A 288,358-nucleotide genomic window follows, 5' to 3' on the forward strand; every position below is an offset into this window, starting at 1 on the left:
TACCACTAGGGAAGATCTCCTTTCTTTCTGGTTAAGTTCTTTCTAATTTTATCACAGAATCACAGAATCACAGAATTGTAGGGGTTAGAAGGGACCTCTAGACATCATCGAGACCAACCCCCCTGCCAAAGCAGGTTCCCTACACCAGGTCGCACAGGTAGGCGTCCAGGCGACACTTGAATATCTCCAGAGAAGGAGACTCCACAACCTCCCTGGGCAGCCTGTTCCAGTGCTCCGTCACCCTCACCGTGAAGAAGTTCTTACGCACATTCGTGCGAAACTTCCTATGCTGCAGCTTATGTCCGTTTCCCCTCATCCTGTCTCCACGTACCACTGAAAAGAGACTGGCCTCACCACTATGGCCGCCACACCTCAGATATTTATAAACCTGGATCAGGTCCCCTCTCAGTCTTCTTTTCTCAAGGCTAAACAGACCCAGTTCACTTAGCCTTTCTTCATAGGGGAGATGTTCCAGGCCCTTCACCATCTTTGTGGCCCTCCGCTGGACTCTTTCCAAGAGATCCCTGTTTTTTTGACTGGGGAGCCCAGAACTGGACACAGTACTCCAGATGAGGCCTTACCAGGGCAGAGTAGAGGGGGAGGATCACCTCCCTCGATCTGCTGGACACGCTCTTCTTAATGCACCCCAGAATGCCATTGGCCTTTTTGGCCACGAGGGCACACTGCTGGCTCATGGCCAACCTGTCGTCCACCAGGACGCCCAGGTCCCTCTCTGCAGAGCTCCTCTCCAGCAGCTCATCCCCCAGCCTGTATTGGTGCATGCAATTATTCCTCCCTAGGTGTAAGACCCTACACTTGCTTTTGTTGAACCTCATCCGGTTTCTTACTGCTCAGCTCTCCAGCCTGTCCAGGTCTCGCTAAATGGCAGCACAGCCTTCAGGCGTGTCAGCCAATCCTCCCAACTTCGTATCATCATCATTTATCTGCTTTTAGAGTTTTCATAATCAATTTAAGTGATAATATCTTACTTTTGCAAAATACAAAAATACATTGAGAATCAAACAGATATTTTTCAAAAAATTGTATTTAAAATAAAATCAATTCCTTATTTTGAACTTCTTACCAGCTATTGTGGAAGATTGCTAGATTTCTTGTATAATGACGAAAAAAACCCACAGTACAGAAAGAAAAGCAATACTCAAAATAATAGAATCAAAGAGTGATAGAACATCCCAAATCAGAAGGGACCCATAAGGATCACTGAGTCCAACTGTAAGCTACAATGAGGCCTTCTCTCAGCCTCCTTTCAGCTGAACAAACCAATCCAGGGGATCTCAGCTACTCCTCATATGTTTTGCCCTCCAGACTGCTCACCACGTTTGTTGCCCTGTGTCACAATTCTTACAATGACATAATTTAAAGAGTTCCAATAAGGAAAATAAATTCAGAAACTTTCCATTTACTTCTCAATTCCTTTACAGCATTTTCAAGGAGGTTGAAACGAGAAACAATGAAACCATTGCCCAAATTTTCCATCATGAAGTCATAATTACAGTTTCATTTATACTTCTGCTTCACAATGCTTTTATTTATACATAAAGACCAGATACTGGGACTTGAATTTGAGTTCTGTAGGACTCTGAGGAAGACAGGGAACAGGACTGGTTCCCTCCTGAAAGCATTAGTTACAATTAAGGAATTTATGTTCTACAGAAGTTACAATATGGTGAAATCATACTGTCAGCACATTACTGTCCTGATTCTTAAGTGTAAGAATCTTATTATTTCTCCTCTGCCCTCTAAATAAAATTAAAAAAAAAAAAAAAAATCCATGAAAATATAACCATTTTAAGAGGAGTCAGTAAGATGGTGCTCAGTGATTGGGAAGTGCTCTGAGAAAGAAATAAAAAAAAAAGACCACGGCTACGTAATTAAACACTCTTATCAGGATGGATATCCACACAGGAACTGAGTTAAAATTGCACAGGCAACCTTAATTATGATTTTTCCTGACTTTGCAATCTTAATCATGTTCTTTTAATCTACTTCTGTATTAGTAATTTTAATGTCATTTGGCAGTGGCACTATGAAAAACACTCACAAAGTTACCATAATGAACTTGATGTCAGCAGAAAAAAGAAACATAAGACAACTTATTTAGGACACTGGAGATTTTTTTGTTTGTTTGTTTTAACTTTTCATAGCTGTGTATATAAATGAAGCAACTCTGATCACAAAGTTTAAAATAAATCCTTAATTTATAGTAATAAATAAATAAATAAAAACCAGCAGCACCTGCATGACTTTCTCAGTTGTTTCTTTTCAAAATACTTTTTCATCACTTACCTATTCCACTTTATTTTCTTGTCTTCCACTTTCTCAGTTCTGTTATGGATACAGGTTTTTGATGAGAAGCACCATCAACATAAAACTTAAAAAAAAAAAAAAAAATCAGTGAAACAAAAATGGATTAATTCCTCAAAGGTTTTATTTTCCAAACCTGAAGTAAATTATTTCCAATCATAGCTGTTCTTTTGGTACAGTATAGTCTTAATCCTGATGGAAAGTCCTACCTACATGTTAGAATCATAGAATCACAAGGTTGGAAAAGAGCTGCAGCATCATCTAGTCCAACCATCAATCGATCTCCCTGTTATTCCTGCCCTAGATGTTAACAGGCATTTCCAAACCTCATGATCCTGAGTTCAGTCAAGAATACCAGCGAGGAGCAGTTTCCTGGATAGAACAAATCTCCCACTTTATTTCTGAATGTGATGGGTCCATGAAAACAGCCTGCAAATGGAGATCCTGTTGTGGTAGCTTGAGTATGGAAGTAGAGAACATGTAGATTTACAAGGGAGTGTCTGAAAAGGAAGAAAAGAAAGCACATGAGCACATGAACAGCACAGAAAGCAAAGATGAATCAGATTTCCTGAAAGAGGAAACTGCTCATTTTGTTTCCTGCTCTGCTCAGGAATCTGTATTCTTTGCAATCTGGTCTGAACAGACATAGATAACTTTGTACTATCAATGCAGCCTTTAGTGGGAACTGGCCAAGGCAATGGTACTGCAGTGCGATCTCACATCTTTGTAAAACATCTGAATTTCTGTCTGGCAGTTATTTCCTTGTTTTGGTATTAAATACATATGTGCTGGAGTTTGATGGATTGGGAAATCTATGATTGGCTTCCGGATGGAAAACAGTTTCTCCAGGAAGGTTGTTAATTGTGAAGGGCACATTTCTTTCCTGGTAACAGTTATCTGCTACTGGTGGGCCTATAAACAGCTCTAGAGATCAATTGCCTTTAGGCCAAAGGCAGATACTTTTTAACAAAATATATCACCTTGTAGCAGGGAATTCATTCTGAGGCATTATCTGAACCATACTGAAAAGTTTCCAAAAGCTTCATTGAACATCTGTTGAGTGTGTTCCTTAGTTTTTGCTACTAGCAGAAGCAGAGAAAAAGTGCGGGACGTTCTCAGCGTGGTCCTCAGCTGCAAATCCAGTCAACCTTAAATTTCTCCCAAGTCCATTTCCTAGCACCATTCTGATCACGTGCAAAATGCACACATCCCCTCTGGCTACCCTTAATTTGGGCATAAAGCTACTGAGGAGAGGGATGGAAATCTATTTCACAATAAATGAATGACTTTATAGAAGAATAAATTATTCAAATTAATTAAGCTTTGTATTTTGTTATTTTCCCCCCTTTGTGAGTTAACCAGGAGCAGCTTGCAATCTTCATGATTTCATATAAATCACGAACGTATTCATTATTCACTAAGCAATTTCTATAAATCAGCCCTGAGCCTATGCAGTTTTATCCTGAGATTGTTTACTTTTTTTTAAAAAAAGAAAAAACACAGTTCTCATTGGTTGCAAATATCGAGTTGCATTTTTTGTCTGTTGCCTGAATGGTTAAACTTAATGGAACAACTTTACATTTGTAAGAGATGAAAATATGATTTCCACAAATACTTACATGTATTTAATATTTGGTCTTTCCATGAAAAATTCTGCCAGCAGAGCCATTCACAAAAGCATTTTCCAGAAAGGTGTCCAAAGTAGATGGTTGTGGTGGGGAGAACATAAAATATTTACCTGCATTCAAAATTTAGAATTATTTTTATGCTATTCACCCACGTACTCTTATTTGTAAGGGGAAGGTGTATCACTGTGTCAGTTTTGGTAAGTTTTGGGACAACATAAAATCAACAACAATTAAATGATTAAAGTAATGATTTTAACAAGGGCATATATTCGTGCTGTAAAATGAATATTCTGTTTTAATCAATGTGAAAGAAAGAATGTGCATGAATCAGCAACAGGGCCTACATCCAGTTTATAGGCTGCTTTAATTGAAAAGATGTAGAAAAGATGATTGGGAAAGTGACTAAACAACTTACACACCAAAGACTGCATACTCACCTGCTGTACCAGAATTAAAGGCATAAATCTGCACCTCCCCACAGCCCAGCTAAGAGCTATCAGCACAGCTCTAAGGAACCCCAAAAGCTAGCAAATCTGGGCAAGTTGGGTCACATGGAGAACACACACGCAAACACACACAGGATGCTGCCTTGCCAGAGTTCGACAAGAAAGTCCCTCCGCCGTGCTTTTATAACTACACATTAGTGAGGTGGAACATGTTTTCTGGGTCAAATTCTTTCAGACTATATATTTAGATTCTTTTTGCACAAATTCCATAGTTAAACAACTGCTGGATATTATTTATGATACTGTTTTTACAAAGAATCTGTTATTCTGATATTTCTTTAAATGCGGTCATTCTCAGCATCTCCTGTAACACATTACCATATTTTTGCTGGTGATACCAAGCCTTCTTGCCTCTCTTGTGCTTTCCCAGACTTTGTTTTTAGACAGCTTGTTACACGGCATTATGAATCAGATTGTTCTTTCCATTCCTTAACTTGATTCTGTATCAGCAAGATTAAACAGCTGTATGAACATCTCATCTTTTAGAGCCATTTATTGTCTTTATTTATTCCTATTTGATTTATGTACTGTAATTACTCCACCTGAGTACTTTGCAGCAGGCTGCCTACCTACTTTCAGTGAAACTTCAAACAGATCTTCACCACCAGTCTGTTCCTGTGGCACACGACACTGAGGTCTACTTTAAAGACTTGCAATTTTCAGTGGCTTTCCGTCTCACAAATTAAACATTCACACAAACCCTTATATCACAGAGCCATACTTGCTCATTACCTAATGATCTGCCTTAAACAGCATTTCTTATATGAAATAACAACATGTTATTCCAGCACTGTGGTTACTGTCTCCTAGCAACAGAACTTCTTAATAAGGCACTTTTTATTTGCTGGGGTCTGTGTCATGAATACTTTAGAAAGCCTTAATTTTCTGTATAGGTTCCCTAAATTAATCAATCCTTTTCATTATGAGCTTGATGACCTATGAAAATGGTTTATTATTAACATAATACCACAATAACTCAATCTCCAAAATACGGTATCTTTAAATCCCTTTGTACTAATGTTTCATTTCAACATCGCATTTAAATTAAGTGGAAGAAACTTCTTTTCTCACATAACCAGAATTTTCTGTCTAGACAGTTTTATGCTCATGACTGCAGGTTCTCATAAGCATATTTGTAAATTACTATAGTAGATCACAAATAAATATATCACAATAAAAGAGTTTTATGTTGTATAAATTCCTTTCTAATAAAAACAATGAACTTTTTGGCTATGTTCAAAACATAAAAAGTGGATTTTTAAAGAAAGCACAAATCTGAGTAAATAATGGGGAAGCCCCTATTGAAAATACTAATGGATTTGTTTTAAATTCATTAGTTTCCTTAGACTTGCCATTATCTAAGTAACAAAATACAACATTGCTGATATCTGATAGATGATTAATTTCTTGTAAACTTTTTAATTTCTTGTCTATCTTACAAAATTATATGCTTACAAGGTAATCCTGGAAATCATGCAGAAATAAGTGCAATATTGCTTCTAAAGACAAATCATTTATTTGTAAGAAATTTGTTTGGAAAAATAACACGTGTATTTCCTACTTCCACAATTTTGAAACAAATCTGATGTTCTAATGTTTGTATTGTTGGTAACAACGTACTGCAAGTGTAGTTTGCAGAAAAGTTAAGATGTATGCCAAAGTAATTTTGTTTACGTACCCAATTGCAATGCCAATTTGCAAGCCCTCATTAATACACCAAGAATGAGGACTTAAAGTATGTTATCACAGATGGACCTATGGAATAATGTGCTGAAAGAGGCATCTGAAGTGAAAGAATTGAACTAGTGGCCAGTTCAAAATGCAGGCATACAACTAAGTTATGAAAGCATTCATGTGAAGATCATGTTCACTGAGTATCTGTGGTGATGAACAGAGCAGTTTTTCTATCTTCCAAAAGTACAACAGAAAAGGTGAGAAAGAGCCATTTCTCTGTCAGTTGTTGGTACCTTTGATGACTTACCAACCTGCAATTGACTAATCTGGGAAGAACTGGGGGTTATTGAAGATGAATATTTGGGAAGTCATATCATACATGCTTCTTTTCCCTCAAAAAGAAGGAATGAGCTAAATCTGTAAGGTGGGCTATATTAGCGAGCTAAAATGTTTGTGGGGAACCAAGAGGTACATTTTGATTTGTGAAGTAATAGGAAGTCTCTTATGACACCTCTATCATGCTTCAGTTGGCCCAGTCCTTGTAAAAAATTCCTTCTCTGAGAGAATAAGCAGGGTCAGGTAATCAGGAAGGCTTTTCATTCAGCAGAGTAATAATGGTTCAAAAGTTGTTATGTAAGCTACTCTCAACATAAATACAGTTGTAGCAAACCTTCAAAAAGAAATGGCCAGAAGAACTAAAGTTATTAATGTACAGAGAATAAAAATGAAGTATGAGGAATATTACTGAAACCCAAAGGAATGGATAACAATACTAGGACACTGAAACAAGTTTATCTCAGGATCTGTACTATCTTTTCAGCTGATAGATCAGAATGTGAGAAGCCTGACTCACAAATTCAAAGATGTGATAACTGGAGGACATCTACTTGCAAAAATAGCAAGTAGGTGAAATTTTCAATGAATGGCTGTCAGCAGTAACAGGTTCAAAAAATTTACTACTTGTTTAACAACAATCTAGAAAATATTCAACATTTATAGCTTTTAAAAATGTGTGCAATAATTGATTAGTGAGCATGCTCAGCAACGAACAGAGAAGTAATAATGTCCTTAAAAACTAAAGAAGAATTAATCACTTAAATGAAGAATTAATAACTTTAAAATGAAGTGGATGCATTGAAAAAGAGATATTGCATTTCATTTACTTTGTTTGAGCAATATATGGTGCAATGAACAACATAAAATATAACAAGAACTTTCAAAGAGCCAGTTCCTGAAAAATTTAAGCAACTATCACCATAACTGTATTTTGCAATTAAAGAAATTAGAGAAGTTTTAGTGAAAACTGGTAACAATTACTAGCTGTCCCAAAATGGATAATTAAATAAGATCCTGAAAACAAAATATAGATAGATAATTTCTATCTGATAAAGAAATGTAAATTTGGATCCATAGTTGGGAGTTTCTAAAAGTATGTCTATGTAAAAAATAAGAATCTAGTGTTTCAAGTAACCTGATATGGCTCCTAAAGTACCTATATAGGACAGACAATAACAGACACGTCAACAAAGAGACAGATGCTAAGAAATAAAACAATTTTTGTCAACAAGCTTCATGTAAATGGGTCTTGACAAATGAACCACAAATGTTTTTGAGAGTATATGATGTTTGGATGTTAAAAAAAAAAAAGTTTTGTTGATGGAGAACTTGGATTTTAAAATAAATAAATACATCCGACTTAGTACTATGACATCTTGATTTTGTAAACTTACAGTTTAAAAATGGCAGTATATAGAAGCAGCAACACACACTTTACCACTACTTTATCAGCATACCTGAAGATGAAATGATTGGGAAAACATTAATGAATTGGGTAGCTAGCTAATCAGTGAGGTACTTTAAAGATAATTTTTGGTCTAAATCTCATCAATATTTTTAACTGATTATCTGGGGATAACCCCAACGAATGAGAATAGAAAATCTTTGGTGGCTAAGCGTTTCAATTGACAGATTCACAGAACAGTATGTAATGAGGGAGCTGGTTACTGCCACAAATAGTCTGAATCACTTGGATAAATGGTCACAACATGCAAAGGTGACAAAGGTTTTTAATATATCCTAAAATGCAAAAAATACCTCTGCAAAGAAGCAACAAAAGTTACAAGACAGTATTTTCTCAATACTCGTACTGAGCAGAAGACAGAGAGAGGATCTGGATTTACAGGTGTTTTTGTTGTTGTTTTAAAAATGAGCAGTCTGTAAAGAATTTAGTTTTAGACAGATAAAGACAAAACAACATTCAGTGACTTAAATCTGAAGGGAGAGGAATGTAATTTAACAATTTCTGCTTAACAGTGCAGTTGCATGAGCGTGGTGGTTTCACCCTGACAGGTAACTAAACTCTGCCACACTGCTCTCTCACTCCCCCTCCTCAAAGGAACAGGAGGAGAATATAAAACAGAAAAGGGCTCGAGGATTATGTTAAGGACAGGAAGATTGCTCACCAATTACTGTCATGGGCAAAACAGACAAAGCACAGGGAGATTAATGTACTTTTTTTTTTTTTTTTTTGCCTATTACTAATAGACTAGAACCTGTGGAGGCTCTCCATGGGCTGTACCTCCTTCAGCCCTCATCCACTGCTGCACCGCAGGTTTCTCCATGGCTGCACACGGAGATCTACTCTGCGTGGTGTCTGTGGGCTACAGGAGAACAGCCTGCTCCTCCGTGGGCCTCTGCTGGGCTGCAGGGAGCTTCTGCTCCACATCTGGAGAACCTCCTGCCCTCACCTTCAGCTGCAGAGCTGTTTCTCTCCCATATCTCCACCTTCCCAGTTGCTGTTGTGCAGCAGTTTTTCCCTTCTTTAAAACTGCTTTCGTAGAGCATACCCAGCATTGCTCACGGCTCAGCTCCGGCAGCAGCAGGTCTCTTCTGGAGCACCTGGAGCTCCAGAATGGGGCAGTACTGGGCTCTGCCCTTAAGACTCCTGGTACCACAACCTTACTACAAAAACCCAATACAATAATCTTCCCATTTTCTTGAAACTGGCAACACTGTATGCTTATTAGTATGCTTTTTTTTTTTTTTTCTCTCCCCTGGGGAAAAGGCTGGCAGGAGAGAGGGAAGGGACAGATTCCCTCACTTGAATGCCAGGAGCTTTTCAGCCGTAATGTCAGCTCTGCTCATTCTCCTCATCTAATGCCACATGCTTTACTCGGCCAGATTACAGTGTGAACAAAAGTTCAGAGCAGTTCAGACATGACTGCAAAGGAGCAAAGCACCATGAGGAGGATGGCGCAACAAGGACATGATGGAAAACATATGGTGGCCAAGCACAAATGCTCACCACAAGGGTAAAAGCCCTCAGTAGTTGTATTCAACCCAGACGTATATGGTAACAAGTGTTTTGGAAACTGCATGCTTAAATATCACATGTGCTACATTTTCTACAGAACTGCAAGGATGCAAAATAATCATCTTATGTATATCAGCATCAGCACTGTTACAGAATCACAGAATGGCCAGGGTTGGAAGGGACTTCAAGGATCATGAATCTCCAACCCCCCTGCCACAGGCAGGGCCACCAACCTCCACATTTAATACTAGACCAGGTTGCCCAGGGCCCCATCCAGTCTGGTCTTGAACATTTCCAGGGATGGGGCATCCACAGCCTCTCTGGGCAGCCTGTTCCAGTACCTCACCACTCTTTCTGTAAAGAATTTCCCCCTGACATCCAACCTCAATCTCCCTTCCCTCAACTTAAAGCCATTTCCCCTTGTCCTGCAGTTATCTACCCCTTCAAAGAGTTGATTCCCCTCCTGTTTGTAGGCTCCCTTTAGGTACTGAAAAGCTGCAATGAGGACACTCTGCAGCCTTCTTTTCTTCAGGCTGAACAAGCCCAGCTCCCTCAGCCTGTCCTCATAGAGGAGGTGCTCCAGTCCCCTGATTATCTTTGTGGCCCTCCTCTGGACCCTCTCCAACAGTTCCCTGTCTTTTTTGTACTGGGGGCTCAACACTTAGATGCAGTACTCCAGTTGGGGTCTCACAAGAGCAGAGTAGAGGGGGACAACCACCTCCCTGTCCCTGCTGGCAATCCCTCTTTTGATGGAGCCCAAAAGTGGCAGTGCTGGGCCTAGTGCACCCCAAGGAACAGTTGGCCCTTCAGCCTGTCAGGGTAAACTGCTGGCTCATGTTTAACTTGCTGTCAGTCAGAATCCCCAGATCCCTTTCCGTGGAGCTGATCTCCAGCCTTTCATCCACCATCTTGTCATATATACAAGGTTGCCCTTTCTCAGTTCCCGAATCAGGTAATCACTCTTGATAAATTTCATAAGATTAGTGACAGAACAAACCTCTCATTTGTCAAAATCTCTCTGCCAAAACAAAATAAAAAATCATCACAGATGTAAGAACTTAGCAGAAACCTGGATATTCTAATAATTAGTTCATTAAAAATAAGCAAAATTGTCAAACAGGCACATTATACTACATATTTTTCTACACTGGATGAGAATCAGCGGAGAAATATTCATGCCATTGAAGCCAGTGGAAATTTTTTCATTGACAATAGCAAGACCAAGGTTTAACTCCAAATGTCTGTTTCTCACATGGACACAGTAAGGTCTATCACATCTTTAATTTCTTGCTTTTTAAGACTTTGAGATTACTTGCTGAGGAAGAGACTCAAGTTAGGGAAGACTATTACTCAGCAACCTTAATTGTTTTAAAACAAAGCTTTAGTTTGATTTATTTATTTTTTCCACTCCTAGTGAGGAAATAACAGATCTCTGTCCCTAAGTGTTTCTAACCAAATTAACAGTGAACATTTAGACTGAACATCAATGGAAGGCCTTAAGCAAGCTGCCCGTCGAAGCAGCATCTTTTCATAGCTCAACCCTTTCCTGGTTTTTGCATTCGTGTCAAAGAAAACCTCAGCTCTTAAAGAAAAAACAAATTCCTCCAGACACACTAGCTGCTGGCTGATGTAAAGAAGCCAATTCCACAGACATGAAAAAATGATGCTTTTGTAAACAAACAGAAATAAACACCTGCTGGGTTTCATTCTCTGCAATAAAAGTGCTCAAGAAAAATACAGAAATGTGATGGAGTTCATCCTCAAAATCAAATAACAGAATTAGTTTCTTACTATGCCACCAAAAACTCCTGATTGAACAGACCCCACAAGCTTCCAATCACACTGAAGCTAAGCTGTCCCCAATCACATACTCTGAAAGATTTTGGTGCTCCTAATCATTGTATGTAACATGCTGAGCTATCCAAAGGTTTCAAGAAAAAGACAAGGCAACAACATATGGCCTAAGCAGACTGTTCGTGTCTTTCCCTAAACAAGACACAGTTTCACCTTAGACTGACCTTGCAATTACAGGCTACTGGGAGCAGTTATGCACTTGAAAACAGTCAGCACAACAAATGACAGGGACAGGAAAAGCCTCAGAAAATATTGAACGCAGAAGGCTCTCAATAAGCAAGCTATGTACTCTGGCTGTGGCCAATTCTTGTGCCAATTCTCCTCTGATCAGGCAGGCTGCTACCTGAATCTTAAAACTGAAACATGCATGTAAAGGAATCCTTTGTAACATCACTCCCTATACATCTGAAACAATGATAAAAGCTTCTCCAGAGGTGCACTTATAGCAATTTGTGGCCAAGGTCCTGAAAAAAAAAAAAATCATCTCCAAAATAATAAATTTTAGTAACTGCAAAGTAAGCAAAGTGGATTAATGTGCCTGCTTCATCCAGCAGCAAGAACAGAATCTGAATAGTTTTTCCTGAGCAGGTATTAAGCAGCTAGGGAAAATTTGCATTGCCACTTGAAATAATTCATGCCCATAGGACTCAATTCAGTAATGTTAATAAAATTTAAGTCCAGAGTCTGCACTCGTTACAGTTTAGGAAACAACGAAATTTCAGCAGTAACCCACCCACCAAATTCTCCATAACTAATCTGCACCTACTCTTATATATGTGGGGCAAGAATAATTTTCCAGACAAATGCACAGACCTTAGAAACCTGCTAATGTTAGATTAGAAGATATATATATATATATATTTTAATTGCACAGAAATACAAAAGCTTAAGGATGTCTTTGTATTACTCTTATGCCACAAGCTGCAGCTGATGTATCATTTCTTTTAAACAGCTGTACATTTAAATACATGCACTTGGTTTGCACAAAAGATGAACATAATAAATATTTTCAAATGGTCCAAAATCCAGAATTGCTTTGTAATTTACTAGAGGGTTTTTATATACACTATAGGACTACAACTAATGACAAGCATTATAGATAATTGCTATTTCTTGTCAGGGAAACCTTTTTCTAATACTTTTTTTTTTTTTTTTCCCCTTCAAATTAATACTGGCTTTACATCAAACATGGATCTCAACTTGATGATATCCTTTTAGGAGGGATGCGGTAGATCAACAGATGACAACGTTAAGAGAAACAGACGTCAGGTTTACTCATTAAAAGAAAAAAACACTCCAGAGATTAGAAAAGCTAAAATATGTTTTCCTCTGTATTATTCTTGTGTTTGATTATTAAAGGGCTTTTCTCCTAGTAACACAGTAACAGTCACTACCTCTTCTTCCTCCACAACTTCATGTGACACTTTTCTCACTGGAGCTCTTAGCAAGCTACTCTTAATGCTTTGCTGCTCTGAGAAAGTATTTTTTTTAGACAAATTGAGTGCTGTATACCTAAAAATTAGACTTGGAGAGGGGAAAAAAATCCCTTTAATTCAACAGGTTTCATGAAACACCTCTATGCCAGAAGACACCAAAGCCATGGCTGGATTTCCAGGGAAAGGAGGGTGTTTATATATTGCATTTTTAAAGGCATAATATGTGCTAGATGATGTACTCGTGGGGAGACAACTGATTTAAAGAATGCCACTCAGTTGCCACCTCCATCAGATCAGGTCAAGAATCCAGGAGATTTTATCTCAATAAGCTAGGAAAGAGTCACTCCATGGGGGGAAGCAAGCCCTGGAGAAAGACTGTTACACAACTGCTGCTGCTGCTGCTGCTGCTAGCAGTCAGGGCCATTAGCCAGGGTGTGCTTGCATCTGTAAGGCTGAAAAACAAGGAGATAAAATTCCATCACTGACACAGCACCCTGATTTTACTTTCATGAGTTGCTCAATTTAAAAACAGCAAGTGTTTGGATTCTTACATCCTAAAATTAAAATTACATCAATTCAACTTTGAGGACTCAGAGCTGTCGCAACCGAAGAAGAGAAAGGAGCCCCCAGGAGGACTCCCAATGGTTACTTGTTCATTCCAAATGCGAATGCTAAATCATATTGATCTTCTGATCACTACAAATTATTGGTAAGCTCTGCATTAAAACAGACTGCTGTAAATTGGAGTTGACAGTATTATCACTGAAAGAAATGCATGAGCTCTGTGTTTGCCAAAGTGTGACCTGCTGGTCTAATGGTGCAGCACTGTGGCACTGCAAGGATTGCTATTTCTCATCCAACTGCTCTTCTCAAGCAAATTATTTCGTTCACATAGAATTAACTTTTCTTAAAAGCATTTCTTCAAACTAGGCATACGTTACCACTTAATAAGAAAAAAGAACAAAACACAAATGATATTAGAACACCACTCCCATTTTGCTTGCTTCCCATCTCCAGGTGCAATCACACAAGACTACTGCACCAGGACCATTAATGCCTTTTCAGACAGCCTCATTTAGTTAAACCAGTCTCAACATACACGTTGACACTAGTACATCCGCAGGCAGGTCCCAGGAATCAAACTTAGGTGGTAGGACACCGGAAGAACCTTACCATGCTAACTTTGTTGACTGGAACAAAGACCTTTTATTGTTTTTCTCACATTTATTTCCATGGAAACTGTAACACACAAAAAACACAATAACACTTCGATTCAGCAAATTCTCAGCTACTAAACATTATTTTTCAACATAGTAACCACCATAAACCATGCATTTTTGACAGCCAGCCTGCATACCATACCTGTAAAAATATGCTCCAGTGGAGGTGACTTACTGTTGACACTACTAAAATGCACCACTCACTGCTCACATTCACTGTTTGGTCTCCACCAACATTCAGCAAATACTGATGAATGTCAATGGGTGCAACTTTTTCCACATGGAGGAATTCAATTCCACACCTTCGCTTAAGATGCATTTCCATGTCAGATACCATTGTCAGACAGCCCCTTTTCTGCCATCTGTCACACAGCAATGAAACAGAATACTGATGGGAAGGATCAGTCCCTACTGCGATACCACCAACATCCACCTCTGACACTGTGGGCCAACACCATAAAATAGGAGGCATTGCTTTTGGAGAAGCCAAGAAGTATATTAAAACAGTATTAAAACAGTTTGCTTAAGAGAATTTCCTCTTACTTTTCAAATTTAACAAATAGCCTGAAGAGTGAGGTAGGGCTGAACTGGAAAACATTGCCATTGGATTGCAATTAAGGGATAGATCTTCGGAATCTAACAATCGGCTGTGCAACTCCTAGTTACTTTAGGTACCTATGCCACATGATGAAGAGATGAAGATCTTGATCTGGGCACACTTCCCTTCTTCCTGAAGGACAACATAAGCAGAGCCTGTGGACAGATGTTCCAAAAGGCACTCAGTGGCAGCTCTACCACCATGTAGAAAAACTGCTTAACTCTACAGGCTACCAACAGAGCAGAGAGCAAATAGAGCACAATTCTCAGATACAAAGCAAGAGCCTGCTGCTTTGGTTTAGATTAAAAGTACATCTGGTTTAATAATCTATTTCCTGGTAGGTCCTAAAGGCTACAATTAAAGTAAAAGATGAGAAACGGGACAAGAATAAAAATTACCTCTCCTGGACCCACACTGTTGGTTGCCCAAGTTAGGAGGGAAAGGGCTTTCTGATGGTTGTGAGCCCATTATTTTGGCTCTCAGATCATTTTATGGCATCAAGTTCCACAATTTCATTAGCACATGGCAATATACATATATTTTCATTTGGTTGCCCCTCAGCTCTTCCATGGTGAGTAGTGGTGAATAACCATTTTCTTCCATGTTTTCATAGGACCCACTTGAGTATAGCAGCAGCTCCTTAAATTCTGATCACCTTTATTACTCTGCTCTCCTTTGAGTAACATCTTGTTTTGAAGCAGGGAGACAGAAACTGCACATAGCATCCCAGATACAATGTGCCACAGGTTTATACACTGGATTAATAAGGTTTTCATTTCTTAATACTTCATTTATCTTTTTAACCCATCCTGAGCAGTTATCTGAAGTTTTCAGAGGAAAAAAAAAAAAAATAGATATAAAGCCTGAATTTTCCTTTTGTTTTACTGTTTTCTTTTCCACAAATACCTTTATTTCCAGAAAGCAGTGCTTAGAAAAACAAAACAACAACAAAAATAACTCAGCCGATTATTCTTTTTATCCTAAAGTTCAGAAATTCACTATTCAAATAATTAGCTCCATAGGTTGGAATAATTATCAACAAATACCAAATAATTCTGATAATCTCATCAAAGTAAGGAACAATTTATGGTGAAAATACAACACATATTGATACAGCATTATTCTATAGTAAAAGAAGAATTCAACACTCAATTTCCTGAGGAAAAAACAAAGGGCAAGTAGCCCAGCCTACCATTCATGATGGAGAAGACTCAGAGGCCAGGCACAGGTTATGCCTGGTTTCCAACAACACCAGACCAAAAAAACTTCAGGAGATATCACTTCAGATTCTTCCAAAAAAAAAAAAAAAAATCCTCCTTTTCAATTAAATCCAACACATCAACCTTGGGTTTTATTTGCAGAAAATTTGGCAGCTTTTCCAGTTTCTTTACAGCACTGCTGTGAAAAGGCAAGTCCTGGCGAGATTAGGCTGGCACCTGGAGCCACTTGGAGCATAACAACTTTATTGAGTCCGCACATTTATGGACAATGCTACATATATATTCTCTCTTCATATGTCAGTAGATGGCACTCTATATTTACTATGTATATATTTGCCACATTTACCAGAAAAAAATGCTTCTTTTTAGGGAACTACAGTAGTAGATCTCAGGTCCTTAAATAGCACCCCTTAGAGGGGAGCCATGTGTTTTGCCTACTGCTTAGTGCAGATTTGTTTTCCCTGGGCAAACAAGCTGACCAAATATGCTGTTCAGAGCAAATAAGACTGTGGAAGCATGAACCATACATACAGTCTGTATTTAATGCAATTAGTAGATAATCCATTCTCCTATCCACAGTATAATAAGCCTAACAATATCCTTTTCTATAACGGCCTGTAAAGTTTTCAGCACTGACAAAATGTATGCATACGATATCAAAGAAAGTTCTAATCACTTACCTGGTCAGTTCATTATTCACTTACAATCATACTAGCTTCATTTAGTTGCCCGTCCTTTACCTTTCTGTAGTCAACAGTCATCAATGGCGCAGTCCAGTCAATTCACAGAATCACAAAATGGCCAAGGTTGGAAGGGACCTCCAGGGAATTCCTTTTCTACAAATAAAATTCTCATTATATTTATTCATCCCTATCAAGAATGTGAAAAGTGCTTGAAATACTTGTGGAAATATTGCAGTGAGATAGGTGTTCATTTTCTTATGGCTTAAGTTTGCCAACACTTAAATGTTTTCAACATATAGAGACTTCTAACCTTATGCTTTGTGCATATCTCATATACAAAGTTCCTTTATTATTAAAGTTTATTTGCAAGAAGAACAATAACTAGTTTGAGGTAAAAGCAAACAGCTCCACATGACACACTGCTGTAAAATAGCTTAGAATATAAAACACATCTAGGAGTGTTTGCTGGGGAAGGCAGATGAACTGAAACTCTTATGAGTTCTTCCTAGACCACCATCCTGCTGCAAGGTGTGTTACTCTGATTACAAGTTTCACAGCTTTCAAACATTCTCACACAGGGGGACTTGGTAGCTGTCAGACCTTGTTTTATAAAGCAAGCTAAGAGTTACGAATACCGAACAAGTCTAAATCCTTGTTTATCCTCGCAGATCAAATGAGATTGGAAATGGAAATAAGAAGGAAATAAATGTTTCTTCTTTATCCTATACTAACTGCCACCCTAGTCAGCCCAATAGCATGAACACCTACCACTAGTATAGTCCGTTAGAACTTCTTTTCTGAATACCTTTCTAAACTATAAAAATATATTTAATTTGATAAATACAATTACTACAAACATTTAATTGATTCTTGATTACAACCAATTACGTTTCTGAAACAATCAAGCATACCATAATTAAAAACAATTGATTCATCAGTATAACCCTACTTGACAATTATAAAAATGCATTATTTATGTAATTACACACATTTACAGTTCATTATTTCAATTTTTATTCTATTGTTGTAAAGCTGCAAAAGTACAGTCTTACTTTCTAATCTTCCTTTGCCTTCTATTGACATAAAGATCATATTTATTTTATTTTTCAAAATTAAAATTAGAAACCAAAACCTGAAAAGAGATTCAATTCCTACAAAAACAGTAATTAAAGCTCATTTATTTGTCATATGGCTGAAAAGTAAGGGTGAGAGAAAATATTTTCCACAGGAAATCTGCTTATTGCCTTAAAAGAAAGCATCTGAAAGCAACAGATTTTTGGATGTTTCAAAAGTATAAATTAAAATATCCACATGTCAGGCTCTAGCTTAAACTGGAAATTAAAGAAGAGCATAAAAGAGAAGCCAGCTAAAAGTTACTGTGATCAGAACTACTTCCAAGGCCAAAAGTAACTAAAGCCATGTATTCATCATCCCATTGTGGCATCAAAAACAGTTCAGAAATCTTGACACAATTCTGACTCTGTAATAATGATCTGATATTTAAATTTCTTCCACATGTATTACCTACTTCGCTTACGGCCCTGACTGTTCAAATTTGCTACAAAAAACTAAAAAAATTCTGTTATCTAACTACTGAGTTGCAGTGCCCTATGTTAACCTAACTCTATTCTTAATACAACTGAGAAAGAATATTTTAAATTCCTGTTTAAGGATGTTCCCCAGCATTAGATCAGTAAGCTTCCTGTTGATGAATTTGCCATTAATACTTTCATCAGATGACATTGCAATGGCTTATAAAGGACAGGGGCTAACAAGGATGTCTTGCACTGCTCTGAATGGTGCATCCCACCAGAGAACTGAGAATATCTGGTGGTGAGCCTCTTGCCTTGCTGCTGCTACACTATATACACTACTTACTTGCAGTCCAAACACCCACTTTTTTCTTTGCTCTGTTTCTCATCCACTCCCTTCCATACTATTCAAAAATGCTTTTTTATTATTTAAGAATAGCCAAATCAAGGACAGATATGTAAGAATTGGAAGAGGCACCTCTGAGATAGAAAATAGTAGACGGGGCATCCTAAAAGATCACAGAACAAGGTATGGAAACTGCCTGCTAATTGATGAGTGCTGCAATTTAGGAGAGAAACAGATAAAAAGAAATGCAAAGACATTTTTCCATTATCAAGCTCCCTTGTGATTTCTCAGATGTTATCATAAATGCTTCTTTCCAACTCTCAAAATGCTCTGCTGATGATGAATCTTCTCACTAAATCACTCCTGTAAACCTTGCCTATACTTCAGGCATCCTCCGCATTTCTCATTTTCTGACATGAGCCAGTCAGCCACAGTCTGAAGCAGACACTCAATGAAGAAAGCAGCCAGAACACCAGGTGGGAAAGACTAAACTGTGATAATAATTGCTCTCATGGCTTCTCCAGCAGCCTTGATGCTGAAAGGATGTGCCCCTGTTCAATTTGACAACTGGGAATGAAAAGCACCATGCCAAAGAGAATCCCACCAGCTGCATTTTGCGCAATAACAGAAGATGTTCCCTCAGATCCTGAAAAATAAACAAGTATCACAGCTACTTGAAAAGTATAAGGTACATATAGCTGAATCAATCCGCATGTCAAATTCAGGCACTGTGATTCAAAAATGGTAGAGTCTGGATAGGTAATCAAGAAAATAATCAGGCAAAGCAGAGGATTTCTTGGAGGAGTTCAACTAACTACACTGTAAATCAATCACAGACAAACAAAACAAAAAACAAACTAGAAATATCTAAAATGAAAATGCATTCAGCCCTCAGTTTTCTGGATTGAACTCAACAGAAATGGATAGAAGTTCTCTTGGGTTTATTTCTAGCTTTTTGGATTGATTTCTTTCCTCAGTTTTCCCAAGTTGAAAGCTTCTCTTTATTTTTTTAGGCCTATACTTATTAAAGACTATAAAACAAAGAATATCTACCTGACCGTTCTTTAAATCTGCTGTATTTCTCCTATTTGAACTGAGCGGAAATTGTTAAGGTCGACTGAGGTTCAGAGTTGAAGAAAGTAAAATGCACTGGTCTATCATACAGCTCAGTGTTATTCGCCCCATTGCGTCTGTGAATCATTTAGAAAACGCTTTTAACAATCTGCAAAAAGGCAAGGGTGCCTTCAAAGTAACTGCCTCTTAAAAATCAGAGAAAAGTTTTTCTAAGTGTGGATTCTTAATCCAAAACATTAACATGCTGACAGCTGTTGAGTTGCTTCATTTAGCTGTCACAACAGACCATAAAGCAACACAGTCAAATGGACACTTCTGTGTATGACATCTGTCACTCTTCTATTAACTGCTGCTCCACAGCAAACATTTTACTAAATAATTAATTTGGCTAGGTATACGCAACAGAGTGTATATTTAATGCTTTAAAACATCTGGCTTTTTGCACTGCAAGGTCCTGCCTAGCATAATGAAGTCCAAATAGAAGATTTAAAACTACCATTTTTTTGGCTATGACATGAGAAGGATTCCCACAGAGAGATAACACGTCTCATCTACTCAGAAAAGCATACTTTCTGTAACGTAAGATGAAAAGTCTCACTAAAGATATTAACACTTAGTTTTAATAGAAATAAAAATTCTTACGAAAGCTTCATCTCTACAGTGACTCCTGAATCCAAACTATCTGCACCTCACTGGGAACACTAGTTACATGAAATAAATTTATAATGTACAACAGTGCAGACAGAAGAGGTTACTTTGAAATCAAGGGAAAAAAAAAAAAATCAGAGTAGACAACTTTGTAAATTTGATCCCATGAAACACAGAGCAAGGCCCTCAGACAAGTGTATAAGAATGCCTATGAAGAAGCAGTGCTCAAAAACAGGTTGAATCCTCCTACAGAAAAAACAAACAAAATGTAGGGTTTGCCATTTGAGCTTTATTTGGTTCCAAAGCATCCACAAAATGAATCAAATTGCTGAAATTACAAGCTAAATCACAGAACAACACCAACGCTGATGGTACTACCTGTGAACCTTAATACTGCATTTGGCCCACAAAGTCAGAGATGGATTTTGGTGGTATGGGAGTAGAGGCTGAACCTACCCACAATATTCCATTACATTCTGTTGTTGCGTGATGGATGACAGCAGAGAGGCAAGCTGACAAAATTGTGTTTGACATGGAACTGCCAGTGAAACAAATATGCGCCACTGAATTCCTGCAATGCATTAAAAAAAAAAAAAAATCACATCCATTGACATTCATTGACACTTGCTGAAAGTTTATGGAAACCAGAGAGTGGCTGTGAGCACACGGAGGTGGTGAGTGGTGCATTTCAGCAGTGGCAAAAGTGAGTTACCCGTGCACTTGGATTGCTGACTTCAGTATAGCACACAGCAACTTTTCTGGGTCATTATGGCGATATTTGGAACTCACCTGGATCTGAGCAATTTCATATAACTTTGAAATCTCTTCTACTGTGGGCAGGAGATCAGGCTGGATGATCTCTGACTCCCTTCTGGAGAGCATATCAAAACATGTACCAAGTGTGGAGGTCTCCAAACAGGAGTTATTGTACTTACAATACAATAAAATCTAAAAACTTATTGAAGTGTTGATTTTACATCTGGAACTGCACATCCTTTTGAAATAAGATAGAAGAAATACGTACAGAAATATCTGAATCAATGCACTCCTGGACATTAACAGGCACGAGTAATTTCTGGATTCCTAACAGCTTCTCATTATAAGACTTTTTCGTACATTTTTAATAAAAATTTCTAATTTCCAATAGATAGTTGCACAAGTTTCCTGTAGAATCACTGGAGAGAGAGACAAGTACTTTCACCAGACAATTAACATCCTGAGATAGATGTGATGACATTTTCCAGCTGTTCCAGCAATCTGATGTACAATTGGAAATTTACTAGAAATCTGGTTTTAAACAGACTAAATCTGATAGTAAAAATTCCACTTACTGACCAGGAAGGAACCAGCAGCTTCTCACTGGAATTTGATTCTTTATCCAACCCATCTATACAGTTCTGAAGCAGTGAAACATAAAACTCACGCCAGGGCCACACCTAGCTTCTTTGTTGCTCACCATTAGAAAGAAGAATCACAACTGTGGTGGGTGTAGTTCCTGAAGCATTTAAGATGTGTACATTATAAGGTCAAATTTTTCAAAATTATAATATGTATATCTTCCTTGAATGCCCTAAAAATATTTTCCAGGGTTAAATTCAACAATGATATAAGTAGAAGCAACCCCAAGTGCATACTTAAAACCTCCTAAGACTATTAGTCTTCACTCTTACTTCATTAAGTTTTCCTCATTGGAACTGGAGCAGGGATATGTTTGGTGTGTTATGCTCATGAACCATATTACTACTAAAATTTATTTTAATGATTTAATGGAAAACTGAATTACAGTGACTTAGAATGGACTTTGAAAATGCTCCTAAAGCAATTTACAGGCTGAAGTTCCAATAAAAAAAAAAAACCAACAACCTTTTTACTTCAATCTGTTTCTTAATTTACTTTGGTGCTTTTGAAAAATGACAAAAGCAGCTTGGGCGTTGCACAAACATCTGCATCTTCCATTAGAAGTGAAAGAGCTGCTTATTCTGGCGTAGCAGAGGTTACTCTGCTTAACTTCTGTTTTGCTACACTAGTTACTGTCACTCAGGAACAGATACAGTCCCAATCTACAGGGAGCATGCCAGGCAGTCTGACACTAATTGGACAGTTTAGCCTTCTTACTCATCCCTTCCCCCATAAATCCACATCTGTTTTGATGAACAAAAACACTGTTTCACTTGCATTGACGAAAACTGCTCAACAATCACCACTGAAGTAATTCTAGATCTATATTGGCACACATTAGAGCAAAATCTGTTCTCATATTTTTCAAAGAAGATCGACAGAGTGGAAGCTCTGCATTCATGCATTTTCAAGGCTCTTGCCTGAGTGGGAGTTTTCAGCAGCGGCACAGAACTGTAACTTGGTATAAACTCCTGCTACGCTGCCACAGGCTAAATTCAAAATCCTAGTTTAACACTGATGGCAAGCTACAATTAGTATAATTCCTACACTAAAGAAAATAATCCATGAAATCCATCATTTTCATAGCCATGTGAAAATTTAATATGAAAATGTTTAGCTCTTTGGACTCATGCTCACTCCTGCTAATTTCTTTCTTCAGATTTTATATGAACAGCTATCTTTTATAAACGGCAAAAAAAAAAAGGAGTCAGAAAACCAAAGTCTGTGCAGAATTTTAGCCTGAGACAAAACACGTAATTTTCAATTCCCCAATGCACTTGTGGAAATACCAAACATATATCAAATTATAGAGACGGCAACCCAATGTCAACCAAGGTTCATCTAAGTATTCTGTCTTGAAGATCAGTTGGTATCAGATATTTTGAAAAGAAGAGAAGAAACCTATAGATGTACAGACATGTTGTCTTAAATTCAGTCAACTGTTGTGTCCTGATACAAGGAACGTACCCAACGTGAACATTCCCATTATTCCCAGTGTAATGACCTTCGGATCTCTGCTTCAATGTCTTCCTGCAAGGAGCTTCACTGCTATAATACACCATAAATATATTCCTTCAGAACACCACAGCAGTAGATATTCTATCTTATTTTTCAAAAGTTGCCCATTCAAATCCTTGATAATGTACAGTCATGCACTTCATCATACAGTGAACCAAATTGCTTTCAACACAAAAAGTTTGCATAGTAAAAAACTTTTGTGTTATTTGAGTCTCTTGAAATAGATAATTGAGCTAACGTTCCAAATTAGATTATCAAATTCTGGATCTGAATATGTTCTTCTGTGCTTGGCAGCTCTCTTTCAAGATTATAGGTAGAGATTCAGAACTTAATTATAGATTTTTACACAGGAGTCTTCTCTTCTACATCCTTCTTCACCAAAAAAAATTGGTCTTGTCTACTAATCCAGATTCTTCTTAAGAATACAAAAAGGTAGGACCCGGTCTTGTCATGGTTTTGTGATTTTTTGTTTTCGGTATTCCACATCATAACATCATGTAGTGCACTGGGAGTTTAACTGTTACTGCTCAAGTTCTGGATACCTGTTGGAAGAGAAGAAGAGCTACATTCCCCGGGGGCTTTGTGGTCAGAGAGGAGATATAACTCCTGGCAAGGTCACCTGATGCGCTCTTCTTCGTCCACTCTTTCTTCGTTGGCTCTCCTCCCGTCTCCCTGCTACTCAACTGGACTGCGTGTCTCACCTCAGCATTGCGGTGAGGCCTATCCACATTTCGGACATTCTCTCTCTCATTATATTTGATTTATTAGCTTCAATTCTAATTATACTGTATTATAATGTGTTATCTTGCATTCTAATACTTTATTTAGTATACTAGTTTGTTTCTCCTCAGATCGTTGCCGCTGTTTTTAATTATTTTGGGATCCCCTGTTCCCTTTTTCCAGAGGCGCAGATTTTGCAAAATCCCTCCGCCCCACTAGTCACGGAACTGGGCCGAACCAGCCCATAAACCACTGGCAGGTATAAAATAAAAACACAGTCAGAATACTCAGACGGAGAACACAGAAAATTCAAGAGCTTGTAACGCTGACATTACTACTTTACATAGCCAGGTTAATTCGAGCAACAAACAGAAGAACAGTCGACAAAGGTTATAATACACAGAAAACCAATGAAGACATTCAGTACAACCACAACCATCTGTTCTATGTGTACCCGCAGCTGTGAGTCATGTCCAGTTTGGGATCTTAATACCTTGGCCATAGCACTGAACTGTACTTGAAGAAGAGACAGCTACATTTGTCTCCCAAGAGATGTCTGATTCAATAATACCTGCTGGAATAGTCTTTTAGAAAGCCAGAAGGAGAGCTAAAGGATAAGATTAGAGATACATCTATGATCAAGAGGTTTACAAAGGATACAAAGACCACTATAACAAACAAACTGGTGAGCTACACAGACCAGCAGTCAGTAGTAAAGAATCACTTGGCAATTGCACAGGGAGGAAGCTGGTTTCTAGTATCATCTGAAGGGCAGATAAAATTACAACCAGAAGTCATGAGATCAAGAACAAGGGGCCACTGGAAGAAATCGGGATTGAACCCTGTGGAAGGATCTAGCACTGCTGCTGTTCCCAATGTACAAACAACAACAAGATAACATAGCAGAGAAGCAAGACTGAGGACAAACTCTACCAGTCTCACTGTAGAAGGACAGAAATGTTTTAACAGACTATCCTTGCTAAATAATGGATTACTCATTTACCTCAAACACAGGAAAGAAGCTTACCAACTAGGTCAGATCACTAAAGAACAGCATAAAAGAACGGCACAAGCAGAAAGCAAAAAGAAACACAAAACATGACCACAAGAAACAAAGGAATTCTACAACCACTGCTGAGCAAGAGATGAGGCCAGGTACATTTCTGAAGTAAAACTGCCCACAGCTTGCCTTTAAAATAAACACTTCAGAACACCAAGGTGCCTGTAATCTCTTAACATGAAATAAAGCAATGTGACTTTTAAGCAGCAAAGTCTCAGGTTGGTCAAAAAAGAAAGAAGTAAGAAGCTTTAGAAATAAAGCTCCTTTCTTCCTACCACATCAGCACAGAGTAGGTATTCCCTCTTCAGTCTTGTTCTAATCCAGCAGCCATTACAGCCTTTCTAGTACATTAATAATGCAGCCACCTCCTGGCACTGGTACAGTGTGAGGCCTTGCTATCTTCTGTTCCCTTCCTGTCTTGTAACTCTCTCAGTCTCCTCGTTAGCTCTATTCTAAACCTTGCTGCCAACATCTACCTTCTCTACCTTCCAAAAATGTCTTGCTTATTATGCTCTTAGGAAAGGAGACATGGTGAGTGCCCACCCTATCCCCAGAGACATTTCGCGTCAGGCTGGATCAGATCTGGCTGTAGATGTTTCTGTTCATCACAAGGGAGTTGGACTAGTTGACTTTTAAAGGTCCCTTGCAATTCAAACAATCCTGATTCTAAGAAGTGGCTACATTTCCATGCATGTGGATGCAAGATTTGATTGCACTGAAAACGTGGTTGACTTACCTGAAACCTGCAGTTTCACTCTCCTTGCTGAACAGATGTGGCTCATATTTCTGAATAATGAAAAATTCACCTGTCTTATATTACAAAAACATCATGACACTTTTCTCAAAAGAAACTGGAGAGTGTTTTCAGTTTGCTAATCAGGCCCAGAATGATTAGCTTGCTATTTTTATGTGCTCATGACATGGACATCTAAGTGCATTTTCCAGATGTTAGTCATTTACACATTCATCACCCTCCTGAAACAGTCACTCCTTATCTGCACATTAACATATATTGGTGAACAAGCCAAGTAGTTTAAATCAACACAGTATCAGAATTCTGGTTCTGTCTTCATACTACTGCCTAAAATCTCACATTTAGAAACGTGATTAGATCTGATACTATGTTTATATTTATTTATTATTTTATATTATTATATTTATATTTATTATATATTTATTATTTTTATAGAACTTTTCTCCCTTTGTGAGTTTAACATATTTGAATGAACTTACAACTGTGCTGTGCTGCTCTGTAGTCCTCATTTTTTAGCTTAGAAAAAGATTAATCTCACTAATGCCTCAAAGTGAATATAAGAGATAATTATAAAAAGTCCACCTTTACTTTTTTTTTTTCATTTTCTGTTGGACAAAATTGGTCATATTCCAGTAAAGATCTGCTTGAGACTTTGAGAAATCTCTTCTTTGATGCATTGATTTGTTTTACCTAAGCTTGTCATTATAAACACCACAATTTAATTTCCTAGGCAAAGAAGCCTATTCAGATTGGACAAAAGAAAATAATACCTTTATTTTTTCTACCACTTACGTCTTGCAACATGTTATCTATTTGAAAGAACTGTTGTATTCCAACAGGCATTTTCTCAGAGGCAAATTTTTATGTGTTTGCATAAACAGGAAGCCAGCAGTAACAGATAATTCCTTTAGGAAGGGATAAAACTACTTTATACACTATCTTATGAATCTCTAAGAGGAGAAGCATCACTTACATGAAGATAAGTAGTAACTTAAATACAAGTTAATTCTGAACATAAGAACCCAAACTTTCCCATTTTATAAAGAGGAATCTAATAAATTCTTTTCTGATTGCCAAAGCAGAAAACAAAATTTGAGATATTTAACACTGCTATCCACCTTCAAAGTACACTCTTTTCATGTTGTTTCTTGAGAATCTTACAGATTTCTGTAAGGCATCAGCATTCATAGGATTGTCTTATAGCTAGAGTCAGGCAACTGAATTTGACCTGTGACTAATGCTATTGACCATTAACACAAAACGCTGAGCACAAAACACTATTTTAATCCATCTCTCCTGATTTGGAATTTAAGAAATAAAAACTTCTCTATTTAATGTTTTCTGATGAACAGAGCAGGTATACTCTTTCCTATTAAAAACTGTAGTATGTAACAGATATTAATCTAGATACATTAACAAAGAATTGCTTATACTAATCAGTACTCTCCTTTCTTATCTAAAACTGGTGGTTTTAACTCATTTCAGAATAAAGATAGATCTTACAGTGATTTAAGAAATACTCTGATAACTATAGAGACAATTGGCTGAGACACAACAAGCAGCTTTCACATACAACAGCTGCTCCATAAGTAATGCCTCTTATTTTATTATATTCATCCATAATGTCAGAGGCAGATATTGGTGGTAAGGGTTGAACCTTCCTGCCAATATTCCATTACATTTTGTTGCCTATGACAGATGGCAGCAGAAGGGCATTGATATGGAAGTGCATATGAAGCTAAGGTGTGAGACTGAACTCCTTCATGTAGGAAGAATTGCGTCAATTAATGCTTATTGAACATTTATGGAGACCAAATAGTGGACGTGAGCACAGTGAGGTGGTGGATGGTGCATTTCAGTAGTGGTGATAGCAATGTGAAGCTATAGAGAATCTGCTCTATCAAACCAAGTTATTGTGCTCTTTGTATCTGCTGTAGCTACCATGCAAATAAACAGGAGGCATTACTTTTGGAGCAATCTAATACTGCAGCAAGGTTGAAAAACATTACAATGGTGGTGCTATACAAATACACTATAAAGCAATATCAAACATATCAAACATACAATTGCTTTCACTGTAACTTCTGGTGGCCAAGGGAGTAGAGGTTGGAAAAAGTAAAAGGAGAAAAGTCTCAACTAAACAAAGGAATGTTTCCTCTGACTCACTTTGCCGGGTGCTGTACATCAATATACTATTATGCTATACATTCATTAAAAAAATAAACAAAGCCAGAGTGATTGCTTAGATCTGAATTTCTACACTTATAAATTTGGTGTCCATCTACTTACTGCAACGACACACAGTAAACATGTAAAGAACCAGAACTAAAGAGTGAGTGTTGCCTAACAGGCAGGGAGCTCTGTATCTCAGCACAGTATGCTCCAACTCTCAGTCTCAGGAAGTAGCTGCACTTCCAACACTGCACGAACCATAGAGAGAAGATCACTCTGCACATTTCTGAGAAAGTAGCAGCTCCCATTTCACACCTCCATACCATACAGATGCATGGTACAAAACAGTGTGGGAGTGGTGCAGGGCATCTAGGAGTTACCAAATATCTTGCTTTTGTGTGAGAGAGAGCATCACCTGTGACACACTTATTCCTTTTCACATTTCAGGTACTGGATAAATCTATCACGTACTGGCTTTTACATTATAATGGCTTTTGCAGAAGCAAAACCAAGATACTGAATAGTTCTTATTTCAGTGAATTTTTGTTTATAAACTAGCTCACAAACTCCCATACCTCTGGAGCCGTGGCTATTTTCCAGATTTTTCTCAGAACTCCTTCTCTACTCTCCTTGCCATCTCCTTTCAAACTGGATTGTTCCCCATCCAGTCAAGATCTTTGAAAGGTTCACACTGTGTGAAAGCAGGTCAGAAACACGGCTCCAGATTCACAAAGGAAGCTGTAATAAAGACATCTGTATAACACCTAGGATTATTTGACAACTATGAGAGAAGCTGAATGAAATATGATGCAAATATTGAGAACTGACTGTTACCATCTTTACAGATGATTCCATACCTCAGTATATTATTATCTTGCACTTAAGATGTAATAACAGTAGGGAAAACATTCATCTTGATGGAATCCAAAATATTTCTAAGATACCTTACTTGTCCTCAATTGTATGTTAAATATTTTTTAGAACACAGTGGTCTCATTTACTGGTGATAACAATTTAACTGAAGGGTTTAATTTCTAATATATGGCCAACTAAATCTAAATTCTAAAAGACAGTTCAGCTTGTTTGCTAGGTGTTAGAACCAAAGTTTACTGACATCACAAATTTCAGGCATGCTTTTTTTTTTTTTTTTTTTCTCCAAAATGTATCATCTAACTTGCGCAAGGTGAGACATGTCTGCTTGTTTTATGTTTCCATGCCTAACTCGATGACCTTTACAGGTCAGGTAGGGAAATGGTGTTCCCAGCTGTAGGTTGGCTCTGCATCTCACAGCAACATCCTCAGGGCTACAGGAGGTTGGGCTAGGGTGTTATAGTTGTCCAAGAAGTATAAGCATTCTGACTGGGTAACAGTGAGACCAAGCTGATACTACATACTCAGGGCAATAAGTACATGGTCAGAGTAAATCTGTCAAGCTCAGCAGCATATAAAGAATTGCATTTTATCCCCCAAGTCTAAGGTGCTGGTTACCGACTATTGCTGCTGTGAAGAGAGAAGGGAAAAATAAAGAGCTAATTAAAAAGAGGATGGAAAGCCCTAAAGAGTTGAGCTTGTTACTCTGGATGTGGGAAGGAAGAGAGGGGTGCAGGCAATGACCCCAGCTCTGGTACTACCTGCCTCTATCCTCTCAGTGAAAATGGCCATGTCTCAACTCAACTTTTCCTACCAAGGGGAGAAGTAGGAAGCCTGGCTGTCATGGCCCTGGGCAACACAACACTGCCAGCAGCCCCAGATTTCAGTAGTCATGGGTTCTAATAGCAAATGAAATGTTTGAATCTGAGTACAGCCTACTACAGCCTCCACTAACTTTTAAGACTAGAAGAGGGCATCCAATACAAACCTGTGCAAATCCTTCATCTCAGATAGGGTATAATTATATCATTCATTTTGGTAATGTGACACAAAGGGGGCAATAAAATATCCATTTCTCAGTGAGACTAGTATGACATGGCTACTATGGATGGTTAGACTACTTAATTTATGTTTCAGAACTCATTTGAATTCATTAAGCATTTCCTACTACATTCAGCCTTACTATAGGTAGCTACTTATAAAGGTTATAAGAAATAAAACACTTTAGGCATGGACAATTTACTTTTTCCTTCAACATGCCTACCTTTTGTGAAACTGTGTGCTTTACAGCAATGAATACAATAACTAATTTCTAGAAAGCATGAAAGCTGAAGGCTTCAAACTGCTGTGGAATGGTAAAGTGTTGCAAATACTCTAGTAGAAAAATGAAAACAAACAAACAGCAAATGTTTAAGACACTGAAGGTGTTCTTAACAGTGAAGATTAATGTTGTATGTTGTTTATGGATTTTTGAAGAATGCTTTCAAGAAAGCCACTTACCACACACAGCGATTTCTGCATTTGAAAAATAATTAGTTCTGGGGTGGGATTTTTGAAAAAAGACAACAAGACAAACATTACCTTCTTTCTTGGTAAGAATTCAGGAAAACACAAAGACTTGTGGAATTAAATTGAATCCCTCACCTCTCAGTGCACTGTTTGCTGTCCTTTAAAAACAGGCTAACCCAGTGTGCAGTTCATTAGTATTCTAATTGTCAAGTAGTGCTCAGTGGTTGTCTCAGGCTGTCTGATTAAAAATTGAACAAAATTAAATTTTTTTCCATTGCCAGATGCACTGAAGTCTTTTTTTTTTTTTTTTTTTTTTAATTAAACTCCCTTCCGAACACTTAAGATCACATGTCATCACAGCAGAGCAGTAACTGACCATACATTGCAGGAATAGATCATGAAAAACTATTAAATTCCAAACCACAGTGCAGAGGTTTTATTCTCATAATTCACAGCTCTTCCATTCGTTTCACCTATTCTTTTAGTCCCTAAAGGTGAAAGAAAACCTGATGGGACTGTGACTAAAGCATGGAAGTCATCACCATGACCTACAACAAGGTATGGAACACACGAGCCAGTTTCAGTGCTTGCTTCCACTTCTGCTTTTTCCTCTACTGATCTCCAACTATTAACTAGAACTGTGTGCACTGGGTGGGATCTTCTTGTGAATGTGACTTTGGTTGCCAAACTGCCTGAAGCACTTAAAAGCAACGTCTGGGCATCAACCATTTAACTATCTTCTTCCAGTTACAAATGTATCTAACATAGAACTACATCAACAGGTGCCTCCTTGAATCATGATGGTATTGTTAAGTATCAATAGGATGTAACGCCTCTGTAAAACTAAGAAGGATGACCTAGCAACTGAGTTTCTGGACAGAATCCTCAGACACCAAGGGTAAATTTTCAGGCACATCACATCTAACATCTGACTTACCTGAGTAAATGACTTAAGCTACTTTGTTATTACAAAAGGGATCTTTATTTTTCTTTGTTACAGTTGGATACTACACAAATAAAATTAATCATATTATGTGTACAGACACTGCAGCTTTGGAGGACAAAACAAATTCTATATGCAGAACACAAAGATTAACAGGCCCCAGGGCATTCCCAAGTCAGAAGGAAAACAAAAACTAAAAACAACCAGGTGTCGTTTTAAGCTTCAGCCAACCACAATAACACGTCAATCACTTTGATCAAGGACAAGAGAAGAACCATGTTAGAACTCAGGGTATGCTGAAGATCAGACCGTGCTCCCTGTTTTGTTCATGTTCAGTATGCACTCAGAGACACTAACTATGGCATTCGTGAAAATCTGTCTAAAAGAAAGCAGCAAAAGTGGTGAATATGTTACAAACCGGTAGGGAACATGCTAGGATTATAATTTAAATGGTTAAGAAAAAACTTTAGAAGAAGTACTGAACGAATGTATGCCAGTCTCTAACAGTAATAGTTTTACATAAAAAACTAAGTTCAGATTCTTTCTCCACCACCACCAGCTCCTCAAGTCAAAGAAACTGAATACTTAGATCATCCTTCAGTGCATAGGATGTTTAAAAATCATTTTATAAAGTTTGATAAGACAACGCTAGAATTTTTGTTATGAAACACAGAGAAATCTCTTCTCCTTATTATATTTGGTTAGGCATTCTTTTCCATTTAAACTGCTAATCAAAACGATCCCTCTCTAAAGATTGAACACAAGCCTATAGTTAATGTTTCATCATCATCAGTGAGCTCTGTATCAAGCTTACCTTGATCGAGTTTTACTTGCATAGTGATGGTAGCTTTCATACATGCTCCAGGTACAGCTATATTGTTTGATGAACCACACAGCACATTTATTAAGTTGCTCAGAAGCTACTCAAAATGTTGAGAACGGCATAGCTCTAAGTAACGAGATGGCTATTCATGAAGGTCAGACTGCAATCCTAGGGATGACAGAATCGCCCTAATAAATCATATTAACAGTGTATCTAATCTGCACTTTAACTCCAAGATAGATCAGTAGAAACGATTTAAGAGTATGCAAGACCACAAGCACTTCAGTGATGTGTGGTTGATCACTCGCTGAATTCTCAGCAATCCAAACTAAAAACTTCCTAAGGCAAAAACACTCTCAGACATATGGTCTGATTTTTGGGTGGTCCTTTGTGGGGCCGGGAGTTGGACTCGATGAACCCCATGGGTCTTCTCTAACTCAGGATATTCTTTGATTCTATGATTTAATTTCCTTATTCCTTTGGTTTTCATTCCACCAAGTGATGAGTTCTACCACAAAAATTATGTGCTATAAGAAAAAGTATTTTTTGTTTGTTTTAAACTTGCTAACCTGTAGATTTTGTACTGTGAGAAACAGGGAAAGACTTCTTGCTGTTCATTTTATTCCTTAGTATTTATTTCTCTTAAAGTAATTCAGTTTTATGAGCTGAATCTTATAGTTGCAGAGGTAGCTAATATGCATCTGGGGATATTGCTAAGGTTGAAAACCAGTTTTCTATATGTGTGTAGAGAGAATTAAAGTTTGTTTTAGCTGTTCTTCAATTTATTCGACATTCTCCTAAACTTTTCAAATCAAATTTTTTGAAAACATTAAAGTACTTTGGAAGCAGGAATTTAAAAAGAAAACCAAATTGCAACAATTTTCAGCAATTAAAAAAAAAAAAAATGAGTGCTTTGCCTTGTGATGAAATGTGGATATAATTGTCCATAGTTGAAGACAATCCACACAGCAATAAAAGAGCAGCTTGTAGACTGTGGAGATGATTCGGTGACCATGGGCATTTGTGGATCAGATACTTACAAAGCCTCTTTCTATCATGGTTGATGACTGGCACTCAAGATCTTTTAGTAGTTACACAGGTGATATATCAGGCTCATATCAGTTCAGTATTGAAAGGTAACAAAGATTTTATAATAGAACTATTAACAACAATTAACATGTGGCATTTTGTTATACTTTTTTTCTTTTTTTTTTTTACTTGTACAAAAACTCCTTAGTTACAAATAGCTGTGCGTATGTCCTAGTGGTTTGAGTTAAACATCGGTTCTCTGAGCTTTCCAGTCTAAATCTAAGCATCTCCAGTAACCAAAATATTGCAGATTTTAAAGGAAAAACATTCCTTTTCTGCAATTAAATATTCTCTGCTTTAAAAATCTTTCCCAATGTAACCTACTATATTTAAATACAGTGTAACCAACAACTGAGTAAAGCAAAATACAGAATCCAAGCATGCTGAAACTTAAGCTTCATCCAACTCCGACTTCATCTACCAGGCTGTGACTTTGCAAATCCTTTTTCTTAAGTCAAATGAAAGCAAGCAGCAGTGCTGGATTTGTAGTAAAGGGCACCTCTCCAGCATTACCATTTTTCACCAGAAACACCTACAGCTTCCCATTCCACTTCTAAAGGAAACTGCCTACAGTGCGGAGGAAGAACCAAGAAATATTGGCCTGCCCTGATGTTAAATCATTATGGCTATGACAGGCATTCCTACACATGATGCATGTGTAGTTTTGAATAAGGTCACTGCATTGTTCTCCTTGGCAGTTAACACTATGTGCTGAACTCCTTAGCTTCCATTTTAAATTTACACTGGCTTCACTCCCACAAAAATCAGATGAAAAATCTGTTAAGTAATTATATTTCTATGTCTAATTAGCAAATATTTAATTCATTACTGGTATATTTCACCTTCCTGAGAGCTACTTCAGACATGAATTTCATGTATCCACAGCTTCCCATACCACTGAGCTCCAAGCTAATTTACTATTTTGCATATTATTACGTGTTGCGGCAGTAAACAACATAATTATAATAGCCAAATTGAGAGGTATGTTAGATACAGGCTTCCCTTATATCACTTTTGGATAAAAATGAGTGCTGCTGGCCTAAAATCACAGTTATGATATATGCACAAACCAGGTCAGCACTCTGTATGCAGTCCATCCCACATTCCTAACAGCACACCGCTTGCATCAGCAGCCTGGCACAGGTAACACCCTAGTGCTTCCTAGCCATTACTGTGAAAGCACAGAACACCTGGCAGTATATACACACATTTCTGTCATCAGTTACAGTAAATTAGTACAGCAATAATAAAAGTAAACTGCAATGATTTTATTTAGAAGAGACAGCAACCTGGTCTCAGAGAACCTACATTTGCTAATAACAAAAATTCATCTGAGCAATGCAGCACTGCACTTCAAAAAATGCTGCTAGTACTAGCTTAGTATTAGCTTGCCTAAATTTGGAAAATTAGGACTCACTCACTGCAGTATTAGGAGAAAAAAGACAGGATTCACCGAAGAACTACTGTTGAAGACAGTTTAGTGACAATGTGCTTGGAAACAAACAAAAAAAAAGATTTCTTAAAAAAAATCTCATTACAAGATAGCATCTCTCATCATGGATGCTGGCCAAGTGCTTCCAGTATTTTGTGAGTTAGCACAGCCAGAGGCAAAAACAAACCTAGTAGTCACCAAGAGAGCTTGTGGGGTTTCCCCTGGTAGCTTCCCATCCAAGTACTATGCATACTTTGTGAGATCTGATACTACATGTGGCAGAGCTGCTGCTAAGAGGATCACCACGGGATTATTTTAATGTTCACCGAAATTGAAGCAATTTATTACGTATCGCGGCAGCATCGCTTTCATTCAAATTATAAGAGTTTGCAAGTAGCCTTTTAAATCTGCTTTGCCTTTCCCTCTGGTATCGGTTTACCTTCAAGCTCTTGGAAAGATGATGCTGTGTGAAACAGGCGTCAGAGGTTATACTAAGAACAGAGCATTCAGTAAGCACCCTGTTGACCTCCCAGAGCATGCATGGTTAGTAACATCCATCTGCATGCTTAAATTGGGTTTTCCCAATGGCCTAAGAATGGGATGCATCTGTGAAACAAGTTTTGCACTTACTTGAATATTATCATAAAACATTTACATGATTTAATTAGATTATGTAAATGCTTTACTCCAATTTGAAGCTTTGAAAATCATAATGTCATGCTCTAAATTATGCAAGTATTGAAAATGCTTTTCACAGCAGTAGAGCAAAAACACCAGTGAGACAATCCTGCCACAATCCCTTCTGCTGTTCTCTGCACACCAGAAAAGACCACACAGAATGCATTAATCTTGACTTTTTCTATTAAAATTTTCTGCATATAACGCAGTTATTTTGTGCTGTAATTTCATGCTAAGTCCCAAACCCAAACTTGATTTTGTTTATATCCATATCCCATCTAAGTAGCAGATTTTTCACTATGTCTTCCCCACCATTCCGAGGCAGTGTGTATTTCATGGTGAGTAGATCTCAGTAAGGAGATTCAAAAAAAATTTATGGAAAAATCTTCCTACTTGCAAGCAATTAAAAAGGGACATGAAGTCTTAAAATACCTATTTTGAAGTTAGTACTTATATTTGAACTTACTTATGTGGTACTACATAGTGGTGCTGCCACAATACTGAACACATCACTAAGAGATCTTATACTCCACAGGACATTTTTTAAACTGTACAAAAAAGGATTTTGTACAATATACAGTAATATCTACAGCAAATAGGGACCATAACAAATCATTGTCCTAATTGTCCGTGGTCATACTGGGCTCTGAAACATGGTACCAGTTTACACCTGGTTCTCAAATCTCTACATGTAGTCAGACTACTTCATCCCCAAATCCTACTGGTTCCTTCAATTCTGAAGCCTCCATCCTCCTTCTATAAAACTGAATGAATAGATGAAATTAATATAAACTTAAGTATGTGAAAAATGATCTAAAATATTGAATTTCAAGGCAAGCACACTGAAAGAATAAGAGCTTGGAGAAATACTTAATTATTCCTTTCAAGCCCATGGCAGTTCTTCAGCACAAGGTGAAAGGAGCTACCCCAAGGCTCTCGAGCCATGGGTGACCAGATAATAAGGTCATATGCAGGCCAGGCCAGGTTATGTTTCATGAGCATGAGTATATTCATGCTTACATAAATCACCTAGGGTAAGGCATATCTCTTGCATCAGCCTACATCCCCGACTCATTACAGAATAAATTCATCCTTTTTTTTTTTTTTCCCCACATAGTCTGGAACTCCTGAGAAATCTGCTCTTACTCTGCCAACCTGACATTTATGTCATGCTACACAGCTTTTGTTCTGAATTCCGAAAAAGGTGATGAGTTGAGGCAAAAGGATGTATGAAAGTCTGGAGAAAAGCCACAAAGATTAACAGAAGATTACAGATGGAAGGCTGTTGTGGTGGGAAACAGTTGTTCAAGCATTCAGTAGGGAAAATAAAAAAAAAAATGCAAAGATATATGAGGTATAAAATCCAAAAGGGAAAAACAGAGCTAGAATGTGGCAACTCTGACAGAGAATCAGGTAGCAAAGTATAAGCCTTCCCCAATCTGCTGACACATTCCTAGCCAGCAAAATTCACTCCAAGAATCTTAGTGAAAATGGGGAATAAACTTGTGTTAGGCCTGGTAGCTTATTAAACATGGGTCGACATCCTGCTTGCGAAATTTTTCTCCACATTTCAAGATACCCAAACAGAAGCCATTGCCTTCCCCCATATAACCTCTCCTGATAGCAGCTCTCTTCGATGACAATAAAAATACTGTTTATGATAAGAAGATGTTTATCTGCAACTCTTGCTTGGCTTTCCATTCCCTATTGACTTCCACTCAATCATCACACAAAGCTTTATCCTGTTCTTTTACATTTGGTAGTAAATGTAAATGCATTTTACGTTCAGTACTTTTTCTAGAACAATCCACCCAGAATTTTATTTTTTGGGGCTATGTGGGAAGACAAATGATAAACTCAGAGACATATTTATCAAAACTCTAATATCATCAGGGATACAACAGAGCTCCCTTCACTACAGAGAGAATTGTTACTGATCACTACTCCAGAAAAATTCACAAGATCCAAAAGTGAAATATTAATAAAACTTATCATTAGGAAGTAATTTACAACAGACAGATATAAACAATCTCCCTCACCCCCAATGAATAGTAAAATGGTTAGCAAACTCTAGGTAGTAAAACACATTAGCTTTTCCAGCAGACATTATACCACAATGCAGAAACCAGAACTGCCTCAGACTCAGTCATGGACAATACTGGAAGAGCCCAGAATACTTACTCGCCAGTTCTGATGGGTCTTAAATCAGCTCATAAGGCTGTCAAACAGGCCTGACGGCAAAATTAAGTTGCTCTTTTCTAGGTTCCACAATGTCTTTCCTGTGATAGGAATCCTTGAGATGAAGCTCTCAATGCAGAACTGCACCCTCCTGCGGTTACCGAAGAAAATAAATTGAGCACAGATGACTGAAATTATTCTGATTCAATTATTTCACAAACACTTCAACTAACCATATTTATCAGCCTCCTAAACTCATAAATCACAGCAATCTCTGTTGGGAAATTCAAAATTGATGTGGCCCCACCTGAATCAGAGAAGGAAGTAGGCATCTGACAGCCTTGAGGAGCAGCCTTGTGTGAGCTGATTGGAATTTCTAGCAGTATTAATCTTAATAACCTCAGGTAGCTTCCTCCCTGCAGCCTATGTATTTTGCACAAGCAGTGAAGGAGGGAACAATCTAACAATTACTCCACTCATTCTTTCCCGATGACTGTTTTCTGATGAATATGAACATGTCAGTCACACTCAAGCTTCATCCATAGCTCTTCTTAGTTTTCAGCAATGACCAGTCCAAAACCAGTAGAATTTAAATTGTGGTTTAAGTCCTGAGGTGCAGACAAGAGAAAGAAAACCTGAATACCTCCTGATAGAGCAGCATGAATGCTTAAAAATAAAAGCAGCTTTTCCCTCTGTTTAAAAAAAAAAAATCTCTCTGTGAACTGCAGCAGAAAATTGTACAGGATTTCTGCAAGTTACTCCAACAATAGACTGAAAATATTCAAGCAGTATTAACAGTGAAAACAGATGATTAAAACATAGATCAGAGATATGCACCCATCTAGGAAGCTGAATCCAAGCAACTGTCACTCACAACTGACAGGGTGGCCAGAACAGTTGTTGAAGCTCTCTGATATTTGCTTTGCAGAGGATTAAACTGATCCCATTGTGATGAAGCTCTCGTTTGTGCTTTTGCTAACAGATTTTCCTATAATAATATATCTACCAGATTTTTCCTATTTTACCCAGATAAAACGAGATATACGAATCAAACAAGAAAAGCAATGGCATCAAAGTATCTATGGCTCCATCTACCTACCAGTTCCTATCAGCAGCCACGTATGCACCCAACACTCTTCAGTAGTTTCAAACTGATGTGTTTTACAGCCAACCTCCTAATGATAAAGAGGCATTTTTAATTTTAAGAAGATACTGTCCTTTTTGTGCTGTTATGTCCTTATTCTGAGGAGCATAATCCTCTTTTGGAAGCAGTTTCAGAGAGGAAACTTCTGCTCAATATAATGCAGGTGTATACCTGGACACAGCTGAATTTACTCAAGTGAGTATTTTATCCCATAAACTTCATACTGAAAAACAGGTTCACAATCTCCACAAAGCCAAATTCCAGGCATTTTTACTCACACTCCTTCCTCTGCACAAAATCAGAGGATTTTTTTTTTTTTTAAGCAAAAGCTCTTTTCCATGGTTAGTAATTAGGAAAATTAGGCTTTGTGTTTTTTTTTTTTCTTCCTCTTCACATGTGTTCTAAGACAAATTAATGTACCATCATATACTAAATTTAACCCATTCTGTTTAGAAAAGAAAGCGATCAGGGAAACTATACAAATACTCAGCTGACTGTCTGTATTCTGATACATCAAACAGCTAATCTACAACTTTCCTATATAGACACAGTAACTTCATTTCTGATTATTTGTTGCTATTTTCAATTAATGCTTATTAGAAAAACTGAAATGAAAACAAATCAAACTCTCATATTTTTGCTAAGAATTTCTTCATTTAAAATTATTTTCCTCTCTCAACTCTCTGTACTACTGATTCAAATACCAATACCATTTCTGTAGTTTTTCAAGACTCTCCCTTGCCTCAGTTGTCTGCAAATTTTTAGAAACTGGAAGAGGTTCAGAGAAAATGACTGCCAAGTCTATTATCATCCCAGGGTTCAGCTCATGTAGACTTGCTTATGTGAATATTAGTATGCAGTATCTCTGAATTTCCCAATGTTTCCCATGTTCTCCTAAATCCATTCTCTGCTTAAAAGCTTTTCCATAGCTCCTCTTGCCAAAATCCTGAAATCTATGCAGAATCAAAATAAACGGACAATTTGCTGAAAAGGTACATCAGAGGTCTTCCCTGCTCAGCCCAGCTGCTTGGCAGCTGTTGCTGTAGCTCCAGGGCAACAGCAACTCACATATTTGCCATGCATCTCCACATGGGGAGCTTGGCTCCTGGATTCAGGAAGACTCATTTGTCTCTTTCTCCCCAAAGTTATCTTCTGTGCTGGAGCACTAAAACCCTTTATGAAGTTGTGGCTGCTGGAGCACTAAAACAGAAGGGCTCAGTACTTTCTCTAAAGCAGCTCAAAGCTCTTCTGCAGCAAGGTCAGTAAGGAAAGGAGGATATGCCTCAGGTATTTTATTAATCACATCTAATTATCTTGAGTTGTTCTCACTAGGACTCTCCCTGTAAGTCGTAAACAAGATACATTTTGCAGATATAGCTAGTGTGGCTCAAGAGACAGCCAGCTTGAAATCTTCTTGGTGACTGATGGCAGGGTGTGTGGAAATGGCACAAAATTGCATTGAGGTGGTTCAGATTAAAGAATACATACACATATATACTTTTTTTTTTTTTTTTTTTTTTAACACTATGAGAGTGGTCAAACACTTCCCCAGGTTTCCTATGGTTGACAACCTAAGCCTGCCAGTGCTCAAGAGTCATTTGGATAATGTCCTCAATAATATCCTTTAACTTTTCAATAGCCATGACGTGGTCAGACAGTTGCACCAGATATCTTTGTGCATCCCCTATTCCGACTAACCTAATCTATTCCAGCCTCTTAAGAGTGCTATTTTCCCAGGTTGATTACCCCCATCTGATAACTGAATTGTAATGAAATACAACTGTTCACGCACACACACGCACACACACGCACACACACGCACACACTTGCATCCTGAAAAGAAACAGATGAAAATCCTACCCCTTTAAAACCAAACAATAAGGATTAATCAGTTATGGGTCACTTTGTTTCTTGATATTCAAACTTGTCAGCAACTACCCTCTATGAACCATCTCCAATGACAGAACTAAAATAGCTTAAATATAAGCCAGCAGTTCTCTAGCACTTAAATCATTTAAGGCAGAAAGACTAATACAGAAGATTTTAAGGAGCTTTCATAACATAGCTAAAACAAACAAACAAAAGTTCTTCACCCTTACTCCCATAACTTTCCCTTCGTTTATTGCCAATTTCATCTGTCCTTTCTATTTCTGTTTGCCAAACTGATCTTTCATTGAACTTGTCCTTTTCAATTCACTTTTCATCCTGTATTTGTCAGTCTTCCTTTTACCTTTTCTTCTCCTTTGTTTTTTTCCTCCAAATCACTTCATGTCATTTTCTTTTCACTTCACTAGTTCCTCACTGACCAAAGTGGCAAGTGGAACGTGCAGGAGCAACGCACAAATTATTCTGGAGAGTATCCACAGCTTCACACTCAACAGTTTTCTGTCTGTATAGGAAGGCTAGGCCTCCCTAAAGCAGATTTGCACTCTTCCGTGCTATTCTAGAAAGCAAGGACTTTTGCAGCTTCAGAACAGCTCTCATATCACAGGTTCCACTGTAGTATTAAGTACCTTTTTTGTATCTCCTCCACAAAAAAACAAAAACAAAACAAAACAAAAAACAGAAAAAACCTTCAACATATTCTGTGAAAGCAAATAGCAACACTGTAGCATTATAAACTTGTATCCAATACTGACATTTACAATTATCATTACTCTCTTTTCACTGCATCATTAACATCCCAGACACAACTACCACAGTGACACACCAAGTCAGACTACGACCTTTAATAGCACAGCCTTGACTACCTTAAACTGCAAGAATTTCAGTCTCAAATACTGCAAGAGGTTCCAGACTGTAAGATTTGGAAATTCCAAACAGAGACAGATACAGAGTCAATACTTCCTGTTGTCAGATGGAAAACGCAAGGGTCCGCCAGCTTAATTCTTTCCAACTGTTCTCAGCTAATTTTAGTGTTGAGCATAATGCAGGGGATACTTCCATTCACCTTTGAGGAATGAAAAGGTAAGAGGTAAGAAGAATTAGGCTAGAATGAATGTCAAGTCTATCCATGCCATTCAATACATATTTTTCATTAATTTTAAAATTGACAAGCAGCTCATTAGTTTCCTGGGCTTCAGTACAGGTCAGGGTAATATTAGCACTAACACCACAAGTAAAGTCCAGGTCAATACTGAAGGGTATTGCTTTGCATTTCTTTTTTTTTTTTTTTTTCCTCAACTTGAAGTTAATATCTTTTTTAGCTAAAGAGAACCAGATTGCTATTTCAAGATTTTTATTAAATGGTCAAGATTTCTATTGATTCCGTTTAGATCATACTCTAAATCCCCATAAGAATACTACTAATTCTTTCTCCTTTAATAATTCACATTAAAAACAAATTCAAAAACATTTCTGTAATTCTACACCAGATTTTCAGTACCAAATCTGAAATAAAACAAATTTTTAGGTGGCAACATTGATAGTCTGACATTTTTAAGGAATATCACAACACAGTTTTTCAAAAATAAAACATATTCTGCAAAACAAAACAAAAAAGTCATTTAAGAGATGATTGAAAACATAACTGTGTGCTTACCATTCTCTCTTGAACACTGAAACAAGCCAGTGCTGGGAGGTCAGTCAGACCACAATTCGCATCTCAGAAGAAACGATGGACACCGCTGTACAGAAATCAGTTTGCCTCCACAGTCTCCTTGCCAGGGAGCGTTTCACAACGTAGACATTTTTCAGAATACTGAGATTCTATAAGAACTTCACTTGAGATGTGAAGGTTTCCTAATACTTCCCGAAACAGAACTTACATCCAAAGTAAAGAATTGTGAGAGAGAAACATGGAGTTCTATCAAAACCAGAGATAGAAGCTTATAGAATACATTACTATTTTCTTTAAACTTTTTTTTTTTTTCCCCTTTACTGGCAAATAGCACACCTAGGAAAGCAAGTAAGGACCAGGCAAGCACAAAGGGATTCTTTGCGAGTATTCTTGGTGGCAATTCATGGTTCAAAAGGATTTTCTGAGCCTTTACTTTTAACAAACTTTAATGGATTCACCTTTTAAAGTACCGGTCCACTTACTTTCAAGCCATGTAAACTTTAAGGAGATTTAGTTGTCTGTTTTCAGGTTGTTTTATTTTTTGCAGAGGAGTGGGGATGGGGTGCAGTGATATGGAATGCTGGAGCTCAACTGCATGCCCTGTGAAGACCAACCTCATCTTGCATACTTGGAGTCATCATCTGGAGACTCAGTTTCATAATCTCTAGTTCTGCCATCAGGAAAAAAAAAAAAAAAAAAAAAAATCACAGTACAATCACTCAACACTCATCCTCTCCTTCCACCACATCCCCATTCATCCTCTTCTTCCACCACTTCTGACTTCAAGGAATTTTATCACTCCCTCTCAACCACCTGCCTCTCAGACTTTTTAGTTATCCTCATAAATGCCATTCATCATTCTTGTCACTCTTCTCTAAAAACTTTTCCAGTTCCACTGTATCAATTCTAAGACAGAAGATACCACAATTAGATGTATTAAGATGCATATACTCTAAGGATTTATAAATATTACATAATGTACACATTACTTTATTTTCTTCTTTGCTTGCTTTCTAACAATTCCCCTTTAGTTACTATTTTAATCTACTTTAAGCTGATGGTTTTAAAGATCTTTTATAACCCTAAAATCTTACTTCCATAACAACAGTAACTTGAGACCACCAACGCATATCAATAAAATCAAAGTTTCCTTCACATTTTCTGCATAGAATTCCATCTATCATTTCATTATCCAGTCACTCCATGATATTAAGATCCTCCATAGTTCTCCAGTCAGTCATCTTTACTACTCTGAATGTCATTTAATGCAACTCCACTGCAATGTACATGGACATTGACATGTAGATCTAGTTGCTCAGAGCCTGGTCCAGATGAAAAGAAAGTGAAAATGATTAGAACTTGATCCTTACTGCTCTCCTGATTCTTCTGTAACTTATTTCATTCAAATTTGACCTGCTACTCCTTCCCTTCAGTGTTCCCTGCCCTTCTTATTCCCTGTTATGTGATATTACACACATTTGACAGAACTAAGACAAAAGAAGGTATTTTTGTTATTATTTGTTTGCAGATAGAGCTGTCACATACAAGCTCTCAATATTAAAGAAAATGCAACTACGTCAAAATTAGTCAGAAATCTGTCCCAGATTTTATTACACATTATAATCAAACCAAATCCCACATATGTCTACACGATTTCCTGTCACCTTCCCACTACAAGCCATATACACTAGCAAACAATAAAATTTCATTAGACCTTTATTCCTAATGTTAATCAGGTTTTGAAGAGCTCTGCTGTACACTAAAGAAAAACTACAGGGCTTCTTGTGTGGAAGAAAAAAGCAACAGGGTTTTGTGTCTGAAGACTGAAAGCTCCACAAAAGCTGCAGCTCCTCCGAGGATTTTGATATTCAAACAACTGAAGCACTACTTTGTTGGAAAAGTAATTTTTCTTACAACATACAAATGCATAGCTCATGCCTTATTACAGATTGAAACAATTTCAAACAGCACAAGTTTAAAAGCTTAGCACAGAAACGTAGACCATCAGAATTTCCAATGAAGCATTCACTCTGGAGCAGACAAACATTGCAGTAACACATAAACAGTAATACAGATATAACGAAATTAACTCCCTCATGAATTCTTCCAAACAAGTTTTTCAAAAAGCCTGGAAAAGAATTCAACTTTGGACACTTTGGTTTGTAGCAGCCAGCAATAGTCTCAGAGTGTAGTTCCCACAGCAGCAGCTGAGTGCACACAATTGGGCATGTTTCAATCCGGGCAGTGAGTAAGGACAAGCAGAGATTAGGAGCAGGCCCCCCCCAACTATCTCCAGCAGTTACTACAGCAACTCTGTTAGGAAGCACTGGCAGAGGCTGGAATTGATCTGTCCATTGGTCTGTGCCAGTGGCCTTGGCATTTCTTCTTCAGAGTAGCCTTAGAGAATGCCACCACAACGAACACCACCACACATACCCAAGTTCTGAAGATGATAGGAAAGAAAGTGATGTAAAGACAACAAGGGATAACTGCTGTTATGTTCAGTCTAAGTATACAATGAATAGGCAGCAGAATTTTCATCGAGTTAAGGGGGGGGAGGGGAGTGTATCAGTATGTGCAGGAACGTGTTATCACTCCTTCCATCTACATTTCAAGTTCTCTGTGCATTCTCATGCAGGGCAACATCTGTTCTCAGCATTTGCAGCAAGGTAGTCACTGATGCCTAGGTCACACATTGCAAAAAGTATGATATAGCAAAGGACGTTTTGCACTTAGTTGAAAGTCTGCTACTTCATACTGCAGAATGGCACAGAGTCAAAAGGATAAGAATAAGATTACTTACAAACATCAAAAGGTTTTTCATGTTAACGATATAGCTCCAGAGTCCCTCAACATATACTACAAAACAACTAAGTTCTGCAAACATAGTATATTACATTACATGAGAACATAAGAGTTTTTGGTAAAGATAGATGTTTCTAACAATACACAGCACAAAAGTGCATTTAATCTGCAAATTACAGGGTGAGATTTTGATACTATTGTAAAGCTTAAATGAAAACTCAGCTTTGATGGTTTCATCCTCACGATTAACACTCCTTCTTAAGATACACAAAATGAGAAAAACTGTTTACAGTACTAGACTGAGTTATGACAACCTTTCAGAACATTCCCAACTGCATTTACAGTAGTTGAAGAGTGAACCAGAACAGTCAGCATAACATGACCCTATCTAAGAACAGAAGGCTGCTTATATAAGAAGATAGATAAAATATTATTCTTGTAAATGACTACATGACTTCCTCTACATGCACCTTGTTCCAGTTTTATATCAGTGTTAACTCCTCTCCACTGTATCTGCATAACACTGAAGCAATAAATCAGTAGTATGGAAAGCACCCAGCACCTCCAGAAATTTTGTAATTCCTACACTCAGTGGCTACAAACAAACAAACAAACAAAAAAAAAAAAAAAAAGAAAGAAAGAAAAACAAGAACTAGTATGGCCTTTTCTAAAATAGGCATCATACTTTCCAAGGTAAATACAAAAGACAAATAGAAAGCGTCCATATAAGTACAAATTTTCTTAATAAAAATGAAAGTAGATCCTGAAAAAAAAAGTTAAACAATACCTACCAATTGTGTACATCAAGACAACAATCCCATCATAATCCAAACAAATTATAATAGTATGTGATATTTAAGAGCTCTTGGAACCCTGTTAATAACAAGTCTTCCATCATAACTTAAAGAGGCAAATAGCCATGGGTCTGCTGAGGACCATTCAACTGCATATACACTATCTTCATGTTCTTCATAGGTAGCTATTACACTGTCCTGAAGGGGCTCTTTAATCCTAAAGTTAAAAAAGAAGAAGAAAAGAAAAAAGAAGAAAGTAAGCATCCATCAACACTCTTGATTTTAAAAATGCAGTGTTAAGTGTCATTAACATCTAGAGCACAAGTTCCTATTTAACAGTGCAATAGTGTGAGTTCAGGGAAGGGATGCACCTTCTACACCTAATATCTGCACATACACCTAATATCTGCACATACATTTCAGATAACACAGTCATGTGAAGTATAAAGAACTCATTTGTAGGGATAAAACACATGCCATTCTCAACTTCGAGTGGGTACTGAGACCTGCTCTGAAGCATTTCAATCTCTTCCACCCTTCCTGTCATACTTCAAGCATTAAAAGACAAGTGTTATTTTTTCCCTTAATCAACAGCTTTTCTCTCATCATGGTCCACCTTCTTTGTTGCCAATTGAATTATTCAAAGCATATCATCTATTACATGAGAGCAGGTAGATAAGAAGTTTTGGTCCTTGACACTGCGCTCTCTCCTATGCTGCAATCCTGGACCCACTCAGAGTAACAGAAAGGGTATAAAGGCACCCCTACAAACGTGATTTTTTTTTTTCTTCCTGTTCCTAGAGTTATAACATCAGAAGCACTAAAAATGCAAATTCTCCCTTATTACCATATACTTCACCTCTCACTATCCAAGTTCCTAGTCATCTACACCATCACGAGAGAAAGACTTACTCTCTTTTGCAGTGAAAAATATTTGAAAACTGATTCAGGCTAGTCTTTAAATTTCAAACCATTCAAGAGTGAATGGCTGTGCCCTGCTAGTTGAAGGCAGTCCTTCTCTTCCCCAGAGAGCCACTCTCTTCTTTAAGGGCACTCTCTTCTATAAGGGCACCACAGTACATTGTTTTGTAGCTGCAGGGCAGGTGAGTTTGCAGGAAGACCTTACAGCTCCCTTCCCCTGTAGAGAATCACTCCTGCCTGGCAGCCATCAGCATCCACCTGCCTCCCTGAAACAGACCTGTATTACAACCACAGTCTTCTCAACAGAAAGCAAAGGCAGAGGGCCTTGCAAACAGCAATCATTTAAACAGATACTGCTGCTGCAGAAATAAGTGCTGATCACTCTCTGCCCTTTATCACTTCCCTCTGAAAATACGCATCCTTGCAATCACAAAGCACACATCGCATTATGTTTGAATTGCTTGCAGGATATCACTGGTCCACCTAGCCAGCTGTGAATCTAACATCGCAATTAAAATTCAATTGAATTTAATGAACAAACAAAATGCAGTCTGATACTACAGAATAGCTTCAGATATTTAGTTCCAAGGTCTATTATCATTTACTTATGCTATGTTTAAGGTCAACTATCAAAAAGGGTGCTGGTACAAACAACATACAGCCTCTGGCTAATTAAAACGAGTAGATCTGTTCTGCAATTCTCCTGAATGCATACTTTACTACAAACCATCTAACAGCAGAGAGCTAATAAACACACATACGCAGACACTTCATCTCCCACAATGCGTTTTTCTAACTTCCTGTTAAGTGACATGCCTGGTTAACTGAAAGTTGGTCATGTCCCTAGACAGCAATGTGCCTCATGCAGTGCTCACCCATTTATCCAGAACTCCATTATTCTGAAGGTTTCAAATGTCTCTCTGGAAAAGCAGGGGAGTAATGCATGGTGAATACTGCCATCAGGGGACACGACCAACTTTCAGTTAACCAGCAGTCTCAGTTAACCAAAGGTTGGATAAACAAAGGACAAATATGCCTCTAACTTGCACTAATTTCTGTATGTTCCCAAGTTGTTAATAGCGTTTCATTTAAACAATACAGTTCACCTAACTTAATTCATGGAATTCACAGTGGAATGAGTGTTTAAGAAAGAAACATACAGTTTGGTATTGCCACAAAGATTAACTGATCTTTAATACTGTCCATACATTTACTTTCATACTCAAGAAGAGCGTTTCTTGTCTTCCCTTAAAAGAAAGTACACTATCACATGTGGTTCTTCAGGTCACATGTGATCATTTTTCTTTTATTGATGTTTAAGCAGGTAAGACTATTTATTTATTTTTTTTTAGTCTACTTATGCATATGATTGGCAACTTTTCAAGTTGTCAAGAGTCTGAGAAAATCCTTATGAAAGTGACCAGTTGATGTGAAGGAGCTAGATACTATTGAAGATAATCAAATGGAAGAAATTATCTTAATAACACATCTCAGGAACAATGCAGAAGATCTGAAAGAATCTGTCTGGAGGCATTCTTTACAAACACTATGAGAGAAAACAGACACATCATTCAATTTTGTAATGGGTAGTACACCCGAAAGGTTTCTGCAAAAGGAAATAAAGAACAGAATTTATTCTGTGCCTCTGAAAGAATGCCCAAAATAATTAAAAAAAAACAAACAGAAAGGAAGAGGTAGTTTGTGTTTGGTGGTTTTTTTTCCTCATCTCCTCAAGATGGATCACATTATCCCATGCTGAGTCTTTCAAGAAAACACCTCAGATTCATTTGCATTTTAGCAATGTGAGCACTTCTCTGGTAATCCAAGACTAGGCTGAGGATACAGATTTTGATTCTACATGAATCTAGGATACTTAAAAGTTGTTCTGTTTCCAAGTCCCAGGGCTAAAACTATTTACTCTTGATGAGTTTTTGTACAGCTTTTGCATATTTTTTAAATCTGTTAAAGAATGAACTCAGATTCCTAATCCCTCAGATACTAAACAATTTGGTTAATGCAAGAAGGTATGCACTTAACAGCTATGACACTGACATTTATTTAACCAAGGCAACAAATACTTAAAAAGAAGAACAAAAGCATATGTATAAAAAGATTATATAGAAAAAGATGCTGGTGATAGCAAATACTAGGGGAACACAAAAAATAGCTTAGATTTTATTGTTGCACACCATTTTCCTACACAGATAATTCAATTATTTATGTGGGCTTTGTTTGGCTTTTTTTTTTTCTTTTTTACCAGCTGCTAAAATTTTATTCATAGAATCAGAATTGTTTGAATTGGAAGATACCCATAAGAGTTACCTAGTCCAACTCCTCCACAACAAATAGGGAGAGCTATAGCTAGATCAGGTTGCTCAGAGCCCTGTCAAGCCTGACCTTGAATGTCTCCAAGGATGGGGCATCCAACACCTCCCTGGGCAACCTGTTCCAATGTTTATCATAAAAAACTTCCTTATATCTACCTAATCTCGATCTCCCCTCTTTCAGTTTGCCCTTGTCCTGTCAAAACACACCTTGCTGAAGAGTCTGTCTCCTCATTTCTCATAGCTCCCTTTAGATACTGAAAAGGCTGCTCAGGTCTCTCCAGAGCCTTCTCTTCCTCAAGGTTGAACATTTCCAGCTCTTAGCCTGTCCTCCTTGCATCACTCCCATGGCCCTCCTCTGGACATGCTCCAACAGGTCTGTGTCTCTCCTGCACTGAGGACTTCACATCTGGATGCAGCACTCCAGGTGAAGCCTCACCAGCCCATAGCAGAGAGACAAGATCACCTCCCTCGCTCCTGCCCTGCTGGCCACGCTTCTTGTGACACAGCCCAGGATACGGTTGGATTTCTGGGTTGCAAAGACACACTGCAGACTCATGTCTACCAGAATCTCAGGTCCTTTTTGGCACAGCTGCGCTCAATGCTTTCATCCCCCAGCTTGTATTGATAATGGAGCCTCCAAGAGCCAGGTGCAAGACCTTGCACTTGGATTTGTTAAACCTCCTGAGGTTCTCCTGGGCCCACAGCTGGGGCCTCTTTAACATTCAGCACTTACAGAGACTAACATCATAGATCTAACAAATGTATTTTTTAATACTCTATACATAACAATAATTAAAAATACTATTACACATAGTTTTATCTGAGAAACCATCCATTCCATAAATAACAGCTCTCAATGAGGTAAAGGTACAGATTGCTCTGACTACTGATTCCTAGATAGAGAAGTCTATCTTTATTTGATGAACACCCTTACTAATCACTTGTTAAACCTGGAAAGCTTGGTGAACTATTCTCTTCCTTACTCTAAAATCTTCCCGGCCCTTGAAAAGCTCTGCAACTTTCTTGTACTATTTCAAAGATTTAAGTACCTTTTTCTCTTCTTATATTTGTTCTTGCCTGCATCATCTGACAAGGCATCAAGCTTTTATGTCATCAAGCACTTATATTAAGCAGTGTGTAATCTATACCTACATCCTGCATAAATTTATGACCTGTGCCAGGCAGAACTGAAACCAGACTGATTTCTCTTTATAGCCTTATTCACATAACACCACCCCTACCATCCTCATCTACAAAAGGAGAAGAGTTTTCATTTTACTATAACACAGAGGTTAATTGCACTACTGACTTGAGAGAGAAGCCTGTTAAGCCTTGGATAATTGTTTTCATGTAGAGAGCTGTTATTTCCAATTACTGCTCATGCTAACAACCACTTACATTTGCAGAGCCAGAGATTCTGTTTTGTCATCATAATGTTTAATAAAGTGTTTTTCAGAGTCACCAAAAACCGTTAATTCCTTATCACAGTCAAAGTTAAATCCTCCTTACTTAAGTTACTTGAAATGGATGTGATTCAACAGAGCAGTAGAGTGTCCAAAATGCAGAAGAGTAAATGCATTGAAGTCTCGAAACAAGCCCAGTGGATGCCCTTTCCCTTTAACTGCAGGGCAGAACTTTACAACTGTAAGGGTTTGCTTCAGATAAGCTCAGACGACACACTATTTCCTTCTTTACTCTGTTCAGTAATACAGAATTCAGAGATTTTTCTACTAGAAATGACTTTCTATGTATATTAGCTAGTCATTCATTTTACTATAAATATTTTCTTACACGAAAAACAGCCTTCTGAACTGCTTCCACACAAAAATTTCATCTTTAAAAGAAGGAAATGCTTCTTTTTTTTTTTAATATCAAATTTCATATTTGTCCTACAACACAAAATGAATTTATCAGCAGATATACTCTAGTTAAAGAAATAGCAGGGGAAAACTGTACCTGGAAATTGCACTGCACCAGATTTGGCCCAGCTTCTTTACACATCCTACCAAGTGAAGTGTCTAACACCTGGTATTCCCCAGTACCTATTAGAGTACCTATTTTTGACAGAATGCTGAAGGTTTTTCTTATTCAGCACAAAGACACAACACAGTTGGCATACTCATCCTAGATGCATTTCACAAAGGCACTGTATGCACTGCATGTTTTGGAACAATCAAAAGCACAGCCAGTGAGAAGAGAAACTGATGAATATGGCTAACGGTAAAAGAAAATTCTAGTGGGAAAAATCAGAAGACTCCAAAGATGATTCAGAAAGCAGGAACGGTCCCTTAAGCTGCTAACATTCTAGGACTGAAAGCATGCCCAGGGGAAATATCATGTTTCCTGTTTTTATAACATTTCCTCTTGGCTGCTATGATGCAGGCTAGGGAGACCTTTGATATGATGCAGGAAGGCTGTTCTTCCATTTGTATGATTGATGAGAGTAACAACAGTAGCAGTGAAAAAAGCAATAAAGGGACAGCAAACTAGTCTCTCTGATCTGTATCAGCAGTTGAGATTAAATGAAGGTCACTTAGTCATGACAAGAGAAAAAATCCTCATGTAAGGTCCTAGTTACACTGCTTGTGAAAGTGTGTTCTGGTCTCCAAGATGAGACACAAGATGGACATATAAACTCTCAAGGTGTTGGCACATATGTAGACAAGTACACAAGAGAAATTTCAAAGAGAAATTTCTTATTAGGAATAGAAGATAGCAACTTTGGTGTGCTGTCTATTTATTACTGAACAAACATTTTCTTAAAAAGCAGGTATTTACTGCAGAAAAGCTATCAAGAATAAATGAGTAGACTCGTAATTCTAGGCCACTGCACAATGCAAGGTTAAACTAACATGTTACTTGCTTTTGTCTTCAGAAGAGAAATACATTAAAACAAAGTTTACCCCAAACATTTTAATATATTAAAAAATAACTTGAGTCTTAAGAATCTCAGACATCTCAGTTGTTTAGAATATTATGAGTCAGTTTTAAATATATAGACTTTTGCTAGGTAAAGAAAAAACCCTTTTAAGTGTGAACTGGTATATACTCTTCATTTTTATATTTAACCGAAGGAGTTAAATATTTTCTTACACAAATTATTACAAGTTATTTCAGTCATAAATTTAAAAAAAAAATGTAGATAGCTTATGAGGAAACAGCTTTCTTCTTCTTTCTTGAAAGAAGGTTGAAATACAAAGTATAGATTAGGTCGCTCAGTTTGAAGGTGACTGTTTGGAGTACCGATTTACAGATACTTCCTCTTCCTGGTATATTTCAAGATACACTTAAAAAGTGAATTTGTTTTTCAAGATTTCTGTGCTACTTAATTAACCACACATCCTCCTAACAAGGTAAAATGAATCCTGTGAGGATACAGCAACTTCCTGAAAATCTAGAAAGTATCCAACCCCAAAAAAGATTGATTCTAAAGACATTTTGTATGTTTAAAATTAGCCATTCCTATTCATGAGATAGCTTCCTTATTTAATCAAAAGAGGAAGAAAATAAAAACAAAGAAAATAAAAACTCAGAAGAGAGTTCCAAAACCTTCACATGAACCAAAGTGTGAAAAATAGTTGGAGCAAAACTACATCTTATTAAGAAATGGGCCAGAGCAATCTTGAAAGTTCAACTACAGAAGTAATCTAAGGATTTTTTAAAAGTTTAAGTGAAAAACCTAAAGAACATGAGTAAAAGAGGGATGTTCTTATCATTTCCTTATTCTTCAACTCATCTCACCATTCTTCATGAAAAAATAAAAACACTTCATGAGGTAACGTGCCTATATCATTGCAGACAGTTTCACATATTAAAATAAATTAATCAACTTAAAATGACTGCTCAGTGTATTAATGAAATACATAGATTTTCTCAGTTGCAAAGAATAGAAAAATACAGACTAGTCTGTTGGCTTCAAAATGTTTTACATGAGTTTCTATATTATTATCCTAATTTTGCAAAGAAAGAATCTGCTGAAGATCACCATGTAATCTAGTTGCAAAATTTGAAAGCCTTAAGCCATGCTAGCTCTACAGAGCTATGTGTACTCATACAGAAGAGGAAAACAAATATCATATCTCACAAACTAAATAAACTCTCCCTCCAAAACACACGTGCACAATACACAACACACACACAACTGCATGCCTTATTCTCTACCAATATAACTGAAACCAAACTTCTGTTTTGCTCGGAACAGTTCTCTCTCACACTCTCATACTCTCTCTTCCAAAACAAACAAGCAAACAAACAACAACAAACATCCCCTTTTAACCCAGATTGTGTGTGCATGACTCGATCCAGAGCTCCGTTAAAGTGATCCTTTCACTCATCCAGCTGACTTTAGGACTGGTCCTCAGCATCACCATCCCCTACCAGTGCAAATACAGTGATAGTGCTGATTTGATAAAAAGAATACATTCCACCCATGACTGTGAGTAAAGAAGTATTAATTAGAACTACTTACCTGAAAGGTCTGTATATAAAAATCCTAAGACAGCAAAGAATAGCACGTTAACCATTTTAACAAAAAGACTAACTATAAGCATATACATAAAACCTAGGAAACTTCATACTTCTCTTCTTGATGCTGTTCCTCTTGGTCACTCAGTTCATCATCATCTACCATATGTCCAAATGGTTCAGAAGAAATTGATACCATATTAGAAAGAATAACTCTGCTATCACTGCTTCCCGTAAGGATCAGCTGATCATGAGAATGATTGTATCTGACATTCCAGACCCTAAAAAGATAAATCAGAAAGAACAAGAGGCCATATTTGGCAGGTTGTGAGTGCATCAATGTTGTTTAAAAAAAATTCCATTTTAAAAATAGGATTAAAAATTCATCTTTGATTTGAATGGCTAAGTACACACAAATGAAATGTCTTATTCCAAAGACTAGTTTTTTCTGTTTTCATTTGGCTTTTAAGCTTCTATATAATTTGTTTTCTTTGGAGTATCTTCAAAATTCAACAACTAAATTTTAAGGAAAAAAATCCCAAAAAACAAAAACATACCATTCAGTGATAACCATTCCCTGAGGATATATGCAAGGCTATTGTTTAATACATCAGAAAAATATTTAGGTTCTAAAAATATAAAATCATAGCAAAGTACAGATTAGAAACTACCCATTAGACAAAAAACTTAAACATTTTCACAATAAATTTTAAAATAGACTTTAAAAGAAGGATTATATTCATCTTCAATTTTGATACTTCATATAGTAAATTAATACTAGATGTTTTATAGTTCTTGTTTCATTATTTTCCTTTCAATCTTCTAGAGAAAAAAACAGCACATACAAGTACTCCTCCTGTTAATTCTCATCTTCATTCCCCTCAAAGTAGCTTCAGGGTTCAGATCTATTTGGCAAGAGTTACTCTAACTCATATTTCATAGATTCGAACTGTTCATCTACTCTGCAAACTTCAAACAAGATTCTCTCTCGACTCCAATCACATGCCAAAGGGTATACAGATTATATATAATATACATAATATATAATTTGAGAAAAAAATGACTGACTTGCTCTGGCTTACAGGATGCCAAGAGTGTGAAAAAAGTGAGGCTGACATATTTACTAATCCACACTGGAAGGACAGATGGCAGCTGCTGCAACCAAAACAGCTCAGGTGCTTTTGCGCATGTCAGTGCAGCAGATCATGCTGAAGTTGGGCAGGCACAGTTGCATCTCTTCTGGACCCCACAAGCCAACCTCTGTGCTGTGCTTCTCAAAAAGTGTACCCAATCTCCCCAGCATTAACAACAGCTTCTTCCCAAACAGACAATAAGATTGCCTAAACTTCTTATTTACAGTAATACAAGTAACATTTATGTGTTAAAACCTTTCCTCTGTGCAGAAAAATGTTATCCACAGTAGCAAAAACATAGCCTGCATTGTTCCTAAACAGTAAAATAATTAGCTAAATAAATTATGTAAGCTATCCACCCACAACACAGCATGTAGATAATTTGTTCTACCAGTGGGAATGCTCCTCTAGCGTCTTCACTGGTTCAGTGACATTTCTTGTGTCCCAGAATTTCACCTTGCAGTCATCTCCACAGCTAGCCAGGTAGTATTGTTTATTGGGATTAAAGTCAAGGTCTCGTACCAGCTGTCCATGTGCATTTTCTATGGAATATATCTGCCTGTAAAACACATTAAAAAAAATTAAATGGTCTATAAAAAGCTAGCTGCATTCCACTGACAAGAATCTGTTTCCCTGGAAACTTGCATAATGCCCTTAACACCCACAGACCTCAAGTTCTCACTGCTAGTGCACAGTCTGGGGAAACCCCAGCTGTTAACTGCAGAGACTTGTGTAGATTTCTCAGCATGCTTTGAAGTTTCCCTTTTTACTTATTTGTACTGAGATCTTCTGGACCTAAAAATATATATTAGATCCGGATGATTCTAGCACAGTACTGTAGCAACCATAAGAAATATCTGTTACTAACCCACAATATGTTCATATTACACCTTCTCCATCCCTAAGTTGTTATACAATTTCTATATTTATTATGTCTAGCTCTTAGAATCACACAATCATCTAAGCTAGAAAAGACCTTCAAGATCAAGTCCAACCATTTACCTGATCCTATCAAGTCCTATCACTAAGCCAACTTCCTCTAGTGCCACATCCATGTGCCTTTTAAATACCTCCAGGGGTGGGAACTCGGCCACTTCCCTAGGCAGCTCACTCCAATGCTTCACCACTCTTTCTGCAAAGAAATTCCTCCTAATATCCAACACAAACCTCAGCTGCTGTAAGAGATGGTTTTCTCAAATCTCGTCGCTTATCCTCTGAGAAAAGAGGTAATATACCCTTTCCACTGCAGCCTCCTCTATAGTTGTTGCAGAGAGTGATGAGATCTCCCCTCAGCCTCCACTTCTCCAAGACAAAACCATTTCAACTCCCTAAGTCACTCCTCATAGGTCTTGTTTTCTAGTCCCTTCACCAGCTTTGGTGCTCTTTTCTGCACATGCTTGAGCAACTCAATATCTTTCTTGTGGTGACAAGCCCCAAACTGAACATAGTACTTGAAGTGCAGTTTCATCAGTGTTGCATATAAGGGGCAGTCCATTCCTGATTTCTGATGCAGGCCAGGATACCATTGGCCTTTTTGGCCACCTGGGTTCATGTTCAGCCAGCTGTCAACCAGTATCACCAGGTCATTTTCTGCTAGGGAGCTTTCTCTCTCTCTTCCACAAGTCTGTACCACTGCATGGAATTGCTATGAATCAAATGAACTTGGCATCAGCTCTGTTGAATGTGACACAACTGGACTTGGTCCATCAAGCCAGCCTATCCAGATCCCTCTGCAAAGCTTTCCCACCCTCAAGATGATCCATAAGAAGCAACTCAAAGTATATCACACATAGTAATCCTTCTCCCGACAGCTACTGCAGTCACCTGGGATAAATGATATCATCCAGATAACCAACTTCAAAACTCTGCTCAAATTTTGATAGATCAAAGATATTGCTCAGGTATGCCTTTCTACCAGCTACTCTGGCATCAGAATTTTACACTTCCTCTTCATTTCCTAAAACATCTTTGAGATTTTTTTTTTTTTTTTTCCAAATACAAAATACTTTTCCCTTCATTATTAACATATATTTTTTTAAATTTTGTTCTTGACTGCACTGCTCATGGAGATGTGTGAAGTTTTGAAAAGAAATTCCATTCTCTGCCTACCCTGCATTCAGTTGTGCTTACCATGAAAGCCTTTATGCTAACTGAACTGTTAGTTTGACCACTTGATCAATCCCTTTCTTTTCCAAATCCTAATATTCTTTTTCACTCTATTATCTTACCTACAGCAATATAGCACATATTCAATTTCCCACTTACACCATAAATTAGTAGGATTACACCAGGGCACACAAACATTTTCTCCAACTAGTTATACTCCCTTCTCATATTCTTACACTTTTTTTTAGAATTTATTTATGGTCTCCTAATTTCCCTGATATAATTCTCTCTACAAATTTGTTCAGCCTAGTTATTATTCCCCTCTGCTTCATGATGTTTTGCCTGGTTAAGTTTCCTAATGATCAACTGCTTCGCAGTCTAGTCTAACAGTCTTCTTGCCAACCTTTTGCTTTTTCCTTTCCTTCTTTGCTACATTCAATACTATTTACTCTCTCTTACAGTTACCTTAATTGTACTCTCATAGAAGTAGCTATTCAAGATGCTTTAGAAGCTCCTTTCCTGTCTTTGCTGGTATAGCAGTTTTCTGACCTTGACTTTTTTTGTGTGTGTTTTATACTGCCATGGTTTATATATCTCTGGCTTTAAACTCCAACTTCTAGCCAAGCTAGTCCTCATCAAATATTCACATAATTCTAGTCATATTACAGTGTGATTGGAGATGAGACAATCCTGCACGGTTTTTTCAAGTACATTGCAAATAGCTCTTTGACATAGCCTAGTTCTCTTGAATTTGTTCAAGGGCAGTGAAATGTGACCTTCAGTTAAAGCAACCAAAATTCCAGGGTTTGCTTTTGTTAACCAAATACCCTTTATTGCAGACCTTGGTAATGTCTGGACTATCTTTGTTACAAGTCACTCAGAGAAGTCATTTAAAACAAGATAGAGATGTTATTCTCTAACAAGACAGAACATGAAGCAGACTTCACAACATTTAACACTATCTAATTAGAAATACAGGGTTTAATCTTAGGGTCCTGCATGCTCTATGTTACAAACAAATGAACAACCTCACCTTTCTCCTTGGACCTTACCTCTTCATAAATGAGAGCACACACATATGTATCAAGTTATACCTTTATAGATCATTTTACAGGACGAAGAACAGAACTTTCAAATACAAGAACGGGCATTCAAAAATTTAATCATTATATTTGTATTTTTAACTTTTGTTTATTAACTTAAACAAATCTGTAAGGCAGAAACATACAAAGCTGGCAAATATAGGGATTTATTGCAACACCCCTGAGCTGGCAGGAACCACAGAACTAAATTTAAAGTCATCCCCCTTTAAGAAAACAAAAGTTATTAGAAGACATCAGTCTTCTCAGTTTAGTGATAAATTACTATGTGCTAAGGTACAAAGTGTATCTTAAAAAAACCTTGCAGAGGCTTTAGTTGTCATGACAACAGATGTGCACAACATCACTCCTTTACTTATCAAAATCACAACCAAATAGGAAAGAAAACACCTTATCAGGTAGATTCAAAGCATTACTTGATACTGACATGATTTTGAAAGATTCTGTAGTTTCACGTGACTGGTGTGCTACAGTCTTCAATACAGTACAGTATATTATTAAAATCAGAAAAATGAAGAGTGAAATCACTCTGAACTACCTTCAGAGATTAAAGTTAGCTTTACATAGTATGCTATGAAGACAACTCATAGCATACTCAGGACTGATGTTGCATCCTGGTTTTCAGGTTGATATACAGAATATCTTCATTCAGCTAATGCCTATGCACTGAACAATCTCCAGACTAGTACACAGTTGAGTAAAATGCAATATCCAAGTCAGAATTGGAGCTGAGGGAAACAACTGAAAACCCTTTACTGAACTGTGAATACACTAGCTATGCAATCCCAAACATTCCATCTACAAGTGATAGCTTTTTTAAAGAAAAGGTAGGAGCAACAAAAAATCCACCTCCTGATGAAAATTTTTTGTCCTATTGCTCTTTACCTCATGCTTCGTGTATCCCATCCCCGAACAGTGGTATCATTGGCTGTTGCAATCTGTGTACAATTGTGGTGTGGACTCCATCGTCCTGAAGTAAATCTTAATTGTCCTTTCCCTTCTAAGGCCGCAGAACTAGAGAGCTAACACAAAAACAGAAATTAGAAACGTTTCTAAATGTAAAGTTAAGTGAAATTAGTTCCACTAAGGATAGAACACTGCACAACAGCCTAACATTTCAAGCGTAATTAGAATTTCAAAATCCTAATATAAAGGTGGAGAAAACTAGGAAAATAGAATTGATTTTGTATCTTAAAGTAATTTCTACAAAGGCTTACACAGTGCAATGTTTTAAGAAGTACTATGCTTCTTGATAACCTAAACTAAGCAGTCTTATATCTGTATGTGTTGAAACTTTGTACAGACAATATGGACATACTGCAGCCATTTGTAGCTGTCTTAAACTCGCAAATAAGTATATGCTTTCAGTTTCATAATCAGCTATAAAAGACTCATGAAATGTGTTTTTCCATATCAAGAAGCCGCATTTTATCTGCAGGAAAAGAATTAGCATCAAAAGCTCTTGAATAAATGTACAGCAGCATTAAAACAAAAATCAACGCACACGTGCTCATATCATCACATAAATGCCTATTAAGATAATAGAAGCCATTAGATCACAAATCTACAGTCTGTAAGAGTTAAAAGGTTTCAGCTGCAAAACAAGGCTCGCATACCATGAACAGACATCTGTACATCTCCATACAGTTAATAAAAGAAGGTATAAAATAATCAACTTCACCTTGAAGTTGTAAAGAAAACTGTCATCCTTCTAACTTCGTGTGAACATGGAGAAAACCCCAATATACAGTCACTGCAAATTAGCTGCATTTCTAGTAATGTACAGAAGCTGAGGGGGGAGAGGGGGTAGAAAAGCAAAATAACTACATTTTAATTGATTAAAACTTACACAAATTTAAAGTGCCTGAGCACACAGACATATTTGGTCACGTTGCATGTGATATTCATAAGTGTTTCACTGAGAGGCATTCTATACAAGCAGATTAAAACACTGGATTCTTTTTGGATCTCCACCCGGATACTAACACAAAATATACATTTTTTTTTTGTATGTGAGGGCAACAAAAAACATGTAAAGCTAAGGACAGTGAAGAAATGAGAGGGAACTTTCATACATAAATGATCCTTGTGTAACAGAAGGAAGACAGCAAGAATCCTTCTGTAAAATCCCAAACGAGCAAGAAAATAACCCATTCCATCTCTTTAAAGGCAGAAAAGTTGACTATGTGACTATCCAAATAAAAGAAAACATGACAAAGGCATATTTTAGGTACCACCAATCTCACATGATTTATTCTGCCTAGTAGAAGACAGCATACCGATTCATTGCAGTATTTCAAATAAAAAAAAAAAACACAGAAAAGTGATTTATGGTAGGTAATGAGAAAGTGAATAAGACTGCTGTCCATTTTCAGACAACAGAATTAGCTCTTTCAAGAAAAATACGTAAGACTTTGAAAAAAAATTCTGGGCAAAAAAAAATCTAGAAGAATGTAAAATGGTTATCAGTAAATAGTTGAACTTAAAAACGTTCTTAAGTGCTCAAGTGGATCAGTGGAGTAAAGGCACTAATGGCTGTAAAAAGGAAGTATGGTAAAATATTAGAATTACAGAAGAACAATGACTGGAAATAAAAAAGAATAGGTTCTAAAAAAAAAAAAAGAACAGTTAAACAATGCCATATGATCGGAACAGAACTGTATATTTTTATCCTCAACGAATGAAATATTTTTACAAAAGAAATAAATCTGAAAAAAGCCTGTCCTAGCCTTGAAGAAATGATTTCAGTGAACTCTAATGAAACCACCTGTACTTTACTGAAATATTAGTGAGGACTAAGACACCATCTTCTACTTTGAATTTTGATCTCACAAGGACAGATCTGGACATAGAAAAGGATAGTTCATTTAAAAATAAAAATCATTAATCTTTAGGCTAGTATAGATATTGTCCAGAAAAAAATCATTAAGAGCACATGTGCAACAAACTGCTCATTCAGTCTGCCAGAACAAGAGGCATCAAATGAGACAAATCCATACCAGCCTTACTACTTACATACCTGAATATCAGACAAAACAGTTCTAAAAAAAAAAATAAATGAGTGAATCAATTTGAATAGACGTTGTTTAGAACTGAGAACTCAAAGCAGTGCATAGTAAGCGTGGGAATTTAAGTGACATCTACATCCAAAGGTTTTAAGTTAAATATAAAATACAGGGCTGTGAGATATTAACTAACATTGGTTAATCTATTATCATATCAATTAGAAAATCCTTGAATTTATTATCATCAGTATTCCCTGATAAATGTTTATCAGTAAAGCAATGCTGATCTTCAGAAGCATTATGAAAAGGCAACTCTAGTAAAAAGGAAATAATTAACCATTAGCAACAAATAAATATACTCAGTTACCTCTTCTCTTAAAAACTACCAAGTCAATTGACACTGCATTCATTTCCCCCAACACCCACTGAAGACAAGATACTTTTGAAGTCATCAGGGAACAAGTAGTTAAAAGATGAGCAAATTTGGGGTTGGTGAGTACTGTTCATGCTACATTCAAGTATATTATCGTTTCTTAAAAAAATAAAATGCTTACCACAGCTTTGGCTGAACTTTCCTGCAAATCCCACAGTAATATGTTGTTATCAGCCAGAGAAATTATCTTTTTACCATCTCCCATTGGTTCCCACATAACACTGTAAAACAAAATAATAATAAAGTAATACAATTAAAAACAAAAAAAATCAAGCATTAGAGCCAATTAGAATCTGAACTGGAAAGACATTTTAATTTTGTGGATCCAATCAGTTTCAACACCTAAATGATTTTAACAATTGTTCCCTTCAGCTGAAACTGGCTCATATTTTAAACAGCAAAACCTGCAACTTTTACACATCATAGATTGCAGTGTCCTTTACTTAGACTGCATGATACAAAATAAGGTTTTATTATGGAATTTTTGTCTGCTCTAGAATATGCATCCTTCCCTTTTTCTCTTGAGAGATCTTTGATCAAAATTTGTCTGGAAAAGGAATGTCATCCAGCTTCCTTAGATGCTAGCCTACCTGTAAGAGTTTTTGGAAATCCATACTTCATTTGCTATCTGTCCCACATACTGATTCATGAAAAATGATTTTGTCATTGTAACACAAATCACTTTGCATACACACAGAGAACAAAACAAAGGGTTTGACATGCACTTAATACAAGTAATTTAGCTCGAAACCATGAAGTGCACCAAAGATCCTAAACAGTAGAGCGCTGATGCAAACCTCTTGCATTTTGAGGCTGTCATCACAGTTCTAACACACATCTTTGTGCTATACATGAAGGAACGGAAGTAATCATTAGTCCTCTATTTCAAGCTATGAGAAGCAGCATGCTCTGCCAGTGGGTACAGGAAGTACAGCTAAGTACATACACAAAAACTAACATTTTGCTGGAGATAACAGAAAGGCTAAAAGGATACTACTTGTCATTTGATGAGAACAGGCTTTTGTACTCAATAATTCTAGAAGCTGAGCAAAAGACAGAGATCACAACTGATATCAGTAAAGAATATCATGGAGAAACTTTCTCCAATCTCTGAATAACTTAAGGTTTTGGTCTAACAGCGTTTGACATGCTGTTCTCTAGAGCACACATGAAGAAAAACTACTGATAAGTTTCAAGAGATCACTAGAATATCATTAGACATAAATTTTCTTGCCTAACTTCTTGCATGAATCAGGTCAGTCTTTGGATTGAAAAGATGGTACAGGGTTGCACGAGTAGATGCACTCATAGATAAGCAAGCCCGAGATGAGACAGCCACTGGCTACATTCCTAGCTTGGCACTTAATACGGGAGCATTCATAGTGTAATCTCCAAATCTGTATCACTTCTACCTTTCTAAGACCTGGGTGGCTCCAGATCCAAACCATGGGATTCCATCCAAGCTTAAAATACAAAATAATAGCAAAGAAAATAGCAAAGAACAAGAAACGGAAAGAAGTGATACACAACCTCAGTCACAACCTCAGCTATGATTTTCCACTCAAAATTCTCTGTTTCTTCTGCAAACAGTTTCATTACTTCTAATGCAATATTTTTAGTGATACAAGTATTTGGATTTACAGACAGATGAATGGAACAATGAAGAAGAGCCAGACTGAGGAGACAGAACCATGCAAAAAAAAAAAAAAAAAAGAGTTTTGGAATTATCAATTTTAAAAGACATCAAAATCATCATTTTGAATGAATAGCTAAGAAATCTTCAAGATTCTAATAATTATTATTTTTAGTTATACCTTCCCTCCTTTCCCCCCATTTCTCTTGTATATTGCTGGAAGTATTACACTAGTATTTGGTGTCATTATATGTAGATATTCTTTCAATTAAACACAATAAAATTAGATTTCACCAATTAACTCTTCAAGAGTTCTTCTAGCCAGAGATCAATATTCTTGATGCCTGTTGACATATTTGCTTCTTTCCTACACTGACCACTCAGTCTTCAGTTATAAAAACTATAGTGAAAGCAGTTTCTTTGATGTTTTCAAAGGTGGGAAGAAATTTCACATCTCTGTGTGTCATTGAGCTTCAAGGTAAAGAATTTTTATAGTTGAATAGTGTGCTAATTAGAGCCAATTATAATCCAGCTGACATTCCTTAGAATGAAAAGGTCTCCGCACAAACACTGTCCTTGTAAGATCCCCATTCCACTCTTATTTAATTTATCAGTTATGAAAGTTCATTGTTTTAGGAGTGTGGTTGCAGTGATCATTCACATTTTATAATTTAAGTGATTATTCTAATGACTCTTCATAACATGTTCAGATGTACTAAGCATTAATGACTGCTTGTTAAACACATGAAATAACAAGGAAAAGGGGAAAAAACACTCTGAAAAAAAATAATTTACTTTCAAAACAACATATATATTCTAAATTTTTTTGTTAACTATTTTTTGACACAGCAGAAGTGGTAATAATCTTTAAAAAAGAAAAGAGATAAACCAGGCAATACCATTTTCCTGAATGTGATAACAGCTGCTGATGCTTACAGTTTTCGGAAATGGACAGATACTTGTAAAAATCATAGCTGCCACTCAGAAATTGAGTGCCAACTTCACCACCACTCTTTAGAGACTCTATAAGCAGCAGACAAGGAATTATGTGTGTTTTCTTTTACCTTGTTTCGTTATCATCTAATACCTGATGCTTCAGATTAGCTTTTAGCTAGTAGTTTTTGGTTTAAATAAATTTAAAGATTAAAATTAAATCCTGCAGATTTATGTACCTTTTCTGGTTAAGACACTGCTAAGGAGGATGAAAAAGTTAAAGGTTCATTTGAACTAGACCCCAAGACACCTATCTTGTACTTCACTCTGGTTCCAAAAATTACATTTGGAAAAACATAATTGTTGCACAAACGAATGCAAGAGTGTTTTAATGACATAGGAAATACATACTCTAAACTGTCAACTTTCCCCTTGAGTCATCAAAACATTGATGACCCCAGAAGACTTTTTAAAAAGGAAAGGCAGAGTGACACCAAGCTGAGTGGTGCTGTTGACACGTTAGAAGGAAGGGATGCCATTGAGAGTGACCTCGACAGGCCGTAAAGGTGGACCCAGATGACCCAAATGAGGTTCAAAACAGCAAAGTGCAAAGTGCACTTGGGCTGGAGGAATCCCAGGAATCCATACAGACTGGAAGGAGCAGTCCTTGAGAGCAGCCTTGCAGAGAAGGACCTGGGGGTCCTGATGAATGAAAAGCTTAACATCAGCCAGCAGTGTGCTCTTGCAGCTCGGAAGGCAAATGGTATCCTGGGTTCGATCAGAAGAGGGGTGGTCAGCAGGGACAGGGAGCTGATTGTCCCCCTCTACTCTGCTCTTGTGAGGCACCATCTGGAGTACTGCATCCAAGTGTGTAGCCCCAGTACAAGAAAGACAGATGTTGGAGAGGGTCCAGAGGAGGGCCACAAAGATGATCAGGGACTGCAGCACCTCCCCTATGAAGACAGGCTGAGGGAGCTGGGCTTGTTCAGCCTGGGGAAAAGAAGGCCATGGGGTGACCTCACTGCAGCATTTCAATACCTAAAGGGAGCCTACAAACAGGAGGGGAATCAACTCTCTGAAAAGGTCAGTAACAGCAGGACAAGGGGAAATAGTTTTAAGTTGAGAGAGGGAAGATTTAGGTTGGATGTCAGAGGGAAATTCTTTACAGAGAGAGTGGTGAGGTGCTGGAACAGGCTGCCCAGAGAGGTTGTGGATGCTCCATCCCTGGAAGTGTTCAAGGCCAGACTGGATGGGGCCCTGGGCAGCCTGGTCTGGTATCTTATGGGGAGGCTGGTGGCCCTGCCTGTGGCAGGGGACTTGGAGATTCATGATCCTTGAGGTCCCTTCTAATCCTGGCCATTCTGTGATTCTGTGAGTGCAAAATAATGAAGGGTTGGCCTCAGTGTCCGCATTTGTCTCACTGCATGTCCATTTAAGCAGGTGCACAATTAGACAAGTTTATAGCAAGAAAAAGAACTGACTGGCCTCTCCTCAATAAGACTCACACTTTCAACACTGAGTAGATATTTATGAAAAAAATAAAGACAGTCTGAATTCCAGAAGTTCACAATCTAACAGGAAGCATGGTAGTGAATTTGTTGCATGAAATCAATATACAGGAATCATTTTAATCTACTTTGTAAAAAAAAAAAAAAAAATTAACATTAAAATAATATTAAATTTCTACTGAACTGTTTGCAATTGGAAGTGATGATCAAAAATGAGCACCACTATAGCTGATTAACAATCTCAAGTTTCCATGTAGACAATGTGTGCATTACATGACAAATTAGTACATTTTAATGTTAATAAAGCTTAAAAAAAGCAATGAAAAATTGAGTAAACTGATTATAGAGATTGTATATATGAGCTAAACTGATCAAAGCTGTCATGAACAATTACAGATATGAATCAACATCTCCAGTCAGTAGCTTGACCGGTTTACCTATGTCTTGCATTTACTGGTAGAAATAAAACAGAACCAGCCTATGCAACAATTTATGAAACATTCAACAGCAAGATCTCCTCTCAGTGGAAAGGAAGCAGGGACTAACAGTTTTCAGACTGAAGACATTAGGTAGCCATACTCTACTGCATTCATTTTTCAGCAATAAAATACACAAGCTCTACACAAGGACAGTTCTTGTGGAGTACGGTAAGAACTCTTACTGAAGAGCTTACAGTTCTTCAGGTTGCAGTAACTTGAGAGATATAACCTAAGAGATTTTAGTGCTGAGAATAGCTAAATAAAAAAACTTTATAAAAAGTATCATCTTTCTTTCAGTTGAGTAAAGTCTCAACTTATTCAGCAGTTAAGCTAGGGAAAATGACAGCAAAAACTGAAATGGAAGAACTATTTTCAAAGCTAAGAAGGAAAAGTGAAATAGTACTATACACACTCAGTGTTTTAGCGTAACAATATTTCTATACTACTTTCCCTACCTTCCATGACTTACAAACCTACGGTAAACAAACTGCAAAGACTTCAACAAAACTTTATTTCATTTAGATCACGTGAAATCTACTGAATTAATCACAAGTGGTAAAAACTTAACTGAATACATCTCACAAGCTCTACATGCCATACTTCATGAGCTTATTGTATTTCCCCCAGCGTTCACTATCAGATCTCGTTTTCATTATGATTTCCTGTGCTCTACCAGACTAGAGCCAAATCCTGATTAAAAACCAATGTTATAAACTGGACACACAACGTTATTTCAGTAGCCAGTTAATGAATTACAATTATTCCCTAGTATACATTACTACAAAAATAGCTTAGTGTTTTAAACTTGTATAGTCATAATGACTGAAAATTAACTAAAAAAAAAAAAATCAAAGGGATGAAAGAGACTTCTGGGTTATCAATTCTTCTACTAGTTCTGGCCACATTTTAGAAGATGTGAGAGGTGGAGAATGAGATGATGAATACAAGAAAAAAAAAAAAACTTTCCACCATTTCAATTGATGTATATTTTATGGATTTATTTACAATAAAAGATAATTAAAGACTCAAGAGAGCAAATCCTGTAAACAATTAAGGAAGAAAGGAAAAAGTAATAGAATGAAGTTAAAGCTTTTGCTGTTTTAGAAAGGGACAGAATAAAATGGAGAGAACAATAAAGAAAAGCAGCTCAGCTTTAAGTTACATCCTCGGGGAAATCTCTTATCATACAGAATGTTTTAAAAAAAATCCATATACTTCAATGCTGTTAACACCAGTGGTGGGTGATACAGTATATAAGCATGTGTAATCAAACAGTTGTGGAACAGCTATTCTAACAGGCTGACAATTATTTGAAACTGCCTGTAATTATCAGCTGCACTGACATGCAGCTCCTGATAGCTCTCATTTGTTTTTGTATTATGTTAGGAAATGAAAGACCTATGACACAAACAATTACTATCTACTAGGCAACTACTTAAAAAAAAGAGTCTGAAAAACAGTATTATATATCCTATACCATTTGACTGGCACTCCTGGTACTCATCAAACCTCTCCCATATATTGGAAGGAGCTCTTTTCTCACAATTATATTTCTGGTACAGTGACATATGAAGTATTAAAATGAAGTTTTTACTTCAAAAGAAACAATACTTAAAAAAACAAAAACGCGATCCTCCTAAAAGAAGCATTACTTCCAAGTTTCAATTTATCAGATACAGATCACTGAATTGTTTTGGACACTTTTTTGTAATGAAATAAATAGTAAGGTAGAATTTTAATATATAGATCCTGATTGCTAACAAAGTTGCACACTACAGAAGAATTAATGTTACCAATATGACAGCAATGCAAGTGTTACCTGAGTACAGCCTGACAGTGTTAAAGTAATTAAACCCCCAATTTCCCTTTTCTTTGTACATATTTCTGATTCTCTTACTTGGCTTCTTTTTTTCTTCCAAAAGAAAATAAGTAAAACACTTCTGAATCTCATTTCTTGATCATACCCATTTGTCTTCAGGGCATCATATACAAATATGCATAACTTGCATCAGGTGATGGTGCTCATTAATGGAACAACAAAATTGGAGCTGTAATGTGGTGTCTTAAGTAAACTCGCACTCAAGCTGAAAAGAATGCTATTGCAAATTTGGACCTTTACAATAAACCAGTTTTAATGAGGCTGCTCTGTACTGTGCAATCACACACATAAAGAAAAGATGGTACTTGTCAATACTTTACTTGCAGACTTAAAAAAAATTATGAGAATGCTCACTTATAGCTTTCTCTTCTGTGAATTCAAAAATTTAGTTCAATGTTTCAATGACAGACATCTCCAAGTTCTTGAAACAGAGACTTCACAGAAGAAAATAATTTCCTATCTTTCAGATTTGATCAAATTTGCAAGTCTATATTTAGGATTTATTGAGTGGGACACAAAAATCCAACTTCAGTACGTAGAAAAAGCTTAATGATGTTACTGGCTTTACCTACATTACATATGTATAATATGTTATATATATTTGCAAATTATGCATTTTCCTAATGTATTCATCCCTTTTCAAATTTCTATAGCAACTGACAGTTGTTTGCTACTTAACTGAATTTTTCATTCCTCCTCTTTCAGGCCTCCCATGGTTAAGCTTTCATTTTACTTATTTCTGTAATTTCTGTTCATTTTCCCTTTATGACTGCATCTATGTTGTCCATATGATGATCTGACCTCAACAGTACCAACTAAGATGCATGCAGGTATGTAACCTAATAAGAAAAGCACTCTGTCACTGTGTTAAAGAGTAGAGATGAGATACAAACATTAAGTGAAATTTTAACAAACTATATACACAGAAATTTTGCAATATTAAAGTGATAGAGGTAAGACAGATCTATAGAGATTAACAATGAAGTCTGAATATAAAATGAGAATCCAGAGAATACTGAACAAATGTAATGGAGTTGTGCCTTGAAGAAAACCTACACAGATAATGGGTAGCAAATATTTGTAAGCATTAATACTGAAAAAAAAAAAAAAAAAACCCAAACAGTCACAAGACAGGAGACAAAACTGCTCATGAACTTATTACCAACTATAGCAGATTTCTTGTCTTTAAAGAAATCCACATCCTGATATAAAGCATTATGTGCCTTTCCATCCTTCTCTTCTGATGAAACAGAAAGAGAGAAATAGATTTTAGAAAATTCAAAAGACAAAACAAATTTTAAGGGGCAAAATGTGAAGATAAAAGAAAAAAACAAACTTCTCAGTGTTCCCAACTATATTGGAAACTAATTATCAGAATCTTTCAACAATAAAGAATGGAATTGCTTATCAAAGTGTTAGAAAGAAAATTATTCATATTAAAATGAGCAAGGCACCGAAGTTGCTATCATGAAAGAAATTTAAGATCAACTAAATTGAGATTTTGGCATAAAGTAGCCTTAACAATGTATACTTGAATGCATTGTGACCAACCTTTTCTAAAGAACCTAAAAAATATTACCTTCTATCTACCTCTTTTTTGATGATGAAATTTCAGTTCCAATCTATAAACAGAGTTGTAGAACTGCGAGCAAAAATGTACATCATCATTAAAAATCAACTGATCTAGCTATCATTTCTAAATTCTACATTTTTTTTCCTACTGTTTAATGAAATTTTCACATAACCAGATTTTGAAAAGGAACTGAGTCTGATTTTAACTATTCTTCCCTTTTGATACAATTTAAAATTACTCTTACATGTATGTATCTAAGTATAATAAGATTACGATGGATATATCTCACACATCAGGTGTCCGAATTCAAACACAAGAAGCCCCTTCCACTCCTTTAGGACACTTACAACTGATCCAACATTGATGCTGCCTTATCCTTGCCTAATTTCAGATCAAAAATGTAAATTAAATGCAACAAGAATCTACTATCTTATTCCAGTCTGCTTAAAATTCTCTTAAAATTGTGAAAGGGACTGTGCAACTCACACAATCAACTTCACTCTATCAAGAGACGAACAGGAATTCCTGAGATCACTACAGACCACGTTCTCATAATTTCAACTTTTCTTGCCAGTGGAAGATGGCCATGTTGTCCCACAAACAAAAAAATACCGCAGTTGGTAAAATATGAACCAAACGCGTTAATGTGTTTGTTCAGGAAGCAGCTGGAACATGTCACATACCTACAAAGCAAAGGACTTGCTAATATGCAATGGATATTTCAAAGAACAGAAAGGGAAACAAACCTCTGTAATTCCCTCTCCAATACTGCAGCTCTCCTTGTCTTTTCTTAGGCCACAGAAAAGAGTAGTTAAACAAGAATCAAATAATACAATGAATTCTTATCCCTGCTAAAAGTTACATACAATTATGCCAAATCAGTCTTCATTTTACAGTACTTACTCAACTGACACAATGTCAAATTTATATGCCATAAAGACAATGAAGTGCTAAGTACTATACCTTTGCACTTTGTTTTAGATGAGTGCAAGTAGGGAGAAGCACATTAGAACTGTACAGGATGATACTCCATATGTGATTGCAGGACTACAATGAATGCTTTTTTATCTATAGGACAAAAATCCAATTTGTACTTATTCTTTAAAGACTATGATTTTAAAACATACAGCATAGCTTCTACAAAATACGTCTGCACAAAACTAACAGCACAGGTCTTTCCTGTAGGCTTTTACTAGGACTATAAAATATGCAGAATCCTACCAGGCCATATTGCCATGGGCTGTGTTGTCAAGGTGACAGAGTAGCTCCAGGGTTTGAGTGTTGCTTGATGAATCATCAGGGGATTCATGACTGCCTGATTCCAATTCCTTCGGCATCCTCCAAACAGCAGCACATGTCACGACTTTACTGTCTGAAGCTAAGCAATAGAGAATAATGTCAACAGATCATCGTATGGGAGACATATTTTGTATACAGTGCACTGACATTTACACAAATCTATAAGCAATGCAGTTTTTTAAACCTGCTGTTTAAAAAATTTTTAAAGATTTTAAGTGGAATGGAAAGTACGCAAAATATGGTACAGTCAGACCTCAAGCTAGTAGCCAAGTTACTGCAAAACTCATAATTAGCATGCATGCAATCCAGCTTTCCCTGTTTGAAAAGTAAAGTCAGCGCTCATGAAAACATAAATGTTTTTAAAGGCCATTTTTCCAAGTTTCAATCCCCATAATGATGTTAATGAAAAAGACCCACAATTTACATTACTTGAGCCCTTAACAATAACAATTGAGACAGTTTTACTATTTTCCTTTCAAGAGCAATCTTCAGTTTAACCTATTGCATTATTCCATATCCTTTGCTACTAATAAGTTTATTACAAAACTTCAGTATCCCACCCAACTACGCTCCTCTAACTCTAGTGAACAAAAGCATCTTCCAGAAGTTAAACAGAACTCAGATGTGTATAGCAAAATAGCTTCTTTCTCATATGTTGTGATAACTGTAATCAAGGGGAACAAATACCATATGGTCTGTGCACATACAGTATTGCCCACCACCCAAAAATAATCAGAATTTGCATCAGTGCAGAACGTGAGGAGACCAGAACAGCACTGAACATGTCCACATTGTAACAGCTTCTGGTCCAGGGTTCAAAGCAGAAGAATGTCTGCTGCAGCAGGAACAAAGAAACCAGTTATAGTGATACTGGGGAGTGAAAGCTTTGGGTGTCACCACCTACTGGAAGATGTGTTCAATACAAAGTCCCGAGGATGAGAAGTAATCAGGCAATATCATAAGCCTCTCTCATCTTGAAATGCTGATTTTAGTCTAAAGTACCTGATTAAAGACCCATGAACAGATGTGACCAACTTAGAGGTATGTTTATTTTGGAACAACTCTAACGAGAGCGTTTTCAAGACAGAGGATGGTAAATCAGATAAAGGCTTTCTCAGGCTCAGTGTCATTCCAACAGAAATGTCTCCACTACCACAGTGACCAGTTTGGATATTATATACACAAAATAGCCACCCTCACAACAAACAACAAGATGAAAAACAATGCCCATTTCTGATAGAGAAAAACAAGGGTAAGAGAAGAACTTAAAGGCACAGAATTCAGAATGCACGAGCACAGAGTATTTGACAAAAAGCACTAAATATGAAATGCAATTGTCTAACTGTTTTACTGTAATTGGAAGTTGCATACAAGTTGAATACAGTGTCAAGAGGCCACACCATTATCTAAAGATAAATAAGGGATAATCCCTTATTTATTAGCACAGAATTGAGCTTTTAATAATTATAGTGCATGCTAAACAGCTATTTCCAAACCATTTGAGGGAAATCCTTCACTTTAAATCAATGTGCCACTGAAAGATGAGGAAGCAACAGCAGATGGCTACATTTCCTAGCAAAGGGCAAGTCAATGCACAGCATGCCTTACACTCTATACAAATAATAAATAACCTGAACAGAATGCACAAAGTAGTTTGAGAAATTAAGATTTATTGAATGCTCTGCCTAGATAGTCAATATATGACAGAATGTTAAAGAACACAGCAAAGAAGTTTCTGGTGGATTAGAATTACCAAAAGGTCTGTATCAAGGATATAAAGCCTTAGCTTTTCTGCTATCACCATAACCTATGCAAAGAACCACAACACCAATCGTGAAAAGTTAACAGAACATTTCAGAAGCCATCTTTGCTCTCAGATGGCACAATGAGTTTAAGGAAGCCTTGAAATGTCATTTTAACTTTCCAAAACATAAACATTTTGGCATTGTGGTGGTACATTCTTATGAGAAAGGATAACAATAGTATTAATAATAGTAATAATAAAGGTGTAGAGTGTCATGCATAATCAGATTTCCATGTTAGAAATCTAAAAACAAGTAAACAAGCAGCATTTTGAAGACTGGTTGAAGCTGAAGAAAATATAGTGAAGTCTCCCCGAATTCTGATGTAACTTGGACTCTTTTAACACTGATGCTTTGAAAATTTGTTAAAATCCACCAAGCAGAAATGGATCTGCTTGAAGTTTTCATGTATGTAGTGATTATATAAAATTTCATATATACATATTTTTTTCAAATTGCACACACCTACAGATGCTTTTAAGAAGCAAGTAAAAGTGTACTTCGATATTTTAGGCAGAAAACATTTCCTTGAGCAGTAGAAAAAAGTTATCAAGTTTCTATATCTTGCAGGACATACCATTCCTTGGTCTCGGGGAAATACCGTGCTTTCTGGAAAGCTGCTCTGATGCTATCATGTACATCAGATGCCATTTGCCTTTCCAAAATGGAAGAGAATACTCTACTTTTGAAATACGATTTAACTGTACTAGATTTAATAACGGTCACAACTTTCTAGGAGTTATGGAAGTTGTCTTTCATAATTCAATTTCTATCATAAAAAATTCCTTAAGAACTACATTAGCATACATCTCTTAAATACAGTTTTACCTATTAGACTTCCTACAGATCTCAACAGCATAGCAGTCATTTATTCTTCCTCACAATTGTTATCTTTTTCTGCCCATATTTAGAGAAGTAGAAATAAAAAACCCACATATTTTTTAATTACTATCAAGAAAGATTAGTGGTCTAATCATCAATTATTTTCTCTAAGGACAGAAAGAAAATTAACATCAGAAACCCCAAATTTTCTCCTACATTATGTCACCCTACTAAAAACTTGGTTCTTACCTATAACCTCTCATATTATTTCCCTAAAACTAGTAAGAAAGCCATATGAATGAATGGAATATTTAAATGACAGTGCCGGTTACCTGTCAAAAAATAAAAACAAAAAGATATTTTGTCTTTTGATTAAGTCATGCGTATGTACCTTAAAGCTATTCATACAGTTGGAAACTACTTTTCCTATGTTACCTCACATTTAAACTAGAATTTTTATTACACAGCACCAATGCAGAAAATAATTGACAAGCTAGTGCATTAAGCAAGTTGTTAGTGGGTTTAACTAAGCATTAAGTAACCATTAAGTTATACGTTCATAAAGCATAAGTTAAAGTTTTGCAGAAGAGAATCCTGTGGTACTCCTAAAAAGCTGTCCAAAAGAGTGATCAAAGATTAAGACAACGAATTCTTAGACTGCTGTCACTTTTGTTCCTTATCATTCAAGAAAAGTCCCTTGCCTAATTCACTGTGCACCTTCGGTATACCTCTCAGTAGTTATGGCTGGAGTTAGACACACTTTTCCAACAGCAACAACTCCCTGTTAAGCATTGCTTCCTCACACTCATTAACACGACCTCCTGCACTGAGGCCGCCATACTCACAGATCTGCCAGAGTGACTATACACAGTTCCTTCTACCTAGTTCTGTTAAAATGATCCAAGCTTAAAAAGAAAGCAGGCAAGAAGTCAGGAATAAGCAAATAGTCCCATATTTTGACAGAACTGAGATAGAAAAAAAAACTGCACACATAGTTGATCTGGTAGCTCTGAGGGTGCAGGAACAACCTGCAGGAAATAAACTTCAGCAAGTTTGTCCAAAGCCTGAGAGTCACAGAGCTCACAGCCTTCTTCAGATCCCTACTTTGCAAGTTAAGCAAGTGAGAAAACCCTCTGCATACAGAGTGTGCAATTTGAAAAGGTCACAACTTGGTCAAATCAATACCAATTTTCACTACAGCACTTGAAAGAGCTTCACAAGGAGGGCTACTTCCATGACAATTTTCAGATTTCCACTACTAGCAGTTTCAACACTGAAAGAGACATTGTAGATAGGTTAAACATCCTGCTTATCTACCTATCTCCAAACAGTGCTCCCCTTAGAAATTTGTTCCTGCTTAATCACCTCTGAGAGAGAAAATAAGCCCCTCAAAAAAAAAAAAAAACTGATAGGTAAAATTATCAGGAAGCTACTAATGGCAGTACAAAAAGAAGCACACATTTAATCTCAACTACAAGTACTTGTTACTCCCTTATAGAATTATGTCACATACAGCAGATCAATTCACTGAATCACGGCTAGCTGGACTGCAGTAATCGTCTGACATTCCTCAACAACTATGCAATCATTTCAAGACTAGAAGATAAAAGAAGAAAGCAAATGTAGGAACACAGACTGCTGATTCCAGATGTGATGCATTTGCTTATGACACTAAAGTCAGTCCCACTCTTGCAAAAATTTCAACTTCTGCATATATTCAGATTTTTAAGCCAGAAGGAATTGTCTAAGCTCTTTAAACAACCCTTGACTTTGATTCAGCAATTTCTAGAGACTGCCATAATCAAAGAAGTGAGCCATATCAGGTCTCCAGATTCAAAAGTCATTCCAAAAATTTTTTTTACAAACATTTATTCAGGAAATTCCATAGCCTGGGAAACCACAAAAATTCAACTGAACATCAGGTGCAATCACAAAAGTCCATTTACAGAGACTTCTTCAAAAATATAATTTATTCTATAAATTTAATAAATAGCCACTTTAGAAAAGATAATTTGCAAAACCCCAGTAAAAGCGCTAAGAAATCAATTGATATCCAGATTACTGACACAGTAAATAAGAATAAATGCAGAAGGAAGAGATGCAGTCTCTGTAATCACCACAGACAGTAAGCAGTCTCAATTAGACCTCTATTTGTTTTTGTATTACTGAGTACAAAAAGCCATACTTTTACACAGAATCACTGGGAGTTGGAAGGGACTTTTAAAGGCCATCTAGTCAAACTCCCCTGCAATGAAGAGAGACACCTACAGCTAGATCAGGTTGCTCAGAGTCTTTCCAGCTGGACTCTGAACGTCTCCACAGACAGAGCATCCACCACATCTCTAGAGAGCTTGCTTCAGTGCTTATTATAAAAAGAAATTCTTTGTATCTAATCTAAATCTCCCATCTCCTCATCTTATCAAAACAGACTGATAGTCTCCTTTCTAAGAGTCTCCTTTCTTACAGCCGCTCTTTAGATACCAAAAGGCTGCACTCAGGTCTCTCCGGAGCCTTCTCTTCTCCAGGTTGAACAGCCCCAGCCTTTTCAGCCGGTCCTCACAGAGGAAGTGTTCCACTCCTTGGGTCATTTTTGTGGTCAATCTCTGGATGTACTCCAACAGGTCTGTGTATCTCCTGTATTGAGGACATCACATCTGATACATTACCCCCAGGTGAGGCCTCACCAGAGCAGAGTAGAATGAAATGTAGATGAGAGATACCAGAGGTGTAAATGATTTTGCAGTCAGAAGCAATCCAACAACATTACTGTTTTCTCAAACTTTATTCCTTCACTCAAACTCTCCCTCCCCATGTTGATTTTAGATAGGGACAAAAAAAATTCCACTTAGGAGTTTTTAACAGTCTAAAGGTCTAAGGTTTAACAGGAGAAAAAAAAAAAAAAAAAAACTAAAAATCCACCTGAAACTACTATGTCTATGGAAACACTTTCATTAGTCAAATATTACTAAAACAAAGACAAAGCAGAAGAACAAAAAGAACACATGCAATGTATAAAAAAAAAGACAAATCATCTTTATAAGAATGGATGCTAATCAATACTCAGCAGTTTCAGCAGAAAAGAGGTTTGAGCACATGTAGAGATCCACTAATCCTGCTTTTGCCTTACTCAATCAGGTGTGAATTGAAGACAGCCTAAGCTCAATAAAAGTCAACCTATACTATCATTTGTCCATGTTCTGCCTGCCTTCAGTTCACCCACCGCAATTACCTTTCCAGAATTGAAGTTATTATCTTTCAGAGGCAATAGAGATATTGAAAAATATAAAGAAACATATTTCAAGGAGAGTGATAAAACACAATTTCAATCTTCACTATTTTATAACAGTGTTTAATACAGGATTTTAAGATGTGAAACATCCTAGAACTCTTAAGCAAAGTAATGCTTGCAGGCAATGGTATAACATAAAGGACAAAGTGTAAGACAGTTAAATGGACATTCAGGAAGCATCGTCACCCACAACCCATCCTGTAAGTGGATTCTGATCCCAATTATACAGGAACACACCACCCAATATTACAACACAGCTGTTCAGTCATCCACATTTCATTCTTCTGGCACCACCTGCAGAATAACCACCCCCATGTCACTTAAGTATGCTCTACCATATGTAACAACCACAGTCTGCACTTGTCATGGGCTTGCAGCAGTCACCTAAAGCAGAAGAAGTCCAACACTGCACAGCCCTCCCTAATTATATCATTTTACTAAGCACTCCAATCTTTACTGTTTACACTCTTTACATTCATTACTGTTTTCCTTATGTATGTGACAAATCACTCTGATTAATGTATTTCGGAAGAAGGAAAACAAAGACAGTTATTGCTAGCCTCCTGCTTTCTTTTAAAATCATTCTGAAACACATTTTGTATGTACATTAGTAATGAAGTATTTTTACATTGATTTTTTAGAATCGATAACTACATACATGAGATGGAAGCACCTACGGGAACAATGTTTACATTTTATTTCTGCTGTCATTCTGCTTCATTCCCCTGTGTTTAACCTTGAAATCCAAATGACAATGCTCCCTACATCATTGCCTGCAGACATTCCCGCTGAAGCTAGAGGAGCTGAAGTATCAGTGCCTGACAGGGTTTGCTCTTTGATCAGCTCAGGTGGTGCAGAGCCAGCTGGCTGCAGTTATTCTGTTGCCCAGGGAACAACAACTCAAGTGTATACTTCCTAAATCCGCACAGGCGGCCCTTCTGCAGCTCTGCCACAGCAGCTCTTGCTGTGCAAGGCTGAAGTGGTGAAGCTGCTATAGCTGCAGCCCAGCTGGTGCCCATTAGTGCTCTCAGTATGACAGGAACAAGCAGCGAGTGTGAAGAAGCATCCTTCTCACCGCTGACAAACAGAGTTATCACTCTTCCTTATTAATGAATGTAAACATCCGTCTCCTAATAAAAAGAAAAAAAAAAATCAAAACCAACATGATTTAAGTAAACCTCTGTCTAAAGAGTAACCTTTCTAAAGAATAACCCTTTCAGTTGATTCATAAAAAGATAAACCATATTCTCTTTAATCAACTTGTCTTTTACAGGCAAAAGACGAGGAAGAAAAAAAAAAAAAAACACTATTCTGTCTCTGGATTAAGAATTCCAATCGTAGTGCTCCAAGCCCACACAGCCTTTTATTTTACATTTTTCAGAAGTACATGGGCTGAGGTAAAGATAAGAATAAAAAAAACTGTAGGCTGCTTAATTTTTCTTTTAATCATTGAAATGCATTTTTAAGATACCAACATACAGCTTCTCATTTTGTAAGTGTGTACACAGAAATAAAGCAGAAACATAGCAGCTCACTATTTATCTTAATAGAAGTGTATTCCCATGAGGAGCTGAAGAAAAATAATTAACAGAAACACACTCCAGTCAAGTCCACCCCAGACATATATTCACACAGAGGACATCTTCCATGCCTACCTGGTGTCTCACGACTCTAACATGTGGAAAGCACTGCACAAAGCTCTACTGTTGAGCATGCAGACCACAGGTGACCGTAAATTCACACCTACTGCACAATGACACGACACCGATATGACTCAGGCGCTAGACACCAGGCTCTCATATTTACACTGTGTTTACAAATGTATAAGGAAACTTTAAAACCCTTGCATCCTGAAGAGAGCACAGATAATCTAAAAGTGTGCAAAGCAGTGGGTATGCTTTGAAGAAACGGGTAAACCAATAATATAATATGGGTCTGTGAGACAGAACCTGCAGAAAGCACGCAGTCAGCAGGTTGAAAAACTGGAGGAGGCATAAACCAAACTCTCTTACGGTTGCTGTTTCTCATGTTATCCAGAAATGATTTGAAACAATATTTCAGCACATACTTTTTTCTCCGAGATGTGTAGATGTTTATATATTTATCTGAGAGAGCTCAAAATTTACTGATTGCATCTCTGGAATTCTGCCATTGGTGGACAGCCTAAGAGACTAACTGTAACCCTCACTATAATCATGAGTCAAACTTTACTCTTCAGGCAAAATTAGGCTATAGCATTGTAAAAGCTGTTTAGCAGCACTAACAGGTATGCTTGCTTTCATAAACTTCAGAGAACCAGATCTCGTAAGTCAGAACCATGACTTATGGTATCTTTGATCCATCAAGTTTTCTCTGTAGGAAGCAGAAAATGAAGAAACTAGCTCTAACAACTTGCTTTTGTTTGTTTGCGATGATCTTCCTGGTATTGTTACCACCAGCACACCATAACCGCAACATCAGGAGACATACATGAACCAAGGTATCAGCTGGCCATACAAAAAGCATTGTTTGAGTTTACCCTGGGCTGAGGAGATCTGCACAACACACCAATAAAAGCCAATGAAGCATACATATTGGCTTCCATCATCACTAAGGCTAGTGAAGCAGAACACTATTATCAACATTGCTCTTTCTCGCATGCAGAAGTACCAAAGAGAAAGCTGCAATCTCAGAGGCACTCACTTGCATCACCACCAAAGCCACAGCAGCTGTCAGTTAAGTAGGGCTAGATGATAGCAATGCATTAACGTTTCCACTCGATGTTTTGTGAGATATTAAAACTCTACACTCCTTAACAATTTAATGGCAACTGAGAACCACTTATCCCCTCCACTGAATCAGGCCATCACCAGACATGTTGCACATTCAGTGCTCTATTTAAGTAGTCTTTAGCCTACATTTTACTGCATGCAAGTTCCAAAGACAAATAAAGATGACTTGACAGTTCGGAAATCTAATTCAAATGGGACAGATGTCACTACATCCAAAATCAGTTGTTTATGAAGCTATCTCAAATTCACAGGATAAAGTTCTAGCTAATACTTTGATTTGAAAAGATAGGCTTACTATGCCTTACATAAGATTTCGCAGTTTCCACTTTGTGTTTAATCTCAATAGAAATCTAGAAGTGTAGTCACTCTATCAACATACACAAACTTTCTTCCAGCAATGGCTTGTGATTGAAATTATAGACCTCAGAGTCATAATTTGCTAAGTCTTCACATTACCTGGCTGATTCGGGCAGATAACTTCCAGATGTGCTCCCACACCAAGCAAAACTAGTCAATGGAAGAAAAGAATTATAATAAACTGAGTACAATTCAAAATATAACCACATAATTGTTATTGAGAAGCTATTAAGACATTGTGCTTCAACTCTGGTAGGAGCTAGGCATCACACAGGCACTCACTTGCTGCCCCCACAGAGAGAAGGGAGAGAATCATAAAGATAAACTCATGGGTCAAGATAAACACAGTTTACTAGGCAAAGCAAAAGCTGAGCACGCAAGTAAAGCAGCCTAAGGAATTAATTCACTACTTCCCATCAGCAGGCGGACATTCAGTCACTCCTAGGAATGCAAGGCTCATCGCACAATGGTTTCTTGGGAACATAAATGCCACTACTTGTCCCATTCCTTCCCTCTCTCCCCCAGCTTTTATGGTTCAGCGTGACACCACCCTCGTACGGAACATTCATTTGGCCACTTTGAATCAGCTGTGCTGGTTCTGTCCTCTCCTGCTCCTTACGCACCCCCAGCTCCTCACTAGAGGACAGCACAAGAAGCTGAAATGTCCTTGGCTCTGTGTAACACTGCTCAGAAACAACTAAAACATCTGTGTGCTATCATCTCTGTTTTCATCAAAAATCTGAAATGCAGCACCATACCAGCTACTACAAAGAACATTAACCCTATCCAAGCCAAAACTAGGACACAGCAAGATGCAATATCACATCATTTTCTGACATGAAGTACGAATACGAGGTTAATAAAAAATTGATTTCGCTAATACAAGAAACATAAATTACTAAGCCTTTTATTATTTGAATTCCATTTTCCTGATGCCTCAAGATATTAACGGCTAGTGCATCCAGGAAGTCCAGAAAGGTCAAAGAATAAATCTTGTCCTACACTAGTCAGCCACTTTTAATGGAGCAGGCTATTCAGTTCTCACTTGTTTATGACTCAGAAGTGCTCATAGGAGAGAAATCCCAACATAACTTTTTAATAACAACGGAATGGAGAGTTACACAGCTCTTCCCTAAGTAGCTTAGAATCTAAAAAGAAAAGTCATCAAAATATAACAAATTAAAAACAAACCTGTAAAAGCCATCCCATGGTCAAATTTTCAGTGTAGAGACAAGGTAATGTCTTTGCTGTTACTGACCAAATACACTTTATGTTAATAGCATATCTACAATCTCACTGGGATTGCAAACTCACAGACAAACACAGGCTCCTCAAGAAGTACAGATCAGAAAGGCTTAAATGGAAAACTGTCCTTTATAAAGAACAACAAGAATGAGAACTATCAACGGATGGATCAGAGCCAGCTGAGTGTTTACAGTTTAGGAATAGAGCAAACCAAAGTAGCAACACTGTGGCAGGTGTCATCTTTCCTGAAGAAAAGACAGTCTTCAGATACAAGAAGGAGCTTCCTATTTATGTGGAACTTCAACCACCTCAGTGCCTGCTGGTGGGAAAACAGAGCAGGATACAAGCAATTCAGAAGATAGTATCTAATGTTGATGATCAATGAGATAACGTGGGGGAGGTGTTCTGTTGGACCTCACAACGACATAGCCACAAAAACATTATGTTCAGAACATGACGGTTTCACAGAATCATCACAGACCCGTAGAGATTGGAAGGGACCTCTGAAGACCATCAGATCCAACACCACTGCTACGACAAGTTACTTAGAGCAGGTTGCACAGGAAAGTGCCCAAAGAGTCTTTGAGTGTATCCAAAGAAAGTAGTCTCCACAACCTGTGCGGGCAGCATGTTTCAGTGCTCTGTAAACCTCAAAGTAAAGAAGCTTTTTCTCATGTTCATATGCAATATTCAAATATTCTCTAAATAGCTTTAAAATGAATCCTCTGAAATGTTTCAACGGAATGTAAGATTTCTCTAGCTGATAACGCCAGCCCTTGAGGACTCTTACGCTATGCTTTGCACAAACCATCTCATGTACAAGGCAGACAACAGCTAATGTATAGTGGTATAACAAAGGAAAAAATGACAACTGTTTTTCATCATAATAACAGATGGCAATTTCAGTGCAACATTATGCTTATGTTCATATTTTGGCAGGTATAGCAGCAAAGGAGGGAGTCAGACAGAAGGAATTTGAAGAATAAAATACCTTTGAGGTGAATCCTATCATATGCAGTACAAACATGGGGGGGAGGAGTAGTTCTTTTTTCCCCTAAGAATGTGAAGCAACGTTGATTAGATATTATGCATAAATGGTAGGAGGGGGCTAAGCAGTTATAAAAGCTTAATCAAGTACATGGATGAGAAGCAGGCTGACTTAGTCAAAGTCAGAGACTAGGAAAACCATCTCCACGATATTTCTCTGAACAAACTTGGTTACAACAAGACTGAATCGCTTAAGATTAAAGAAAAAAGATGTATAGGATTGCAACAGGCAGACGTATACTTTATGATCTGTAAGGAATTAAGCTGCAAAACATTAGCATAGACCCAGGTACCCAAAAGAACCATAAATCTCACTTTGTGACACTGACAGACAGAAAGATGAAGACAGACTCAGTGATCAGGACAAGAAACAAGGTCAAGTCTGAGGAAACAAGCCTAGTAAAATTGAAGTAAAACACACACGACCTCAAGAGACAGACAGATCCACTAAATCAAGACGAATATTCAAGTTCACTGACAATGGACATTAGCATTTAAAAAAAAAAGTCTTTTAGACATCTGTTTGACTAAGAACTCAGCAAGGAAAAAAGAAGGACTAGTCTAGAATGAGGGGGACCAGGCCAACGAGGAGCAAGCTGAAACAAGAGAGGTCTTGACTGGATACAAGCCAACAATTTTTCCCCCATCATTAAGACAGCCAAGCAATGCAGTTGCAGTCACTCAGTGAGCATGTGCAAATTCCATTCCCGAGGATTTTCCAGAACAAACTATGTAAGAACCTGAAAAACCTGGTCTGATTTCACTGCGAAATCTGCTTCATGAGGGATGTTGAACTAGAGGCCATCCGGCATCCTTGATAAATCACTGTGCAATTCTTAAACTATGGAAAAGTTCTTTTTGTCTACTAGACGGGCATGCACATACACAGTAGACATCATAAACTATGCTGAGCTGCAAGAATCTTCACAATGCCAGAAAAGGCAGACATATTAACCTCAAGTTCTGTTATTCCCTGTAGCTGTCTGCTATTTCAGTAGCAGAAATATCTGTGATGGTTCTTCACTTTCATGTCAATTAGTCAGAAACGCTTAAAGTTGTAAGATACAACCTAAAAGCTAGAAAAAAAACAAACAAACAGAATTTCAGTCACTTTCTAAGTATTTTAACTAGTTTTCATGAAAGTGCCATAGGGAATAGGACATTCTATAGAAACAATTTTCATTTTAAAATATAAACTGAAACTAGATTTGTTACGAGATGCTCAGGACATGAAGTGTGACATTTATTAGGTCAGCAGGAGAAGGAAAAGAAAAAAAAGTATCTTCTGTGTTAAGAGTCCACCAAGCAAGTGAATCTCTTCAGCAAAAGCAGGCTATATTTTCATTGTAGAAAAGGACCACAGAATGAAATGCAAAAAAAAAAAAAAAAAAGTTATAAAATCTCTTAACGTTTAACTGATGGAACTTGCACAGAATACTTGGTTTCACTTGCATAATTCAGGAATAACTCCGAAGTCTAATTCACACTGATGGAAAATCCAGCTTCTAGATTTCACTTACTGACAAGATAGTGGGACAAGAGTGCTTAAATGTACTACAACACAATACGTGTTATACACGAAATGTTACTCACTGCAGCAATGTGCTGACTAGATATGCAGAAAGAACATGCCTTTTTTTTTCATGCCTTTACACTGAATCAGTTCAATATTTGAAAACTGAGCTAAAAAATACTTGGAGATTGGATCCAGAAAACAGGTTTTCTTGGTATGCTTTCAAAATAAAAAAGAAAATGAATACAATAACAACTTCTAATGCCAAAGGATAACTCAGATTATCTCTCAGTGCAAGTTCTAGTTCAGCAGCAGTTTATTCACTTTCTGTATTTTAGAAACATTTTTTTTTCCAATATTGTGACCATCCTGTAATACTCTAATATTTCCATACTGGTTTTCCATCATGTGCATCATATAGTCACCTATTTCACTTAACACATCAAAGGAATTACTTAGATGCGAATGCTACATGTGTCATATAACTAGAATTTCTAGAAGAATAGTAGGTACAACCTAAAAAGAGCATAGAGAGCAACAATAACAGAAAACAAAAACCACAAGCAGATCCGTTACTTCCCTCAAACTACAAGAAGCTTTTTTCTGTACCATTTTCCAGTAGTGCTATGGAGAGCACCAGGCAATATTTTGAGAGATTCATTCAATTTCACTAGATCCCAGCACACCTCTGCATTGCAACTCTATCACAGTGCCGTTCAAAAATTTCCCTACACAGAGTATTTTCACTACAGAAGAGGGCAGTGAAACCAGAGAGGTCCATGCCAGCTGCTTTCTTCGCTATTAAGCAATTGAGAACATCACTAGGAGCATTTTCCAACCACCCCTACGGTGAGATTTCTCTGCTGGAAATCTAACACAGTTTTACGGTGTGAGAAGTGTGATACGTTACTCAAAATCCATTACTTTCAAATATCGAATCTGTTTTGAGTGTTTTATTTTCCTTTTTAAAATCAAAATTAAACAGCAGTTTTGTATGTGTGTAGGCTCTGAATCTACAAAAACACACTATTCATACAGAATCTCCGTAATTGCTGCACAGTGGCACCTATCTTGTTTGCAGAACAAAAACAATAAAGAGAATGTTTGCTCATGTGCATGCTCACATGTGCAAAAACTCAGATAACAGCCTTCTCCATTTGCACTTTCTTTTGCCCTCTGGTGGCTTTGTGTGTTCCTACATGTAATCGAAGTTAAATCCTAATTATACAAGTCAAAAAATACATTTGCACTGGGAAAACAAACTGTTTTCCAAATATGTGTCAATACATTTGATTAAGAAACTGAATTCTTAAGGCTAAAAGAAGCAAGCACAAACATGATGATACAAAATTATTTTTCAAGTATTTAATTTCAAAATGATCTGAAAGTTTTAACCAACTTTATGAATGTTGCTTTTCATAGCAACATATGAATGCTGCTATTCATGTTACACAAAGAATACTTTTCTGGCAGTGGTAACAAACTAATTTTTTTTAAAAAAATCTCTGAATTGTTATACTTGAGAAAGATTTTGTTGTTTCTTGTTTCAATTCATGAAAATTTATCCCAATGGATTTATAATGAGGTTCTGAAAAGCTAAAGCCAGAAACCAACAGGCATTTCATTATGAGTTTTCTTAAGAGAATTACTATCATGGAAATGTAAACACGTAGTCTACCATCAATATCATTTCAGGCTGTTCCATGTCATGCAAAAGAAAGGAACTTCTGAAGAACTCTTGATAACCTGGTGTTCAAAAAAGTGACAGATGAACTTCACTGTTAACAGTTTTCTTCACAAGTGACATCAGAGTAATTATAATAGAAGAATAGAAGAAAAATATCTTAAGTCATCCTGACATGATGTTAGACTGGTAGATACAATTCTGAAAAATGTTTTTAGTGTCTCTACTGACAATTCTCTGAAGGTAACGTGCAATAGAAACCACATAAGCCAGTAAAACACTGGCCAACTTAACAAAAGGCAGAAAGAATAAAAGAATTATTTTACAGCTCCACGAAGTTTTGGTATGCCCCTACGTCGAGTAGAGAATGCAATTCTGATGTTTTTACCTAAAGTAGGGTACAGCAGAACTGGTAGGGGCAAGATAAATAAAGAAGATGGAAGTGTTCAACAGGTTGAAACTACTTCATTAGGAAGGAAAATGTCCTGGAAAGAACTAAGTTTACAGAAAACAGTAGCAAAGTTTATTTAATAATCCATTGCAGTTCAAGTACTGCAACATTTTGCCTAAGTGCCACTCACCAAAACAGCACAAAACAGGATAAGCCACAAAGGGCAAGGATCTTGGGCCATGAGAAGTAGACTCAAGTTAGTTGATGAAGATGGTCTAATCCCTTCACAAAGGGATTAGACAGCTGTTCACGTTCTTCCTACACAGGATCTGCTCTTGCTGCTGTGGAAGTCACACTATTTGTGCAGATGAACCAATCTTTGGTTTGATCAACAGGCTGAGACTACTCAATTTGGAAGGAAAAGGAAAAAGAACATCTAACATCCTTAAAGTTAACTTTCACAGAACAGAGATCAAAGGTAAAATAGTAGTGTACCTCATCAATCCACTCCACACCACAAACAGCTTTCATTAACAGATGAAAGATGATAGTGTTACTGCTTTTTTTCCACCCCTGTAGGTTTCCTGCTAGAACTAATAGTTATGCCCAAGCAAATGTTTAATTCTACACATACAAAGATAATCTTGATAACCAATTCTAACCTCTACCTTCTTAAAACCACATTAGGTTCCCATTTCTCCTACTCTATTTTGGAGGTAAGTAGGAATCATCTCTAAGAAGCTCTTCATCTCTTCTCCCTAGCTCACAAAGCAGAAATGGATAGGAAGTACGTACTATGGTGCTTTATGATAAAGTCTTTAAACTATCTACATTTCAAAACATAAGGAGAACACAGAACTGAACATGTGTACTGATTAATTTACACTCATACTTTTCCTGAAGTTCATAATCTTACTACAACATTCAGGTGAACTGCAAATAATCAGTTATGGAGGAGTGTAAATTGAGAGTATAGCTTGTGCATAGTGAACTGCAATTTTTTCATCCTATGGAAAAGGGTGCTGCATTTAAAAAAAAAAATCAGAACACAACTCCAAATTTTTTTAGTCATTATGGCTAAGTAGATGTTCAGTAAAAATGAAAAGTATGAAAGCAGAATGACAATAACACTCATCCTGACTTGATGACTTGGTTGTCCAGTCATCAAGACAAGACGACTCAATTTGTTTAAAAACATTAAAAAAAAAAAATCAAGCAAAAGTAAACTAAGATCTGGTTTGTTTGCCATTAGAGAGATAATGGAAGGAGAAGGGAAAAAAAAAAGTTTTCCTTTCACCGAAAATAGTTTTCACAAAACAGATTTCAAGTTTCCTGCATTTAAAAGGCACAAAAGAGATCTTCAGTGATAGCTGTTTTAAGCAGCTCCTCAACTGATATGCAGCAGTCACGTTTTCCCTCCTTTGAAAGAGATCTCTAGTTTCATCCTGAGCAGCAGTCAGAACACACAATGGAATATACCAACATCAACAGCATAATAGATGTTTATTCACATTAACATCTGCCTGAGAATCTACAAGAGTATGTAATAAATTTTCATTTCTGTAAGCATGCATATACACCTCTCCAAGTACAAATTAATTGAAAGAACAATCATATGGCTTGCCTATCTGATAAGTGTTAATTTGGAAGAACACTTCTCTGCAGTCTTTAATTTTTCAAAAAAACCCAGGCCCCTGGGCTTCAGGATTTATACCTTCTTGGAGAACCATTCTCTTGGTTTTAAGTAATTTTATTCACATTTTATTACTGTAGTGTGTATTCTATTAACTTGGCAGTTGCAACACTACAGCCCTGTACAAGTAACTGGAATATACACATAACCTTAAAGTCTTAGCCTGATGTCCTGAAAGTATTCCTTTTACATCATCAGTTATAAATTCCAGCAGAAATGACCACTATCAGAAATACTGATGTAACCAGAAAAAACAAGAACAGACAACTGCCTGTCTGTCAAATCTTAACTTCCATGTTAAGATTGTTATGGTCAGCACTTTTTTGCTCCTCACAAACTAGCAGCTAACCACTGTTTTATTCTTAAATAATTTTCAGTGTTAACACACACTGTAGTGACAGTGTCAGAACCTGACAGAATGGCACGGAGCTGCACCAGGGGAGAGTCAAGGTTGGGTGTTAGGAAAAGGTTCTTCATCAGAGGGCAGCGGGTATGGAACAGACTCCCCAAAGCAGTGGTCACAGTCCCAAGCAGAAGGAGTTCAAGGAGCGTTTGGACAACACTTTGATATCAAGTTTGAATTTGGAGTGATCCTGTGCAGAGCCAGGAGCTGGACACAATGGTCCTTGTGGGACTCTGGCAACCTGGGATATTCTATGATAGCTCCCTCTGTACCACCGAACTGCTAAATGTTTCACACATCCTACAACAGTGTATTACGAACTGTACTGATAAAGAGAGCATCACTCAGCCTCATCTTGACGCAGAGTTCCCACTTTCCTGAGCCAGCTCTAGTCGAGGCTATCACTATCGACTTACATACAAAAAACAGATTAGATGCACAGTAGGTTTCCCTGCCTCAGAACTCTGCTGCAAGTCACCTAGATGTATTCCTGTATCACCTAATCTAGGTGGCCCTGCTTTGGCAGGGAGATTGGACTGGATGATCTTTTGAGGTCCCTTCCAATCCCTGGCACTCTGCATGATTCTATAAGCCCATTTAAATGCTTTCCTGCCCCCCTTTGTGTTTTCTTTATGGACTGTAAATTGAACTTAACTGGGTGTAGGCTTTGTCTGCTTTTCACTGTTCAGATTTCCAAGCTAGTCTCCTCTACCTACAACCTTTCTGGCATTTTAGCTCATCTCAGTGAAAAAATTACCCTATATAATGCTCTTTCAAATACTGAAAATCTTATTTCTAACTTCACGAAATATTTTACATACAAAACTTTTTTCCCTTAAAAGATGAATAGAGCTCTCAGATAGCTATCAATCTCTTGCAAATCTGAAGATTTATTTGTCTTCATTTTATATTGTGTATCCCTATACTTATTGGTTTATACCATTATTTGGAGAGCATAATCCTGACCCTCATCCCACCCCGCTATTATTCTTTTCTAATATTTAAAAGTCTATTTCTATCTCCTTAATTACTTTGTTACCTTTCTCATCCATGCTTTTAAAAGTGTCATTACTGCAGTACTTTAGAGAAAGTTAGAAATTTACATGCAACTGATTGGAACTTGTCATAACAACAAAAAGAACAAAAACATAAGAATTCTAGAATTATTCTTACAGATTTTTTGTTAAATTCTACATTCTCCTTTTTATTACTGGGCCACAGCAAACAAAACAATGCAACTTCTACATTACGAGTAAGATAACTTTAAGAAACAAACTTTAAATACAAATAAGCACAAGTAAATTTTCTGAGAAGCAGCGTTAGCCAGTCAAAATGTAAATGTAATGCAAGATGCCAGTTTTTTGCCACTTTTATTGCTGTAGCTCAAAACCTTACGCATGCTGCATCTTGCTTAGACAACAAGTCATCTTAAGAAAACTTAATTTGTATCACATTGAAATTTAACCAACTTTTAAAGTTCAAAGACTACTAAAATCATTTCTCCCCTTAATGTTCACCTACTTTAAAGCTGTGAGTAGAAATCTAAATCTCATTCAAGAAGAGCCCACTACTTGTTTTTTATTTTTAATTCAGTTGACTTGCCACAATAGAGTGAAAAGATGCTGTGTTAACATGTCACAAAACTGACATATATGCAGTGCATATTATATAGATAGATAAAATATCTAGGTACAAGTATTAATATGTAAGTATTAATTTTACAATGTCTTCTCCCCCCATCCTCAAAATATTCAGTCATGTCCTACCATAGCTTTTCCTCCTATACCCAGCTTCTTTCACATACTCGCACACCTTTCTTCATCCAGTTTGGCAATCCAGGATAAAATACAGCTTCCATAATTCTTAGTGCTCACAGAACCAAACAGCTGCCAAACTAATTTTCAATCAAAAGAAACACCAAAACGCAACATCACATGTGCCTATCACATAAATTTTCTGAGTTTCAACAGAGTCAAGATTTGCCTGATTTACAGCACTCAGACAACAAGAGGTGGTCACAATACCTCTGACTGGATGTCATTTGCTTGGTACTTCAGTAAGGAAAAACAGCATTTCTTTAAAACAGCAGAACAAACAAATAGTTTTAAATGTTTTGAATGCTTAATTTGGTTGCATTACTACTTGAATTAAGTTGTCTGCTAAACCTAGTATTCCTTATTATTAGAACCCCTATGCTGTGTGCTTTCTGTTATGTGTTTTGCTATTTAGATTCATCAGTAATCATTTGAGAATCAGATCTTGTTTTCTACAGAATGCTAACAACTGATGGTTCTAAATGAAGATGCACAAAGTACAAATGATAAAGTTTAACATTTCTAAACGCGATAAAGCAAACCAAATCTAGAACACAAAGAATCTAGAATAGAAAGCATACATATGAATTAATAGGTCCAACAATGGAGATTAGAAATATCACAGAAATGTGAAGTTATATGCGAGGAAAAAAGAGGTGCATAAACTCTGTGAGGTGTTTCACAATATTCTATAGAGCACAGTATTCTTAGAAAACAAAAGAAAACAAACAGTACTCTTTCCTCATCTCCCCTATCCCATCACATTACCAACAAAACAGCTCAGGAAGGCTAGAGAAATATAATGTATAAACTTCATTTGGTTTTCTGCAAAGGAAACTTCACCAGAAGTTTCTGGTGGAAACTTTGGGATATTCTTTGCCTTGGCAGTGATTGATGGAGAAGTTATGTTCAGAAAGTCAACAAGACAGTAAAAAGTAAAAATAAAATTAAAATAAAAAACACACCACATTAATACCATTTCAGTGAACCCTCCATTACTTTTATAATTGTTTTTAAAGATTCACAACTGACTCACAAAAGAAATTCATGCCATAGGATTTCCATTTCATCTGGACTGAAATAAAAGCACCAAGTAGCCCCAGAACAACTTTTTTTTTTTTTAAACAAGAGGTTGAACAGTAGGAATTTACAGCTCCACAGCTGACAGATGCATTATGTCTGAAACTCACTGTCATATTCTTGTATACTTAGGCTGTATTTTCATGAAAGAATACACTAGAACACATGAGACTAAACAATATTTATTCAAATTGACAGCACAGATTTCTTACTTGTCAGAGAGAAAAACGACCACCCCTTCTCAAATAATGCAAGATTTTCCAAGCTTTAGAACAGAAAATCTTCACATCTGCCTTACCAAGGAAAGGCACAAAGATTCTTGATCTAAACAGCTGTGCACTTAGTGTTAAGGGTACACAAGGAGCACTCCTACTGGTTTTGATGAGATATTTAGACAATTTATAGTCCTCTGTGGGCATATCTGCATTAAACATATGACAAATAACACTATATGCAGACTTAATCTGCAATTTTAAAGGGAGCTTGGTGCTGGCAAGAAATTTTGAAAGACATTTGTTTTCACTTTAAAAATCAAATATATGAAACAATAAAAAGAATGAAGCCTAAAATAACAGGAATAATTTATTTGACCTGCTTGGCATTAATCAGGTAAGCAATACTTTGGTTTTGCTGGTTTCTTTGATATGAATGCAAACCAATTTCTAATCAAGATGATCTGAGGACAGAAGAAGGATGAGGCATAATTAATGGTACAGCAGACCTTTGAAAAAATACTTGTGTTGATAACTTCTATTTTTAAGGTTTTACACATAGCCAGATGTTCAATCCTTGTGCTTTCAAAATATCAAAGCACTTAAACTTTAAAATTGTTGGAAAGGACTTACTTTTATTGTAGCAAGTTGCCAGTACACCTTTATCTGCAGGACTGGCACTAATGTGCCAAATCTCACCCACTTGATGAAGAAGCACATTTTTGTTTATGATGTTATTTTCATCATCAAAATCTATGATGTGAATCTGCAAATACAATAAAAGAGAACATTAGGTTTTCAAATGTTTTCCTGTGGGTCTTAATTATACACAATGACTGCACAGAACAATTTAATGAGAATTTTATAACTGATATCTACTTTAATTAATTGTTATACTAACAATTTACTATATCATTGATTTCATCAAGATAGACTTTTCTAGAAAAATAAGCCATCTCTCTGTCTTGATGAAATACAGTATTTATTCTTCTCAGTCCTGCAGCTTAAAGCTTGAAGGTGATTTTTCATATTATAGTTATCAGTAATAAGCCACTAACACTGCATTTGAACACTTCTTCCAGCAATAAACAGAAATAATAACATCACAATTTTCAGTCAAGATGTCTGCATTAACTCTGTATACAAGCCATCAAATTTAAGTATCTTTTGAAGAAAGAATTGGAGAGAGAGAAAGGACTTTGTTTTGAAACAAAAATAACTGAAACTTCTAGAGTGCTCCTCAAGCAAGCAATCATATATATGTATCCATACATAAAACTATCCATTACTAAAACACTTGGAAATATAATACATTTTAGACTACAAACAAAGATAAAATATCGAACTGAAAGATTCTTTTAAGAAATACTAACTATGTCTTAATAAATCTATATCTCACTCCTGTTTTTCTTTTAGGTAATCTCAATTAAGATTCATTAGTAAGGCTGTATCAACAATGAAGAGAGAAACAAAGTCATCTACTAAACCACTGCAGAAGTCTTACATACAAGACATTACAAAATTTTTTCATAAAATAGAGAAACAACTAAATAGGTATCAACTCAGGCTATATTGGCAATACTGTACATAAGTTCACGAAATGGCTGATGTGTTACCTTTTCTCTTTTTACCTCTCCTTCAAACACTCAACTGCTGAGTGCAGTCATCAGCAACTTCTTCAAATATAATGCAGGACCTCATCACCTGCAGTGTTCTTAACTCAGTCATCCAGGGCACATAAGCAGTCCTGCAGTTGATGAGCACGCTGTCCTTTCAAACTTGACTTCATTTGTTGCCCTGAACTTACAAATCTACCCAGGCATCAGGACAACATCCATCTCCCGCAGCAATTGCATAGCCATCTTCCTGTCCAACTTAAGGAAGTCACCTTCCTGTCTTTCATAACTCTCCAGAGTCACACCCCTTGGACTTATCTACAGCTGCCCTTTACTTTGGTGCTCTGTATATCCCCTCCTGACCTACTCCCTGTGTCCTAAATCAAATGCTATTGTCTCTGAAGAGAACTCTTCCCCATTCAGTGCTTTAAATCCTTGACTAACTTTAACAGACACCATATACTCAGCCCCCTGCACTGCTCTCTTATATAAGCTGTATTCTGATGTTCTGAATCAACTCGCAACTCAAATTGTTCATGAAAACAACAGCTTGGAGATAAACTGCAACATATTTATAACTCTAAAGTAAAACTTTCAACAGGCTCAAGAACAATAATTCCTATTACTATTTTTACACATCAAAATAATGATAATTGGCTTTTGGATCTCCAACAAAAAACAGATCCCTCAAAGTTACTGAATTAGATGTTTAACATAAATAATGTGAAATACATGAAAATATTTAAAAATAAGAGCTTATTTTCTCTGTGAAAAGCACAAACAGATCTGCTTTATTTGCTTGTTCTCAGTTATCTCAAAAAAAAAAAAAAAAAGGAGAGGGAAGGAAACCTTCTGTTGGAGTCACTGAAGTCTCATTTGGCAGCTTCACTGAAGTCTCTAGAGGTGAACCACAAAGCAAAACTATTTACCCCAATTGCACATATGTTTGCCTGCACTGGCCTGGTTAAGAGGGTCATTCAACACAAACTGTCAGAAAGCTCTTTATCCCATCTGAAGCATTCGGAAATCACAGATGACCAATTCCTCTTCTGCTGTCATGTCTTTGCTTCAGCTGACATCACAGATACCTGGAAACCTCTGCTGTAGCTATACTAAATACCAAAGACAAAACAATTCTCGTGCAAAATACAAAAGTACCAAATACATTACCAGCGTGATGTCATGAAGAGAAATACTAGCAGAAAAACATTCAGCTACAACTGTCCTAATGCAAGCCCCAGCTGCACAAGTTGCTATTTTCATCTGCTCAATTACTATCTTTCTAACTTTTTCCAGTGGAGTAGAGAAATGAGTTTCAACTTGGATAAATAAGTTCAGTATATGGATGCTACAGAAGAGGATAACAGCAATAGTAAGCATAGGTACACTCAGAGAACCTTTTCAACATGAATGCACTGTCCTGAGTAATGATATGCGCTACCATAGCTCTTGTGGAACATGGTCTTTGTGGAAAATAACTCTTATCATCAGTAGCAACACTAAGGAGTCACCTAGCTGCTGTAATTATGCTGAAGACTCCCTGAAGACTGAACACATACAAGTCCAAACAGAGAGAGAAAATAATGTAGAGATCCGAAGGCAAATAATTATTTGACTTTACTAAAAAAAAAAAAAAAAATCTGGAGAAATCACTAATTGCTATGGAAGTGACTAAGGCAGGGAGACAACTGAACACATTCAGAACAAAATTACTCTTTTTCTTCCATTACACAAACTCTATAATTTGTTTCCTTACATCAGAGACTAACAGAGTACAGAGCGGGAGATGTGGGAAGTGTTTCAGTTTGAGTGGCCACTGCCATCTCTATGCCTATGTAACACCATGCATGAAAACGATTATGTTGGATTCTAACACAAGACTGAAGATAACTCAGTTCTCAGAGAGATCAAAAAAGATTAGGTGAAGTACGCTTATTGTGTATGCTTTCAAAAAAACACACAGTAACTGCATTAAACTACGAGCAGCAGAAATACAAAAGCTTCCAAAAGCACAAGTTTTTAAGAACCATGTAAAATACTGTCAGAGAACAAGTATACAACCGCATGAACAATTTCTCAGAAGTCACAGTGAACATAGTTTAAAAAACCAAGAACTACATTCAAAGATATGAAATGTTTGTTTTGGTTTAGAGAATTCCTTTAAAAAAGAAAGCACCCAAACCCCCAGCTCAGCAGCAGCAGATGCTTACATCAGGTGACAGATATTTGGACAGAAGGTGTAGATTTTCAGAGATTTTTTTTTTGAAGTACTAAACAATAAGATTACAATACAGACCAGCAGCCTAAACTGCTCTCTTCAATTATCACCTTCCCTCAAGTGGTATTTCACTGGAGAGTTTTCTTTGTCTCTCTTCCATTTGGCAACACACTTCATGTTGCCAGTTTTACTCTCCACTTCCACAACACTACATCAAGAACACGCTGTTCTCCTTCCTTCGTTCTCCTTCCTTCTTTCTCCTATATATTTTTTTACAAGATCTCCAAACCTCATAAAAGAGAGTAAATCACATTTGTATTCTTCATTAGCTGCATGTATTCAGGTTTCCTAATTCCATTCACATCCCGAAAGTACGTAGCAAAGTTGTTCCACAGGAGCAGATGACAGACCTCAAGTCAAAAAGGAACTACTTTCATGAAGTTATGCAGATCAAAAAACAAGTACTTGACACTGATAATATCTCAAGTACTGTCGGAATACAACATTTAAAAATACCTTCCTTGGCCTCATAAAGAAAGCATTAACAGCAAAACATTTTCACCAGAGCTCCTATGAATTACTTGTACAGAAATAAATCTCACTAAGGAAGAAACTACCTCGCCAGCTTCATGACTGCTGTTCTCTTACCTGCAACACACCTGGTTTGGGACTGGAAGGGAAGAAACATTCTGCACATAATGGAACTGCATATTCAATATCTCACCACACAGCACTTGGTCAAGCATTAAAGGCTGCAAGCCAGTTCATAAGTTAGGTCAAGTAACCAAAGAAATTTTTAAGCAAATCTAGAGAACATAGTGCTGAATTAAACAATAATGACTTGAGGCCTAAGGCATTTCTTAGGGATTAGCAACTAGCTGATGGAGCTAATGGCCTGAGGCACAGCTAAAGGCCAATAACCCCCAAAGATTCGTTAATACCCTAGGAAGTGGCTTGCACATCTATTATTAATGCTATTCACTGGAAAAAAAAATTACGTTCAATGAGGCTGAAACACGTATATGGAGATATGTCCAAAATAGGTAGTCTATGCCAAAAAAATTTACCTACATCAGAACGTTTAAATTATTGAAGATCTGCTGGACGCCAATCAGTGAGCAAGAATCACCCTCTAATTTGGAGCCCAATTTTGGACTAGAATTTAATTAGTCCAACCAAGAAGTAAAAGATAGATTCAACTTTTAACCTGATAAAGCTATTTATTCAGTAGAAAAACACCAAATGTCTGTAGAGCATCCAGGACAAATGCATAATGATTTTTTTGATCATCTTATTTTTAACTAAGTTTGTTATGCCACGTCTTTTGTCACTGGTCTCACAAGTATTACCTGAAAAAGTAAAGAAACTGAATACTCCATACTCCTTGTACCTTCGAACGCTTTTTTCCCCTCTTGAGTCTTAACCAGCATTAAGATTTGGTACCAAACTCAGTGCTTTATTGTGTACAATTACAATGTTCACTGGGGGGAAATTATATTTCTATTGGCAGTAAATAAATTTAGTGACTAATTTGGATTGTGAGAAATCAGAAAGACAAACCTTAAAATCCTTCTCTCTCCACATTCTCTGAATTAACTCCTTCAATCTGGAGCTTTACACGGCACATGAGGGCATGGGGTTACACTCAGTATATAGGGTCTTCTCTGCCACTCTCCATCTCTCACTTTTTTTCTGCTCCAGCATGTGGTCTCCTTGACCACAGTTCCTTCACAAATATCCACATTCAGGAACAGGTTCTCCACAGGAAGCAAGGATATCTGCTCCACCACAGAACACTGCCTGTTCCTCCTTTGACCTTGCCATTCCCCCTATGGTTTATTCTGTTTCTTTCTCTTTTTTGTTCCCTTCTCTCTCCCATGCAGTATTTTCTCCCATTTCAGAAGTTTTCAGAGGTTCCACTATTCTGTTGGTCTCAACTGTGCCCTCCTTGCATAGGCAGCTGCAAACTGCACAGGGCAGCATCTGGCATCTACCAACAGAGAACATCTGCAGCACTTCTGCTACACCCACCTGAAGCCTACACCCAGTGTAGCTTTCTAATTGTTCTGCCCTCAAGATCTTCTTTCACTGTGAACACACATACAGAAGTTTAATCATAAAAATAAAATTACTGTAAAATTGTAAGTGCTGTACTCTGAACCACACAGGAAACAGTCCAACAGAAATTAAGCTGTGATACTCCCTGAAATTTTTAACTTGCTGTATTTGTGATCAGTAAAGACACAATTGATTACCAACAATTATAGGTGAAAAAAATCCATTTCCCGTGGCTTCAGATAGACAGCTATGCATATGCCAGGAGTCATATTAAAGATGATCAAGGACTAAAGAATTTTGTTTTACTTCACAAATCTTCCAAGGTTTAAAGACAGCTCCAGAAAAATCTAGAGATTTAAATTAATGAAAAAAATGGCAACTGCTTCACTAAGCCAAACTGGTTTAGTAACACAATTTAGAACAGTTTAATTTTCCAGAAATACACACTCTCACTTATATTTCTTATCAATATATCTGCAAACAATTAATGTAAATCTACAACTTAACTATCACTTAAACTTCAGAGGCAGGAAGAAGATAGATATTTGAACAGTGTTAAAACAAACAAAAAACCCCCAAAACTGACATTTGACCGAAATAAGTTACCTGATTATCATATCTAAGAGACTGTGTTCCAACCAAAAATCTTATAGCATCTGTTTCTGCTGTCTGAGGTGTTAACGCTCGTGCCTAGGGAAAGAGAAAGCCATTAGAAAAGTCCAATTATTACAATCCATTAATTTCGGCAAAAATCTTTAAGCTCATGTATCGATCATTTTTAAGCATCACATTTTACAACTGTAGTATTTTTTTGTTAGTTATGTCTATTTTGCTTAATACATTTTTCTACAATTTCTCACATTTGTAAAATACATGGAAGACATAGGTCCTGAATACTTAACTGGCCTTCATTGTAAGAGCAGTTCCCCCACATTAATTCTCCTTTATGAATTGAAAAAAGACAAAAACAGAAGAAACAAACAGTGGAACAATGAACTTGATTCTTAAGTGTACTGGATGTAATATTAAAAAAACCCGAGCTGTTCATACTGGAAGTTCTTTCCCCCCTCCCCCCCCATCACCACTCTCTCTCTAACAATTCAGACTGAAGATACTTGCATAAAAATGAAAGAATTCTTTTCCTCACCATCAAACACTAAGCTTAAAAAAATTAAAAACCAAAAATCTTTTCTTTTTCAACTCTAGATCACAATGTATAAATTTAAAATAACAATACAATGCTAGAATAGCAACTCAATGATTTTCCTTACATAATAAGGCAAAACAGTCTAAGTCATTGTCTAGCAGAAACAATAAGAGCAAAATCATTTTTCATAAAAGTACTCTACACTCCATAAACAGCATAAACAGTTCATATGTGATATGCAAGACCAAAAAAAATGATTTAGACAACATTTTGCTCCAGATCAAGCAGAAGAGGTTAAAAAACATAAGCTTAAGAAGTGTAAGCTAGTAGATCAACATTTACATGAGTGGAAAAAAAACACTATGGAACACAATTCAGTTTGTGTTCAAAACATACTCAAATGTAGATCAGAGATCAGTACTGTACTGATTTGTTTGTGCTCTCCTACATATGTAGCACTCATCTCCAAGAAGCCTAGACAATGTTTCCAATTGACAGAAACAAGAAGAGGTCACCAAAAAGATTTCAGAAAAGCTTTTGCCTTAAACAGAATTTACATTTGCAGATCTCTAGCAAAGAGCTGCTTTTTATTTCAGACCTCCTTTCAATTATTTTGAATATAACATTAGAAGTAAGTCAATAGCTACGTATCTCTTTCAAGCAAACAAGTTTATTTTTGTTTCTGCAAGTTGAGAAGAAGAGGCCTCCAAATAACTTGAATAAAAATTAAAAAACAAAACAAAAAAAAAAAAAACAAAAAAACAAAGAAGCTTCTCACCCCTTTTAAAGCTGTTCAAGTAGATCTAATCTTTTTGCCTTCAGGAATGAATCAGGTTAGATACAAAGTACCCAAAATAAGTTTTCAGATTACCATTTATTGTCTGTCATAAAGAACTACAGCTTCCACAGAATATAGAGTTCAAACTCATCAGTTGTTGACAAGTAAGGAAAATCTGAATCTTGAAATAGCATTACGATGGACTGTCACGTACTTCCTGGACAAATAGATGTTTAATTTTGTCTACTCTGAGTTACGTTTAGAAAAACGTTTTTTTCAACAATAGAAGTCTTGTGATGAATAAAGCCTCTGCATTTGGACTGCTGAGCAGAGTCTAGAAGAGCCCCCAATATCTTACACAAAAGCATCCTTCCTCACAATTGCAGCAAATAGAAAATAAAAAGCAGAGTAGAATGAGTATCCACTAATCTAAACCAATAAAAAAAGCTTTTATACAAAGCTAGTTATCCACAGAACACTAAGTCGCAAGTAGATCTGAAAATAGTCTACTACTGAAAATACTAAAATTTTATTTACCAAGGAAATTGACATGCTGCATGGCATTACATGAAGTAATTAGCTTCATTTTTAAAGAACATCTAAGACTAGGGAAAAAAAAAAAAAAAAATCAAGGAAAGAGTAAAATATTGCGAACTATGGAGAGCCTTCTGGTTACACATTCAAACTTCACATTCACTGTAAACTTTAGTCAGAATCTCTGTGAAGAAACCTGCATGGCTTAAACCACGTAGAGTTTTAGAAATTTGGAGCAATACTGCAACAACCTGACTGTCATGAACTTCCCCAATATTTTAACATACAGCCAAATATTTAAACATACAGCCAAAAATCCCTCCCACCTAACACAAAAGCAGATACTGCCTTTGAAAAAGTAAACACCAAAGATTTCTCAATACTATCTGCCAAGGAAGCTGAAGAAACCAGTGGCCATATACACCTATGCATAGGTTCTCCAAGTGATTTGTTTTCTACAAAATTGGAGGCTACATGTACACAATTACAAAATAGAAAACCTAAGCAATCAAACAATTATCAATTCTATCTTGTGTTCTCTGAAAATAGAAGTATCTAGGGATGAAAAGAGATGTGAGCAACAGTTGTAGTGATCCAGGACACAGCACCACTGAGCTCTAGAGGGGTTCCCAGTGTCTTTTGCATCCTATGTTTAGGACAGGCTATTCTGCCTACACAGAGTCTCTCAAAGTAACAAAAATATTCTGAAGAAAAAATAAGGTTAAGGTAGAGAGCGTGAGAGGGTGAGGGGTTTGGAGGAGGAACAAAGGAAAACAACCTTAAGACTCCAGTGTAAAGAATAATTTACAAGAATACCATAATGTGTTATTTTGTGCATAAATTAGAAACATCATTTCCATGCCATATTAAAAAAAAAAAGAGCACGTGCTATAGTACAGTCAAAATTCAATTTTTTTTTTTTTTTTTTTTCCAAAGTAAGGAATGAACTCAGATATACAACTGAATAAACTATAGCAATGGTCACAATGAAGTTTAGTATGGGTCAGAGACAAAAAAATCTAGTCAAACATAACGAACTGGCATTTTCATCTATTGCATCTTGAAGTGTTTTATAGAGCCAAAAATTACACGTATGGACAGAGAATACTACATAAATCTATATAAAAGTAAAAATTATAAAATGCATTCATAATGTATCATTTGTCCCCAAGACAGTAAAGCTTGCACTTGCACAAGTGCAAGCTGTGAATGAACTTTGAACAAAAATTATACCTTTACAGAAGCAGAAAGGAAAACTGAACAAAAACAAACATCAAGAAAGACCAGCACCTTGGACAGAGACAAAAAGAGAGGATGGGGTAGAAACGAGCTACTTAAAGTTAGGCATAAGTTAAGTTTTTCTAGAAAACAGAAGCTTAGATTACTAATTTCACACATTACCTGAAATCTGGTTCTAGCATTAGCCAATGGATATGCTAGATTATTCAACACAGTCATTGTTATTAGCTATGCATTTTCACCAACAATAAACAAGAGCCTGCATGCCGTGCTCATCAAAACCTGCACCAGTGGAGGTGACCCACTGTTGCTGTCACCACTGCTGAAACATCATCCACCACCTCACTGTGCTCACATCCTTCGTTTGGTCTCCATAAACATTCAGCAAGCACAGATGAATGTTAGCAGATGCCCTTTTTCTTCATGGAGGTATTCAATTGCACACTCCACGCTTCCATGTCAGATGCCAATTTGTCAGACTGCCCCTCTGTCACAGTAACAAAATGTAATGGAATACAGGTGAGATGGTTCAACCAACTGCCATACCACCATCATCTGCCTCTGATGTCGTGAGCCAACACAAAAAAAATAGGCAGCATTACTTTCAGAGTAGCCCTCATTAACTATATTACATAGTTAATGTATATAAGTAACAAAACTGATTCCAATTTTTAATATTTTCATTAAAGCAGTAAAAAAAAAAAAAGAGCAATAAAAACATAAAGGCAGTGGGATATTTGATCCTGTTTTTATGGAACTAATACATGTATCAGGCTGCTCTGATGGAAGTATTCACAATTCTCAAGGTGCTCAGAGACTTATGAAACTTTACTTCTCCTGTGCTTCATCCTCGAGAACAGTTGCTCACAAATTGCTTTATCGGCAGAAACCAATGACATAAATAAGGTATGACTGTGGATCGAGGGATATTTTTCTCTTATAAAAGTCCGGTACTGAGACATGGTCAGATTTTGGAGTTGAATATCTGACTGCAACTCTATAAATACATTTTAAAATAGAGTGCATGTCAAATGAAAATGTAGTTGCAAATATACCAAAAATTGATGTTGTTTGTTTGTTTGTTTCTTTTGCAATCTTGAAACCCATTCTTAAAAATTCCTCTACAAAAAGGGAAGGCTGCATATTTTTCACTGTTCACAGGACTGTGCTTAGCCAATGTACCAACATACATAATATTATTTACCACAACTAGAGCTGGCACTGCACCACGCACTCCCTGTGCCCTGGTTGGACCTCAGACAGCATCAATAGTGCACTGATGGTTTTGCTGTTGCTGAGCAATGGGTGCATGCCCAAAGCTGAGCCATCACCATGATGGTATGGAATGGTCACAGCATGGACTGTGCCAGGCTGCAGGTTGGATATGCCTGGTCTCAGACATAAAGAAGGCTGTTTTGGAACCATAATGCATCCAATCTGCACTTCGTACGTAACTTCTCTCAAAACTTTCTCAGTTCCTCTTTCTCCATTAACCAAATCCACAAAGTCACTTTCTGAATTAGACTGTTACTATTTAGGGTGTTAATGTGCCAAGAATAAAGTGGCTTGAGTAACCTCAGTACTACTGCTGAACATACTTCTAGTTGATGTGCTGCTCTGGTCTGATAGCAGCAAACAAAAATACAGCCCTGAATATTCGAATATCTGCATTAAATGAGCTACAATTGAGCTTCTTTTGGTTATATTACAGGTGCCATTTGAAAACAATATAGTCAGTCTGTGCTATTAAACAGTGAAATTACAATAAAAGATGTACATCACATTTGGCTTGCAGTCCCCAAATCTGAAGGCAGCCATTTGACCACCTGCTTATGCTCAAAACCCAGAAATATATAGCTCCTTGCACAGGCAGAAGAGAAAAAGGTTGGCTTTGCTGACGTCCCAATCTGAGGAAAAGAAAAATCAAGAGGTTTTTTTCCTCCCTCCTCAAGAAAGCCCCAGGATGATAACAGCATAAATATTATGCCTGCCTTCTGGCCTATTTTCCATTTTCAAGTAGGTACACTTTGATCTTTACCTAGATAGGACAGCCTTGTTCCTCCCTTCCCAGCAGGAGACTCTCCAACCATCAGCTGCAAAAAGCTGCAGCAAATCCATCAGTGAAGAGGTTGGCAGCACACATGCCCAGGTGACCCTCAGTGCTCTGACAGCTGCTTTCTCAAACTCGTTCATAGCATAACAATTCCCATCACAAACACATTTAGTGCACTGACCTTATTGCGCAGGCTGACAGGTTCTGTAAACCTTCCCAGCTACAAAAGCAACCCTTGCACAAAACCTTGCATAGCACAATCATCCTTAGAAATCCCACTTTCACACTGTCACTGTACACTTGTAACAAAGCTTAAAGGTAAATATCTTTAAGAGTTCTTCAAGCTCACATAACTATAGCTTCATATTTTCATTAGGCTGTACCTTACCTAATATTACTTAGATCCTGCTAATTACTTAAGGATCTTAAAAGTAGTAATATCCATTTAGTCCAATTCAAGCATTATGATCTTTGGAAGATTACTTAAGAGAGCTTTGTCACATACCTTTTTTTTTTTTTTTTTTTTTTCTTCTTTTCTTTTTCCTTCCTCTCCATTGAGTCTTTGAATCTAATAATGTGTTTGGCTGGAGTTGTATATGATGTCCTCTCAGGTGAAATGCTGCCCTCAAAAAGGGACACGAACGGGGAGGCAGATAGAAAAACCCATGAGAGAACATCCTTCCAGCCTGGACTACAATATACAGGACTGGCACTCATGAGGCAAATAACATTGGGAAAGAAAAAAGATCGAAGAAAACAGTAGGAATTTTAGTAAGCCATAATCATTCAGTTTCTTGAATCAATACAATTTTCCAACTAAATTCTCCAAAGACATCACTAATGCTATAATCAGATTATTATCTTACTTCTGTTTAGACAACTTTCTTCTATCCCACAAGGGATTGAAAAGGCTCTCCCAAGAAGAAAACCTCACTGCAAACACAAGCCATAACCTCTGCACCTCCCATAATGGCAGCATCACTGAGCCTGAGAGGATTCAGAGGTTCCCTGGGTGCTGCACAAGTGGCATGCAGCTCCCTGGAACGTCCCTTCCCTTCCTTCTTCTTCTGTGAATCTATACCTACTTTCTACTAAATCATTACAGCTATTCTCAGTACATACTAATTTTAAACACGCACACATACTGTGCAAGACCTGTGGCCAACCCTATGCCAGTTAGTATCTTGTACTGCTTTACGATCTGTTGTAAAGTCTCATTTTACTTTATTGAAATTAAAAGCCACCTTACTCTATCAAACAGGCAAAAGCTCTAAACCAATGGTCTTAGCAGGTTGTACAAATATGACCAACAACTAACTGAAAATTAAAATATGAACCAAGGATTGCTTATCATCACAGAACAAAGCAAGATACAGGTTCTTCCTCCAGAATCACAGTTGGCATTGAAGCTGTGCCACACTTAAGTCCTGAAAAGCAACTACCACATACCTCATGCCCAAGGCTATAAGCACATCGAGCCAACTTTAAAGTAAGGCATGTAAAGTACTTCCAGGCATTCAGTAGTGCTTATACACCTATTTAAAATGTCACTGTTGAAATATTCAAACAGTAGAAAGCTGAAAGAAACTATGGATCACCTGAAAATGAAGCTTATTCAACAAACAGTAAGCATACTGTGTACTCTAGGTTAGAAAGCAAACATAAGTCAACTCCAGCCAGGAAATATATGACACAGATTATTTCAGTAACAAAAAAAAAATAGCAAGGTCACAGAACAGCTGAGGTGGGAAGGGAGCCTTGAAGCTCACCTGGTCCGGTCCCTGCTCCAGCAGGGGCATTCAGAGCACAGTGCCCACATGACGTTCAGGTGGCTTTTGAAGATCTCCAAGGAAAAACTGCACTGCCTCTGGGCAACTTGTGCCAGTGCTCTGTCACTGGAACAGCACAGAAGCATTTCCTGGTGGGAACCCATTTATCACACTCTCATAATTTAGGTTATTAGTGAGAGTAAGATTCAGTACAGAAGGGTTGTGCTTCTGAAAGGAAATGTTCTGCAGCTACTGTTGTTGCTTCATATTCATCATAAGGATTCACAGCCACACCACTTAGTCCTCAATTCATGTGGCTTCTCACCCATTATCTATTCCTTTGCATTTATTTTCATTTTGACTACAATTGGAGCATAGAACAACTATGGTGAGTCACTGTCAGAGAAAAGTCATGAAAGAATCGCACATCCTAAAACTGATACATACTTTTCATGTTTATGCACTGTTCACATAGCTCAGCAAAGAAAACACAGCAAAGAAAAAACAGACCACATTTTGAGGGCAATATGAACAGTATAAATAGTACAAGAAAAATCTGCAGTCATCTGATAAAACAAGGGAAATGAAATAGGTTGAAAACTAACCCTAATCCTGCACAAAATGGAATTCAACAATTTAACTTGATCAAAGTTCTTCAAAGTAGTTTCAAACAGCGAGTGCTTATATGCTAGTACAAAGGCTCAGGATTTGTATATTTTATTTACATTTTCATGTGTCTGAAATGTGAGTGATATAGCTCTGCCAACTAAGATGTTCTTATTCCATTAGTCCATATTTTCATGAAAACCAAATAAAAATAATATTTGCATGTTATTCTAATCTACCTTACTTATACTGATATCTAAAAAAAAAAACCACATACAAAAAAAAAAAATCCCACCACATTCAAAACTGACCAGAAATTATGCAGAAATATTTTTATTGCAAGTGAGTTAGCACATCTGCTAACTCTGACGGATAGAAGGAATTAGCTTCACATTCTTAAACTTAAAAACCATGCTACACTGAAGCAGATCAAATGCATACTTACAACAACCACATTTCCTCAGGCAGTAACCCAAACCAGATTTCGACTCCTGGAGCCAAACACAGGTTGGACTAATCTCCAACCTCTAGTGCAGCTTCTAGATGCCCTCGGTTTGTGACATATAATTATTTACAATAGAAATAGAAGATTCCTTCCTCTCTATAAACGTTTTATCATTTCAAATCTCAGCTTTGAGTAAGATTGTCATAGAGTCAAAGGAAAGATTATCAGTAAGTGAAAGTAAAAAAATAAAAAGCCAGACTTAAGCAACAAAAGAAAAATTCTTTAAACAGGCTTTAATAGAAAAGTTATTCTGAAGTCACAGTGTTTCTGACACATACACTGGAAAGAAGCAGTCATAAACCATCTTTCTTATTCCCCACCCCCTCTCTAAATGCTCTGAATTAAGTGTAATTCTTTTTTATTACCACCACCTTAGTGCTTTTGCTTCCCAATCCCATCAGAGCTGTTACAGATTGCAGAAGGGAAGAGGTCCACAAGAGATGTGTGATGTGAAAGGCTGAATAGTGCAGGCCCATGAGCAGGCAGAAGACAGGCTAGATTTCCTATACTTCTGAGAAATTTGTCATTATAAGACCTCCTAGAAAGAAGCTATGAATTTTACTAAACAGAGGATATATTCTATTCTACAAGAAAGGTTTAAGTTTTGTTAATCTTTAAGTACAATCTACACACAAAACAGTGGCATCAGACTTCAACAGATTTAACTTGTGGTGCAGGTAAGTGCTACACATCAGCTCTTATATGAGAGGAAAACCAAACAGATTTTCTTCTCAGACAGACCTATTTGTGTAGTCAGCATTACAGAGCACGCATTTCGGTAGACAGAGCACCAAACTTCATAAACAGAACCTTCATACACTTCCAGAACACTTTCCATAAGCATTTTAGTAATGAAAAAAATGCATGTAGGCATACATTTATGGTTAGTTTATATTACTGAATCGACTGTAAAATGAAGGCTTTGCTCTGTGAGCTGCAGAAGAAATGCAGCCTCTCCTGTAGTGCTGTAACAGCAATAGTAGGGCAGTTGTTGCTAAAGAGAGCAGCTGAGTAAAACGTTATTGTGGGAAGGAATAATGGGATAGCATCACTCTCATTGGCCCGGCTATCTTACTGAGTGTTCCTCTACAACTTGTAGGAACCACACCATGAGATTGTATTCCTCCATTATGATCAATAGGTTCATAAGGAAGAGTAGGGCAGTCCAGAAAGAGGCTCCATCCTTACAGCCAAAATTACATAACTGCAGTAGTTAGAAAGGTCCTCTAGAGACCACCTAGCCCAACCCCCTGCTGAAGCTGGTTCCCTACAGCAGGTCACAAAAAGAGACATTCGGGTCCTGAATGAAAGAAACTGAAAGAAACTCCACCACCTTTCTGTGTCGCCTGTTCCAGCACTCTGCTCTCCATCATGTTCTTCCTCATGATGGTATGGAACTTCCCGTGTTGCAGTTTTTGCCTTGTCGTGTAGCTTCCCACCCCTGGAAACAGCTCTAAGGCTATGGGTTAACCTGTCATGGGGGACAGGCCCAGAGAGAGGAAAACAGCAAGAGACACCTACATACACCACCTTGCTTTGCAGTTAGATATAACTCAGTACAATTCACAACTTCTTATGAAGTTCCACACTCTACCCTCAGAAGGTCGTTTGGGGAAAAAAAGAAAAAAAGAAGAAAAATAAATTCTGAAAGGGAAGAAACAGCTAGAAGAACCTACCGGAGACTACGGGCACCTTATCGGCCCAGCACACAAAAAAGAAGAGGCTGCTAGAGAAGCAGATAAGAAGCTGACAAGGAAGGAGAAGATCCGGCAACCCGGTGGAGCACGTTTGCCCAGGGCACGCCGGGGACACCGCCAAACAGCGCGGCGGAGGGAAGCAGCAGAGGAGCGGCCCCAGCGGGGCCTCCAGCCCGCCAGCGGCCTAGGGAGCGGCACAGCAGCTCCTACAGCTGCCGATAGTGAACCGACCCACCGCCGCCCGCACCCACCTGGAACTCCAGCCCGTAGATCACCGGCGCGTCGTCCTCCATGCCGGAACGCAACGCCCGCCTCTCCCCGCCGCTCCTTTCTGGCCCTCGGCGCTGCCCGTCGGCCGCTTCCCGGAGCGGACCCGGCGCAGCCGCACTGCCGCCCGGCGCAGGCGCAGTGGGGAAAGGCAGCGGGGGCGGCGGGCGGGCTTAGGGGACCCGGGCTGGACGGTGAGACGGCCGCGGGGCGCGGGCCTGCAGGAGGACGCAGACGCCGAGGAGCAGGGTATGTGCGGGTACGTGCCCGCGGCGCTGAGCCTATGGAGGCAGCGGGGTGGCCGCGCCCACCTTGCAGCGCAGGGGGACCCCGCGGAGGCACCGAACCGGGAGGGGCGGAAGCAGCGCTCCGCGGAAGCGGCGGTGACGGCCAGGCTGAGCCGCTCGCTCCCTGCCTGCCTGTCTGCGCCGGATTAGTCCTTGCGGCTGTCCTGCTGCGTGTGCTTAGGTGGAGGCATCTGCCAGCGAATCCCAGCGGTTGGGGCTTGCTCAGAACGCCGCGGGCTGAAGAGAGCCTTTTTGTGATTTTATTCCGTGGGCAGATCTTGAAGGAAGAATGTCAGATGGTGAAATGATTGTGCTTTTGAAGCAAGAATTACAGTGTTCGTTTGATACGTAGTTATTTGGAGTGACGAAACTAATTCCTGCATGTGGTTTCTCCCTTCAGCTACCATGGAGAATAGTGCAAGCGATGCTAAGGATGCTCGGAGCACCTTGGATGAAGAGGACAGAGGAAATACAACTCAGCAGAAAACTCAGGAAGAAATCCTCTTTCACGAGGAAACCATTGATCTTGGTGGTGATGAGTCTGAAGGGAATGAAACGGTATCAGAAGATTCAAATAACTTTATAGATAAGCTTAACGAACAAATGATGGAGAGTGTCATTATTTCAGACTCTCCAAACAACAGTGAAGATGACACCGGTGAACTTGGTTGTCTGCAGGAGATTGTAGAGCAAATGGAAGCTAAGGATAACCGAAATACTCAAACAGAAGTGGGTAAAGAAGAGCTTTTAAGTAATGAGAGTGAAACTGAACATGAAGAGACGCCCAAAGACATCTCGGAGATTGGAACTGATGATCAGGCATCTTTAAAGGAAGAATCAATTCAGGAAACAGAGAAAGATGAACCAAAGTTGGGAAACAACATTCCCGTTGAAGCAAAGCCAAATGGTATTGATGAAAGCAAAACAGATGACCAGATATCGTCACCCAGTACTAGCAGACCTTCTGCTGAGGCTGAGCCTATCCCTGTGTGTACTATTTTCAGCCAAGCAAGCAATACTAATGCTCAGCCACAGTTGTTCCTGCCTGATGGCTTCGAGCCTCAGATGGTGAAATCTCCCAGTTTCAGTAGTATCATTGAGACTCCAGTGAAGTCTAATCCACAGGTGGTTCAGCCCAGTCCTAGTCTAAGCAAGTTCTTTGGTGATGCTGTTAACACTAATACTTTAGCTTCAGATTTTTTTGACTCGTTTACTACCTCCAATTTTATTTCTGTCAGTAATCCCAATGCGAGCTCTTCAGTTCCAGAACAGATGTCCTCTTTGTCAAATGGTGGAGAAAGTTCCTGTGCTCAGTCCAACCCTACTTTCTCTGTGGGAAATGGGAGACCTGAAGGAAGTGGTCCTCAAGCATCCCTAGAAACAACGCAGTCCCCCAAACCATTCTCACAAATCCAGGCTGTATTTGCTGGGAGTGATGACCCATTTGCCACAGCCTTAAATATGAGTGAACTAGACAGAAGAAATGATGCATGGCTTCCCAGTGAGGAAACCAGAAATGTTCTCATCTCAGTTGCCACACAACAATACAGCACCGTATTCATAGACAAAGAGAATCTCACCATGCCTGGATTAAAATTTGATAATATCCAGGTAAGAATCTGTGGTTGTACTTAGGTTGTTCATTGTATTTTAGAAATACTGAATAAGAGCTCTCCAAGAATGTGTTTAGTGTAGTGCTTTGTTGCCAACTGACCTCTTGTATTACATCCTTACCAGAAAATTTAATGTCACTGCCTACTAGTACCTGAAACGACTAAAATGTAAGCTGAGTTAAATTTGCTTGGTATATTGGAAACCAGTATTGACAGCATACATAAAATCCAAAGCTGGATCCAAGTATAAATCCACGTGTACAAAAGCATGTAAGTGGAAAGAAGGCATTACAGTATGTCAGTGTAACACGTTTCTATGGTAAGACCTGATGCAAAATCAGCAAGGGGATCAAAGGAGCTCCCTCCTGCTTTCTTTGTTATTATTTATAAGCAAACATGTCAGTATAGTCCAGCTTTGAGGTTCTCTATGACTACATGAATTGCATCACATCCAGTTACTGGTTTTCAGTGGCCTAACTATTCTCTTTCACTGGCCAGACATCGTTTGGTTTGCTGTCGTTCTATATTATTGTAGGGCTTTAAATTGCATATTTAACTGAAACTATAATTATGAAGTACTCAAAATGCCAGCTAAAGCATTTTGTGAGGCATGTTTTTAATGTTAAATCAGTTTCCAATAGCATGCATTAAAGTTTTGGTATGAATATGCATTTGTAAACAGGAGGGATTCCAAATTTTAAAAGGGGCAGAAAGGGATAGGACAAAGGGGAATGGTTTTAAACTAATAGAGAGATTTAAATTAGATGTTAGGAGGAAATGTTTCATTTCCTCCAGTGATCAGGCACTGGTACAGCTTCCCAGAGAAGTTGTGGGTGCCCCATCCCTGGAGGCCTTCAGGGCCAGGTTGGATAGTTCCCTGGGCATCCTGAGCTGGTGGGTGGCAACGCTGCCCATGGCAGGGGGTTTTTAACTGGGTGGTCTTTAAGGTCCCTTCTAACCCAAGCCATTCTATGAATTAAATGTATTTGAGTTTCCTGATTAGCTTCTGAAATCTCCAAAAGTAGTACATAGAACAATGGTCTTGGGCTGCAGTTAGGAAGATGTTGAGAAATAGATAGCTGAGCAGAGCTAGAACATGAAATTGAGGCACAAGAGTACCACGTACAGAATTACTCAGTTTATTGCTAGCAAAGCTGGAAGTAGACCATGTATTTGGACAGTCTTCCTCCTAGCTGTTCCATCATGCAAAATGCAGAATTAATCTGTCTGACTTCAGAAATCTGTATGTTAAATGTCTGTCTGTCTCAGCTAGTCTCATTTCTTCCAATTACTGAGCTGCTTCAGTAGCCTGGTTTCTCTAATTCCAACAGTTATATATTGTTATTGTCTAGTTCTTCTGGAATTAAAAATACTTGCTTAATTTGTTCTGTGATTATTTTTTTTTTTAACTTTTTTTTTCCCTGTAGATATTTAAAGTCAGTTGTTCATGTGCCACTTTATCTGTTATAAATATCAGGTAAAACTTTGATTTGTAATATTTCTGAAAGGCATTTTGTAAGTTATGTGAAAGGTATACTGTGCATGTGTATATATAGAGAGAGTTATGCACTAGCCATTTGTTGCCAGCACTGAAGGGCATGTGTATATGCATACTTAATATAGTGATTTGAAGGTTAATAATCTGAAGGAAACAAATAAGTGTGGACATTTTCATGCTAATTGAAACCTAGACATTAGAAAAAAGAATCTAACCAAAAACGTGTAGTAAATATAGAAATTTTCATTAAAGCACTGCAAATATCTATACATTTATGTTCATTTCACGCAGAAAGTACTAGAAGATGAGTATTTCTCAAGTGAGAAAGATATGTTGCTTACCTTCATTCTGATATTTTGTTTTACCAAAATAATGTTTAAAAGGATCTCATTGTGTTTCTTCTTTTTTTTCCTGCCATGAACACAAAGGGAGATGCAGTAAAAGACTTAATGCTCCGCTTCCTGGGGGAACAAGCTGCAGTGAAGAGACAAGTTCTAAATGCCAACTCTGTAGAACAGTCATTTGTAGGCTTGAAACAGCTAATTGTAAGTACAAATGTTCATAATTTAATATATATTAAATGTCATGCTTCCCTCACTTCCCTCAACGTTACTAATAGCTAATGACTGCTAGAAGGAAATTAAAAAGTGTATATTAATCTGTTTGTGGTCCTGCAGAAGTACTAGCCAAAGTACAGTAATTTTCTTAATGGGAATGAAACTGGTATTTAAATACTGGTATTAACGGATGTAGTAATTTTTTTTTGTATGCGAAAGTTAGAAACAAGGCAATTTTAAGATACTGTGAGTTTTATCAGCTGTTAATGTTTACATAGTGTAAATGGTTTCAAAATAGATTTTAATAGCTTTTTTGTTCATTTCCATATGCATTCTTGATGTTTTCGCAGTAGTGTTTTGCAGAAGATTAGGATGTACCATTAAAATGGTAAGCAAAGCTGAAGTGGTAGCTTCAACTGCTTTTATTTTTTTATTTCAAAGCAGGAAAACTACACTAAAATGCTTCCAAATGAAGGTTTATTTTTCTGTAGTGAAAGGTTCTTTCAGACCTTTAAATAGCTGCGTCCAGCAGCCTCATGAGCTTTGCCTTGTTCCTTCAACCACTGTGTTCCATGTGAAACTCATCACTGTTAAATGGCTGAGCTGAACTTAATCTGTTGAGATGTCAAAACGTTTCAGGCTTATTTTATTTCTGAAAAAAATGAATGAAAAATTACTGAGGAAAAGCACTTAAGAATTGTAAGTGTTATAACAATTTGTATTTAGCATTTAACATTTCATAGTTTAGTTGCGTTACATTACATGTAAAAGCTTCAGAGGAGACTTTTTGTCACGTTTAGAAGATTCTAGATAGTCTCTTCAGACGAATTCAGAGTTAATTTTTGAAACTAAACCTGGAAAAGCATACTGTGGTCTCTATCATAGAGATGATTTTTCTGTCTCTATGTTCTGCTTAACTGGAGAGTTCAGAGAAAGAAAAAATTGTCATTAAGAAATCTTGTCTCCATCTGTGCTAGAGAAGGAAAAGGGCTTTTTTCCCCACATTCGCTCTTTCGTAAGAATCAGTTTGATATACAGGAAGAAACAAATCTTTCTCTATTTGGCCCAGTAGTTTTGTCCATACAAATTGTTTTGTGCTGCAAACTATCTTATTCCTTAAGTACAGTGCTGCCGTGGGTATCATTTTAGCTTTGAGTGTGCACTTAAGCTTCATAAGAGCATTATTATGACTTTGGAATTAAAGCAGAGAATGCAGGAAGCATTGTGCTGCTGTCACTTCTTTTACTACCTGCAGCTGATTTCTTTTAAAATTTATCTCATTTGATGGTGTTTTGTTTTTGTTTTGTAAAATTGAAACCAGCCGTTCAGCCAGAAGTCAGTGTTCTTCAGTGTTCTGGGCTTCCAACTGTTAGCTGATGGCTGAGTATGGAATACAATGAGTTCTCAGTTTTGTTTGTAGAACTTTGGTTTTTATTACAAGAACTAATTTGGTTTATTTGTTCCTTGCCAATAGGACTGTGTTTTGGGTTTTTTTTTCTTTTTTTTTTTGTTTTGTTTTTGTTTTCTGAAATTGTTAATGTAGAAAACTCATTTTTGTCTGGCAGCAGTCTTATCTGCAATAGATTATATTGCCTAGAAAGCTGAATGCCAGGCCAGAATAAGTACAAGAAGTACTTCTTTAGCAACCACAATTTTACTGTTTTTGAGTGAATTCCTGACAAAATATGTTCAGAGAATGTTATCTTTTCATGTGAAGGGCCATTTACAGGGAATATTCTAATTAACATCTGGATAAAATCTGGAGCTTGAATTCAGACTGTTGCAATTTGTATTACTGCTGTGTAGTTTCCACAAAAACAGGATTTTTCCTTACCTCTTTAGTAGCCATATGAATTACACATCAACGTAGAAATTAATGAGATCACTTCTGTCATATAATTCAATTCCTTTCTACAATGGACAACCATGCAATAGGGCCTGTTTCAAAGGGGTCCACAGCACAGGAAGGAGAAACATAGACTTATGTGTGAGTTGGAGCTAATATCCTATTTAAATGTGTACATGTGAGCTAGTGTCTGAACTCTGAAGTCAAAAGAGATCTAATCAATACAGTTACTGGAAACATCTAAACTTAGATGTGTAAATATGGAGTCCCATCTAACACACCCAAGAACTGTAGGAAGATGCTATAAAATGGCACCAGTAGCCACTGGAACTAAAAGTAAATGCTGAGTCCTGTTAGGTTTGCTAGGTTAAAATGCCCCAGTGACGGCATTCACTCAGTGTTGTAACGATTGTGACTTCTGTTTCGTGTTGCTTTTTGATTTTTTTTTTTGATGTTTCCTTCTTCTCTACTGTTATTTTTTATGGAGAGACACAGTGACATTTTGATTTCTCAGATTTTTTTTATATCTTATTTTTAAAGGCAAAATTTTCTGATTTCTTCCAGTTATTCCGTAATAGGTACACTGGCTTAACCATCCTACAGCTCTTCTTGGTATCTCTTCTTTTCCTATTGAAACTAGCATTGTCTCACTGATTGTCTAGAGCTCAGAGCAGTATACTGTGCATGTTCACATACATGTTTTTTTACATGTTAATAACTATGTTTTACCTCTTCAGTTATTCTGATACCATAAACTGTGTGATCCTTGAGTAGTGATATCCTTTATATTGACAATACTTTCTGTATCTGCAAATAGAGATACCAGCTCCATTCACCAGGATCAAAGATAATACTTTAGGTTGATTCCAGTATACATCATGTAATGTATACATAATTTCTTAACCTTCCGTATAAAAGTTCTAATAAAAAACTTCTACAAGTTAAAAGATAAATTTGTGGAGACAATGAAATTAGTGTTTGCAGCAAAGAGTGTCGATGACTGAGATTGTTTTGGGTGGATCATAACATAAACTGTGAAAGTTACTTTAAGACAGCTAGTTGTCAGATGATGAATGCAACCTAGAAGATAGTTGGCTGAGTTTCCAAAGGTGCACGAACAACAGCAGTGTTGTTTCTGAGGCAAAGAGCTGTTCACCACCAACTGAGCTCCATTTGTAAAATTGGGCTAGCAAAAGTGTTTTTTGGTATGAATTTGGTTTCTGGTTGTTTGGGTGAGATTTGTACCCACTGCTGTATGGCTGCTTTGTTGAACTATTGCACTTTGACAATTTAACAGATAACTGAAAACGTGCTCCCAGTAGAGTTATGGTAGAGATGATCTGCACTTGAAGCAGTTCTGCAACTCTGAGGCTTTAAAGGGCTGCAGATGATAAAGAAATATGAGTTTTTAATTCCTGAAATGTTTTATTAATTTGGTATAGGAAAAGGCATTTATCTCTAACAGAAGCACATGTAGTAGCTTGTCTTCACAGCTTTGCTTTGTTTTGCACCAGCAAATAAAAATTATGCATACAAAAGCAAGTTGTGATTGTGTCAGTTCTTATTCCATATTTTACATTAAGTTTTTTACCCTCGTTTGAACAAATAGCAAATTTGCAAACACAAATGGTGTTTCTTACTAGAAACCTTTCTGGTATTTTGAGCAGTAAGGTGTTTGCACTAAACAGACCTAAAATAAAACTTGTGCATTTTGCTGCAATAAATATGCAATGATTGCTCTAAGTATGCAATAATTTCTTCAAGTTGCTAGACCAGGAAAGGGTTACTAACTACATTTTCTTAACTGATGTGAAAGTGTTCTACCAATGTAATTTACAGGGGAGAAGAATGTCATAGCTAGTGGAGGAGGACATTTTAATCACTTTAATGGTGTTACATGTAGAGTTAATGACTCCCTTTGAGTCTATTTTCAAAAGAAAAAAAACATATAGAGTTACTTTTGCATGTGATTAATGTTGTGTTCTTGCATATATTTTCAATTATAACAAACTTGGATGCAGTAGTATGGCATACATATTTAATAAGTTAGAAACTCTCCTTAAAAATGAAGGGGTTTTGTATTCCTCTACTTCTAAATCAGTCAGTAATTTACAACATTTTTGTAGCTGATTGAAGAAAAGATCAGAGTCTCCACAAACAGTGCAAACAGTAGTTGAGGGCTTGAGAGGATTAAGGAGGGAAGTTGAATTTTTACCACTAAAAATATCTATTTGTTGGATAAAATTTCAGTAGCTTACCTCTGACTCACAGCAGTTTTCCTTATAGCCTGAATAATGTTATAAATTCTCTTTCTCTGTCAGGTGAGTTCACTTGTCATTGAACACATATTCTGCAAATAACCTGCTTATATCTTCTTTCATAGTTTTTACCATTTGTCCTCTCTCTTTTACATTACTTTCTTTGCTTGACAGTAGAATTCCACGTGGGTATTAGTCCTTGTTGTTGCATCACCTCAGCTTCACTGCTTTCATTCAGGAAAACAACATATAGTATTGTATACAAAGAATAAATTAGAGTACTTCTGCAGTCATATGCTCTCTTTGTTCAACTGGAGTTCAAAACATCAAACAAAATTGGCCTGGAGGAGAAGGTTTCTAGGGAGCAGTTACCTTTGAGAGGGTGGTAGCTATTTGGCAGGTTTGGGATTGTTTTGTTTTTTTTTTTCAATTTTTTTTTTAAATATGAATGTATGAATATACTCACAAGAGAATGAAAACATGGTCTTTCACATACAGTGAAAATTCTGATAATTAAAGTTCTTTGGACACTTAACTGAAGAGAAAAATGATAAAAAATATTTTCCTTTTTTGGCTTGGATTGGGTCATTTTACTTAATTGGAAGATTTTTTTTTTTTTTTTCCATTTCTCATTCTAGAAAATATAATGCCTAAGTATTACTCTCATGTTTGAACTATTGTAGCAGTCTAGTTAAGCTTCCATGGGAGAGCTACACTCTGTGACCTGCAGACAACTCTAATTTTGGAATCATAAGGAATGCTATGTTTCATTTTCTACCAAAGACTTCTTTTACAGTGGTCATCTGACTTTTCCTGGTTGTCTTCTGCAGAAAAACTGGTTTTTGTTTGTGTCCAGAATAGGATTTTTAAAATTGTAGTGTCTTAATTTCTCAGCAGTGTTCCACTATTACTTCTAGATACTAACTCTCATTTGGGAAGAAAAGTTAAGTAGTTTGAGAATCTAAGTCTGCTTCTGCTCTGAGGACAGTAAGAAAATGATTTGTCTCTGCAGAAGAGGAGTAGGTGATGAACATTTCTGTTTAAGACTGTTAGAAATGTGCATTGATTTTTGTTTTTGTGTAGACATCTCAGAAGCTGCTGTGCTGCTTCATGATCATGTTGTCAATCAACTTCTACATTTCCAGTGGAACTCCATTTTTTGTCCAGGATATGACAGTGCAGGGAAAAGATGATATTCAGTGCACTGTGATAGCTCAGCTGCTCTTTGAATGAATGTGGCTGTGAAACAGGTCAGAGTATGAAACCTCATCATACCTTTTACTTGGTGTTTTTCCATCCAGCTGATTGCTCTGTTGGCACATTCTCCAATACCATGAAGCCTTAGTCTTTTTTAAACATATTTTCATTGTATTAGATACTCACACAGCTGTATTTGCATACAGGGCAGAAGCCATAGTAGGATGACAGTGTGACAGTGCAGTGAGACTTGTATAGCTGGGCAGGATTTTGTTTAATGGAAGAAAAAATATACTTAAGAATGTGTTCTATAGTGATCTGATAATACTACTTTCTCTCATGCTTTGCTTCACTTTTTCCTTAATTACACCTGGAGCTTTGACAAATGTCATTGTGCTTCTTAACACCAGCTCTCCTGACCGTGTCTTTCTCCTGATGGGTAAATGTAGTTCCTTAGACAAAACAAGCAGTAGTGCATGTCAGGGGGTTTTGCTTATGCGTTCTTGCTACTTACTCTTTTCTTCTTCCCAGAGCAGTAAAAATTGGAGGGCAGCAGTTGATTTGTGCGGACGTCTGTTAACTGCTCATGGTCAAGGCTATAAAAAAAGTGGACTACCTACAAACCATACAACAGATTCTTTGCAGGTAAGCTCAAAGATACTCAGCATAAGGAGATTAATGTAATTTATTGTCTGTTGATAACAGACGAAAGCAGTGAATACTAAAAGCCAACTAAGAACACCTTCCTTCCATCCACCTTCTTCTACTTCCCTGAGTGGCACAGGGGAATGAGAAATCAGGGCTGCAGTCAGTCGCTGCCTCTTCTCTGTGGTCACTCTCTGCCCCAGCTCCATGTGAAGTCCATCCTACAGAATGCTGTCCTTCCCCAGCTGATCGCATATGGGTTTCCCACAGGCTGCATGTCTCCCAGCATTGCCCTAATGCAGCTCCATACCATACAGCCCATCCTACAGGAACAATTCCAGCACTGTCCCAACAAGCTGTCTTCTCAGCCCTTCTGCCCCACTGTGGGCCACTCTTCTCGGGCTGCAGCTCTGCTCACGCTGCTCCTGCGGGGATGTCCATGGGCTGTGGATTCCTTCAAGCCACTTTCACTGCTGCACTTGGGCACCTCTATGGTTGCACATGAAGATCTGCTCCACATACTGCCCAGGGGCTGCAGGAGGACAGCCTGCTCCTCCGTGGGGCCTCTCCTGGGCCGCAGGAAAATTTTGCTTCATGCCTGGAGCATCTGCAGGATGTGACCAGTTGACAGGTCAGACCCTGACCCTAGGAACTACCAAATTAATGGAGTTTTACCAAAATCATATTAGATCTTAAAATTTACACAAATTTGGAAAAATAGAAGTTGGAATGGTGTATGTTATATGCTAAATCAGTTAAAGGGAGATGTTTTAATTTTGAAACAGCCTATTTATTCAAATCATCTTCAATATTTCAGTACCTTTATAAGTAAATAAAGCACCAGTCTCTGAGTTTTGTTTTAATGTTCTGAGGAAACTATTCTATGAAAAATCATGTAAATCCCAATTCTTACCCGCAAGTAACACAGAAACTCTTCACTTTATCAGAAAAACTTAGAAAGTTGAAGTTTTATTTGGATGTGGCTTGTGATTGAAGCTAATAACAAACTTTTACTTTTTATGTGTACTCATTTGTAGCTGTGGTTTGTGAGACTAGCACTGCTCGTAAAACTGAATCTCTTCCAAAATGCAGAAATGGAATTTGAACCATTTGGAAATTTAGACCAGCCTGATCTTTATTATGAATATTACCCTCATGTATACCCTGGACGAAAAGGTAAGATACTCAATTTATGAAATATCTATTTTAACCATGAGTTCTTGCCCTATTTTTATTATTATCATTATGATTCTATTTTTTTGCTTTCAAAATCTAAAACACTGTTTAACTGTAGATTGTTTCTTTTTCTTTTTTTTTTTTCTCCCCAAGGAGAGTGTGATTAACTACAAAGTTAAATGATGATTTGTGTTACAGAGTTGCTGGTAAGAAGTAAAAAGAAGTAAAGTTACTCCATCACAATATGGGTGGTCATTGTGTTTTATGCTGCTGTTACAACATTGATTTGAGAGAGGAATATTTTTAACAAGTAAATGTAATAGTGTTGTAGTTTAAACTTATTAATCTCTTTGAATTTTAATAGTTAATTCTAGCCAGAAACAGCTGTTGAAGATAAGAGTTTATACATGTAGAATCTATAGGATTTCCTCCTCTATCCATTTTCTGTATGATATTTCATAAAGATCTGAACTGTTTATATCTTTCCAGATAGTGCAAAAGGGAAAGAAAACAGAATCTTTCTGTTCTGTCCAGTATCTGTTTGATGCTTTTTTTTTTTTTTTTTTTTTACCAGCCACAAAACTGTAGATTACTAATATTTCTTGAGCCTTAGGTATCATTGGCCCATAGATCCCAAAGTTACGAACAGATAGTGGACACTCACATGGCGGTGTACATTGATAATCCAGGTCTTATTTTCTTAGATTCCCGATTTCAAGGCTAAAAAGAACTTGGAGGATTTGAGTATGATAATTTTTTTGGATAAAAATGGAACTTAAATGTAGAAATTGCAAAATAATTTAAACTAAATAGAAGAATAAGAATTTATTATGTAGCCAGTTGATGAACAGAAAAAAAATGCACCACTAGCCTCAGTAGTTTTTTATCTTGAATTACAAATGATCAAATAGTCAGCATTGTTTAAACAATTGTAGGCAGAAATTTCCTGGTTTCCTTGGCTGTTTGAATAGCAACAGCAGTTGTTGCTTTCTTCCAGAAGTAGACTGAGGGGCTCCTGAGATCTCTGACACACTGTTCCTTCTTCTATTCCACGTGTTGCCTTGGAGTGAATTCTTTATCCTTTCCTCTATACTTTAATTTTCTTCCCAACTATTCAATATCTTCACGCTTTAAAAGTCTTCTTTCATCCTAAGAAAGCAGAAGAGATTGTATCTTTTTCAGTATTAAAAATAAGAATAAATTAAGATCTATACCTGAGTAAATAAGGACACTTAAAAACTCACAGAATCAACTATTTGTGGTATTGATTTCTTCATTTCTTTCCACTGAAACATCAAGCTACAGTGGACCACAATAAGGTCAGAAAGGTAGTGGAGATTTGTAAAACATGCTAAACCAATATTTGAGTGATGTCTAATCACACTATATTCCAAGGGAATAAATAAGTATAAAAAGAAATCTTTTGCTATTCTATTTGTCATGGAATCATAGAATTGTTTGAGTTGGAAGGGGCCTTTAAAGGTCATCTAACCCAACTGTCCTGCAGTGAACAGGGACATATACATCTAGATTAGGTTGGTTGGAGCTCCATCCAGCCTGACCTTGAATGTCATCAGGAACGGGGCTTCCCCCACCTCTCTGGGCCTCACCAACCTTATAGTAAAAAAACACCACTGAGCCATTGATCACTGCTCTCTGTTTCTTGCACCCAGTTTCTTGTCCATCAAGCAATCCACCCATAAAAGCTATATCTTCCGAATTTGGAGAGAAGGATGTTAGGGGGGACTATGTCAAAGGCCTTACTGAAGTCCAGGTAGATGACATCAGTGGCTTTTCCCTTGCCCATTCATGCAGTTATGCCATTATAAAAAGTGACACAGTTGGTTAAGCAAGACCTGCCTTTGGTGAAACCATGCTTGTTATCCTGTATCACCTCTTTCTATTTGGTGTTCTTGTTGTGGCTTCCAGGAGGATCTGCTCCATGATCTTCTCTTGCACTGAAGTGAGGCTAAAAGTTCGGTAGATCATTGGGTCATCCTTTCTACTCTTCTTAAAAATGGATGTGATATTGCCTTCTTTCCAGTCACCAGAGAATTCACTTGACTGCTATGACTTAAAAGGATCATTGAGAATGCCTTGGGGACTGTGTCAGCGAATTCCCTCAAGACTCTGGGATGCATCTCTGGGCTGAGAATTCTGGGATGTCAGCCTGTTGCAGCACACACTGGTGTATCCCTATGGTCATGTATTAAAAAAAAATTGTACTAGGATCACTAACACAGGAAGATAGAGAGTATGAAGGCAGTTTCTAGAGCCCATATACCTAAATGTTGAATAATGCATTAGTAGTTAAGGCATTTTCCACCAGAAAACAGAAGACTGGTTGCTTGATAGTAGAGTAAATATGATACTGTATCATCACAATCAGAAAGAAAATGGGAAAGGAGGAAAAAGGAAAAAAAAACAACAATAAACCTTATGCATATAGAGTTCTGGCAAGGGGGATAAAAGCCATGTCTTTACTTGTACACATTTTTATTTTTTTTTAGTTCTTAGGTTATTCTCAACTACTGTAGCTTTTAGAGCACTCATCTTGGTAGTGTTAACTTTTCTGTAACTTACTGGTCTATTAACCAGAAACAAGTCCAAATTATCTCATAAAAAATGAAATGCCATTTTAATGTTTCCTTTTAATCCTTGGCTCTTTCAGAGACACACAGCATTATCAGTGGAATGGGCATGTTAGATTAGCTGGTAGGGCATAAGAGAGAGTTTATAAAGTATCATAAGGAGTGCAGAAGCAAAAGATGAATAAAAGGTCATATTTTAAAAGAAGTGAAATCAGAATATTTTTTTTTTCTTTTCTCTGCAAAAAACTTACGGAAATAAGGATGCATGTACATTACAAACTGAATTTAAGCTTGCTGCACAAAAAAAACACTACAGCAGTAACTCCTCTCCCCCATCCCTCCCAGATGCTTGCTGTTGAGAAAATGGCTACTGTGTTGACTCCAGACAGGTATTTTTAATATTTTAATCTGATACAAAATACTGTCATCAGTTATTCTTGCTGTCAGGCACAGAATTGGGTAATCATATGGGCCAAACAGCAGTGTCCTTTTTTCCTCTTCGGAATTCCTACCTAGAAAAACTTGAAAATGCAAGACTTGCTAGCAAGAATTCTCCCTGTTAAAACTAGGGCTGATCTTTCCTTACAGATGTTGATGAGTGATGGCTGCCTTTACTATAAAATGTACACTCTCATTCCAGCAGAAAAAGTTCAATATAGGGAACAGAGAAAATTGAATTTGGAAGATTTAAATCCATAACAAAGCAATTGAAGATTTCAGTAGGAAATAAGACTGGTTTAATCTCTGGATCAAGCAGGAAAGATTGAGGAGTGAATTAACTAATTTTGCTGGCTAATACCAGGATCACAGTAGATTCTTCCCCTGCCCTCCCAGAATGTTGTGCACCTACAGGTGACAGAGATGACAAAAGGAAGAGACTGTAGAAATTGGGAAAGGAAGATTTTTTTAAAAAATATTTGATATTAGAATCATGATAAAGAAAACGGTAGTGGAATCTCTGCACAGAATGACTGCAAATGCCATATAAAATGTCAGGACAATAAGAGAGGCTGGCAGCATTGCCAAAAGGAAAAGAAAGGAGTCCTGGGAGAGGAAAGTTAAACCAACCCTGCTCACCACGTTAAGTTGAATTGATACAAGAACATCTTCCACACCTCCTACTCTCACTTGGAATTTAAATTCTTTGAGGTATGCTCCTCTGTGATGAATGAATAAGGGACTATCTTCACTGCTATAAGAAGCACAGTTATAAGCTTTCCTTACTTCACACAGAAAACACGGAAAAAAAATTATGATTTATTACATCCCATACTATGGATATTTTGAATATAAAGAAATGATGCAAAAATAGTACATGTGTTACAATTAATGTGTACATTGTTTCTATCTATAGTCTCATTTCTTAAATTGTTTCTTAAGTGCTTACTCCATTTATATACCGTGATTCAAAATTAAGATACTGAATCTCTTGCTTTTATGCTTGTTACACCACATAATGATATGTAGTCTTACCAAACATCAGTGGATTCTGGATTCAAACTAATATATTTTAACCAAAATATATGAATGATTTATGTCTATTTTATTATTTAAATTAGCTAGTTAATGATGCATTTATAGTAATTTCCTTTTTCTGTTTCCAACCTTGGTGATTCTGTGATCTGTAATCCAGTACTGCATAGTTTACTGCTAGCCAGAACAGAATTGCTTTTTCTCTCTTACATCCTTGGGAGCAACATTTCCCTCTCCCTCTCCCCCCTCGAAGCTGTATTAGGAAGATTTGATAGCTGTTCCACATCTTAATGACGCTGTATTTATGTAAGATACGTACAGCCAGCAGGCTGATTCCAAGCAACTTTGACCTTATTTTCCTCACAGGTGATCAGGTGATTTTCCAGGTTGGTATGTTCCTCTTAAATATGAACTGAGACAGGGGTTGTATTTTTTTCCAGCTTAATGGTTTTAATATTTATGGTATGTAATGATGATGTGGAGTAGTTTCCTTGTACATCTCCTCAGTTTCTTTAAAAATAATCTGTTCTGTTGTTCCAGAGTTACCTTCCAGCTATGAAATCGGCTAATACAGATTAAATAAACACCACTCAAGTGTTGTGGTTCCAGATGGGTATTCAGAGTAGTCAAACTTGCAAATGCAATTTTTTTCTAAGACAATATAGATAATTTAGAACTAAGAAATATATGTTAATCTTAAGAGCATAGAGTATTGCTAAAATTTTTAATTGTGCTTCCCTTCCTAAGGCTACATAGTCTCATTATAAGCAGTACCAGCTTCACAGAGTTATTCCTTAAAAGGGACGAAGTACCTCATTTCACAGTTCTACCTGAATACAGTTTTGAATGGATAAGGGAGTAGGGCAACCCTTTGTCATAAGGCAACTATTTCAGTTTTTGATTTGCTTTGGTTTTTAGCTTTTTTTTTTAAAAAATATTGTTTCTTTTAAGTATTCCTTGCTTCAAAGTAAATAACAACTCCAGATTGCTGAAGAAGTATTTTTGAAGACTTTCAGAACCAAATTTTAATTCAGAATGCCTTTTTATTTTTAGATCATATGCACTTAAACTTTGAATTATATGGAAATATGCAATTTCAGATAAAATTTAAAAAATGCTTTCTTCCAGTATCTAAAAGCATTCAAGTTCCTATCTCTTCTTCAGTCTTTCTAGACTTAAAGTAACAAACAAAAAAATAGAAACCACATATTCTGTTGAATCTGGACTTCTAAGCTTACTTTTCATTAAAGGTCAGTACATCGTACACCTCCTGTGAGGTGTATGACAGTGCTGTTGTAGAAGTATCTAAAACCACGTGCATATATATGCACATACATACACCTCTGTAAGTATATATCTGCATAAAGCAGAATGTCTTTTAAGATCTTCTGTGTTTCTCTTTTATCCAATGAAGGGAAGGGTTTGGGGTTTGTTGGTTTGTTTGTTTTTTAAGATCACAGAATGGCCTGGGTTGAAAAGGACCACAATGATCAACCCCCCCTGCTATGTGCAGGGTCACCAACCACCAGACCGGGCTGCCCAGAGTAGCCTGGGCTTGAATGCCTTCAGGGACGGGGCATCCACAACCTCCTTGGGCAACCTGTTTAAATAATAAATAAACATTTACCTTGTTGCTACTTCCTTGATATTTAACATTTGAATAAGTTCTTGAAGACAGATCAGAATTTCTGGTAAAACTGCTGGCTGTTGGAATCCGCATTTTACTCATATAAAACAGATGCAGTTGAGGGTTTTAGTTTGATTTGCATGAGATGGTCTTTATAGTAGGACAGTTATGAAAATGTGCAGATATTTAAAAAAAATAGAAATTGAAATCTGTGGTCTTAGAAAATTCTATCTGATTCTATCTGTTATTTTCTCCATTGGTTCCTATGCTGTTGGGGTAACCGTTTTCTTTTTTGGATACTTTTTTTTTTTTTTTAACTTTCATTTTTACATTTTGAACGCTCATAATAATAGAATTATAGAATCGCAAGGTTGGAAACCTGCAAGATCATCTAGTCCAACCATCTTCCCACTACCACTGCTACCACAAGCCTCTAAACCATATCTCATAGTCCATCATCCAGACGCCTCTTGAACACTGCCAGGGACGGCGACTCCACCACTTCCCTGAGCAGGCCATTCCAGTGTCTGACCACTCTCTGAGAGAGAAAGTTCTTCCTCATGTCTAACCTAAACCTCCCCTGGTACAACTTGTGACCATTTCCTCGGGTCCTGTTTGTTGCTTGGGAGAAGTCAAACCTCACCTCATCACAGCCTCCCTTCAGGAAGTTGTAGAGTGCAGTAAGATCTCCTCTGAGCCTCCTCCAGACTAAGCAATCCGAGCTCCCTCAGCCGCTCCTATAAGACTTGAGTTCCAGGATAATATGTACTCTCATATGTATGAATGAGAGTAATTCGTACCCAAGTGACAATCAGATGTCATATTCTTTGGGGAAAAAAAAATGAGTCACTGTAGTTGGAACGGATAGCTAAAAAAAAAAAGAATTGTCTTAAAATGACACTATTTTTCCATTATTAATTATAATGGATAAAATTACCGTGAATTCCTAAGCATGGTCAACAGAGGTGAAATGTAAAACATCAAGGTAGAAATGCATTAAACTTCAAAGATGAAATTTCAATACATAACAGTAATTAGAGAGTAGTGCCTTTGTTGAAATCATCTAAACTCAGTCAGTATGGTTTTGCTATATAAGAAGGCGTTACTTCTTTGAGAAATCTGAGACATGAAAAAGAGCAAAAATCCATTCTCCAGTAGTTGCAAGTAAACATTTTAATTGTAAGATATTCTGCTTGTGTATAATATTTCCTTGAGATAGTATACATAAAAGCTGTATTGCCTTGTTAATTTAGTATTGAGTAAACTAGAGTAGAAGTTTCAATTTAAAATAACTTTGCAAATGTCATCCCATGCTAAAATCCTCTTAACCCCAGTGGGCTATTACATGTATTACATATGCACTTACACGGGAACCTTTTGGAAAGAAATTTGTGTTATACTCTGTGCCATAATTATGTAGCCTACCAGAAACGAAGCAGGTGAAAAACTTTCAGACTATATAATATTATTTTTTTCCCCTCAAATTACTTACTCTGGTAAGCACATTTATTTCTGTAATAGCTTGGTGTTAATGTACTCAATCTTTCTTTCTTGTTTTGTTTGTTCCCAGTGTGACTGTGTCTACTGAAGCAAGTATAGTTTTTTTTTTCCCTGCTGTTAATCTGCTTTTTAATTAAATTTTGTACTGAATTATACAACATTCCCTTTTGACCTTCATAACACTATTGTTATTGATCAACTAGGGTCATCAACAAATGGCGTACCTCTTCCCGACTCTGTTCTCTTGTTAACTAGATGATGTAAAGTGAAAATTACAGTGTTCTATAGACTCTCAGACATGGTTTACGGTCTGCTCTTTCCATCTGGAATGCATCTATTCCCATCAGAAACAGTTTATTTGATATGCATATTATTGTTTCATCTGTTAACTTTTTCTTCCTTTTCTGTCTTAGTTGCAGTAAAATATTTATGTTCTGCTTGAGCAATTAGAACTTTAGAGAGGAGCTGGTATTTGGATCCTTGAATTTCTTCTCATCACAAAGTAAGCTGAGCAAATTCTCTTTCTCAGGATCAGAAAAGGAGGTGGGAGAAAAAAGAAATACTGCTATCTTCTTGCAGTCTGAAAAGTATGTCCTTAGTTCTTCATTATTTTGTAGAGGGCTTTGTCTCTTACTGTATGTTTTTATAGTTTATGGTACAATCTTAAAACAGTCTTGATAGTAACATGTGACTATAGTAGATGGCATTGTCTGATAGGTTCTGGCAGAGATCATGGGCTGATGTAGTCAGTATGAAATTCCTTCTAATTTCAGTATACAAGATGAGACCTAAAAGCCCTTATCTTGACAAATTTGCCACTAGGTTGGTCAAATAGGAATTAGTGAAGCCATGCTCATTATCCTGTATCACCTCACTGTCTGACATGTGCCTTAGCATAGCTTCCAGGAGGATTTGCTCTATGGTCTTTCGCAGCACAGAGGAGAGACTGACAGGTCAGTAGTTCACAGGGTCATCATTTTTACCCTTCTTAAAAATGAGTGTGATGTTGCCTTTTATTCCAGTCACCAGGGACTTCACCTGATTGCCACAACTTTTCAAATATCACTTAGAGTGGCTTGGTGACTACACCAGCCAGTTCCCTCAGGACTCTGGAATGCATCTCATCGGGATCCATAGACTTGTGGATGATCAGGCTCCTCAAGTAGTCATGAACCTGATCTACACTCACAGCAAGAGGGACATTGCTTTCTTAAGCACCTCCTTCTGAACTCTTTGTGGGCTGTGTGATGAGCAGTTACTAGGGAAGACCAAGGCAAAAAAGTTGTTGAATACCTCAGCCTTCTCTTTGTTGTTACCAGCTTGCCCCTGTCACTCACTATGGGATGCATCCTCTTGGACTTTTGTTTTCTGGTTGAGGTAACTGTAGAAGCCTTTCTGGTTCTTCTTGGCACCCCTTGCCAAGTTTAGTTCAAGCTGGGCCTTAGCTTTCTTGACCCCATCCCTACACAGCCTAGCAGCTTCCTTATATTCTTCTCACAATACCTGTCTCTGTTTCCACTGCCTGCACATTTTCTTCTTGCTTTCCAAGAGCAAGATGTCTGTCCAAAATATCAAACGCTTTTCAACATAGTTCAGTTTTTACCATTCTGGAGTGTCATTCAGCAAAATTTGCTGTGTGTCTAGGTTTTTTAGCAGCATCTCCATGTAGTACTTAACATTTTGTCATTGTTATGTGAAAAACATGCAGGAAGAATAATCTGTTAGAAAACTAAGTACCTATGTACTGAACAAATGAAATTATTGTTTGGTCACCTTTAAAAACATATGCATGTTTCACTTAATTGGTGAGTATTTTTCTTTTGTAATTCAGTTTCTTACATTCTGTCTTGAATATGTATAGTTGTGTTTTTTTTTAAGCAGAACTTGTGACAGTTACCTTTATAAGTTTCAACTCTGTTTCATCTGTCACCTGACACAGTTGAGAAATACTGGAAATACTGTGGGGTTTTTTAAATCAGAAGGACTGACTTCTGTGCCTTGCAAGACAGAGTGCAAGCTGTGTTTTGGTAGATTTGGGTGCAGTTTCTTTTTTCCCTCTCCTTAATATATATTTTTAACCAGAGGAGCAGGCTTCTTCAGTTGTCTCTTAAGCAGAAAAGAGGCCAGAAGATGTGCCTTTGACATGACAGCTTGCCACATGATATAATAGCATTATAGACAACAGATTGAAGTATTGTTAATTCTTATGAGATCTGTTAAATTCTTAAATGAAAGTGTTGAAGTCAGCACTCTTATTTGATTGCTCTGTCCATTTTATCACTGAACTGAAGAGGCACTGGTGAAGATCACAAGAGGCCTATTACAGTTTACCTTTGCCTTTTTCATTTCCCATTCACCCCATGAAACTGCTGAGCTTTTTTTTTTTAAACCCGTTGTGCTCTGTCTTCTCTTCCACCATGGTGCACACACAGGTCACCTTGCTGAGTCTTTTGATAGCAGAGGATCATAATCATCCACCTTCTGAAAAGGTTTTTGGTAGCTGGCTGATCCTTCTGACTACTGTAATAGAGTACAATAATAGATATAAGCAATGCAGTGATAGAATACATGAGTACACACTATTTTCTGTAGGTTTTTTTTCCTAGTTTTTACAAAACTGTAACCAGAAGTAACAGAGCTATTTTGATGAATGGATCTCTTCACATGTATTTTGTATTAATGCTGTATAGTTTTTCCCAAGAGGTCTATGAAGTGTTATTGACACTTTAAATAAGTACTACTTATTGAAAGCTTTATCAAATCTAAAGTAAATTTAGGATCATTCTTTTTAACTAGTCATTCGCCCTACTAATGTAGGAACTAAATGAGGTGTATAATCCATACCTCAGATAATTTTGCTAAAACAGTGCTTACTTGGAGATGGGAACAGTGGTAAATGGTAGTTTCGTTTCTTTTTTTTTTTTTTTTTTTCCCCATTACCACACTTTTGTGAGAACATGCAGAATAGTTTTGTGTGTGTTCTCTGATAAAATATTCTGCTATTCAGAAGGATTATAAGGAAACTGGGGAATAGGACAGAAATGCTGTTAAATATAATTTCAGTAGCCTCTCTAATCAGGCAGTAAGCAGCAGAAAGGGAGTGGTTGGATATGGTGGATGCTTACACACTAAATTACTTGCAGGGTACTAGTTATGTCACGAGTTTCAAAACAGAAGAAATGGATTCTACAGCTTTAATGCCTCCTGCATGAAGCAGTCATAAATTCTAGTTTGAGAAATCATTACACAGCCTACCCTTTACAGCGTGGGTCAGCTTCTTTGTGCTTTTGTTTGGTGAGATCTCTCATCACACTCGACGTACATACTAAGGGGCACGCTGGAATGCTTTTTAGTCACATACTTTAAAGGAAAATATTCAGTGGTTCAGAAATAAAAGATGATCAGTTCTGAATTCTTATCGCGGCTGAGGTCTTAGTTGCAATAGGGAATAAATCAGATTCCTGTGATGTCTGGTTGGTCTGGAGTTCCATTTATTATTCTCACATCCTCTGGCACCAATTTGGGTGATGTAGGTTGATAATGGGTTATTCCTTCCCATTGCCTGGGTCATAATCGCATGGTTTCATTCAACAATATATAAGATCAGTACTTCACAAAATATGCAATTCCAAAAAGTGCTTTACAAAAAAAATGCATAAGTTTTATTAAAATGGATAATGTGAGATATTTCATCTGCACTCCATTAAATATTCATCTATCTGTATGTTGAGCTGTTCTGTTACCAATTCACATTTTCTGTATGAATGTTTATTGAGTTGACCTTTTGCCACATTTTACAAGAGAACGGAATGTTACAGCCTTTTTCGGAGTTGAGAGTGCTGGAACACAGTCATTAATAAAAAATGTTGCTAAAACTTAAGATTCTTTACATTCTGTACATCACATTATCCAAAGCTTTACAACTTGAGCAAAACTTTTTTTTTTTTTTTTACCTTTTACTTAGAAATCCTGCAAAGCATAGCAATATATGCATATTCACATATTAGTGGCAAATCTACTTTCTCCAGAAGAGCAGTACCAAAATAGTTGGATTTGGGCACTGCTTATTAGCGGAATTATTGTTTCATGGCAGAATTAGAACTTGGTCAACAATAACCGTGGCAATGAAGGTAACAAGCCTGGGGTCAAGTTTGCTTCTGTAGATTTACCATGCAGATTCACAGCTTATGTCTGCCAAGCAATTTTACCATGGTTCTCTGGCTCATAATTTAATCTTACTTTTGCCATACTTTCCTTTGTTTCCCCACAACAAACACACACACACACTGACTGTCCCTTCACTTGTGTCACACTGAGTATAAGTTGAGATAAATATGTAAAACAGTTCACATTCTTTGTTACTTCTTCAATAACCTTTTTAATGTCTCTAGAAAGAAAGGCAGTTTTGTTTTCTTAATCTCTGTTCCACATATGATGATGCATGCAACTTGTGTGTACTTCCTTAAGGGAACACAGCAGGCATGGAAGCCACTGGGAATAGTTAGCTGTGGAAAAAGAGAATTTATGTAGATGTAATTGGTGTACTCTGAAGGTCATAATTAGTGAAAGAGGTTTGTGATGAAAATTTTGTCAACCTTTCAAAAAATGTCTAGAGGCAGTTACTCACTGTACATAGCATTTACCTCTTTGACATATAAGCCTGTTAAGAACAGGTGCAAAAATCTTTTTAAAAAGCTCCTGAGTCCTATTTGTGAGAAAAGATGAGGCAAGAGGTGAGTTGAGAAGGAAATCCCCTTAGAATATGTCTAAAGTAAGCAAATGTATTACATTAAAATATTACAATGGTAGCATGCAATTTTGCAAGGCTTTTTTCCCCAATTATACTTGCTCCTATTTTGTTGTTGTTGTTGATTTTTTTGTTGTTGTTAGTAGCAGTTTATGATCATGTTCAGCGTTATTCTCTGCATAAAGGAGATATGCAGTTATCTGAAAAACAAGGTACTGGGATTCCCTTAAGTTCCTAAAAACTGAAGTCAGCCAGGATGCTTGTAATCTCCAAGATGATTGTCTTTGGTAAATAGAATAATAAATATTAAAGCAAACTAATATTAAAATAAAGACATTTCTATTATGACAAGTGTATAAGGCTTTTACATGCCTGCATATTATGACTTTTTAGCCTAATTCTTTTAAGACCTACAACTCCACCTTCATTCTTTTGCATTAATTGTAAGATGTGCTCGCAGCAATAGTAGTAGTTTCAGTTGTAGCTGAAACATAAGTTCCATTTTTTCAGTCCTTTATTTTACTTGGTTTATTAAATTCTTTAATAAACATTTTACTTCCATGTATATCTTGTTCTTGAAAATTTGAATGAGGGACACTCTTTTCTTGCCTTCTTACTAGTGGTTATATATTTTTACACTCTTAAAACATGTATCATTTTAAATGTATTTAAATAAACATGAATATGTAAATATATACATTAATATTTAAAACATAACATTGCATGTTAAAGCTAGGAAAAAGGTTGTTATTTTCTTTCATCAGGAACAGAAAATAATATGACGGTAAAATAGACTTTCTGTCATGTATACTTGTAAGAAATACCTTTGTGATGTAGGCAAATTGTGCACTGCTCATTATACCAAACACATTTAATGAAGTTAATTATGATTCTAGGTTCCATGGTTCCTTTCTCGATGCGAATTTTACATGCTGAACTTCCACAGTACCTCGGTAATCCTCAGGAATCACTTGATAGACTGCACAGTATGAAGATAATCTGCACCAAGGTAACAGATTCTCTGTGCACTGGCCTTTCTTGATATTAAGGAAGTATATTTTCTTGTCCTTGCAAAGAACATTGTTTCAACTCTGACATTTTTGGTCCCATCTTGATACAAATAAGGAACTCATTAATAGAACTAATTAAGTCTCTTCTATTTTATGATACAGCATCCTCCTTTCCTTTGCTTGATAGAGCAATGGAAGGTGGAGTTCTCTTGCTTTCTTTCTTTTGCCAGACAAGACACAGAGGACAGTATGCAGACATGTTCAAGGACAAGGGAGAGTTTATTTCCTCACTTAGCAGCATCTAGCTAGCTCAAAACAGTTGTTAATCATAAAATCATGAGATTTTTGGGTTGAAAAGGACCTTAAAGATTCATCTAGTTCCAAACCCCTGCTGTGGGAATGGTTGGCAACCACCAGATCAGGCTGCCCAGGGTCCCATCCATGAAAGCCAGGTTGTATGGGGCCCCATCAGCCTTCATGGATAGGGCATCCACAACTTCTCTGGGCAACCAGTTCCAGTGCCTCACCACTCTTTGCAGTAAAGAATTTCTTCCTTATGTCTAAGGCTACCTTTTTTTAGTTTAAAACTGTTACTCCTTGTCCTGTTACTACACTCTTGTGTGTCACTACACATAAAGAGTCTTCTTAGTTTTCATGTAGACATCTTTATGGCCACTATAAGGTCTCCCTGAAGCCTTCTCCTCTCCAGACTGAACAAGCCCATCTCCCTCAGTCTTTCTTCATAGGAGAAGTGCATGAGCACTCTGATCATATTTACAGCCCTCCTCTGGACCTGCTTCAGCAGCTCCATGTCTTTTTTGTTCTAAGCATCCTAGATAGTACTCCAAGTAGGGGCTCACAAGAATGAAGTGCAGGAATGATCAGAATCTCAGCTCCATCCTTCAGAAATAAACTGGATAGCTGGTTTTGGAGATGGCAGTCATTTGGGAGTATAAGTCAAACTGCTGAGCTTGGTTTTGGGATTGTATTTTTTTTGTTTGTTTGTTTTAAAAGACTACTATAGAATTAAGAGTGTGAAAAAGGACAGTTTGTAAATAAAAATATATTTCTATAAGATAATTGATGATAATTTAACCATTCCAAATCATGTAGGGTTATCTGGAAAACCCATTGTTTAGATATATGCTTTGTGGGTTTTTTTTAATATAAAATGCTATTTGTCTAATAAACGAGATCTCACCAGGAATGTTCAAGAATAAAGCACAAGAATAAAGCTTACAAAAACCCATGGCATAACCAAGAAAATAATATAAAGAATGTACACATTAATCTTAATATTTAAATATGATGCTTGAGAACCATTTGGGTTGTAACAGAATTAATTGGGGAGCTTTCAACCAAAAACCTCTAGTGTTTTACTTCCCTACTTTAAAAAGTGGAAAAATAATCTTCGGTCATCCTTATTTACAGAAGGGCATAGGAATAGTCATTATGTAAATGAGATGATCTTGGAGTCATAAAAATTGAGAGAGAGAAAAGACCTATTAGCTCACCTAGTCTGTCTCTGTGCAATGCAAGGTTGTTTTCCAGTTTTTAATGAGCCAGCCTGTGGAGCTGAGGCCACTTCCCGTGGGAGGCTATTCCAGGCTAATGCTAATGCATTCTTATCGTAAGAAAATTTGTCTTCCTATTTTGTTTCTCTTCCTTAACGTGATTGTGTTATTCCTACATGATACCTCTTTTTAACCTCCTAAATTCCCTCCTGCTTTTTGTTTTACACGTGCTGCAGATGCTTGATTAGCTATTCAACTTTAAGATCTAACCATATTTCCTTTGTCACTATTTTGGTAACTCAGTCTCTTCAGCCCCCATCCTACTTATATATTTCTGAACCAAATTGGAGGCTGAAATGAAAAACATATTTTTTGTTTTCCCTGTAAAGGCAATAGCGTTTTTATTTTTTCCAGTATCCCTGCAAATTTATGATCATGATCTGATCCGATATTTTACATCTCTTGCTTATAGGTTCAACATTTAAGAGTGAAAAAATCTGTAATGCAGAAGGCCTAATACATTTTAGGGGAGGAATTAAGTGAAATAGTTTTCGTCCTGTGTTATTGCTGGTCTCCCTAATGTGGATTGCCACAGTGAGTTGTTGACCTTACAAGTAAATGGACTCCAAGCAGTCCAAACAGTAAGAGTAACAATAGTAATTCAGGTCATAGAATATTTTGTTCTTTTCCAGTGTTCATTTTAAAACATAGATACAATTATTTTAATGCTAATTCTGCTGAGGACTTGCTAATAAATGCTTACCCAGAGACCAAAATATGAAAAGGACAACAATCAGGCTTGAACTAAACTCTTCCCTTGTTTGTGCTTGTCTTCTAGCTGAATGAGGGAGAGCTCCATAAATTACATGTATCCCACAGGGTGATGTATTTTGATTTTAACCCTAATCCTTCAAGTATTTGAAGTACTGTGCTCTCTACCAGCTGGGTGGAGTAGTGGCAGGTGGGTTAACAGTCTTGCTTCCTGAAAAAGCCTTTGCAACTGTTACCCTTGCAAAACTTTCCAAAATCCAAAATGCTACTCAACCATCTGCCACTCCCTCTGCAGTTCCATACTCTTCTTTATGAGGAGTTGTGTCCCTTCCTGCACGCACTCCACATATCTCGCACCCTTTGTTTTAATTTAGGTTGATGAATTTTCAGTCTTTTAAGTACAGATTGCTTTTCCTCTCTATTTTCATTCAGCTTCCAGTTCTGGTTCAGTTACTTTGAACACATAAGTATTCTGTGTCTCATATATAATTTCAGTCTGGGGATCTGATATCTGATCCCTTATTTGATGAGTTTGTTGAAATAATGAGGCTGAATACCCAAAACACAATTCCAGAAGCACCCTAAAAAAGATTATTTTGAGTAAGAAGCAAATGCTGATGAAAAGTTGTGGAAGAAGGAAGAAATTATTGAAAGGAGATACATAGGACAGGAAGGTAGGAATGCAGATGATAGTGTGTGTAGATTAGTGGTTGCAGCATACAGTCTATTGATAGGGGATGGAACAGAAGTCTTGGTGAAACAGTCCTGGCCAGTGAAACTAATGAGTGTGTGTTTATAAATATTTTGAACATAAAACCATAGGTCATGTATACGTCTTGTTTAAAATTGATAGTAGAACTGTTCAGTGCTATGTCTTTACGTTTGAAACAAGGATATTTGGAGATAGACCATATGATACAGCTAGAGTAAATAGTTCTCCATCTGTGGAAAAGCAGGACGAGGGTATCTGTTAAAATTAAGGATTTCATGTCATCTAATCCGGACAACTTACAATAAGAAGCTACCTGAATCATTAATGTTGTTATTAAACAACTTATGGAAAATTGAGGAAATGCCCTAATACTGAAAGACTGCAGATGATTTCCTACACGTAAGGAAAGGCAAAAGGAGAAAAACCTAGGGAATAAACCAATTAGCCTCAAATCAGCCCCGAGTTCTGTTTTAATTACGTTGAGCTTGAGGTGACAGCCAGATATCCCCAGGTAATATCACTGAATGTTTAATGTAGTATTCTAATTGTATGTTAATATCTAATTATTTCTTTTCTGATGATATTAGTCAGGGCATTTTCAGATAAAGGCTTTCTCAAACAAACCTATTGTCTTTTTAAACAAGAAAATATATGTTTCATTGTTGGAGGCACCTTGTTATATTAAGACTATCTCAAGAGTAAGAACACTGAGTCTTGCTGAGAAGGAGACCTGATCACTAGCTGTTTTCCAAGGGAAGAGGCAGAGGATGTTTTTTGGGGGAAAATAGATGGTAGGATGTTTGTGGCCTGTAGAAGACAAGGTCGTCTTCTTTACGCACTTGGTGTTTCAATTTTAAGTGTTGTCCAAATTTCTACACTGTTAGACAGATTGGGTCTGGGATTCAGTCTTAGAGATATGCCACTATGATCTCATGATTTGCCACCTATCAACTGAACAGTGATGTCTGTGCAATTGTTTGCTTGTAGGCTCTCAAAATTTGTATCCAATTTTATAGCACCTAACTAAGCTTTCACTCTGGTCTCTGAAAAGAGGTTGGTATCTCTCAGAGCAATTCCTTTCCACCTTAAGATGGCATCAACTCACTTCCTGGAGGTCCGGATTGCTCTCCATTCACTACAGAAAGTACCAACACACTGTCTGAGGCCAGATTAATTCTGCCTCTTTTTGCTTTTGAGTATTTCCTATGGTTTTTTAAGTGTTTGTTTACAAACCACTGAGCATAACTGGAGTGTTTTGCTGGTGAGGAAAACAACAATTTTTCTTATCCTGATGGAAGCTCTGTTTTTGAAAGTGCGCTCGGCCCCAGACAAGGATATGTCTTATATTTCACTAATTGCCTATCCACAGTGGCTGATTAAATAGCAATGGCTTTAATGGGTTTTTGAAGGAAATCTCAAGCAGAGTTCTATAACCAAAGTTATAAATCTCTAGAAGGACAAATGGAGTGGTTTGTGGGAAAAGAGAGAACAGATTTGGAGAAACTGCAATGGAATTACAGAATGGAAAGTTGACCTGCATTTCAAATGGAACTTTATATTCACATTTTTTAAGTGTGTAAGACACGAGCTTCATTAAGTGCATATTCTCTTTCTCCCAATAATGTAACAAATTTCATTCACTCAACAATTCGGATGATTTAAAATCCACAGTAAATAAAAGGAAGCAATAGAACCCAAATTTTGAGAAGGGAATTGGAATAAGACCCAATACTTCATTAAGGACAAAAGGAACAAGCTGTTTCTGAAACCAGAGCCCACAGTTAGGGTGGGAGAGTTAGGAGAAGATGGCTTTCTGAGAAAAATCAACTTGATGTTCTTTCTGGTCTTTAACATTCATACTCTGGTGAAACATATTTCGTGTTTTGCTTAACAAAATGTGTATGGTCCTTGAGCGTGCTGACATTTAATGTTCTGCAAGTATCATAAACCTGAACTCTAACATCCTTCTACCATACAATGGCTTTCTTTGTGCAATTTATCTAGCTACGGTAATAATCAGTAATTTTGAACTGCATCTAGGTGAAACATTTCTGCTTGAATTGGTTTTCACGTCGACTGTCATTTGTAGATAATTTGCATTTAATACATAGCACTGCTAAAACTCATGTTAGTTACTCTAAAAAATTTACTACAGATACTAGAAAATTTGGAACAAGGCTTAGCTGAAGATGGAAGTATGACTAACATTACACAGGAGAACAGACAAGGTATGTATTCTTTAAACATTTTTTCACAGGCAGTATGGTTTTATCACTTGCCTAAGCATGCTGAAAGTTTTCACAAGGCTGCCCCAGAGTTGTTAAAGCAGTTTTTTTGTTACCTCATGGCATACTCGGCATCTAAAATGATACACTTCTACTTTTATTTGCTAGAATTAATTTCACACTTTTACCCATGATCAAACTGATGCACTAAATCAGTTTCTTTTTTCCCACTTAGGAGAAACAAAGAAGATGGCTGCCATTCTTTAGTAATGCATGTAGAAGCGTATTACTGCCACAGTTAGATCAGTGTTTCATATTCATTGTTGCCTCATTGGATCCTCTCATTCCTCTATCTAAAAGTTAGGGAATTTCTCTACATTTCCTGCTGTCGTGCATTGGCTATGCTTGCCTGGGATGTTTCTGTACAGGTGTCTAATCTCAGTGCAACTGTGTGGTACTTGGTGAGTCAAGCCTGTCACTTATTAAAATGAATTTCAGATCTACATTATTTTCAGATCTACATCTACATTATTTTCATCATTTTTTATGAAATTATGTGGATTTTTTTTTTTCCTATTCCTTCTATCTTAGCTGTTTAACTTCAATAGTGGAGGATACATTACTGCATAAAGGTCATCCGGATAAATTGGTTGTCCAAGCATCTTTTTTTCTTTTTTTAATGGAATTTATACTAATGAGGTAATTTGTGTGCGCTTAAGAATTGAAGACAAGATGATATTTTAGGCGTAGTTAATGGATTAGGTGAACCACTCACGGTGCCTAGCAATATGGACATTAAAAATATCATACCGTTCAGCTTCTGCTAACAGTCTGAAGAAATCTTACCAACTTCTTTCTGTGATAACATGATACATGGAAATAGCATGAAGAATGTGAGAAGTTAAGATTTGCTTCTGAGGTGGGAAGTGGCCAGATATAGCTGTTAGCAGAGTAATCATTTATTATGAACAAATCCCTAAAACTGTCTGCATGGAGTGGAGCAGACCTGTCTTCAAGTTCTGGCCTTCAAGTTTGGCTGGACATAAAGCACTTTCAGTGTGTCACTGTACTCCACTAAAACACCATCTAGTTATGCCCTAAGAAAGTTACTGCATGTGTGAGCAGTGTATGTCGCAAAGGCTTTTGCTCTTCTCAAAAAGAGTTAGGAAAAAGTAGAGAGAGAATCTGATATTTAATGTTAATGCACAGTATCAGTCTGTTTTTCTCTCCCTTTATCTGCTAATCTTCTTGCCTCTGTGTGGTTACCTCATTTTCCTATTACCTTTCTACTCCACTTTTGTCCCTTATATCCTCGTATTTTTTTCTTTTCCTCTGTGCCTTTAAAATCAAGAGTCAGATCCCCTTTTAGGGCACAGGGGCTTTTTTCTTAGCTGTGTCATAATCTTGTGTCCTGCAGGCATGTGAGTTTCTGGCTCCTCAGTGCTGCTCCTTCAGAGCTGAGAAGAGCTCAGAAGGAGGGATGGGGTAAAAGGCAGCAGCTGCTGGTTGCCAGGGGACAAGGCTGCTGAAGCTGTCCTGTTTGTGGGAACTGCTGACTGCTGTTGTCAATGAAAGCCATGTCTGCTCCCTGTCTGCTCCTTTACTGCATTTGAAGCTACAGGAGGCTGATAACGGTTTTTTTGTTACTTTTTTTCCCATGCAAGGCCAAGCTGAAGCAAAACTTAGGAAATTTGTTTGAAGGCAGCCATCCTTCCTTATGGGGATTATGCTTAGTGACTAGTTTCCTTACTGATGGTGTAAGAAGGTGCCACACCAGTCAGTTCATCATATACATCTCCTCTGGTCTGAAACAAAGCACCTCATCTGGCAGTTTTACAACAGGAGGAGAGATAGAGCATCGCATCGCCTGCCTGATAATGCATTATATAAGATGCCAGTTTTACAAGTTAGCACACAGGAATCCTGTTGAAATGGATGGCAGTATGAAGTACAGAGCCCTCCATAAATAACAAAAATAAACGTTTGGATTGTAAGTGTGCCTGAAAGGACCTGCAAGTGGTTTTTTCAGGCATTGCACAATGAACTGGTGTTGGGTTTTCAATTTTCTTTACTGCTTCACAGGTTTTCCTTTGCCCCCTTCTGCCAATCATAAAGGAGTTTTTTAGGATGAGAAGCAAAGAGGAGTGGACATGCCACCAGATTCTCTTATTTATAATGGCACTTATGTGTGTTAAAAAAATTTATCTGTGCAAGCTGCCTAGGCTACAGTATGGATGCAGACGAGTGGTCTCCGTTATCCCAATCTCATAGAAAATGCCCTTTCGCCCTTTCCCTCCTCAAATCATTACAGTGACCTTGACAGCTGATTGAATGAGACCCATTTATTTTCCAAATGCACTGAATGAATGCTCCTCATGTTTATTTTGAGGATTAGAGGAATATTTCTAGCATTGATCTAGTGAAATAGATCAAGAAAAATAGGGATCTTTATGGACTGTTCTCTTAAAACATCAGGAGTCTGTCTGCAGGGCAAGAGAGAAGAACCTACTGCTGCAGCTTTTAATGCCTGCAAGCTCCAGGAGCGTGGGGAAAGCAGACAGGCTTGGCAGATTTCTTCCTGCATAGCTCTAAGCCAGAGGCAAGCACAAATAGTCCCAGATCCAGACAGTTCTCACCCTGCAAGCTTTGGCTCTGAAATGCCATTAGCTTTGTTTGATTTTTGAGTTTATCACATGTAGTCCTGTAGATGATGTGTTTTTAAATTGATGCTCATTATCAATTTAATCTTCTTATGCACCTTTTGTTCTTGAATTGGAAAATACGTGGCTTCTTGCAGCGCTTGATGCTTGGCTTGAGCTCAAGGCTGAGCGGCTGTCTGTTGCTCTGCATTGTGCCATCGTGTACGGTCCCCAGAACCGTGTGAGTAATTCCCTCAGAGAGATGCAGCATTTCTGTCTGATGATGCAGCAGAGCTGAGAATTATAAATTCTAGGCTAAAACCCAGTGATGTTAACAAGGGGGATCTTTCAGAATCGTAATTCATAGGACCGATAATTGATTGCAGAAAAGAACCTCTAATTTATTTGTGCAAATTCACAAGCTGCTCTTATTTTGCAGCCTCTGTTCAGCTGTGGAGGTCACGTCTGGGCCGGGTGATGTACTCCATGGCAAACTGTCTGCTAATGATGAAGGTACGTGGGTGGCAGCAGCTGCAGAGGTACCGTATATTCCAGAATAGAACGTTGGAGAAAGTGCCGGGGAATTACTGGTGTGTAGATAAGGGAAGACTACCTGACTGTACTTGGAGGCTTTGCATAGTGAAGAATTAATTAGACTTAATAATGCCTTATTTAATAGATAGCTATTTGCAGTAATGCTCTTTGGGAACATATCTACTTATTTCTCCCAAAATCATCCTGGAGAGTGTGCAATAACAGTAGAAAATTTGCATTTTTAAATTGAATTTTTCAAACACTTAACTAAATGCTGTAATTAAAAGCAATTATGTGCTCTTTTTCAAAGTGTGCACTAATAACATTGCTCTGTTTGTGTGCATTATTAATACTATAGACATTGTATATGATGAGATCCAGAACATCTAAATACATCTTTCCTATCTCAGCTGTAAGATATCTTCTTTCAAGTTTAAATCCTTACTAATAGGTGGAAGAAAAAAGAAGGGAATAAAAGGAAAAGTATCTGGCTAGCACTGTTTTGTTTTGTTTCTCTCTTGACTCCCCGTAACTCTTTAAGACCCTTCTGGTGCATTTGGTGGAGCACAAGCTTCTCCTTGTGTTCAGCAAGCAGAAGAAATAAAACCATTTCTGCCATTCACCTCATGCTCGGGGAAATAGGTTTATCACCATCCTAGGCTTGCAACAAACTGCTGTTATGCAGAGCTTAACTGTGCTTCACAAATTAATTAACAGCACAGACTCAGAGCAGTACTGTCAGCACTATAATCTTCACAGACCACAATTTGCACTCCCTGCCCCCTGTTGTTTGATTGCCCAAGGTCATGCCAAATCTGACGTTCACAAAGCTGCTTTCCAAACTAGGCTTCCTTGATGCTCCATTCATAATATGAATGTAGAAACTGAGAAAGCATGCTTTTCAGGTAAGATACAGTTACCAAACACTCCCTTACATGAATTGTAATATGCTTTTTATGTGAATTAGAGAAAAAAGGAAATTTCTATTTGTAGTTACATTGTAATCAAATGATTTCTGTCTTGAATAGATGCAATTGTCCATTAAACCTTCAGTATTTTAACAAATCGATAAGCATTTGTTTTGAAGTAGGCACTTGACATAGGTTCAGTTCTTAAGGAATGTCCTTTTTCACTAGGCAAGTAGAGAAAAGCACAAGTTGCCATCTCAAACAAAGCAGAGTGCAGAAATAAGAAAATGTAATAAGTTGTTTCAATTTCACTTTACTTTTGGCTGTGATTTCTTCTAATGTTTTCAGTGCTTTCCTTCTCGTGTACACACCAATCCAAGTGCATGCACTGTTCTCATCTTCCTTCTGATTTGATCCTTTTAGTGCTGTTTTCTGCTAGCAGTATAAATACATTTGTGAATACCAGTTAGCACCTTTTTGGGAATGGTACTTCAGAAATACTGCAGCTCAGATACTTCCTGAGGTCAGTTTTATTTAGGGCCTCACGGATGTCAATTTAGAAAATGACATTTCAGCTGTAACCTCCAGATTACCTACAACTGCATGTTTAGGTGTAATTACTCCCCTCTGAAATTTGCATCTCAGTGTTGGCTGTGGAGCAGTGAGTATCACAGTTTTTAGACATATCCCTGTACAGGCAGGTAGAGAGTCTTAAAGATTTTTGTACACAGCCGTCTTGCATTTAAAATCACAGCAGGGCATCAACTTAATTTATTCTGCCTGCGTGACAGATCTTCAGTGAAATAATTGTATTGCCTAATTATGAACTTACTAATTTTAAGACCATTCTAACAACCAGCAATACTGCAATCATCTTCTCCACCTTCCAGTGTATTCAGAGCATTCAGTTTAAAACAATTCCTTCAAATAATCTTTTAACACAATTCTTTTAATTCTCCCATGAACAATTATATTAATTGAACGGCATTCCACCTCTACCATTTATTTTTGCTGTTGTGTAAGACACTTTAAAAACTGAGCATTTTATTCAAGTATATGTAATAATTTGAAAAAAATGGTGTTCATTCTCCAAGTCAGTGCCATCTATTGCCATCTAGTGAACGTTTATGAAACTGCAGTGTGGTCATATTCCAGTACTGTTGGGTAGCTTGTGCTACTAGATTAATAAGAATTATTATTTAAAGGAAAAACAATTAGAACGGTGGTATATAAAGAATCTGATTATTTTTATTGACCTTTTTTCTTTGTTCAGCAAACTTCAGTAGTATTAAGTAGGGAACAGTCTTGTCAGAACTGACTCTTCAAAATTAAACAGAGCAAACAAATATAAGATCAGATGTTGCACCTATGGCTCTTTAAATCTGTTCCACTTCTCCTCAAAGCCAATTAGATTTATTTGATGTCTTCTGTCTTTTGTGTTACTTATCTGAGTCAAGGAATTCTCTTTATATAGCACAGTAATTTTTATCTATTAAAATATGTAATTTGGCCTCTTTAGTTTCATAGCTAAACATCTCATTTAATTGTTGAGGTGGTATTATTTAATTGTTTTGAAAGTTGTGTATGAGGTGCAAATCCAATTTTACCAGGCTTGCCCACAAACCAACGAAGCGCAAGTCTCCTTCCTAATCACAAGCCTCCTTTGCCCTGGGGCCATATCTTCTAGGCACTGAATTCTACCTGCTTAGCCCTCTACCTGTGTGAAAGACACTGCTGTTCAGTAGCATTTTAAGGCAGTCTCACTGCATGTAAGACTATATGTAGATTTTCTGTTCGCCCTCTTTCCTTTGAACAACATTTCTCAGACATATTCTAGCATCCTTCTATACACAACTTAGTGTGGTGACTTAACTAAGTGACAAGTTAAAGAAATGGTGGATGTCAGTCATGGCAACTAAATCAGCTTTTACATGCTCATGTACAGGGGGAAAATTAAGAGGTGGAAATACAGCAGGCAGGCAAGGAGAGACAAGTTAACGTGCATCACTGTAGACTTTCATTTACAAGAACTGTGGGCTTAAGTCGCTATGGAACTGCTCCCTGAATATAGCAACGTGAGAGAACATTCATTTAAAATGCAGCTGATGATGTGCATTGCTTCATTTCAACAATGTAATTGCAAAATGTCTGTCATTTTAGTAAATCATCATGGAAGTGTTTTAAGAACTTTTTAAAGTTCTTTTCATCTGAGCTAAAATTGCTTTTGACATTATCTTATCAGACTTCTACCTCTCAGAGGAATAAATACTTAAGTACTTTCCATATATATTATAAATGCACTCTAATTAAAGGCATGTTTTGCATTTTGTAGGATTTTTTGTCAGTGTTGTCTTAGCTTTTGTAAAAAGCCTTGGAATCATTTTTAATTTGGGTCTAAATACAATTAAAACTGTACAAAGGAGGCGATAGCACCTTGTACCGACGATGCAAAGGACTGATGCATGAGGACTTTGTTTTCTTTATGATATAAAGTAAGAAGACTGAATCGTGTATTTGCCTGACTGCTGCAGTATGAGTCTCTGGGTTCATAACGCTATGAATCTCTGCTTTCATAACTCTTCCCCAAGTGCAGCAGGTAGAGAGGAAGGATAAGTTATCCCTGCCCTCTTTTCCCAAAATACACTTTATGTACTGCAGAGTTTGTATAACTAAAGCTGATTTTGGTCTATGGTTTCTGAACCTAATACCAGCATTCTGCACATCATGATCATTTATGCTTATTTTTAAATATCTTATAATAAATAATTTAAGTGCTTAAAGTGAGGTTGGAAAAGCACAAAAATGTAAAATGTGGTGACCATTAAAGGAAATAGAGTTAGACTACAGTGCATCAGAATAAAACCAGCCCCATGTGCCATTTTTGTGTCAGTGGATCCAGTGCCTTGATTGAACTTTCTTTGGATGAGTTTACTGAATTATAAAGCAACAGGCCCACTCTCATTCATATCCAGAACTGTGTAACTTTTCTTCTTTTGAGATTTCCTATGAAAGGTGTGGAAAATCTGAAAGGTCGCTGTTTGTAGAGGAGAAAGGACAAGACAGTGATAATCTATCAACTCCACCTTTATGTTTTAAGATCACAAACTGCATTGCTGGGTTTTTTAGTGCTGGTACTGAATACTAGTACTGAATACTGAAACATGTATTAAGCAGGGCTCCACTTTCCTGGGAGGGCCTCTCATTTATCACTCTCACAGATAGCTGTTCTTTTACCATGTCTTATTAGCAAAGCTGGGAATTAAAACCTGGCCTCTACTATATAGCACAACATCTCATCTGCTTTACAAATGCTCCTTCAGAAGGATTGTCAGATAGGGTGTTTTTACAGCATACCACAAATAGGATAGTTCTGGCAGTATATGGGGTACTCTCTAAATCCTACTGCTGCCTCCACAGTAGTGGGAATATGGGGAAGTACAAGCATGTCAAACTTACTGTTGGTGGTAAGTTTTGCGTGCATGTACTGAAGCAGCTACAAAATGAGATTGTAGTTGGGAGTGAGTCTGGATCCTGTGACTGTGCATTGTTGCTGTTTTGTGCTGTGCTCAGGAGTGGCTTTAAATACTCATGGCTTAATCTCTTGTCATCTTCTGGAAGAAATAGGTCCTGTTCTTTGACAGGTGCTGCAGGGCAGGGGGGTAAATAAGCACAGGTGCTATGTGCTGTGCCATCATATAGAAACAGGATGTGATTTGTTTCCTGATCCATAAATACAGGGCGTAGACTCTTAATGCCTCACCTCTACTCTCAGTTTTTAGGAGGTGTGACTCTTATCTAGTTAAAATACATACAGAATGCAAATAAGACAATGTTTGATAGGGAATGAAAAAGGGGAAGGCGGTTTGTTTGCCTGACGAGGCCAAAGCCATACAGCCCCTGAGGCAGGGGCCTCTAGGATGTTGTTTGTCTGCTTGTTCCTGCCTGGGCTGGTGCCCACCTGCACTGTGGGCCCTGGCTTTGAGCTGGACAGACAGGGCCCCCTCAGGCAGCTGCTGCAACCGAGGCTTCCTTCAGGCTGGTCAGACTGAGTTGACTGCAGCACCTCTCTGTTAGCTTAACTGTGCAGTCACCAGGGAGTTGTTTCTACATCAGTTTGGGGGAAGTAACGACAACACCCCTACGCCTCACAGCTGTGCTTCACATCACTGTTGTGGGGACTGATGTAGAGCATGCACAGGAGTAAGCACTGGGCAAGGGATGGGTTTAGACTGCGGGATGGAACACATTGAGCCAAAGTCTAGAATTTGCTATAATAAAATTATTTATTCATTAAGCGTCTTTTTTTCTCAAAGAGGTAAAATTCAGAGTCACAGATAATCTTTCAGTTTGTATAAATCTCACTCTTATGGGGGATTAATAGCTAAGGCAAGTATAGCTGGGGTTGCTCTAAGGAATCAGTTTCAAGAATGTTATGCAGAACCAGCACAGCTCTACAATCAAGAAAGTCCTGTAGTGAGAGCTGATGTGGAGAAAAAATGAGCTTTTCTTAAGTTATAAACTTATGAGAAATATGATAGTATAAATTCCATCATGCTTGAGTGCTTGAGTTGTGAACACTAAATGAGTCAGAATTTAAACAGATATATTTTTACATACATGGCCTGTTTTCTTTGCTTTGAACTTTTACCATTGCCAATGAGGAGGTTGTGAATGCCCCCTCCCGAGAAGCATCCAAGGCCAGGCTGGATGGGGCTGTGAGCAGCCTGGTCTGGTGGGAGGTATCCCTGCCTATAGCAGAGAAGGGTTGGAAACAGGTAATCTTAAAGGTCCCTTCCAACCCAAACCATTCTGTGATTCAATGAATAAGCATGGTTTTGCACACTAGAATTGGAATAAACTTTAATTGTTAATTGTTGTATGTTCAAGTTTAATAGTTTAATACATGCAGTGTACAAGTTGTCTGCAAAATGAAGGTAGTGCCTCTAGTGTTGTTTAAGTCCGTCTCTGCTGTCATGGGCTGAGCAATTTGTCTCATATGCAGATGAGACTCTAAAGACTTCTCTTGTTTTTTGTGTGTGTGAAAGAAGTCAGTATGTTCCAAATGGTGACCCAGTGTATGGGTCAAATGGGGCTCGGTCATTTAAAGTATGATCTGAGGAAAAGAAATACATTGTACCTGGGGCATATGGCCTCCTCAGACTGAGGAGGAGTGAAAAATAAGTACCTCAAGCAGTAGCTGTGATCACATTAGGGAGAAGTTTAATGAGCACCATAATTTGACCAAAAAACCGTATGGTACAGAGTATGCCAAGATGTCTGTGCAGTTTTGAAAGGTTATTCTTTCATATCTTTGCTTCTGAATGCCAACTAGAAAATTCTTGTATGAAGTTGAAGGGCAGAATTGTTAGTAAGCACCAGGTTAGTACAGCACTGTCTTCTGTCTTTGTTCTTGCCTGGTTTTTATAAGCAAATACAGGTGTTGTGCCTCTGGTCTGAATTGATTAAAAAAACTAGAGCTGAGGCTGGTGCAACCCTTACCCTGGGAGTGTGGCTGCTGCGTGTCTTCCCTTAGAGCACATGCCGAATTTCTCGTGTATATCTGCCAGAGGCTCTAATTTACTGCCCAGGTAGATAGTTCATGGAATTTTACCGTGAATAAGCTGGAGCTCAGTAACTGATCACATGTGAATTTCTTTCATGTGAGCAATGGAAACACAACTGTATCTAACCCCCACCACTGGTGACGATGCAGAGGGTGCAGGAGCAGTGACCTGCAGCAGGTCTCAGAGCCACTGCGTGCCAACCTGCCCACATTCTCCATGCGTGTCTGTGTGAGATAAAAACCAACCCACCTCTCATTCTATCTTAACCCAAAACAATTTCTGTTTGGCTTAAGTGCTCGTTTTGTTTTTACATGGTAGGGGAGAAGGAAACAAGGGCTTGGGTGGAAGGATGGGAAATGTCTTGCTTGCCTGAGGTCACCTGAAAACATGGAGGAAATTGCAGCTTCTGTCACACTATGTTGTGTTTTTCACAAGGCAAAAGTGTGTGCACAGTTCCCAAAGCTCCTCAGTAGAGTTTATTAAACTATGTTAATTATACTTATATCTGAACCCTGAGATGCTTACATATACTCCACAAGTATACTTTCCACACAAAGCTTTTGACTTTCATCTTAAATAATCTAAGCTAGAGAGTAAATGTTCATCCTGGCTACAAAATATGATCCAGTTCCAGTTAAAAAAAAAAAAAAAGAGAGAGAATCCAGTCAGCCTGCAGTGATAGGCAGGAATTTTGTCCCATTCACAAGTTGCTATTATTTTGCTCTTGTTTACCAGTATCTTTGAAAAGAAGGCTACATAAAGGTTAAAGAATGCTGAGCTTAAATATTTGGTTGTGTGCTTTTCACCCCTTAGGACTACGTGCTTGCTGTCGATGCTTATCACACTGTCATCAAATATTACCCACAGCAAGAGCCTCAGATGTTGAGTGGAATTGGAAGGATTTTCCTTCAGGTATGCACTTTGTTGTAAATCTGCTAGGTAATATTGCTGTTGACAGTTATGTAGTGAATAACTGTTGCATTTTAAACTATTGCTAAAACTATCATATTGTAGAGGCAGTGGACAAAAACAGAAAAGATCACTATGTGGCATTAGGTAATGCTAGGAAATACAAAGAACCTGTAGTTTTAAAATTACACGTGCGTACATTGGTGAACAAAAAAGATGGTGTACAAAATTATGCTAATGATTTAATCAAAAAGCAACATTCCACACTTGAAACTGATGTTAAGAGGCCTTGATTTGATATACTGCCAGCCATGAGCAGATGCCTTCATATAAGTGGTAAAGGGAGTTAAGAGAAGTGGTGAATTCAGGAGAAGACAGAGGCTACCATACAGAAATTGTAAGAAGCGCCATAATTCTGTCAAGAGTTACCTGACCTGTTAAGCAGAAATTGACATGTAATGAAGAAACAGTGAGTGCATTTTAGTCTCTAGTATTTATTGTATGTTTTTAATAGACTGCTTGCTGGCTCACCTATCCAAAATTGCCATTTAAGTAACGGCATTAAAGAATTTCAAAAGTGGAAAGCTGTCTGACCTTACCCTCTACAATGTTGCCACAAATACAGAGTTAAAAGCAGCAAATAAATCCTAGGAGTACTTTAGAAAAATAATCCTGGTTTCCAGACAAACTGTAGACTTAAGCACACAGTGGTTGCAGGCTCCTGTTAAAAGAGTTGTGCTGTTCTCCCTGACCACTGTGAACAGAACAAAAGGTGGCATAAGAGTGCAGCAGGGCAGAGTGTGATTTCTAATGCTAAGAGTATTTAAGAGTTCTGGAATGCCAACTTGCAGATCCTTCTTTCCTTCGGCCTGCATTAACGATTAGCCAGTGTTTTTCAGTCTGCAGACGGACTGCCTCCCCTCAGTGACCCATTGCACTGGCTCTGTTTTCTGACATGTTTTGGTCTGATGCACTAAAGTGGTCACGACCCAAAAGTGGCGTGTTGACTGAGCACAGGCCCTGTACCAGGTACCAAGCTACTGCATTCCAATTTTCATGCTTATTGACCACTTCTGGTTGTGAGCAGTGAGCTGTCATTTCCTGTGGCCTAACATCAAGTCTTACTGAAAATAATTCTGACCTCTGCTCAATTTCAGCTAATTTTACAAAAATGAGGTAGGGCACCACTGCTCTTATAGTACAGGAATGCTCCTCAAACACTGCTGAAAATCATTGCCTTGGTAAAACTATATTTGATTTGGATGTTCTTTCTCATAATCTTTGTGTGGTTCTTCAAACATGTTGTTTGATAACAAACGTTAACCAGTCAGCGTGGTATCAAACAATTAGATAATGTCTTTTGACAGGATTTCATGTTCTTATCCTTTGTAAGGGAAGTCATCAGTATGGATCTCTTCTAATCTCTTCTCTTCGTTCCTTAGATTGGAGACATAAAAACTGCAGAAAAGTATTTTCAGGATGTTGAGAAAGTGACTCACAAATTGGACGGACTACAAAGCCAAATTATGGTTTTAATGAACAGGTAGATAACTTAATGGCTAACTGAAGCTTGAAAATACAGTTTTGCGAAGTATACATTATGAGTATTAAGCTACCTTTGAGGCAATTCTGTTCTCTTTCTCTCTTTTATGTAACTACATCTGTCTAAAATCAGAATTAATGGAATATAGACCGACAAGGTCTGTATTGCATGGTACAGTAACAACACTTAAGAAAGGAGAAGCGATTTGGAGCCCTTATTCTAAAATCAAATCTGCTAGTAAAGCTACTGCTTGTTAGTTTCAAGGAGTGATGGAAGACAAGGCAGTAATTGAGCTGCACAATGGGCGGCTCCATTTGGAACGTTTAGCATGTTGGCCTAATATATTTAGAAAATACAATTCAAAAGTGCTCTGAAAATGATATCGCGTAGCTAATTTCATAAAGAGAAATAATTCCAGGAAGAGAGTATCTTCTTTTGAATTAATGAAAACACAGTGAAGACTCTTGCTTTGGTAGGCAGAATATATAATAAGCAAATGATCCGAGTTGTCATTCCATTTGTCTGTAAATCAGTGTCTCCTTGCCGGTTTAAGATTACACCGTGAAGAACAAATGTCAGAAACTCTCACATCTATAATAGGAAAAATAAAAAATGATGTCCATTCTTTTTAAAATATATTATCACCTTGGGTTTTTCAGGAGAACTCATTCATGTGTCACTTACTTTCTAGAGCATTTCTCCACCTCGGTCAGAATAATTTTGCAGAAGCTCATCGATTTTTCACAGAAATTTTAAGGATCGACTCATCAAATGCTGTGGTAAATCTCCAAATTACTACATTTATTGTGAACACCTTTATTATTGGTGTAATACCTTCACACATGTATTTAATAAGTACCCAGAGTACTTATTAAGAGTGCTCAGAGCTTGATAGAAAAATTAAGTGTAGCCTTTGTGCCAGAGTTTTTAGTATACAAAAGGATAAGTGCAGACAAGGATGGGAAATAAAGAACTGGTTTATACTTAGTCATGCATATAGGCATTCCAAAACATTATGTTTTATGGGATCTTTGCAAAAATGCTTTTTTTTTTTCTTTTTTTGCACTCACTGTTTTTAGCATAGACATGCACGTTAGAAAAAGAAATGGCAGCTGCCAGTGTATGTAAGATTAACTTGATTTCACATAGCATTGAAGGGATACTATCATTTTAAACCTGACATTTTTAACATTTTGCACATCACATCCTCGGGTTCCATCACAAAAGGAGATTAAAGAAGAGAGGTTATTTACATTTTTTATTTATATGTGGCAACTTCTTGTGAGTGGTTCCTAAGAACTCACACAGCTTACCCCTACAGCTTCATCCAAGGCCACCTAAGGACCGAGAGGACTGAGTTTAAGCATCTCATGAACTGCTTCATTTTGCAGGTGTAAAACAGTGCGTGTGATAAACTCTGAGATATCTACTAGTAAGAGTTCCTGAGGAGAATGAAAAAGAATATTTGAAAGGGTGTATTATTCTGTTATCTACAGCTATGAAGTATGAAAGTTTCTGCTGCTAAACAAATTATATGACTGTATGGTGGAATCTTTTGGTAACTCATAAAACCTGATGTTAGGAAAAGAAAATATGGAACCTGATATTATCATTTAAGATATATTAGACTGCCCTGTTTGCTGAACTTACCAGAAGTCGGTTGTAGGTATCTTTGTGGTAGGATCATTTCTTCCTGTTGCTTGTGTGGAATCTCCATACATAAGCCAGAGAGAAAACGTGTTGAAAGATAGAGTGAAAATGTTAAAAAAGCTATGAAAATGGCAATATGCAGAGGCCTGTGCAGTTTCTGAAATCTGATACAACTGATTTAACAAATTAACTATCTAATGTCCTGTATTACAAAGGTTGCTCCGAAAGAAATATCTCCTGTTTAGTATGTAGGCACACAATGTCACAGTCTGATGTGGAAGTGTGAATGAAGCGAAGGTGTGGCTTTGAATTCCTCCATGTAGAAAAAATTTCACCCATCGACATTCATCAGCACTTGCTGAACATTTATGGAGACAAAACAGTGGATGTGAGCACAGTGAGGCAGAGGGTGCTGCATTTCAGTAGTGGGTCACCTCTGCTGGTGCAGATGTTTATGAGTGCAGCGTGCAGGTTCTTGTTCATCTCTGGTGAAAAGGTACAGTTAATGGTGGTGACTGTTGAAAAAGAGTTTCGTAGCCAAGAATATACTCTGTAGAAGAGTGTTATTGTGCTTTTTTTTTTAACCTGTTGTAGTTTCCACGGAAAAAAAAAGGAGGCATTACTTTCAGAGCAACCTACGTAGTTATATTTTAGACTGTTATATTTTAGAGTGTGAGCTCGCAGAAGTCAGCATGTCCTACTGGCACAGGATAAACCTTGTGAAAAGATGAAAAGGATACGATTACATGAGTGACAATCTATTCACGTTACTTGAGTATGCACAGAAAATAGTTCTTAGCAGATGGTAAATTTGTTGTTACTCCAGACTTCTTTTTTCCCTTCTCATTCATCATTTAGGAATTCATACATAGATGTGTATATATATATATATATATATGTATATATACAGATACTTATTTTCAATTTGTTTTTCTTAAGGCTAATAACAACGCTGCTGTTTGTCTTCTTTATCTGGGAAAACTGAAAGATTCCCTTCGCCAGTTGGAAGGAATGGTTCAGCAGGACCCTAAACACTACCTACACGAGAGTGTTCTCTTCAACTTAACAACCATGTACGAGTTGGAGTCATCTCGCAGTATGCAGAAGAAGCAGGCTCTATTAGAGGCTGTGGCTGTTAAAGAGGGTGACAGCTTTAATACTCAGTGTCTCAAGTTAGGTTAGATCATTTCCAACTAAGTATTTCCCTGCGGGGCTGATTTTAAAAGTTGTATATACTCTTGCTACTGTGTAAATGTGAAATAAAATCTATTCAGTTATAAATAAGCAATAGCATTATTGTCTCTTAATAATTATGTCATTGTGAAGATTCTGTGCTGACCTACAGCCAGCTACATCTCTGCTTAGTTATTCTTTGTTACAGTGCATATATACATACACTCAATTACTCAGACTCTTATTTTTATATGAAAAAGAAATGCATTTGACCTTATTTGTTTTGATGACTGTTTTTCAGTAATTAATGAGTAAATGATCTAAGCTAATTTCATCAGCTAAAAGTTACTGACAATGTATATTATGGAAAAGGCAATTTTGAGAGCACATTTATTCAGTTGCTTTAATAGCATGTGTCATTTTCCTCAATCCAAATATTGACTACTGTACCTCTGTGTGCCTATTGCTCTCCAGTGAGGTTGTTAGATAACCATTGTACACAGTCACAAAGTGGTTGTTGTTTGAAGGGACCTCTGGAGATGCCTGTCTGACAACAGATTGTTCATTGTAAGTAATTTTAGCGTTCTGTCATCTCCTGCATAGGTCATTTTTTCGTCTGGGGGGATTTCTTAGAGATAGGAAGTATGTAACAGCCTTCGCTGTATCCAGAGACTCAAAGCACTGAACAAGTCCAGTTAAACAGTTTTATAATGGCATTTAATTTAATAACATAGAGATCCCTATGCATTCTGCTTAAGGTCAGGTGTCTTACTACTTTGTTATGTGATCTTCTCCCCTCTGCAACTCCTATGACACTTTGGTAAACTTGATTAGCCTTTTCCAGTTGTGAGTGAAAGTAGACTCAGTCACTATCACCCAGCAGGCAGAAGTCACTTTGCTTCTTTACAGTCAAGGGATAAAAACGCTTCCTTTGAAACTGCATTCAGTAGTGCCTTAAGCTCACTGTGTGTGCAAATAACAGTCTGTGTTCAGATCGCAGAGAATAAAAATTTATGATCCCAGTCAAAGTCAAATTAAAAAAAAAAAAAAAAAATACCCTGAAAACATAATCCCCTGTTCTCCAAGTTTCTCTAAATTCTAATACATATGTATTGCTACATAGAGCTCATTTTGGTATGTTTGCTGTGTTCTTATTAGTAGAGGCTTTTACACAGATAAAAGCATGGTAGAGGAGACTTGGACCGGGTGACCTCCAAGCTCAGCAGGCCATTAAACAAGTGACATCCTGGTAGACTTGCAGAATAATTAAAATTTAAATGCAAAAGCATATTACCACTGCTGGGTGTATGCAAATTATTAACTGTTTGTAAAATGCAAGAAACTGTCGATGTGGCTGTATGGTTTGGGTGTAACGTATATAGAAGTGCTTGAATTTCCTATATTCAGGCAGTTACGTATCTAAATGCTGTATATGCATGCATGTTAAAGACAAAATTTGTCCTCAAAACATTAATTACACCAGGCAATCCTGTTAAATTCAATGAATTCCACTGAACTTAATGAGGGTTCCTGGTGTAAATGAGGGCAGAGCTCGGTTCTAACACACAGCATGCAGGTGTCATCTGTCTTAAGTGAGAAGAGCTGGGGAAAGCATAGCCTGAGTGAGCTGATTGTTGTATGTGAGCCTTAAAGCTTAATGTGCCTTACCAGAAGTTTTGCATTTAAATTTCCTCTTTTATTAAAAGAGCAAATAAGCTGTACTTCAGACATTCAGATAATTACATTATGCACAGAGACCTTGATCCTCCAAAGCACATAAGCAGCTCTCTGCCAGAGCTCTCTGCAGTTCAGGTGATAGCAGCATCCTCCGACCAGCTGCTCACTGAGATGTTCCTCGAGCCTCAGCTTTCAAACTGGACACACGATATGTTCCCAAAAGGAACATGCAGACGTGCCTGTGCCCTCAGCCTGCAGTGGACTGCTGAATACTGGGCAGGGTGACCGCTCCTCTTCCTGCCTCATCCTTCATGTCAGTATGAATACTCAAGCAGCTGCACACAAGCTGAGCTCGTGACTCTGCAGAAACGCTGACCTGGCAGCCAAAGCCTTCCTCAGTCTGATGTGCATCCGGAGGGTTACAGAACAAGGATGTACCAGAACTGACCACCCACCCGGTGGACTGGCAGGTTTTCTGCAGGATAGTGATGTAAGACACGCTATTCTTTTCTGAAGCCTTTGCTGCAGGTGTCTTCCACGTCAAAACAAGGGAATAAATAAAGTGTGCACAGGTAAGTTACATCCATCTCACTTGTGTGCCACCTAATGCACTTCATCAATCACACGCGCTGCAGCCACCCAGCAGAATTCTGCAAGATACTCAGTGCCCCATCTCCAGTCATATTTACTGGTAGTGAGAAACACACTTCCTCTACTTCAACATGCAATCAGTCTAAAAGTAGCACGCTGAAAGCAGGACCAAATCATCACACTCAGATTTAAATACATTGCAGATAGATAGAAGCACAACAGCCAGAACCAATCTCTCAAGTTGCTCAATGTCACAAAGGCCAATGAAACTCTAAAGATGTTAGAACATGGTCTTCTATACATGAGCTCCTTCATACAAAAAGACCTCCAAGGAAGGCACCACTTTCCTCCCTGCTTTCTACCTGCTTGATAGAACACTGGAAAAGATGTATTTTAACAGAGAGGCACTTCACTCTGTAGGAGCTTGCATCGACGTTTTAGCACCTGAACAGTGGTTCTGTGGTACTGAATCCAAACCAGCACCAGCACTGGCTTGATGGCAATGATTGTGGAAAGCTGCTGTTCTACAAGTCAGCTTGGGAACTACAAATTTAGATTCTCATCTACAATGAGTGTGTAAAATGGTGGGCAGGAGGATGCAGCTGTTGCCTTATCCTGGCTGTTCTGAATTGACACCACCTCATCCTATCCGAGCTTTGGGCATACTTGCAGACAATCCTCTGTTAAATACATACAAGAGTGCCTGTCATTATAAAAAAAAAAATAAAAAAAAAAAAATGAAAAAGCTGAAAGCCAGCAACAACAGCTCACAATTTACCCACAAAGGGAGGGAAAGTATGGGCTGTTATTTAGGTGCAGGGTACCAGGGCCATACAGCCACCACCAGAAGCAGACTCAGTCCAACTTGCCACCGGTAGATGCGGCTCATTGATAGGCACAACTTACTTAGTGGTGCCCTGACAAGCAGCATAGAAGATAATTAAATGGCAGGGAACTTCTCAAAATTAGTGGGAGTATCCCACAGAGAGCAACAGCAGGAGAAGCCACCATTAAAAGATATCCTCATCCCTTTAACTGCTGAATCTTTGCCCAAGCTTTTTAATTTTCAGCGTTTTCTTTCTTTGTCTTGTCTGGGTATTAACACAGTTAACAAAATGAGAGCTTAACAACTTGCATAGAATCACAGGTTTTTCAAGTTGCAAGTATATCTGAGTACATTTCTGCAAATGCAAAATGTTTGGGGAATCAAATTGTAAAGTCACAGTGAGTGCAGCAATTCAGATCAAATACGGATCTCTGAGCAAGAAATATTTAAATGGTAACAGTGCCTCATTCCCCAATGTGTTGGTGTGCTTATTTGGCTTCAGGAAACAAGACAACTGACAGTGACCTTGTTTTGGGGAGAGAGGGGAATTTGAGAATTTCTATCATTTTCAGAGGACAAAATCCCCAACAGATGATGTAATTTCTGATCACAGAACAGAACAGGTTCCCAGTGTCTGTCTGACCTAAATATAAATCCACTGTTTGGCAACAAGGGACATTCTCCAGTGTGATGCTCAGCTGCCACCTCAGCCTTTTATGCTTCTCTCTCTTCCAGCCAATATTAAATGATCACCTTTGTCGTGAAACTGTCCCTTCCAATAGATTTTTATCTCAAGCTAAATCTGGAGTCAGAAACTAGGCAGGAGAGTGTCTGCTCTGCCGGCAGAGCTCAATACTCTGAATACATGAAGATTTTTTCTCTTCAAGCTCAGCAGCCGACAGACATCCACAAGCTCTGCAATCACAGAAACCAGTATAGCCCCTACACCCTGCAGCACAGGCTGGGACAGCTCTTCCATCAGCACTTCCTTCAGCTAGCTGGCTGAAGATCTCATCTGTACGTACCTACAGGCAGCACACACAGGACCAAGTGCCTGGTGTGGATGCTGTTAGTTAACTGCAGACTGGCTGTGACATGTCCCAGCACTAAGGAATTCAGCTACGCCAATTGAATCACAGAATTGTTTGAGTTGGAAAGGACCTTTAAAGGCCATCCAGGCCAACTTCCCTGCAATGAACAGGGACACCTGCAGCTAGATCAGGTTGCTCAGAGCCTCACCCAGCCTGACCTCAAGTGTCTCCAGACATGGGGCAGCCACCATCTCACTTGGCATCCCTTTCCAATGCCTCACTACCCTTATCGTAAGAAAAAACCTTTTCCTTATATCCAATCTATTCACTTTTCTCTTAGTCAAAAAACATTTCCCCTTGTTCTATCTCAATAGATTCTGATAAAAAGTGCCCCCTTTTTTCTCACAGCTCCCCTGTAGATACTGAAAGGCTGCTCTCAGGTCTCCTCAGTACCTTTTCTTCCCCAGCTCTCAGCCTGTCCTTGTAGGAGAGCTGCTCCATCTCTTGGATCATTTTGGTGGCCCTCCTCTGGACAAGCTCCAACAGGTCCATGTCTTTCTTATCGCAGCCAAAGACACTTACCTGGGGATACAAAACAAAGGAGGCCAAAGTCATGGATTCTGTGGCTACCTGTTTGCCCATCTAATTTAGTAAATGGCCCATTGACCAGCTTTCCTTGAGTTCACGGCAGAAAACAAGGCTAAGCTCCCACAAGCTGGTCATGATAAAGTTATGTACATGCCACTTAGGAACAGGTCTGCATTAATGTGACAAATAATACACAGATACCCTACAAGCTATCTTCCAACCCCTCAACGCAGTACCATTTATCCTATCTTTTTTTTTTTCTTTAATCCTGAAACAGCTGAAATATTCCCCTCATCTGTGTTACTGCTGCCAACATGACGTTGCTGGAAACACATAAATTTTAATACTACTTCAATGCACTGAGATTTTCCACTAGCTGCAGTAAACAGACTCATGTTTTTGGACCAGAAAGTATTGATTTCACTTCTCACTTTTAGATATGTAGTATGTGGGAAAAAAAATGCTATAAAAATAAACAGCATTTCTCATCTAAAGGAACTGAATGTTCTCCCTCCACTCCCTGGAGTGTTTTCTATTAATATTAACATTTTTCCCCCCAGTGTAATCTCCCATGCAAGCTCTTCACAGAATCCTTTTACTGGCCCCAAATTGCTTTTTTCCTGGCTGACAAAAATACTTCTGGATAGCAAAGCTTTCAGCCTTTCAAGAACACCTACAGCACTAAAGGGCATGTGTTTAAAAGCGCTCACAGTGAGACTCTCACAGTCACAGCCACCCTTCAGTGACAGAATGCATTGTGCTATGAAAATGATGAATGGTGTTTGGCAGTGTTATCGTGTGTTATTCCTGACAGCTCGGAGATGGGAGCTGTACTGGGTGTTTATATTCCTCCAGAGAGGCAACAAAACAAGGTGGTTCAGCCCTGTTTCCGAGGTCACACTCTATATCAGTGAGATGTTGAAAGCAATTGCAGTGGGCAGCTCCTTACCTGTATCTATCCCCTCAGCCCCACGCTGTAAGTCTCTCTCAGAGAGCAGAGCGCATTGCCTGGTCTCTTTCTGGTGGCTCCTGGTCTGCCATGGGATAATGGTGCTGTACGTGGAGGAGGAATGAACAGTCTTGTGCTGACTTCTGTTTAAGGGGAAGAGAGAAGTTAGATTGGATACCATGGATTAAGAGCAGCACCGGGAGAAAGGAGTCATTTTTATATTGTGTTCAGAAATACGACTTCCTGTGGCATATGAGACAAATAAATAAAATCTGTTGCTGGCAATAATTGTTGTTTAATCCTGTAGCTGTATCTGGAAAAATCCCGTACGTTTATTCCAGGACCAGGGTACCTCAGTGCATTTAGTGCTGTACAAGAGGGTACTCCAGTGCTGCTAACATGGCCATGGCACACAGACCCCTGAACCACATGGCACAGCACAGCACAGCAACCATACAAGTTTAACCAAAGGACTTAACTCTAATTTAACTTTGTACTTGCTGGTAACTCAGTTTTCAGCCAAGCTTAGGAAACCCTGCACAAAAGCTAATCCAGGCTGATCTAAGTTCCGCGCAGGCTTTCACTTTGTAAATGTGGGTTTGCATCCACGACTCCTCCAGTGCTACAGAGAAGCATGACCAAGGAAAATAAATGCTGAATAACATCTGCAGTAACAGTTCTGCTCATGTGTCCTTAATATCAGCATAAGACAAAAAAAAAAAAAAAAAAGAAAGAAAGAAAACCACATACCCCAAAGTCAAATTAATTTTATTAATAAATCACAGGAGAAAACTGCTACATTTTGCTGAGAGAAAACCAAAGCTTTACGTACTAGGTCAGAATGAGGGAGGTTGCATGCTAAAATGCTGATTATGTAAATTTATCTTATGAACATTTTTAGACAAGAATGAAGTAGGGCTTATTCTCTTTAATTAAAAACAGAATCCTACGTAGTTCATTAGCACTGATTCAGAGCAAAATTAATATTAATGGAGCCCAGCTCTCACAAGTCTACCTGCCAAAAACATCAAGAAAAAAAGGTCAGAAAATGGATTCCTGAGCAACTGTAAATGTAGATGGCTAATGGCACTGCAAGGCATCTCTGAAAGGTCCTAGAGATCATGGAGATCATCTTGGCCAGAAAAAGGCAACTGTTACTGCCATCTTCAAAAAGGAGAGTAATAGGTGTGGGGGAAGAGAGGCTGGCCAGCCTTACTTCAGTCCCCGGGCAAACTATGGAATAACAGTCTGGAGGAGGCTTGGAGGAAACCTTTTCACTTTCTACAAGTACCTGAAAGGAGGTTGTAGTGAGGTGGGAATTGGCCTCTTGTCAAAGGTAACCAGTGATAGGATGACAGATAACAGCCTCAAAGGCCAGGAGAGGTTCAGCTTGCATGTTAGGAAACATTTCTTCTCAGAGTGGTGAAGCATTGGAACAGGCTGTCCAGGGAGGTGGTGGAGTCACCGACCCTGGAGATGTTCAAGAAAAGGGTAGACATGGCACAGAGGGGCACGGTGGTGATGGATCAGTGGTAAGACTTGATGATCTCAGTGGTCTTTTTCACTGTTAATGATTCTATGATTCTATAACAAGGCATTACAGAAGCCATTCTAGGCACATGAAATAGGAGATTGAAAACATAAGATAAGCACCAATTTACCAGAGGCACGTTCTGCCTGACCATCCCATGGGCCCTCTCAGAGAAAATAATTGGCTCTGCGGCAGAGGAAAACAGTGGATTGCAGTAAGGCTTTCAACTGTTTCCCACTGTAGCACTGTAGTCAGGCTGACGATATCGACTACACAGTGGATGAAAAAATTCTGGGCCATTGGTCTAGGAAGAGTCAATCATTCAAGTTTAACTGTCAGCTAGTTACAAGTGACATTCCTCAGTAGTCAAAAACAGGGAAAATCATGTTTATCTTCATAAACAATCTGGATCGCCAAAGTCCAGTTTAGGACACTTGTTTGTCTAGCCTGGAGATGACAAGGCTGAGAGGAGACATAACCAGAGTTTCCCACCAGAGAAGGGACTGCAAAGAAGTCAGAGCCAGATTCTTTCCAAGGCAAAAGAAAACAATCATAAGCTGTGCCAGGGGACTTGGCCATTAAAAAAAAAAAAACTTCCTGCCTGTGAGACTGGCTGAGCACTGGAAGAGGTGCCTGGACAGGCTGTGGAGTCTCCTGCACCAGAGGTTTTCAAAACCCAAGAGGCTGTACATCTAATTTTGAAGTTGGCCTCACGCTTCAAAGCGGACTGGACTAGATGGCCTCCAAATGACCTTTCAACCTAAATTTTTCTGTGATTCTGTGATTCTAAGTGTATATGCATCTAGTAGTGTAATCAGTTGAAAGAACACCAATCACATTTATTCTACTTGGCTTCAGGCTGTTCCACCTGTCAGGTCTCAGACATCATTACTGTGCTTCTTCAGCCAAAAACTTCATATACTGTTTCCGAGCAGCAAAATCATCAGCTGGTCTGTTGTATGCTGTCCAGACTGGTTCTCCAACAAATAGCCTCATTGCTTTCACGTAGTTCTGTCAAAGAACAAAAAGTCACAAGTAATTTCAGATTTCCTTTCTGTGGCAAATCCTGAAATTAATGTTTGAATTTGCATTTATGCAGCAATTCCTGAAACCATTTCAAGATGGACTGAAAACTTCATGTGTCCCAGAACATTGTAGCATGATGCTGCTGTTGCCAGCTCCTGCAGTGAGATTTTGCACCTATGCAGGGATATATGTTGTGTCACAACCAGTGCCTCCAAAGTGGGCAGACAGTACTTCTACCTAATAAAAGAAACCAAATAAATCCTGTTTTATGCAAATCACTTTGCACTGGATCCACAGCACCAAGCAGAGCAGCATCTAATTCCTACTTGCTCTGTTAAACAATGAAAATCAGAAGACCCAAGATCTCTACAAAATGCCTGAGGAATATCAGAAGCTTCAAAGCGAGGGCCACAAAAAGCTCAATACATAAACTAGCCAAAAAACAACACTGCAGAAAGCAAAATTCTCCAGATTTCAAAAGAAGTAGGCCACCAGTCAGCCAGAAGCATGTCGGGTAGAAATGTGAAGCTGTGGTAGCAGAATGGAGGATTACATCCCACAGAAGTGCTCCAACCACTGAGTTACGGGGAACTCATCTCTCCTCTACTGCCAGCTACACTACAGGTTTAGGCCCTACCTATATTGTAGACACTGCTAAGTGCTTATCTTGCATTTGTGTACTCAGCAATATCAAGAATAAAATTAGGTACCTAAAAAATTTAGCCTCAAAACCCAAGGGTTTAGAAGTACCTAAAGAATTTATGGGAGATTTTGAAAGTAATATTTCTAGACTAAAGTTCCCAAAGTGAACATGAACATTTGTAACGTCTTGTAGATTCACTGCATAATCCTTCATATTTTGTCTATGTAAAGTAAAAGCCTTAAACTAGCAATTGTAGCAGATTCACCACAGACCTCAAAATGTAGACAGGAAATCTTGGGTGTTTCACCAAAACAGCATTTTTTTTTTTTTAAATCTTTATTATTATTATTATTATTATTTACATAAACAACAAACATTATCTAGATATCTGATTTGAAATCATACCACACTCAGGACTATATCAGAAAGGGAGTTCTGCCACACACGAGACAACAGTACACATTTCTCTATCTACCAGGGCTAATGCTAAGATTAAAAATGTATTTGTAAGAGTCCACAAGGGCAGGCACACAGATCAGGACTACGTGTGCAATCTCACAATCCATCTGCCAAAACACTCTCCAAAAGCAGGTCACCTCCTGTGAAGTCAGCATTCAATCTAGCATACGCTAGCAGCATGCAGTGGCTCTGCAGCCTTAAATCATTCTTTCCCTGAAGGTGAATTTAGCACTTATGAAGAATGCCACTGCCGTACAAAGATATGCTCTGTCTGGCCCTACAAAGACACGCAACACAGAGGGATTCATCTCCACACTGCAGCTGACAGTGGGGGCAATTGTGCGAGGGACAGCTGCAGGGTTTGGCTCTCAGGCCACTGTCACACAAGGTATGCTATGGATACCACGTGGCAATGACTTGCAGTTACAGCTGATAAGATTAAGCTGAATTTGTGACCTGGAGATGATAGGTTCAAATGCTATGAATTATTTAGTATTTTTCATATTCCTACTTCATATTTAATATGCTTTGCTAATGAACTGCAAGTCTCAGGGCACGCAGTTACCATTAAGATATATACTCACATCTATTTCTCATCAAAATTTAGGGTAATTTATGATAACATACATTCTCATCCAATGTAAATCGGTGATATATGCCAGCAGGGAGGGTTATCATGTCTCCTTTCTCCATGGAAATCCGGATCCATTTGTCATCTTTGTCTCGAACATCAAAATAGCCAGAGCCATCTAAGATGTAACGAATTTCATCGTCTAGGTGTAAATGCTCTTCATAAAATGTTTTTATCTGGGGACAGGAGATATCTATTAATACCAAATATAGGAAAACTGCAAAGGAATCTAGCTGAAACATTTGGCAAAGCAGACAAAGGCTTTCAGCGATGCAGTGATTTAACTAACAGATGAAACCAGCAGGGTTAAAATGGCCAATCCAGTCAACCAGACCCAGGGGTCTGGGTACTTTTTATCCATGCTAGCACAGGCGTGCCTGAAACACTTCTCAGCCTTTACTGATTCAGCAAGGCAGTGCTCTATCTTTGCATAATGCTGAATTTATCCAGGGCACTTAAGTTACTATGTAATTCACCTTCTAAAAAACTTGAAATCAGTGTAACATAGTGGGCCTAAAACAAACTGGTAAAAGGACAGATTTAATGGAAATACAGAAATGCCACCACGCTGCCGTATTCAGATCAGAACAGCAGTCCAATGCCCTGAGGCAGGGAAAAATACACTCCTTCTAGAAGGCTCAAGGCCTGGCACTGTTTGTGTTCATCTGCTTCAAAATAGCCAAGCTGTTTGCTTCCCAAGTTAACAAATCATCTTGTAAGGGAAACATATCCCTCAAATTCCATGATGTTAACATTCATTTTGAGAAGACATATTTTACAACAACCAGCAGGATGTCTCAGCCTTCAAAGCCCATGCACAGCTGGCAACAGCCTGCCTTCATCCTGGTTAGGATCTCTGACTGCAGGGCTCTGAGTTTCAAAATGGCACAGTGATGGAAAGTAGCCTAAAAACTTTGCAGGCAACCTACAGAAGCAAAAGGCCTACCCCTTCCTTGTCCTAGAAATAGTATCAATGTTTATTTTGCTAAAGTTAAGGACTTTAGTTCAAGATGTATTTTAAACATGAATTTAATCTTTGAGAGCATATGCAATAAACATACATTAAAAAGCTGACTGTGTACGCTAGCAGCAGGATTCAGAGTGCAAATCCTCATTCAAAGTAAAGGCCTGCATACCTTTTCTTCATAATTTGGCAGCTTGTCTTTATGTATAGTTATTATATCCATCCAAGAATAATTTTCTGCTTCCCGAATCTCTTTCAGATGTGGGTCAGTCTCATAGTTATCAGCATCCAACTAAAAAATAGGCAGAAAAAAAATGCATTCAAACACAATCGCTTAAAACACAATTCAAGATACTAATGTGGAAAAACAAAGTTGTTGTCAATGGGCAGGCAGATAACTTGAGTGGCTATGTTAGCTCCTTATAGGTACACAAGGCATATACCAATGCCTTTCAAGACAGAAAGGTAAACACAAGAAAGCACAACTGCTGCATGCTCAGTAATGTACCAGATACTAGTAAGTCTAGAAGTCACTATTTAGTTATCATGGGAAGACCAAAAATGATAAAAACCTGAGCTTTCAAAACCCACGTCAGCTTGTCATTGAAAACCATGTTTGCCTTCCCATACTGCTTCAACAACTTGATTCTCATTCAGGAGTCAGATTCATTGCATTTACCTATATCAGCCCCACTGAAGGCATCTGGGAAGCCTTCCTGCTGCTGCTGCAGCCGTTTCTGAGGTTCAGAAGTGCTGGCAGACACATATGGATTGGTACCAGTTCTTTCAGCACTGCTTCCTCACCCAGCATGACTTGCCTGCCAAGCACACAAGCTTACTGTCACACACACAAGAGCAGCAGCAGCAGCAGAGCAGCAACAAATAAGATTAAATTAGAGAGTAATAGGTTTGAGGTCTTTGCTGATTGTGTCAGAAATTAATAAACTGCTCTGGATACACTTCACTTTTTCTGCTCTCATGCCAAATTTATGAAACTGAGAGAGATGCTAAAAACAGACAAGCAGAAGGTTACTTGAGGTTTCAGAATGGCAAGATTTGCTATGGTTTATTAACTCTTGCAGCATGTCCTTACCTTGCACAGCCTGCAGAGAACTTCAAAGGCTGGAGCCTCAACCGCCAACACACATCCCCATCCCCACAAGGCACTGCCACTCTGCAGCACTGCTTGTGCTGCACTCCTCAAGCCCAGGAGGTATGATTATCGGGGAGAGAAATCCTGAGCTCTTAATGAATACATTTTACAGCTGAGGCATGGCTGATTTATGGTTTGTACCAGAAATTATCCATCATGTAGCTCTCCTGTTTGAACCACCCCAAGAAGGACACTTTGAAATGTCTCTTACAAATCACTGAATCATAAGGGTTGGAAAGGACCAGAGGGGACCATTAAGTCCAATCCGCCTGCTAAAACAGGTTCCTTACAACAGGTCACACAGATAGACATTCAAGCAGATCTTGAATACAGCCAGAGAAGATTCCAGAACCTGTATGGGCAGACTGTTCCAGTGCTCCATCACTTTCACAGTAAAAATCTTTCACATGTTTATACGGAATTGTGTTGGATTTGTGCCCCTTGTCCTGCTGCTGCACACTGAAACAAGATTGGCCCCACCCACTTGACTCCTGCACTTCTGAAATTTATAAACATTGATGTGATCACCTCTCAGTCTTTTCCAGACTTGAACAGCCCCAGGCCTCTCATCCTTCATTCATAAAGGAGATGCCCAGGCCCCAACCATCTTTGGGGTCTGGACTCCTAGAAGATCACTGTCTTTCTTGGACTGGGGAGTTCAGAACTGGATGCAGTGTTCCAGATGTGGCCTCACTAGAGCAGAGGAGGGGAATCCTTAAACCTGCTGGCTGCACTCTTTTTAATGCAACCCAGGAAACCTGCAGAAAAGGACGTAGGGGTAGTGATGGTGAAAAGCTTAACATGAACAGCAGTGTGCTTTTGCAGCTCGGAAAGCAAATGGTATCCTCAGCTCCATCAGACAAGGGGTGGCCAGCAAGGGCAGGGAGGTGATTGTCCGCCTCTACTCTACCTTCATGAGGCCCCATCTGGAGTATTGTGTCCAGGTCTGGAGCCCCCAGGAAAGACAGAGAGATGTTGGAGAGGGTCCAGAGGAGAGCTACAAAGATGATCAGGGACTAGAGAACCTCTCCTACAAAGATATGCTGAGGGACCTGGGCTTGTTCAGGCTAGAGAAGCGAAGGCTGCAGGGTGACCTCATTGCAGCCTTTCAGTTCCTACAGGGAGCCTATAAACAGAAGGCGAGTCAACTCTTTGAAAGGGTAGACAACAGCAGGACAGGGGGAAATGGTTTCAAGCTGAGAGAGGGAAGATTTAGGTTGGATGTCAGATGGAAGTTCTTTACTATGAGAGAGCGATGAAGTACTGGAACAGGCTGCCCAGAGAGGTTGTGGATGCCCCATCCTTGGAGGTGTTCAAGACCAGATTCGATGGCGCCCTGGGCAGCCTGGTCTAGTATTAAATGTGGCGGTTGGTGGCCATGCATGTGGCAGGGGGGTTGGAGATTCATGATCCTTGAGGTCCCTTCCAACCTCAGCCATTCTGTGATACCACTGGCCTTGGTCACAATGGCACACCAAAGGACCCCTAAGTCCTGCTCTACAGAGCTCCTCTCAGGGGATCAGCTGCTGACCTGTACTGGTATATGTGATGCCCAACCCAAACCATCCCACCATTTAGAGATGTCCGGTACAAACACACAGCTCACCCTGGTGGGCGCTGTGCCTCAGCATTCAGCCCCAACCTGCACGTTTGCTGCAGCACTGCCGCCATCTCGGGTGGGAATCAAGCGGGGTGAGGGGGACACAGCGACCCAGGCCGACACGCAAACCGGTTTACCAAATGAACACGTAAAAATTTATGACTCGATTTTACAACGCGGCTGTATGGGGATACCACGTGAAACCCTCGTTTCAGAGACACGGCAAAGGCAGCCCTGAGGACCGCTGGCAGACAACGTGAGAAGAACCCCCGGGATAGCGCGCCCCGCACCCATCTCCCGCCTGAGGGGCACGGCGCCATGACGCGCATCGCCGGCGACCGACCGACCGCCTCCCGGCGGCAGCGCAATGCGGCCCGGCGTCCCTCAGCCGCGTCCCTCAGCACGCACCCCTGGGCAGCGCCGCCCGTCCCCGCCGCTTACTCTGCGGTAGGCGACGCCGAGACGGCGCAGCTGCTCCAGGCTGACGGAGCGGTTGGGCTCCAGCCTGTGAGGAGCCCGCTGGTCCTCTTGGGACTCGTCCATATACCAGGCCTCCACCATGGCGGCGCCGGCAGCTTCCGCGGAGCTGGGCGGCAGCGACCCGCCCCGCAGCTGGGGCCCGGCCTATGGGGAGAGCGCCGAGATCTCGGGCAGCTCCTGAGGCCTCCAGTTACTTTATTTTTCAAAAACAAGCACGAACGCTGCCAGAACTTAACTCTTAGCCACTGAAGACTGTTTGTTAAATGAAGTACTCCCTGAAGCTTCACTTCCCCATGAAGAATGGCTTGAACAGCCAACGTTCTCTTCTTGATCTCAAGCCTCTCTTAAGCCTGCTTTAGAAATATTATTCACTTTCCATCCTTCAATCTGTTCATAGTCCTATGGACGTTCTTCTTTCTTCATTTCCAGAATGAGAAATAAACATTAGTAACAACTAGAACAAAACTGTTTCCTATTAAATTTCTTGTTTCCACACTGCAGAAGTCCTTCAGGCAGTAAAGTAACTTAAATAGTGTGATACTGCTGCTACCACTAACCCACTATTATCTTCACAGTTTCCTCAAAATTGCTGCTTCAAATAACAGATTTCCATGCAGCAAGTAGGATCTGCACATTTAACACAAGAGGTATGATCTGCAGATTATGACACCTCTTCAGCACGTTGTCTGTCACACTGTGTAACTGTTTCAGCTAGAGATCTGATCAGGATCACTATGTACTTTCCTCCAAATCAAACTTTTAAAGTAAGAAAAGAGACAGCCCATATGTGTGTACTTTCAGAGCAACCTATGTAACATCTCCTATATATTTTCACAGAAACTACAACAGATACAAAGAGCACAACAATACTACTTGATCTCAGCTACAAAATGCTATTTTTCAATATAGTTGCCACCATTAGTTCTGCATTTCTCACAGCCTCCATACTACACTTAAAGTTATCTGAATGTGGCTTCTCTTTTACATCACTGTCACCACTGCTGAAATGCACCATCCCGCCACATCACTGTGCTCACATCCACTGTTTGATCTCCATTAATGTTCAGCAAGTGTCAATGAATGTTAATAGGTGCAACTTTTTCGACATGGAGGAATTCAATTCCACACCTGTGCTTCATTCTCACTTCCACATCAGACATCATTTTGTCAGACTGCCCCTCTGCTGCTATCAGTCACAAAGCAACAAAACGTAACAATACTGTCGGGAAGGTTCAGCTTTTACTGCCGTAACACCAACATCCATCTCTGATGCTGTGGGCTAACACAATAAAATAGAAGGTTTCGCCTCCAGGCAACCCTAGGAAATGCATGTATATACACACATGTATATGCACATACATGCACACATGTGTACATATATACATGTGTACATCTCTGCATATGCATACACGTACAAGACCCAGAGAACAAAATTTTGTCAGTGTACTACCTCATCCCTTCAGGTGCAATTACCATGCAATTTTGGATGACACAGAACAAAAATTCTCTATCTATTAGTAAATAGACTAACTAGTTTCCTAGCTCCATCACAAGTGACGTGACACTAAATACCTAAAAGCATACATTTTTCCGCGTGTAAGGATATCAAAAGGAATGAGAACCATTAAGAAATCAAGCTTCAGAAGCTCCATCTATATATGCAGCCATTAACAAATAAAAAAAAAAAAAAACCTCAATGACTTCTAACTTAAGCACTACTGTTCAGTAGTATTCAGATGCCTTACGAAATAGTTGACAAAGACAATATAGCACGTTTCCCTTTCCTGCATAGATACATAAAAAGTAACACTTGTGCGCTTGAATTAGAGAGTAAATACTGATGCTCAACATTAGCCATTCCACTCATCTCATCATTGACTAGAAAAAAATGAAGTCAAATGCTTGACAACCTGGATGATCAACTTCTCCAGAACTCCCAGTTCCACCTCGGATAAAATGGTCAATTATCTTCTTTGGGACATCTGAGAAGAGGATACTACTATCAGAATGCCGAAGCTTATTAATAAACATCTTCATGCCACATCATTGATCTCTTATCAAATCATCCAACCAACTTCACCCCCTCAACAATTTTGCACCATTAATATATGCTTCCGTACAAAAAAAAAAATAATTTATTTCATGAGAAAGAAGTAAAAGAGCACACAGGATAAAAATTTAGTATCATTTCTTCTGAAGTCTGTCTTTACGGTGAATTCAAAAATCTGAGACCGCTCAAAAACACTGACAGCAGCACTTCAGTAAGATGAAAGAAAAAAGCAGTTTATCATCAACTAAATATTGATCTGATTGTAAAACAAATAGCATAGATGAAAATGTATTTTTTTCTCCCTAGAAGTTGGTTACACATTTAGCACTTTGAGCTAGAAATAAGCACAGTTCAAAGTTTAACTCTGAAGCAACAGCAGTTCAAACTGTCACTGCTACATTAGTCCTTTTCCTCCAACTGCAACAGTCTCCAGTCCCAGTATGTCACAACTTTTGTTTACTAGCGCCTTCTCTTGCTAGTCTGTCAGCTTCCTCATTTCCTTGGAAACCAGCATGACCAGGAATATGCATCTGTTAGGACAAAAGTACAGGGGTGTTAGACATGAAAGAAATCCAGAAGAAGAGCACATACATGAAACTTGAGCATATAATGCCCTTCTATTCACAGCATAGTAGCAGCTCCTTAGAGGAGCTCACATTAAGTCCTTATGTGTTCTTCCCAGTAATGATTGTAACCTCTCTTCAGAGATCAAGAACTGGATTGCCAGATTGTGAAAACCATCTTTATAAAAAGTGGTGAGCTATTAAGGAGCACTTAACCTAGCCTTAAAAAAAAAAAGGCAGAAAACAGCACTAACACTTAGTTAGTAACTCAGAAGTCCTACCTTCAGATGAAAGAAAAAACCTCTCTGACATTGTCTCCAACTTTTCCCAGAAAGCTACACCATTAAACCAATAGCTGTGTAACACAGCACTCACTTAAAAATCTGTTTTTTCAGTTTTTTTACATTAAAGACCCTTATGTACTCAGTTTTCTTGGAAAAAAAAAAAAAAAAACCACTAAAGTACAGAAAACCAGAGTTAAGTTGATTTGGGGTTATCATCTTAGTTTTCCCAGTTTAAAGGCAGACATATGATTAAGTTACACAAAAGAGTCAGTATCTTAAAAGCTATGATAAGCAACTCTAGGAGTTAGAATTCAAAAAGACACTATTATGTTCCAAGCTTACATTTTCAGAAATTGAAATAATTATTACACAGTTTCTCAGTAGTAACAAGAAACAATAAAAAATAAACATGCATTTTAATAGATCAAATAGTGGTTACAAGAGACTAGCTTGCACTGAACTGATAATTTCACTTGCTTTAAATAAAACAAGCAGATTCACTGTATTTATAGATGCATAGCTTTATACCTTATGAAATTCATTGCTATGGTCCTACTTGGTAAGAGTTTACAAGAGTATTTAGGATGCCATTAGGAAGAAGAAATGAGGTGCTCACCCACTGAATTTCTATGCCTTTTGATAGACTATCAAGTTTTTGAAAATCTTCTTTATTTATCACGCTTCCTCCTGAACTTGTTTTCCAGCCATTTGTTTTCCAGTTTTCAACCCAGCTTGTAATACCTATGCAAAGGGAGTATTACCATAAAACATGCTATGAAAAAACAACTGTTTCACAAGTCTTTCAATACATTAATTCCATACAAAGTCTCAGGCAAAAACATCATAGAAAATATTCTTATTTGGTCTTCAGGATTATATTTTCCCATTATTACTTGAAATACCAACAGTGTTTTCCTGAACAGATATTTAAAGATTACAGCTTTATATACACATTCCACGCATAATTATGACATGAACCTCAATAAATTGAAGCTAAAGATTTGCTTGACTGTACAATAAGCTAGAACAAATTTGTTTTGAGAAACTGAAGACGTAAACGCAGAGGAGAAACAGATGACCACATATTTTAAAATTTTTGTTGTCTAAACAGAACACTTCAGAGAAGGAACACATAAGTAGATTTCTAGAGAACAAAATCTAACATTCTGGCCATCCATATGTGGAAAGGACGGAAACCTCAAATATAGCTCACGTTTGTGTACAGATAGTTTCTCCAACCCAAGAAGTCAAAACAAACCAAAATGAAACTGCAAGGTCACTACACCAACTTCTGAGTACTCTCTTGAAAACTTCCTTAACAGAAGGCCCGCAAACAAGATTTTTTTCTAGACTCTGTGTGTCATACTGGATACATTAAGACAAAAATCATTTATTTCTGTCATTCTTTACTGTTAAAGGCAATCATCACTAACTGTATCTCATGCAGACAGAAGGTAATCCTTACAGTGTTCTGCAAGTTTTTCACCAAGCAGTCTTGAGAACTGAGTTGTGTTATATGTTCTCTTCCTTATATGAGAAGTCTCCACAAACCCCCTATGTTCTATGTGCCTCATGTAATGAAATTGTGTTTAACGTGTCTTCAAGAATCAGAACTCTAAAATAATCAACTTACCATTAATAGTGAACTTGCTGTCAGTGTAGATAATTAATTTCTTGATATTTTGACTCTTTGCTTGCTCAATTGCTTTGCAGGCTGCCTTAAGAATATTTCAATAGAATCACAGTTCAGTACAGTATTTTGAACACATGACTAAAATACCAGCAAAGTACCCAATGTTAATACAGAAGAACGACAAAGAATATTATTGTAGTCTCTTCATCAGTGAGTACAAAGATGTTTTACAGTAGAGATGAGTCAGAAAGACAGAGAGCAACTTAAGTTTCCCACATGTTAAATGAAGTAAAATCTGTTGTTCAGTTCTTCAATGCAGGAGCAGCTCCCTGCCCATTTGCTCAGCTCTCCAAGGCTCTTAACAGCACATCAGCTTCCAGGCATCTTCTTCATAACTTTGGAGAGCAAAGATTCATATCAGCTCCAAATGTTTGGAACTGTTTCCAATCATTCTTTAGTGGTGCCACGAAATAGAATAATTAGAGAGACAAGTAGCATAGCCTCAACTTTGCACTGAAAAGCTCTCCAGCAGCAAGTCTGACCTCTGCCATACCACCACTGCTTCTGCTTGGCCCTCACTGAACGGAATTTCTTGTAATTTTTTAAGCAGGTCAGCTTCCCACCTAATTTTACCTCCAAAAACACAGTGCAGGGAAGCTGCAGTACCAGAATTAAGATTAGATGAGAAGGAAAACTAAATCTCCTGTTAAGACTTTATTTCCAAAGTAACAAAAGTTACTCCTAGAATTATTTATTATGTATAATCAAAGAAAGACGATATTCTGACCCTATCACAGTAAGAAGGCAATCGTACTCTTAACCTTTCCCTGAAGTCTAAGATATAGACATTAAAAATACAAAGATTTGAGAACGGGGCTTTCCTAACTCAAGACAATTTTAAATATCTTGGCCTGATGACATCTGGGAATTCTCGAGATATTGCTTATTTGAAAGCAACAAAGAACAATAAAACCTAAAGGAAACAATTTGTCTGAAGTCACAACTGGTATTTTGTGTACTTCTCTCACAGCTCCATACTTGGCTTCTGAAGTCCAGAGTTGAAATATTTGAGTATAATAATGCTTTCTACATGTGGAAGTATTCTAGGACATTTGCTACTTACGTGTATTTCAGCTCTTTGATTAGTTTGCCGTCCAGGAAGTCTTTCACTGATATTTCTATATCCAAAGAACAAACAGTAGTTACTCAAAATTATCAGCATTGTAAATTCACTAAATGATACATTATGATTTAGAATCATAAATAAAACAGAGATGATTTTCTTTTTATAAAGAAGGATGAATGGAGATTCAAGGTCTAACTTCCACCCACACAGCACAACCTGCATATCTGGACCTGCCATAAACCATGCAGCTACTTTTGCTGCCTTTTGTATACACATACAACTATTTTAACTTTCTGCACTCCTTGAATCCGCTTCAGCAACTAAACAATATTATTTCCAATCATTTTTTCCCACATCCTTACCTTCTAGAAAATTCAATTTCTATTTTTCCTAGGTAAGTTGTTACTCTAATAGCACTGTCATTAACATAAGTTTCAACAGCAGGGCTTCACATTCAAAAAGAGGCTGGCACGGTAAAGCAAGTCCAAAACAAACATCAGCATATCTACCTAAGAAAAGAACCCAGTGAATTACTTACAAGGGATGGTCTGGTCCCCAGTAGACACCTATTCCAGCTCGTGCCCTGTTACGTCCATTACCTGAGCAACAACCATCTGTATAAACAACTGCAAATTCACCTACAAAAGAATTAGCAAAAGCAGAAATTCAAGGATTCCTTCACAAACATAGCCTCTTCAAGCAGAAAGAAACATCTGCTAATAGATTAATGTCTAAACTTCCTTCCCTGGGCAGTCCTTCAAAATGCCATCATCTAGAGATATCACTGATTTTAATTAATAATGCTTAACACCAGAAGCCCTACTGCAACTACACTCCCCCACTGCTTCCAAATCAGTAAGGCTCACAAGGTATTTTTTTGCCAAGTTTCATAATCTCACTATAAGTCTTGCCCTCCTCAGTCAGTGTTAAAATTTGCCAGCTACATCTGCACTTAAATCAAGTTTGTAATCTAGGCACGTGTAAAACCACAAGTATAGTGAACAAATCAAGCCATACCTTGATAGCAGTTAAAGTCAATTAATGTCACACAGAAAGATAACATGAAAAACACACATCATGGCTCAGATTTCAATTTTAAAAAGATAAGTTGCACTTGGCCTGGTGCTGTCATACACAAGCCTCCCTACAAGCCTTCTAATAATTACACTGTTTTATACGAAGAGGAGAAAGAACTCAAATGAATTACTGGAATAACTAAAGAGCTTACCCATATATGAAAACTTATCTTCACCGACTATTGGTGTTGAGCGCCCTTCATCGTGTTTTGCACGCTTTACAGTATGTTCTTCATTTGTAGACTGTTCATATGGCCTTTTGCATGCATTGCAGCACAAGACATCTGCCTCCAGCTCCTCTCTCTGGCTAGCATTTTCCCGCGTTACAGTTGAAGCACCATGTGTCTCTTCTAAAAACACAAAATAAAAAAGTTCATCTAGGTACATAAGGCCAAGTTTTATTCAAAATAAATCCCAGAAGAAAGCTTTTCAAGGTAAGAGAAACAACCATTGGACTCGATCCTTATGGGCTCCTTCCAATTGGGGATTTCTATGACATTCTGTGGCACCTGAGGACGCGGTGCACTGAGCACACTGGGGATGAGCAGGCAGTTGGACTAAATGATCTCAGAGATCTTTTCCAACCTCAGCTATTCTGTGATAAAGACAAAGTTTTGCTTTCACTGATTAGTAACACTTGTCCATTAAGCTAACCCTGAAAAATAATTATGGGAAAAAAAAACAAAAAAAGCCAAGTACACCAGTTACTTTAGCTCAAAGCAGAGACACACGTAACAGCCCTTAAATACAGACACGACACAAGCAAATCCATACGCTTATGGAAATGCTTCTTTCTTGTGCGGTCACACCTCTGGTGGTGTGGGATTCCAGCAGCCGAGGGGAAGAGGCACCTCGCACGTGGCCCTGCGGGCCTCCTTCCTTCCCTGCCTCCCCACCCCGAAGACACGCTACCTGCGGGCACGGACTGCTGCCCAGCCGGAGGCCCGGCGCCCACGAAGGCCCAGGCTTCCTTCTCCGTGGCGAACTTCTTGAAGCTGGCGGAAGGGAACCTGTTCACCTGCTGCTGGCACTCCGCCCTGCAACACAGCGGGCGGGGAATAAGGCCGGCCCAGCGCGCTTCCCGGAGCGTCCCCGGCAGCGAAGCCGCGTTCGAGCCTTACCAGGTGCGGTAGACACCCGTCTGCCGGCCCTTGCGCACCGCGTAGAACATGCCGCCGCCCTTGGAGACAAAACAGGAGTGGCTGAGGAGAGCGACGAGCCACCGCAACATAGCGCAGCCCCGCCGCCATCCGCGCCCCCTCCCCGCCCCGCGGCCCCTGCCCCGGGCAGGCTGCACACCCGCCGCCGTTTGGCACTGCGCAGGCGTCGCAGCCGGCCGCACATGCGCCGTAGCGGCTGCACCCGCGCCCCCGTTCTGCACATGCGAGGAGAGACCTCGCTACGGGCTGCGAGTGGGGTCAAACTTATTGGGAAGTGGGGCGTGGAATATTGCAGGGAAGGGAGACTGTGCAGAAAGCAAAATGGGATCTCACAATGTCCATAATAACTGAGGGAGGATGCAAGGAGGACAGAGCTGGACTCGTTTCCAGGTGCCAAGCGCCAGGACAAGAGGCAGTGGATACAGATTGGAACGCAGGAGGTCCCCTCTGAACACCGGGAGCACTTCTGTGCTGTGCAGATGACAGAGCAGCAGCACGGGCTGCCGAGAGGCTGCGGGGTCTCCTCGCAGATCTTCAGAAGCTGTTTGGACCTCATGCCGGGCAGCCTGCTCTGTGTCCCTGCTGGAACAGGGGTTAGGCCCGATGGGTCCAGAGGGCTCTGCCAACCTCTGCTTGACTGTGATTCTGTGGTGACACAAGTGTCTGCTTGGAAAGTTGTGTTTGCAGCATTGAAGATATTTTTTCCTATGCATCTTGAGAGAATCACACCATCTCTTTGCTTGATTAAATCACTGCATTGGACCCTTCTTCCAAAAGAAGAGCTTGGCAGCATGCTCTGCTTGTAAGTAAAACTCCATGCAGTTGTGTGAAAGGTCAGAGTCTCAGCTAGAAACAAACAAACAACCAAAAAACAATAAAAGCTCACTGGTGCTTCATTGCCTATCTAAATGATCTTGGTTCTGTGAGGAGCTCCAGTAGACTCTTCATCCTTAACAAGCCATTAAATTTAATGGAGGACCACCCAGGAATGAACATACCCTCAACTTGTTGCAAAATCCCCATTTACCCTTCTTATCTTGAAAAGTATTCATAGAATCACAGAATCATAGAATCATAGAATGGCCTGGGTTGAAAAGAACCACAACGATCATCTAGTTCCAACGCCCTGCTATGTGCAGGGTCACCAACCACCAGACCAGGCTGCCCAGAGCCACATCCAATCTGGCCTTGAATGCCTCCAGGGATGAGGCATCCACAACCTCCTTGGGCAACCTGTTCCAGTGCCTCACCACCCTCTGTGTGAAAAACTGCCTCCTAATATCTAACCTAAACCTTCCCTGTCTCAGTTTAAAACCATTCCCCCTTGTCCTATCACTATCCACCCTGTAAACAGGTAAACAGGTGTAATTCCCCCTGTTTATAATCTCCTTTCAAATATTGGAAGGCCAAAATGAGGTCTCCCCGGAGCCTTCTCTTCTCCAAGCTAAACAAGCCATTTGCCATGCTATGGGAGAGAATAAACAGAGGAATTGATGAACCTCCTTTCTAGGGCAGATGTTGAGATGTCAGAACTGCAGAAACACTGCTTTAATGGCTGTAGCTGGAAAATGCAGCCACCAGGATGAAGGATATGAAATAGAGCATCTTCCATGCTCATCTGGGGAAGGAGCATTACTAAAAGATGATGCAAACTTCCATATACATTGGTCACTCCAAAAATAATGCCTCCTACTTACTTCCATGAAAACTATAACAGATACAAAGAGAACAATAACACTATTTGATAAATTCTCATCTACAAACCACTTATTTTCAACACAGTCATCACCACAAACTATGCATTTTCACCAGCAATGAACAAAACCTGCATGTTATGCTTGTAAAAATCTGCATGGCTGCCCAGAATGTGGCCTGTTTTTCAGATCACTGTCATCACTGCTGAAATGCACCACCCTCTGCCTCACTGTGCTCATATGCACCATTTGATTTCCATAAACGTTCAGCAAGCATCAGCAAGTGTCAGTGGTTACAACTTTTACTACATGGAGGAATTCCACACTTTCGCTTCCACATCAGATACCATTTTGTCAGACTGCCCCTCTACTGCCATCTGTTGCATAGCAACAAAATGGGCAGAATATTGTCAGGAAGGTTCAACCTTTACTATCATACCACCAACATCTGCTTCTGCCTCATAATAAAATATGAGGCATTACTTTCAGAGCAGCCCTGTTATTTGGTACTTGTAAGAGCTGAAGATCACTAAATTGGTTCTCTTAGCACACCCTTCTATTTAAATCAAGGGCCCACATTCCATCTGAACTGTATACAGAGATAGCCTCTGAAATAATGAGAACCGCCTTGTCCAATTAGAAAGCTAGCACGCTGAGCATCAGTTGCACCCCTTGACAGCACAGTATATTGGACTCAACTGCTTTGAAAAATCCCCTGTATGTCAGCAGGGAAGAGATGTCCCATCCTCTCTCCAGCTCCGTGACCTTTTGTGCTGGCCAGCTTGACTTGAAATGTGACGGCTCACTGCACACAGGGAATATGGTGTCACGGAGAAAAGAACTTGCAGCTGTGCATGTCCCCCTCATTGAGGCTTCTAGAGAAGCACAGTTGCTTGCAGCTGCCCAGAGCCATGTACAGCACAGTGCTCAGCCACAACCTGCTGTCTCGTGTCTTCATGTCAAGCAGTGTCATGTACTGTGAGAAGATCTGATGCATCATTTGACAGATGTTGTGGGAATACGAAAACAATTTAGTCAGAGTGGTATCAAAATACATTTACAGCATTTTTCTTTCTTCTTCCAACAAAAATACATGATACTTTATTTTATTCTTACTCCTGATTTTCTAAGATCAAGATCATTTCCATGAACTATTTCTGAAAGATTTCCACTGAGACTTACAGGTTTTTTGCTACCTCTTGTTTGTGATATTTTTATTTTATTGCTCTTGGATAGCTTTTTTTTTTTTTTTTTTTTTTTTTTTAATGATATATTTTTATAGCAGATGTATTTCTTATTCCTTACAGGTTTACACATTCATGTAACTTGTAGTCTTCTTCGGGCAGGACATAATGAAAGAGCAGCCAGCAGTAAATGACAGGGAAAGAAAAGACCTTCTATTACACTCATCTGTTATTTGGTTGAACAGATAGATTCATGTATCCAGTTTACAGGCAAGGACTGAACAGTAGCTCTTCTGCTATCACGACTAACAACCAGAGTTGAGATTCAAACAAAAATAAATAACTTTGAAGTCCTCTCAGAACCAAACAAATTACCTTCACTGCTTTTTCTCCCATTTGGTAAAACTGAAGTTACATATGATCAGCTAGTTCTACCTTTAGCTCTGCTGCATTGTGGCAGTAGGACAGCTGGACCTCTTTCCTCGTGTGGCAGCTGGCATTTTAACGGTGCTGCCTATTGCTAGATAAGTCAACCAAAATTTGTTTGATTAATTCGTTTATTAGCATATTTTCTTGGCAGCCACTTCTGTATTTAGACAGAGTCTGTAGGGAAAAAAAAAAAAAAAAAAAAAAGAATAAATACATGTATACAAAAATACACACACCGCTAAGTAGGAGTGTATCTGTATGACACTTTTACTGAAACTCACTGTAAATGACAGTTGGCTTGTCCCACGTTAATACATAAATTGTATATATTAATTACACATTTTAATGTTATTTGATAAATATTTTAGCTTGAAACATACTTAAATTTTAAAAAATATATATATTTCACTACAGAAGCTGTTAAAGCAAATTTGATGTGATTTGAATCAAGGAAGCATTTTCTATTTTAAACTAAGCTTTTAGGTAGGTAGGTGATTGAGTAATCAATTCATCTAGTATACCTTACAAGAATAAGTTATATGCCATATCATTACCTTCATTAAAAAATAAAAAAGGAAGAAATTGAGGTATTGCTTTTATTACATTTCTGAACTGAGAGCTTGCAGAAAAAGAACCTGCCCATGCTTTCATGTAAAACTATGTCAATGCAGCTGAGAAGCAGTAATCTCCCAGCATCACAACTTCAGGGACCCCTAGAGAAACAGTTTACCAATGAGCACTGAAAATTTGGCATGGTTACACAAGCCTTTCAGTAAAGTGAAGTAGTAATATATTCAGTTTTGTTTCTGATTTTAGAGTTTGCTATGACCTTGAGCAATCTTGCCTCCTATCTCTGTTTCTTGTTTAATATATTCAATCATTTTTTGGATAGCATCGTAAGACCCCGTCCTCTTACTTTTTGAATCCTTTTGTAATACACCTAATTCATTCTTTCCACTTCTTCTCCCTGCCCATTCTGAGTCTGCATGACATGGAAACCACATTAATTAGTGAGTAGGCAGAAACAACTCTATGCCTCTTGTTCTCTCATTTCTCACGTGTAGCATCCTGGTCTGTTTAGTAGCTCTAATGTGATGGAAACAGGAAGATGTAGAAAGTCACCTTGCTGCTTTATTTCTTCATTAGCACTTTGAATAGTCCAATACTATTCCACCTGCACACTATCTACTCTTGTAAAGGACTTCTCAGTATAATCTGAATGTGGACTGCTGGAATGCTGAGACAATCACTTGTTATCTTTCTTTTTCTACTCTTCAATCAGATCCTTGTCATTGCTGTTTAGATAATTTCACATCTCTACAAATACTAATCCTGAACATGAGTATGAGTTGGGCAGTTTTTCCCATTCTGTGAATTCATGCAAGGAATAAAGAATGCAAGGAAAAATAGTAGCTGAGCAATCTGATTTTCTGACTATTGTAAGTTTAGTAAAAAAGCTTACTAATGTTAGAAAACAGATAGGCTGTCTTCTGCAGATGCTTTGGATGATTAGAGTGGGGGGATTCTTGGTAATGTTTTGTTTATAACAGGAGCTCATCACTCCACTACCAGAATTTACTTAAGTAATAGATGATATAGTGATAGTGAATGTGATATTACAAGTTAAAATTGTCTGTTGTTAGGATTATTCATGGAATCTGAACATTGAACCAGTGCTCTGACCCACACTCCTGTGAGTCGCACACCTACCTCAGTGTGGGACTTTCCCTTAGTAATGAACCTGTCTAAATTTGCCAACAGGAGTTGGTACAGAACTCAGGTCCCTTAATGCAAGGTCTCAACTTCATTTTAGGTGCACAGCCAGGCACTTTCACATGAATCAACATGGAAGTCAAGAGCAGACTGCAGTTTGTGTGAGACAGATCTTTCTCAAGCAGATGTTGCAGGACTGTGCTAAGAGATAACTCTGGATCAGATGTCCTGTCCTTTTAGGGGGCTTCAACTTGCCAGACATTAACTGAGAATAGCACACAGCTCAGACAACCAGGTCCAGGAGATTCCTAAAACTTCCTGATACAGGTAAAAAGGCAGCCAACTAGGAAAGGCGCACTCCTAGATTTGTTGCTTGTAAGCAGAGAAGGTGTTGTGGATGAAGTGGTGACTGGTGGCTTTATTTCATGGCCGTATTGACCATGAAGTAGTCCAGCCTAAAATCTATGGTGATAAGTGGAAAACTGTACCACAACTTCAACCCTGCACTTGGGGAAAGCAGACTTCAGGCTGCTCAGGGAACTAGTTAGCAAGGTCCCAAGGGAAACTGCTTTTGAAGGCATAGGGGTTCAGGAGTGCTGGTTATTTTTTAAGTAATACCTGTTAAAAGCATGAGAGCAGGCAATTTCAAAATATCAGAACTCATGCAGGTGGGCCAAAAGGCTGGCTTGGCTGAGCAGGAATCTTGTTCTGGAGTTTAGGTGGGAAAAGAATGTGTATGGCCACAGGAAGCAAAGTCAGGTGACATGGGAAGACCACAGAGGTGTCTTTTGCTGTTGCGGGGAGAAAAGCCAGCTGATACCACAGGAAGGTCAAGCTGGGTGTTAGGAAAGGGTTCATCACCAGAGAGGATGATGTACATGGAACAAGCTCCCCAGGGCAGTGGGCACAGCCCCAAGCCTGTTTAAGGAGCATTTAGGCACTGCTTTCAGACACAGGGTTAGAATTTTTGGTGGTCCTTTGTGGAGCCAGGAGGTAGATTCAGTGATGCTTGTGAGTCCCTCTGAACTCAGGGTATTCTGCCGTTCTGTTTTTAGCAACCTGTAACTGAAATGTAGTAATGCTGCCTTTGTGTTAATATGATATATAAAAGTGCTTTCAGGGATGAGAGAATACAGAGCCCAGGACTCATGTCCTGAGCTAGCACTTGAACACAGCAGACAACTCACACATTATTCCCATGCTTGGATATATCCTATACCCAAGCACAGAGACCCAGCAAGGATATCCTCTCGGCTGAGGGCTGAACATCACTTAGGTTGTGGATGTCCCGTCCCTGGAGGTGTTCAAGGCCAGCTGGATGGGGCCATGAGCAGCCTGGTCTAGTATTAAATGTGGAGGTTGGTGGCTCTGCCACCTGCAGGGGGGTTGGAGATTCATGATCCTTGAGGTCCATTCCAACCCTGGCCATTCTGTGATTCTGTGATCATGGGTGAAGGGGCAAAGACAGAGCGGAAGAAGCTTTCCTTCCTCTTCTTCCGCGCTTTCAACATGGAGAAACCCCATGAGACAAGCGGGAAAGACCAGCCTCCTATGCAGCCACCGCAGGGCGCAGGTCCCCAAGCTGCCTCCACCCCTGCGCACGCGCGGTACCAACGCTCCTTCCCCTCCTCGCTGTCCAGCGGCTGGTGATGAGCTCATCCGTGAGCGCCGTGCCAGTACTTGGAGAGTCCTCTGCGGCGTCATGGTGCCGGAAACCACTCAGAATCCGCAACGCGCGAAACGATCCGCTCTGCCCTACTTCCTGCTTCGGCTTCAGCCGTCGGTGGGCGGGGCGAACGCTTTCCCGGGCCGCGATCTGAGGCGCTCTCGCGAGAGCTCTCCCTCTTCCTAGGCCGGCGCTGAGCGAGGTAGGTGCTCGGGCCTCTCTCGGGCCTGGGTGCCGGCGGTTCTTTTTACCCTCTCACCGCGGCAATACGGCGCCGGCTTCCGAGAGGCGCGTCGAGGGGCCCTGTCGGAGGAGGATGTTTCCGATTACCGCCTGCTTGAGGCCCGATGGTCGCGGGGCTCCCGGATCTGGGGGAAGGGAACTGGCGGGGTTCTCCGCCTCCCTCCCCTGGTCGCGCCCTGAAGGAGGCCGCAGCGGCGGAGCGGCAGGCCGCAGGGCTGGAGCAGGGCTCTGGGTCGAGGTGCGGACTTTCGGTGCCGGGAAGGACGCCTTGCTCGGCGGCACGTGGGCTCCGTGAGCGACCGGCCCGCTGCTGGGACCTTGCTGGAGCGTAAAGCACACGCGGGGTGCTGCGGTGGGCCGGCCCCTTCTTTCCTGTCCGGTTCTGGCCTTGCAGCGGTCAGCTTACCCTGGAGTGTTGTGCGGGGTTTGCGTGGTCCCTGAGGTTGTCCTTGGTTTCATTTTAAAGCGTGTGACTGAAATCCAGTACGTTACTTTACTTGTAGCAGAGCATACGTTCCCAGTGGCAACTGAGACGTTCTTTTGCATTGCAGAAAGGCCATGTTCAGCTCAAGTGCAAAGATTGTGAAGCCTAATGGTGAAAAGCCAGATGAGTTCGAGTCTGGTATATCCCAGGTACGTGCATTTTCCTTCTGTTGTTCAGTAACCCAGTGCAGGTTGTTGAGTTGGTGCTTTGACAGCTCTCTAAAGCTTAAACTTCAATGCTGATGCTGTCTAAACACATTTCTTCTCTTACCACCCTGACTGGTAGTCTGCCTTCTGTTCTTGGAACCATGGGATATTGTAGAATGGCTTGGGTTGAAGGAGACCTTAAAGCCCATCCAGTTCCACTCCCCTGCCATTGGCAGGATTGCCATCACTAGATAATGTTTCCCACCAGTTGAGTTTTTTTGCATTTGTCAGAGTGGCCTGTAGTGAAAGAATATTTGATTTAGAAAATATATATAGTTCCTCTGTGTCACTGTGGACACACTTTATTGTCAAGGATTATTTATGAACTGAACTGATGGGATTTTTCTGCAACTTTGTATTTTCTAGGCTCTCCTGGAGTTGGAGATGAACTCTGACTTAAAGGCTCAGCTGCGGGAGTTGAACATCACAGCAGCTAAGGTAGGCCAGGTGTTCTTGGCAAAGAATTGCTTAATGGCTTGCTCTCTGTGTTAATTTTTGCAGATGTTATCATACTTGTTGAATGGTGCTTTTTGTTGTACATGGCCTATGGTTGTTCTGCTATGTGCTGTTGTAGTATATCTTCACGTATTTGCTATTAATACAGAGGATCTTGTAATAGTTTCTTGTTTGGGAGTTGGTTTGAGAAGTCACTAGAACTTGAATGACGGTTTGATGTTTTAAGTAAGCATATTTAGACTAAGTAATTTTATGTTGTATCTCTGCAACCTGGACTTGAGATCTAAACTGGCTTTTTTGTGTGGATATCTGCTTAGTAGGTATGTTTGACATATCTCATGTTGGTCGGGAGCATAAACAGTAACAATTCTGGTAAATGCTGCTTTAGACAACAAACAATAGATCAGAGGTGGGTCGGTAGAGTAGACTGACTTGATGATGTGGGTTGGTTTTGTTTAAGGTTTAGTTTGTAGAGCCAACTCAATCCTTAGAGTAGGAAGAAAATCTATAGAATTTGTCAGGCAAGAAGACTGGATGGGACTTCTGAAGCTGATTGCTATAGTCAGGTAGGCTGCTTTTTTGTTCTTGCCCAAGCCCACTGATATATGTAGGTACAAAAGCAGGAAGATCACAGAGTTGAGAGGGTGTGAGAATGCAGGGGTCAGCTTGGTATGAGTTCACTTCCTTGAAGGGGCCTTCAGAAGAGTTATTCTGCTGCTGAAGTACAGTGGTCCATACTGTCTGTAGTGAGTTTTTAAACAGTGTTTTAATTTACCGAGGTTATTCTAACTGCACAGTCTTACTTATGGAGATACTTTGTGGGCATCTGAATTAGCTTATGTGGGAGCATAGCTGGTGAAACACAACTCAGCTTTCTACTCTGTTGGAGAATGAGTGTGTCCCTGTAGTTAGGTTCATGCCTTGTAAACTTCTACAATTTCCTTACCTTTTGGACAACTGCTGAAGGAAAAAAAAAAAAAAAAAAACAAAAACAAAAAACCAAGAATAATCTGTGTAGGTATGATGCAAGCCTGTTTATTGGAGGTGAAGAGGAAGTATTTTGAGTAGTGATGCAGGCCTTGGCAAATAGTGGATAGAAGGTGACTGCCATGAAGTAGTTACTCAAAACCCAATAGTTATTCCTGTAATCTTTGCCTGCATTAGAAGCAAATCTTGAAACTTGGTATCAGCATGTGAGTAACATTTCAGATGTGATGGTAAGCATTCAATATGGGTAGGATTCTCACTCGTGAGTCTCATCTTGTTTTGCTGTAATGCATATTCTTTCAAGTGTTCTGACAGAGGTTTTCTCTATTTAATTCTTGCTCTTAAATGTATTAAAATAGGTATCTCCTGGTGCTCTTTTCTTAGAAAGTTGTAAACAAGGTTATCAAACATCTGCGTTCAGGATATTCATAATCAAAGTGAATGTTTCTTCTCAATCCCTAGATGATGTTTAGTTTCTACTTCTGTTTCAGGAAATTGAAGTAGGTGGTGGCAGGAAAGCCATCATTATCTTCGTACCAGTTCCTCAGCTGAAATCTTTCCAGAAGATTCAGGTGCGGCTAGTTCGAGAGCTGGAGAAGAAATTCAGTGGAAAGCATGTGGTGTTCATTGCTCAGGTAAAAACACTTGAAAGTCATGGGAGTGTTAATTTGGAGGGGTCGCTAAAGGTGATGTAGTCCAGTCTCCTACACGAAGCAGGATTGTTATCAGTGTTAGGTCAGGTCAGCCATGGTTTTGTCTAGCAGAGACTTGAAAATATCCAGAGACTGAGATTCCACAGTGTCTCTTTATAATCTCTTGTAATGTTCCACTAACCTGCTTGTTTTGTCCATTCAAGATAACAGCAATACAATGTGTATTTTTTGTACCAGCAGGAAATGTAGTGTAGTTCCTCTGTGAATGTAAACTGAAATGATTACTGCTAACAGCCAAGGCTATGTAAACTTTTTTTTTTATGAAATGCAAAGTTTTCTTTGAGGAAAATGACCTAACTTCCTTGTTCTGGCCTCTTCTACTTCTTTAGAAGTTTGAGAAGCAAAGCTTGAAAATAGAGCTAATACTAAGAGTAACCTTACTACATAATCTAAGCACTTAACATTCAAGTTGATGGGAGAGAAAGAAGATGTGGATCAAGTGACTTAATCACAGTTCTGAATTTATGGAAGAAGCTATGCTACAAAAGGTTATGGATGGATCTGTGGGGAGTACTAGGGGGAAAACAGACTTAGAAACCTGTCTGCAGGGTGGGCAATTAACTACTTTTTAGGCTTTACCTCTTCAGCAAAAATTCCTTGTAATGTAACTTTAAGACAGCCAGACTACTTTACCCAGAATCTTTGTTTGCAAGAGGACTTTTTCTGCTGGAGTGCTTCTGGCTCACTGTCATCATAGCAATCCATATTTTAAAAGGCAGTGTGCAATTCTGCTGAAAGGGAAATGTTTTTGAACATGACACAACAGTATGGATGATAGTACCACCCCATAAATACAGTCATGAAGAAGCTGTACTGTGTTGGTGGAAAATACTGCAAGTGTCTTCAAGTGCATCTGAAACTCAGGGTTTTAAAATATCTACTCTTGAAGATAGGGAAGTAGAAAATAACTTTTACTAACCTAAGCTGTTATAAATATCTGTAGGTTCTGCTCTTAGATCAGAATACTTTTAAGTCAGGGGACTGTATAAAATATCTCATAATTCATACGGTGCTTCTGTCTAAGATGTCTTCTATGTGGGATTTAGGTAGCATTTAGTTTGAAGCAGGAGGAGTAACCTCAATCCAGGAGAAACCTTGGTTTCTATTCTCTGAGTAAAAAATAGAATCACAGAATCATAGGGGTTAGAAGTGATTTCTAGAAATCATCTAGTCCAGTCCCCCAGCTGAAGCAGGTGCCCTAGTATAGGGTGCAGCATGTTTAGATTACTAATGTTTTGTAATAAGCTACCCTTGCTGTATTCATGGAAGGTGGGAGTACTGAAATATGAATCTTTTATTTCAGAGCACTAAAATAATATCTCATTTATTGATGAGAAATAAAGCAATACCAATATTTCAGCAAGTAATAACAATTTCTAATGCTAGTGTAGCCTCAGGCATACCTAAGTGTCCATTTTTTTTTGGTGATTCATGCATCTGTTTCTTATATTAAAACAAAACAAAAAAAACCAAACAACAACAACAACAAAAAAAAAACAGCATGGTAGTGTAAATGCTATGTATTATGAATCATCCTTTTTTATTATTTCTTCTTTTACAGAGAAGGATTCTGCCCAAGCCAACGAGAAAAAGCCGCACAAAAAACAAGCAAAAACGTCCCAGGAGGTGAGTAAATTAGATTAATGCAGAATGTCAGCCTTCAGTCAGAACTTGGTAGCTCATTCAAGTAACATCCAGTTGAATTTATTCTTTCTTTTTGAGAACTGACTTCAGTAATTGGGTGGTCTCATCCTTTTTCTTACTGCTTAATAGTGCTGAAGTAGTATTTGCCACTTCACTACTAAAGGGTACAGTGAATAGACAGTCTTTGGATAGTGTATTGAAGTTTTTTTTTCTAAGAAATGAATCTGTATTTCTCAATAAAGCTCTAGCCAGTTTGTAGCTAGCAGTAGTGACTTCAGAACAGTGACTTAAGTGACCTGTACAGCTGCTTCTGTTAGCACAGCATGCTGACAAGAATTTTTGATTTTTTTTTTTAAATTGTATGAAGAGTTGCATTGCATGGTAGACTGTACAAAAGGCAGGGCTGTCATGCTGAAGTGATGCAGTGAGTGGGGGAGTGGCTGAAGCAGGCTATAAGTAATTATCCCTGGATGTAAGTTCAACAGCAGTAGTATAGTGATGTGTTAAATAGTGTTTCTACTTGTTTGGTCTCCCTGAGGTACTGCTAGATACACAATGTTAGTGTGTCAGTGCCTTGTCTGTGCTGTTTTGTATCTTACTTTGCCAGCATGTAGCTCAAGTAACATGATCCTGTAACTTCTTTCAGTCTTCTTCAGTGTCAGGTGTTATGCTTGTGTCCTGCCTAAATTGTGTTTTGAGATTTTCAGGCAAAGATTTGAAAGTTGCAATTTCATATTAACTTGCCTACCTGCAGTCCTGCCCTTGCAAGACTTTGCCTCTGTTACAACTTGTGTTGCACCGTTGCTAGAGAAGTTCTATCTATGTACCCAGTCAGCATACTGCTGTACTTAGCAAGAGGGAAAGAGTGTGCAGAGACTGTCCTTTTGTAGCCTGATGCTACATCAGACTAATAGGATAGTGAAACTATGATATGTGTATTACAAATTACAGAAACTTGATGGATGTACGTCTTCTCATATCTATGCTAATTTTTGGAAGCTTGAAATGCAGTTGCAGACATAAGTCTTTGCTATTAGCAATATTGCCTTGAAACCACAGATAGGAAAGCTTGTAATTTTGAGTCAACTACTCATAAATAAAATGACCTGGATATTTTTTTCTAATTTTGGCTCACTTTCAGACAGTTCAAGGGCAAGAACACAAATGTAGTCCATATTTTCTGAGCAAGGGCTAAGCTTGCCAACTAGACTTTTCCTGTAATACTGTGTAGACCACTTGGCTTTAGGAGTACGGAGGAAGCAGTGTTTTCAAAACTGTCTCTCCTATGAATGTGTTCTATGGAGTTTATATACATGCACACTTAAACTCTTCTGGTGATTGGCAAAATTGCAGATGGGACAACTTAGTTCTGAAGTACAGAAAATATTCCTTAAACGTGTAGTTAGACTGCTTCAGTGTTGTTACAGAGCAGTATATGATCTCATAGGTCAAAAACCTGTACACTTATTTTTTTCCTCATGCTCTTGTTAAGATTTACACAGCCTGCAGAAGTTTAGCTTTTATTTTTTCCTGTGACCTGTGAAGAGATGGAATTGTCACCACTGCGGTATTTACCAAAGAAACAAAAAAAGCACTTCACTGAATTTTCAGTGGAGTCACAGTAGGGAAGGTTGAAGCCTTGGCTGACTAGAAAACTTAGCAGAGAAGATAATTAGGCCAAAGGACATATTTTAATGATACAAATGTGGCATTTCAGCCGTACGCTTACAGCAGTGCACGACGCCATTCTTGAAGATCTGGTCTTCCCAAGTGAAATTGTGGGCAAGAGAATCCGCGTAAAACTGGATGGCAGCAGACTCATAAAAGTCCATTTGGACAAAGCACAACAGAATAATGTTGAACACAAGGTAAACAAATTTACATTGCTACGCAGGATGGGGTGGCATTCTGATTTGGCTCACTCAAAGCAAAAGGCTGCTTTAGGGCTAGTGGCAGTAGAGATGTCCTTGTTTGGCACTAAAATAAGATGCTACGGATTTGGCAAGACAGTTTTCAACTGAAGGTCTAGCTCAGCTTGCCAAAACCTGATTGCAAATTAACTATATTGGTTTCCTCACGTGGGGACTTGTTTTAGTGGAGAATCCAATTTTGATCTTTAACAGATTTGTACAACCTGACGCTCCCAGTCACTTTGCCTTTTTTATTTTATTATTTTTTGTTTTTGTGGGAACACGTTTAGGGTAACTTAACTGTATGGATCTCCATTGCTTCCAAATCAAAGAGATTAGAAATATTTTTAGAGAATTTTGTCTTCTGTGTAAATGCTCAGTAAGTTTGATCTGAAAATAGAAATAGAAAATAATCAGGCTGTGAATTCACTTCATAGTGATGGTACAGTGGGGAAAAAATATATCTAAACTGTTAACATTGATTTTTATCTTTTTATACAGTGTATATAAATAAGATTGTCTGTCTTCACAGGTGGAAACATTTTCTGGTGTCTACAAGAAGCTCACAGGCAAAGATGTGGTGTTTGAGTTTCCAGAATTCCAGCTGTAAAGTACAAAAGATGGCTGAATAAACAACTGTTCATATAACAGAGTAATCTCATTTAAAGTTCCAGTTCCATGAACTAGGTGGGAATTAACTGGTTCATGGGACTTCTCTACTTTCTGAATGAGTGGCATTTGTGTACCAAAGTACTAAGTTGCCAGTGTTTTCCCATGGCCTTCTTAGGTTATTCTTGACACTGTTAAAGCACTGCTGTGGAGGAAAGAGTCTAGTCTGTGCAGAGAATCAGTTTAGAAAAACATAATGAAAGATGTCAATACTCGCTTTTTTGGAGAGAATGTGAAGACTTACCTTAGAGTAGTTGTACTCCTGAATTTTCTATGTAAGTCTGTCAGTTGGAGACTCATGTTCCTGATATTAGTGGTGTTCTACAAAGCAGGTGTTGACCTTTGAAACATAAATCAATGATATACCTGAAAAAGGAGTCTGGTATTTTGGGAAATGTTTGGGAAGACAGAGACTGAATTCGAACTTCCATGCTTATTAAGTGGCAGAACAATGTTACTGCTCTTATCCAAAAAGCAATTCTTGAGGCTTCCTATTCCCAAAAGAATAAAATGGGAAGACGTTTTCATTTCTAAGGGATTAACCATCTTTCTGGATGCACATTATAGTTTTATAGTAATTGATCTTGCTCTCAGAAGTCATGGATTTTTGTTTCCATGTATTAGCAAGTATGTATATTAGTATCGGAGTAACTTAGGTAGCCAGGCCATCTCTAATAAAGCAGGAATAGATGGGCCATGGTGAAGAAATGACTTCTGGAATGGTATCTCTTTAAGGTATTCTACCATAATTGCAGATATCTTTGGCCATATGGGGAGGAGAGGTGGGGGAGGACTAGCTGTATAATAGCAGCTGTGACAGTGCTCCAAAAGCCATGCAGAGTTGACATCTGTACCTATGTCTGGAAACACCTGCAGCACCATTTTTTGCAGCTCATGGCAGAATGACTCTTTGGACTTGTGTGTAAATGTTCCAAGCAATTTAGTCCTTAACCTTGCTGAACTGACTATTCTGCTACTTAGGAGGAAGTGGATAATATAATAAACAGCACCTCATTACAGAGATGGCCTAGTCGATGGAGAGGTAAATAGGTAAGGGACCATATACCAGAAGCTCCTAATAGCTTGTATCTTTCCCTTAGAGAGTAAATTGAAGCAAGTGCCATTTACTGTTAATATTTGTACCTTTACTTCCTTTTCTCATTTACTGTGGTTTTGTTGGCTTCCTACCTCATAGCTCTTCTCAAGAATGAAGCTGTTTGAGTTGTGCTGTCGTTTCTGTTTAGTAGCGTAGGGCAGATAGTAGTAGGTGGCTGTTTTTGATGCAGACAATACAAAGAGGATGAAGCAAATATATATTCCCTGTTGTAATTAGTAGCTAGTTTTGAGCTACTTACTGAGAAGGCTTGATTTTTGTACAAAATAGGCTGTAATTTGAAGAAATCTACTTATTTTAAGGCCTTTTGCGCTCTCCTTCTGTCTCTGGAGTATGCTCTTGAATTCTGTCTGCTTGGGTGGAGTAATTCCAGAAGATTGTATGGCAAAAGGTATGATAGAATTCAGATTTTTTTTATCAGTAAAATGGGCACTAGTCAGGTTGATGATGTGGGGTTTGGTGAAGAAATCTCTCAAGTCAGACATGTTACTAAACTTGCTTCTGCAACAGACAGAGATGATATCATGCACAAATAGTTACTTGCTAGCATGGGTTGGAAGAAGCAGTTAAGGGACTGTATGGAGACTTAGCAGATGTTATCTACATTTAGGTAGAAGTTGGTGAGCCTACTGGGGCTTTGTAACATCTGCAAGTAGAGGTAGTTCTCAGACAGCAATCTTAGGTAGGCAGTATTTCTTTTTCCACGATGAAACAGGCTTGCTCTCTTAGTAATGAAAATGTCAGTAGCAGTTCTAGTTTTGAAGCTCTGGGGGGCTTGGTGTGGAAATCAAGTAAACTGAACACGAAGATTGCAAATGTTTGCAGGCATTGCCAGCTGGATGTGCAATTTCTTTCTTGGCTGTCATTGTAAGCCCTTTGAACTACATGAAATGCAGAGGCCCGTGATGGTCCTGTAAGCAAATTGTTTGAAATGGTAACACATAAAACGATGTTTTTTTACATAAACTAAGCTACAAGTAAAGGTGAATTTTTGTAGCATAAAAATACCAGGCTGCATGCTCAGCAAAAGACTTTTGTCCTAGTTTACCTTCATTCATGGACTCCCTTGTGTCTTAGTGTCAGTGATACAGTCAGACAACTCCCTTTCTCCCTTGACAAGTGCATCAAATGAATGCCTGCAATCTGGAAAGTCAGTAGATGCCATCTGGTCAAGTGCTAATGAGGCTGATGGAATACTGATGTCAAATGTTACCTTAACCTAAAGGAGCCTCCAAATGAGATGATGCTAGACTTTCCCTGTACCTTTCATGTGCTGTAACATTTGAACTCTGAAAGCATGATTCCTCAGGAGTTTATTATTGATCTTTGTGGAAAAAGTGATGAGGCATTCTGTATGAAGGCCTGTGCAGCAATTGTATGTGGACAGTGTCAATGTGGAGAGAGAGAGATTGCATACTAATAAGTATAGAAAAACAGATTCTTGCCTAGAGTAGCCCAATGAAGCAAAATGAGAAACAAAGACATTATGCTGTTAGGTGCTCTTAAGACTTGAACCTGATAAGAAGACTTTCCATTTGAATTTCGCTGATGTCCTCAAATATTTTTCTGTGATGAAAGTTGCTCCTGGTTGATGTTCATTGGAATAGGTGTATAGATGTATTACTGGTCTAGTGTGGACAATGCTTGAAGAGCTTAATTTGTGTTTTATTGATGTGTTACTTTAATGCATGATAGCACATCTCATAAGCCCCTCTTGAATGTAAGTGGGGGTATCTGACAAGTGGGACACCTACAGCTCAGTCAGGTGCTCAGACCCCCATTCAACCTGACCTTAGGTGTCTCCAGACATGGGGTATCCACCATTGCTGTGGGCAACCTGTTCCAGTGCCTCACTGCCCTTGTTTAAAACAAAACAAAACAACAACAACAAAAAAAAAAAAAAAACACAAAAAAAAACTTCTTCCTTATATCCAATCTAAATCTCCCTCCTTCAGTTTGAAAGCATTTCCCCTTGTTCTGCCTCAGCAGACCCTGATAAGAGTCCATCCTCTTCTTTCTTACAGTCCCCCCTTAGATACTGAAAGATCTCTCTCAGGTCACCTCAAAGCCTTCTCTTCTCCAGGCTGAACAACCCCAGCTCTCTCAGCCTTCAAACAGTGTTAAAAGAAATACTGTTACTCTTGTATTATGAACTTAAAGAATCTTTTTCTGTGCCTGCACATTTCCTAAAACTTGTAAGCAGGAAGCTTTGTCTAATTTTGAGTTGCATCTAAAAGCCAGAGCGATACCAAAAAAAAAACAAAAAAAAAACACCCTAGACTGTCTTTGATCTTCTGTGATATGGGCTTTCTAGTTTCTATAGGTGTATCAGAATGATAAGAAAAAAAAAAACTTTTGTAATGGAAAGTCATACAGTTGCAGAAAAGGGAGCATTATGGCTAGACTAGGGGAGTGTGAGTCTCTTTCCACTATACAAGCTTGACTGCAGCATCGATCAGTGCAAATCTTTTTGTAAGTGGTTTTGCTATGCTTCTTATTGCTGGCCTTGAGTGTGCGTGCAAAAAGACACATTCACTGAGAATGAATGTTCCCTACAGAAAATTGCATGTACTTGATCAAGAGGAGAAAGTCTTTGGCTTTGTTGCAGAATGCAAGCTCAGATACTGCATCTTCCAGACATCAATTTCTTCTATTCCTTCTTTCTGTTTTTCAGGAAAATCATTCTTAAGCTTACTACAGTGCTGCTGCTGCTAGGTGTTGTTAAATAGTTAATAGCTAATGGGCCACATAATGTTATGCTTGGATTTTTGTGTTGACATACAATCATAGAATTTAGTTGAAAGTGACCTTTAAAGTCCATCTAGTGCAACCCCCCTGCAATGAACAGGGATACTATGGCTAGATCCAGTTGCTCAGAGTCATGTCCAGCCTGACTTTGAATGTCTTTGGGAATGGGACATCCACCACCTCTCAGAGAATCTGTTCCAGTGCTTCACTACACTTACTGTAAAAAAACAAACAAACAAAAAAACCAACAACAAAAAATGCACAGTCTGTGAGGTATTCCATGTCTTGGATCATTTTTGTGCCCCTCTTCTGGATGCTATGCAACAGATCCATGTTTCTCCTGTATTGATGATTCCACGTCTGGACATAATACTCCAGGTGAGGTCTCACCAGCACAGAGAGGCAGGATCACATTCCTCAACCTGCTGATCACACTTCTTTTGATACAGCCCAGGATATGGTTGGCTTTCTGGTCTATGAGGGCATGTTGCTGGCTCATGTCCAGCTTGCCACCCACCAGTACCCCCAGATCCTTTTTGGGCTGTGCTCAATCCTTTTTGTCTGCAGCTTGTACTGATGGTAGAGTTGCCATGACCCAGGTGCAAGACCTTTCCGCATGGATTTGTTGAACTTCATGAGGTTCTGGGCCTGCTGCTCAAGCCTGTTTACGTCTCTGGATGGTATCCTGTCCCTCAGGCACGTTGACCACACTATATAGCTTGTATCATCTGCAGACTTACTGAGAACGTGCTTGATCTCACTATTGTTGTAACTGATGAAGATATTAAAGAACATTTGTCCAAGTACTGATCCCTGATGGATACCACTTGTCCCTGGAGACGGGTGCTGTGGGGGACCATGTTAAAGGCCTTACAGAAGTTTGGATAGATGACATCAGTGGCTCCTCCCTGTCCACTGATGCCGTTATGCCATTGTGGAAGGCCACTAGCTTGGTCAGGGAGAACTTGCCCTTCGTGGAGCTGTGCTTGTTGTCTTTGATCACCTTCAAGTTATGTGTCTAAGCATAATTTCCAGGAGGATCTGTTCAGTCATCTTCCCAGACACCAAGCTGAGGCTGAAAGGTAGTTCCCTGGGTAGTCCTTTCTACCATTCTTCAAATTGGGTGCAATATTGCATATTTTCTTGTCACCAGGGACTTTACCTGACTGCCATAACCTTTCAAATACTGAGTGGCTTGGCAACTACATCAGCCTGTTCCCTCTGAGATAAGTCTCACTGGGACCAGTCAATATATGGATGTTCAGATCCCTCTGGTGATCATGAGCTTGGTCTTTGCTTACATTTTTGGTTCAGATATGATCTCTTCCTGGACAGACAAAGATAAAAGTAGAACCAGGCATTGGAGAGATTCTTTCAAATTAAGAGATAGGGAATAACAAAATGCAGTCATATTGCAACTTCTGGAGTGAATGCTGCTTAGAAAGCTAGATCTTACACTGCTGTATAAAAAAAAAAAAGCATCCTGCATTGCTGCTTTTGTGCTGAACTTTCCCATCTGATATGCTGTACAGAAAAGACATTAAGGATGATGTTTTCTCTCCTGTTCATCAGACTACAGTGGTTGTGTCTGCCCTTTCTGGCTCCACTAATGGAACGAGGTACGTATAGATATCTTCATAGGGGCAGGACCACAGACTTTTTTTCCCCCCATTTTTACACGTAATAAAATTATTTCTTCTTAGCTAAATGATTGTTAGGTGAAGCCAAAGGAAAAGGGAAACATCACTTTGTTGTAAGGACCAAAGAAGGGAGTCCACACAGCACTCTGATGTGCAGATCTGTACCCACGGGAAATGGATCTGCTGCATTTTCTTGCCTCTTTTTGGAGTTTGCCCTGGGAGTCTTACCAAGGGCTGGTTAGCAAGGCTGCTCTTATTTTCAAGAAGTGGAACAGTATTTGTGACACAACTTGTGATGCACTTTAAATCCAGCAATTGAATTTTTGACTTTTTATTAAAGAGTTTGGGTATTGGCAATTTTCATCCTTTAAAAATCTGAACTAGAATGTCACTTGTTTTGTTTGAGCAGGAGTTGAACACCTCTAAAGATCTGCTCCATTCTCAGCTGTTCTGTGATTCTTTGACACTCTTGGATGTTTTACCAAACTGAGGAGAGAATTCTAGGTCTTTGTCTTTCCAAGACAATATTTTCAACTGGATACTGTGTTTTTCAATGAATATTATATTTAATCCTCTTACAGACAGGGATAATGCAATTTCTCTGTGGAGAGAGCAGAAGAATCTGCCTGAAGGCTCAGAGAATGTATAAATGCATTTTTCCCTGTTGTTTCAAGGAAAAAAAAAGTGTTTTTTTTTTTTTTTTTTGAACTATTTCAATCCAAATATTCTCATAGCTGTGTCAGCATGGTGTATAACCTGATTCTGAAGGCTGAGTGAATGTTTGTTTGTGGACTGAGCTGAGATAGCTGATCTAGGTTGCATGCATTTCTTATATACACAAGCCTGAGGGTTGTCCCTCCACCAGCAAGGGCGACTGAAAAACTTGTGAACCAGCTCTTGAACTGCCATAGTTTGCAGGCTGGCCTATTAATGTTTGCTCAGTTGCCAACAGCTACTGAGACCTACTGAGGCTTAATAGCTGTTGTTGGGTTGGTTAAGCTACGGAAAGGAGCAGAGCTAGATGGAGAAGATGGAAGGTGAACACTTAAGCTGCTCTGGCATAGCCTGGGAAGCAGCACCCCAATCTGCCCATAGCAGTCCAGCTCAGGTGAGATCCTAGGATGGCTGTGTAACCTCCAGTCACATCTCTGGCTGAGGGATGCTATTGTCCAGCAGTAAGAGGAACACACCTCTTTTATTCTCCTAGTTGAAACAAAACAATGCACTTATTTTCTCATTTTTTTAACAAATACGATTCTGTTACATCTACAGTGTTTGGTCTTCACTTTTGAACTCTGGGCATTTAGATTTGTTCTTCAGTTCTCTTTGCTTAGTGTTTAATTCTACCTTTTCTAACCTTCCCTGAAATGGCTCTTTCTCCCTTGAATTCTGTTTCTGGCCTCAGATATTTGCCTGTTTATATAGGGAGAGAAGATATGTATGTAAATGGCTGTTGCCTTTGCCATCGTAATATGATCTTCAAAGGCTTGGACTGCAGTCACTTGGCTGCATTCTTTACATCAAACGTTTCTCTCAGCAAGCTGCTGCCAACAGAGTGCTGCAAGGGCCCAGTCCTGGTTATTGCGTTCCGATCCTGCTCAACTAACAGTGCTTGTACACATGAAACTGCTTTCAAGTTAAAGTTGTGCAGTGCTTACGCAGTTATGTTTGTTCCATGATTTTATCATTTTTATTGATGTCATCTGGAAGTGAGCATCAGCTCTTAACATCTTGCGACTGTTTGGTGTTGTTAAAATACAGAAGCTGATAGTGATGGAGGAAAGTTAGCCAGGTTCCAGTCCAAATTTACAACAGAGTGATGTAGGAAAGGCTCTGCCCTTACTATGGCAATTCCTGAATGGGAGGCACTGCTACTTCTGCACTGCTGTGACAGCTGCAGCACTGCTGTCTTGTTTGTGCCCTTGCTGCCAGTTAAGCTACGGCCTCCATGGAGGTGGGGATGTGCTGGTCGAACAAATTTTCTCCTCCAGAAGAGCATGGGATTGCTCTGCCAGTAGCACTCTTCCCTCTTCAACAAAGTTACTCAGCTATGAGGTGGTGGAGCTTGAAATGGGAGCCCTGGTGGAAAGGAAGCTGCATACCCAGGGCTAGGAGAGGAGTGCTGGGAGGGGTCTTCTATGGGAGAGGGGAAGAAGTACATCAACTAGGGTTGCAACCTGCACCACAACCACCTGTAGCAAAATCTACAATGGGGAGGACCTGTAACTCCTTGAGAGCAAATCAGAAGGCCAAAAAACACACACACATAATGCTATCACAGCTTCCACTGGTTCCACATTTCAAAATCTTTCTGATGTTATGATTTCTATTTTGGGGAATGTATGAGATGGTTCAGCTGATTAAGAGGAAAAAGTTGTACATATGTTTAGAAGCTATAATGAAGGATTTCTGAATTTTTTTTTTCCCTCCTTTTTGCACTAATACCAAGTGATACCAAAAGGTATTCTTAAAAAAAACTGTGAGTAACAGTGTTAATGTTGTAGAGTGTTGAGTGAGCTCTCAAAGTTTCATGTTTTTTACTCAACCAGTCAAGGATGCTACAGCCAACTGCAAAAATAGGGAGAGTGTCAGTAAGGAAAATATGTTAATTATCCACATAACATGATCATATTCAGTGCTGCATGCTGTGTGTTTTTACTATCAGTTGTTAGGAATTAAGCAAAGAAGGGAAAGTACTGCAAAAGCGCAGTGTGCATGCATAACTTAGAGCTGCATAGATCTAAATGGTTAAAAAGGGGTTCTCTGCTAGAGAGGAGGAGGGGAGAGTAAGAGTGCATTCCCAAAAAAGTACATTCCCAAAATAAAAAGCTTACATCATGGACCTCTTCAGCTTTCCCACACTTCTTTCCTAATTATTGTCCTGCAGGACAGCTGATCTATTTCAAACAGGAAGCTGTTTACAGATAACACTTGCAACTGTGTTGTCTGATTTGTTGAACTGTCGAAAAGCAAAAGACAACCTCTTTCAAATTAAAAACTGTCAGACTTCTGTAAACAGCAGCAATGAGGTTCATCTGTGCAGTGTCCCTGCAGGCACAGAGTGTTCTGCAGTTTTCTCAGCAACCGTAAGGTAAGTGACTTTAATACTTTCATTCTTTAGAAAAACATAAAGGAAAAAAGTTTGGATGTTTGTTGGCTGGCTATCTTGTAAGCAGCAAAACATGACTGGCAATGGCCACACAACAGGGGAAGGTAAGGGAAATATCTGCTAGAACAGAGCAAGATGTTAATGTTGGACCTTTCTGTTCAGAAGTACCCATGTGAGTTAGGGCACAGAATTCCTGGTCAGTGTTTCTATTGAAAATGTAAAAAATGCCACTGCAAGAGTTAATTCCTTTTTTTGAGTAACAAAGGATGAATATTTAAATTTTTCATGTGACTGAAACTTACTGAGGTTTTTTAGAGAGTTGTTATCATTTTCTATAACAGATAATTGATAACTCAGTTTAACTTTTGGAAATACTCAGTGCTTTTCTCCTTCCTTGTAGCTGTACTTGCCAGCAGCTGGTTATTTTCCACTTTAAAAAGTGAATTTTTAATACATCTGCAAGGCAGGGAATAAAGACTGACATTGCTGAAAAGAAGCAGATGACAGTGGATTCAGTAAGGACTACACCACTGTAATTAAGTTCATACAGTTAAAACTAGATCAAGTTGGTGGCAGTGGTGTAAAAGAATCCTAAATGAAAATTAAGAATGTGCAAAGATATAAAATTTTGGTCTAAACAAGCTTGACTGTGAGAGTAAGCAGTAGTTTAGTAAACAGAGGGCCATATTCTTGCTTTTCGGTCATGTGCAAATTGGCATAAGGAGACAGAATATGTAACTTAAAGTCATAGTTAAAATGGCATTTTAAATATGGCGTAGTCCTGCATCCAGCAGGGAATTGCACAGTGTAGTTTACGGATTGTACGTCATGTTGAGAGCTGTTTTTCTGATTACTTTTGAGTGATTTTTACACTATTTCAAAAGCTCCATTTAGTCAGCTTAAGGGCTGCCGAAAACTTGAGCTAGAATCATTTTGAAGTGGAAAGGCTTTTGATGAAGCAGTTTTTTGAAGAGGAGTGTCAATTTTTCAGAGTAGTTTAGTCCTTTTGTCAAAGTATTTTGGCTGAAAACCAGAAGAGTTTAGCCAAAAATATACTCACAGTGTCTCCTGGGAGCTGTAGTGCTTTGCATTGCTTTTCACTACTGGCTGGCCTTAATGGTTGAACCATGCTTCCCATAGGCCCTGTGCACAGGGACTCGCTGCTGTGATGTCCCTTGGTGCAAGGAGCACTGTGCTGTATTTTGTCAGATGCAATGTTGTGGAAGGGGCACAGGCCGGGCTCATAGGGAATTAAAAGCAGGAGAAGCCCCCCCCAGTTACTAGTAGGTAATGGCTAGTTTAAAATTTGAATGCTTGCTTGTAGCTGTGTGTGAGCTTCATAGCATCCTATTTGCTGTGGACCTTGGAAGTGTGACCCTTCAAGAGCGTTAGATGTGTCAGTAAAAGGCTTAAAAATCTTTTGTTGTTTTTAACCACGCGAAAGCCCAAACAAGGGAGAGAACATTTAAAAGTATTTCCAAGACTTTACCAATTTTTGCACTAAAAATGTTGCACTTTACGTACTTGGAACGGAACGCTGCAATTACAGGGTATGACTGGATATTGTAAGGTAGGTAAACTGTTTAAAAAAAAAAAAAGAGGAAAACAACTTAATAGGAACCTGATGCTTTAGAAATTATTGGTCTTGTCTCTTCCATTTAGATGCCATTTCTAGCAAATTGTGGTCTGAGTGATTTGCCTTTAGGTGCATAATATGTCTATGGGCCTGCAGCTGCTTGAGTTCTTCATTGCTGGCCCAATCTCTTGTTTAGAGAAGGTTTGAGAGGATTTGCCTCATTAGTAGCATTGACAGTGTTGACTTGATCAGGTCTCATCTGGGAATTTTGGGGTGAAGAAGGGGAATAAAAGATGAAGAGTAGAAAGAATATCTGTTTCAACTCTGCCTGTTTTTGGGTGGGGACCATTAGGAATCAAGTTGTGTCCATAGTTGTGTTTAGGTTCCAGGTGCCCATCTTTCTTTGCCTGGTTTTAAGGATGGACGTGAGGAAAGTGTCAGGTTGCTTCAGGAGAGGTTTAAGTTGGACCTTAGAAAGAATTTCTTCATAAAAAGTGTGATCAAGCACTGCAAGGGGCTGTCCAGGGCAGTGGTGGAGTCCCCATCCTTGGAGACATTTGAGTTGTGTAGATGAGGCACTAAGGGATGTAGCTGAGAGACAGGACTTGGTAGGTTAGACTAATGGTTGAACTTGGTGATTTTGAAGGCCTTTTCCAATGAAGACGATTCTACGATTTTGTGACTCGATGCTATTAGTATGATACAGTAATTGTGGAATGAGCACAAATAATAAGAAATCATCCAGATAGCTCTCTCAGATTTTCAGGTTGACTTGTTCAGTGATTTTTCAGGCTAAGTTGTGGATTCCTTCAAATTCTCCTGTGATGGGAGTGGGGTATTTAGCAGATGCTGAAACTTGCTTATAAAAGTTGTGTATATAAGTGTCCTTGGCAGACCCCTTAGAGGTCTAAGAGACCTCAAATTACAAGCTGATTTCATCTCCATCTGATCTGAATGCTGGGAACATTTTGGTAGTGTCCAAATGGCAAAGGCTGATCAACAAAGCGTGACTGAAGTAGTACTTGTCTCTCTACATGATGCTTTCTTTTACAAGACAAGGGTTCGTAAGTAATTCATTTCTAAGGACATTTTATTGTATGTAAGATTTTGTCATCAGAGAAGGATTTATATGATATCACCTCTTGCTTGGGATTCAAGACAAAGGTCTTCATTATATATGCCTAAAATAAATATGTTAAATAATGTATGTATGAAATAACTGGCAATATTGGATGGCATGGTAGTTAGGACTAGTCAAAATAAATCATGGGACAAGAATGTAATAAAGACCTAGCATAGGAAGCAAAAAAAAAGTCTGATTACATAGAAGAAGAATGTCTCTCACTGAGGTCTTTCATCAGAAGGATATTAACAAGAAAGTGGATCCCCCGATAGCTGACTGGTTAGTGGAATTTTGGGCAAAAAGTGATATGGAAACATACTGGGAGCAAGAGAGATGTTGAACAAGAGAAGTGCTGTGCATCTGTGCTCTCAGCAGTATCCACAGATGCATTTGCAGTGTTTCTGTGGAGTTGTGCAATGAACTCAATTCAAAACCAATTGAGAGAAAGTAAGATGGCACTTTTAAAATTATTATTATTTTTATTATCAAGGGCAATCTTTAAAAGGACGAGGCAGATATCTTCACAGAGTATTCCCAGGTATCTTTTTGATTGATATATAGTGGAGAGGAACCTGATTTAAGTAAGTCTTTGAGACATTCTTAGGTAGAATGTGCTGATTTTCACCAGCTTCCAAATATCTCTGAGTCATGAGCATGTGTCTCCAGAATTATTCAGATTGAACTATTTAAGTTTAAAATGTGAGAGACAAATGTGGAGATAACCATATTATCTTCACAAGCTTTGGAAAGATAAGTAAATGGGTTATGTTACTGAAGTGCTCTAAAAAACATTGATTTTCATGTGTGATTTCGAGCAGACAGTGCCCACTGCTACTTCTGCAGTGCGATGAGTGCAATGGGATCTTAGACAACACTCTTTCAACGGTGTACTATAAATGCTAGAGAGGTTTAACTCTTCATTTGAAAACCTTTCAACTGAAAAGAGAACAGTTGGGCATTCCATTCCTTGCAAATCCCGAGTATCGTTTCTGGATGTCATGTGTCAAGCTTGTGCAAGGATCATCATGATGCAGTGAGTATGAATGTTATTATCTCAGCTCCAGCAGCACATGTCCATACTGTCCTATCAAGCGAATCTGTTGGCACTTGATTCTAGGGTCTGTCAGAAGCTTTCTTAATGAGTCTGGTAATAACTTTCTTTACTCTGTCTTCTAAGCAACCCTCTTTAAACGCGTTTGTCCATCTAGGCTGAGTTTACTTGTGATTGCATCAAATTGTTCCTTGATTTTAGGAACGATGATGGTAAATGTCACCATTGTAGCACTGGATACATGGATATAATATGTTCATAGTTGATCCTTCATCCCCTTTGGCAGCACTGAATAATTCTGTGGCAAGTCTCTCTTTTTTTGTTGTTCTTGTTTTTCATCCTTCCGTTGCTTGTGTCAGCTGGCAGATGTTGGGATTTCAGCCAGGACAAGGTTAGCACTGCTTTTAATACCTCCTCTGAAGTCTCTTCTTTTGCTGGTTGCTGCATAATCAGAGTTCTGGCGTTAGTTTCTGCTGTTGTAAATATAAATTTAAATATAAATATAAATGCTGAACACATACACAAAAGTATCTGCAGGTCCAAGTGATCATAGCTGATGTACACTTTTTTAATGTGCGCATGAATGGCCTCTGGTCATGTTCTGGCTGTGTGAGTTGCATCTATAGCTATTGTTAGAGAATTTGCTGAGCTCAAAAGCAGGTAGAAATGCCAGTAGTTATCACTTACTTAATATGAGTTGTTATATTCCTCCCTAGAAACATACTTATTAATAGAGAGGAATCTCTCAGGGTAGTTGGTCAGATGAAAGGAATTTAATAAAAAATTCCCAAAGGGAATTGTCATCGTAAGGAATCTCTTGGCAGAAGAAGCATCCTGGCATATGGGTAAGGAAAGTAACACCTTCAGATTAAATGGCTTTGTTTGCAATTTTTTTAATACACATTCTATCTATATCTTTCTGAATTCACATTTCTTTTTCAGAATGAGACCAAATTGTCAAAAGCATCTCTAGCCTGAATGCAATCACTTGTATTTTAATTCTTTAAATCTTTGTGTGTGACAGAGGACTCGAAGTGCAATTGCTGTGATATAATAGGTGCATTGGGAATTGTTTACCACTGAAGATCTTTCCGCTGGCTTTCACTTGACATGTCTTCTAAGCAGGATCATGTTTGTTGGCAAAGATGTAGACTGATTGGCCAAGTCTACTGTAGCATCTTAGTATAAGAATACTTCTATCTTCTGAGGACTTCATTAATATGTAATCATCTACAGGGACAGCATTATTTAGCATATGCTTTTACGAGGACACATCGGATTTGCACATTTTTTTCCCCACTATTTTTTGCTTCTACAATTATTTCTGTATACAAATCACTTATTTTTCTTAATCTGGGGAACTGTTTTTCTAGGGTTTCCTTTCCTCTGTTTTCTTTCCTGCATCTGCACTTAGAAAAGTGTTTCAGAAGTCATAAGAGTGAAAACCTATTCAACAACACTATTGTTCTTAAGTTTATCCTTTTCTGTTTACTTATCCAGTGAAGACATTTGGCTGTATTCCCTGTGAGGCTTGTGTTTTCCCCATGATGCTTTTTCTCTAATGTAGAGACCATTGGCCATTTTACTGAAGGTGTTTTTAGTCCTTGTATCACCAGTATAATTTATTTCTCACCTTTCCCAGGCATCTGGGATTATGAAATTCCAGCTGATTATGAAAGTATCAGCATAGGTTCACATGTCAAAAGTTATTTGATTCCTGCAGGTTCTCAGTTTGGGCATAAAAACAATATTTTGTTGAAATTGCATTGATGCTGCTGCCCCAGTTCAAATGCAAGATTTTGTACTATGGTGATTTGTTATATTGAGGATATCATTCCAAGAAGCATGTCCTTGTCATCTGAGGATAATATTCTTGGATTGTTTCCATGACTCTGGCTTGAATGCTACTGCAAAATGTCTCATCTTGCTATATCTCAAATGCTCCGTATCTTTTGCTGGATATTATTTTCCACTGCAGCCTGTTATTTTGCCATATCTTAAATCCCAATCTTTAATTATGTACCCACTCTTCTTTTTTCCCCATATTTTTGTGAATTTAGTCCCGTTATTTCTTTCACATATGTGTCTTTTTGTTTTCTGTATGCCTCTGGCATGTGAAGGCTATCTTGGCTCCTGCTGAGGGCTGGCAATGTTTTTTTCACAGGAATGGATGGCCATTTTTTCCTCTCCAGGAGCCAAGCAACTAAATCAACTGAAAAATAACACTGCAAAAAGAGGAATGGTTTTCTGCTGGCTTAGCTACCCATGCTAGCTCAGTATGGGATCAGATTGCGATTGGTGACAGCATGAAGAAGGAGAGGGTGATGTATACCTGCAGCAGGGGAGTCAGGCTGCTGTTAGCCCTCATACAGATAGACTTAGCCAATAGTGATGTGGAGGTTTCCCTCACCCAGCTTCACGTACCTACAATGCTGGGAGATGAATGCATGCCTCTAGAGAGCCAATTATCCAATCTGTTTTAGGGTGAAATTAATTGTCACAGAAATGTGCTTTTCCCTGACTTGATTATACAGGGAGCTCAGGATGATTTTTCTCAGACTCAGAAACTCAGCCAGAATGACTGAATCCCACCCAAGGGTCTGCCTGTAACTTCTGCTCAGTTGAGGTCTGGTAGCAAAATGATCCTGATAAATAGTCATCCCTTAATGCCAGCTGTGTTCTATCTCCTCGCTCACTTTTCTGAGGTGCTGTACATGCTGCGTTCAGAAAGATTGAGCAGCAGTCAAATAGCTTTCTTTTGTTCCTAGAACTTCATCTAAATTCAGCTGATGCAATATCAAATACATGAGAAGATGGAGGCAAAAGCTATTTTCTTCTGCTTTGTTCTTTCTTCTCAATGAGGAGTGAGGGGTAGGATACCAGAGCAACTGAAAGGAAACCTTTCTCATGTCCTCATGTGCTCTGGGGTGGTGCCTTCTGTTTTATCCCGAGTTAACAGAAGTCAATTTTGAGAAGTAAGAGAAAGCACTCATTTTTCTTTTTCTTGTTCTTCACCCCTTTACCCCCCACCCCTCTCCAGTATCCTATTGCTAGGCTTGATTTGGCTTCTTCATCATGTTTCTCCCCTTTCTTCTCATCTTTTAATCTGTTGTGCCTGAGTTTATGAATCCATCTCCTGGGGGCAGTTCCTCTCCTGAGGAGCTGTGTGCTCTCATCTTTTTCACTTAAGACTGTTCCAGAACTGGTATTTCTCATTTTTGGATCAATACTTGAGTGGTATTTCTGTTGTAGAGAAGGCACTCACTAGTGTGAATGTGTTGGGATGATGCAGGTGTCTTTCTGCCTGATCTCTGCACCTCAGAGTTTATCTGGGGAACTGGGACCATGCTTCCCAGATTAAGTTTGCCTTGCGAATCTCTTCAGTACCTTCAAGAAGACAACTGTCAGGCCCCCATGGAAAACTTCTAGGTGTCTGGAGGCCGAGAACACATTGGAAAGCATAAGTTGATTGAATAGGCGTTAAATACTCAGATACTGCACAGATATGCCAACTTGTTCAGCCAGTTCCAAGCTTATGTGGATGCGGAGAGTTGAAAAGTAGTGCCCTAAGGCTTCAGAAATAAGATGAAAAATGCATATGTCAACAATATGTATTCATTTATGTACAGAAATGTTTCCCACAGCGTTCTCTAGATATTCACTGATTCTTGGTGACTCCTTGGTGTTTTACAGAAATGTGTGGGGCATAGCATCAAGACCGAGCTGAGACAGTTTAGATATGAGTTTTAAAAGTACTGACAACTGTATTTCAGAGAATTGCACAATCAAAGGTGTTGAAAGGGACTTCTGGAGATCACTGGGTCCAACTCCCTGCTAAAGAAGATTCACTATAGCAGTTTGCACAGGAAAGTGTCCAGGTGGGTCTTGAATAGCTCCAGGGAAGGAGACTCTACTACCTCTCTGAGTAGTCTGTTCCAGTGCTCTGTAACCCTCAAATAAGTTTGTCCTCATGTGAACCTCATATTTTGGGTCTGGGGGCAGTTAGATCAAATTTTCAGTGTTTCTGATGTATTTTAACTATGGCACCAAAAATCACAAACTATTTCTGCAAATTACAACTGCAAACAAGGCTATGACAGAGAGATTGTCATTTAACGGAGGCTTTTATTTCTTGTTTGTTCGTTTGTTTGACAAATACAAAGCTAAGATTCTCCCTGAATGTTGTTCTGCCATCTAAAAACACCACATGGAGACACTGTGAGACATTTGACACTCAGTGCAAGCAATCAGGAGGGTCCCATCTTCCTCTGGCTGTATGTTATGATAGAGTACTTGCCTCTTTCTATACTCAGTCTTTCTCACACTATTGCTGAAGCCTCGATTTTATATTTTCAGCACAGATGACGGTACGTTAACTCTGCCTTAAACTCACTGACTTCTGCAGAACTGCATCAGGAAGAAATTTGTCTCACAATTTTTAAAAACATTATTCTCAATGAAAAGCGAAGCAACTATTCCTACCTGCGACAAGGGCACCTACATGGTACAGCCAGAGCTAATAGTCCCTCATACCTCACAAACATCGGCTGAGGAAATGGCTCTACTGAGCCAGAATTAAATGCACTTTGGGGAGTTACCAATGACTTCCCATCAGCTAGGCTTTTAGTTAACGTTAGCTTCTCATCAGCTCAGACTCGCTCTTTTGCCCTCTGCGGCAAACCTCACTGTTCTTCAGCATCATCAGGACCTGAAATGCGTTATGTTGCTGCTTTATGCCTCTCCACAAGCCATAGATTTCACATAGAGTTCGTAACCACAGCAGTTACAATCCCTGTTTTTACAATTCCAACAGCATTAACGTTTGGGTATTCTTTTTTTTCTCTTTCAAGCTTGTTGCTTTAACCTTTAAATCAACATTTCTGCAACATTGCAGTGCTTTAAAATGAAATGCTAAAATGATCACCTAATGTTTCAACAGCCTTATCATTGATTCTGATTTTTATATTTATATCAAGTTATAAGTGAGAACTCTCGATTACCCAAGGTAATGCGTAGGAGAGCTGGGAGGACAAATGAGAGAACACTTAGATAAGGTAAAAACAGAGCGATACAAGGCACTTGTAGGTTAGGATTATCAGCAGTGCTGTAATGGGGAAAGGGAAGGTCAGTGGCACAGGTTTCATCTCCAGTATGAAAGACTTCCCTTCTAGGGAATTATCCATAGCCTTTGGGCACTGCTTATCCCAGAAACTTATCCCTAGGTTATGCTGGGCCCTGGTACCATCCTTCTAACTATATTCTGGCTTCTATCTCTTCAAAGTGTCTGGAACAGTGTGAGGTTTGTGTTACAGCCTGGCATTTCAATGACATCACTTTGTGGGTACAAATTGCATCCACTGGGATGTGGCTTGCAGCCTGTTTGGGCATTTGAGGATGCAGAAGCTGCCAGATAACACCTTCCAGGACTGGGTTGCAGGTAATGAGGACTTGAGAAGTCAGGGAAGTGAAAACTGTATAAAGGTGCTGATGTATCTGTAGTGCTGACTCAAACCTGCTTGGAGAAATCTTCCCCCAAATGTACTGTATCACTTCCAGCTGTGGGATGCCTCTGCAGATCTGTCTGTCTGTACCAGGAATGCAGGCAGTTCAGAAAACAGATAATTCTGAGAATTCGGATAGTACTGAGAGTGGAGTATGATTACAGATCTTCAGTTTTATTTTTTTTATAACCCAAGAATGAAAATAAGTCATAAAATAAGAACATCTCAAGGAGGAGCTAGAATCGTAACCTCGAAGAAGAATCATGTAAGATTATAGAAGGCTGTTGTTTCTTTGGTTATTGAGTGGCTGGACATTAATGCCAGCAAGCATCATTTTTTTTCTACATTTTCCATTGATTTGGATTCAACTAGGCAGGTCACCCATCTTGTTGCTTTTAGGTCCAAAAGAACCACTAAGCCATCGTCCCTTGTAGAGCAGCTGCTGGCACTTGCAGGGTCCCTGTATTTGAGCCATTAGCTGGCTGAAGTGAGCTCAGTGCTTTCCACCTGCAGCAAGGTGGTTCAACAGTGCCTGGTGCCAGCTGGCCTGGCTGTTCCAAGTTGTTCCCAGCCAGCCTGGGGTGTGTTCTGTTCCTGGGCTTCCCAGTGACTTCACTGGGTGTTGTCATTTGAAACCTGGGTTCGCAAACCTCATCTCTCAGCAGCCCAGGCAGACTCCCTAGAGCTGACAGAGCTCAACAGTTGTTTTGAAATTATTATGCTTAGAGACATTTTGCTTTTTTTTTTTTTTTTTTTTTTTAATGGAAAACCATGCAAATTCTTTCTCTTCCTTCTCCTTTCATTTATTTCAAAGCTTTCAACCTGCTGTGATGTATTGGCCATTGTAGGTACAACAAATTTGTCTCATAACCCTTGCATAGAGAGCACAGAAGTATTTGTACTTCTGCAAGTGCTGAACATCTGTAGGTTTCTCCCTGACACTGGTTATTTTAATGCTGACGTTACCCCCAAACCAAGGACTAACATGGGCTTTGGAAGACACACTGGCATCCTTTTCTGAGAAATGCTTTCAGTGGAATTTAATTTTCTAAACGCCTTTATGAATCTGGATGTGAAAGGCCTTAATAATAGGTCAGAAAGGCAAGGAACTTTCCAGGATTTTAAAATGAAAGGTATTTCTATAGTGCATACCTGGAGATCAAACTGTTATTTCAATCACATAAGGCCATTTTAGCTGCAGAAGAGGTGGGTTTTTTTTATAACAGGAAAAGGTGGAGAAAGTGATATCCACAGTGTTTCTGGTCTGGTTTCTACGATTAATTTGTTCCTTTTCTGCAGCAGCAGACTTTATAGTTTTATCTGCAGCCTCTTCAGAGATTTCCTCTGTTGCTGGCTCTTCTCAGACTGAGGTAATTTCCCAAGCATTCACAAGAGGCCTGGGTGTTGTGACCTGCCTGAAACCAAGGAGCTCTGCTCTCCGCTGTGATTCCCCTAAGGTTGTGGTGTGACAGCCCAATTTCTGTGCCAGGCAAGCTGTCAAGAGCAGAGCCACCAAGCAGCCCTGACAGAGCCTGTCCTATGCCTGAGCTGCGTGGGAGTTTATAAAGGTAGATGAATATTTAACATATCCCCAGACTTTGATCTTCCAGTTGTAGTCTAGATATGTCAAAAGCTCCATAAAATAAAACCAGCTGAGGTAGTGTTGCCTTTATATTCACTAATGCAGAGACTGTAGCACCTTCCTCATTTAAATTCCTTCTGTCTCGGGCTTTTCAATTCATCACTGAGAATCTTTATCACCAGGATGCTGGATGCTCATGCTGAAACTGCCTGGATCTGCAGGCTTTGCACTGAGTATCTGAGCCACTTGGTTTACAGGCCTTTCTCTGATCTTTTTCTGGATGCATTGGGGGTGCATGAAAAATATCATGGCCAGTAGTTGGAGGGAGGTGGTCCTCCCCTTTTACTCTGCCCTGGTGAGGCTGTGTTTAGAATACTTTGTCCAGTTCTGGGCTCCCCATTTCAAAAAAGACTCCTAGAAGTAGTCTAGCGTAGGGCCACAATAAATAAAGGGCCTGGAGCATCTCCCATATGAGGAAAGGCTAAGTAACATGGGTCAGTTCAGCCTCGGGAAAAGAAGACTGAGATGGGATCCGATAAATGTTTAAAAATATCTAAGGGGAGGTGGGAGTCAATTGGATGAGGCCAGGCTCTTCTTGGTGATGCGTTGTGATAAACAAGGAGCAATGACCTAAAATTTAAACATAGGAAGTTCCATACTAATATGTGGAAGAAATTCTTTACAGTAAGGGTGATGAAGCACTGGAACAGGTTGGTCAGAGAGGTGGTAAAATCTCCTACTATGGGAATATTCAAGACCCGTATGGATGCCTACCTGCGTGATTGTAGGGAAATTGCGTTAGGAGGGGGGTTGGGCTCAATCTCTTGAGGTCCCTTCCAATCCCTGGGCTGTGAAGCTGTAGCTGTGGGCTCAGGCAGGACTCATTTCTTCTCTTCCTGCAGTTAGCACCCACGATGGTCCATTACCTCTCAGTGATGCTATTGCTGATAGTTAAACACCTATGTTCAGGTGCTGGAAGGAGATTTCCAGGCACAAACCTCTGCCATGTCCTCCCCCATGTCTGTCAGCGCTGAAGAGGTGTTTGGACAATGCCCTCAATAATATGCTTTAACTTCTAGTTAGTTCTGGTGTGGTCAGGCAATTGAAATCAATAATTTCTGAAGATTCTTTCCAACTGAATTTGCCTCACCTCACCTCACTATGTTTTATTGTTCCCTATTTCACTTGCTGTCTGTTGTGACTTGGACCATGGACTTGTCATAAAAAGCAAGGCCATCCACTGTGGATAGTAAGAGCTCCTCTGGGATGCCAAGTTCATCAAGATGTAGTGCCTTCTACCCCTTGCCTAAAAATTTCCTCTAGGGGAAATGTGATTGGATTCCAGCTTAATGTATGTGAAACAATTCAGGCAGCTGGGAGAAGGTTGCTATCATAGTGCTCTGATGTGCTATAAGCTAGGTCTGACCTGGCTTCTGACAGCCAGGACTGGCTGTGTGCATGGGTAAAGCAGGTGATGATCTGAGACACTGAGAACAACAGCACAGCAAATGTTTTCCTGCTGATTTTATCAGTCAGAGACCTGCTGGTACTGTTCTTGTTGTATTTGAGCAGCCCCTGCTGAGATTTGTACTTCAGTGGGTTTGTGTGCTCCCAGCAATACCTGAGCTAGGGATTTTAATGCTGATCCAGACATGTATGTATGAGCTGCAGTCATCCTTGTTATGGCAGCATAAGCAAAATTCTGCATGCTGAAAGCTCTTGAAAGGAAAAATATACTATAAACATCTGCATGTGTGAGTATTGTCTCTCCAGAATCAGCACCTGAAGTTATGAGAGGAGACTTCTGTAGATGACATTAGTACTTGGCATTCTGAGCAGAATGTTGTGAGGTTACAACATGTCTCTCTAGAAAGATTGCCTGTATTGCAATCTGCTAGATTATAGCTAATATAAAATTGAGAGAGTTTAAAAATAAAATTGAAAAATAAAATTGTTACATTACAGCTTAGTGGAATCTTTTTTTTTTTTTTTTTTTTTTTGGGGGGGGGTGAGGCACATTCTCCTGAATCTCTTGATCCATGTGAAAATGCCAACATTAACATCTTTTTTTTTTTTTCCATAAAAATATAGCATTAGTTAATCCTGTGTAGTATTTTAAATTTTTCGTTACGAGGAAAATAAGGTTCTGCTGTGTGTCAATCTTATTGTGAACGTGAGTTTAATGCTAGGGAAGCAGTACTTCACTGCTAACTGTAACTATATCTGTGGCTGTTCAGATGAGGGAAGGGTTGATATCTCTTTTTTGGCCAGCTTAGGCTGAAATATTGGAAATAAGGAATTTTCTTCTCAGAAAGAGTAGTAACGTATTGGAACAGGCTGCTCAGGGAGGTGGTGAAGACACTGTCTCCCTGGTGTTGCAGAATCTTGGAGATATGGCACTGAGACCCATGGCTTAGAGGGTAATATAGGCCAGTCTTCCTGTTCTAGATGTAAAATGCACGCAGTTGTGTCAGGGCTATAAAAAGTGATATATGAATGCTTTCTCTTGAAACCCTGATATGACTTTCAGCTTGTTTGTGTAGTAGAAAGCCTTGGTGAAAGAAGGACTGGAAAAAGATGCCAGAAGTACATAAATAATGCTTTTGTCTAAGAGTATTTCTATAGACCTCCTAAATATCAGCTTTTGATGGTCTTTTCACACAAATTCCACTTCTATACTGTTATTTTCAAGAGATTTCTTCACAGCCTAATTACCAGGAAAGACATGTAAGCTTAGGTGAGGGTATGTTTCAGATGTGAGTCTTCTCAGGATTTATGGCAGGCTCTGATGCAACTTCACTGCATGATATAGTGAAATACCATCTCCATTCCACTCTCACTGAGTTATGTGAGGGCTATTGTGTCAGACAATTTACTGGGCACAATTTCAGTGCTTGGACAGATGGGATGTGAAATTTCAGGCCTTCAGGTTGGTCTCATCACCTTCTCAATTGCCTCTTAAGAGTACTATGCACTCCTAAGCGGCAGCTAATTGCTGACATTTTTCAGGGCAAACCCATGTCCTAGTTTTTTCTCCTTTGACCTTTCCCTGCCTACAGTGAGAAATAGTGAACGCAGAGTTGCCTGTCATTGACTTTATTTAATTTCTTTCTTGACTAAATTCATCCTGAGCTTTATCTTACCCACTCTAGCACCAGAACAAACTGCTGAATGTGATGCTACGTATTTCACATATGCCTGTGTTACATGCAACCTAACACATCCTTCTCATGCTGTGTGGGTTATAGCTGCAAAAATATATTGTATTCATAGAAAGATGTTGCATATGTTCAAAAATTGTCTGTAGAATTCTTATAATTGTTTATTCATTCTTTTGTTTAGGAGTCAGTGACCTGTAAGTGCTCATTATGAAGAGAGATCTGGTTTTCTTGGTGACTCTAATTAGCCTTGCCTTCCTGTCACTGCTAAGGTCTGGATATCCTCAACATATTGCAGAGGAGTCCTGCTCTGTTCAGATTCTTGTCCCAGGCCTCAAAGGTAATGTGGAAGTCTACTTCATCATTCACATGCTAATCCTTTCTTTCTAACAGGCTCATTTGCACCACTGGTGGTTTCTAAACAAGACAAAAAAAGTATGTTTTCTATTTGTCCAGTTTGTAGCCTCTTATACATGAAGTTTCAATGTCCTTAAGATTAATTAGTCTGTTAAAATTAACAGAGAATGTATAGAGAATGCATGCCGAGGTTTCCCAAACTTACTCCTGATCATTAATGCTTGCTTTTCTGATATACGTGGCCTATTTTTTTTCTCTCTGTTTATACTCATGACTGATACAAAGAGACTTTAAAGTCAGGCCCTGTGTTATACCTTGAGAGATTTTCATTGCCATTTTGCAGTGTCCTAATGGGAAGTATTTTGTATGTTCTGCTCTTATACTTACCTTCCTTTGGGCTAAATTTCCATTGGTTTTAAATACCTGATTACCTTTTAGAGGAAATCAAAAATTAAAGTTAGGTTTTGGCACTTTTATATTTTCTGTCTAAATATTTTCAAAAATATTTCCCCAAAGTATTGTACAACAATAATGGTATATAAATGGTATTATAAACTGTTGATCCTTCTGCAATTAAACATGTATTGAAGTACCTTAGGTAGGAAATCAACATCTGGGAGGAACTAGCATTTTAAAGTAACAGCATCCACTATGGCGTGGATCCCAGCCCTGTTATTAGATAGCCAATAACAGAGATGTCCATCATGGAGGCTGTGGTATTTCTACTGGAGGGTAATGTTCCACTTGAGAAAAACAGCACTGGTCTGTTACATCTAAGTCTTCTGAGGTATGACTAAGCCTTGAATAAATTTATTTCACTGAGATATTTGCCATGGAATAAGCATAAAATAATAAAATCTTTATATAATTCACAAAGAACAATACAACCAAGGTAAATATATGTTGTTCAGAGTTACACAGATCATTCAAATGGTGACCACAGCAATAGGAACCAGAACTTTGAAATGGCTTTTCAGATCAGAGAAGTTGTGAGGCTTTGACAAGTTTTGTGACTACTTTGCCTTAGTTTCCATATTTGTGTGATCGGTCAAAATTAACACCTTTAACTATGATTCTTATGAAAGGGCCATTATTGCTATTATACGCAGCATAATCTTTTTTAGAACATTTAAGCAGTACAATAATAATCTTGGCCCTTTGCCAAAAGGAAACAACAAAGAAGGCTGAAAACCATCATGTGCCAATGATTTCACTCTGTTTCATGCATTGAAGGCATTGCAGAAGTGAGAGAGATTGATGTACAAATTCAGTGACGCACAAAATGGCTTGATGCAGCCCCAGTTGATGTGAAGTCTCTAAAAAGCTATCAGTGCCCCAGATACACTGTCAGGGGGCCTGGCTCTGAGCACTGATAATGAGATACTGCTGTACCCTGCTGGCACAACTCCAACCCATTTCAGTGGCCAAGCCTTCCTTTCAACAGAGCATTGATGTGGCTGTGTGCCCAAATTTCAGCTCCCACACAATGGGGTTTTCTCACTGCAGCTGTTAGATTTGCCCCTGCTCCTTCTTGGCTGAGCAAGATCAGCAGAGATGGAGCAACAGAACTCTGCTCCACTGCTAAGCATAAGCTAGATGGGATTTGGGAAAAAGAAAGTACTGGGAACCTGTGGAAGAAATGATGGCGACCATCAATTGTGTGAAAAGTAAAAGGAGAAGGTGGAGGTGATGCAGAGAGTGGAGCCCAACTGGCAGCTGAGGGGGAAAGACACCAGGAAAAAGCATCCAAAGTAGGGGAGTGAAATGAAGAAATTTTAGAAGAACGGGAAGAGATAAAGGGAAAGAGAGAAGAAGGGCACAGAGAATGAGAATGAGCAGAGAGACTGGAAACGGGAGAAAAAAAAAAAAGACATAAGAAAATAACACAAAGCCAATTAGGACCCTACAGAACAAAGGATGTCGGAAGGGGAATGAGATGAGAATGGAGGTGGAAATGGAAGATGAAGAAAGCCAGTGAAGACACCCAGAATAGAAAAAAGGCACAAATGAGAGTAAGGTCAGCAGCTTAGGTCTGGGACTGATATATTTTTTTCCCCCCTAAAACTTCAGCTGTATAAAGGAGAAAGATGAAATGAAGGAGGGAAAAGTACTATGGCTCTGAGAATCCAGACAACAGAATTATCTGTTTTGTAGAAAACCAATAGTATTAATAATGGGAAGGTGCATTTTGTGTGAAGAAGGAATGGATAGCAGTGTCCTAATGTATTGCTCACTACATTGTAAAGAAAAAGCATTACACGGAAAAATCCTTTAAACCTTTTTTTTTTTTTTTTGTCATCTTCTTTTGTCTCCTTTCCGTAATCTAAAGCAGGAATTATCTCTAAATTGAAGAAATTTGAATTTGAAGGCTGGACTGTTTGGTGGATAAAGTGTTGGTTGGATGGTCATAGCCAGAGGGTTGTTGTCAAGGGCTCTATGTTCAGGTGGAGGTGTTGGTCAACAACTGGCATCCCCCATGGATCCATCTTGGGACCAGTGGGCTTGTTTAGTTTGGAGAAGAGAAGACTCTGAGGAGACCTCGCGGCCTTCCTGAATGGAGCTTATAAACAGGAGGGGGACCGCATTTTTACGCACTCTGAAAGTGATAGGACAAAGGGGGAGTGGTTTTAAAATAAAAGAGTGGAAATTTAGTTTAGATGTTAGGAAGAAATTTTTCATTAAAAGATTGGTATGGCCCTAGCACGGGCTGCCTAGAAAAGCTGTGGATGCCCCATCCCTGAAGGTATTCAAGGCCAGGCTGGATGGGGCCCTGGGCAGCCTGATCTGGTGCGTGGCAACCGGCCCACAACAGGGGGCCTTCTAGTCTTTAAGATCCCTTCCAACCTAAGCCATTCTGTAATAATTATCTTACTCAATGACATACAATTCATAAAAAGTTAATGCTACATAAATAAAAACAATATTCTTTTTTACACCTTTACTTGATGATACTACTCACACAGAAGTAATGGAAGGCAGTTATCATCAGCCAATGAATGCTTAACCGCTCATGTAGTTAATATTTGGTGTGCTATTTTTATTACAGTAGATTGTGTCACTTGAAGTAGGAAGAATGCAAACAGAATCAGAGACAAACCCTGTCCCATTGAATTCACAAAAACAAAATGACAGCAATAGTAAGATTTACTGTATGAACTATCAGAGATCACTCTCAGTGATGACAGTATGGTGCAGCATCAGATTTGCATCTGCTAGCTAGGTCCTGCTGCCCCTCAGTTCAGCATGAGGGCTAGATTTCTTCTGGGATTGTGGGGCATCACAACACTGTGGAGAACTGGTGGGCATCTTGTCCTGTCACTGCAGAGCACCGGGAGATGAGCTGTGTGTACGTATAGCAGGGCTGGGGCACAGGAGGCAGGGGCAAGGAGCATGCTGAGTAGGAGGAATGGCTGCAGCTGGAGAAGGAAGCCACATTGCAGCTACTGAGTGGGAAGCACAATTGCATGACCCCAGCCTCTTGCACTGAATGGACATGGACTGTCCAGAAACCAGAAAGGGGACTGGGAAGACTATGTATCTTTCTCAAATTTTAATTATTTGTTTATTTATTTACATAAGTCAGTATTCAAAAGTGAGAAGTTGATGTTAATTGCTGATATATAATTTCTTTTTTAAAATTACTTAGTGAAAAACCTTTTTTTTTTTTTTTTTTTTTTTTGCCTGTGACAACACCTGCACAATGCTCAGTGAACATACAGCAAAAACAAGGGCATAAGCACTGCAAAGCTAAACTGGCCACTGCTCAGTTTCTAATAGCAAAGGTCTTGCTGCTTAAAACAGCTGATAACAAAAACTTGCTAAGTGGTCTGTAGCGGGACCTGTAATGGGATAATCTCTTCGCAGACAAAGTTTCTTAAACACTCTCACTAAGGAATGCGGTGTCATCTTATTATAGGAATAAATGCAGGCGAGTGTAATGGCCTGAAGCAAGAGTGATCTATTTTATTGATCCCTAATGCACAGCTTTCACTCTGAAGAAAGTGTAAAGCAATAGGCTGTAATAGCCTGCTCTAAGCCTCCAGAGAACAGGGAAAAGTCATTGTCAGGATTTATCTTTGGGAAGCAAAGAACTCATAACCAGCCCCAAGGAGGGAAAGAAAATCATACAGAACCTATTGGTTACTTGGTAATAAAGAAGTGGTGTTCCCAAACGTGCCAAATAATAGCCTGTTTCCTACTAACAGTATTATTCGCTGGGGATTATGTGGAGTTTGTCCTCATTAAGGTCAGAGAATGGCCTATTTTTGTATGTCTGAAGACAAGAGAGGTGGTCTGGAGCTTGCTGGCAGCCTGAAGAAGGAAACAGATGGAGGGCTGAGCCACCTATGTGTACAATAAGGAGTGAGTGCTGGAGGCTGCGAATCTGAAATGTGCAACTTCAGCTTGTTTTTATGTGTCATTTTTATAGTCCTTCTCTAAAATGTACCTTCCAGCTATGTCAGAGAGCTTGAGGGGAACAAGGTAACCACTGACCTTCTTGTTATGGTGCTTGCTTTGGCTTCCTGAAGGGCAGCTGATGCTCACTCTCCTCTCCTGTGCTACAGAGCTGTTGTGCTAGCTCCAGATTTTTGATCTTAATGTTTTCTTTTCTGTGGAAGCTGTAGAAGTTTCTGTTCTTTTACATACATCTATTTAATAAAGATAGTTATTCAAGTTGTTGTCTTAATTTCAGCTGGGACAGAACTGTTTCCTTCAGGGTGTCTGGTGTGATGCTATGTTCTGGTTTTAGGAGAAAAAAGATGTTGATAACACACTGATGGTTATAATTGCTGCTAAGCGAAGTTGTACAGAGCCAAGGCCATGCTCAGCAAGGGGCCCACGTTGCTGGAAGGGAGCAGAATTAGCTTAGCTGTTTTCAACTGGCCAAAGGGATATCCCATACACATATCCCATGTGACATCATATGGAAGAAGTTTTGAAAGGAGTGGGAGTTCATTGTTTTCTGCTGCTTGGGTAGGTAACTGAGGATCAGTTATGCGATGACAAGCAATTGCTTGTGTATCGCTTGTTGTATACGTTTGTATAAACATATATAATAATAGTCATAATATTATCCTTTTTTCTATCTTAGTAAGTAGATTTATCTCAACACACAAGTTCTACTTTGTTTTTTTCCTAATTCTCTCCCCTTTTCCACTGGGAAGGATTGTGTGAGCAAACAACTGTGTGGTGATGAGCCACCTACCAGGTTAAACCACAGCAATCATTCTTTAAATTTCTATTTGCCTAAGAGTTTTTTAAATTTATATAAATGGAAAACAACAATAGTAGGGGACAAAACAATTTATGTGACTCCAATGGAAGACACCAGGTAGGCACACTGTATGGGAACTGTGGAGTTATGGCCTGAACCAGTGATTGATCACCCGGGAAAAGGACCCAGTCAGCCCTGGGACACAGGTGAAGGCAATTTACCTGTGTGACTGGAAGGGGTGGAGCCTGGCTGCAGCTCTCTTAGACCCCATTTAAGGGCTGACAGCCACTGGGAAGGTTCTCTGGTTGGATATCCTTCCTTGGTGAAGCTTTCCCATGTGAACCTAGATCTTCTGATATAGGTGAGCAATCTTCTTCCTTTACAGCACCTTTCCATCATGCCGATCCTTCCATCATCACACTTTTTTTGCAATACCTTTCCCTTTTTATTGATCTGTCCAATTGCTACACGCATATTACAGAAACTGCTGTTCAAATGTGCTTAATGCATATAATGTGATATGAGTCTTGTGAATATAGCTAGTGATTACTTTGTGGTGATTCAAACCGCAAAGATCAGAAGGCATGATATATACGTAAGTGAGAATGCAGATTAAATAGATAGTTTTCTACACTTAGAAATGATCCAGTAAATGATGAATGTAGCAGTGCTATCCTATAGATTTGTTCTCACAGTACTTGATATAAACTTTTTTTTTTTTTTGGTAATTTTAAGTTATGGCTATGCTATTTTCACTTGGGACTTAAACATGTCCTCTGCTATGCTTTGCTGTAAAGAGGTAATATTTGGTGTGTAATCAAGATATGCTTGGTGAATGTGGAAACAGAAGGTTAAGTGTTGAGTTGAGGCCTGATTCGGAGGCTACTTCTTAACTAAATTGTAGTGTTGTCATTGTAGAGTTGGCTAGAGCCACAAGGATTCAGTAACATATCGACTTTGGTTTTGTTGGTGTCTTTGTTCCTTGCAGGAAAGTCTATTCTCTGTGCTTCAAAGCTCTTAAGTTATTTTTCACTTACTTTTATTTTTTCCCTCTTTAGTAGGCTTGTATTTTCAGTACAGAAAATGACACTCTTGTCACTAACACCAATAGAATATAGTTTTGTTTTAATATGGTTCTTCTTTTTATTTCTTTTTATGTTAATAGGGGAGACTGGAGAAAAGGGGGAGAAAGGTGCTCCGGGTCGTCCAGGTAGAGTTGGCCCTCCAGGAGAAAAAGGTAACTTTGTTAAAGATATTTGAAAAATAATTCCTTACCAAATGCTACATTTTCTTGTGATGCAGTGATGATGGGCATCCTCTGCTGGATGACTAAGCCATTCTTAGATGTTTCCATGTACCTGATAAGCTTATTTGTAAACTAGATTTTGCTTTCAGGTGCAAAAAGTTTTGGAAATATATATATATATATATATATTTTTAAGTAGATTTCCTGTGAAGAAAGGTATCATAATGCCCTCTGTAAATGCAGTCCTCAAATTAAAGCAGAGGGAAGAAATCACGAGGTTCGCTTTCCTTGTTTACTTTTGTTTGTACATGGTGAACATTCTCAGTACCTTAATTAAAACCACTGTGGGAAGGCATTAAGCCATAATAGGCAGGGATGGCCATCATTGATTCCTCATTTCTTAGATCACAGTTCAGTAATATTTATGGGAAGATGGTATTAAAATTGTTCATGCTGTAGTCCAGAAAATATTTTGAGCTCTTGAGAGGAATAGAGTTCAGCAGTATTCAGTTATAGAGCTAGGATAAACAGCATTTCTGTCCTACAGAAAATTGTCTTTTCACATTTGTTCTTCTCTTGAAGAAAGGAAAGTTGACCTTCAAATATTTTCCAAGAGATGCGTATTCTGAAAAAATCACATTAGGATCAGTCAAAACCTTTTATTTCAATACTAAAATGAAACATTTGACATTCCTATCATTAGAATGTTGGAGTTTTTACCAAACTGAATTTGCAAGCCTCTTTTCAAAGCCATCACAGTGGTAATTTATACTTCCTTACAATGATGTGTATTCTGTTACATACTACTTTTGGGCAGATATGGAAGTCTTATTTCTGCAGTCTCCCTTGAGACCAAGAACCAAGGGTAGAGCTCATCCCCTAAAATTCATTGAGAAACTTACAACTCCCTTGAGGGGTGTGTGTGTGTGTTAAGTCTGTGTACATTTCTTATGGAGATGTAGCCTTCAAGGACAACTGTCATAAAAAATTTTGGAAACTAAAATTTTAACTCCTGCAAGGTAATGCAGCATGAAGAGAAGTAAAAGTACTACAGAATAACTTTGGTTAAAAGGTCATATAGAGGTTCTCTAGTCCAATCTTCCACTTAAAGCAGGGCAGGCTTCAAATTTAGATCAGGCTGCTGAAAGTTTTTGTCTGGTGGACTTCTGAAAATCTCAAAGGATAAAGATTCCACAATCTTTTTGATTGGCTTGCTCTTCGGTCTCATTGTGAAATGTGTTTTCCTTAAGGCCAATCAAAATTTTCCTGCTTGTAGGATGTGATCATTGCCTCTTGTCCTTTTGCTATGCATCTCTCAGAAGAGAAAGGTGCATCTTCTTTACAAACTTCCTGTAGTGGAAGAATGAAATTAGGTTTCCTCCCTTACCTTTTCTCCAGGCTAAGTAAAAGAATTTTCTTCAGCTGGACTCCAGTTATTCTCTCTCTTGTTTGAAGGTGCAGAAATCTGTGGGTCCTTTTCTGCACAGCAATTTTTTAGGCAGCCGTTAGCCAAAGTGTGCCAATGCATCCCAGGTGTGGAGTGTTTCAGGGTCTGACTGAATTTCATGGTTCTTCTGTCAACAAGTTCTCGCAGTTTGTCAACCTCATCTGACTAGCATCTCTACTCTCCAGCACATCAACCACTCCTGGGATTGCCAGCAGACTCTCAGAGGTTGCCTTTCACTCCTTCCTGTCACTGATGAGGATTTTAAACACTGTTGGTCCCAGGACTGCTTCCTGAGGAATGGCACTCATAATCAGCTACTGATTAGATTTTGTCAGCCTTGCAGCAGCTCAGCTGAATTTTTCAGCACCCTTGGATGCCTTTTCACCAGTGCTATGGACGTGTGTCTAACTTAGGTATACTCAATTGTCGGCTAACATGGGTAGCATCTCCTCCCCACTTTCTATCACCAGACGTGAAGACCCAGTAGAACACTTTGCCAGTAAAAACAAAGGCAAAGAAGGTACCAAGTATCTCAGCATTGTCCATCTATTTTATCATTGTTTTCTTCCAATCAGAATGCCTGTGCTATCCTCAGTCTGATTTTTACTGCTGCTTTACCTGTACTATCTTTCATACTATTTTCATATACCCAGCCAAGATCAAGTCCAGCTGAACTTTTTCCTTTCTCACTTCATCCCTGAATACCTAGGGAATACTTCCATATTGTCTTTTATTAGCCTCCCTCTGTGCCCAGCCTAACCTGTGTGCTTCCATTGTGCTTGTTGTGCCATCATATCTGAGCGGCTGATGTCATTAAGTAGACTCCCAGTTCCTCCTGTTTGTTTACCAGGATATGACCATTTTTGCACTGGTATTTCAATGGGCAACTGGTCATATCACCTTTTCATGGGGAGTTGGAGAATCTCTCCCATTGCACAGTCTTAAATATTTCTTTGAGCTTTGCATTTTGTTGAATCAATTCCATGATGTAACATTTCATTTATATAATTTTATATGTAATATTGCATTTACTTGGAAAATCATTCTAAGGAAAGCTCAATTCTAATAATTAAAACAGTTACCCAGTTTTCATATGTCAATATGTCCAAAGTATTGATGTGACTGGATGAAGAAACATTGAAGTGAACATTCACTGCAAGAGAAATGTGCGTGAAACAGAAAAGAGATGAAAGAATATTGAATATTAATGCATTCTATATCACAGTTTTCCAGGGAGTGCTTTCAGTACAATAATTCTTACTGTTTCTGTAGCCACATTTTTTTTCTGCTTTTCTTTTGCTCATCCAAATTTGACTTGACATGTATATAGCCTTGTAATATTTTAGTAAATGCTTCATTTTAATATAGTAAGAAATTTCACCATAGTTTTATCAGAAATAACCAGTTCAGCATCTGTTGATGCTGAGCAGATTATTGAATATCCATTTGTGATCTGCTATTGGCTTTGCCTTTTAGCACTATTTTTGATCTCTTGGGCATATAATGCTAATGCCCTTGATAGTCTTGGCCAACTATTTTAAAATCTCAGTTGGTATAAAGCTTAGACTCATGATCCAGGTACTTCACACATAGCTTAGTCAATAATGAAAGATGAATAATACTATTGTCTCACATTCCATTTGCCCCATTCTATGAGCACACTTGGATGATCACAGAAGCTCTGTTTCTGTTCAGTATGCTGTTAAACTTCAGTCTCTATTAACACATATGGTCCCCTGTAGCTTTTAAGCATATTTTTATTGAAGCTTGATAATTGATGTCTTATTGGGCTAGTATTCATCTCCTTCTATGGATAGAAACTGCTACATTTCATTGTATGTCACTACTATTTGAATAAGTGCTGGTTTACACGAGGGAAAGATAATTCTTCTGTTTTGGTGTTAATTTACAATATCAGAATCACAGCTTTTTTTTTTTTTTTTCCCACTTCGCTTTCTTAATTTTGTTTCTCAGGCAATTTCTTTGTAAGAAAACTTGCTTAGTTTCTTTGAATTTAGAAGTACAATAGTCAGTGAATAAATAAAATACATATGAAAGAGTTTTTTTTCATGGTACATTTGACCTGAAATGAACACCTCAGAATTAGAGAGTGCTGCAAATGTTTTCATCATATTCTTTCTTCGTAATATTGTCATATTTTAGTAATTCAGACCCTCATAAACATTAAAACATTAAAATACTGTTTCTGCGTGTCCTGATGTTTCAGGGTGACATCAGATATCCTAGTGTCTTTGGGCACTGATTAAGGTTAAATTCACTTACTTTTGCCATTGCTTTTAATTAATTGTATAGGTCAATTATGATGCATAGCGTGTCAGCAGAATATAAAACTGTGTTGTCCTTATGAAAAGTGTAGAGCACTGGATCAAATAAAATCTTAAGCACAGTTATATGATATTCTTGGGATGGGACCCAACAGTCTCTACCTGTAGAGTGTTTAACACAGCCTCTGGTGTGACTTCACAGAATTGCAGGGGTTGGAAAGGACCTCAAGAGGTCATAGAGTCCAACTCCCTTACTAAAGCTGTTCCCATAGGTTGCACAGTTAGGCATCCAGACAGGTCTTGAATATCTCCATAGCAAGAGACTCCACCACCTCTCTGAGCATCCTCTTCCAGTGCTCCATCACCTTTACTGTAAAAAAAAAGTTCTCCCACATGTTGGTATGGAACTTCCTATGTCCAGGTTTGAGGCCATTGCTCCTTGTCCTGTTGCCACACACCACCAAGAGCCTGGCCTCATTCATTTGCCTCCCACCTCCCTTTAGATATTTATAAACATTTATCAGATTCCCCCTTCAGTTGTTTTTTTTTTTTTTTTTTTTTTTTTTTTTTGCCAGGCTGAACAGACCCAGGTTCCTCAACCTTTCCTCATATGGGAGATTCTCCAGGCTCTTTTTCAGCTTGTCAGCTAATGCATTCTCAGACATGTTCTGGGAACTAACACAATGAACAGCTTGCAACTGATTACCTTAGTTTGAAGAGAAAGATGATTTAGGATTATGAAGTGCACCATTCTAGGCCAGCTGGTTCCCAGTGCCGGGGAGCAGTCCCAGGCATTTAGTTTACTAGTACAGACATAGCTTCTAAGTATGAGAGAAGAGTCATTAATTTAACTGGATTGGATCCAGAGTGCTCAGTCATTTGTATAATCAAATTCTAAAGAGAGGTAATAATGTCTTAATTTATATTTTAATATTACTGATTGCTCATTAATATGTAATCAATCAATCCCTTACATTTTGGAGTCAACTTTTACATGAATTTATTGCTCACTAAGGAGTGCTGCAGGCAGAATTCCATATAAAGATCCTGACATTGGCAGCTGTGGATTCACAAAGTGGGTATCTAATTCAAAACTATCTTCCAAATCTGACTGAACTCAGTAGGATTTTGAGAAAACCTATACTAAACAGAGTGGACAAAATAGGCTTCCGTATAGGTTTCAGTGTAAGTAAATATATAGAATAGGGACCTTAGGGATACATAGTTTAATGTATATTTATGAGATGCCAAACAATAGAACTGTTGCTTGAAACTCACACACTACTCTGAAATCCTTAGCAGCAGAACTTCAAAATGATTAAGACTTTTCCACTGCTTTCCTATACTATATTATTATTTTTTGTACTATCTTTAGCTTCCTTTACAAATTTTCTAGTCTTTCTAATTTCTCATCAGCATAAGTAGCTGTTAAAAGTTTCCTCTTCCCCCTACCTCCATTTGTTCTGCAGAGCTTTTAAAGATGCATTTTGTTGCTAAACTACCTGTCCCATATGAGTGGGGTGGATCACTGCTAAGAGATGTTTTTCTCCATTACTCACAAGAGAAACTTAGATAAATAGTTTAAAAACCTAACTTTAAGGTGGCTAATGCTGGGTGAAATGAGTTTGTCCCAACCATATAAAATGCCGCTTAGATATTCAGAACTTTTGGATTTCTGGTTGCCAGTAGTTCTAAAAAGGGAAGAGCCTTGAATAACTACTATGCCAAGGCGACATTATATCTTTTAAAAATACATTTTATTCTCATTTAAGTCAGGTTAAATATTTGCACCGGGAATACTGGCTGCAAGACTAAGAAGATGTACTGTGGAAAACATTGTACCTCTGTATCTTTTATTTTTTTATTATTCTATATTTTATTTATTCTTTTTATTCTGTATTCTTTTTGTAAGTATCTTCTGGTGACTGCTGTCAAAGATGGCACTGGAGCTGACAGACTTTTGGTCTAGCTTGGGACACTTATATTGCAAAGTAAATCTCTGTGATGTCCGCTTTGTCAAATCATAAAGAATCTGTCCCTCAAGTTTGGGAAATAAACTACTATTCTCTTTTTCTCTTTGACACAACTCAATTCAATTTAGCTGTGAAATGGTGAATTTGAGTTTCTACTAGATTTCTCTTTTTGGCACCTTCTTTTTTAAAAGTAGTTTTATGCCCTCTTTTCTGTTCCAATTAGTTCTGTGTGAAGAAATTGGCCATACTGTATGAACACCCCCTTTTATAGTGTTGCACTGAGCCAAAGCCCTCATCTTTTCACCGGTTGTGCAGCCCACCATTCATCTCTGGTTATTATTTCTTCTCTTGTTTGTGAGACTGACAAGGCCAACAAGAAGATCAATTAGAATTCCTTTCTCTTTAGTTCCCCCTAAAATACTTTAAGTCTTCTATAATTGGTTCCAATGTATATCACCTTCATCTGAGAGATGACAGATGACTTGCTTCGTATTCTCCATTCAAACTCTCAGTGAAGTTTCCTACTTTTGGTCTATGGAGACTTAATTTCTTTCATTGTCCCCATTTCTTTCCAGCTCTCACTTCCTGATTTCATTAAGACTCTTTAGACTGCATTTCTGGCAATCATAGGGCCACTGAAAAGGACTTTTTAAAAGGTTTTAAAACTTTTGAAACCCTCAAGGCAGATGGGTCTCTCTTGAAGCTATCTGATTTATTCTGCAGAAGAAGCAGAATAAGCAAGCCCCTGGAGTAGATGCTGCGGTTACTCACTGTAAGAGAAAAGCTAATCCAAACAGCTCTTTAATGAGCACAGGGGACTTAATGTATGTCTTTGTTGTTTGAGGTAGCACACTTTTTACTTCTGAGCATATCATGTAGTTCTTATTGGCAATTACTCTGTAAGTTGTTCATCTTCTGGGCAGTATTTATGAGAAAGAATGTGATGTCCTTTTATATATTATATTTCATTTATGCATTATAGACATATGTTTATTTCATTTCAAATATAACATCTGACATTACTACTGTAATCCCAATTTGGAAGTGTCCAAGGCAAGAAAGCTCACTTTCAGAGAAATTTTGATAGTGTCATTGCAAGTTAGTATTTTTGAGATTTTCAAGGAAATACTTTCTGGCTGTGCTACCTATACTGGATAAATATCCACTAGTTGCAGTCAGTATTTTTATAATCTGCACAATTCCTTGGAAATATGTCTTTGAAGCAAACCATGAATCTATTCTGAGATTGAAGCAATATCCAGAAAGTAAATCAACAGCTGAGTGGGTTATTTCCATTCTTTCAGTAACTTTCTGTAAGAATATACTGAATAAGAAAACAATTTTGTGGTCTTGAAGATAAAACTTCATGTAGAGGCTGAATTTGATCCTTTTTGGAAATGAAGGAAAATCAATTGTAAGACTTGCCAGGTGAGTTAGAAGCCATAGAATCAGAATGGCTTGAGTTGTAAAAGACCTCAAGGATCATCCAGTTTCAACCCTCTTGCCAGAGGCAGGGCCACCAACCTCCAGATCTGGTGCTAGATCAGGTTTTCCAGGGCCCAATCCAACCTGATCTCGAGGGCTGAGGCATCTACAAGCTCCTCTGGCCAGCCTGTTCCAGCACCTTACTGCTCTCATAGTAAAGAACTTCCCCCTGACATCCAAACTAAACCTTCCCTCCTTGAGCTTAAAACCATTCCTCCTTGTCCTGTCACTGTCTACCCCTGTAAAAGGGTGATTCCCCTCCGTTTATAATCCCATTTTAAATGCTGGAAGGCTGCAAGGAGACCTCATTGCAGCCTTCTCTTCTCCAGGCTGAAAAGCCCAGCTCTCTCAGCCTGTCTTCATAGGAGAGGTGTTCCAGACATCTGATCATCTTAGTGGCCCTCCTCTGTACCTTCTCCAACAACTCCACATCTTTTCTGTACTGGGGGCCCCAGGACTGGATGCAGCACTCCAGATGGGGCCTCATGAGGGCAAAGGAGAGAGGGACAATCACCTCCCTGTCCCTGCTGGCCAGCCCTTGTCTGATGGAGCCCAGGATACCATTGGCCTTCTGAACTGCGGGAGTGCACTGCTGGTTCATGTTCAGTTTTTCATCCACCATATCCATTTGACCTCTCACTTGACCTCTTTCTGAGTTCGTATGCCTTCAGTTGATGGCTGCTTAAGGCTTTTTGTAGTAATGAGGAAGACATCTCCCAGTGGTAATCAATTTATATTCTGAAATGTCATTAATTTAAAGGTAATGATGAAGTCAGTCATAAAATTATCCAGTTTTAAACGTATAGAACTAAGCAGTTGTCTGTCCTGGTGCATTGAATCCCACATCCTGACAACAGATCTTCAGTTGTAGATCCACAACTGAGGCTGAGCAATGACAGTTTACAGAGTTTTGGTTACTAGATTCTTGTGGTAGATTTTCCTTTGAACACATCTGATTTTCTCCCTGGTCTTGTGTAACAGGATAGTGCATGATAGGCATTGCTCTGAGCAAAAGAAAAAAAAAAAAAACACCAAAAAAACAGTCTTAACTAAAACAATCACTGAAATAACTGCCTCCATATTTCCTAAAGCAGTCTCAGTCTTGTGTTTCTGCACATGGGATTTTCAGGAGGCATTTGTCTTCTCTCTGTAGTTCTTCCATCTCTTCTCTCTGTTAATGTTGTGTGGCACAGTAGGGAATCTACCTCATATGATGTAGTTCTACAGCTCTGCAGCCTCCAAGCCATGTTTCTTCTAGACATTGTGATACAAGGAGGCCTAAATCTGATGGCAGAACATTGATTCACTCAGGAAAGAGTATCACCAACATACATGGAGATATAGTATTGTTTCCCGAGTCTCCTCAGGGCTATAGTAGCAGCAGAATCAGGCAAACTGACAAATTCACTAAATAGTGAGTGTAACAGACTGCCAGTTCTCATTCTGTAGGTCTCAGAAAGTCTACCGAAAGCAAGAAAAAAAGGATAGAATGAGGCTTTGCTATTATAGGCTAAGTTCTCTCAGATTTATGTTATTAACATAATTATTTTTCATAATGTTTGAGAAATGCCATACAGAAAAGCTGCATGATGTAACAGGCAGGTTTCATCTGTTTTATCATTTGAGCTCTTGAAGGAGCTCAGCTCTATTACATCAATACTTGGACTGTGGCACACGTTTTATTAGTAACAGTGCTTCTGCTTGGTCTGTAGAGACAGTGATGGTGAAGAAACTGTCTGTTCCGCTGCAAATTCTGTTTCTCCTGAAGCTATTCTAATATTTGCTTTACATTGCAAAGGAAGGTACAATTCATAGAAAAGAAGCTGAAGTCGGGCAAAGTGAATCAAGCTGTCTTACATTGGATTTCTGGCTATACGTCAGGGATATATACAGATAGGTGGCAGTGGCTGGTTCAAGCAGATTTGCTGACAATTTCAATTCACCTTATGAGGGGGATAACTGGTTTTATTTTGTAAAAACACAGTTAATAAAAATGATTTTCGAATGGCTTTTTTTGATACAAGTGCTGTTTGAAGTATTCTACTGAAGCATATTTAAAATTAGTAACATTTAACATTTCTGTTTTGTATCAGACTTCACATTTGTACAAACATGTGCATGTGCTCAAATATGACTTCCATTCATTTTCTTTAATATATTCTTCGAATTTAATTCGAAAGAATGAAGATGCGACTGCTACTGTAAAATTAAGCAACAAAGCCCAAATTCAGCCTTACTATAATCCAGCTGCAGTAGAGTTACTGTGTTAGCTAAAACTATTAGTTGTACTTGGACCCCTTAGGTCTTTTCAACTCCATAATACATTGATCCATATGTTTTTGGTGGGATCCTCCCTTAATGTCAACGTTATTTTGGCACGATCATTTGATAGAAACTTGTAAAATGTTTTTCCTGTGGGTCTCAGCCAAGATCTGTTTTCATTTGCACCTGCTTACTGCTTTAATGTCACCTGGAGTGAATTGAACTTCTGAAGTTCGATGAATGTTGGGTTTATAGCGCATATTTCTTCACTATATGCTGGAATCTGAATTAATCAGAATACACTATTAATGTATTTTGTCTTTCGGTACATATAGGAGAAATGGGAGACAAAGGACAGAAAGGCAGCATGGGACGGCATGGAAAAATTGGTCCTATTGGTTCAAAAGGTATGCTTTGTGCAATTGCTTCTCCATTTGTGTTTCAGATTAAAAAAAAAAGTTATCATTTCGGTTTGGTTAGCTACTCTCAGACTTCATCATATATGTCTGACTACAATATGAGGTACTCCCTATTGACTGAGATCTGTCAAGCAGTTATTTTTTGCTCTGATAGCAGCATTAAGATCTGAGCATCCTGGTTTATGGTTAAATAAAGAACTTCACATCCTAACAGATAAGTGTGGACAGTTAAGAGAAGTAGATGGGAAGACACACTGTATTTTGGTATCCTTCTAGGAACCACAGTACCTGAATTCTAGCCTTGCGTACGCCACAGGCTTGGTCATTTGGACCAACCATGTTTACCTAAGCATCTGGATTATGAATCTAGATTTAGATCTGCAATTAGTGTATAGAGCCCTTTTTGACTACGAGATCTGAATGTATTGCTTCTGTGAAGTTCACAAAAAAGAAATCGCTATCAGTATATGTTCTTTTCGTTCAATAGCTTTGGTTTGCTTTTTTTGTGGATTGACTGGGACGGAAACATTTTTATTCTTCCTTAGGCATTTTTCTGCTTTTCACACTTGCCTATTAGTAGAGGGGGGAAAAAAAAAAGTGTTTAACTGTTAATGAAAAAACCTCCTTAAATTTATATTCTTTTTCATATTTTAGGTGAAAAGGGAGATAATGGTGACATAGGACCACCAGGTCCTAATGGTGACCCAGGTAAACCTATGACATACTTTGTCTACGATGTGAAGGATTTAAGAACATGCAGGTGTCATCACCAAAAATGTGTCTTTTAAAATACTGAGAAATCATGATAAATAAATATTTAGATAGCTACTCCTCACAGCCACTGTGATATTTTCAAATTACTTAAAAAAAAATAAAATAAAATAAAATTGAAGTTGCTGGACATATAGTGTATTTGTTCAAACAGTGTCTCAGAGCTACTCAGAAGTTTGATGAATACAATGGGAATGAAGTGTAACTGTCAGTATCATTCACCACTGATGGAAAGGGAAATCTCTGTATAGTCTGCTCAGAATTCCAGCCGACACAAAGGAGCAGGTCAGAAGATCATGCCCCTCCACTGGGTATCATTGCAGGAGTTTACCAGGAACATAGATCCTCCAGAAGAAAAGGTGGAAATCTGGCAAAAGAAATGTAAGCCTTAGAAAAGTGGATCCTGATTTTGCCCATTTTTATTCCTTCCTAGCAGAGTGCACTAAAGGTGCATCAGTTAGTTTCTTATGAGAAAATAATTTGTCACTCAATTCTTGAGCCAGGTATTGTCTTGAAGGACAGTCTTGTAGTCCAACTACTTGGTACTTAGAGTTAGGTATCTACACTGAGTAATTGCGTAGTCAAGTGCAGATTTGAATAATTGCATATAGAACTGGAAACTGTAATTGATTCTCTTTTTGAGATCTGAACTCATAGAAGTAACAATTATCCTTTTAGTATTCTCATTCAGATTATCTTTGTCAAATCAATATCAATTTGGCATAATAGATGTCTTTCTATTCTTTGACTGGAAGAGGTACAGTAACTTCCGTATTTGAAAAGTGCAGAATTGCATTTTACAGCTAATTATGTGCATTACATGGTTGGAACATTAGCCTTTTTGATCTACTGTTTTAGATTCCTTATGAGGAACAGGTGAGCAAGAAACTAGATTTTTGCTCTGGATAAAGTGCTTTTTGGAAAGGACTGAAGATGATAATTTCACCCAAATGTGAAGTTTTGATAAACATAGTGTTTTTTTTTTGTTTTTTTTTGTTGTTGTTGTTGTTTTTTTTTACAGAGGATATCTCTCTGTGTTCAGATTAGCCATAATGCACAGAACTGAAGCTTCAGAGGAAAGGAAATGTCATGGTTAGGTTCAGACAACTGTGAGAATCATGATGGCACGTATTAGCAAAGGCTACAGGTTTTGGACCATTACTTGTGAAGCAGATGTCCCCCAGTCCTGCCCAGCTGGGCCTTTTCATGAAGTTATTTAAATAATTTCTGAATTTAGACAGCTTTTTGACTTCAGCATGTCTGTTTCATTTCATAGGCATCCCCTGTGAGTGTAGCCAGCTAAGGAAGGCTATTGGTGAAATGGATATCCAAGTGGCCCAGCTGACGACAGAACTGAAATTCATAAAAAATGGTAGGCTAACTTTATATATTTTCCTTTCTCATTGCCACATTTTAACGGTGGAATTGCTCGTAGAGAGTATCACCATGCATTGGATTTGTGAAGCTATTTTGGGGTGTACAGTAAGTTGGTTTATAGAAATGCGAGTGCTCACTTTTCAGCACTGCCCTCCCCCGCAGCTGTTGCTGGTGTGCGTGAGACAGATAATAAGATTTATCTGCTGGTGAAGGAAGAAAAAAGATACAAGGAAGCCCAGCTCTACTGCCATGGAAGAGGAGGGACACTGAGCATGCCCAAGGATGAGAATGCCAACAATCTGATTGCCTCGTACATCAACCAAGCTGGGCTCACCAGAGTTTTCATTGGGATTAACGACCTAGAGAAAGAGGGAAATTTTGTCTATTCTGACCGGTCACCCATGCAGACCTTCAACAAGTGGCGCAGTGGGGAGCCCAACAATGCCTACGATGAGGAGGACTGTGTGGAGATGGTGGCATCTGGAGGGTGGAATGACGTTGCATGTCATATTACTATGTATTTTGTATGTGAATTTGATAAAGAAAATGTGTAAGCTTGTTGGCTCTTTATTTTAAGAAAAGTTTTTAAGCAGGTTGTATAAGTTAGCCCATGTTTATAGAGTACAATTAATATTTTACACATATGTGACATCAGTGTTGTACAGCTGTAAATACAATTTAGGTATTTCAAATATCAGTATTTACCCTTCAGAAGGGAAGAGCACTGATGAGTAAGATATAGATTGTTTTTTTCTGTAGAAGAGTGTATGTATTTAGAGAAAACTGTAGTTTGGGGCTAAATTCTGCCCTCAAAGCATTTAACACGTGTGATGGTGTGAATTTGGCCTCTAGTTTTCAGAGTGATCATTTCTGAAGAAATAGATTCTTAATATTCTTTTATCTTAGCAAATTTAATAGTTATAGATGTAGGAGTTAACGAGATCAATCTACACCCGTGACAAGATGTTAATTGCTTGTAGCACAACAGGGATACTCCAGCAAGAAGGCAAATAATTTGTATACTCCAGTTAATTACTGTAAGATTTTTGGATGTAAAGGTGTTACAATTCCATTTCTTTTTTTTTTTTTTTTTTTTTTAAGTAGCCAAGCCTGGTCAACAAATCAGGAGTCCTGCCAATTTTGTACAGTTTCTTTATTAAAATATTCACAGATATATCATGAGGAGGCCCTGCAGTAAACAGTTCTAGTGCTGGCAGAGGATTAACTTCATGTAATTCAGTACAGAAAGAGGGATCCATGCCAGATGAGTGCTTTGGGATTGGGTAAAGGTAAAAGATTGTGGTTTTCTGCTATCTTTAGTTGAAAATGATTCAGTAAATGAACTGTTTAAGGCCTCAAATAATTTTTTTTAAGTGTTCCCATTTGTTAAAGATGATCTTGGTACATCATGTTACAAAACAAACAAAATACTGACCCTTGACTGTTTAAGGCAAATTACACTAGTGGACAACAAATCTCACAGAAGTGGTTTAGCTAATTGTTTTGGCAGGAAAACAGACTACATTGTGACTCAGATTGCGAGAGTGACCTCCTGAAAAGCAGCAAGATTGCCCAAAATTCTCCTGTTTTTGTATATAGCAATAACGTGATTTTGCACAAATAATTTATGTACTCAATTTACAATTACATGTGATGGAAAATGTGATGTATATTTTAAGAAGTCAGCAACATAATTTCACAAAGGAAATGAATTACTTTGGATCTTCCTAGGAGCCAGTTGCATGACATCTTATTCTCACTGTTAGGCATAGAAAGATGACTACAGTCTCAGACCGTGTTTTTTTTTTTTTCAGCAATACCCTACACAATGTTTTATGCTGTTTTTTTTAAGGAGAAATGTTCCTTTGTATAACATAGCAATCAGTATACTTATCTGATAATTATGGGAGATTGGATCTGGCTTGTGGTTCCACAACAAGACAAGACCAACTGAAATCAATGATAAAGTGCCGTGGTACATAACCAGCAGTCAGACAATTCTGTTCATATCCACAGTCTAACAATATTTGGTGTGATGCTATTATTAAATACCTAATAAAACGAACTATTTTGTTTGATATATTTACTCTGTGAATTTGAATCCATTATACATATGTTTGATATTGGTGTTGAAAATCAGTAGCAGATTCCTATGGTATTTGAATATCGCAGCTCCAGAGCAACTAATTCTAAGAAATAAATGGTTCTTTGACTGCTTCACCTTCTTTCTTATGAAGCTAGGCATGACTCCTATATATTAGGCTTTCTTCAGACTGTATATTGAAATCTAGTAATGTGAATATGTTTCACCAATACTCAAGACTCTTTACAGAATTTACAGTGGAAAAAATAGTTGGTTAGAGTAGTGACTTCTGAATATCATGGTTATATCCTGCCCACTATAGAAATCCTCAGGAACCCTTCAAATCTCAAGCATACTTCTGTCAAATAATTGCATTTATATTAAGAAGACTAAGCCTGAGTTACAGGTATCTAGAGTTCCCTCATTATGCACTTACTGAAGGTGCTTTTCACTCAGATTTTGCAAGTCTCTACTGTAACATTTGCTTTCCTCAGAAACATCAGAAGAGACCTTTTGAGGAGGTGGGAAGATTTTTCAGATGCCAAATACTTCTGTTTTACTTCTAGAAGCCACACCAAATTTGTAATGATTGACTTGACGTGTAGAACAGCCCAAATTTCAATTAAAATATGAAAAATAAAGGAAATGTAAAAAACATTTATTTCACCGAGTTTTCATGTTCACTAGGGTATGTTTTTGCAAATCTTGAGACGTGAGATGGAAAGGAAATGAATTGTTAGAGCCTTGTATATTCTTTTATTCTTCTGGCTGCCACAGTTCTGGTTTCACTGGATTAAGGGAGCAAGGCTGTTACATAAGATCTCTAGCTATCCTGCAAGAAGCAAAGATGACACATCTGATATTTACCCCTGTGTGGAACTGGGCAAGAAAGAAAGAGCTTGGAAGTGATGGAGTCCTTGATCATCTCTTTCACCTTCCAGTTGCTGACCCACGTAGACAGGCCGTTGCTGGAGGCAGAAATCAACGATTAGTGCGGCTCTCAGCCTACACAAATCCTGCTGAAGTGCATGGTGTTCTCAGTAGAATTTGGAGCTGCTGTTACCAGAAAAAATCACATGACAAATTAGTTTTGTTTGGAGCATTTTCCATGTGCATTAAAACCTGCTTTGTTAGAACATTACTCATTCTGTGTGGCTCTACAGAAGCTTTTTGAATTTGTCTGTATGGCAAACATGCACTGACAGGTTTCCCAAACTGCTCTTACATTCCTTATTCTTACTCTAAAAGTTTGCCTTTGAAAGAAACAATAAAAGCTTTTAAAATATATATATACAGTCACCCATTCAGGGTCTTGAATGACTTTTTCACATAAAATACATACTTTCCTCACCTATAGTCTGCATGTTTAAATGCTAAGGTTGTGTTGTTGTTTTGTGATGTCAGAGCCAGGTGTGCATTCCTCTTCTAAGAGCCAAGTTGGTGAAGCATATATCTGGCTGGGATCAAGCTGCCTTGTCACTGTCGTCTTCCCAGCAGATCACCAGATAATGCCTCACCCTGATCATAGAATCATAGAATGGTTTGGGTTGGAAAAGACCTTTAAGACAATCTGGTTCCAAGCCCCCTGCTATAGGCAGGGACACCTCCCTCTACACCAGGTTGCTCACAGCCCCATCCAGCCTGGCCTTGAATGCTTCCAGGGAGGGGGCATCCACAGCCTTTCTGGGCAGCCTGTTCCAATGTCTCACCACCCTCACAGTAAAGAATTTCTTCTTAACATCTAGTCTACATCTACCCTCTTCCAGTTTAAAGCCTTTTCCCTTCGTCTAGTCACTACCCGCTCTTGTAAAAAGCCCCATCCCAGTTTTCTACTATGCCTCCTTCAGATACTGGAAGGTTACTATAAGGTCTCCTCAAATCATACTCTTCTCCCAGCTCTCTCAGCCTGTCCTTGTAGTGGAAGTGCTCCAGCCCTCAGATCATCTTTGTGGCCCTCCTCTGGACCACTCCAACAGCTCCATGTCCTTCTTGCCTTGTGGGCCACAAATTGCAGTACTCCAGGTGGAGTCTCATGAGAACAGAGTAGAGTGACAGAATCACCTCCCTCAACCTGCTGGTCATGCTTCTCAAGATGCAAGACAGGATACAGCCCGTCTGGGCTGCAAGTGCATTTTGATGGCTCACGTTGAGTCTTTCATCAACCAACACCTCCCAGATCCTTCTCCTCAGGGCTGCTCTCAAGCCATTCTCTGCCCAGTTTTTATTTGTGCTTGCCTGACTCCGATTCAGGACCTTGCACTTGGTCCCAGCACTGAAGCCTGAGGAACACCACTCGTCACTGGTCTCCACTTGGACATTGAGCTGTTTATTGCAACTCTGTGTCTATCCAGCCAATTCCTCATCCGGCGAGTGGAACCTCCCCTGGTACAACTTCAGACCATTCATTGTCTTCCTTAGCACGCTCAGCTCCCAGTCTGTCATCCCCCGTGGACCAGCTAGTCCTCACTGCATGCTGACAGCTTATATGACTCTCTGAAAGCATTGTTTCATGACAGGTTGCAGGTTAGCCACAGAACTCCTGTCTGTCTGTGGGTTTTATACTGTCTTAAGTCACAGAGCAGAACTGTAAAATTTAGTATTTATACATGAGATACAGACCATCCTTATTGCTACAAGGAAAATGGGCTACATCATTTTACAGAAGCTCTAGATATGCCAGCTCAAATATGAATTATAAAGTAGCAGATGTTTATCATTTCATTATTATTAAGCAATTTTTTAAAAATGAAAAGTGAGATTAAATATGTTTTTAATGTAAAATAAAATGAAATTTCAGCATGGACAAAGAAATTTCAAAGCAGACATTTTTAAAGACATTTTCTTTAGGAATTCCAATCCTGAGTTTTGAAGCTTCACTTTGACCTGTAAAGGGATTTGACTTTTACACCATTGTTAAAGTGTTTTACACCATGTCAGTTAAAGTACTCAGTGTAATGGCCGAAATATTTTACTTTGTTCTTTATGTCTTAGTTTCCAATTGGAACAAGTTATCTTTCAAAGTTCTCTTGTTTGTCCAAATATTGAAAGAGTTTGATGCTTGAATCAGTTTCTCCTGGAACTGGTGTGGCACGGTAAACACTCTACTCTGAATACAAAGCAATAGACTGTTCAATCAGCATTAAGTAGATGTTCTTAGTAATAATGAAAATGACTCACTTCAGTGTTACACATGTAACTAGCAGCTTATGCGCTATATTACAGATGTCCATTCATTAAATTAATGTAGAACTCATAGGAGTATTTTAAATATGAAAATCTTATATATTTACCTTCCTCTTGAATTAAAACAAAATGATGTAAAAGTAACCAAATATGCAGCAAAATGGAAATTCCAGGTTTTCCCTAGATCTATATCAGCCCCAGTTTTGATGAAAAAGCCAGCGACTTGTGCTATTGCTGACTGAATTAAATCTTTGAGTAGACACATTAGCCTACAGCCTGATGATTCAATACTACTCTACTCCTCACACTTTTTGGGCAGCTTCCCCTTAGCTTTTGTTTTCAGATATTCTGCTCACTTATCTCTCTATATAAACATTTGCATGAGTACATCCCAAGAATCAGTCTGTTTTCACCCAGGGTTCTACCTTTCTATTTTCATTTGTCTTATGGTGCCAATAGATTCATGTCACTCAAACTGTCTGCCACAGGTTACAGACTGGGAGATATTTTTTTTGTCTACTTTGGCATCTGGAAATGTAACTGCAACTGTGAAACTGCCTGTGACCTGAAAGTTAATATGCAGGTCTGGAGCCAACCACTCGCCCAATCCCTGGGGTGCATATTCTGAGCTGGGGAGATGCAAACCAGCTTACTGAAAGGAGAACAGACCTTGTTATTGTGGAGTCTTAAGATTTACTTAGGGAAAAAAATGGTGCACTGGAGGGCTTTGACTATTTACAGTGAAAGAGTGAACAGTTTGTTTTTAGTTTTTCTGCATTAGGCAACAGAGCATGTGAACTGAGAGAGAAAGGTTTTGTGGAGAGGAAGATAGCTGTGTGCTCAATGTGTTGTTCTGGCTGCATGTCTCCTAGCCTGAAGCTTCTCAGATGGAGGAGTAGCAGAATCCTCTTGAGGGGGCAGAAATGGAAAAAGGTGGGAGAAGCAGAAAACAGATGTGCAGAACCAGCAGTGAGCAAGCTGCCCATGAGAAGAATGTAAATGTTACCTCCAGCCCTTCCTGTGCTTCCTGGGAGGGAAATGTAATTATCCTGCCCTTTTCTATCAGTGTCTCACCATAGCTCTGGATGAGTATCTACAAAAATAGAGGGAGGTAACAAATTCAGCATAATGTCTGTTCCTAAATAAAGCCCAATTTGAGTCTGTGGCCAATAATATCTACTAGTCTTTGGGTATATCAATGTATAAAGTCAGTGGGGATTAAATTAAGCACTGCTATTGAAAGGCTAGCTGTGTAGTATTGACGCCTTCTGTATATTCTTTACATATAAAAGTATGAATACAATCAAGAATTCAGCAACTGAAGACCTGTCATGCTTCTGAGATGTCCGTGTGTTACAATACTATCATCTAGTGGCCGTAAAAGGCAAATAAATACAAAATGATTGAGCTGAACTGTAGTTTGCTTCTGCTTGCATCAGTTTCTGTGATACTGAGTGCAACCACTAATGTGTTATTGAACAACTGATTTCCCAGCTTTGATGTTTTTGGTCAGATTTGTTCTTTGTGAAATGATTATTTTGATTTTTATCAGATGCACTGGCTTTAACTCCAATCTAAATGCCGAGGTGCAGTTTTGACTAAGAAGTCAAAAATTGTGCCCAAAGGAGTTCAGTGATCATGCCTTGGAGTTAAGAAAAAGAAAACAAGTCAAGCTGTGCTCTGCAGGCCAGCATCTAAACGCAGGAGCAGATCTTCACCTGACATCAATCAATTTCAGTGAAGCCAAATTGATTTATACCTGCTGAGGGTTCAGCACAGCATCCTCATAAATTCTAGACATACGCTTATTTCAGAAAGAAAGAGAAGTATTTTGAGCTGTATAAATTATTTTGATCGCTGTCATTCAAAGTCTGATCTCATGTAAGGCATACGTATCTCACAGTAATTTCTCGACTATGGTCAACTGTGACACAAATATTGAACTTAACAGTTGAAGTAGATGGCACGATGTAAAACCTTACCCTTGAGAGTACAGCAAGAGTTTGACACAGAAGACAAAGAAACAATAAAAACATTCAAAATAAAGAGTAAATCCTCTATCACTTCTGATTCCGTGAAAACGAAACTTTTGTGATTCTTTTTGCCATGCACAATGTTGATTCATAGGGGTAGATGGCTGCCATCTAGTGAAGAAAATATTTGTTACATATTTAAAGAGCCACAAATCCAATTTTGTTCTTTAGTATTGCTTCATTCTTTAGTATGATTGGAATGATAAAGACAGACAAACCTTTGATGCTTCTTCTGTCATCAGCTTTAGATTAGTTTTCAAAGAACAAGGCTAATGTGATCACAGTCTGCTTTTCCTTCTAACAACTTTTGAATCCTTTAGCCACTTTCAACCAGATATATAAGTAGGTCTCAAAGATAGGCTTCAAGAGTAGATGTGGCACTGAGGGACATAGTTTAGTGGGCATGGTGGGGATGAGTTAATGGCTAGACCAAATGACTTTAGTGGTCTTTTCCAACCTTAATAACTCTATGATTCTATGATCTTGGAGGCAGTCTATATGCAATCTTAACTGCAGGAAGAGCCTGCCCTCACAAGCATCAGTGTGTCCCTCTATTAATTATCACTGACTGCTTTGACATGAGATCTCTTCTGGCTCTGAAAGTTTACACTTCATGTACATAGGCCAGCACTTAAACAGACTTTTACATGGCAGTGTTCAGATCCCTGAGGTCCCCGAGCTGCTTCTGGTTTGCCAGAACTCTTGGCTTGGGTTCTGTGGGCGGGATTTTCTTCCTCTAATTTTAAACACTGACACTGTAGATATCGCACTGGAGCTAGTCACACCAGCTCTCTTTATAGTCTGTGGGGAGAAATAAGTGCATTCAGAATATGATTCATCTGTCCTATTTTAGATGTCTAAATCGGGATGGGAACATTCCTTGTTCTGCCTGCTTATTTCTTTCTGTTGCCCTAAGGTGAGACCAAGGTGACAAGCTAAAATACAGACATCTGCCTGATCATATGAATCCCACCCACCAAATCTCAAGAGCTTCCATCCCACATTCCCCATTATATGGAGTTGCCACTCAGACGTTCCCCTTGCTGACCAGCTGTGTTTGTTGAGTAAGGTTATGAAGAAAGGCTATCTGAGGCTGCCAAGGAGGTGTGACCTCTGTTAGAAGAGCATGACTTGACACAGGTGGTTTTTTTGTCACATGGAAGATCCAGATGCCTTCTGTCATGCAGCCCAATGTTGTACTGACTCATGAATCACATTCAGGAGAAAATCAGTGCTCTGCCTGCAGAAAATAGCTCTCCTTTTTTTCCCTTTCCAGGCTGGCAGTTATGATCATGATGTTAGAGACAAGTGGAATTTCTTCTTACTGCTCTTTCTTGCCTGAGAGAATAACAGTTCCCTTGCTTCTTCCCTGCCACTAAGGATATGTAGGAATTCATTGGTCCTTTTCCTGCCTGTACTGCAAAGCAATAAGCAGCAGCTTAGAAGATATGATGAGCAGCAGAAAAAATAAGCTGCAAACATAGCCATGGCAGAGACAATTTCAGAGATTCTCATGCACAGAATGTCTTGCTTGACTGGTTGCAGTAGCAAAAGCTTGGCAGAGAAGTACTGTGGGTGTGCTCCAGACACACAGATGGGAACATACCACATTGAATGTATTAAAAACTGGTGATGTACTGGGTTTTTACAAGCAGGTCCTCAACCCCTCATCTAGCTGTGAGCTAGGAGACAAAAATAAAAATATTCCTTTTGCATGGACAGTAGAAGACAAGGAACTCAGAGGAGCACTGAAGAGATGGGAAAATCTGAGAGTAATCCTGAAGCTCTTAGGACCAGAGAAAGGAAGAACACTACTGAAAAGGTCTTTGGAAGAGCTATGAGGTGTCTTGGCAGAAAGGCAGAAAGTCTTGCAAGAGTAATGCTGTTTGTTTTGGACAGGAAGACCCAAGGAGGACCTTCCTTACCACTTTTTCCATGAAAGTGGAAGGTATCTGCAGAGCACAAAAGTGTTTTCATAACGCAAACAACATTTTAATGCAAAACAGACTTCTTTGTTGTTTTTTTTTAAAAAAAGAAAAATCTGAGTTTGGTGGCCTTACTAAGAGAGTTTAGGCTGCCTGAAGAAGCACATGCTGCTGTATGTGTAATACTTCTGCCCTTTTGTGTATCTGCCAGGAAGAAACGCCATTGTGGAGGGACATGGAGGCACAGCATGGTCCTGGCCCAGCAGCCAGCTTTAATCAACAGAAAGAGGGGTCAAACCTGCACATCAGCATCATCAGAAAGAACAACTGAATCCGTATTACCCAGAGAACAAATGGCTGGTGATGCATCATGAAAATGCTTTACTGAAGCACTGGTAGTCTATAGACAACGTATTTCTTTTTAATTTGATGGAAAAAGCTTTTGTCTGTTGTGATGAAATAGGAAAGGCTGAAAGATTTACTGTCTCAAGGTTAATTGCAATCAGATCTCTGCTGCAATTAATTTTAACAAGGGAAGAGAATTGCAGGCCAGAATAGAAAAATAGCAGGTTAAAGAATATTAAGCTGAATTAGAAAAGTTCTCATCAGCAGGGTCAAGTGAAATTTGATGCAGAATACTTAAGAAAGTTGCTGAAGCAATTGCTGAACTATTAGTGATTATGTTCAGGTGCTTATGGAAAATCAAGGTGTCACAGGGGTATAGAGAAGATTTCACATTGCACCTGTATTTAAAAAACAGGGGAAAAAAGAGACATTGTGCAGCTTAACTGAAGTACCGACAAATGGTTAAACAATTAAGTTAAGCTATCAAGTGAATAATAACGTGATGTAGACAGTCACTGTGGATTTGTCAAGAACAAGAACAACCTTTCTATTTTTGACTTTTTTTTTTTTTTTTTTTTTTTTGAAACTATGCATCGTTTCTTGATGCAATCCCAGGCAATGTGCTCATGAGCCAAATAGGCAGTAGCTTTGATTAAGAACATGGGTGCACTGCTTGTAAAACTCCTGTCAGAGAGATATTATCAGTGCTTTTGGGTTACTGTGAGAGGGCATATCAGGTCAGAGCTCTGTGGTATTTGTTCTAGGCACCATCCTACTCAGTATTTACACTGATGTTTTGAATGATATAATGGAAAAAATATATATATCTATATTTTAAAATTTTATTAGGAAAAGCTTCTTCTCCAAAAGAGTGGTCAGGCACTGGAACAGGCTGCCCAAGGAGGTGATGGAGTTATTGTCCATGGAGGTGTTCAAGAAATGCGTAGATGTAGTACACAGTTTAGTGGGCAACATTGGTAGTAGTGGACAGTTGGACTAGATGATCTTAGAGGTCTTTTCAACCATATTTGATTCTATGATTTACTCAGTAGAAAAATGTCTGATATCAACAAATGAAATAGAATAACAGAAAGGTAAAAGTATAGTACATAAGAAAAAGTGAGGAAATGGCCAAATACATATGAAAGGTGGAAAAGTTTGGGAGAATTTAAGTTTAGGCGCATTCCCAAACTGCAAAAGACTTGAAGATTTGATGGTTTGTCAAGTAAGACATTTAATTGAGTTATGTGGGATATACCGGAATATATTCCTATATAAATACATGGAAGGGAGTTATTTTCTCTTCCCTTGTGGAGATGGAACACTAGGTTCATTTCTGAACAGAGGATGTGGACAAAGTGTTGGGAATCCAAAAGCGAAGCAACAAAAATCTGCAACATTTGGAAACCATGATCTGTGAAGAGTTCTATGATTCTGTGACTAAGAGCTGAATTTCATCGAGAAGAATTAAGTAAGGAAGTGTATGATGCAAGTTCTTCATAAAAGATGAAAACGGATCATTTCCAATGCCCAGCTATGGAATGAAAAAAAAAAACAGGCTAAATGTGAAGCCAGTAAGGTTGGTTACCAGAAAAATCTAACAGAAGAGACAGCTGAGCTCTAAAGCTGTCTTCCTAGTAAAGCAATGATATTTTTTTCTTTAGAAGTACTTCCATGTTCACTGGAAATACTTCCACATCAGTTTCACAAACTTCTGTTGGGCTTGCTTTAAAAACAAGGTAAACTGTGTTTTCCTCCCGTGTGCAGAGGAATGGACCAGTGATTCCTGACAGCACTAAAGCTAAACCACCCTTTGGCTCTTTGCCTCCTTCCTCCCATGTCTGACTCCTGCTGCTACCCTGCCTGTCTCCCAGGAGCTGCTCTTGTCCTGTCCTCCAAAGGCCAGTCTATGTTGCTGCTATCTTCTGCTTGCCATGTAATTGCCAATTCCAGTAGTGGTGGCTGGGAATGTGAAAACCCTATATGAGATTGTCACGATGGTCACACATTGCTACTTTAATGCCATTGGGCAAAGTAGCTTCTCCTGGTTCCTTCCAGGCCTGCTTTTCTGTGCTGCTGTGCTATGACTGCCTTTCCTAAGAGAGTGTATGGAGGAAAAAATCAGAGAGGGTTAGCTGGCAGCTGGCTGAACATGAGCCAGCAGTGTACCCAGTGGGCCAAGAAGGCCAACAGCATCCTGGCTTCTATCAGAAATAGTGCAGCCAAAAGGTCCAGGAAGTGACTGTCCCCCTGTACTCAGCTCTGGTGAGACCTCACCTCAAGTATTGTCTTCAAATTTGGGCCCCTCACTACAACAAAGACATCAAGGCCCTGGAGTATGTCCAGAGAAGGGCAACAAAGCTGTGAAGAGCCTGGAACACAAATCTGATGAGGAGTGTCTGAGGGAACTGGGATTGTTTAGTCTGGAGAAGAAGTCTCAAGGGAGACCTTATAGCTCTCTACAACTACCTGAGATGAGGTTATGGTGAGGGGAGATTGGCCTCTTTTTCCAGGTAACAGCAATAGGATGAGAGGTAATGGCCTTAAGTTGTGCCAGGGGAGGTTCAGACTGGAAAGCAGGAAAAATTTCTTCCCCGAGAGAGTTGTGAGAGACTGGAACAGGCTACTCAGGGAGGTGATTGAGTCATCATCCCTAGAGATGTTCAAGAAAAGGGCACTGAGTGATGTGGTCTAGGCACAGGCTAATGATTGAATTAGATAATCTTAGCAGTCTTTTTCAACCTTAATGACTCTGTGATTCTCTGACATAGACACTGAGTGTTTAATAATGAGTGTGATGAAAAACTGTGCAAAAAGGGTTTTGAGCATTCTCCTTGGTCTGCTGTACCCATGTCTGCCCAGGATGTGCAATTATGCCACATGACTTCCAGTAGCTGCAAGGAATGTATTGATTTCCTATCCAAATGCCTTGCAGCTCTTGTTTGTAGCTCTTACCTTTGGACTGGCTCAGCACCAAGGGCAAATCACATAGTAACAGAAGGAGTCTCCAGAGGCTGGTAATGCAAGCACTAGTCCTATCCAGTTCTCCTGTCATGGTGCAACACAGGCCAAAAGGCCAGGAAAACATGTGCTAAATGAAATCCTTCTGTGAGCCTGTCAGGGTAACTACTGTAATATTAAGATATAAATAGCCATATGTATTTACACTGCAAAAAGAATTACAGCCACAGTGATAAAATATCATTCCAAAATAAGGAAAGAAAATTGTTAATGTTTCACCTTTTAGGATAAATATTAGGTCCAGTTGTTGCTAGCTGTTCAGATGTACATTTGCTTTGATTTCTCTGTAATCTTTTCCCAACACTGATCTCTCAGATAATTGTCTCTAGAGTAATATTTTTGAGAATGTAAGTTATATTTCACAGAAATATGAGAGTATTTCCACTAAAATTAATTGCCATAACTTAAATATTTACTTTCTACAGTAATTTTAAGAAACCTTATAAATTTCACAATGTTTCATAACATTGGTGTCAGTTGTTTGTACTGAGCATGACTCCAGCTAGCTTCTTCTGATAGCTGCTGGTACTCTTATGGGAAGAGAGCAGGAGGCCATGAAGAAGATTGCAGAATGATTTGGGTTGGAAGGGACATTTACGATCTAGTTCCAAACCCCCTGCTCTAGGTAGGGTTGTTCAAAGCACCTTCCAGCTTGGACTCGAATGCCTCCAGAGTGGGAGCATCGACCACCTCTCTGGGCAAGAGTTGGCATTGATTTGTACAGTGCTATCATGGCATCTTTGAAGATCAGATCCTCTTTTTCACTCCTACAGCTATTGGTGCGCTCCAGCCTTCCTTCTTTGCCTTCCCCCATGTCTGGCTCAAGATTCCTCTCTTCCTTTTCTCCCTCCATGGCAATGTGTTCTGTGTCCCTTCATTGGAGTCCCATAGTCATCCTTGCACTGCAAGGTACATCTACTCTTTTTTTTCTGTTTTTCTGTTGCTCATTCCAGAAGCAATATGGACATCTCCATAACCAGTTTCCCATCCGATACATAGCTGTCAGAGGCATCTGACAATCAATTTCCCCCCATTTTCTAGGAGAACTCCTCATGATATATCTTTTCTCAAAGAATAAAAAAATGAGTATGTATCTGAGTATGTATGACTTAACATGTGAAAATAGAGGAGGATAAGTAAGCTTCTGTTCCTAGATCAAAAAGATCAAAAAGAGTTTTACAGACTCAGAAAGCTGATGTTCCCAACTTTTCTGCTCACTCGGTAATAATCTAATTTTACATGTGGTACAAACTAGGCCCAAAGAAATCAAATTTATGAACTGTATCCCTGCAAACCTGTGATAAAGATCAGAATAAAACCTAACACAATTCCTCTGCTCTAATTAAAGATCTTTTGTACGAGTAGTCGTTTCAGGAGTTTTAGTAGATATTTAGGTTGAAATTCTGCTAATAGAAGTCATTAAAGTATATATTATTGCATTTTTTGAAAACTTGGAAGTAAGGTTCCAGTCATCTGAGGGTGGGCACTGACTCTATAGCAGACTTCATGAAAAAGGAGCTACTTTTTGCTTGTCAACAACTTTTCCTTTCCTCTCAAATGGCTCACTATAAATTTCTATAGATCAGTAGAATAATCTGTTTTTGGGGTGTTTTTGGAGTAAATTGAACTATGAAATGTAAGTAGGAGATACTATTAATGAAAAAAGGAAATATTACCCTCTGAATTGCTTTGTGTTGTGAAACCTCATGCTTACATCCCCTTGCATGAAACAGGGGAGACTGTATTCTTTAGAGCTGTAAATAAAATATTATTTTTACAGTGAATTACTGAGCCATTCATGAATCAGAAGAGAGATAACTCAAACTAGCTGTTGTCTGCCAAAGAAAGGCCAGGTGGCTACTGTTATAGACAGATGCATATTTTGGAACTGAGCTTCTAGTAAATGTCATGTGGAACAACAGAAAGTATTAGAAGTAGGAATTACATATACAGAAGCTGATGACATGAGAAAACAAGCATGTGGCATTGGGACTGCAGGCCAGAAACTATCCTTCCTATCTATATTCAAAGAAAACACTCTGTCAGATGTAGATGCAGCAATTTCAAATGTTCCTGCTCCTGTCTGCCCTGTTTCTCTGACAGAGGTTGCAACCACTTAACAGAGGAGGCAAAATGAGACTACATGCTGCACTTTACCCACTCCTGATCACATCTTGCATATTAACACAGTTCTCTCTTCACAGTGGATGGAGTTAATACATTGAAATGGGGTGACTGAAGTGTGGGCACGCAACCAGCTTGCTTGTTGCTGAGATAATGACAGCAGTTTCCATCAGAGAAATGAGAGGAAGAGCCCGACTGCTAATGTTCTTACCAGCCTTCTCATGAGTCAGTAGATTAAAGGCCATTTCACTCCCCTGTTTCTGGCACAGCCCTGTTACACAAGCTATCAGGTAGGGGCTGTTTTTGTGATGGCAGACATGCTATGTACTGAAAGTTCTTGGCAGTGAGTTATAGATTGGACTGACCTTTGGAGTTCATCCAAGCCCCTTCTCAGAGTGGGGATAACTTCACACATGCCTTTGTACATGCACTGGTAGACATTAATGTGTCTGTAAATATCATGAAGCTTTTCTTTTTCAGATGCTCTTCAGGAACAATTGACTTGCATAGATCAAGAATGCTAGGCACAAAAAATCTATTTATCTTCTGTTTGATTGTAAATGGATTCCAATGTGTGAGTGGTTTTTTTTTTTTTTTTTTTTTTTTTTGGCATATATGTTTTCACAAAAAAAAGGTTATTATGTTTTTTATTTCTTTATCTTAATGGACATTGTTTACGATAGGTGAGATTTTTGCTTCGTCAGAAAATCTCTAACAGGAACAGTAGGCTGATGCTCAGCTTGCTCAGGACTGGAGTGTTTGTATGTTAAAAAAAAATCCTAACAGAACCAGTGAAGAAGAAAAGTAATCATGATGTGTATAAGGAAATAGATAGTTCATGTGTCTGATTTCATGTAGTTATTGAATACAAGTTGGCAACTGTATGGTAAATATTAGATTTTGTACTCATCTTCCTTACCTCTTGTGATTGCTATTCTTGGATTTCAGCTCTCAAGTGAGATGGGTTGAACTTAACATATTCTCTGTAAGAAGAATTAGGATGAGCTGTCTCCCTCCCTTGAAGATTATGTGTAACTATGGGGCTCGTGTGCAAGCTTGGAACATCTAATTGTCCTATAACATAGAAGGATTAGAAACAAAAGCCAAATAAAATTAATCCATTAATTAAAGGAAGAATGGAAGGTGAACCAGTAAGATATATAAATGATGTCCATTTGAGAGGTAAGGCTTCAAAAATGTAGATGGTGCGAAAGCTTATGAGCATTTAACCTCTGCTCTTTCACTGATCACTTCTCATAAACCATCAAACAAAACAGACTTTGGGGAGCAAACTTTAATACTGATTACTTGAAACTTATTTGCATTCTTGCTCCTATATATAGCCTTGTGTTTTTTTTATAATGATGTTGCAGTGAATTCTTATTCTTGGACAGTCAGGGAAAAAGCTAAATATGTCTTACAGTGTTTTTTCCTTCTTTTGAGAATTGTGGGGCAAAAACGAGAGAAACAATGCAACTTTGACAATTCTCAAGAACAAAGCCTATCTTCAGTTGGTTATGGGAATAAAAAGCTGTTGCAACTAATGTTTTATAATTAGAAAAACAAATCTCACACTGGGTCAAAACTTCAGAAGCACAAAAATTAACATGAGGCAAAATTTCTAGGAGTAAAGAAGGGAAAGCTTTACCATCTTCCTAGTAATGTGGCTTCTGGGAAAGTCTTGCCCAGAAGCCAACACAGGAAGCTACTGGGAAAGTCCAGAATGCTGCTACACATGTATCTCAGTCAGCTTGGAAGAACTGTGTTTAGTCATCATGCTTTATGTCTGTGGCATGCCAATGCCAGCTGGCTGTAGAGTTTACCTTCACTGTCCTACTGTCTTGATTGCCAGCTGCCCAGGGAAGCGGTAAACCTTACCATACCCTTTATGAGCTTGGATGGTGGCTAAGAACTCTGCCAGTTAGACAGATTTAAAAAAAAAAAAAAAAAAAGAATTACAAAAAAGGGAACTAATAGCTCAAGAGATTAAGCAACACAGGAGCTGGCTAGAGAAAGGGCTTTGGCAGCCAGGCACTCAGGAGATGAGTGGCAGGCAGAGTGACCGAAAGCAAATAATTTTTTTCTCAAAGGTTACAATATGCAATAACTGGCATGTCCTTGTTGAATGTTTTGATCCTGTTAAGTCCGTTATTTTCTGACTGGTGCTGATAAATTTCTGATAATCTCCAAACCTAAAAAAAAAAAAAAAAAAAAAAAATCTTTCTGGTCATGATTTTGTTTTTCACATAGAAATGGAAAAGGTGAGATACACAGACTTCATAATACACAATGTAAAATAGGTCTGAAAATAGGAAGCCTTGTTTTTCATTGGCTTTTTGATGGGACTAGAGTTGAATGGCATTAAGTTGTTCCAGAGGAGGTTCAGATTGGACATTAGGAAAAAATTATTATCCAAAAGAGTAGTTGGGCTCTGTTTGCCCAGGGACGTGGTGGAGTCACTGTTACTGGAGGTGTTCAAGAAATGTGTATATGTGGTACTTGGAGACACAGTTTAGTGGGTAATAATTGGTGGTAAGTAGATGGTTGGACTAGATGATCTTGGAGGTCTTTTCCAACCCTAGTAATTCCATGATTCTATGATTCTCTTACTTTACTGTTAAATAACATTTACTGGGAACAGCCTACTGAAAAATGCTTGGAGTCTGAGACATCTTTCTACTGGCTTGTCACTGTTTTTCCAACAGAGAAAGAAGTTATAAAGACTTGATTATTATTACACAACTTTTGATTTTTTAATTACAGATTTTATTATGCTGGTCTATGATGTCAAGCAGATGATGGTAGTGTGGCAGTAGAGGTTCAACCTTCCCACCAATATTCCATTACATATAGCTGCTGTGTGACAGATGGCAGCAGAGGGGCACTCTGACAGAATGGCATCTAACATGGAAGTATGTATGAAGCAAAGGTGTGGAACTGAATTCCTCCTTGCAGAAAATATGGCAGCCACTGATATTCATCAACACTTGCTGAATGTTTATGGAGATCAAATGAGTTATAAACTACGTACATTATTTTCTGTATTTTTTATCAACATTTGTAAGCAACTTGCTTTTTGCTGATACAGTTTATATAATACTTAGAGAACAGTTGATTTTTTGTCTGAGTATGGACAGGAATATCTAGGAGTGAGTTTTGTATGCTTATATCAAAATGACTGAAGGGAGATAGTTGAAAACTGTTATTCCCTGTATTTTGAAGGAGACTTAGATGCATATGTTTTGTTTTTAATAGAAGTTAATGCACATAGTTTCTTAACAGTTCCAAAGGACTCTTGAGAGATCAGTATTGCCTGTAGCTACACAGATTCATAGGTGAGGGCTTGAACAAATAAACCTCAGCTGCTTTGATAGCCTTATTTGTTAGCAATCAAGATTGTCTTGATTGCAGAGGATGCAATTGCCTTCTTTGTTTTATTTTTCCTTTGGTGTTGTTGCTTCCTTTTTTCTCTTCTGTCTCCTCATACACCAACTCAACCTTACACTTTTCTTATTTTTGTTGGCACAGTTTTTGGCAGTGCTGTGGTAGATTTTGGTGTTTCTAGCGGATTGACAGTTGCAAAGTTTTAACCTGTAGTTAAGTCCTATTGATGAAAAAAATCTCTTCCCTGTGAAATGAAGGAATTCTTTATTTGCACGAACAAGATAAGATAGTTGGCATATCTCAACTTGACTGAAATTAGCTTAATTGGTTCAAAGTGAGCAGTTGCTTGAAGATTGCAAAAATTTCACTGTAAATGTACACTGCAGAAATAAAGTATGATGGTTATTTTTTTTGTTTGTTTGTTTTTAAATAGAGAGAGTTTGTTGATGAATGTCACTGAATGTCACGGAATCACAGTCCAATCAAGCAAGGAGCAAACTGAACATCAGCTCATCAGCTGCATGTATGTTATGGTACCACGTCTATCTCTATGAATCCATGTACTCCCACGTATCATATGGTTTATAAAGCCAGTCTGATTCCAAAATTTGGATTGTGATTGACTAGTTATAGCAATCTGTACTGGAGCTGTGAAGTGAATCCAGTCACAAGCATACCTCTGTAAATACTTAACTATAAGTACAAACAAAGTATCAGATGAGACATTTCAACAATTATTTATAGACTAGAGCTTAAAACACAGTGACTGTGGACAAATATGTCTGACACGAGATAAGTGGTGCAATTACAGATTAGTCATGAGAAGATGCATAGCGGTCTTTTGGAAGAGGTTTGGAACTTTATCTCCCACTATTTTTCTCAATAAACTATTTTGTGGAATTTTGCACAGTTAACCATTCCTAGAATGTCTTACTGGCTACTTGCAGATGATTTCTAGCCAAAGCTTTAGTAGCTCTTTTAAAGTGTCTTAAATCCTACAAACACAGGGAGTCCTATATCTCACTGGCTTTTGGATTCTGCTGTGATGGCAGTGCATAATGTTTAGTTTCCAGTTGAATTAAGTTGAAGCGGTGGCATCAGTGTCCTTTTTTTGGTACTCTCTTAATTCCTAGTTAAGGATTCCAAAGTGAAGTCAAAGTATTTTTAGGTAGTCTCTTCTTTCTTGGCAGAAATAAATGAATTTTATATACCGTGTTTCTTTTGTTCTCTGAAATTATATTTAAATAGGAATATAAAAGTCTTTCAGGAAAAGGTTAAAAATAAAGGTAACAAATAATGTGTTTAATTACAAATACTGCCTGTTTAAAGTACTATGAAAAATTACCCATCCATTACTTTATGCTTGTATAATTTACATTTAACAGTTAAAATACACTGTTTCTAGGAAGAATATTTATGGTAGTGTCAATTTACCCGAGATTTATTATGTAAAAATTTGGATTAAAAAGTATGTTACACTTGAAATTTGTTTTAATTTTCCTTCATCCATATTGTATAACAGATCATCACTCAACTGATGCTGAATAAATTATTTTCTGTATTTTTAGGAATTAAAAAAATAATTATTGCTCATTTTTGCTACAGACTGTGCAAGTGGCGTTTCAGACAGTATAAACTATAGATGAGTCATAGAATAGTTCAGCTGGGTAAAGAACAGGCTTGGATGGTCAGGCCCTGAGCGTGGTGGTCAGTAGCATTGAAGCCAGCCGGCGACTGGTCACAAGTGGTGTTTTCCAGGAGTCAGTACTGGGGCCTGTCCTGTTTAATATCTTTATTAATTATGTGGTAGAGGGGATTGATTGTATCCTCAGTAAGTTTGCAGATGACACCAAGTTGGTAGGAAATGTTGATCTGCCTGAGGGTAGGAAGGCTGGAATGATGGGCTGTGGCCAATGGGATGAAGTTCAACAAGACTAAGTGCTGAGTCATGTGTTTTGGTCATAACAACTCCATGCAATATTACAGGCTGAGGGCAGAATGTCTGGAAGGCTGCATAGAGGAAAAGGATCTGGGAGTGTTAGCCAGCAGCCGACTGAACAGCTAGCAGCGTGCCCAGGCAGCCAAGAAGGCCAACAGCATCCTGGCTTCTATCAGAAATAGTGCAGCCAAAAGGTCCAGGAAGTGACTGTCCCCCTGTACTCAGCTCTGATGTTGTCTTCAAATTTGGGCCCTCACTACAACAAAGACATTGAGGCCCTGGAGTATGTCCAGAGAAGGGCAACAAAGCTGTGAAGAACCTGGAGCACAAATCTGATGAGAAGCAGCTGAGGGAACTGGGATTGTTTAGTCTGGAGAAGAGGAGGCTCAGGGGAGACCTTATTGCTCTCTAGAATGCCCTGGAAGGAGGTTGTTATGAGGTGGGGTTTGGCCTCTTTTTCCAGGTAACAGCAATAGAATGAGAGGTATTGGCCTTAAGTTGTGACAGGGAAGGTTTAGGTTGGGCATTAAAAAAAATTCCTTCTCCGAGAGAGGCATTGGAGTGGGCTGTGCAGGGAGGAGTTGGAATTACTGTCCCTGGAGGTGTTTAAGAAACTTGGAGATATGACACTGAGAGACATGGGTCAGTAGGCGTGGGTAGTGGGATGACGGTTGGACTACATGATTAGTGGTCTTTTTCAACTTTAATGCTTCTATGATTCTATGAAATGGTGGGATGTTTTAAGAATGTAGGAAGCCCTGAATATTAATTGAGTGTATGGAAGGCCTGTTTCATATACACAATGAATTTAAACTGTACTTTGTCCAGCTTCATGCCTGGGAATTCCTATATATCCAGGCTGAATCCAAAGGACTGTATTTATGTACTAGCTTTCTGAATATCTGAATCCAGTCATGCTACATGTACTTTACTGCCTAGTCAGTGCCATGTGAATTCCATACCATATACACTTTTGATCATGCTCAGCCCATCTGTCTGACCTTGTGATTATTTTTTTGCCTGAGATTTTTTAATTCTCTCATATGGTACTGAAAGCAAGTAGGACTGGATTCATAGCAGTTAAATTCTAAAGGTTAAGTAAATTTTACATTTTGAATTATCAGTATTTTGCCATTGAATCTCAATTTGAAATAGAGATTTCCAATAGTTATTTTTTGTCTCTGCCATTGCTTTTACAGAAAAATATAATGAAACTGAACTGTATAGGCTACTAGATTCACTGACTCTGTAACCATACTTACTGAAATTAAATGTAAAAACCTCTTAGGGTTACATTCCAAGTAATTATTACATAAGTTGTACATGTCTTGAAATTTTGAGTTATTACATTAATACACATTTGATATAAATTATTTAAAATCCAAGTCTGTGAGATGGTACAGTAAAGCATATTTAAATTCACATTTTAATTACTGAGAATAAAAAGCTACCACTAAACTTATTTACTTAGATTTATGTTACTTAGATCAAAGCTATTTTAATTAAACATTAGGCTTAATTTGAATAGCAGTGCTTTTGTTTGTACTTCATTTTGCTACATACCTTTTAATACTGCTTTGAGTGTGGAAAGAATTTACGAAATATCACTTTAAGAGTGTAACTTTTGTTATATTTTATTATTTTCTTTCTGTTAAAGGAATTTAGAGGAATTTAGAATGGAACAGAAACCATTCCAAATAGGCACAAACCTTGTGTTGAAGACTGTGTAAACTTAATATTATGAAGTAGACAAATGATGCTACATGGTTTTGTGTCTGGGATATAGGTAATGTCTGTGTCATGTTCACTAATGTTAATCTTCTAAATTCCTATATGGATTCTTGTGGGATCAGGACACTGTGATAGACAGGATTTGATCAGTTTAAGAGCTTTGTTCTACTCCACTAGTACTCTTTAAAGCTAGAAAAATTGAAATTAAAGAACTAGGATAAAAAAAAAAAAATACAGCTCTATAATTGTCAACAGGAGTTAATGTATATTCCACCTTTAATTGTAATGGCTACCTTTCTACTGATATGAGCAGGGTCAGGGCATGGTCCTGAGCACTGGCATGCAACAGAAAAAGAATTTCTAGTTTGTAAGAGAAGTTCTCCTTTACTTTTAATATATTATTTGTTTGTTTGTTTGTTTGTTTATTGCAAATATTGGCTGGCACTCTTTCAAACAAACTTTTCTTTTGGAGTTAGCATTTCCTATGAGAAATATAGACTATTCTGTTTGTTTAGGTATGGATACAAGCATTTCTGTGTTTTGTGGCCTCAGGCCCTTGGAATTTTCTTTGCTCATTGGTGTGAATATATTTACTTAAGCCTGAATACAACATGAAAGTTAGAAGAGCAATAAAAGATTTTTATGTCTAAGGAATTCCTTGCCTTCTACATTTTTTAGTATAATCCCTTCATTAAAGACTTCTGTTTTACTAATTCTTCACACCAGTTGTTTTCCATAATACTTGCAGATATAGCATCTAAGGACAGATTTTAGCTGGAAAGAGGATTTATTCCTTCCTAACTCTATCATCAACACCAGCAGTAAATCTCTGCTCCCACTGTGTCCACATCACTGAACATATGTTACTACCAGATCAAAGGAAGGAGAGGGAAGAATGAAAGTACCAGCCCAGGGGACCAGGGAATCAATGGTGTATAGCTCCAAAAAAAAAAGTGTTTCTCTAGATTGTGACAGAATGGGTGTGAAACTAATTAAGATAATGAAAATTAGGATGGTCTTTGTTCAGATTAAGTTCTATTAATTGCTGTTCTGGTATCAATTGAATTAATAGGTAGAAGCTACAGAAAAACTTCCAATCACAGTTATATCATGAATGATAATAGGGCATAAACTAAAGCAAAATACTGCTAGCAGTGTCTGTTTTTTAATAAATGAGGAAAGGAGATTTTAAAGTATCTGCCCTACCAACTATAAATATTTAGAAGTTCATTCTGGTTTAGATTACAGTGTGGGAAATCTGTTTCAAGTCCAAGTCTAGATTTTTCACCTCTTGGCTTAGTAAGTGTTGGAAATGCTGTGGTGGCAGCTTATTTTCTCAGGGGAGAGAGCTTGTCAGGCCATTTGACAGTAGCTTCTCTGGTTGATTAAATGGTGTCAGTCACTTCAGAACAGAATAGCTTTTTGTACAAATGGTAAGTGAACACGATGTAGGTTCTGAAGGATAGAAGTCATAAAACAGTGAAAATCCTGGGATTCCTCAAATATCTTAGATTTTCCAAAATGCTGATAAGTAACATATTGCATTGAACAAAGATAGTATTTGAAACTAGGACAAGTGTTTATACTTACGGAATGCTTGTGAGAATAAAATATTTTAAGCATCTTGCATCAACTAATGATGCATGATTTATTTTTTCTGCAGATTAAACCAGTAAATCATAGTACTATCCGTGTGCTTTCCAGATGGCAATTTATCTATAATAAGCCCCATAATATCAAGTAAGTATGCTATAAATCAGACAGTTACTTTTGGTTTTAAATTTTCTACTCTAAAAGAATATACAAATTCACAAATATCTATGTTCATTTAAAGGCTGAAAACTCTGGCTGAGCAAGTGTAATTTGGAATGGTCAAATTCTGTCTTGATTTACATGCTTCATAAATTCTACATGTTTAAACTCAAATTGATTGAAATTAAATTTGTATGCTGTAACAGTAGGCCTTTTTTTTCTGAAAATGTACTTAAGATACATAAATAAGATGAGAATGACAGTAGATTGCAATGCATAATTAGAATCATAGCATTAAAAGATAAGTAAAGATGGAAAAGGCCTCTAAGATCATTAAGTACAACAGTCAACCCATCATCATCATCCCCACTACAGTTGTTTTGTTCTGTTGAAACATAAAAAAAACCCCACACCATTACATACTGTTATAAAAAAATTGTGTGTTACATGTACATCTACATAATATGGGAAAATGACACAAAATCCCAAAGTTACTTAGAAAAAAACCTCAGAACCGCAAAACAAAGGTTTCTTTAACAGTGGTGTGTCCTTAATGGAGAATATGTGAAAATAATTATCTGAACTGCTAATGAAGCTGGCTTTGCTATACATTTCTGGCCTGTTATCAATAAAATTTATCAGAATAGCAAATCAGAAAGATAATTGCATTTGTCTTCCATGTGGACTATGTCACTGCCATGGGCACATGATGGAGCGTAGCTATGGCTGCAGTACTTATCAACAAGTTCAATTACAAAAAAAGTGTGTATAACAAAATTCAAGCAGTCACCTTCTTTGGAGTTGTGATGCTTTCAACACAGCAAGACCATAGTAGTTCAACTGTGCGAGAGTAAGAAGTGTTGGATATGGAGCAGAAATTATGATAACAGTTTGTTTCTGCATGCTGCATGTTAAGATTTGTGCAATGGAGAAGCTGTTATTTAAAATGATGAGCATTCCAAGTGGTATAATGAGAGAAAGAGCTACTGCTAATGAAAGGACTGTGAGAGCTTTATAATGCTAATTATCTAAGTTTTAATTTCATTTCAACTTGCCATCTAAGAATTCAAGCTTTTGTTATTGTGTCTGTGTGTACATGCAGGTAATTCTAATAAGTTGCAAAACCAGAGAGACCAAAATACTTGCAGACTTGGGTCAGACTTAAATAAAACTGTCTTTGTATGACTTTTTCCCATATTTCCACATAAAAACTTGTTTGTTACTCGTGAAAAATAATTGTGTCCTCATAATTAATTGAAAATCAGTAGCCTCGGATTCTGATAAGTGGAACTGTAGGATTAGATCTGTGTTTGAAGGCAGCACTGATAATGGTGTGTATTCTCTTTGTGTGTAAGTAGATTGCTAACCCCAAAGCTTTGTAGGATTTCATCTGGAATTGCATTGTGGATATTTCTGAAATAATCATGGTAAATCTTATGAAAGTGTTTGCAATTAAAATGAAAAAATCTTTAAAAAGATCCTTAAAATCTTTACACCACTCCCTGAAATAAACATAAAGTAAAGGTAATTCTTGGAGTGCAGATGTGATATAGGAAACATTATCTTCAGGCTAATGCTAAAACACTTAGTTTTCTGATAGTGAAGCAACCACACAATTCCAAAGTGAAATTAAAGAACCACGTAAATTTAAGAGTCCCTCTGATGTATGTTCTGAACTGCACCTTCAAGAAAAGGAACGGTGTGCTTTTTCATTGAATAATTCTTGAACACTAGGTCTTCCACTTGCAAATTAAAAGCACAAAATTTAGAGATGAAGAAAATACTTGGGGTCGTGTAGCTCATTCCCATGGCTGCCATGCCTTATGCTGTCCAGTATATTTTCCTTGTCTAGCCTGGATTTATATGTTTCTAAGGATGAAGTTTCTAATCTGTTCCTCAGAAGATCATTCCGCAGTCTTGTATTTTTCTATGACAGCAAGACCTTTGGTAGGTATTGCTTTTTTCTTACAATTGCTCTACAAAAATTGAATCGACTTATATGATATATTTGAGAAAATAACACCTAAAAATAAAAAATCAGTCTTTTTTTTTTTTTTTCCTAGACAAATAATGCTTCCACTACATGATCCCTAAACTTTATTATAACACAAGTTCCACTAGATGGCTCCAAACTTCTTCTGAATGCAACCTTTATTACTTCAAGATGTTATTTTAAAGTGGCATGCAGACATAAATATTTGAACTTGGCTGAAACTTGACATTCTGTGCTTGTATTCCCTCCTGGCTTTTAGTTATTTATTTATTATTTTTGCTTAGAAAAAAACAATTGTAGACGTTCCTAAAAAGCTTTTTGCTTGCCACAGTATTCTTACCTATATCAAATGGTGCTTTATGCCACTTACAATTAAATGGGTGATTTAAGTGTAAAATGTATTAACAACAATAAAATATATTATTAGGAGTTAAAATAGTGTAGAAGATAAGAAAGTGGTTCCATTCTGAGCCATTTAAATCTTAAGTGGATAAAATACTACTAAATTAACAATTGTAAAACAATTTTTATGCTGTCTAAATTATGCTAGGTGTCTTATGTTAAATATAAGCAGCTTCAGATTCCTGTTTGATGTACACAGATGATCCATTAAAAGTTACTATTTTTGGAAAAAGTATTGAGGTTAAAAAAAGTATGGAAGATACTTCAGAATGGGATTTTGGAAGGGATTGCACCACTGTCAGTGTGGGATGGGTGATTTAAGCCTAGGTTGCAAAATCAATTTTAAAATAGTATTTTTTGAAGCTGTAAATTTGTCAGCGATGACTTCTGTGCAATTTCTTTTTTTGTCATATGACAAGGTAAACTCCTTGCAAAGGAGCTCATAGTGGAAGATCAGTTTATTTTTCCATGCTTTGTTATAAATTGGATCAGGGTCTTAATGTCATCATTGTTATGAGTGACAGCTGGGATATAAGACTGAACTTTTGATGACAATATAAATACTACAAGGGTATTAAGTACAAGGTAGCAGAAAAGTTTATATCAATGGGAAGTATAAAGAGTATAGAGCCAGGTTATTTTCAGTGGTGCCCAGTGACACGTGAAGCAGTGGGCACAAACAGAAACACAAGTGGCTCCATCTGAACATAAAGAAACATTGTGCAATGCCACAGGTTTCCCAGGGTCGGTACAGTCTCTTCCCTGAAGATCTCCAAAAGCCACATGGATGTCATATGGGGAGGAAGTTCTGGGTGGCCCTACTTGAGCAGAGGTGGACCAAAGACCTTCAGATGTATCTTCAAACCTCAGCCATTCAGTGATTCTGTGTTCTTTCTTTTAACTTTCTTTTCTGGATAATTTCAGCAGGTACTTTATTGCTTTCTGCAGTTGGGAATCAGGGCACATTAATTAGCACTCTGTTTAAAACTGCATTGGTCTCCCGTAGCATTTTCCCTGTTGTTATCTGCTTGCCTTCCACAGTCCGGATACATTTGCTCACTTATCTAGCTTTTGTAGAATGAACATTTCTTCTAAAGTTTCAGCCTAACAGTGGGTAGCCATTCCCAGATCCATCAGGGTCTGTTTTCTTACTTTCACACCTGTCCCTGAACTTTCTTGCAGTGGCAGCAATTTCAAAAAGATACCAATAGTTTCAATCTTGCCGTCAGGAAACATGAAAGTTGGGACATATTCAGAAAGATCTATGTCTCTCTTTGTTTTGTCAGCTTAGGATGCCAAACAGGCTTTCATGTTGCATAGCATTATGCATGCAATTCTATCAATTAGAAAACTTCTATTAAAAATGCATTACTTAAATCAAGAATGCTGCTTCAAACAGGCCTGGATGAAGCAGATGTAAGTGACCTGTTCCATGGCACAGTGCTAAATCAAACCAGTTGTCTTCTGTCTCTTAGAAGTTTCAGAGAAACGCAGCACACTGTGGAAGATCTTCCCTTAAGGATTTGAAAGAAATATTTCACTCTTTGGATTTACTATCTAACTAACACTCTAGGTTTATGCTAAGCACCTTAAAGCACTAGGGACACTAGGAAATAAGACTGCTCTTATTTCAGTCTTCTGGTTACAGTCACTTTCCTTTTGTCCTCTAATTCTAATTAGATTTTAATGTGAAAAGAGAGAAGGCAACAAGTGAGAAGGTAGCCTATTGAGACAACAGCTGATTTTTGTTTTAATTCTCTGGGCCAGATAGCCAGATTTTTCTTGTTATGGAAAGAAATACATTCATAATTGTTGCAAAGGGGAAGATATTTATTTTCATGCTGTCATTCACCCATTCTGCAGTAAGTATTCTCAGTTCCTGGTAACCGATGCAGATTATGTTTTGAGCCCATTAAATAATATTAAGAATACTTATGAAGGTCGTAGCATCTGTTTTTGGATACCTCCAGTTGACAGACGTTATACTTTTCCCATAGATAAGGATTTGATCAGTGAAAGTAATTATTGTGATCAGGCCTCAAGTACTCTGGACAGCTTTGAAAATCTTCAGCCCATTGGTACTAATTTATAGAAGTCACATCTCAGAATTCATTGGGGGTAGACTGGCCATAGTCTTTGCCCAAGTTTATTTTTCTAAAAACTATCCCAACTCCTTATGGTATCAGTTCCTTTATTTGTTTCTCCTTAGAGTGAGTGCTTGTCTATCAGCTCTGAAACTCGTGCTCCTTTGTATCTAGATTAGTGTTTCTGCTAGAGTGCGTATATGCGTATATTCAGTGTTGCTTCATAACTACTAAAAAGGATGTTAAAGTGAGACTCCATTCTGGATATGGTCTGAACCTCCTTCCAGTGGTTATAGAAGTTGGTTAACATTCATAAAAAATCTTTGAAGTGTATATTTCACTAGGACTGCAGGATGTATGTATAGGAGATGTTGAGTCATGTCTGAACCACTAATTGAGCACCTGGGGAAAGGACCGGGTCAGGCCTGGGAGCACAGGTGAAGGCAATTCATCTGTGTGACCAGAAGGGGTGGAGCTGGGCTGCACCTCTCTTAGAGCTTATTAAAGGCTGACTCCCACCTGGTGAAGGTTCTCTGCTTGGTGATCCCTTCCTTGTGGAGTTTTCCCTGTGAGCTCTTCAGAGGGGTGAGCTCTTTTTCTTTCTAGCATCTTTTTATTGTGCTAATCTCTTTTTCATTGCACCTTTTGTATCACTGTTCCATTGCATTGATCTTTCTGTTACAATGTAGTATGCTGTATAGTCTGCCTGATGTACAGACTGTGGTTCTTGTCTTAGTCATCCTGTGATTCGTATTGCTCTGGCATTGTGATACTGTCTTCTGTTTCTCAGCTCCAGTAATGCAACTGTAACATTTAGCTCTTTAAGATCCTTTTCTTGGTTATCATTTAAATTTTGATATACATGATGTTCCTTCTTTGTTACCATTGTGAACATTCATTTTTTTCCAATTTGTGGTGAACAATTATTTTAATGTCTTAAAACTTATCACTTATGATGAGGTATTGAAATTGTGTATTGTTGGCTAGTATGAACAGATTACTTTCTGAAAATATATCTGATGTATTGGATTGATAGCATCTGTACATTTTCAAAAGGCCTTTACTATTGCTATTTCCATATTGAGATTTTGCTCAAGATATGAAGTAAAAAGCATCAACAATATTTAGCCTTGTGGCAGAACTGTTTAAGCTACACTGAGCAAAATGCCAGTTTTACTTTTCTAATTCTTGCAGCTTCATTTTAACTTACTGTTAAACATACTGTTCCTCAATTATTATTTTTAATGGCTAATCAACTGACAGTGCATGACTTCTGATTGCTCATTTGAATTAGCTAATGAGCATGAAAGACTTCATGTAGATTTTATCCAGGAAAAGATGGTGTGGTTGCCAGGCTGTTATTGAACTTTCTCTCAGCAATGCATAGGCAACTAATCTATTTCTATTATTTTTATTTATGTTTATTTTTTATTTTAATAGAAGTTCTAGGAAAACAGATTTTTAAATTGTGTAATGCTTTAATTTGAAAAAAATAAAGGTCCAAAACAGATGTCAGAAAAATCAATATTATCTATTTGCATATTCTGTAATTGAAATTCATTAGTTAACAGGAGAAACACAAGTCTATGTTGCAGATTTTACTAAATATGTCAGTAAGCACCCATGTTTGAGGAGTGTTATCTAGATCACGTGGTAAACATCACATTTAATTCCTTTTTGTGTTGTAATGTTCTCATATTATGTTAATTAGTTGAATGCTCATTGGGAAACATTGAAGGTATCTTTGCCTTTTTTTCCATTGTATTTTGCTTTCACTATCTCGGTAATAGTTTATATTTTGGCAGTTGTTTGAGATACTGTTTTGTCACCATATGACATTCTGATTTGAAGTCTTCAATAGTTAAATGTTCAGTTTTTCTTTAAAATGTTCAAGCTGTCTTACAGTATTAGCAGTTCAAAGGATTATGTCACTGGGTTTTGACATTGAGTTTGTGAACAGTATGTATGTATTCCATTTGCTGATGAAGGCTCTGGTTATTTCCTCAGAGGGAAATTCCACAATCAATAGTGCAAGCATGATTCTAGCTGTAATGAAATTACTGAAGTGATAACTTCAACTGATTATAAAATAAGAACAGTACAATCAGAATGAATTACATTTCAGACACTATTTGAGTCTTAAGGATGGACAACTTCAGTAATACCAAATGTTTTCATATTCACATGTTTGCTAACTGAGGAGATCATGTAATGGGATCCCTTTCTGAGAAATGATCAAAATTCATTTTAAGAAAAGTGTGTTGCTTCTTGCTTTGCTCCAGAATTTCATTAATCTGCCAATATCCAAACGTGTTAGTGAGAATATTATATATTTTTTACATTTATCATATAACAATATTGCCAAGCTGAAGAATACATCCATCACGTCATTTCAAGTTTACAACTGATTTTGTAACTTCTGAGATTAGCTTTAGGGATTCCTTAGATGTTCTTTGATATGAATTAAAATGTGCAGAAAATAATGCATTTTATTTGCAATTCATTTTATTTTGTGAGGGGTTACACTAGCAAGATAAGGAACCAAAGACTTCATCTTCTATGATGGGAAGGGAAGAGAAGAGAAGAAAAAGAAAAATCAGTCCTGAAAAGACTTAATATCCAGCATTTTCTAAAGATAACATAGGAGCAATGACTTATGGCAATATAAATAAGTTCTAAGACTTGTATTTGTAGTATTCAATATCGCATGTTGCATCTCCCACCTGTAAGCCTCCAGAAAGATTAAGGATATAATTAACTATTTAAGACTGTGCTGAGAGCATTGAGTGCCAAGGCATGGAAACCCTGGGATGTAAATTTAGCAGGAGCCTTTCAGCTGATTAACACCAGAGGTCCTTAGATCTATCAGACAAAGTGGGATTTGAACATGACACAAACAGTACTGAATCTACGCTGACTCTGTAGCAGGTCTGGCTATGATGAAGTTAAGCTTTTTTATAACAGCTCATATGTATGCTTTGCCTTTTTTTTTTGGCTAAAACTCTGTTAATAACACAAGGTTTTGTTTATTGCTGAGTAACACCAAGGTTTTGTCCCCAGTGCTCCCCTCCAAAGGCCAGTAGGCTTGGAGGTGTGTAAGACACTGGCGCAGGTCAAGACTGAGATAGTTGATCCAAAATAATTGGAGAGATCTTCCATACCACATGATGTCATGCTCAGCAATAAAAAGCTTTTTTGCATGTAGCCTCTGGTTTTCATATTTGACTGCCTTTAACTAAACATGTGAGCCTTTCCATCTTAATTCTCTCTTCACTCACTGACGAGTGGGAGTGAGAGAAGTCATGGGTGGGGTCTGCCAGCCAGCCAAGGTCAACCTAACACAAAATTCAAAAATCTCTCTCTAAATAATTATCTTAGACATGGTACTATGTAAAGTAGGGAGATCCAGCTTCCCACCTGGTCTTATAAGAATATCTGAATACTGAACTTATCTGGGAGTAAGGTGCAATAAAGTGCTCTGTCAATTGGTGAAGAAGTTATTCACAGAAAATAATTCATTCAAAGTAAAGACATTAAAGCAGACTACTTCATTAGATCGTACTTTCAAATGTTATTTCAGTTTGTAGAAGCTCAGAATAAAGACTAAATACAAAGTTTTATTAAAAGATTTGACAAGCATGCAGAAATAAAGAGAATATAGAAAACTTTATTTGAAATTTCAAAGCAAAACATTTTGTTACATTTCAGCATGAAGTGTCTTTACGGCAAGTGAAACTCAAGGAGATGAAATACACAATCACAAGTACATGCAAGTTGAGATGCCAACTGACCAGTTAAAATCTAAGACAAACCTGCTCTGTGTAGTGTGACCATGAGTTGGCCAGAACCATAGGGTGGAACTTCTTACCGCTTTTTCTTGAAGTCTTTGAAGTTATTTTGCTAGAATTTGAGGAAAATAAGCTAAACATTTTAAACTAATCTAATGAATCCGTGATTTAAAAAAAAAAAATAATAAAAATTAAGGAGTTTTCTTTTGGTTATTGAGTGTCTGTCAGAGGGGTTTATGATTCCACTAGTGCTTTGTACTCTGACAAAATACTGGGATCAAAACAAGAAAGATCCACATCCATCAGTTCATAATTTATTGTTTGGTTTAAAGCACTGGTAATGTATTGATAGGGAAGGAGCAGGTGGTATTCACTGAACTGTTATTCAGAAGTGAGCAGAAGAGAACACCTGGGTGTTCCTGTGCTACTTTTCCTGCAAGGTTAGAGGGTCGTTTACTTTAGCCAAATGTTAGTTTAAATGGATGTACGCACATTTACTACAGGCAGTTAAGACCATGGATCAGAAAAAGGTGAACCCAGGAAAATGACAAATATCAGTGAGCACCAAGAACATATAGGTTTCCTCATTAAAAATAATAACAGGTGTATTTCACATACACACAGCTAAAAAAAAAAAAAAAAAAATAAGGCTACATACAAGGATTTTTCATCTTATCTATTTTTAACTTAGTCATTAAGTAATTAAATCATTAATCTGTTAAATTCATTTCTTGTATAAAATTTAATGTGACATCTACCTTTTTCTTGGGGCTTTTATATGTATGTACACTTTTATATAGTTGCAATAGAGAAGTCACTTTTTATAATTCTGTAGTATTGCATTCCAATATGAGAACAGATATTTTGTGCTTTAAATATCTTATCGATACTATACTTGATTTGAACTCAAGCATGAAGCCTAGCCGGTACCTTAAAAACAGAGATACAAAGAAGTAAATGTACTAATCAAGTTCCCATGGTATTTTATTTTAAACCTTTTTATATATGGAATAGATTAAAATAAAAGAGGGTTTTTATGTTTCTTTTTAAATATATCTGATAAAATATGTAGTATCATTCAACTTAAGGAAAAATGAGGCAGGGATTGCTGAAAAGCAATGACCTATCACCTTGTCTGAAATCTATCACTTCATTCATCTGTTTGGTCAAAACAGTTCTGACAGTAAAATCTATATTTTTGTGTTTTAAAGTGAATTCTAAGCTTGTGAAAGGTGCCAAATTAACAGTAGAGAAAGGTGAATTTGTCCATTTATCCGTAGGACAGATAATGGTCATGAAACAGCATCAACACTGAAGACTTTACCAGAATGTTCCCACATGCTTTAGTGATACAGTACAGTTTCTCCATAGCTAATTGTGAGGCAGATGTGAAAAATACAGCAACACCTAGAAGATAGTTGTCTACTATGAAGTAACAGCACCAGCTTTATTATATTTTATACTTCAGTTTCCTACTTTATTCTTTTGTGTGTAAGAATTTGTTGGTAGTCATCTGCTTATTTTTTCATTTGACTACTCATTCTGTAAGATCAATTGAGATTGTTTTGCTATTTTACATGCATCTAGTTTACCTCTGCTTCTTCTTTAATATAATCTTTATTACAGTAATTTGTGCCCAAATAACTTCAAGGCTATGCAGCAATATATACATTTGATAGTATAGTTAGAAAAGATATGACAGAAATACCAGGAAAACAATGGGAACATATAATGAGGAGGAGAATAAGGAAGAAGGAAGGTGTAATGAGTTGTTCTCTTGTGAAAGCGAGGGATAGAGAGGAAAAAAAAAATTAAAAAAAAAAAAATGGAAAAAAACTGGAGAGATTAAGAGAATTTGGACATTAAAACAAAACCGATATAAAAAGAGGGAAAAAAAGTAATATATATAATATGAAAAAAAGAATGTTAAGCATGCATAAGAGGGTACAATAAATATTTATGTAAAAATGTGCTCATTTTTGGAGTATACAATACTCATTTCTCTTCATTACAAGGTAAACAGCTGTGCATTAGTATCAATATTTTTCTTTGTTTGGAGAACCAATATACATAAGATCAATCTTCCAGAAGAGCTATTTTGCATTGCTGGGATGTTACATCATTTCTTTTAATAATACTTTCCTTGGAAAGTGTTTAGTTGAGTAGTTCTCACATCTTTTTGCTTTAACTAATAAGATTGCTGTAATTTTCTGTAAGTAGTGCAGTATTCTTCTCAAATGAAGTATTCTGTTTATTTTTTTCTTCTCCTTTTATCCTTTTTTACACTGTGTGTCCATGAAGGTTGTGTCTAAATCCTTCTGATTAAATAAAATGCATATGCATTTATTTCTGAAAAGTAAAACTTCTGTATTTTTATGGGTAAGAATTCATTATATTTAAAAAAAAAATTAGGTATTTGGATAGTGGACCAAAACCTGCTGCTTATTGTTCTTTGCCAGTCTCTGTGAAATTACAGTGATGGCATATTGAAAATATGAATTAGTTGTCACCCTGCTTATTTAGTATATACGTGCCAAGAGAGGAGCAAGAAGACACAGTTAACTCAAAAGTGTTTAAAAAGCTGCAGAAAACGTTATGTATGTTTCCAAATCAAAGACAGTGCATAAGTTTTGACAAATTTTAACAAGATTGAAGATTAGCATTCTTGTGGCCTTTCTCTTTAAAATGTTTCCTCGGTAACCTTTTAACAGAATAAATGTTAGCCCTTTCAATTTAATGAAATAAAGTTGTTACAATTTTATTGTTGTTGTGTTCTCCTCTGTGATTGTTCTAATTCACTTTCATAGAAGACAAGTAATTTTGATTAGGTTAACTGATTTATAAGATCAGAGTATTTTTTGCAAATATGAAATTAACATAATTCATCACTTTACTAGTTTGAGCCAAATCCTCCAGCTTTTTTCAGCAAAAACCTTGCTGAAGTATGTATTTAACTCTGAAATAAGACTTTCATATTCAGTGTCTCCACATCAGGCTGCTTATTAGAGTAAATGCAAATGCTTTCTCTTTGTTAATACTTTGATTCACAAAGAACTAATATTTCATTCACTGTATATTGCCACTGAATATAAGTTAAAAGTAGAGATGAAATTAATGACAAAAGCTAGAATGAAGCTAAAATAAGAGAGGCTTTAGTTACTAATATTCAAAGTCCATACATTAGAAAGAGTTGATTTGTTTTTTATGTATATAATTTTCAGCCGAGATTGTAAACGAGGAAGAAATTATAGCACATACCAGTAATGATGTGAATGAGGTTAGGTATTCTTGTTTAAGTATAAGTGTACGCGTATCTTAAATGTTAATTTGAATTTTGATGTAGAATGTAAAGTACTTATTTGCATTTGATTCTGAACATAGAATCATAGAACATTCCTAGCTGACATAAAATCAGTTCATCTAGATTTAATTAAGGGGTGCAGCAGAGACCCGAATGAGCTAGATTTTTTTGTTCAGTTCTAATGTGGCTGAAATTTCAATAAACTATTTATCCTGGAACAGACATTATTTAAGGATGATAGAAGCCCTGTAGGATTCATTTATCAGATTTTTGTCATTGTTACTGTAGAAACTCACGAAATTTCAGAATCACTGAATCAATCTTAACAAAATTGAACTCCATTTGACTTAGCTTGTGGATACAAACATCACCCCTCTTCCTTCTTGCAACCAAAATTTAAAATACAATGCAATACAACCGTACTGTTTTTTGTTGATTTGTATTAAAGCAATGGAAACAAGTACACTCATGGAAGACTTCTTGGCTAAATGTACTTGTGTTCTATCCCAAATAAACCTTTGCCTTTTAAAAAGTTTGTCTTAGATTTTACTCATTCTTGAACAGCGTTGTAAGATAAAAGGGAAATCTTAAAGTTCAAGTATTTAATGCCTTGGCAGACATCCTGGTTTCACTGAAAATACTATGTATTTTCTCATCGACTTCAGTAGGGATAATAAAATAATGATATGCATACGCTTTATGAGCTAATGATTAATCTGATAAGCATTACTATTATGCCAGAATTTGTCATTAGATTGTTTATCTTTCTATGACTTATGATAAAAAGAATGCCTAGACTCCTGTTCTTTATATACTTACATGAATGAATTGGAAAAAAAAAAAAAGCAAATCTCATTTTAAAAAACAGAATTGCCTTTATTTTGATTATAGAAATATGAATATACCAGCAATGTTCTTCAAGTGAGAAGCAAGGGCAAGTTACAAAGTCAAGGCGAGTTCCCAGTGCTACTCCTTGCAGCTCTTGCTTTGCCCACAACAACCAGAATCATTGGACTGTGCCAGAAGTGACCTGGGGCCCTGGGCAGGGAAAGGAGGTGAGCTCTTAGGGCTCTGACACTGATTTCCAATTGGAGGTTTTTAACTTATCACATAACAATGTCTTGATTTATGGAGGATGCACTACTCTGAGCTGAGCATTTAGACCCAATAGTTCCAGGATGATTTTATTTCTTTTCCATTATTTTTTTCTTTTGGTAAAGCATAAGGTTAAAGAACCCTTTGAAACCACATTGGAAAGGTTAGCATCATGATGCTGAGGTGATTTAATTGCTTACACAATGATTTACAAAAATGTGGACAAGATTCACAAAGAAAACTTATTATAATTACAGCATTTACCTTTTAAACATTCAGTCAAATCTATTATTTCAGGACAGTTACTAAAGTTCCCTATAAAATGGATAGAAAAAATATGAAATTTCAAAATGAAGTCCACAAAATTGAGATGTCAGCTTTGAACTATCTGGACAGGCAAAAGCCAGAAAGGTGATATACATTAGTTTAAACTCTGATCAAGACCCTGAATAACAAAAGAAATTGCTGTGAGCCTCTTTAACTTGGTTCTAACAGAAATTGCTGACAGGGCTCTAAGCAAATGGATCGAGCTGTGGATGTCCCTACTCACTGCAGGGGAGTTTGACTAGGTGGCCTCTAGTGTTCCCTTCCAACTCAAACAATTCTATGGTTCTAAATTTTTTTGATCTGGAAAGTGAATGTCTTGTTCACTCAAATAGCTTGGACACTTTCAGTAGGGCAGCTGGCACATCCAGAGGGTATGTCAGCCTGGCTATTGTACCTTATTTCAGATGGAGTATGCCACCTTCTCTGGAGATGCTGAGTACTCTTTCCTGCCTGTAGAGGCAGCCCAGGTGACTTGCTTACACCTAGCATCCTAATTAAATAAATTTACCATCACCTGACCAAACTAGTACCTGCCTGACTCTTTTCAGTGGCGTGCAGCAATAGAACAAGGGGATGAACTAGAATCCAGGAAGTTCCATGGATACTCAAGGAAGAGCTTAACTTACTGTGAGAGTGATAGACCACTGGAACAGGCTGCCCAGAGAGATTGTGGAATCTCCTCCTCTGGAGATATTCAAGATACACCAGGATGCTTTCCTTGTGCAACCTACTGTACAGAACCTGCTTTAGCAGGGAGTTGGACTTGATGATCTCCAGAAGTCCCTTCCATCCCCTAAAATTGTGTGATTTGGTGATTTCTCACTGGTGCCATGAGGCATGTTTGCAAACTGTTGTTACACACCTGGCTGGGAATAAACAGTCTCAACATCTATCTTGAAAGAGCCTACCAAAGTCCAACTGCACAAGAGAATTTTTTTTTTTTTTAGTAGATCACCTGGATCATAGAATGGCCTGGGTTGAAAAGGACCACAATGATCATCGTTTCAACCCCATTGCCAACAACTAGACCAGGCTGCCCAGAGCCGCATCCAACCTGACCTTGAATGCCTCCAGGGATGGGGCATCCACAACCTCCTTGGGCATGTTCCAGTGTGTTACCACCCTCTGAGTGAAAAACTGCCTCCTAATATCCAACCTAAGCCTCCCCTGTCTCAGTTTAAAACCATTCCCCTTTGTCCTATCACTGTCCACCCTTGTAAACAGAAATCAAGAAGGTAAGACAAGTTAGAGGTTTGTTCATGCTGTGGGAATCCTAGTGCTCTTACTCTATGTTCATTGTCAGACAGGAAGGGAGCTGATGCATTTTCCTTGATCTGTGCAGGATCTTACTCTGTGTAAGGAGTCCAAGAGGCAAGTTCGGTTGGCAGCTCTTGCTTAGCAGTCTTGCAAGCATGTACTTGGGTTGAATAGAAACAATGCAAGCAAATTAATCATTGAAACAAGATAAAGTTTTCAGCCACCATAGCAAAAGACACTGGGACACTCACCTGAAGGAAGAATCTTCAGGATGAATGAAATCTATGCTCTAATCCTTTCTGTGGGAGGAATTGCCCAGCCAGTCTTCACATAAGGGAAATGTGGAGGCTCTTATCTCCTTGTTCATTGACCTCCATGGCTCTGATGTCTATTTTGGTCTTAACATCTGCAGTGCTGTATTTCAGCAACAGCTCTGCCCATCATTGTGCTGTGAGAAATCATCTGGCAAGCTGTCTTGCTGGAGTTTCTGGCAGGAGTGTCTTGCTTCTCACTAAGCCAAAACACATTCCAAGACAGGCTTCGGTCTGCCTGGCTCTGAAACGCCAGCAGTTAGCCCTGGAGAGAACTGCAAGCACAGAAGCGCGACGGGTGGTCCCAGCAATGAAGATCAGTGACAAGGAGGAACCAGGGATATGCAAAAGGGGTGAGGCCTGTTGGGCCAAATACCTCTGCTCCTCTCAGGGATCTCAAATACGTCCCCAGTGCTTAAGCAAAATGCATTGGTTTCCTCCAAAGCTCAGACAGTGGGATAATGCAACCATGCTTGCATATGGATAGCTTGATCATGTGAATGTGACATTTTGGGGGAAATCAAAGATAAAGTACTGAAAGAAAAAAGCTGATGTGAAGGCAGGAGAGTGGCTCCTTTTGGGTTAAAAAACAGTGTTATGGTGACAGTATGGAGGAACATCCTGCAGCCCATGTCCCTGCAGGGACATTCCCAGCCGGTGTGGTCTGAGCAACCAGGAGAAAGCACTAACTTCTTTGAAAGCCTGAGAAAAGTTAGCATAGACTGAGTGCACTTTTAACCGTTTTGAAAATGCCTGAGGGCAAAGACTCCATTTCTCATTCCATTCAATTTGAGATGTTGTCTTATTCCAACAAGAAGTGACAGAAGAAAAAACCTCAGGTAACAAGAAATTACATTTAACTAATAGCAACATAGCCCTAGAGGAGTGGGAGCTGTGAGCAGTGCGAGGGCAGATCCACCACACTAGAGTAAGGACAGCTGGTTGATTCTTTCATGATTGCGTGTATTTCTGCTCCTTCCACAAACTCTGTGCAGACCACAGGGTCAATATAGAGCCCAACCAGCTGTTGGGCCTCAATGCCAGTGATGCTGTCCTGGGGACAGAGATTTGTGGACCTTCATCTCTTGAGAGCAGCGGTAAATGCTGCTTGCTGCCTCAACTCACTTGCTTTTGTTTTTGAAGCCTTTTCAGCATGATGCTGGCACCTGTGGCACCAACCTCTGCAAGTGCATGGCAATTTTCAGCATGCAGTTCCCCACCCTGTGCTGACCAGCGGGGGAGTGAGAACACATTTATAGAATCATGTAATAGAATCATCAGGGTTGGAAAAGACCTCCAAGATCATCCAGCTTAACTATCCACCGACCAATATTTCCCCATTAAACCATGTTCCCTTAGCATAGCATCTGAACATTTCTTGAATATTGCCAGGGATGGTGACTCCAGTACCTTCCTAAGCAGCCCATTCCAGAGCCTGACCACTCTTTCAGAGAATAAATTTTTTCCTAACATCCAACTTGAACCTCCCTTGGGCACTACTTCGGCACTCCATCCTGCAGCTGTACTTTCAAGCTGAGGGAAATTCTGGCATCAGTTGTTCTTGATGTGACCGAAAAAAGAAAAAAAAAAAGGCATTGAGCAGAAGAAATGCTGGCTGTGGCCCTCAGTGCCATGAAGAGAAATGTGATGTGGTGACTGACAAAATCACTTAGAGAGCTCGAGAGGGCCAGCAGCACAGTACAGAGAAAACCAGAGCCCAGCAATAGCTCTCGAGGACTATGTTTCTGCACCAGCACTCCATCCCGCAGCCCCTATCCTGCTCTAACCCTTTCGCTTCAACCCTCACAGCGCCTCAATTTTAGGTCATGCCCCGGCCCTTGCCACATCAGGCGCTGAATGGGAGAAGATTCTGGAGACACCTGCGGATGTGCCTGTTGCAGGGCAGCGCGGAGTCACAAAGCAGCTACAGCTGCCACTGAATATGCTCCTTGGTGGTGTTACCAGGCAACTCCCTCAACCACCTCCTTTCTCCCTTCTAAGATGACATACCTCATGGTGCACACTGGTGGCCCTGTTACTTCTGGCTGCATATTCTGGAGTGAAGAGTCTGCCTCCCATGTGGCCAGCAGCAGCCCCTCTCGGTGCTCGGGTGGCTCTCCCTCCTCTGCTGAAGTGCCTGCCAAGATGCCTGTCTGCCCAGACCACTGTCAAGTGCGGCGCCCGGGGGGGATGTGTCCATTTGGGGACTATGAAGATAACACCTATGGAGCAGGAATGCCCTGTGTCACATGGACACTTCCAAAGAGTCTTCCAAACAGATGGTCTGCTGTGCATACCTCTAAAATCTATCTGTGAGGGAAACAAGATTTCAGCAGTGAATCCAGTGCTGAAAGCTGAATTTTATTGTCTGAAGAAAACTGCAGCATCATAGAATGGCCTGGGTTGAAAAAGACCACAGTGATCATCTAGTTTCAACCTCTCTGCTATGTGCAGGGTCACCAACCACCCGACCAGGCTGCCCAGAGCCACATCCAGCCTGGCCTTGAATGCCTCCAGGGATGGGGCATCCACAACCTCCTTGGGCAACCTGTTCCAGTGTGTTACCACCCTCTGAGAGAAAAACTTCCTCCTAATATCCAACCTAAACCTCCCCTGTATGAAAATAATTCCCCCTTGTCCTATCACTATCCACCCTTGTAAACAGCCATTGCCCCTCCTCCTCCCCTTCAAGTACTGGAAGGCCGCAATGAGGTCTCCCTGGAGTCTTCTCTTCTCCAAGCTAAACAAGTCCAGTTCCCTCAACCTTTCCTCATAGGAGAGGTGCTTCAGCCATCTGATCATCTTAGTGGCCCTCCTCTGGACCCGCTCTAAGAGCTCCACATCCTTCCTGTACTGGAGGCCCTGGGCCTGAATGCAGTACTCCAGATGGGGCCTCACAAGAGCTGAGTAGAGGGGGACAATCACCTCCCTTTCCCTGTTGGCCACCCCTTTTTTAATGCAGCGTGCTAAAGCCAGCCCCAAGATTTGCTTAAGTAGTGAAGGTCTTGCACGCTTGAAGCTGAGTATTGCAGAGAGCTTAGCCGAGAGCATTTCCCTCCCTCTCTTCTTACTACACACAGTCAGAAATGTCTCAGCCACAAAACCTCTTTAGTACAAACCAAAGATAATTCCAGTTGTTTTTTTTCACAAACAACCAACTACACTGCCTCACCTTGGTGACCCGTCTTTCCCAAAAAGAACATAGCCATCCATGATACCAACTGATCATAATTAGATTACAGCCATGATCACACACACATCTCAGAGTTCCTGTTTATTCCTCATGCTGTGTGCATTGGTGTATAGGCACTTTGGAGAAGAAAAGGGAGCAAAGGGTGCAGGTATCCCTTGGGAGGTGGAAGAAAATTCCTCATAGCCTACACACCCTTGAGGTGGCAGGCCTTTTGGCACACATCATGGGAGACAGTAAGGAACATTCATCACTGTTCTGGTAGCCCTATCTTATACCCCAGTTGCAATGACATGAGCACTGCTATTTTGGACCCTAGCCCCTTCTGCTTAGAGCCTGCTTCGCTAGGTTGGATGCTCTGCTCCTAAAGATTGCTCTGTTCTTTTTGAGAGGTGGATCCCATTCCTGCCTAATAGATTGTAACTGGTATAGAATGTTCCATTGTAATAAAAAAAAAAATTCTCATGCCCATCAAGTATGTAGAAGTTATGGAATACAGTGCTTTCCTACTCTGTAGGCTGTACATAGGGTTATTTATATTTGGAACTTTTACAGCTCCCAACCCATGTGTCAATATGAAAGTTTACAAGAAATGCCCATAGAGAGATTTTGAAAACTACATATGCTAATAAAAATAATGTTATAGTCATGAATAGTAAGTAATATGTAGAGCAGTAAGTTTAGTAGTACTATTGTGTGTGAAAAACAGCTATCAGAAAATGTTACGTGACTAAAAATCACAGTTTTCTAATGTAGAAAGTGAGCTCAGTTAACTATTTTATTTTTTCAGTCAGGAAATGAGACATTTTCATGGCATATATAGTTCTGTGGATTTTCCACAGAAAATAACAAGATTTTCCTTTTTTAACCAGACATTGTATTAAACTAAAAGTACTGAGATTTATATTGGGACAAAAATGAATTTCCTGACTAGATCTAGCAATTAGAAGCTAAAGTACTGCTTAGTTAAGAGAACTGCTGTGTTTTAAAGGAAGATTGAAAATATAGTGCCCTTTGGCTCTGTTTTTATTGCAACGGACTGTATTCAGGGGCATATTTTCTCATTTTACCTTGTGCAATGTAGGTATTGTTGGCAGGAATAGGCTCTTGGTGAGAAAATGTGTTAATGATTCACGAGCAATAATCAAATGAGTCATTTTTCATAGTTGTACGGATTTTGCCTTACTAATTAAAGTACAGTACCAACTTATTTTTCATAGGTAATGAGCAAACATGGATTAGATACAATAAGGGAAGAGACATATCAGTAAGACTGTGGGAGGTCAGCTTTGCTAGTCTGTGGTAGTCCCATTTTAATTGGTGTGTATTCCTTCTATGATAGTAAATGATAGTCAGATAAATTGAGTCAAGATGGCACCTTTACTTTGGAGTGTGAATTTTTCTTTAACCTTCACTGCTGAGCAGATGCACAGGTGTTTACTTCCACAAGGCAGAAAGGAATCCTCTAACAAGAGGTGTTAGGAAAATTTTGCATTAGACAAGCAATAATTGTCAGTTTGAACTTTATTAACAAAAGTCAAGTGAATGGTATTGAATATTTGCATGATTTGTACAGTAGTTTAGTATTGAAAATCTTATTATAATTTATTTACAAAAAAGCATGAAGAATTCACTATAGAAACAATCAGTCTGTGGTGTCTAGGAATGCACAGTTTAAGGCTATGAGCAGTATCAGAAAATCTGTGTATATGAGTGTCTGACATACGTGTAGGAATTCTCCTATACAAACAAAGATGTTGCTTAATAGAAATAGAAATTTACCCACTGTGAAGAAGCATTTTTTTCTGATGTAATACTTTAAATTTGTGCTGGAATAAAATAGATGTACATTAGTAACATAACATAAATAAATTTTTTTCTCAAGTTTTGTTTTTCAAAAAAAGGGGAAAAAAAGTGCATTTGGCAGCACAAGATAAAAATAGTAATTATAACAGAGAAATTATTATGTTTTAGTTTTTACACAAATTCCCAGGCTGAATAAATACATTGGCAGTATCTCTAACATATTGGTCTGAATAGGTGATAGGATTCAACTGGTCAAGTATATAACAAATATTTAATGTTGCTGGGTTTATCAATTTTCTCAAATTGGCGTTCTATTTAGTATTTCTGGAACTACTAATACCACTCAGATTGTTTGTTTGATCAGGTGTTGTCCCTTGCACCAACATGCTGTGATTAAAATTCAAACTTGATTTTCTATTTTTTTAGTTTTATTTTTATTTTCATTTTTATTTTTTTGCCACAGTGTCTCAAACCTGTTTTCTCAGTCTATTTACTTGAACCTGTTCTACAGTTGCAGTTAAATATTTTAATACCTAAGTAAACAAGGTCAGTGTTGATGACCATAAAAGCTAAGTTATCTTAGCAGAAGGTATTCAGAATACTGATCAGAAGAAATAGGCAAATAGCATTGAAACTAAATGTCAAAGATTGTTTTTTCCAGTCTTAGATTTTTCAAATATTCCTTTACATATCATTTATAAAGGAATATCAGCTATTATTGCTAGAATGCATTACACTTTTTATAAACTGAAGATATGATTTGAAGAAGAAAGCAGTGCTTATGTGGGAATTGTGTTGTAAACTGTTTTTCATTACAGAGAGTGTGAACAGGAAATGTCCAGATTTTTGTGGAACATAGCAATTTTTTGAAGCCTAGAACCATTAAAACCAAAATCTGAGGCTCTTAACTACTAAATGTTGAACTCAGATAGCAAATCAAACCAGAGTGGAGATGGATACTCATAACAGTATCTGTTGTAAAATACAGTAATGTTCATACATTTTTTGAGAGGAAAGTCATAAAAATTGACGTATTCCTGAATAGTTTTAATTAAGTTGTCCTGAAGATGAGTCATTGCACTTACAGAGAAATAAAATATATTGCAACTTGACATAGTCCTTGTTTCTACTCTAATTATTTATTGAATATTTGATAGTCTTTTCCATACTGTAAGAGCTCTGACCACAGGAAGTAAGGATGTTCATTCAAGCTAGCCTCCACAGCTTTTAATTACAATACTTTGTATATCTTAAAAAAACTTGGTGGTCTTTTCTGTCACACAGAGTAATGCCTAGAGAGACACAGAGAAATAGCCCCTCCATATAATCTCTATTTCAGATATACTGGTCACTTCAGCTGAAGCTCCAGCTGTTCTGAATCTTTCTATTCCACTTCTATGAGGCTCCTTGTCTCCATAAGTGACAAAAATACATTAGGCTCCTTGTTTGGGGCCTCTTGAGTGAGTTAACAATGAATAAAGAATACAAATACTTACATGAGTCTGTCTGCGTTTTTAATGCAATTTATCTAGCAATTTCAATTAAACATGATAAATATGAGTTGAAATCAAGGCTGGTGTATATTTTGTTGGTAAGAAGTGAAATATTTATGCATCTATATACATATATATAGTTTGGACAGGAACAGTATTTAGGACGAAATAGAATGATCCTAGTCCACTTTAAATCCATATTTACCAATTTCTAGGATTTCCCTTTATCTGAACTGTACTTCGGTCACTGTGTATAAAATATGTATTATTTACCCTAGGACAAATTTTGGTCTCACCTGAAGTTCCATATTAGTATTAATAGAAATAAGAATTTATTGGAAGTTCTGTTGAACTTTTATTGCATAACAATTGCAATTAGCAATTCATTCATACATAGGTATACATGCTTCTTTCATTCTTTTTCAGTTACATTAAATTTTCACTATTAAAATGTGATATGGAAAAAAGGTGTAGATTACAGAGTACTAAAAAATGTGCACCTGTATTCAAAGTATTGCTTTAAAGTTGAGTAAGAAGTTTCACCAGAAAATAAAAAAAATAAAATTCAAAGGGCCAGTGTTCATATGAGTGTAGAGTGCATCCTTTCTGTAGCAGTGACATAGGCAGAATGTACTTTCAGTTGAAATTAATTAGATTTATAATGGAACAAAATTACCCTTGATGTTTTTTATCTTTGAGTGATGCTTAGAAAGTAATGGTTTGTTAACAGTTTTCTTAGATATATTTTACAATTTGTTCTTCAAAGTCAGCACACCAAGCAGAATCTCTTCGTTAGCTAGGTTTGCCTGCAAATTTTTTTCTGATAATTAAAACTAGAGTTATAATATCAAATATTACATAAGAGGCATGGTATGTGCAATAAAAAAGCTAAAAATCTCTTTGCATAAGTACAAAGAAATTACAGAAGGCAAATTACTTCACTGGAGTTGGGCATAGAAAATATATAGTTCAGTCAGCTTTTTGCCAGTGCTTTTCTGCAGTGTTTTATTCCTGTTTAAATGCTAAATATTTAAATTCTTTTATATTTTATTTTTTTAAAAACTTTTTTTTTTAATTTTTTTTTTTTTTTTTTTAGTACAGTTTATAGTGTTTCCTTGGAATATTTCTGTGACTTATTTTACTAATCAGAAACTTCAAACGTTGTGCAGGCTTTCACAGGTCCATTCCATGCTCAACTATATATCTAATTATTTCTGAAAATAATTCTGCCTTATCTTGTTAGCTGAGATCTTTATTTTTAAAAGTGTTGGAAATTCTCTTAATTTCAGTGGGAACTTTGAACATAAATTAGTAAATACTTTTCAGACTGCTAGCAATTCTGCATGTTCGTGTATTTATTTGTGTATATGACAGTGTATTTCTATATGTAAATACATCATAATGTAAGTATAGCACTATAAAGTATCTCTATGTGTTTGTTCTTTTTAACAGAAGTTTGTTGTATATATATCAGTTCTTACTGTTTTGAAATAATTGGATTTCTCTACACTTTACAAAAATGAAATCCGAGTAACTTGGGAAATGAGAAAGTGAGATTGCACAGTATGTGAAAAACGTGCATGGCTAGATTTTCAGAAGGCCTTGTACTTTGAAATGTACATGATGCAATAATTACTAAGTTTAATTTACCAACAAATTTAGAAAAGAAAATAATGCATTACAGGTCTACGTTGCCTACAGTTAGAATTGCACATTTCTACACTGTCCTTTAGATCTCTACTTTAACCCGAATATAGAAAAACAAACAAACAAATAAACAAGTAAATAGCGAAAACATTAAAATTGTGACTCTGTGGATCTGAAATTTTAGCTGCAATCTTTCATATGTGTTGTACATCCTGCTGAAGGAATGAATATGGATTAAATGAAAGGCTACCTTGAGAGATGAAAACTCACTTGGAGCTTGTTAGCTGTATTAACAGAAGATTCTTCTTGTACTTCTTGCATAGCTGTTAGCTTGAAAGTGGCTATTTTGTGATCTTAGATTACCAAATAGATTCAGAAGTTATCCCTAATTGTTTTTATAGCAATTTTGCATTTCTAAGGTCTCAGTATATATGTATTTGGTCCAAGCATTCTTTCATTAACTATAGTTATTGGGAATGGGCTTGAGCTTACTCAAAATGGTTGTGATAATGTAGTTTGTCAGTTAGCTTTGCTACATGCTTATCATAGAATCTGTCCAAGAAGTTTCAGAATCATCTTTAATTAAATTCACATGCATCAAGTATTAATGAATAATATTACCCACTGGTTTGATGGAGTGATAAACTCCTGTACACTGACAGACTGACTTACACTGAGAATGAGAATCCTTTGGAGCTTTTATTTTCAATCCTCGGGACTTTCCATGATCTCATCTATACTTTAAAACTGCTAGCAACTAGTGATCTGCTTTGGACAAGCCTAAGATTTCTCATGTTTTGATGTATAAGCTATTACATAGTCCAAAAGCATAATGTTCTGTCTGTTTCTAAACTGTGATAATTTTGATATCTCTGTTCTATTAATTAAGTTTAAAGCATCCATAAAATTGCTGCTTATTCTTGACAACTACAAATTTAATGGCTTGCCAATTGTTTAGCTTCATTTGTTTCCTCACTTGCCTGACCTGTGTATTGCTAAGTAAAGCAAGCTGGTTACCATTCTCTGGTCATGGGGTACAGTGGCAAGGCCTAGCTTGATATAGGGTGTACCATCTCTTTCAGAGCAATTTAGGCTCATCCATATTGCCAACTGGAAGAATTCCTGGCTTGTGCTGGTACTGCAAATCATCATGAAATTCTGAGAGAATGTTATTTGCCATATATTGGGTTTAAGAAAGAATATGTTAGCAAGAAAATGCAATAGAGCGTTGCAGATGTTGCTTGAGCTTGTGACACAGATCTGTTTAAAGTGTTAGTAGTATTATGAGAATTGGATTAATTTAGGATGGAAGGGACCTCTGGAGATCTTGTCTCAAAGCAGGGCTAAACATATCAGTTGCTCAGGGACACATCCAGTTGGGCTTTTAATATCTCCAGGGATGGCGATGCAAGGATGGGGGTAAGTAGCTGGGAGGGGCAGAACAAGGACAGCTGACAGAAACTGGTTGAATGAATATTCCATATTGTATGGTGTTATCTTGAACAGTGAAACTGGAGCTGTTGGCTGTGGTGTTGCTTGGGAACTGGCTGGGCATTAGCTGGTGATAATCAATTGTGCGCCACCTTTTTCTTTCTTTCTTTCTTTCTTTCTTTCTTTCTTTCTTTCTTTCTTTCTTTCTTTCTTTCTTTCTTTCTTTCTTTCTTTCTTTCTTTCTTTCTTTCTTTTCCTTTCTTTCTTTTCTTTCTTTCTTTCTTTCTTTCTTTCTTTCTTTCTTTCTTTCTTTCTTATTAGATTATCTTTACCTGTATCCATGAGTTCTGTCACTTTTAACTTTTTTTATACTCTCCCTCACCCCAGTGATGAATGGCTGTGTGATGCTTAGATGCCTGCTGGGTTAAACATCAACAGTCCTTTTGACACCAATATGAGGCTCAAAAGGTTGAGATAATGATGTGACTGGAACATCAGAGAGAACAGATTTGTTTAAAACCATTTTCTCCGTGCTCCTAATCACTGTGGTGATCACAATTTCTTGTACTGGAAATCCCCAAACTGTACACAATACTCTGGATGTAATCACAGAAATCCCATACAGAGAATGTGAATCACTTTCATTAACCTAACAACATTCTTGTCAATGAAACATCATGATGTTGTCCTTCTCTGCCACCACAGCAGAAAGCTGCTAGCCTTCTCTGACACCAGAGCATGCTGCTGAATAGAGTTAACTAGACTAGTCTAGAATAGTTCAGTTGGAAAAGACCTTCAAAGATCACCTAGTACAACTTCCTGACCTATTCAGGCAAACCAAAAGTTATTGAGGGCATTGTCCAAATATCTCTTGAGCATTGACAGGGATGGGGCATCAACCACGCTGCTGTTCCAGAATTTGACCACCTCACAATAAAGAAATTTTCCCTAGCATCTAGTCTGAACCTCCCCTTATCCAACTTTGGGCAGTTCCCTCTCATCCTTTTATTGGTTTCCATCCTCCTTCAGTTTAAAGCCATTACTCCTTCTCCTAACACTACATTCCCTAATAAAGTCTCTCTCAACTCTCTCGGTCTTTCTTGTATGCCCCCTTTACATACTGGAATGTGGCAATAAGATCTCACCAGAGCCTACCATCTCTGGTCTGAACAATCCCAACTCTGTCAGCCTATCTTCATAGGAGAGGTGCTTCCTAGATCTGCAACTTGTAATGTTGCATAGAGTTATTACATTCCAGGTACAGGTGTCAAGGATGGAAAACAACTACACTGTACTGCACTTGTACAAGAGAAGTAGAATATATATAGTGATACAATATACGATATCATCTAGTGATTTAACAAAGCTTAATTGTAACTAAGGCACTGACAAGATTTGAAATGGCTGGATATACTTGGTTATTTACTGCATGGACAATAGAGTTAAACATACACATATAGGAGGCCCTCCTGTTGAGTCATGATGTTTAGAGTGGACCCTCTTGCTTTCTAAACTCCTCGAACCACAATGGTAAGGAACCTAGGTGTGGCTGAATCTACTTCTACTCTCAGTCTTGGTCAATAGTTTATGTCTAAGGGATTGTACATGCTCAGTCAATCTATGATATAATCTTAGCAAAGCTAACAAAGCTTACAGTCAATCTAAAATGTGAACTTAGAGAGGCTAACAAAGCCTAAAACAAACTATTAGTCACTTGCTGAGGATTTGTATCGACAAAACGTCTTGGTGTCAAGGTGTAAGGGATCGCTGCACAGATGTAACCTTGAGAGTAGTCCTTGCTCAAGGGGAGATCCTGTCATGCAGGCAGCTGCTGTGCAGGAGAGCACAAAAGGGCTCTTGGGCTGCTCATTATTTATGGGGGTAAGGTGATTGATTCACAGTCATAGGTTGCTTTTTGAGCACATGCTCAATTTGTTCTCAGCTGTGGAACCAGGGGTCTGCTATCAGTACTTTTAGAACCCAGTTTGAAACAGATTGATGGTTGTTAATCTGTTTTAGCATGAGTGTTATCAGTAGTCATTGTGTTTCGTTGCAGAGCCTTGCAAGAAAGGCTAGGCTGAAGAAAGGATTTGAGGGAAGAAACCAGGGAGGGTGGGGAAGAGGAGAGGGTGCACATCATCACAGCATCATCTCGGCATTTCCCAATTTTTGAAAATCATGAGATTCCTGTCAATCATTTCTCTAGTATGTCAAGTCTGTACCACACTCCAGCATATCATTTGTTTCCCTACTGTTTAATAAATATTATTCATAAAGACAGTAAGCAGCATTGCCCTCTGAGTTGATCTCCAAGGGGTATTACTAGTTTGGAGTAGGCAGCTGCATTTAGTGTCTCCGTATTCTAAGCATGATGGTTATGAAATGCCTTACTAAAAGGAAAGTAAACATTTAAAATTTCTCCTTTTCTATAGAGCCAGTCTTCTAGTTGTAGGAGTAAACAAGTTGGTGAGCCATGATTTACACTTGCTAAATTTGTATTGGTTGGTTGTAGTCACCTTTTTTTTTTTTTTTTTTTTCCCCAAAACTTTGGAAATAGCTTCTGTGTGGATTTGTGGGATAAACATCCCAGAGACTCTGAGTACTCTGCAGTTTCCTGATTCTTTCTGTTTGCCCTACTTGAAGAATAGATCTAGTGTGAGGCTCCAGTTCAGGCTGTTACATATTAATGCAATTACTCAAAGTGGTAGCAATATGATTTTAATTATTCTCATATAAGGAAATAACACAATGGGTGGTATAAATTGGGAACTGATTACATGATGTAGGAAAAAGGGAGGTGTTCTAGTTTATACTTCTTTCACACAGAAATATGTAGTACTGTATGTTCAATTTTAGTTCTGGTATAAAAGTAGCTTTTGTGATGTTTGCACTGATACATGGAATAAATTTTATTTAAATCTATTAACAGAGTAAAATGCATTTTTTTTTTTTAAATGAATATATCTACCACATATATAAGGAAGCCAGATTTAGATTTATAATGCATATCAATTATTGGCTGGTGCTAGCAGGAGGGTTTTCGTTTTTATGACTATGAGACTTTCTATGACAATTATAACCTGTTAGGGAGGGATGAGATGCACATGCAATCTTTGGCAGAAGGTTTGCTAACCATGAGAAGTGGTTTAAGTTGAAGGACTTGGGAGTAAGTGTCCACAATGACAATGCTCATGCCAGTGCAACTGAATGAATAAGCCAGACCAACCTGAACAATGATAAATATTTTTTATCTCCCTCCCATGGCATGAGTGAGAAGGCCAGCTATCTCAAGGGTGTATACAGCTATGGTGCATTCTCTCGCATCTCTCTAGGGATACTGGCATCCTCTCTTCCCTTTTCTTCTCTGAAATGTCAGTATACCAGTGCATGTAGTGTAGGGAATAAAAAGGAAGAACTAGAGATCTGTGCGTAGCTGCAGAGCCATGACCTCACTGTGGTCACAGAGACATGGTAGGACAGCTCAAATGACTGGAATGGTGTCATGGATGGTTATGTCATTTTTAGGAAAGACGTGCCAGCAAGAATGTATGGGAACTGTTAAGTCATGGCCTGAACCACTAATTGAGCACCTGGGGAAAAGACCTGGTCAGCCCTGACAGCACAGGTGAAGGCAATTCACCTGTGTGACCGGAAGGCTCCAGCAGGGTTCAGCCAGGCTCCACCCCTCTTACACCTCATTTAAGGGCTGACTGCCACTAGAGAAGGATCTCTTTCTGAAGATCCCTCCTTGGTGAAGCTTTCCCCTGTGAACCTAGAATCTTCTGATATGGATGAACGATCTTTTTCCCTTTCTTCATAGCTCTTTTCTATTCTGAGGCTCCTTCTGTCATCATCATGTGTTGTAGATGCTTTTCCCATCATATTGATCTGTCCAGTTACTGTAATGAGGCAGTGCAGTTCCTCCTTATGTGAATGAATAACTAGAATGTATCAAGCTCCAACTAGGGATGAAAGATGAACAAATGGAGAGCTTATGAATGAGAATTAATGGGCAGGTTAGTATGAGTGATACCATTGTGGGTGTTTACTGTAGGCCATTTGATTCAGGAGAAAGAAGCTGATATGACCTTCTACACATAGTTGAAAGCACCTCGCAGGCACTAGTTCTCATGGTGGGATTCAGTCACCCTGATGTTTGTTAGAAGAGCAACCCTGCCAGGCACATACAGTCCAACAGGCTCTTGTAGTGTATGGAAGATAACTTACTGATGCAGGTGGTAGGGTTGCTAATGAGGAGAAATGTGCTGCTGGATCTTGTTTATAGTAACAAGGAAGGGCAGATTGGGGATGTGAAGGTTGAGAGCAGCCTGGGATGCAGTGACCTTAAGAGAGTGGAGTTCAAGGTTTTACATGAAGGAAGCAAGGCAACAAATAAGATTACAATCCTGGATTTCAGGAGAGACAACCCTCACCTTTTCAAGGACCAAACTCAAGGTATCTCCCATGGGTTAGAACATTGGAAGATAAGGAGACTCAAGAGAGTTGGTCAACGTTTAAGTACTGCTTCTTCCAAACACAAGATCGGTGAATCCCTGAGAGTAAGAAAAAAGGCAAAAGTGGTATGAGACCTGCATAGATGAGCAAGGAAGTCATGAAAAAACTTAAAGAAGAAAGAGAATGAAATATGGAAAAAGGACATGATCACTTGGGAGGGATATGAGAATGCTGTCAGGGCCTGCAGGGATGTGATTGGGACTAGAAGAAATGTGGGTCTGCTGCTTAATGAGATAGGTGGTCTGGTAATGGGATGCTGAGAAGGCAGAGATGCTGAATATCTTTTCTAACTCAGAAATCCCAGATCCTGGAGGTATGAGAAAGGAAGACTTTTGTCTCATCAAGGAAGAAACCATCTCTGACAGGATGCAGCCATAAGTGCTGGGGAAGCTGGCAGAAGTGATTGCCAAACTGTTCTCTATCATTGAAAAATCTTAAAGAACGAGTGAGGTGCCTGATGACTGAAGGACAGCCAATGTCACACCAGCCTTTAAAAAGGGCAGGAAGGAGAATCTGTGCTAGAAGCATGTGAAAGTTACTTATTCTTTTTTTTAATGTGAAAACTCATAATTTTAATCTTTTGTTTAAATACCAATCAAGCATTTAAATGAACATGAAAGCAATGCTGGTTATGGAAATAGATGGCAATTGCAATGTATGTTTATGAATACAATACAGATTTCTGCTAGAAGTATATTTGAAATGCATGGTAAACAATTATTAACTTTGCAGACTTATGTATGTATATATGTACATACATATGTATGCAACTCATTAAAAACAACTACTGAAGGAACTCTTCATTGTTTTGCAGTAACAGTTTTTACTTTGTCTACTCTAACACTGGACTTCTTTAATTTATAAACTCTTTACTGCTAGTGAAGTCCTTTCTGTATCTGTCTGACATAATCAGTTGGAGGAACAGTGCTTTAGGCCTGAATAAAGAAATGATTTTTTCCGTGTTTGGTGTAACACACTGTGTAGTCTAACAGAAGTTAGTAGACTTGCATATGTGTATGTACTTGGAAGATAGCACTTTCAGTTTGCAGTGAACTGTTTGGGATTTTGGTTTTCTGTAGGTCTATCACAAAGGATGTAAGAATGGTCACCTGTATTTTAATACACTCCCTTAATTTTTCCAATTTAGGAATTTCATGTTGCAAGCTGAGACACAGTTTGCAAAAAGTACATATTTATGTAACAGGGATCTGTTGTATTCACCATCTATTAAAATAACACTTTGTAAAGAAAGAAGTAATGTTACCCATCTTTCTTGCGCAGAATGCAATTCCTGAATAGGTGGTTATAAGATCTTTGTTATTGATTTGAATGTATATGCGCGCCGTCTAATAAGCTTTGGTGTATATATTCGGAAATGAAGGAATTTAATTATTTAGTGGCTGCTGAATATCATAATTTTCACTTTACATGTTGGTGATAATTAATTCTTTTTGTAATTTTCTGATGAATTATTTCTGTTTCTGCCTAATCGGCAAGGACACTGTGAAATATAATTGCACTTGAAAGAAAATTACTGTCTCATGAGATAAGTTTGATGATTAAATTACACAGAATAAAGCAATAACATTCACATAGAATGAGTGTGTCATCCTGTTTGGCTTTGTGTTTTGATAACATTTAAAAAAAGTCTTTTTAGGAACAACTTGATGTATTTCAAGTCAAACTGTAAGAATTGTTGTCAAACTCCTTGCTTTCTTGGGACTTCACTTGTAAGATAAGTTTAGTCTAATATCTGAAACCTCTCTGCAGCTTAATTCAAATAACAAATCGGTAATAGCTCCCCAAAGTGTGTAACTATTCTGCACTTTATTTTGTATTTGGTATAATAGGAAATTATTTCATTTGTGTGCGCTCTAATGGAGCAAGATAGTGACCTCAGATTAGATGAACATTCTTCATTCCCAGAACTACCTGTTCTCTGTATTTTAGTAATGTACCCATTAAACAGATATTAAAGTGAAATATGCAAAAGTCCTCTGTTTGTGGTTGAGGGTTATGAGCACTTCTCAGAGGCCTTACTGACATTCTTGCTTTACAGTTTCCATTTCAAGTCCTTACACTGTAGTGAAGGTAAAGATTTTTAATACAGACTCATCTTTTTCTGTTATATTCATTCTGTTATATTCATTATACTTGAAATGCTGAAATATGATTATTATTGCAGTTAAGAATGAGTTAGCGAACTTGCAGTTTCCTTTTTAAAGTCCAATGTATTATAGAGTGAATTAAAGAGATGAGCACAGTTGATTTAAAGCACTAATAGGAAACCATCAGTCCTTGGGGGCTGGAGATATTTCGAAGGAGAAGCTTGACAGAGACTATATTAGGGATAATTGTCTCCTCATTATCATGAAATTCAGTAAGAAAGTTCCTATTCTGACACTTTTCCATTGTCACGAAACAAATTAGACAGCAATTTCATATTAACTTGGAGCAAAAGGCAGGGTGGAAAGCTATGTGACAACCTCTGGAACTTCCTTCACCATATGTGTGATAAATGGATCTAATCCTCAGACCTATCAAGGAGGTCACATTCTAATATTAAATTAACGAAGGGAGAAAAGAAGCATATAAGTCACCAATTACCTAGTTAAATTAAAAAGTACTTACTGATATGCAGGAAAAAAGAGAAAAAACAGGGAAATTTTCATTTGTTACACTGGCTTTAATAAATGGTCAGTTAAACTCAAGAATGATAAAGCCACTAAAGTGGAACATATTTGAGGCCTTGCTCAGTGATGTGTATTTCATTTTAACTAAGTTCAAATATGAGCTACTTTGTGACTGATAACCCTGTCAGTTTGCGATTAGGGACAGATATATCTTCTAACAAGATATCTAGTGCAGTCAGACAAAATAAACAATATAGATTAGAGCTGACCAAGATGCTTCTGAAGGAAAAAAAGACAAAGGATCCAACAACTTCCACACCTGTCAGCATTTTCATTATTTGCTTTTCTGGCAAGTCTTTAAGTGCAAGGGTAACCAATTTACTCTTAGCATTCAGTTGAGTCTCTGAGAAGTGACTTACTCCTCAAACTGCACTCAGATGAATTTATATAGTAGTATGGGTGAGTTTAAATTTGTTCTGCTTCACTCATATCTATAAAGGTAAATCTAGATATCAGGGTCATCAATGTGAAATATCATTCAAGAAACATAAGATACTAGCACTGAAAATTGGTAGAACATTTCAATGTTGAAATATCTTTTAATAATAACAAACATTCAGATTTCAGTCATGGAAGAAGCAAGCTCTGCTCAGGTTTTAATGTAGATATAGGATTAGATTGGACTGATCCCTTTCTGGCTTAGTAGCTTCACAGAGTGTGTGTTTCAGTTCCAGGAACCAGACGTGTAGTTCCTCTCTTCAAACTAATATGAATAGCTGACTAGGCAACCCAAGAGCTTATCTATCAATAAAATATTATGTATCTAATGAATACAAAAACATGTAGCATCTGCATAATCTGCAAAGTCATACCTTTTAATTATGTGGGTATGAGTTTTGCCTTTAGAGTGAGTTAAAAATCCTGTGTAGTTTGTAATTTGTATGAGCATGTGATTTGTCCAGAAGCTTGCATCTGGCCTGAAAGGCAGTCTGTGAAGGAATGATAGAGAAATGTGATATGAAGGATGTGTTCTGTATACGTTGTGAATTAGAGAATAATTAAAGTTGTCTTCAGAGTAAGCTAGCAGTTATCCCATTATAGTGAAAGGTATGTAACAGTTCTGAGTATGGAAGTCTAGTAAGAGAAAACAGTCGGATAGCAGGGTCATTAACTTCAGTCCTGAGAAATGTTGGGTCAGCTGCCTGCTTCAGATCTCTCAACAGAATGCAAAGGAAAGAAGTTTTCCCCATCCAAACTTTTATTGCAAAGAAGATCTGTGAAGAAAAACATACAATCTATGCCAGCTGAGAATAAAAAAGTAAATAACTGTTTTGAGCTCACCATACATGCGGACAGATCTTTTAAAATGATGACTGCCTAGGTCAAACTCCTGCTTTTAGTTATTACAAGAGTAATTTTTGGTAATGTTAAAGAAGGAAATGTTGAAATTAGGAATGTAGTTAATGATCCAACACAGCCATTCCTACCAGAAGCAGAGGCAGACCAGTTCTCTTCAGTATGAATGCTTAGCAATACAATGTGGCAGCAAACCCTACAAAACGACACCTCAAACCCAAATATAAACACAATTCTTTTCCCAGGGAAAGAATTGGAAAAATGAGTAGTGTATTAGAGGGAGCATTCATATGTCTTAGAAGAGCTGTATTGATAGTAGCACTATGAAACCCACTTGGAAGTACCACAAAATCAAGACCAGGAGGACCTGCATCTTTGCGAATTCTGATGGTGTTTCACTATAGTTATAGAAAAGCACTTCTGAGAATAATAGAATGGCCTGGGTTGAAAAGGACTGCAATGATCATCTAGTTTCAACCCTCCTGCTAGTCTAGGGTTGCCAACCACTACTCCAAAGAAGAAGGTTAGGTTTAACTGGCTGAATCTCTCATCTTCCATTGATCATATGCTTTGTAGAACAAAGATACCTATGTGTTTTCATCATCTTTATAGCAAGAATGCAGAACAGAATTTTGTGTTTAACTCTACTGCTTGCTAATTTGGCCAGATGCTGACTGAACTTTCAGTTTATTTAACTGAACTTCTAGAGAAGATTTCAGGGCAACATTATTGCTTTTAACAGTTATATGCTTAAGTTTATGCGTGCCGTTTGTTCCAGACATCTGTATGATTTGAGGAAAAAGGAATTCTTTGACAGTGTTGGTATTCATAATTTAGGTAAATCTACCCTCGAAGTAATGGCCTTTGGGGCTATTAGCTGTTAACTGCTGTTTGCAGTGGCTGCTAACTTTCTTTTGCATTTCAGGGAATTCAATCAGTACAAAAAGCTAAGAACTCAGCAAGCTTAAAAAGAGCATACGTTTTTTAATTAGGCTGCTTTTCACATGTTTAATTTTATTATGTACAGTGAAATAAATGAGATTGTTAAATAGACTGCCAAGATAGATGCTATGTAGTTAACTGTGTTATGGAGAAATAATATCAAATTATATCTGTCTTGTAATTTTTAAAAAATTTCGCCCTGCAAAGTTTACTACCATATAAAATGAGTAGGTTAGTCTTTGTTAGGAAGCTTGCATAAGGCTTCCTAAGTATATGGTGGCTAGAAGAATTCATCATATAAACCAATAAAGCTCAGAAGTTCATGGTTATAATTTAGTTTATGTAGGGGAGGAATCAAGAGACATTTTTATTATTTCCAAATGTAAATTAATAGACATTATCTCCTAAATCATGCTTTTCAATTTCAAAGGCAAAATCAATAAAGTTTAAAATACCTGAAATACGTTTTATCTACTGCTTAGAAGTTCAGCTTTTCACTCTTTCCTGTTAAATGCCTTGGCAGTAACTCATGCTGTGTAGATAGACAGTGATTTACACTAAACAATAATAATGCAAATCTCTAGACCAGGAAAATGAAATTATTTATTAAAAAAATAAGAACTTATTGAACTCATTCTCTATGGAAACAAAGGGTATGTGAGTTTATTGTCTCCATGTTTGTCCCTCTCTTTCCTTACTCTGTGGCTAATTGTGAGCAATTTAGCAAGGCTCAAAGACACTGAATTCCTACTAATTTTGGTGGTGAGGGAGAAAATCTCTCTGAGATACTGTAATACGAACTGAAAGAAAGCAGTAGTGTCTTAAATTCATTAAGAAACAGTCTGAATATTCTCACATGGGGTAAAGCTTCAGTTGGCTGTTACAATTTTGTTATTACATGCCAGCAAAGCCAGTCCTCCAGCAAACAAAGCATTATGACCTCAATGGACAAATTGTTTTGTGGCATCTTCAGTCTGAGCTTGTCTAGGTCCTTGTTGAGACTTGTGACTGTCCTCTTCTTGTATTACAAGTGTCTGTTTCATGGGCTAAATGGGCCTATTTGCAAGTTAGGGTTTCAGCTACAGTTTTTTTATCCAGCTCTGAATGCCTTGTTCCCTCACAAAGAATGGTACAACACTAAGCAGCGCACTGCATTTTGTGCTTTTCTAATTATTAAAATATTTAATGCCAAGATCCAAGTATTTCTAGTTTTAATTCTGGGCTTGCCATGTTGAATTGGCTTTTTTTGACTGTAATGAGCAAGACTTACCAGAAGAAATCACCACAGCTAACACAGTCTCTTGGCTCTCAGTTTAAGCCTAGATTTATGAAGATCTTTACACACATTTCAATTGTTTTCAATGAAAATTATAAAATTATATATTTTAACTGTCTTTGAAAGTATATTCCCCCTTTTTTTTAGTAGTTCAAGAAGCCATTCTTACTTCCTTTCCTTAAGATTTATGCTTATGTTGCACTTACACTATCTGAGATTGTTTAAGTACTAAAAAAAGTTCTTCCTACCAGGAGGAATCTGAACAGTGGTCTTGCATACCATTGAATGAAACTAAATGTTGTTATCTTTTGTAAGGGAAAGAGTAGAGCTCATTTCTGCTGTTCTACTGAAAAATTGAAAGACATCAGCACCGTAACTGTAATTATTATCTGTATTTACATTGTGGTAGTACATGGAGGCCTTTGTTAGTATCTTTGTGCTATTATGCTGTGAAAAGTACAGCAAAGACTATTCCTATTCAAGAGATCTAATAATTTGAGAAATTCTGAAATACTGGGATGTTTTTATGTACACTTGTCTCTTAACTAATAGTTTCTAGATTTAAACATTGAACTCGTTTCTTTTGCCATGTGATGAGTTATATCATCCATTGCCATTTCTGCAGGATATAGAATATTGGCACAATACATTTGTTCTTATTCATATAAATAATGAGATGATTGAAAGATTTTTGCAATCAATAATTTTGTATTTCCCCAAAACTTGACAGATAATATTCCTTTTTCCTTTTTCTTTCTGACAGCTGGATGTTATGTCTAAAGTTGCTAAATCCATAGGTGGACAGAGGGGAGGAAGTTTTCAAAACAATGTATTGTGATAGCTAAAAACTGTGGCTATACACCACTGCGTTTATCCACTTACAGAAAAGTGTGTGGATGTCTCATTCCATGAAGGATACTTCTATGACTCCACAGAAGTCATAAATCATGATGAAAATCTGCTATGGAAATAGACCTCTGCACAGTGGCAAAAGAAATTCCTTGTTACATGTGCGGTCTGATAAAAAAATGTATAAGAATTATACAAAATTCCTCATTGGTGGTGGGAAAGAATACAAAAAGGAGATGGGAGCTCAGCCCACATTGCTTGGGCAATCTGCCCCATCCCTGGAGACACTCATGGCCAGGTTGGATGGGGCCTGGGCAGCCTATTAGGGTGGGTGGCAGCCCTGCTCATGTTAGGGGGTTGGAACTGGATGGGCTTTGAGGTCCCTTCCAACCCAAGCTATTTATGGTTCTATGGCATTCCTTTTCTGGCCTCTAGCTTGTCCTGCAATTTGCTCAGTGCCTTATGTTGTGTAGCTCTTAGCTTTGTTATTCTGGTAGCCAGTGTCTCAGCTCCCAGCTCTCTTTCCGGGTTTGTTTTCTACTCAATGTAGGCAAAGAGAGAAAAAGGGCAGGATATAAAGCAGAGAGATCT

At 38.3% G+C, this 288,358-nt stretch overlaps 6 protein-coding genes and 1 long non-coding RNA gene across 12 annotated transcripts; 3 read left to right on the forward strand and 4 right to left on the reverse strand.

Annotated features, from left to right (window-relative positions):
• Positions 1-2,427: 2,427 nt before the first annotated feature.
• Positions 2,428-13,887, reverse strand: LOC146545084 (uncharacterized). Its single transcript, XR_014881595.1, has 2 exons — positions 3,945-13,887; positions 2,428-2,825 (listed from the first exon to the last, which is right to left on the reverse strand). It is a non-coding gene; the product is annotated as an uncharacterized LOC146545084 (long non-coding RNA).
• A 29,600-nt stretch (positions 13,888-43,487) lies between these two features.
• Positions 43,488-107,025, reverse strand: EIPR1 (EARP complex and GARP complex interacting protein 1). Its single transcript, XM_085217969.1, has 9 exons — positions 106,891-107,025; positions 96,918-97,001; positions 91,053-91,185; positions 70,219-70,375; positions 61,114-61,213; positions 58,440-58,576; positions 54,740-54,907; positions 53,329-53,496; positions 43,488-45,720 (listed from the first exon to the last, which is right to left on the reverse strand). Exons 1-9 carry the CDS (start codon positions 106,930-106,932, stop codon positions 45,546-45,548), a joined length of 1,164 nt encoding a protein of 387 aa, XP_085074095.1. The 5' UTR covers positions 106,933-107,025; the 3' UTR covers positions 43,488-45,545.
• Positions 107,026-151,184, forward strand: TRAPPC12 (trafficking protein particle complex subunit 12). Of its 2 annotated transcripts, none has more exons than XM_085217967.1 (12): positions 107,026-107,155; positions 107,594-108,804; positions 110,733-110,849; positions 116,694-116,807; positions 117,845-117,983; positions 130,818-130,930; positions 136,084-136,156; positions 139,232-139,305; positions 146,612-146,710; positions 148,150-148,250; positions 148,942-149,029; positions 150,840-151,184. In XM_085217967.1, exons 2-12 carry the CDS (start codon positions 107,599-107,601, stop codon positions 151,080-151,082), a joined length of 2,367 nt encoding a protein of 788 aa, XP_085074093.1. In that variant the 5' UTR covers positions 107,026-107,155; positions 107,594-107,598; the 3' UTR covers positions 151,083-151,184. The 2 variants fall into 2 exon arrangements, with proteins under 2 accessions (XP_085074093.1, XP_085074094.1); XM_085217968.1 differs by having other exon boundaries at positions 107,038-107,165.
• Positions 151,185-157,482: 6,298 nt separating this feature from the next.
• On the reverse strand, positions 157,483-165,369 carry ADI1 (acireductone dioxygenase 1). Of its 2 annotated transcripts, none has more exons than XM_019613279.3 (4): positions 165,151-165,369; positions 162,162-162,281; positions 161,022-161,201; positions 157,483-159,277 (listed from the first exon to the last, which is right to left on the reverse strand). In XM_019613279.3, the coding sequence occupies exons 1-4, from the start codon at positions 165,301-165,303 to the stop codon at positions 159,155-159,157; spliced, it is 576 nt and encodes a 191-aa protein (XP_019468824.2). In that variant the 5' UTR covers positions 165,304-165,369; the 3' UTR covers positions 157,483-159,154. The 2 variants fall into 2 exon arrangements, with proteins under 2 accessions (XP_019468824.2, XP_085074098.1); XM_085217972.1 differs by having other exon boundaries at positions 165,184-165,366.
• Positions 165,370-167,339: 1,970 nt separating this feature from the next.
• RNASEH1 (ribonuclease H1) lies at positions 167,340-173,313 on the reverse strand. Of its 2 annotated transcripts, XM_010707938.3 has the most exons (8): positions 173,076-173,258; positions 172,867-172,991; positions 172,107-172,304; positions 171,417-171,516; positions 170,876-170,930; positions 169,753-169,837; positions 168,736-168,860; positions 167,340-167,802 (listed from the first exon to the last, which is right to left on the reverse strand). In XM_010707938.3, exons 1-8 carry the CDS (start codon positions 173,183-173,185, stop codon positions 167,716-167,718), a joined length of 885 nt encoding a protein of 294 aa, XP_010706240.1. In that variant the 5' UTR covers positions 173,186-173,258; the 3' UTR covers positions 167,340-167,715. The 2 variants fall into 2 exon arrangements, with proteins under 2 accessions (XP_010706240.1, XP_085074097.1); XM_085217971.1 differs by lacking the exon at positions 172,867-172,991 and having other exon boundaries at positions 173,076-173,313.
• Positions 173,314-179,993: 6,680 nt separating this feature from the next.
• RPS7 (ribosomal protein S7) lies at positions 179,994-187,091 on the forward strand. 2 transcript variants are annotated; one of them, NM_001285787.1, is made up of 7 exons: positions 179,994-180,002; positions 180,595-180,676; positions 181,100-181,171; positions 182,668-182,811; positions 184,451-184,515; positions 186,251-186,401; positions 186,976-187,091. In NM_001285787.1, exons 2-7 carry the CDS (start codon positions 180,602-180,604, stop codon positions 187,051-187,053), a joined length of 585 nt encoding a protein of 194 aa, NP_001272716.1. In that variant the 5' UTR covers positions 179,994-180,002; positions 180,595-180,601; the 3' UTR covers positions 187,054-187,091. The 2 variants fall into 2 exon arrangements, with proteins under 2 accessions (NP_001272716.1, XP_085073058.1); XM_085216932.1 differs by lacking the exon at positions 179,994-180,002 and adding an exon at positions 180,260-180,281.
• Positions 187,092-195,421: 8,330 nt separating this feature from the next.
• COLEC11 (collectin subfamily member 11) lies at positions 195,422-230,633 on the forward strand. 2 transcript variants are annotated; one of them, XM_010707936.4, is made up of 7 exons: positions 195,422-195,705; positions 209,899-210,054; positions 216,452-216,523; positions 226,320-226,391; positions 227,058-227,111; positions 228,451-228,546; positions 228,696-230,633. In XM_010707936.4, exons 2-7 carry the CDS (start codon positions 209,925-209,927, stop codon positions 229,103-229,105), a joined length of 834 nt encoding a protein of 277 aa, XP_010706238.2. In that variant the 5' UTR covers positions 195,422-195,705; positions 209,899-209,924; the 3' UTR covers positions 229,106-230,633. The 2 variants fall into 2 exon arrangements, with proteins under 2 accessions (XP_010706238.2, XP_010706239.2); XM_010707937.3 differs by having other exon boundaries at positions 195,424-195,705; positions 228,714-230,633.
• The last annotated feature ends 57,725 nt before the right edge of the window (positions 230,634-288,358 follow it).

This window comes from Meleagris gallopavo, chromosome 2 (assembly GCF_905368555.1).
Source record: "Meleagris gallopavo chromosome 2, MGAL_WU_HG_1.1, whole genome shotgun sequence".
Lineage (NCBI taxonomy): Eukaryota > Metazoa > Chordata > Aves > Galliformes > Phasianidae > Meleagris > Meleagris gallopavo.

Coding starts and splice junctions, on each gene's coding strand:
- RNASEH1 (XM_010707938.3), bottom strand. CDS start 173,185: ATGTTGCGGTGGCTCGTCGCTCTCCTCAGCCACTCCTGTTTTGTCTCC. Junction 172,305..172,866: donor GCAGCAGTCCGTGCCCGCAG/GTAGCGTGTCTT, acceptor TTGTGTTTTTAG/AAGAGACACATGGTGCTTCA. Junction 169,838..170,875: donor ATCAAAGAGCTGAAATACAC/GTAAGTAGCAAA, acceptor AATATTCTTAAG/GCAGCCTGCAAAGCAATTGA.
- EIPR1 (XM_085217969.1), bottom strand. CDS start 106,932: ATGGAGGACGACGCGCCGGTGATCTACGGGCTGGAGTTCCAG. Junction 58,577..61,113: donor AAAGTTCAGCCAAAGCTGTG/GTAAGCATTTTA, acceptor TTTTTGTGTTAG/CTCTCTAGTTCTGCGGCCTT. Junction 45,721..53,328: donor GAACAGCATCAAGAAGAGAA/GTATGAAGTTTC, acceptor TTTTAACTTTAG/GATTAAAGAGCCCCTTCAGG.
- TRAPPC12 (XM_085217967.1), top strand. CDS start 107,599: ATGGAGAATAGTGCAAGCGATGCTAAGGATGCTCGGAGCACCTTGGAT. Junction 136,157..139,231: donor TACACAGGAGAACAGACAAG/GTATGTATTCTT, acceptor CTTATTTTGCAG/CCTCTGTTCAGCTGTGGAGG. Junction 149,030..150,839: donor TCGACTCATCAAATGCTGTG/GTAAATCTCCAA, acceptor GTTTTTCTTAAG/GCTAATAACAACGCTGCTGT.
- RPS7 (NM_001285787.1), top strand. CDS start 180,602: ATGTTCAGCTCAAGTGCAAAGATTGTGAAGCCTAATGGTGAAAAGCCA. Junction 181,172..182,667: donor TGAACATCACAGCAGCTAAG/GTAGGCCAGGTG, acceptor CTTCTGTTTCAG/GAAATTGAAGTAGGTGGTGG. Junction 182,812..184,450: donor ATGTGGTGTTCATTGCTCAG/GTAAAAACACTT, acceptor CTTCTTTTACAG/AGAAGGATTCTGCCCAAGCC.
- ADI1 (XM_019613279.3), bottom strand. CDS start 165,303: ATGGTGGAGGCCTGGTATATGGACGAGTCCCAAGAGGACCAGCGGGCT. Junction 162,282..165,150: donor ACGGGCGGCGCTGCCCAGGG/GTGCGTGCTGAG, acceptor CCTATTTTTTAG/TTGGATGCTGATAACTATGA. Junction 161,202..162,161: donor TGCCAAATTATGAAGAAAAG/GTATGCAGGCCT, acceptor TCCTGTCCCCAG/ATAAAAACATTTTATGAAGA.
- COLEC11 (XM_010707936.4), top strand. CDS start 209,925: ATGAAGAGAGATCTGGTTTTCTTGGTGACTCTAATTAGCCTTGCCTTC. Junction 210,055..216,451: donor TCTTGTCCCAGGCCTCAAAG/GTAATGTGGAAG, acceptor TTATGTTAATAG/GGGAGACTGGAGAAAAGGGG. Junction 216,524..226,319: donor TGGCCCTCCAGGAGAAAAAG/GTAACTTTGTTA, acceptor CGGTACATATAG/GAGAAATGGGAGACAAAGGA.